At 39.0% G+C, this 288,358-nt stretch overlaps 4 protein-coding genes across 7 annotated transcripts; 2 read left to right on the top strand and 2 right to left on the bottom strand.

Annotated features, from left to right (window-relative positions):
• Positions 1-60,179: 60,179 nt before the first annotated feature.
• PDS5B (PDS5 cohesin associated factor B) lies at positions 60,180-173,993 on the bottom strand. Of its 4 annotated transcripts, none has more exons than XM_005147613.3 (35): positions 173,833-173,993; positions 152,016-152,141; positions 148,486-148,689; positions 143,948-144,034; positions 143,762-143,859; positions 142,586-142,712; positions 135,733-135,813; positions 133,470-133,610; positions 124,414-124,529; positions 122,648-122,742; positions 120,345-120,490; positions 119,288-119,439; positions 117,705-117,818; positions 116,104-116,185; positions 112,474-112,522; positions 110,880-111,019; positions 110,687-110,802; positions 108,782-108,887; positions 106,792-106,952; positions 106,060-106,183; positions 105,082-105,240; positions 104,235-104,303; positions 100,050-100,186; positions 90,109-90,232; positions 84,462-84,666; positions 79,874-79,988; positions 79,363-79,495; positions 78,435-78,554; positions 76,646-76,708; positions 73,836-73,981; positions 72,507-72,606; positions 67,690-68,132; positions 67,497-67,598; positions 64,013-64,154; positions 60,180-62,765 (listed from the first exon to the last, which is right to left on the bottom strand). In XM_005147613.3, the coding sequence occupies exons 2-35, from the start codon at positions 152,121-152,123 to the stop codon at positions 62,730-62,732; spliced, it is 4,341 nt and encodes a 1,446-aa protein (XP_005147670.1). In that variant the 5' UTR covers positions 152,124-152,141; positions 173,833-173,993; the 3' UTR covers positions 60,180-62,729. The 4 variants fall into 4 exon arrangements, with proteins under 4 accessions (XP_005147670.1, XP_005147669.1, XP_030903552.1 ...); XM_005147612.4 differs by having other exon boundaries at positions 72,501-72,606; positions 173,833-173,928; XM_031047692.2 differs by lacking the exon at positions 67,497-67,598 and having other exon boundaries at positions 72,501-72,606; positions 173,833-173,928.
• A 9,361-nt stretch (positions 173,994-183,354) lies between these two features.
• LOC101876287 (NEDD4 binding protein 2 like 2) lies at positions 183,355-231,562 on the top strand. The gene is made up of 12 exons (XM_034073061.1): positions 183,355-183,452; positions 185,885-187,338; positions 195,351-195,475; positions 200,684-200,772; positions 201,128-201,204; positions 205,577-205,755; positions 206,188-206,290; positions 218,520-220,315; positions 222,683-222,768; positions 223,144-223,189; positions 224,777-224,969; positions 229,744-231,562. Exons 2-11 carry the CDS (start codon positions 185,885-185,887, stop codon positions 224,935-224,937), a joined length of 4,116 nt encoding a protein of 1,371 aa, XP_033928952.1. The 5' UTR covers positions 183,355-183,452; the 3' UTR covers positions 224,938-224,969; positions 229,744-231,562.
• A 1,007-nt stretch (positions 231,563-232,569) lies between these two features.
• N4BP2L1 (NEDD4 binding protein 2 like 1) lies at positions 232,570-245,675 on the top strand. The gene is made up of 6 exons (XM_013128665.3): positions 232,570-232,919; positions 238,830-238,954; positions 239,773-239,861; positions 241,093-241,169; positions 243,147-243,391; positions 243,741-245,675. The coding sequence occupies exons 1-6, from the start codon at positions 232,798-232,800 to the stop codon at positions 243,842-243,844; spliced, it is 762 nt and encodes a 253-aa protein (XP_012984119.3). The 5' UTR covers positions 232,570-232,797; the 3' UTR covers positions 243,845-245,675.
• On the bottom strand, positions 245,596-284,302 carry BRCA2 (BRCA2 DNA repair associated). The gene is made up of 26 exons (XM_005147689.4): positions 284,224-284,302; positions 283,372-283,617; positions 280,974-281,082; positions 280,233-280,285; positions 280,088-280,128; positions 279,883-279,994; positions 278,380-278,435; positions 277,386-277,500; positions 272,503-273,681; positions 266,503-271,284; positions 263,642-263,734; positions 262,116-262,185; positions 261,319-261,737; positions 260,755-260,945; positions 259,998-260,185; positions 259,279-259,449; positions 258,629-258,980; positions 257,848-258,003; positions 255,578-255,722; positions 252,490-252,608; positions 250,002-250,203; positions 249,613-249,779; positions 249,383-249,518; positions 248,468-248,724; positions 247,613-247,765; positions 245,596-246,333 (listed from the first exon to the last, which is right to left on the bottom strand). Exons 1-26 carry the CDS (start codon positions 284,300-284,302, stop codon positions 245,755-245,757), a joined length of 10,170 nt encoding a protein of 3,389 aa, XP_005147746.4. The 3' UTR covers positions 245,596-245,754.
• Positions 284,303-288,358: the final 4,056 nt, after the last annotated feature.

Raw genomic sequence — 288,358 nt, 5'->3', positions numbered from 1 at the left:
CACCACGAAAGCCTTTTTCCTTCCCAGAAAATCAAGATAACCTCTAAAGCTCTGATCTCCACACAGGAATGAAAAAAAGAAAAATCCAATACACCAAAGAGCAGACACTGGCTGAGTGAGAGCTTTTTCACCCATCAGTGTGATGGTCATACCTCAGCTGGCCCTGCGATGCGGGGCGGCTCACCTCTGGGTTGCCTCACCACTTAATCGTCACACATCACACAGCAGGGGATGTATTTGTACTATTTCAGAACCAGATAACCACTGATTTCTGCAACTGAAACATGAAAATAATTCTATACTCTGTCTGATTTTTCTGGTGAATGCAAACAACCCCACAGGTTAGTGGCATGGCATAACGTGAAACAGGTGAGGTTACACCACCATCCTTTTGGGCCAGACCCAATTCCATATATGTTGACTTGCATAGCATCTATAGCCCAGACTGAGCTCAACCAGCTCTACAGGCCCCCTTAGCTTCCCCCAAAGACAATAAAGAGGCAAATCGTTCAAACCTCTTGTCTCCCTCAACTCAACCCTCATCTCAATACCATTGACCAAAGCTAATAGAGAAAAAGCAATATACAATAGTTCTGATCTTCATAAAGCACAGATCTCTATCAACCCATCACCAGAAAGGGTCAAGATTTTCACATTAATTTGTGCAGAACCACAAGGCCTCTTCTGTTGTATGGTTTTGTAGCACAGGACCCTGATAGATGATGACTATGGCTCATTCAGTTCTGGCATCACCAGCATAAGGACATGGAACTGTTGGAACAAGTCCAGAGGAGGGCAACAAGAATGATCAGGGTGCTGTAGCACCTCCCACGTAAAAAGAAGCTGAGAAAGTTGGGACTGTTCAGCCTGGAGAAGAGATGGCTGCGTGGAGACCTCAGAGCAGCCTTCCAGTATCTGAGGGGGATCTACAAGAATGCTGGGGAGAGACTCTTCATCAGAGACTGTAGTGATAGGACAAGGGGTAATGGGTTCAAACTTACACTGAGGAGATTTAAGTTAGATATAATGTGGAGACAGTGTTCTCACAGGAGAATGAATATTTGGTACATTAGCTTTGAATAACTCTGAAAGATACAGCAAGGCTGTGAGAGGCCTGAGGAAGCTTAAGCAAGATAAGAAGAAGCTGGAATTCACTGAGTTATGAGAACTGTGGACTGTTGGCAAGCTTTCGAGGTCAAGTTCTCACACCTGTGCTTAAACAATTATATGTTAGTCACTAAGGGTCTTCAAGACAAGTATCCAATCATGATATGCCAAATTGCTGTAGGTGTGTGTAAGCAATAGTATATAAGGAGTTAATGCTTTGCAATAAATGACTTTTTGTCTGATCATATTGATCTCTGACTGAGTCCATTCCGGCAATATAAGGAAGTAGTTCTTCACTGTGAGGGTGGTGAGGCACTGGAATAGGGTGCCCAAGGAAGTTATGAATACCCCATCCGTGGCAGTGTCCAAGGCCAAGTTGGACACAGCCTTGGGCGACCTGGTCTGGTATGAGGCATGGGGGCTTGGCATGGCAACCATGAGGCATGGCAGGGGGGTTTGAACTAGATGGTATAAAGGTCCTTTCCAACCCAAACCATTCTATGATTCTATAATTTCATGATTCTTGCAAGGTGCTTCAGGTCCTAATTTCCCTGCAAATTCAGTAGATACTAAATGGCTTCTGCTGCTGGCAGGATGCAGCCTTTAATGCAAGGCTTTGCAGTCACTTGCCCTGAGGGTAAATACAGGGTAAATGACAAGTCACATAAGCCTTCAAGAAATACAGTCTTGCTCCAGATTCAAATTCCCTCCACAAAAAAAAAATGTTAAACATAAAAATAAAAAATGCTGAAAACTACTATTTAACTGCTGTCGACAAAACAAACAGAGAAAAGGTAAATATGGAATGTGCCTAAACAAAACGCAAACATCAGTAGAACAAGTTCCTGCAATCCTAGTGTCTTCATAACAAAATAAGTGCCTTCAAAAGTTAATTAAAACTGTGAGAAAACAAACTGCTTCCCCTGAACATCATGACAGCTATCCCTGACAAGATGCATAGAGCTGCACAAGTCACAGAAGACAAAATCTAAACAAATATTCCATGCTTAATGAGAGATACTAAGAGTACGTATGTAAAAAAAAGAGATCAAACCACACACTCTCCATTGGTTATATCTACCACAGGTAGAGTATACATCATTTCCTTGAAAATATGTTTTTTCTTCTTAATTCATGTTCTTTCAGGCTGAGCTTCATTGTGAAAGTTTTACATTTTGTTCTTTGACAAATGCAAAGAATTGCCTTGAACCCTCCATAGGTGCCTTGTCTTATGCCACAACATGAAAGCTGAGAATCTGTGGTCAAGAATTTGAAGACTTGTGTTTTGTAGCTAAAAGAATTATCACAAACTAATGACAAGATGATTTGGAAGCCTTTCTTATTTCTGTAGCTAAGAGGATTTGCAACTACACAGATTTGCAGCTTCCACCACAAATGGAAGAAATATTTCTAAGTAGGAAATATCCCATACTTGTCATACGCCATTTCCTGGTGACATCTTCTGAGGCTGGCTACTAGATCACAGAATCGTACTGGGTTATGCTGATGTTGGTTCCTGTCCAGACTGGCAGCTCTTGGGTGCTGACAGTGATTTGTTCCCATCCTAACCCTGTGTAACTGCTGCTTTCAGCTGTACTGTGTGGGAAAGAGTATATCTTTCTGAAAAATTAGCCAGCTCTTCATGTTGAATCTGTTGCAATGTCAGCATCCCCTCCAGCAGGGTAAAGAAATTATCTGAATGTAACAGCTAGGGATGCCACAAGACCAAGTGCTATAAAATATATTCCTAAAAATATACTACTTCCAAGTGCAGAACATCCAGGCACCCCTTAATCTTCCCCCCTTCTGTGAAATGCATGGTGTTGATACTAAAATTCTTTTTTTTTTCCTGATTGATGCTGTCTCACACGTATTGTAAGGTCTTAGGCAGCTGCCAGTGATGAAAGCAGTTATTCATAGAACAGCACAGGCTGTTTAACTTTTCTTCCTTTTGTTGCTGAGAGCACAGTTTGATGTGTATTTGATTTGTTGGGTGGTACCAGTTTGCTAGTGAAGCTGGTTGTGTTGGGATTCTCTGTTTCAGTTTTTGCCTTTCAGATTTTAATATACTAAGCTGATTTACTGTAAAGAAATAGACACACACATGTTGATAAAGATTAGAAATTTATCCTGTAGTAACAGCTGTTCTTCAGATGTTTTGCCCATATGCATGCAAGACCAGTATGTTTTTAAGAAAAGCATTTCCTGATGCCCACTCCCAAAATGCAAGTTGCATATTTAGAGGTCAGGTTGATGGAAGGTTGCTTAAATATGTGTCCTTTTCTCTTGCCCAAAACCGTCTTACAACTTCAACCTTCTTATAAAGACATCTACTACATTGCGATTTTCTGAACTGTGTGGATGGACCCTCTACCTCCCACAAAATTGGAAAACCGATAGTTACATATACATTTTTAATAGATTAATATCTATTAATAAACTTGGTTTCACATATAGCAATATATTAACTTCTTAATATACAGATAAGCAATTGTTTCATCTGTTTACAAAAAAGCATGAGATATGGCACATAGTGTCTCTCTTCAACTTTCTCTATCTAGCATGTTCTTTCTCTCACTGACCCAGGCTGAGCCTGCCTAGACATCTCAGTTGAGTCTTTCAACTCAGGTTACACGAACTAGGGTTTTATCCTTTTCAATAGAATATAAGGATGTCCTGCCCTCAGATGCCTCTTTGGTTCTTTTCATCAAAGTGACACCCACTGAAAAAGTAGTGCCCAAGGAGAAGAGGTACAGAAACCACAATGTGAAGGGTTAAATTGGGCTGAACGTTGTTTAAAATTCTGCTATTCTACAAAGATCAAACACTGCACCTTTCTCTATGACAGGTGTTACAACACAGATTCATACATTCCACTCAATCATACATTCCACTCAAACTCAACACACCATATTCCACACACCGACCTCTTTATGTGCCTGCTCTGATTTCCTAGAGAAAATTATTCAACAGTCTCGCAGATCTTTGGCTTCCTATTATCAATTCACCAAACTAAATTATTCATCACTTAACACATTAAGTCATAAACTTTGAGGTATATGGGATTTGTTGGTTCTCAACTTAAGGATGTATCCTAAATATTTGGAATATACTATGAAAGAAATTTTAATAGTAGTTAGGCACTGAATTTGCTTCATCATCATCTCTGTTTACATAACTTCAAAATTTTTAAAATGTCAACCAGGAAATCTTCATTTATTATCTTCCACAGTGAAACACCATTTCGGATTTTTTCGATGACTGTGTATAGAGGGGATATGCCTCAACATTTCTATGTATTCATGTTAAGAAAATAAAATAGAACTCCTGGTAATTCTAAAATTCCTTCAGTAGATAAGGAAAAGCAATTGAAGAATTCTGATGCTTATTGCAGAATGTTGGATTAGATGACCTTTAAAGGTCCCTTCCAACACAAACTGTTCTATGATGCTATGATTCTATGATGCAAATCTTTCAAGGTCGAATTATATGTTGCCCACAGGATGTTTTCATGATGGGAGAAAAGCAATTGAGTGGAAGTAAATATTCATTCTCTTTCTCCAGCTTCATTGTTGTCTTAAAAATAATCATACAATAGATGATTTCTCTTTCAATTATTTAGTAAAAAGTTACAAAAAGCATTTTGACATTTAATGGTTTGAGGAATCATTGACCACAAAAGGAAGTGTGCATTTTTCAGTGAACCCTTTGTTTTCTCAGTTGAAAAAAAAAAAAAAAAACTAATCTATTTTTGGCAATAACTCCAGTTTCCACTGTATTATTTTAAATGTGGATGAATCATAGAAAATAATACTTCTTAATTTCCTGTCATGACCAGTTGATACCTACATGAAGACCTACAGATATCCAGAGACATCTGGTATTCTACAATGCACTTTTATTGCTTTTGCATCAGTCATTATGTTGGTTTTCATAACAAAATTAAAAAAATCAAGAGTTGCATTCTTAGAAGTAAAATTATTTTTATAATCTTCATTTCCAAACAATCTTTCATCTGGCAGTCCTGTCTTTACTGATTAATACAAAATCATATTTTAATTTATAGCATAAAATGGAAAGCATCTTTTTAGATGCAAGAGTATATATCGCAGTCACAGTCCATGCAAGAATATAATTCAAAGAACCAAGCATACGAGAACAATATTAGGGCTCAAAGTTAGATGATTATCACTTTGACAGTTCTGTACTCCTGCATCTTGATTGAATAGGCCCCAAATGTTGCGTCCCACATTGCTATTATATACTCTCTGATGATATACGTGATGGATCTCCTTTAGCTAACAAGAGTTGGACTACTCAGATATTGCTAGCTGTAATTCTTTTGCGTAGACTTTAACTGTCCTGTAAATTCATCCCAATGTATCATTTGTCTTTCATGGGCACTGGAACATATATCCATTTACAGTCAGAGAAATTTAAGGTGTACTCTTTGTGCATACCCATAAATCATAATGTTTGAGACCAAGTATATCATACAACTTTATTTCAAACAGGATTGCTGGGAAGATGAAGCAGCCTTCAACACACATAACTCAGAACTCCCTCCAGAGGAACTGCTTGCACTGCCTCTCTCAGTCATTGCCAGATCTTCATCTTTTTCTGACCAGGCCCTTCAATGTTCACAACGCATACTTCCAGCAATCTCTTAGTGAGTCCCTCACATTAGGCTTATTTGTGAGTGCCTTTCCCTCAGGTGTGATTCAGTCCTGGCTGGTATGGCAAGCTCCAAGGAAAAACTTCTATCTGTGTATTTCTACCACAGGGCTAAGCTATCCTTCTGCTATAGCTTTAGTGTTAAAATTGCTCCTCCTGCCAGTACAGAACAGCTCATAATATTTCTTTTTCAAAGTTGATAAATATGCATAATCTCCACAGAACATTGGTGAGGGGTCTACCTGGGAACAATTAAGGCTAGGCCAGGAAGAGCTAATATGTTATTTTACTCAAAAAACTTTTTCTGTACCTCCAATCCATTTTGCAATAAAATATATAATGTTCATGTGTGGCAAGTATTTGTTGGCTGCAAGAAAAAACTCCCTTAAGTCTTTTTGCTGAATGTGATTTCATTATAGTTATTAGTAACATGTTTAGTAGTCAAACCAGAAACACAAGGCCATGTTCATGACTCTTCCTGCTGATGTGGAATTCAGTGGAGTCTAAGGACAGCTCAAGGAGAAAAAAAGAACTTCTGAGATTTTTCTTTGGGTTTTGTTATTATCCTTTGTCTCTCTCTACCCTGAAAACAAGGCTTAATCAATATATTGTTTATCAAGGCTCTGCAAAAGCTGGGTTGAGTCAACCTGCCTTTTACTCATGCAGCAGATGAAGTGATGACTCATAGAAAAAATGGAGAAAGAATTACATTCAGGGACACTTCAAAAAATAAGGGACAGGCTTAAACTAAGATATGTAGTGATCCCACAACTCTTCACATGCTCGACATAGATTGTGCTAAAAGTCAGGCAGGAGGAAAGCAACAGTCCCAACTGATATTAAAAGAGAGGGATTCATAAAGAGTAGCTCTTCCATGGGGAGGCTGGTCTCTCAGGATCACAGCCACATGCCAGTGAGGAGAGATGCTCTGTCATGGGACAGTTCATAGAGGCAGCAGTTGGCTCCTCTTTCAGAACATCACTGTCTCTAAGGTAGATTTTGTCTATGTCCACTTAGTCCAATTTGCGTGCCTGGAGCATGTTCCAGGAAACGAAAAAAAGGGAGCCATCATTTTATGGAGTACTTGGATTTGTAAGTGCTATTCCCTTTTCATGATGAGTTTAAGAGCATTAATCTAGATTTTACCATACCAAGAAATGATATAAAGCAGTTAAAATGGATGGCACAATGAAGACAAAATGACCTTGCTGTGTTTTCTTGAAGACTCCTCATGAGGTTTTCAAGGAATTTGTTATTATTATTATTATCTCTTCTTCTGTCACGATGTATCTACTTTCTGGATTTTTTTCACATGACAGTACTGGGTTTGTCGAGCTACTAAGCAGCAGAGACTCAGAGACTCGACTCTTTGCTAAGCGCTATTCCTCAATACCTGTGTAGAAGTATCCCTACTCCAGCCAAATGGATCAAAACACAGACTCGGGGCTTCATTTGGTAAAAAGCTTCTGAAAGGCAGAACATTTCAATAAGGTCCTACAGAAGTTAAGAAAACAGCAATAATAATTAGTTTCAGAGGGAATTGCAAATGGCAGTGACCTTTCTGCATTGAGAGTGCTGTCTTCAGATCTAAGAGGGCAAACAGTAAATCTGAGAACCTAAGTTGGCACAAAATCCCAGCTTGGTTTGGTGCAGCCCTGGGCACCTGCCAGCTGGAGATGTCCCTATTGCTGGGACAAGGGAGGCAGGGAAGATGGTGGGACCCTGGGAAGCAGCTGCAGGACACAGCACATGCAGGAACACATGGAACCTTTTGGGAGACAAAGTCATGCCAACATTTATAAAAACATTCAACGTATCTGTAACCCTAGCTGGGAAAAAGGATTTAAAAATTCCTCATTCCAGTGAAGGGCAGAAATGTTGTAATGTAGATGGCCTGTAAAAATCTCAGAAACATGGTAAATTGATAGTAATTATCATAATGAGCAAAGAAATGTACAAAAGCATCCAGATGTTGAGTGAACACTGCTGTCACAGTTTATTACACTCATTTGAAAATTCGAAGATGAAGTGAAATGACATGAATCAAATAGGGAAAAGCTTCATCTCTTAAGCAATCCACCCAGTATAGTAAAAAAGATGGTTTAATTAAGGGAGATTGGAAACTATCTGAAAAATAAAATAATGTAAATTTTACAGGAAGGTCCCTGTAAACTGCTGCACAGATTTTCTTGTATCTAATGATTGCTGAGGTGAACTCAAAGAGGCAAAATCCAGCTACATCCCAGTGATCAGTTAATCTGCTTTCTGTTTTGTGCTATAAAATGGGGGCTGCCTTTTTCATGCAGAGTTGTCATGGCAGAGGTTTCACAATCAATTTTTCACAAGCGTAGACTACAGAATGCATGCAGGCTCTTTTAGAGAAAGCATGGGGCTATATCTGTGCTATTCCAACATCCTGCTCTGATTGCAAGGATGGGTCTTTCTCAGTGAGGAATAATCCATTCACAAGCACACTAAACTGTGGCATGCCAGACACCTCTACACAACTGTTAACAGTTAGGGGAGACAGGGGAAAAAAACTGCTACAGATATTTTTTTTCCTTTAACAAAATCAACCTGTCATTTTTTTCACGTGTTTAAGTGATTTTTTTTTTTATGTACCCACACCCACATGCCAGCTGCTGAGATGCGCCCTGTGAAGGAGGAACATGTTTCACACAGGCATAGAGCAGTTGTGGTGCTGCTGGTTGTGAAGGGAGAAGTGCACAATTGGGTCTTTTTTACTGAAGTGCAACTCTGCAAATTTCCCATTTTCAATAGTCAGTGATCAAAATGTCACCCTGAAGGTTTCAGACATGCTGAAACCCCCTCTCCTCTCCCCTCCCCTCCCCTCTCCTCTCCCCTCCCCTCTCCAGAACTCCTCACTTTTCTAAACCACCCTTCCATGCTTTAAAGAAACCTTCACATGCTCCTTGAACACCTCATATGTTTTCTTCTTTACAGTCAGATTAGGTAATGATCAGCAGTGGTTGATCTAAGTGGTGTCCTTGCAGAGCCTAGTAGAAGTTACTTCACTCAGTTTCCACAGCACCACCCCTTGCTCTGGATGTATCATCTCCTGAGCTTTTTCCTATTTTTATGAAACCTGGAAACATCAAGTTCTTCTCCACCTTTCCTCTCATACCCTCTGCTGTGCAGAATTGTTTAATCTCCCTTGTTCATAGCACTAACAAGCTCACTGCATGCTGCCTGTCTGGTGCACATCTGGTCAAGGGTCACCAAATTTGTCAGGGGACTGGAGCTCACTCAGCACATACGAGTGATACAGGGGTAACCGATGTACAGGGGGGTAATACAGAGAAATTGTACAAGGGGGTTAAAGGAATTCCTTTGCTTAAACAAAAATACTGTCTGTCATAAATACCTAACATGCCAAGGCATTAACTATTGATGAGGGGGAGAAGCAGATGCTTAGTTCTACTATAAGGGACAAAAGCAGATGCTTAGCTCTACTGGCAAGGGACAAAAGCAGATGTTTGGTTCTACTGATAAGCGGGGAAAAAGCAGATTGGGCACCAACCAAACCCAAAAGCCATGTGTGAAGATTAAAAGGTGAAAAGTTTAAGAAGAGGAAGACTCATTTACTTCATCTTGAAGACCCCTACTCACAAGAGGAGGACTCATTTACTTCATCTTGAGACCCCTGCCCATGACCAGAAAGGCGCTGCGCAGGTGCAAAGGACCTTCTAGCTCATTACAATACAAAGCAGGGACAAATAATAAATATGTATATGAGTATTGAGTAACCTAATGCATATGTATACCTGAAGAGAATAAATGTAAAGGGAGAACAACCCTGAGGTGTGCATACTTTGGAGGAACTATCCCCATACACCTCAGCGCTGAATAAAAGCATACCTACTTTACAACTTTAACGAGTTGTGGAGTATATCCGCACATCACAAGGGGAGCCTGAGAGCTGGGTTCGTTCAGCCTTAAAAGGCTCAATGGAGAAAACAGAGCCTAACTCCTCTCAGAGGCAAATGGTGATAGGACAAGCAGCAATGGGCCCAAGGAAAATTCCAATTTGATATGAAGAAAAAAAAGCCCTTCCCTGAAGATACTGAAAACTTGACTGGATAAGGCCCAGCACAGTCCAATCCAGCTGGACCCGCTTTGAGTGGAGGTTAAACTAGATGAACACTTCTGATTTAAGCTATTCTGTGATTCTATGATTACTACTTCAAAAACCGTACATTGCCAGACTTCATTGGGAAAATGCCTAATTAAGATCTGCAGCATAACAGACAATGGGACATATAGATGTATTGTAATTACATTTGCATTGTTGTCAGCACTGGAGCATATTCTATAGTAAATATGATAGAATAGCAAGTCCAATTTAAGAGGTTGTGAGGAATCATGAACCGTATGAACGGATCTTACTTATCACTGTGCCTCTTGCTGTTTTACACAGTGGGAAGAACATAAGCACTTACTCTAGGCCAAAGAAAACTCATTCCTGTCCTGTAACAGTTGTGTCCCACTTTGGACATTTTCTGTCTATAGTATTACATTATTCATTCTCTAGGCCTGTGCTTAAGGTTCATCACAACATTACTGGTGGTTTTTAGAGTTTCAGGTTATTCAGACAGCAACAGTTTTTGTAATTAATACTTTGCAATGCACTGCTTTCTTGTACTTTGGTTATTACTTTTCTGTGGCTCATAATAAATTTAGAAACTGCATTGATAAGGTTTTTATGTTTAAAAAAGCCTTAAGGAGCTATGCTGATATTAAAAAGGACTTAATAAGATTAATATTGACATTAAAAGGCTTTCTATGAATTGTTGATATAAAAAGCCTCTCAGATTTTATGGAAAAATAGCCACCATGATGAGATTTTAATGAACATAAAACCAAAAGGCTCTGAACACAACAAACTGACACTGATTTTCTGCATTAATAACCACAGTTACCTAAATTCAGGATGTTCTTCTTTGAGAAAGCCATGAAGGGCTCAGTACACAGGAAAGATATTTTTAATCTAGCACAAGGAAGACCCTGGAAGGCAGAACAGGCTGGGATCCATGTGAGAAGCAAACAGTGGTAGAGCAGGTGTTGTCAGACTAACAGGGAACAAGGGCATGAAAAAGGCACCTGTGCCATGTTGGAAGCCAAGGGGGTCTCCAGGGAGGCATTCACTCATACCTGCTCAGGGTGATATCTGACCCTGGGAATAAGCAGCTGCTATTTGTGCATCTTTGGATGCAGTAATTATCATTCACAGCAGACACAAAAATAAGCACAGTCATTCTTTCCTAGGGAGTGCTGCTGGCAGCAGCAGGCTTGCAGAGATTGGCACAAGTCCTGTCTGCTCTGGTTCACCTGCCTGGCCTGCAGCCCTGCTTCTGTGGGCAAAGCACCACGGCTGCTGCACACAGACCCTGGGGAAGAGCTGGAAATTCCAGTATCACTGGCGACTCTTGCGCAACCACCTGCATCTAAGACAAAATAAGGATGTAGGTTGGCTACCAACACCTATTTATGTCCTGTGTTGCATGGAGTAATGGTAGGAACACAGCCAGAGAGATACACGCCCTATTTTTAACCCATCCGTAGGTCACCTTTTGTGCATGGTGCGCTGCTTATATCCTTTCTGAATCACAGCCTGCCATGGAAGCTGCTTATTTCATTGTTTGGTTTTTATGAGAGAGAACAAAGGGAAAATGGCACTGAGCAGAGAACTACAAAACTGTCTACTGGCCTTGTGGAGAGAGAGGCAACTTGAAAAGATATCTTAATATTGTAGTGAACATTTATTAAAGGGAGATAATAATGAACATTAGCAGCAGAAGTAATTTCCACTTTTTTACTCATAATTTCATCAGGAACTGGTATTCAGGCAGGATAAATGCCTTGGGTAAATCCCCATAACATTTCCTTTAATTTGTTTGTATTACATGTTTTATTGCTCCAGATTTCTCATATACAAACACAGAGTGCTCAGAAAGCAATACAACTTGAAATAATGATTTAGAAGCATACTAATTGGTACACATACAAATATAATCATTCCATCAGCTTTAAATTATCAAAAAGAGGTTAGCTACAAGGTTAGTGACTTAGTTAATAGCTAATACAACAGGAGTAAGAAAAGCAGAAAAATTTCTTATATCTAACTTTGTCCCATTCCATCAATGAAAGGTATTTTCTTAATGATTAAAAAGCAAAACTAATGATCCATGTTATTGAGGCAATATGAGCTTCTCAGTGGAGACTATTAATAGCTCGAAAGTCACCCCAGCCTCACTCAGCACTTGCTAAACACCAACTGCCACAGATCTCCTACTGCAAATTCATCACACTCTCTTGGAAAAGAGATGCTGCCTCCAAGTCTCACAGTTCTGTTAGTGAACAATCCCAATATGTGACAGGCAGAGATGACAGTTCTGGTATGCAGGAAACCATAGGGGCAGTTCTGGGAGGCCTGGGCTGCCCCACTCACCTGGCAGACCCTGCTCTGGAGTTCATGCCCAGCCATCTCTGGCAGGGACCCCAGCAGGGCCCTTGCTGTCCCTTCTCCTTGGTGCAACAGGCTCCTTCCTGCAGCTCCTGGTGAGACGAGGAACTGTGTGCAGGTTGATAGTGAGGGGGAGTGCTGCCTGGTGGAAGAAGCAAGAATAGGACCTATTCTTGTCTGTGCCAATGGTCATTTGTTCACTTTTCTGTCACCAGACATTTATCACCCACTAAAGGTAGCTGATTTTGTGAAACCCTTTGAGGACCCTTGACAAAAAGGGCTCTAAGAGAACTCGATATGTAGCGATTTCAATCCCATTTAAAAGGAAACAATCCAAGCCCCCCTTCCAGAGTCCTCACATCATGGTATGCCTTGAATACTGATGTGCAGCCTTTCATGCTGGTTTGCTCAATGGGTTGAATAAGTGAATAGGGGCAGAACAAGGAAGTACTTTGCTCACTATAGAAAATACAGTGACAAAGTACCATCCTCATGACAGCAGGAATGTCGTGGCCTTTGGATCTCACTAGCCTTCCCTTCAATGCTTTCTTTTACCTGCAGGCAGTTGGCAGGGTGAGGAAAGGCACCACATGGAAGAAAAATACACGAGACAATATTGCATCCGTTCCTCTGACTGAGTGACATATACCAATTATGTCCTTTTCCTAGCACTGCTTACTGCAATAAAACAGATGGTGCACAGTTCCACACTGATCCAGCAGTTTCACCTACCTTCTGGACATGCCAGAAAAGGGAGGACTAAAGCTTGGCTTTGAATCCACTAGAAGTCTGAGGTGTTGCCACCATCAGAAAATCAAATAAAGGGACATTCCTAGAAGAACACATCTTTCAGCTCCCTGTGAGTATAATCAACAAGGGCGCTTTTGAAATGACATCTTTTGAAAATATTTTTTTTCTCCCTTAACAAATTCCTATGCACAAAAAGGTAATTTGACCGTAAGTGACTTCTAGGATAAATGAAAAACACAGTGTGAGAAGCAGCCAATTGTATCCCACTGTATCTCTGCTGAAATCCTATGGCTTCTTAAGCATTTTAACATTTATCATACATTGTATTTTTGAGTTCCACATTATACTTAGCATTCCAAGATCTTTTTGTACAATATAGACAGATTAAATGACAAAAGGTTTCTGAGCAAATTAGGAAATACAATTCAATAACTGCTAAACAGTTGCTGTAATTCTAAGCTATAAAGATAAAAATGGATAAATATTCAGGAGTGTTAGGAGAGAGAGCTAAAATTGGAAGGAAAACATTTGCTTAGTTTTCAGGCATTAGTACTTCCATCCTCTCTACAATACACAAAATGCAGAGGAGGCTCCTAATGAGACAGTATTGAAGTGACAAATCACTGTTCTGCCACACTCAAAATAAAATCACATAAAGTCCTGTTTGTTGTTTAACCTAATTATGAGGATGGAAGTGACTAAGTTGTGAGTGCAATCCAGATAACAGGGAAGTGTCCTGCCTACATAATGTAATTTTGTTGAAAACACTAAGTTCTTTGGGTAAACTGGTTCCATTTTGGATGACATGTGAAAATGTTCCTCTTTTCTCTCTCCCCAGGTGAATAAAATTTGAGGACAGACATAAATAACCTCTGAAGCACACATAAACTTCAACTCAAAAAAGCAGTGTTATCACTACTTGAGAAATAAATTTCACATTTTCATAAAGACATGTATCACTGCCTCTGTATGAAAGCATGAAATGAGGAATGTAGTTTAGAATCAGTTCCATAACCCTGCTAACACTTTCAAGACATGTTACAAATGGAATTATCTACAATAGCAAGACTATTTAAATCATGGAACTGCATAATTAGGGTCTCTTCTGGTTCATCATTATGAATGACTAAATAAGATTAAAACATGACTTGATGTTATCTACTTTTTGTACTTTGTCGTCTGACATTTCTTGGTAACTATTAATAGGACAGGTATAAGAAAGGAAACATTTTGTTCCCCTTTTTGGTAACAGCCATTGTGATTTTCCATTACAAGTTGTTTTCCTCAGGCTTTGGAAAAAAGAATTGCATTGATAATAAGTAATTTATTTCTGTGAACAGTAAAACCTTGACTTTACAGGTGATAATAAGCAAGTAAATATTTTCCCTTAGCAAGGAAAAGTTGAAACATGTGAAAATAGTAGACTGAAACCTGACCATTACCAATGATGGAGAGTGGAGACTTTTTCCATAACAGAATAGTAGTGAAACCTCCACACATGGGAAAATTGCTGAAGTTGTTTACAGGCACTTGTGTAGGTTGTGAGAGCAGAAAAGACATATTGGCACTGAATAAGAAACTGCCCTGGGTTCAGCAGTAGCAGTCATTTTTCTCCTTCTTAGTAGCTGGTAGTAGCAGAAACCAAAACCAGAAAACTAAGGCAAGCATCTTGACAGCAAGTTAGTGGTGTCCACCTGATGTCTGAGATCACTTTACCACTTGGAAGGTAAAAAAAGTAGATCTTCTGTTAAAACATTCATCTATGACATAGTTGCCATCACAGAAACATGGTGGAATGCTGATGAAATGCTCACTGAGCCACTTTCCATCATCAGCAGTATTGGCTAAACAGAGAGTCCAGTGGACTGGAGGTTAACAAAGGTGACTCACATCTACAAGTAGGGATGGTAAAAGGATCCAGGGAACTACAGGGCTGTCAGCCTGACCTCAGTGTTTGGAAGGTTATGGAGCAGATCATCCTGAGCACCACCACAGAGCATTTATGGGACAACGAGGTGATCAGACCCAGTCACCATGGGTTTATGAGTGGCAGGTCATACCTGACTTAGCCCAGTCTTTTTCTATGACATGGTCACTAACTTAGTGGATGAAGGAAAGGCTGTGGATTTTGTCTACCTCAACTTCAGTAAAGCCTTTGCCATCATTTCCCAAAGCATTTTCCTATAGAAACTGGGTGCTCATGGCTTGGATAGACATACGTTTTGCTACATGAAAAACTGTCTGGGCGGCTGAGTCCAAAGAGTAGTGGTGAATGGAGTTAAATCCAGCTTGGCAGCTGGTCATGAGATGTTCACCATGGCTCAGTACTGGGGCCTATCCTATTTAGTATCTTTATCAGTGATGTGAACAAGGAGATTGAGTGCATCCTCAGTAACTGCAAATGACACCAAGTTGAGTGGGAATGTTGGTCTGCTAGAGGGTAGGAAGGCTCTGCAGAGGGATCCAGACAGGCTGGATCAATGGACCAAAGCCAATTGTATGAGGTTCGACAAGGCAAAGTGCCAGGTCCTGCACTTGGGCCACAACAACCCCATGCAATGCTACAGGCTTGGAGAAGAGTGGCTGGAAAGCCACCCTGGCAGAATAGGACCTGGGGGTGCTGGCTGACAGCTGTCTGAACATGAGTCAGCTTGTGCCCTGTGCCCTGGTAGCCAAGACCAACAGTATCCTGGCTTGTACCAGAAACAGTGTGGCCAGCAGGACAAGGGAAGAAATTGTTCTGCTCTACTCGGCACTGGTGGGGCTGCACCTTGAATGCTGTGTTCTGTTCTGCATCCCTCACTACATGAAAGACATTGAGGTGCTGAAGCATGTCCAAAGAAGAGCAATGAAGCTGGCACAAGCCCTGTGTGGAGTGGCTGAGGAAGCTGGGATTGTTGAGCCTGGAGAAAAGGAGGCACAGGGGAGACCTTATCACTCTCTACAGCTACCTGAGAGGAGGTTGTAGTAAGGTGGGTGTCGATCTCTTCTTTCAAAAAACAAGTGATAGGACAAGAGATTTCCAGTTGTGTGAGAGGAACCTTAGACTACTTTAGATTTCTTCACCAAAAGGGTTGTCAAACATTGGAATAGGTTGCCTAGGGAAGTGGTTGAGTCTCCATCCCTGGAGGTATTTAAAAGAAGTATAGATGTGGCACTTAGGGATATGGTTTAGTGGTGGACTTGCCAGTGCTAGGCTAATGATTGGATTCGATGATCTTGAAGGTATTTTCCATAAAGAACCTAAATCATTCTATGATTATATTCTATAACTCGCTGCAGTGTTATCTTCATACAAGTACTGATATATACATCTGGTGCACATACATAGCTGTTTAGAGTTATATTGATGTAAATATCTGCTACCATCTTAGTATAGTGAAGGCTGAGGTGCAGAAAAAAGACACATATCCACCTTACTTGGTCTGTGCTATGACCACTCAGCCACATCCCATGTTCTTCCTCACTTGAAACAAAAACCACACTGGAGCAATGACGAGGTTTGCTTCTTAAAGTGCGAGGTACATCAGAATAGAGCCAAAGTAGAATGGTAATTTTTAACTGAAGAGAAGACTGTTAAAAATGCTCAGTTTTCAGCTTTTTATTTGGCAACTTCTGAAACTATTCTCTGCACATACATATTTTCCCTTAATTTTAACATCTGGAGTGAGCTGGGAAAGATATCTGCCTCTGGTATCTACTACAGCAAGATGACTTCCAAAATGAAATATTTATTAAACTATGTTCACAATTTTTGCCTCTAACAATAGAGTATTCACAGATTTCCCTAAACAAAAACAAAACAAAAACCCACAAAAGCCAAACGCCTCCTCAAAAAAAACCCGAAAAAAACCCACAAAACAACAAAACACAAAAAAACCCACAAACAAACAAAAAAAAAATCAACACCAAAGTCACACCCAACAATTGTTTGGTTTGACCCCTCCTAATTAATAAATCCTTATGAGCTGTCAAGAGACACATTTTATTTCTGGACCCACAGAACATATCTCAATAGTGATACATAATGTAGAGAGTTACAAAGACTCCCTAAAAATTTCCCCCACATGTTTATTCCATGCCTTGAGCCCCAACAGGGAAAAACTTGGGTAGAGAGAGCACTGGGGAACTAAGAAATTTAACGTATAAATCTTCCCATTTGAACTACAACCACTGCTATAGATGTTGTTGGGGACACTAAATTAAGATTATCAGTCATTTCAGGATAGTCTAGGAGATTATTTCCTGAAGCAGAGGGTATGTTAAGGCAAGCAGCCTGGATGGGATTCAAATCACTTGGAAAGCAGAGCAGTGTTTTTTCTGGGTAGATTCATAATCAGATCTATCTTCCCCTCCACCCACCCCAGGCACATGCAACCTACCCTTTGTCATGGACAACCACTGTCCATCCTCCCATACCCAGATTCTCTTGGTCCCATATGCCAGAGCACACAGGGATTATGAGCAATAGTGGAAGAGACAGTAGGAAGGAGCAATTACATCCTACATGATTTAAAGTTATTCTCCTTGCTCAACTTTTCTTAATATTTGAAGAAGGAGGTGACACCATCTCTCATGTCACTTTCCAATGTGTACAACCTATTCTCGGGTGGCTGATGTGTGGGAAAAATAAAAAAGCCCAGGTGATGTGCAGCCAGCACAGGAATACTGAGATACAATGCCACACAAGAGGATACACAATATTCAGAGCAGTAATCGAAGCTGTGGATGAGCTGTGCCCAGTTTCCCGGGAGAGCCATTGTCTGCTCTGTATATCACAGAAGACATTATGCCAGGGAACAGAAGAAAGCTAACCATCATCTTTATTGCTAGAATTGTAATACAGAAAAATGTCATTAATAAGAGTATGGGTCTCACCTGCCTGTCCTTCCCTACTGCCCTTCTGTGATTCTTCCAGGCCTATTAAACTTCCATGCACAAACACACTCTGAGACAAGGGACAAAGCTCATTTTAAACAAAGAGAAAGAAAGAAAAATATATATCAGAACCTTGAAAGGATACAGATGAAAAACTGAGGACACAGCTTAACATTACTTTCAGTAGTGACTTCACCACTAAATTTTTCCTAGTTCCAGCCTATATGCTGCTTATGTCTGATGTTCTATGGTGATATCTGTTTTAATACAGGGCTTTCCACCCCTAAAATTCCTGCTGGTATTGCTATCTCTATTTTCAAACGGGGAGACTAAAATTACAAAGTGATCTCTGCCCTAGATATCTGCTTCATTTCTTTCTTGGATGTTCCCATCCTGCTGCATGGTTCAGCTGCTGCAGGATGGGCAGCAAAGATTCTTGCCCCACAGCTGCCTGAACACCTTCACAGTTTCTGAGCCAGCTCCTGGTATACATAATTTCATTTTACAGCTTGGCAGTTTAAATCAGTGCCAATTATCTCAGTACCTGTGAACTACAGTTGCTGAGCAGTTGCTAGACAGCAGCAGTAGGCAGGAATGGAAGGAACAGGATGGGCTGCAGGGGACAGAAACTGCTATGGACACCTCTGCTTAGGGTCCCTGTAGGCTGTTTCTAAGCACCTGTCAAGCAGGAGTCCTGAGGACCATGGGTCAGTGGAGAGCAGCAAATAGTCCACTCAAGTGGAGATTGCCAGGTACCTCACAGCTAGTCACATCAGTGCCTGTGGCAGCCTGGATTGGCTATCAGTCCTTCCACCAAGGCTATGAGATTGAAAGACAACCAGTGAGAACAAAAGCTGTAAAACATAGCCTGTTGTAAGAAGCAGTGGCTCAAAAGCAGGTTAATGTGGTCAGCCCTGCATTCAGTTTCAGTATGAGGAATTAGCAGTAAGTGGGTAGGGACATGGTGCTTTAATTATGAGAAAAACCCAATAAGCCATTCTCTCTTTAAATATATCCTCCTACACCATGAAGCTTTACTTTAACAAAAAGCACATTAGATCCTCGATGAAAATACAGCAGAGCTTGGACTGTGTGAATACAGCTGCTAAGCAACCTTACCAACACCCTGTCTATTCCTGCATTGTGGCTATGACTAATTACTCCTCCACGTAACCTTCACCTTTCTGTCACTGCTCTTCTGCAGCTGTATACCATTGTAATTGCAAATGGCTCCAAAGCAAACTCCCACATCTAAAATTGTTGTCATATTTAAGGAAATCTGGAAAGAAATTCAAACAGGTGTCTGCCCTTCCTCACTACAACTGGATGATGTGGAGCCCTGAATATAAACAACCCACATTTTCAAGACTGCATTTTTGTTTTGGATGCTGTGGTTCAAGGCTGTCTGTGCTCATTTCTTATCCTGATCTCTACTGACAGAGGCAACTTTTAAAAACCAATCCACAAACCAAACAATTTCACCAAAAATTTAAAAATACTTTCAAAGTATTGATGACAATTAAACCATTTACTGCATTCACTGACTACTCTGGATACAGTTCCTGGAAGAGATGAGCTAGCGCTGCTTCGTAGGAGGAGGAGATTCTATTACACAACTGAATGCAAGAAACTTAAACGCAGTGTTTGAGGTAAAAGAATGAATCACTGCCGTCTTGGCACATCTCCCTGTTAACAAAAGAAATGAGCATTACCTAACCTTACCTTAGTGTCTGTGAGGCTGCCGAGATTTATTTCCTAAGGGTCCTGGTCTATTTAATCTCCTCAGATAAAGGCCTGCACAAATTCTAAAAAGCAAAATTTAACAGAAAGACTAAAGGCTGCTGGCCATGTTTCAGAAATACAAGGAAAGCTCTTTGGTTTGGAGAGTAAATAAATTTCAGCACTACAATACTAAGATATTGTAAAGTCACAGCACTAAAAATGCAGAAATTAATCCATCACTAGAATATTTAATTTCTAATATATGATTGTAATATTGGATCATAAAACTAATAATCACTATTACAAATATTAATCTTATTAAATTACAAAGATTGAAACAGCCAATATGAAGGAATTAATATTTATAAAAATAACTGTCTAGAATTGAGCCTCTAGTGGCATTACAAGGCTACTGTGGGATACATTTACCCTGCAGAGTTTTCCTCATAAGAACTATTATTCCAGCTCTTACAAATCACTATCTTAAATGGTGTTCCATCTTTCCTAAACATGTGGGACTCTGAAAATTTTCCAGGGGGACTGAGGATTCCAGTAAAGTACAGTTCAGCCTAGTGATAACAGCTTTGATTTTCCTCAATGCCTGTCACAGATCCATTAAAAAGCATCAGCAGAATCTAGCAGTCTGAACACAGATTGAGAACCCCTTTTTCTAAACTCTAAACATCAAAGTAGGCATATCTCTTTCATGGGCAGGAATGCAACTGCCTTTGGAAAAGAAAAAGTCTTGAGTTTGGAAAGCAGGAGCCTTCTGCGAATGAGACGCTACTTTCTGACTGCAGGCAGGCCATTTAACTTCCCTGTTATCATGTGTCTGTTCCAGGCCAGCAAAAACAGATTCCCATGGGCTCACACACCCAGAGTGAGAAGGAAGGGAAGCACTGCATGCACCAAAAGGAAATCACATTTATTCCCTCCCAACATACACACCTGCCCATGTTTCATCGGAGAATTTGTATTCATTTCAAATCACTAGCACCAGCTAAATTACATTTATGTTAAACATTGAATATTAGCTTCAGGAACTCCTTGGCCTGCTCAAGTGCTAAGAACCACCATGTAGAATCATAGAATCATTTAGGTTGGAAAAGAATCATAAGATCATCAAGTCCAACCATTCATCTAGCACTGCTAAGTCCACCACTAAACCATGTTCTTAAGTGTCACATCTACACATCTTTTAGACATCTCCAGGGATGGGGAGTCATCCACTTTCCTGTGCAGCCTGTTCCAGTGCTTGAAAACTTAACATCCAAGTCTCATCCTGGGGCAAATTGAGGCCATTTCCTCTTGTCTTACTGCTTTTTACTTGGGAGAAGAGAACAATATCCTGAAGGGGGCCTACAAGGATGACAGAGGAGGATTCTTCATCAGGGACCGTAGTGATAGGACAAGGGGTAATGTCTTAAAACTTAAACAGGGGAGATTCAGGTTAGATATACGGAAGAAGTTTTTAACTGTGAGATACGAGAACAAGTTGCCCAAGGAAGTTGTGAATGCTACATCCCTAGCAGTATCCCAGGTTGGACAGGGTTAGGGTTAGTGTTAGTGTTAGTGTTAGGGTTAGGGTTAGGGTTGAGCAACATGGTCTAATGGAAGGTGTTTGGAAGGGGGTTTGGAACTAGATGATCTTAAGGTCCCTTCCAACTCTAACCATTCTATGATTCTATGACATCCACCTCTCTACAGCCTCATATAAAGTAGTTGTAGAGACCAATGTCTCTTGTAAGCATCTTTTCCTCCAGGTATAAGCAGCCTCATTTCCTCAGCCACTCCTCACAAGACTTGTGCTCTAGACCCTTCACCAACATGACCCTCTCACTGTTCTATGTGCAAATTGCACTACTAAAGGAACATTTTCTACTGTTTATACAGATATTAAACCAAATAAAGCCATCTTTTTTTTTTTCCTTAAGGAGCTACAATCTATATAATTACTATAGCTTTGGTCTTACAGCACATTTTTATTCTTTAAATTCTCATAGCAAAAGCAACATAAATATATTTATATTACCTGTTCTATTAGCTTTTAATGTGGTTTACAAAAATCAATTCATGCACACACTACTGCTGCAAGACAGGAAATTACCTCCTTCATCCAGTAACTGACCTCCAAAATACCAGTATCAGCCAGGGGTTAACCAGTCTATATGCATCCAGAAGGGCTGTGTTACTCTAATGAAGCTGATTTTAACAAGAGATAATTGCAGCCTCTGTAATTTCTTCATGTACAAAAATCATGTGCCTTTCTGTATCTGTCTGCATGTACATGGCCATCCCATAAGGAGGGAATGGAATGAAATAAAATGCATTTTCTTCCTGAATAATGGGGCCCAATCCCGGGTGGAGTATTCAAAAGCTGTATAGAATTCACCAACAGCTATTCATTAACTGTTCAAGCTGAGGAACACAGAGGACCTGAAATGAATGAAAATATAGGTGTTTACACTGAACATGACACTCAACTTCTGAGGAAGCAAATGCTCCATCCTAACCAGGCTCACTGGGAGCATGGCAGCTTTGTGCTCTGCAGGGCCAAGTCACTCTTCTTTCTCTAAAACTTCTAATTACTTGCACATTAGCCATGAGAAACTCCCAGGCATTCTGGTTGCCCATACATGCAATGTTAAGGTCCACTTGGGCAGATTGTGAGGGCGTTGTTCCAGAACTCTTGCTAGCTATTTTACTTGGCATCTGTGCAGTAAGGTTTTGGCAGTAATTAGCATGGTTGCTTTGCAATTTTGTATGGTATAAAACTTTTGTTATGACCTTCATTTGCAATAATCCTAGCATTCAATAAAAAACAATGCTCAGGAAAACGTATTTATGAGGGATTAACATGGTAACAAACATAAAACTGCTACATAGCTTGAAAAAAATTACTAAATACTTTTCTCATGACTCCCCTAAATACTCTAAATTATTTATACTGATCTGAGCAAATCTAGCTCTTAAATTTAAGCTGCAATACTAAATGTAATAGAAGCATTTTTAACAGAGTGCTTGAAGTTGCATGCCTCATATAACACATTGGCAATACCCATCATCTCTGTTCTACTGCTATGCTCATGTAGAACATTAAATTTGCGGGTCTTTATACTGGAAGTGTTAGGGGCTCTGGTCCCTTCCTCTTTCTCCAGGCACTTTATAGGTGATTCCCTGGCCAGAGAGAATACACAAAGACAATCAACTGCTAGGGCAAGAGTCACTCACTGGCAGAGCAATCCTGTCCCTTTTCCTCTAGGAACAAGATTCGTGCTGCAGGGTATTGCCTGAGCCACTTTGTTGTGTATTACAGAAATGTTCTGTAGCTTGAAGTACCCTGGAGGGGGTGAGATTTTAAGGATTGTTTTTAGGGTTCTTATTAAATCTGAATCCATTACCTGGCAATCCAGTTGTGGAGGACAAAGGTTCTGAAGATTCATGGGAACATTCTAGTTTTGTGCTGTATAAATGGAAATGTTACTTCTCATCCTTTACTAGCTATGACCCCATTAGTTCAAAGCATCCATTTCAATCTCATTTATGCAGAGTCTTGTAAACATCTGTCTTTGTGATTACTGGGCTTTGGTAAGGTCCATGTATGAACACAGACTGATACCATTCATATCTAATTTAACTTATTTTGGGGTTTATGATCCAAGGTTAGACCAGATGGTGAGGTGATAGGGAGAACAACTGGAGGCACAGACACACTTCTGTTTGAAAAGAGACTGAGTAGCATGAAATGTTTATCTTAAGAAAGGATTAAACCAGACATGATAAATAGATATGACCCAGTCAAGTATCTTCAGTGCTTCCTTCAGTGAAGTTCAGCAGTCCCAGCTGGTGTGTCAGGGGGACTTAAGCCTTTTCTAGCTTTTCTGGTTGGATGGCTTGATAATTTAGTTATAACAGCACTTGTAAATACTACTCAATGCAAGTAGTGGTGATTTCAACCCTTCTACCCCCCCAAGAGTGCCAAACATAGGGAAGGCAATTAAAGTAAATGACAGGAAAAGCAAAGCAGTTCTCAGGGCAGGCATACTTTAGAGATACACACTTAAAAACATGCTTAACATTGTGCCAGAGAGGAAGACGCATAGCCAGGCCAAACAGCCTGGGGGATGTTTGCTACCACTGTTTCTTCTGCAAGCATATTCAAAGTCATGTCCCTTGAGATGGCAACATTTCATCTATTCTCCTTCTAGCCCTGCACCACAAAGCAACAGGCAGGTCGTTAGTTCTGGCATCTCTTAATGAAACTGAAGCCTTGGGTGATATGGTTTAGTGTGAGGTGTCCCTGCCCATGGCAGGGGGATTGGAACTAGATGATCTTGAGGTCCTTTCCAATCCTAACTATTCTATGATTCTAAATTTCAAATCACTGCACTTTTCCTGTTTACACTACAAAGTTAATCATAAAATACATACAGACCAAATGCTAACAGAATGGTTTGCTATGATCATTTTCTATGTACCATGTATTTTAATTGAATGATCACCTGCCTATATATTTTCTGATATTTTCAGTGCCTTGATTTATATGCCTAGAAACTGTCTGCCTGCCTTAGATTACAACTCTAAAAACCAAGATTTGTGACTATTTTGAGATTGCTTGCAGTAGTTTTGCTTTCATTAGATTTGCTAATGTAAACAACTGAAGTAAACCAAATGCTTTGTTGCCTGGCTGCATGGATTTTGGGAGTAGGAAAGACAAAAGATGGAAGCAAGAGATCAGAGAGCCACAAACCAGGAAATAACATTAAAATGCTGAGCGTTGCTTGTGCCACAGGATCTTAAACCAGTTGCACATTTCATCTTTGGACAAGGAGGTGCACCTCAGGAGGGCTGGCGTTAGTCTTGCTGACAAAACCGAAATGGAGTGCAAACTTCCCAGAGGAGGAGCCAATGGAAGGCATGGACTGTCAGTAAAATTGTGCAGGATACATGACTTCCTCCAAGATCATCATCCCAAAATGCAAACACCTGTTTTACAGCCAGTAAACTGGTGGGCAGTATTTCATTCTGGGGCATTCAGCAGAGAAGATCAGCTAATAATTCAAATATACAGAGGGCTTTTCTTTCAGATTTTGACTTGAATATGTTTACAGCAGTGACTGAAACTGCGTTTTCCAGCTGACCTGAAATAGAACATCAGACTAAACTCTGATTTTTCTGCCAGCTGTGTCAGGGTAATACACAGCTCTGCATTGTGCAGGCTAACCCAAGTGAAAACTGGAGGCAGATTAGAACATTAAAAACACAAGGTCCTATAGCAGATACTCCTTGAAGCTATTTCTTGGGTCTAAGGCATTGTGTAATTCTGTCCTGTCTTAACTATTAAAAAGACAACAGCTTTAAACACTGCTCTGAAATACAAGATTATAAAATGCAAAACAGGTGAGCTTGCCATCTGGAGTGGTGCAAGCTGCATACACAGGCACTTGCTACATTTAAAATGACAGCGTGATCCATAAAAGGAATTACCAGAAAAACAAAGCAGACAAATGCTCTTTTGATCACTACCTTGATTTTCCTACTTGTGCTGGTTGTTTGCCTGCTATCAGGTAAATGCTCAGTGTGCAATGTGATTGTTAAAAGGCCACTGCTATTTTTAGGCCACTGCTGTGTACACATTGCAAGGTATCAGAAATGTAGGACAATTCACACAAGCAAGGCACAGTCAATTCTTGCCTGAAAGCATGCAGCACTCTAAAGACTGTTTGAAGAGACAGGAGCATTCTTCCAGTCAAGAGCTGGTTTGTAATATCTCCAAGTCAAAATCTAGACCAAATATATGTGCTCCCAAAAATGAGCAGCCAAGTGTAATAGACGCTTTCATCTGGGGCTCTGTTTAAGATGTTTAAGGGGCAAGACAGGGGTACCACGTAACTCTTACAAGCAGCCTCCCAGGCTTTCTGACCTGAAATGCGTAGTTCTGACCAATCTGCTTTAAAACACATTGGCACCGGCTCCAGCTTCATGCAGGAAGCAGAAGGAATCCCAGAGGGCACAGAGCTGAGCAGATCACTGTCCACCTCAGTCTCCTCACCTACAGCCCAGCAGCCAGGGTTAGGATACTGGAACACAGGCTAGCCAAGGCCAACATAACAGGACCTCAGGCCAGCACTTGGGCATTTTGGACAACAGGTTAACAAAAGACATTCAATTTGTTGGCAATCCATAATAGAGTTTCTTTGCAAATTGTTCCTTCCCATAAAGACATTAATGGGTTCTGGTGTCATCTCCTCAGACCTATCCTTCTGATAAGTCCTGTTCTGTTAAGTTTCTCAGGTATTTAGATGTGGAGGTTGTTCCAAGCTGCAGTGGAGTTGTTGTGCTACATGGAGTAGCATGTAGATGTGACAGCAGCAATTTCTCTAGCTGCCTTGAGCAATGAAACAGCTTTAAATGCTGGGAGGAGAGAGGAAACACAGATGTGACTACAAGCTGGTCATCAGAGGTGCCAGACGAGTCTGATGTCAGCACAGAAGATGGCCTAGAAGGAGGGTAGGCATGCCAGAACAAGAAGATGGAGCTGAGCCCTGCAGTGACAAGGCCACATCAGATAGCCATCGATGAACGCTTTGCAGGCCTCTAAAGGTGAAGGAAGAAGGAAGTAGGTTTTGGGGTAGAGCTAAGAACAATGAGATGCAGCTGGCAAAATAAATATTATTAGAGCTGAATATTAGGAAACAACTGAAATAATGAGGAAAAAAAAACAACAAAACCAGAACAAAACAGAAATATTCTGTGCCTGACCTGTCATTTTACCATACTAAAAACTCTGATTTAATGGCAGAAAAACATGTTAAGTTGAATGGAGTTCCTGCAGTGTTATTAACAGAAAGGCTCAGGGTGAGAGAGATGGTGGCTTAGCTACCTCTCAGTAACTGTCTGCAGATTATTTAATGCCTGTAATGTGCTTTAAAGATGAAAACCACTGAGTGCTTAGTAAATTAGAACAAAAAAAAATCACCAACAGTGGCATCTATTAAATTACAAAATAACCTCTCCAGGGAAGCCTCAGAAGTATTGGCACTAAATAATTTTAATACTGAATAACCTGAAATGTGTTCACTATAGGAAAGAGACCTGCATTTGCCCCAAGGAGAAGAGATGAAATGTCCTAAGGCTTCAAAGTCTTTCATCTCCAGTTTTCTATTGCTCTTTCCTGATGCACAAGGAACAGAGATGATTATTTAAACTGTTTTTTTTCTCTGAAGCTGTCTAGTGAAATGTGCTGACAGGTGCTATCCATTGACTGTGCATTTCAGGTAGTTCACAAGGCAGGCAAGAAAGGAGGCCCACATTCCTTGACAAAAAGCACACACACATGCTGGAGGAGGACACAGCTTCTTTCTGAAACCAAGACAAGCTGCCAGCCTTTGCCATTTTCAAGTCAGACCGGAATAGTCAGACATTTTCAGGGCAGATGCATATTCAGACAGATGCACACAGGAAGCAGCAAGCAACAGAGTCAATCCTAGGCTATCACAGGATGCTCAGAACAAAAAGAAGAGGTGGCCTTTTCTTTTTCCTTATGGTTTTGCTGCATCTGGTCTGTGCAAAAAGAGCAGGCCTCTTCTCTTACTATCATTGACAAGAGCCAGGGGTGAGGTTGTTTATACTGCCATTGACAGAGAGAGGGGCAGAGGCAGAAAGAAGGATGGGGAGGAGTCCAAAGAGCAAAAGTCAGCTGGTGGAAGAACATGTTCAGACAATGCCAATTTATACACAGCAACAAGAAGCTCAGTTGTTTTGACTCTGATTTCCCATTAGCTCAAAGCTACATCTTTATCTGGGATAGTTACGTATTGCAACCCCTATGCTGTGGGCACCTCACCGAACAACTGCATCTGCCCTAGAAAGCTATGGAGCAAGCTAAAGGCTCCAATGAGTTTTTTTATGGCCTCTGGGTAAGGACTACCTTAGAGGGAGAAGCCCTTGGAGGCACTGTATAGTCTCCAGTATGATTCACAAGTCACAGGACTGCCACAAGTAGGATCAGTACTAATTTCACTGGAGGAAGTTCTTTTGATGATGTGACACAAGGCTGAGATGTCGGCAGGCCTTTAAGGAAGTGCAGCTCCTGCCTCACCAACAGAACAGCTCTGTGGCTCAACAGAAAAGAGAGTTGACATAGAAGTGACATGGTAGCAGACACTGTCCAAGGGTGGGAGATGTGATCAATAAAAGAGGATGCCATCAAGAACAGCTGAGAAGACAATAAAATGCAAATTAACTATTTCTTCTTAACTTGTAGGTAGTTTCAATACTTTTATTAAATTAAATTTTCTATCACTGCTTGATCATCTGTTTTGCAGTAATGGGAAGTACAGCAAAACCCAGAAATAAGGTAATGTTATTACTGAGATGTGTTGAGTGTACAAAAGTTCTTTTTCAAGTACACACATGGTTCCTCAGCATACTTTACTATGGAGCTGCCACCTTTGCTTAGCAGTAGGGGGGTCCTATTTCCCTTTAAGTTCAGCAAGGTGACAGACCAATATGAAGATGTCTGCAGGCCACTAACCTTCAAGATGGCAGACGGAGAGGAAGAAATGAAAATTTGAACTTCCCAAATGACACCTTCATTTCCAGCTACATTCTGTAGTCCAGTTGGCAGCACATGGGACTCAAGGAAGAGCTGATCATTTCCAGAGGCAATCAGACAAATACCATAAGGGGCAGGCAGGAAGACATTGGTTCACTTAGTGTAAGATATTTTGATATGACTACACACTCCTTAATGAAATTTTCCTATGCAGCATCAGCAATAGCTGATGAGGATGGCCATTGTCTAGCCTTAGTTTTTTACCTTAAAATAACTTATATTGCAATTTGCAAAGACCTGGTATGTTGTTAGTAAATCCTAATCTTCTCCCATCACTGCTTGTCCTACTTTTTCCGGGCCAAAGTGCCAGTACTGTAGTACAAAGTGGCAAGCCAGATATCATAATTCAGGGAAGAAATCTGAGCTGCAACTCAAAACCCAGGATGCCTGCAAAAGTAATTTTGATGTGGAAAAAGGATCTCACATCACAAAATCTTTTCAAGTTAGACATGAGAGATTAATCCAGAACTCGACTTCTCAGAATATTCAGGCGCTCAAAATGCATTATTTCTCAGTGGCACAATTTTCATGCTGTATCTTAATGAAAATTACTTGATAACCAACAGCTGCACTATTAGAATTAGAACCAAAGTTATATCTCTCTATATTGAATCAAAAATGTCATTAAAATTCATCAAATGAAAATTTCACTATCAGAAAATCTGACTGATACACTAGAAGATTTTTCAACAGGTATATTTAACTGAAATAGAAAATGAGGGCATATTCCAATAAATGCACCAGATTGTTTAAATTATACATGAAATGTTTTTTAATTAATGGCTTCTTTTATAATAAGGTACGTTAATAAAATAAGGTATGTTAGACCATCGTGAGACAGGTTAGTTTTACCCTAGTGATGATGTGTTGTTGCAATAGTAATCCTGCTCAGTACAAGAGGAACCGCAGGTTCAGACCCCACTTGGCTGAGGAGCCACTGGCACGAGGCTACCATCTGCGGGCTTATGACTGAACGCTTCTAAGTCAGAATTCCTTCCCGAATCTTCATTAACAAAGACAGGCCCTCCTCACAGGAGAAGGAACACTCCTAACTTCAAACCCGGGCTGATGGAGCTCGTCTAGCCTTGTAAGGTCTTCCAAGAGAAGGACACTCTTAACAAAACCTACGACCTGAAGACTTTGCTGTCACCATCCTAGCTCGGTAGGCCTGGCAGTTAAACCTCAGCTGTAAAGGGCGCCTCACCTAAAATATCCACTGCGAAGGCTGGAAGGGTTTCCTCTCACTTGTTGATATGGACAGGCAAGGGTTGTAACGGCAGGTGCCAAGGTGCATTAGAAGCTGCAGATCCAATCTGGGCAGATCAGGACATTGGTCACTCGGGATTGCCCCAGGAGATGAGAGTCCTGGTCAGAAACTTCCTGATTCCCTAAGCAACCTTTTTTCCAACCAGATTTGCCTATCCCCTATGCCCTTAGTCATTGTGCTTGTAGTAAGCCCAGGTTGCCCAGGGGGGTTGTGGAGTCTCCTACGTTGGAGATATTCAAGGCCCGCCTGGACAAGTTCCTGTGTGATGTACTCTAGGTTACCCTGCTCTTGCGGGGGGGTTGGACTAGATGATCTTTTGAGGTCACTTCCAACCCTTGGGATTCTGTGATTCTGTGAAGCGTGGGTAAAGCACTTCCCAGATCTTTGCTCATGAAGCCAAGCCATCAATCAATCGATCAATCAATATTCATACTTGCTCAGGGAAAAGAAAGGTATAGTACATGTGGCAAATTTCAATATAAAGGCATTTGATTTGAATCATAGAATAGTTCGGGTTAGAAAGGACCTTAAGATCATCTAATTCCAACCCCCCTGCCATGGGCAGGGACACCTCACACTAAACCATATCACCCAAGGTTTCACCCAACCTGGCCTTGAACACTGCCAGGGATGGAGCATTCACAACCTCCCTGGGCAACCCATTCCAGTACCTCACCACCCTAACAGTAAAGAATTTCTTCCTTATATCCAATCTAAACCTCTGCTGTTTAAGTTCTAACCTGTTACCCCTTGTCCTGTCACTACAGTCCCTAATGAAGAGTCCCTCACCGGCATCCCTGTAGGCCCCCTTCAGATACTGGAAGGCTGCTAAGAGGTCTCCATGCAGCCTTCTCTTCTCCAGGCTGAACAGCCCCAACTTTCTCAGCCTGGCCTCAGCTTTATTGCAAGTTTCTTATAGCATATCCACGTTATGATACAAAACCAAATACAGTGCATACTTTGAATGCAGCCTCATGAAACAGCTGAATGAAATATTTACTGTATGTAATGGATTAATCAATAACAAACAACTTACGAGCTTTTCTCTTAATAACCTGTGATCCATTCACCTCTTCCTCCAGAAACATATGGTGTATATAACTGTTCACAAAGCTTATTGAGGTACTGATAACAAAGAGAGTAAAAGATATACACTTGACTGAAACAGCTAAATCACAGGGATGCCTTTTCAGAATTTTATTACATTGTTTCACCTCCTATAGAACAAATAAGCAATTCATTTTCATGCAAATAAATATCTAACAAAACATGTAGTATTGACTTTAGAGAATTTCTGAGCTATTTCAACTCTATAGCTTTTTTGCTGTGTATTCTCAATCCATGACAGCAGTCTTTTTAGGAAGACATTTGGATGCACTTTATTCAAAGCATTACAGTCAAAGTCCTGGTATGGACAGAAAGACACACAACTTAGGAGCAAAGCCAAGAATGCACTGCTACTGTCAATGAAACTTTTAGTCACAGAATTATTAATCCTGACCTGATTATTATAGGAACAGAAGGAAAAAAAAAAAAAGAGAATGCTATTATGTCTCTATAGTTATACAGGTGAAACTGTTACACACAGGTTAGTTCCTATCCCTTCTCCAATGTTATCTTTTGACTGCCCACCTGGATCCTAAGTTGGTTGGCCTCACACAGTACATGAGGTTTTACATACAGTAGACACTTTCTCTTTGTTCTATTTGTTATCTCTGGAACCAGTTTTACCTGGTTGCCAGGTCTGCCTTTATCTAACCATTAGTCATTGACCACTGATGTGTTGATTATAGCTCTGGCATCTCAAGTATCATCCCATGCCCTCTATTGGCAGTTCATATATGTACTCCCCTACAGTGCATCCAGTAACTTTCCTTTTGAGACCTCTGCTATGATAGCATGCTTATAATCCTCTACACTGCATCATTTTGCTATTCCTCATTCTATATAACTACTTGTTAGTCTCAGCTAAATAAAAATTACGGTTATATCATGCAACTGTACATAGCTAAGCAAAAGCAGAACAAATTGTTTAATAGTCATCTGGCATTAGGAAATTCCTGTTGCAGCTAAACAAGCTAAAGCAAAGCCCCAGGCAGGCCAAGACAAGCCCAGACAAAACCTGGAGTCCTGAGACCTGACAGAGCCCCTGCAAACCTCGGGCCAGTTACAAAGAACAGCAATGTGTGTTACCATGAATACAGTAAATACTGAGCTGCAGGGCTACAAAAAATCTGGCTGCATGACAGCTAACAAATGTAGTCCATCTTTAAAACCTCTACCACATAATCACAATGCCTTATAAAACACCAGGAAAGGGAACTTGGATCATCCAGGCTTCTCTTTGCAGTCACTGTATTTTCACTTGGAAGTAATTAACTTCTTGTCATAATAATAACAGCTGTATCTATCCCAATCCAGCTGTGCTAATTGGTGACTCTACTGCTTCCTTCCTAATATGAAGAAAGTCAACTTGCTTTGAAGGGGGGAAAGCTTGTAAGGTTTCTTTTGCTGGTGACTGGCTTTTCTATGTAGTCTAGCTCAGGCAAGAGCATACAGGAAAATGTTTCTTTCTCCACCCAGAGGAGCAGGGCCTGGCTTAATACTGAGCCATAAATAGAACCCTAGACCTAGAAGCCAGTTTAACTGGGTTCCCTTCCTGATTCTCCATCAGTTCCTTAATGACCTTGAGAAAGTCATTAATTTGTGACCTGCGGCTGATGTTCCTCCTGCCAAATTGGGGTGGTATTGTCACTTAAATTATTATGACAAAACAGTTAAACAGCTATAGATAAAATGAGTCATTTAAATGCATACTACTATTTTATTATCCACAGAAGTCACCTCTGAGACAGTTTTGCCATTTCTGACATGGACCCTTTTGACTGTCATGCTGGCCGTAAGAATTCTGGACCCCACTGAACAGTCACTTGAAGCAAGTACTGGGTGTGTGATTGGATGAGTTGCAAGAAGCTGCCCTACCTTCCTTACTCCCATTTTCAGCTGCAGGTCAATAATATTCTGGAAGTGAGCACTGGAGTGTTCTCCTTTTCATAAGCATCCTTCTGGGAAAAGCCTAGGACAAAAAGGAAGGAGGGGAAAATCACAACACTTCATGCTGTAGCTCCTTTATTGTTCTTCCCTTAGTCCTGACCTTGCAAAACCAGTTCCTGCTGTGCAGCTCCCTACCACACTCTTACAGCTACAGAAACACATCCTGCTTGTGCTCAGTTCACTTATTCTTCATTTTAGACCAGATTGAATAGAACTTTGAAGCCACTGAATATCAGCTATGCTTAACTGAAAGTTCAAGATCAGAAACATGTCCAATTTAATGGACTTCTAGGATTTCCTTATGTTCTTGGTTCCCCCTGTCCTGACTGACCTCGGCTCCCAGCTGTACTGTCATTTCTATTTTGCTCCAAAATAAAAATACAGATGCCTATATTGACAAGTACTCCTCACTGCTCCCTATAGTACAAGGTTTTTAGGCTTGCCAAAAGGTGCTTATGTTTTCTACCCAGATACCTGAAAACCTAAAACTCAGCAGGCTGCAGGAGTTGCTTTTCAGGTATCAGAGGGTAGAAAACAGGCAGTGCAGGACCCAAACTGGAGTCAGTGAAAAAAAACACATACACACACCCCCCCCCCCCCCCCAAAAAAAAAAAAGTCACAAATTTTTGTTTAACAGTATTAGATTACCTGACAGGCTCAACACAAAGTTATGAATATTGCTATATGAACTGGAATACTACCTTGTCCTGTTTTCTGCAATGTACCCTGGTGCTTTATGTTGCTTCTGATGCAGTACTTCAGGTCTGCAGGCACTGTTCAGTGTTCAATGTTCAATGACTTTCATAATTTACAAAAATCACAACAACTGTACATTAATTATTTTACATATCTGATTGACATTGATCTTTGTAATAGGCAACACGCAAAGTATTCTTTACTGTACTATTTAGGAGAAATTACGGCAATAGACAATTGTTTCCATCAGTGATTATTCTAGAAGCAGAAATTACTGAGAAGTGTAGCTGTTTTATGAGTAGTTTGAATTATAGCCATAGGTTGAGTTTAAGTCAGAGCTTTCTTAGTGAAATTATTAACTGAAACTTCTAAATACCTGATGCTATTGATCTTGTCACTTCAGAGTAGCTCCTGAACTTTTTTTGGTATTTGTCATCTCCAATTGTTCAAGTTAACTAGCTTAATCCATGTGCTCCCACGAGTCAGCACAGACAGAAGCATTGCATGCATACAGAACCCAAACTGCACCTTTCACTCATTTTGCTCAAAACCAGATAATTCCCGAGGGCTGCTCTCAAATGGAAACATTGCCACATGATTCAGACACTCTCATGTGCTTTTCCTTACTAGACTTTATATAGCATTTTTCTCCAGAGCACTTCCACTCCTTTGCTTATGAGAATTAATGAAACCAGGCTTGAGCAGACAGAGGCTATTTAATATTACAGCATAAAGGTTACTTAGCCTGCACTAGCCTGTACAGCACTGCACATTTCTAGCCCTCTCTCCAATTCATTTCTAAGTACTCCTACTCAAAGGCCTTCTATAATTAGGCCAAATACAATCAACTCATAGAGCACTATTGTTTTCCCATGTTCCAAAGCAGTCATTCAGTACTGTTACATACTCTGAATTGATTATAGGGATTACTTTATCTCCAGGGGAGATGATGATCAGCATTTCCCACCCAGTTCCTGAGCTGTCTTTACTAATTTATCTTAATAACATCTTTGTGTTTTGACTCAGAAGGAAAGAGATCAAAGCAAGAACAAGGCAAGCATACTCTCAAGATTAAAACTGGCCAGAGGCAATCAGCAGAGCAAGTAAACAGCTCTTCAGCAGTCTGAAGAAAAACCTGGGCTAACATGAGCATTTTTGTACTCTTGTAAGCTCTCTCCCACTTAACCCAGTTGGCTTGGTTACATCTGCTGCTCACGCTATTTCTTGTCGTCATTCCATCCTTATTGCCCTTTTTCACCCTTGAACTTTGTTAACCAGTAACATTACACAAACCTCACAGTTCTCCTTTTCTCCTTAATAACATAGCACAGAATTGTTTTCCTTACAGGAACAGGGTCTGATCTTACAATAGGCAGCTCCCAGCTTTGCTTTAGCCCTGAGCCCTGGCATGCTGAGGTGTACTCAGATGTCAGCCTGAGGTGTAGTGCTCAGTCTCCTGAGCATAACGTTTGGGGCATACAGGGTCAGTGTATTTCAGTGTTTCAGTACTATCCCATTTCACTTTGGCAGGAAGAGAGGACTGAACACACAGGTGGTGGGGGAGCCTATATTTTACTTGACAATATGTCTCACTTGGTACCTTGTCGTTTCTGATGGTCCTCTCTGTTCAGACCTTCTCATGCATGAGATATTACATTGCTTCGCTATAAGTTGTCTCCATGTCACATCTTGAAAGGAGCAACCCTATCGGAAGGGAAAATAAGACAGAGATTGCATTCCTTGTCTTTCTGCAAGGGAGCCTAAAATACAACTCCTGCTTATTTTCTTTGCTCTCTTTTATACAGAAAACAGACTTGATGCAAAGGAGCATGTTGAAGTGTTAATTTTAGCTTCCATTGGAGCTTGATTTTTAAATTGAACTTGGCTCCCAGTGAGTTCAAGAGCCACTGCAATCTAGTTTAAAAGTGATTCTTTTCTTTCATTAGGCTTGTCCTTGCTCTCATTTTGCTCAAAGTCAAAGGTGGACAGAAGCAGCTCAAATCTGATTGAGAATCAATGCATACAAATACAAGGTCATGCGGCTGGTAACAACAGAGACACACTTGCTGTGGAACAAGGAGTGGATCCTGCTAAGAAGAAGCTCTGGAAAGGACATAGGAGTTCACAGCAGAAGAGTGCTCTGGTGTCAGCAGCACGGTGCTACAACAAAACAGACATTGCTGCTACCTCTGTAGTAACACACTGAACACAGAAGCGGCACACCCTCCCTATTTGGACAGCTGTGAGGCTGTTGCTGACAAACTTGAGCCCACTGGCTCTTAAGTGCTGCAGATGTGGGAAAAGAATTTGAAGTTTGTGAGTGCTGTCAGTTTTGCAGGTCCTCACATCTTCTCTTCCTGAAGCTTTGCATACGGAGCCCAACACTAGGGGACAGAAGACTCCATGCAGCTTTTTAAAAATGGCATTGGGCAGGTGTGTGTATTCTTGTGCTAAACGTATGAAAGGCAGAGACCAGTTCAGTCAGTCCCTTCATACCTGCTGCTAAAACAAGAAAAAGAAGGAAAGCCAGGACTACCCCAGAAAAGGTGAGCAATTTGTGTCTCTGCGGGAGTTCATGATGTGTGCTGCACTCTAAGAGCTCTGCTGTGACACACACCTGGAGACAGACAAGCTAAACTTAACCTGGGAAGCTTTAAGTGAGAAACTAATCTTCCTCCTGGGTCACAATCTGACTGGATACCAGAACTTGAAGTGTCCTTCAGGAAAAGCCTGTCACAGTGCTGGAAGCCAGTTCCTAGAATGCAGGTGATAGTGTGAGAAATGCAGTCTCATGGCATGTACAGGGCCTAGATTCAGCTCCATTCCATCACACTCTGCCATCATGGGCAAGCCCAGCACTGATTCTAATGTTTCCTTCAGACAAAAAAAAAATCATATTTTATAAGAATGATTTCTAAATATTTCATTATTTTCATTTTCCTTGCACGTAGCGCTGCTTTGGAAAAGCTAACTTCTGTCCCTACAGATTTTATTCCTTGCTTATTTCCATCTTCCTTAGATTTATTGGTGAAAATAGGCCAGAAAGGTAGAAATGCTAATTTAAAAATGTTGCCTTCTCAAAGCAGCTTCTGACAGCCATGGAAGTGGCCAACAAGTACTCACTGCCTGTTAACCAGCTAAACATCCAGCCATTGCTTTTTTCTTTTAATCAGCAAAAAGACCTGTCAGATTTGTCATTATAGTCAGGGTTCTGCCATGCATGTCAAATCAAACAGTCACTGGGCTCTTTGGAGCTACCACCAGGCTCACTGGATTCTTGACAGAACTAGATGATCAGCCCTAATTACAATTTTCCATAACAAAGTGGCTTTAGTCTCCATGCAAGGCATGTATCAGCCCTGTTTAATCAGGAAGGAAATCGGGTAAAGATGAAGTCAGGGTAATTAGCACTTCTCTCTCCCCTTGATATCCCCTCCACAGGAGAGTGTTTACAGAATACCAAAAGCATCAATAAGTTTCTCAAGTCCAGAGAGCAAGACCAGATGGGGCAGCCATGCCGCTGGGCAAAGAAACTGATCCCTGCTCATGGCCTTGGTATTGCTGGTTTCATTCCTTCATGTGGAAACATGGACTGTATTTTCCCTTCCCACAAGACTGTCCATAGCTCCCAGGGTCACAGGAGACAAGTGCTTCCAAAACAGCATGCTCTGGGGAGAGAGGGAAGGAGCTGAGCATCCTCACATAGATCTGTTTTGACCTTTTGGCCTGTCCTGGTCCTCCCACAGTGACAGCAGAGCTCTTGCCTCCACCATGGCACAGTCCTACTTCAAAAACACAGGAAGGTCCATCTCAGCACAGGGACTTCTCTCAGCCACCTTCATTGAAACAGGACAGCCTGTCTTTTGAATCCTGCGCTGCCACTGTCAAAACCAGTGTGCCACTATCGCCAATAGCACCTCAGAACAGGTCAGCACCAACCTGTGCTTTGTCACTCCCACACAGGACCATCAGTGGTCCTCTGGACCCAGCAAGAGTCACCCACACAAACCTGCCCCTCTGGTTCCCTCTCTGGCTGCACTAGTGTGAGGAGCATTAATGTTTCATGGATGAACTCATACAAGTGACTTCCAGACAGTACCTCATCTTTCAGCTGCATCACCAGAATTCTTTTTTTTTTAAAAAAAAAGCCTCTTAAAGTAGCTTTTATTCGTACATCTTTCATCATCGCAAAGAGCTGTAGAAGTTTTGCTCTGTAAATCTTGTGCCATAAGGTTTCTTTTCTAGATGTTGGACCATTTTTATGGCACTTTCTTGATATCTTAATAAATTATGTCACTAAACATGAATGTCAGCACTGAGCAACACTGTTCCCACCAGGGTCTATACAATGGTGAGGTCACTTCCCTGCTTAAATCAAGCAGCATATTTTTGTGACATTAAACTGAAACTGGTGTTTCAGAGTGGACAATCTGAAGAATGAACAAGCTCTTTCCCAGATCTGGTTGGGCTGCTCATTTTCTGAAACCTAGTTGCTCATAACATTTTCTTGGGAAATAATGTACTTAATGGGGTTTGTTTCTAATGTGAAAAGCATTTCTCTGAAAATTATGTAAGCTTTTGTCATTTTTTGGTTTTTTTTTTTCCTATAGTATTGGAGAAAATAAGAGAGGAGAAAAGGAAACATCAGTAAACTTGAAGAAAAATATGAAAAAGCTTCTACTCTGAAGAGCAACTAGAAGCTATTTACAGTGACAGCCTTCAGGGTTTGATTTTTTTTATGGAAATCATGTGTTGCATGTTATAATGCCAAACAGTGATGTTATATGTTCCATAGCTGTAGTTGATAACGCGTGTATCTTTGCAATATGTAATAAAATAACATACATGCAAGTTCCCCTTTGTGTGTGTATATATATCTAAAAATTCTTCTTCAAGGTTATGTTTTCTGTTTGGTTTTAATTTTCTTGACAGTGTTGTTTGCTTTTTAATGAAAAAGAAACGTGACTTTCTTTACTCCTCTCCCCTTTAACATTATTAAGGAAAGCACAACAGGTCTTCTACAAAATAAAGCTATCGATGTTACTGGAATACATTAGGTACTAGACGGTTCAGCAGCTTGAGAAAGGGGGGGGAGGGAGGGGGAAAGGCCTGTTCAAAAATAGCAGCTTTTCAGTTAAAAATATCCAGTCCGAAAGCTGTGCACCTCTTACTTGCAACCTCTTTCACAGCCTGTACTGGGAAGTACACAAAGCTCAGCATATGTGAGGTGCAAACAGCCTAGAGGAAGGGAGAATTGAGTCCACATTCTTGCCTCACCTAGCTTACAGCCTCTGTGTCTCACAGGGTGCAGGCTGATGGATCTTTTGTATGTGTAACAGTACTGGAAATGCGATAAGCCGATGTTCACAACAGCTTCAGGGTGGTGCAGCAGGCCGAGCCCTGCACCCCAGTTGAATGTCAGCACTGAGCTGACACCTCTACACCGCGACTGGAGCGGGCAGAAGATGTGGGAGATACCTTCACTCTCCATGCGGCAGTACCGGCAGACATCAAGATGTGTGCTACCCGTCTTGCGGAGGGGAAGCAAAGCACAAAGAAGACGTGCAGGAGATTTCTAAAGTTTGCAGTAATGTTTTGGCCGTATCCCATAGCGTTTTACGACCTCCCGGCTCTCCCGTTAAAGCCGATGCCCCGCCTGCGCCTCAGCTGACCCTTGTCACCTCAGGGAAGTGACATCCCCGCCCCTCCCCCAGCCCCGCCGCCGCCCGCTCCCGCAGCGCCGCGGAGGCGGGGGCGCCACCTGCCGGCTACCACCGCCCCCGCAGCCCCGCCGCCCCTCGCTCCTCTCAGGGGCCGCCCTCAGGGAGCGAGCCAGGCCTGCCGCCGCCCGCCAGCTCCCTTTACCACAGCGGCCGCCTTCACGCTGCTCGTCCCCATTACCCTGCCCCCGACGCTTCGCCGCGGGGTCCGGGCCATGCGCGGAAGGAGCCTGGCGCAGGCTCACACAGACCTTCCACGTTCACCTGACCAACGTTGTCTTCTACAGAAAGGGCGATGCTCGCTGCGGTCAGCAACCCTCTAGAGCTGTGGTGTTAACCGCCACAGAACAAGCAAAGTAACTTTCAGCCAGGGATTCAATTTTACTTCAGCCACACCTTTAACACAGTAAGTTGCTCATCCATAGCTTTAAGCCTTGGCTCACTCTTCTTTCTCTGTTTCACTTTCTCCCCAAGCCCTGACATTGGTGCCATTTACTTTGTCCACTCTCGCCTGATCCAGTTTGACCTCACCCGGCCAAAAAAACCGTGTGGCTCTTCATGACTCCTCGGGAGTGCTAGACCTGCTCTAGACGAGCATTACAGTACAAGCTCATAAACATTTACCTGAAAGAAATGTGAAATTGGCTATTTCCAAGAGGTTTATTGTTTCATTAAAATCGTTGTTAATCTTCATCTTTATATAGGACCTTGAACTCATTAAGCAGCCCATGAAAATCCCCTGTCCATTTATAAACACACAAGAAACCCATCTCCAAGGAGCATAGCTCTAACTAGTGGTCTAGCTAATAGTTTTTCCACATCCCTTTGCTCTCCTGTCATGTTAGATTACACTAGAAACTCTTACAACAGCATTTGTCTGTTACTGCACATTTGCCAGTGCCCATCTTGGAGCACAGAGCTGTAAATAATAAATCCCCTATTTGAGGGTGTTACCCACAAGAGTAATGGAGCCCAAATGACAAGTTAATTGTTACAAAACAAAAAAGGAAGGGGGACGCTTGAACTAAAAAAAACATGCACATGAGTTTGGAGATCTAGCGAGTTACAATCCAAGAGACGTGTACAAAGAGTGTAATCTGCAGCGCTGTCCTTTGTCAAACTGCTCTGGCAGGCCATACCCTTCAGGAGAGCAGGAGAGGCTTTGACCAGACTCTGGTTTTGGATCTTTTTCCATTCTTCTACCTCATGAGTACTAAGAGGTCTTTGCTTACTGCTGACAGAAAGAGCAGCCTGAAGTACCAAGATATTTGCTTATATTTGGTTACATTCCCTTTCTGGAGCAGATGATAATTCTGCTGGATACTTTACCTTTGTATATGTAAGGACTAGAACTGTGGTTTTGAACTGAAAACATTTTTTTCATTTGAAAATCCAGCCTACTGTAATAGAAATATCATCAAAATAAGTAATGCATGTTTTATGTTGTCTGTGTCACCTGCAAGATTAGCTATCTTATACACCAGAAAATAAACCTAAAGAAGGTGGTTACATCCCAATAGTTCCTTTTCCTCCCAGCATTCCCAAACCCTATATAGACAAGGAAGTCCTGCTGTTTCCATGAGCACATTACATGATAGTAATTATGTCCAAACCAGCAGAGAGCTAACTCGTTTCTTCTCCTTGCAGAGCCTGAATTCATAGATGTACAAACATTGTTACACAAGTTTGTCAAAAATACACCACCTTTTTAAAAGAAGGTGCTTACAAAGAATGTAGCATGATCTTCTGTCTGCAAACACCATCCTAAAAACAATAAAAAACAAAAAAAACCAAGAAAAAACCAAACAACCACCCAAAAAAACCCAAACCAACTAAACAAAAAAAGCAACATGCCAAACAAAAAAAAAAAACAAAACAAAAAATACCCTCAATTGTTTTGCCTACTAACATTTCCAAGTCACTGTACTACCATCTATGCCCACTGCCATGGATTTTTACATAGAATCATAGAACGGTTAGGGTTGGAAAGGACCTTAAGATCATCTAGTTCCAACCCCATTGCCATGGGCAGGGACACCACACCCAAGGCTCTGTCCAGCCCAGCTTTGAACACCATCAGGGATGGAGCATTCACAACTACCCAGGGCAACCCATTCCAGTGCCTCACCACCCTCACAGTAAAGGATTTCTTTTTTATATCTAATCTAAACTTCCCGTGCTTAAGTTTGAACCCATACCCCTTGTCCTGTCACTACAGTCCCTAATGAATAGTCCCTCCCCAGCATCCTTATAGGCCCCTTTAGATACTGGAAGGCTGCTATGAGGTCTTCACGCAGCCTTCTCCAGGCTGAACAGCCCCAACTTTCTCAGCCTGTCTTCATATGGGAGGTGCTCCAGTCCCCTGATCATCCTCATGGCCCTCCTCTGGACTTGTTCCAACAGTTCCATGTCCTTTTGATGTTGAGGACACCAGAACTGCACACAATACTCCAAGTGAGGTCTCACGAGAGCAGAGTAGAAGGGCAGGATCACCTCCTTCGACCTGCTCGTCACGCTTCTTTTGATGCAGCCCACTATATGGTTGGCTTTCTGGGCTCTGAGCACACACTGCAGCCGGCTCATGTTAAGTTTCTCATCATAGAGCTCACAACAAATTGTAATTTAACGTGGGATAAGTAATGTCTACACTATACTGATCCCAGTTATGAACTGTTAAACTAGTCTCATTGGAACTGAGCATTCCAGCTACCCTGGCTCAGGAAAATCTGATTAGTTAGGCCTTTTCTAAAGCAGGAGGGGGCTGAATACATAGTCCATCACTTTGACTGTTCTGCTGCTGCCAAAAGAAGCAAAGAAATTTCTATTGCTATAGTATTTAATTCTACTTGTCATTACATCCCCAAAGACCATCAGAATACATATCAGAAAAGAGCAGAGATTCTGATTCAGTCAAAAAAGGAAAGTAAAGTATCGAGAGAGGGAAATAGGTGGGGAAGGAAGTTGTAGAGAGACAGATCTCTACACGTCTTTTCCCTTTTCTTGGAAAGAAGAAATGAAAGATACGGAGAAAAAAGAAAGGGGAATTTTCAGGGTTTATGTAGTTACACTCCTTTCTGACACTGCATTTCCATGCCAGGCAGAGAAGATAAAGAGCTACTAGATTAATATTCTCGGCTTGTCTTTATTTATAGTTGAAGGATTATTTGGTTGCACTAACAATGATTTAGAGACAACTATGAAGAGAAGTCCAAAGGTATCCAGTTACAATCTAATTCTGCTCTGCCTAAATTAAATATGAAAAAGAATTAGCCCAACACCCTGCAAACACTGTGAAGGACAAGAATCTGGAACTCAGCATGATGACAACAGACATATATCATTAAAATGTGCCTAGGGATGTGCACAGAAACTCGAGGCTGAATTCGCAGCCCTGTCTCAAAATGAAGGATGGAAAAAAATAATTTAAAATCTCACTGCTTTGTCATACACAAATAAGTTTTCTGGAGCTGCTTAGTTAGTCAAGGCTTCCATGAACTCATCAAAAGTTCTTTGTTAACTGCATTCACTGTGTAAGAGGCAGACTGGAGGCTATGGTCGCACTGCCTGCTGCAGAGAACTGAAACCAGCCAGTCTGAGCAAACTTGAGCTAGCTCAGAAACCAGTATCAGCCTGTAACACATGGGATAAACAGTTACACATTTCAGCCCTTCAGAAAACAACCCACATGGCTATGATTTGTGGGCTGCAGTGGGTGCTTTGCCAGCAAGGAAAAAGAGACTTTGAACAGTTGGAGGGATGCTAAAAGGAAATGTCTGCACTTGTGCATAGCTGCACACTGGGAATATCACTTCTAGCACACTGGGAATATCACCACTTTCCTGCTGCCCTGCTTTTTGCCTGCTCCCTTTTGGCATGGAAGGCAGAATCCATGCTGTCAGGGTGACCAACAGGAGGAGAGATGGACAATGTCCATAGACAATGAAGGACCTCTTTTAGAGGCTACGGTAGGAAGCAGTGAGGTCATGAGTTCAATCTGGAAAGTGAAGAGAGAAGCAGGAGTCCTGGAAGGTCAGGGAAGCAGTCATTGCATGTACTTGAGGATTATCTCTAGAGAGAGAAGACAGATATGTCCTCAAGCAGCTATCTTGTCTGGGAAATGACACAGTTCTAGACAGATCATTTTCAAGTTTATTTAACTTACAAAGAGACTGTGAAAAAACACAGAGCATCAGAACAAATTTAAACCATCTGTTTGATCATCTTGCAAAATGTAAACATTGTCTCTGAGAAAATAATCTTTCTTCAGAATAACAATGTGCACAAATTTGACTAAAATCTAGGTAAAAAGGAACTTCCACTAAGTCAGATGGAAATTACCCAGAGCAGTAGTCAATATTTAAATTACTTTAAGTAGTAATTCTTCTTTCAGCAGTTTCTTCCAGGAGTACCCAGGAATGTATGCTCCCTCCAGCTCCCTTCCACACCTCCCTGAGCACTTGCCCTATGCAGCACCATTCAGATTAATCGCCACACTATTTATCTATTTAAAGCCCTTGTGCACATGCCCTATCTTGGTTTATACTTCCTTTTTTTCATATAGATTCTGTAGCATTCACATTTATTCTTCCTGAATGTACAAAAGTTTTAAATCACTGTACTGCAATCAAAATTGTTATCAGATGATTGAATATTTTTGCCTTGTCTGCATATTGTGCTTTTGAGCTATTTCTTATGATCCATAATGCATAGCTAAAAGAGAATGCCTGCCTATAAAGTAGAGGCAACGAAGTTGCTCTTCTCCCAACTCAAAGCCCCTTATCAGCAATTTCACTGGTTTAAAGTAACAAAGGAAGCAGTTCATGTCAATGCCCACTCGCCACAATGATCAGCCTCCACCTTTCCAAACAGCCTATTTGTTGCTCTTGTGATAATGTTAATTTCCTAGAAGATTCAATACATGACACCATTAACATTAATCTGTTTTGCAACAGTTCAGAAACAGTGCCAAACCAAATACATGTTAACAGTGTTGGATTTATAGATACATTTAAAACAGTAGCAGAAACCACTTTCAGAATGTGCCTGGTTATACACACAGCCCCCACATCAAACCATGCTAATTAAAATATATAAATCTTGCGCAACGAGATAATATCCAGCACAATTACAGTACAGATGAGCTAGTTCTGCAGAGACCAACTGGGGTCTGCAGGCCAGACCTGGCCTGCAGGTTCCTGCCTGGCTGGGCGCCTCTATCCCCAGGAGGAGATGGGTAACAGCTGCTTAGGCAGTATATGCCATGCTAACAAGCCAGCATCCCTGCCCACACTGGCCCAGAGCCCAACCCAAAGGGGCAGGAGCTGAGTTCAAGTGAAGAGACAGGACACAGACATATGTCCTCCTGTACCTCTTCCTTGGTTGGGAGCAACCTGCTGCTGCCATTTCAGGACAGCAGCTGGGAGTGTGACACCCTAGACTGGGTGTCAGCTCCTCAGATTAGACCACCATGAGTTGGCTGCTGAGATCTGGAGTACCCCACCTAGAATACTGTATTTAGCTATGAGCCCCCCAACACAAGGGGGATGTGCGTCTGTTGGACTGAGTCCAGAGGAGGCCATGTTGGTGATCAGGGGTCTGGAGCACCTCTGCTGTGAAGACATGCTGAGAGAGTTTGGCTTGTTCAGCCTGGAGAAGAGAAGGCTCAGGGGAAACCTTAGGGCAGCCTTCCAGCACATGTTGAAGTATTAAACACAAGCACAACATAAAGCAAAACCGAACAGCTTTGGATGAAGAAATTCTTTCCTGGGTTTGGATAATGAAGTGGTGGCTCACATACTACTTCTGTTACACTGTGGTCAGTGCAGACATTGCTATCAGAATGTGCTCATGATCCTAAGCAAGAATAGCTTAGCTCTTTCAGGCAAAGAAGAGCAGCCAGCATTTAAAGGAAATGAAGGTATGAGGAAATACTATCTCTCTTCCTCAAGTTTTCTGCCATTTTAAACTTCCCTTGTGTAAGGCAAAGGATTGCAATCCCTGCTGGAGGAATTAAACTTCCTTAGCTAGGGAATTTTTTTATACACTCTCAACTGACTTAAAATTCATGAGCAAGATTTCAGCATTTTGGTAGATGCTTTCATTAAAACAGCAGCTCAGTGCTCAAAGAAGAAAACCCCATGGTAGGAATTATTAGAAGGAACAAAGAATCATCACTATGCCAAAACTGGGGACAGTTTCAGTCTCCTTATGTCAAAATGAAATAGCAAATCTGGAAATGTTTCATTATCCTTGCTGTCTTCTTTGAAACACATGGTATGGCTTTTCTTTTTTTTAGTCTTCAAAAAATCCCCAAAACACGGATAACCAAAGCAGTATTGTAAAGGTCTAAGTGGTACAAGGAGTGCCGTCAAGGGCTGGCCATTCAGCATGCTCTCTGCCACCAGAACTAGGGATGGTCAAATGAAGGTAGCAGGAGCTGGGTTAAGGAACACATGATCAGAGGCAGTTCACAGAGTAGCTGCTTGCCAAGGAGCACCCTGCATGTGTAGTTTTTGTGGGTTGAAAGGGAGATTGGAATTAGAAGAAAGATCCATTGCAAGTCACGAAACAGTTAAACCGCAACAAGCTCAGGAAATCCTCTGGACTGAAAATAGCTCACAGCAACAGGGATGTCTGGGGGAGCTGCTATATACTCTTGTCCTGTTCTTACTCTCCTCTAGGTACCCATTTCTGGCCACTGCTGGAGGCAGTCTGTCTCTCTCAAACAGTGCAGTTTTCCAGTACAGCCACTTGTCTGTTCTTTGATCTCAGCCTCTCTCCCAACAAATGCCAGCCTGGTCATGAACTCCTGTGCTTGACCTGCTTCTGCTATTCACATCACACACACTGGCACCTCCCACATCCTAAAAGAAACCCTAAGCCATCCTTGTGGGAAGGAAAGTTAAAATCTTTGCCAATAACTATTACATATGTAACACAGGAAAAGGCCTGCTGCATTTGTTTTGGTTTTTTCTTCAGTAGGGAAGATGTATGATGGACAAAGAACACGCAGACTTACACCTAGGGAATCCCCTATTAGTTGAGTTCAAATAAAACCTTTTTACAATGAGATAGGCTGCTCCATCAGCAGCCTATCTCGTTGTAAAAATGAGATTTCTGTCCAGATCTTGCCAGCAGAGCAGTTTGGCCATCAGTCTCTTGATCTGGCCAGCAGAGCAGTTTGGCCATTAATCTCTTGATTTGGCAACATAGTGTTTCTGCTATGTTTTGTTTCTGCTATGCTCTGCTACGCTCTTTTATGTTATGGGTAAAATTTTACCTTTCTTTAATAGAAAAGCCTGACCTGCTGTCTGCCATAAGCAGCCTCAGACAAGGCAGTAGCCAAAACACTACAATCCCCGATAAAGGGGAAGAATATGGTAGATATGGCATGGCCAGATATTCTTGCATGGCCAGATATCCTTACTCTTTGGTTCTTGTACAATGAGGTAAATCATTTAAGTGTCTTCAACTTCTAACCCTTCTGCAGTTTTCTAGTGCTTTACTTCCACTCTCATGACTGGTATTTCCATTGCAGGTTTCGTAGAAGGGAGTGCAATAGAGTCACAGAGTACTTGATAATGGAAGCAATCTCTGGTGGCTAAAGTCCCAAAAAGGACCAGGGCCTGAAAACACAAGGCTTCTTCCAGTTGTCTGAAGGCCTCAGCTACTGCTTCTTCCGGATCAGGCAGTTGTAGCAGACACACACAGTATCACCTGTGTTGGCCTGCCCGCTAATCCTGATTGATGAACTCTTGGCTCCTCATCCATCCCACACAGAGCTCCATGCACCCCTCCTGTATTCACATACAGGGCAACTCCCCCTCTTCAACTTCCTGTTCTAACCTTCCTTAGATACTGGGTTGGGTCAGTAGACAGCATCTCTCACTGCTGCCATTTATTGCTTTCTCCCAGTGCTATGAGCTGAGGTACTGAGCTGCACTGGAGGAAGACAAGAGAACCCAGGAGATCTCCTCCAGACAGTGAATCTCTTCCCTAGTGGCAGATCTCTAGGGGAAGCAGGAGCCATTCTTCTCCACCACCTCCCAGCCTTCACTGCAGTGGGAGCCCTGCATTCACACGCAACAGACTGTGCCTGTACCTCCCTGAGTGCAGCTTTTGGGGGTTTCAGGCTTCTGCACCTGAAGGGCCCTGAAGAAGGTCTTTGTTGTCATTTGTGATGCTGTGCAGCCACTACCTTCCTCCCACAGCTTTGCTGCTTGGCAACACAGACTCTGCCAGGCACCCACCTTCTGATGGCAAAAGCCTATCTCCCCAGCATCCCTCAGCCTCTGCCCTGTGGAACTGCACTTGGGCTGAGGCCACTGATATTGCAGGGAGTGTTGGCCAAATGCTGCCGGGGTCCATGCTCTGTGGCACATCCTCATCATGGCAGGGCACGTGTCTGCTGCTCACATCAAGGTCCCTGGCTCTTTCCTGCACTGGCTGCTGCTGTGAGGAGCTGTGTTCTCAGCAAGTGCTTGTACAGGACTGTCCCAAACCTGCTGGAAAGGCATTTGTCTACTTTGGCCAGGAACCTGCTCACAGTCCTCTTTCTTCAGGAACAGGCTGGACTTGTTTGAGGTTGCAGTATCCTCACAAGCAGCAGGACACCTATGCTCCTCAAAAGGCTCTGGAAGTTCTCCACCAGTGCCAGGAGAAATTCAGAACATCTAGAAGATTTCAAAGCAGAGCCCAGAAATAGCTGCAAAACTTGCTGTACCCATCTCTGAGAAGATGGGCAATTCCTCAAATGCGTGTCTCGAGCAACTGGAGTTTGCTTTCAGCATTGGCAATTGTCTCCACCGAGGAATATTCATCTTGCCACATCAAATAATTTTACAATTCTTTAAACAAATCCAACTCTGCTAAAGTAATTCTCATCTTACTTAGATTTAAATCCACCACAGTATCTTGAGATTTGAATCTAGTACTCTGTGGATTAGAAAAACCATGATTTAAGCCCACGACCATACAGGGCCTGGAATACACTACATGATTTGTAGTAATAATACATACTACATTAATACTACAATGCTAAGTTTCTAGTACTAATACCTAGTGTCCTGGGTTCAGCAGTAGCAGTAATTTTTCTCCTTAGTAGCTGGTGCAGTGCTGTGTTTTTGACTTTCAGCCTGGGAACAGCGCTGATAACACCAATGTTTTTAGTTGTTGCTAAATAATGTTTGCTCTGACCAAGGACTTTTGGAGTCTCATGCTCTCCCAGGGAGGAGGGGAAGCCAGGAGGAAGTAGAGACAGGAAACCTGACCCAAACTACCCAAAGGAGTATTCCATACCACAGCACATCATGCCCAGTATATAAACTGGGGGCAGTTACCTGGAAGGGCTAGAGCACTGCTCTGGTCGGTCTGAGTATCAGGTGGTGGGTGGTGGGCAGTTGTATTCTCTTCCCTGGTTATTTCCCTTATCATTATTACTATTAGTGGTAGCAGTAGTACTTTTCTGTTATACCTTAGTTACTGGACTGTTCTTATCTCAACCCATGGGAGTTAAAGTCTTTCGATTCTTCTCCCCATCCCTCTGGGAGCAGGGGGAGGAAGGAGGAGGGGAGGGAGTGAGCAGATACATGGTTCTGAGTTACTGGCTGGGCTTAAACCACAGCAACTACAAAATAGCTAGAAGTAAAAATCTGATTTTAAGCTGCCAAAGCTGCCTGCAAGCATGCAGATATATATAGGCATATATACATGCAGAAATCATAAAATCATAGTATAGTTAGGGTTGGAAAGGGCCTTAAAATCATCTAATGAAAACCCCCCTGCCATGGGCAGGGACACGTCACCCTAAACCATGCCACCCAAGGCTCTGTTCAGCCTGGCCTTGAACACTGCCAGGAATGGAGCATTCACAGTTCCCCTGAGCAACCCATTCCAGTACTTCACCACCCTTACAGTAAAGAACTTTCTCCTTATATCCAATCTAAACTTCCCCTGTTTAAGTTTGAACCCATTGCCCCTTGTCCTCTCACTACAGTCCCTAATGAAGAGTCTCTCCACAACATCCTTATAAGGCCCAGATACTACAAGGCTGCTATGAGGTCTCCACGCAGCCTTCTCTTCTCCAGGCTGAACAGCCCCAACTTTCTCAGCCTGTCTTCATATGGGAGGTGCTCCAGTCCCCTGATCATCCTCGTGGCCCTCCTCTGGACTTGTTCCAACAGTTCCATGTCCTTTTGATGTTGAGGACACCAGAACTGCACACAATACTCCAAGTGAGGTCTCACGAGAGCAGAGTAGAGGGGCAGGATCACCTCCTCTGACCTTCTGGTCACGCTTCTTTTGATGCAGCCCAGGATACGGTTGGCTTTCTGGGCTCTGAGCGCACACTGAACCTGGCTCATGTTAAGTTTCTCATCAACCAACACCCCCAAGTCCTCCACAGGGCTGCTCTGGATCTCTTCTCTACCCAACCTGTCGCTGCGCCTGGGATTGCTCCAACCCAGGTGTAGGACCTTGCACTTGTCATGGTTAAACTTCATGAGTTTGGCATCAGCCCACTTCACAAGCATGTCGAGGTCCCTCTGGATGGCATTCCTTCCCTCCAGCATATCAACTGAACCACACAGCTTGGTGTCACTGGCAAACTTGATGAGGGCACACTCAATCCCACTGTCCATGTTACTGACAAAGATGTTAAACAAGACCGGTCCCAACACCGATCCCTGAGGGACACCACTCATTACTGGTCTCCAGCCAGACATTGAACCATTGACCACAACTCTTTGTGTGCAGCCATGCAGCCAGTTCTTTATCCACCGAGTGGTCCACCTATCAAATTGATGTCTCTCCAATTTAGAGACAAGGATGTCATGTGTGACAGTGTCGAATGCTTTGCACAAGTCCAGGTAGATGACATCAACTGCTCCACCCCTGTCCATCAATTCAGTACCCACATCATAGAAGGCTACCAAATTGGTCAGGCAGGATTTCCCCTTAGTGAAGCCATGCTGGCTGTCACCAAGCACCTTGTTTTTCATGTGCCCTAGCATGCCTTCCAGGAGAACCTGCTCCAAGATTTTGCCAGGCACAGAGGTGAGACTGACTGGTCTGTAATTCCCCAGGTCATCCATTTTCCCCTTCTTGAAAATGGGGATTATATTTCCCTTTTTCCAGTCATCAGGAACTTCACCTGACTGCCATGATTTTTCAAATATGATGGCCAGTGGCTTTGCAACTTCATTCGCCAGCTCCTTCAGGACCCGCGGATGGATTTCATCAGGTCCCATGGACTTGTGCACGTTCAGGTTCTTAAGATGGTCTTGAACAAGATCCTCTCATATAGTGGGCCCAAGGTCTTAATTCTCACAGTTCCTGTGTCTGCCTTCTAAGACTTCGGTGGTGTGGTCAGAGCATTTGCCAGTGAAGACTGAGACAAAGAAGTCTTTGAGAACCTCATCCTTCTCCAAATCCAGGGTAGCCAGTTCTCCTGATAGCTTCTGGAGAGGGCCCACATTGTCCTTAGTCTGTCTTTTATTTGCAATGTACATACAGAATCCATTCTTGTTATCTTTCACATCCCTAGCCAAGTCTAATTCTGACTGGGCCTTAGCTTTCCTAACCTGGTCCCTAGCTTCCTGGACAGCATCCCTGTATTCTTTCCAGGCCACCTGGCCTTACTTCCACCCTTTATAAGCCTGCTTCCACCTTTTATAAGCCTAATGTATAAGCTTTTTTGAATCCACACTTAAATATAATCACAAGTAAGAAAAATTAAGACAAATTTATTAGCTTTGTATTTGTCCTCTTTTAAACCATGCTAGCACTCCTCTACAGTGATACTAAATAGCAGGTGGAATAAGTATTGAAATGCTGTTAACAGTGACCTAAATTTGCCAAGCCACAGAAAGTTTCTCCTTTTCATGATTCCTACTTCATAAGCTGTTCTGTCACAGGAATGGGATCATAGGATAATTCAGGCTTGAAGGGACCACAGGAGGTCTCTAGTCCAAAATTCATTTCAAAGTAGGGCCAGCCACAAGGTCAAGGCCAGGTTGCTCATGGCTTTATGCAGCTGGTTCTTGAAAAATCTCTGAGGGAGACTATAATCTCCCTGGGCAACCTGTCCCACTCCTTGACTGATCCCATTTTGATCTGTTTAATAGGTTTCTGCTTGCCTCCAGCCTTACACCCAGGTTCAGCTTCTGACTTTGTCTCCCTCCCACCATGCTTTGCCGTGAAAAGCCTGAACCCATCTTCTCAGTAACCCCCCCGCAGGTATCAGCAGGCTGGTCTTAGATCCCTCAAAACCATACTGAAAGCCTTGCTTTGCCAGCTTCCCCTCACAGGGCCTGTGGTTCAGGCCCTGACCATTTTGGTCACCCTCAAACTAAACCCACAGGAATTTATCAGTCTTTCATGTTCTCAGAGTGCCAAAACTGGTATCACAGTAACTGACCACAGTTAGTGACCACAGTATCTAGATGTGGTCCAGTAGGTAAGAGTGAATAATCACCACCTCCTAATATCTTGCTGGCTTTGCTCCTGTAAATACATCCCATAATGCTGTTTACCAACTCACCCAGGTGATTTTCAGCAGATCTCATTAGTCCCCACCCCGTATTGTTTCCAAGGGTTCTTCCTGTGCAGGGGCTGGTGGACTTCCCATTTGTCTTTACTGAGTTTCACAAGACAGGTCTTCCTATTCCTCCAAGGATTCTAGGTGCCTTCGTATGGCAGAGTATTGACTACCCACTTCCATTCTGTGTCATCTGGAGACTTTGTGAGGAAACACTCTGCCATCTCTTGCAGGTCACTGATAGAGATGTTAAACATAAGACATCCCAGGACACATCCCTGTGACACCCCAGCTGTTACCAGCCTTGAGGCCTTTGACTCCTTTGCCCTCCAAGTCCAATCATCCAACGACTGTTTCTAACCCAGATGGGTGACTGATACCTCCAAAACCTAGAGCCAGACTACAAGTGCAAGAGTAAATCTTTGTGTTTCAGTATAAACAGCCAGGATAACCATTCCCTATCTCATCCAATTCAAACATGGGCCAGATTCAAATGCTGTATGGATTACCACCTGGACCATGTCTAGGAAGGAGTTTAGCTTGCAGCAGCTTCTTCCCATCCCAGGAACCACATCTTTATCTCCCAGCTCCATCCACTATAGCACATTTAAACCTATGTTTAAAACTGGAGCCATGGCTGTTCTGTATCTTCATAACCACCTGTTTTCTCCTTAGGCCTCTTGCTTCACCTCAGTAGTAAATCACTTAAGCTTTCATCCCAACTGGCCAAAGTGCACCCTTGGAAACAAGCTTGTGAAACTGAGGGGATTAAGTGACAGCACATTGCTAGAATTTAAACCTGTTACCAGCCTCCTTTGAGCAACATGAATATATATTGCTTCCTTCCAGCAGAGAAAGTGTTGTGTGACTTGGTCACCACATGACTCCTCATGCAGTGTGCAGTGAAGTTACTCCTCTTTGCAGAGAGATGAAATACTCTGATTTTTTTTTTATTCAGATATTTTCTCACCTGAACACCAGCAATATCTCAAAATCAAAGCATTAAACTTCTCATAGATGAGAATGTGCAAGTTTCCATTTTTTTATGCCTCTGTGTTGGACCCCTTTTTTCCTTGGATATTCTCAGGGTCTGAAAAGTGTATTTATTCCCCATTTGTTAGCAGTCTTCCTCTGCCACAACAGATCTGTGCAAAGAAGTACATGTTCCAGTGATGCTGGGAGAGGAACCTTCCTTCTCAGGTGCCAACTTTAATCACTGCTGCTCATCAAAGCATTGTGGGCTAAGGAACACAGAGCAGAGGGTGGCAGATGCATCTGCTACTGCCAAAATAGGCAGAACTTTAAAAGTTTTAGACTCAAGATAAGCTTGGGTTTCCTCATTTGTATTTGTGCTATTAGACACAACTAACATGAAGGAACAGCATCAAGTAGACGGGAACCCACAGCATAAACATTGAAGAAATTGAGAAGATACAGAAGATAAGAAAACCCCAAATAGACAAGTGGATGTACTGATTTTGTTTTTAGCTCATCACATGTTCTGAGAAGTTTTCCATGGCTACTGCCAATCTTTTATTAAACTCAGATGCTGCTTGCTATGTAGAGCAATCATGCACTCTATTTTCCCATGAGGACTTGAACTTTCCTCCCTTGTTTGGTAGCTCTCCCAGTCAAAGCCATTAAGCCCATTTCCACAGCAGTCTATTCTATGTAAAGAAAGTTAAGAACCATGGTCCAAAATAGAAAACATTACACTATGCTTAAGTCTTGCAACCTTGTTTTCAGGACCATTTTACTATAATCTGCTTTAGCACATTAAAAATGTGCATGTGTAAGAGGGAAAATAAAAGGCACAACCTACCAGGCACTGGAGTTCTTACCAATGAACATGTTCATAGGCTTGCACAGAAGCCAAGATCAAGGAACACATGAGGTCTTCAGTGTATGCTCACCACCTCCCCTCTCTCAGCAATGTACAAATGACAAAACTGTTCCATTTCAGGCAGGAAACTAAAACATCAGATGTTTCAGAAGACTAATGACAGAAATGGCAGAAAGGAAGTAAATGCACACATTCATTACTTTAATAATCATGGTTCATTCTTGGTTGTATTTCTCTGGCATGTGAAACAGGAGAGTTTTCCCTTGCCACATACAAAGCTGTCATATTCTGGATTCTCTTTCCTTGTACTCAGCATTTCAGTGACTCTCAGCTGCAGGAATGCATCCATAGTAGATACTAAAGGACAGGAAAAACAAGTAGGATGCTCATGTCTCTCAAAGATTATCCACTATGCCTACACTAACTTACTTTTTATTCAAGAGAGCTGGTGTGCATTCCATAAAAATGTTCCATCATTTTTGTGCAGTTATCAGTTTAGTAGCAGTTAGCTACTATCAAGCACAGGCAAGGGTTTTCAAAAAACTCCCCTCTCCATACCGCAGGTAGTGTCAGTGTGCCAGATGACCTTCATGAGCTCTAGTATCTGACTTTAGATTCATGAAAACATGGATGAGGCTGCACACAGATGCACAGGGGATAACCAGAATACAGCAGACCTTCCAGCACTGCTCCAAGAGTAGTTTAGGTTCTGGGAGAACCCACTTGCACCACTGATGTCCTGGAAGTATTTCACAGAAGGGACACAAACTACTATCCTGTTGTACAGTAACTGGTTAGAAATTGCACTACACCTAAACAAAACACCTGCAAGGGAAGTGAATAACTTAAAGGATGTCCAAAGGTTTGAATCTATGCAGTTAGACCTAAATTAAGCAAAAGGCTCATGAGAAAAAGACTTCAGGCAATTTCCTGGACGAGATGAAGCTCGCATTGCTTTTGAAATGAACAAGACAGAGGAATGGAGAAATGCAGCTGAAAGACAACAGAATGGGCTGTGACAGTGAATATCTCCCTGTGTCTAATAGAGGCAATGCCTACCAGGAACAAAGCATTTCATTACCAAGAATAGTGGTATCCAGAGGTTCAAGCAGGGGATCCACCTTGAGAAGCTCTCAGGTGTCTCAGTAATTCCATCCCAGGAACTTAAACTGAGAAACACTTTGGGGATATTTTAGTTCCTTTATAACAAAAGGGGATGACCCAGGTACTTAACAGCTACTTAGCCATCATCAGCCTTGAATTTAAATAGGGTGGTGTGTCCTAAGCAGGAATGGCTTCAGTATGAAGGACTATTTTCTCTTCCTGAGAACATGAACTGTTATAATGGTACTCCTTTCCTCAGGTACAGAAGCAAAGCTACTGGTGACCCCCAGAGCATCCATGTGGTCCTTGTTTGAGAACACCAAAGCCACATCGGCTCCAAAAGATAGGTTTTTGTAACCTACTCAGCCTCTACAACCACTGATTGAGCCAAGAGATCTCAGAGCACATTGGCATAACAATGAAATGTGTGGAGATAAGGTAAGAACATTGTTCCCTGTCTTTAGTACTAACAACAGAGAAAGTGTCTGCTTCTGAGAACTGGAATGTGCCCAAGCCCACAGACAGGCAAAGGGACCTGTAAAAGCAGTTTTCTAAAGTAATTTTTGAACATATTCCCTTCTCTTAGTATGGGGGTAAAAAGACTGAAAATCACCAAAAAAACTATTCCCCACTCAAAGAAGAGGCCCTGTAGGGGCAGGAGAATAGGCAGAAGACCTTCCTCAGGAAAGTCCATCAAGTCACTCTTAAGAGTGAATCAGCTGCTAATGAGGCAACAGACCACATGAGGAAAACACCACACAAAAACCTATTTCATTAGGAAATTCAAAGAAACAAACAGGGCATTAGGCACAATGTCCATACAAACTTACACAGCAGGGGAGGGAGAGCAGTTGTATGGCTCCCTGAAGACTGTAGAAACATTCTCCAACCTTAAACATTCAGTTCTTTTGGAAAATGTGCATATATATAGTCAAGAGACAAATGGTTTGCAATTCTATGTGTACTATACAGACTATTTCAAAGCTCCACCTTTATTTTGCTGCTTTAGGCCAAGTATTTGTATATATAAACAACATATGTATCTTATATGTATATCAAACAGAAGGAAGGCCCTGATGATGAAATCTGTTTAACAACTCCACAGGCTCCAACAGAAACAACTGGTTTATGCAGGAAGCAAGTATTTGAGGCTAATTAACATGTAAGATTTCTTCTTACTTTGAATAAATACAGAAATGGAAAGCAGGCAGTGGATGCTGATCTGATATTAAATATTAGAGTTATAAAAATAAGTCAGTACAAGTAGCAGAGCAGCTTAGGAAGAAGGAAACAAAATTCATTTTTACATTTTTGCAGAAATTAAAACACCATCCCATGCAGAATTAGTTCATATCCCACAACCTGCTTCACACATTTTTTGGGATGTACCCAGGTACAGTATCATTAGAAGCTGCTGAAACAAAGTATTTTATGAGTAACTTTTCCTATTCCATCCATGAATACAAGGAAGTGGTTTGCAAAGCTTGATCTTCCCTACTGCAGTAATCTTTCTTTCACATTCATACCAAAGACTTGCTTCTTCCCTAATACCAACAGTGAACTCAACTTCCACCCATATCCTTCCAAATTATTCCTCTTTTTGATCTATACACTGTTTTGTATTTGTGAGCACAGAGCTGGCTACTTGTGCTTCAGGGGAGTCCTCACTTGCCATTTCATTGGGTAATGCAAGCCACATATTGAAGCCAGTTTCACAGTTTTGGAGAAGTACTTATAACCTTGGGAGAAGCTTGATTCCCTAGATACTGGGAAACTGAGATATCAAAATGTAGAAGCCTTTCAACTAGTTGTTCTCTAGCTCAGCTCCAGAATTTGCATGCACCCCTTCCAAGATGCAGTGCAGCTGGGTCGCAGTCTGATGACTGCTTTTGTTTCACAACATGGTGGCGGCATTTAGTATCACAGAATATCTCCAGTTGGAAGGGACCTAGAAGAATCAGAGTCCAACTCCCTACTCCTCACAGGACTACCCAAAACTAAACCATATGACTAAGAGTATTGTCCAGATGCTCCTTGAACTCTGACAGGCTTGGTGCCATGACCACTTCTCTGGGAAGCCTGTTGCAGTAGCCGAGCACATTCTCTGTGAAGAACTGATGTCACAAATGAGAAAGGTTTGGAAACCTGGCTGGTTGGGGCCCACTGAAGGAGATGAAAAGCACCAATGACTGGGCATAAGAGACACACTGTCCTGTAGGAGAGGACATACATATATGTGAGGGAAGGGGAGAACTAGCCCGGCTACTAAGAAGGTATACCGAAATTAGTAGAAAGACTGGGTCACCAGGGTTTCACAAAAAGCTGCTAAGAAAAGAGATCACATTGAAAGATTTAATGAGAAGCATTTTAGGAGACATCATTACCTATGGTTATATGTTGTTATCTGCAGTGTGCACCTGTGAGGACTGTTCCTATTAGGCAGCTTTGAGAGCTCTAGTTTCCAGACGGCTTATATCTTGGCCTATTTTTGCCTCATTTTTAGTGCTGCATTAAAAGGATGTTGCCTTAACCTTATCTTCCTACCTATGGAGGTTAGAATTCTCTTTTGCCTAACTATTCCAAATTCCTTATACTTGCCCCTAGCAGCAGCGATCACCCTCTTTCATCACACACTCTGGGCACTAGTCTCAATTCTGTGTGTTTTCTTAGATGTATTTCAAAACTCTAACTTCTTCCTCCAAATCAAAGAAAACACCGCATCTTCAGTTCTCCTCCCTTACATAATTATAAAAATGAGAATATCATCGTCACTGACATAATTTCTCTTATCGAAGCTTTCACCTTGAACAGAAGACTCCTATCACTGGTCATCTGATATTGAGTAACTGCTTTCCCATCTCATTTATCTGCTGATTCCCTATCCTTTCCTTATCTCTCTAGCACCTTTCAAATTAATAACTCATTTCGAATATACCATTTTTCACCCAACACACCTCCACATCGCATTGTTTCCCCATCATCTAATCCATATAACAGGAGGTAAGCAGAAGGCAAATAAAACCATTACTTTCCACTCCTTCCTCCTCCAGCTTTTATCTTTTGAAATTAATACGGAAGAACAACAGTAAATGCCTTTTGTGGAAAACTCAAAGGCAGCTTTCACTGCCTTTCAGAGTATGCTGCAGGTCAAAGGCTCCAGAGAAATGGCTGTGTACATCAGGTTCACATAAAACATCACTGCATCTATAGATACGGCTATAAAATGCTGCTTAAAATGAATACCTTGTTTTCTTAAATACGGATTAAAACCTCTTCTGTTCTTCAAAATATATTTAGTTTACAGAATTTAATTTTGCCGAATAGAAAAATACTACAGGAACATGTACAGTTAAAATATATCTACCAAAAAGGCAGCTTTTCTGAAGGACTATTTCAAGGTGCCATGACTTCAGAAGAAAGCTGGTTTACATTATCAGCGTGCCTTCTCAGCATACTAAAGTAAAAGCTTTTTAGGGCAAGAATGTTTCATTCTAACACATTCTTTTATATTATAACACCAACAGAAGTTATTACTACTTAGACTGTTACTAAGTTCTGTTCTTAGACTCCGTATCATAAAATTCGAGCAATTGTTTCCTATATATAGAAAATTAGTAAAATGAAACAATAGTGACAGCGCCTTACAGAACCTAACATCTAAAACCTTCAGCTCTCTGGATCTGCTCAGAACTATGTAACAACTTTGTGAAGTGCATTATCTTTTTAATAATAAAATTACTTCCAAGTAAGCAGTCAGCATATTCAATAATACTGCTTGGATTTTCAAAATACTGTGTTTCTTTGTATCTACATACATGAGGTAGGATACAAGCAGCAGAAACACAACCAGCCAACACCTTACAAGATGTTATTCATCCTCCAAAGAAACTGTATGTTAAAACTAATTCCAACTAATCACATGATGACCGAAATACTGATTTGCAGGGGCAGAAATCTGTATTTAAGACTTTCTTTCTTTTTCCATAAGTATAATACAATGCTGTTAACTCAAAAGAATATACAATATACACCTTCATTATAAAAATGAAAGTAGTACTAAAACCACATAATGACTGTAGTGAGGCACTGGAAAAAATGTGTGAAGCGTTGCTGCATATACACACTGGATGATACTACTTTTATCCTGACCATACAAATATAATGGCACTCGGTAAATTCTGTGCAGGGAGGTCACACCTTTTAGGCAGCAGAATTTGGTGAACTTTTAAGCAAGTTGTCCTGTATTTCTGTCCCAGTTGGCACCATTCATGTTATTGCTTTTCTATTCACAACAAAATGCCAGAAGCTGTATGAAACAGGTGTCCAGTAGGTGTCCAACAGGTGTATGCTGGACAAACCTACTGACACAGCAGGGAGACTGCTTATGCCTGTGGGATGTAAGTAATTTCTGTCAGCATTAGGAAATCGCACCTAAATTAGAAAATACCTTTTGTAAAGGCAAACATCTAACAAAGATGCGAAGACTGGAATGGCAATCTGAGCATAACAGAAAGCAAGAATGCATTAAGGTTCTTCCCTGATGGAGGACTGGACAGAGGTTCTGATGCAAAATTTATCATTTTGGTTATCATAAAACCATCAGACTAATGTGATGGCCATCTAGAACTCATCTTAATCATGTGTTTGTAGAAATGCTGCCTTGGACAAACATGCTGGTATAGCTGAACGTGTTTCTTTAAGAAATTCTTTGTAAAATCTGTACTGCACCTACCTTGATGAGGTAAAGATTTATCAATCTCTACTGTACATATACTTAAATACAGACAAATTTTAAAAGTATCACAAACTCTGTGATACTTTTCTGTGTCCGAGGTATAGAGTTTTATGGTATACATATGCTCTCTTCATTACATGACCTATTTACACAGGTGTTAGAAGAGTCAAACATATCAATGTACTTGGATATGTACATGTATTTGCACAGGACAAATGCAGTGAAGAACCCCAGAGAACCAAAGGGATGCAAACTTCCAGGATCCAAAACCTACTCTGTGTTTTCACCAAAGCAGACTTTGGTAATCTGTCATAACCTACACTACACCTGCAGAAAATAACATGAAAACTGTACACACACCTCTACATGAAGTCTGGTGGTGGTTGGGTTTTTTTAGATTATCAGATGACAAGTTCTATGCCAGAATGAAGTATTTAATCTTCAAACCTAAGCCTTTTTGCAAATCACTTACAAATTCATCATATTAATATTCAGTGGAAATGTTTAATATGAATGCTTTTTTATAAATTCTAATGGTTTTGTTCACGTAGATTGAAATGTCAAAACAGCAAATGTCAAAATATTTGAAAAAGGGTTTAATTTTGCTAGAAAACAAAGTCAATTCACAGAGTCAAGTATAGCTAATACAGGATTTTAGATTGTCCTAAGTGGAATAGGTGTACTCACACTAGAACTTTCAAGCAATTTTGTATTTCCTTCCCATTGGAGTGTTTTAGCTAGCCCTAAATATTTATTACCCCTGTTGGTGACAAGTGAAAAAATCCCATGCTTCTGGAATCAGAGTGAATTCTTCTTAAACACTAGTATCAAGATTACAATCACTATTTGCATTCTGCATATGAACTACAGATCACTGAAAGTCTCCTGTTGCACTGCAGCAAGAAAAGGAAATGTAACACAAATGAGCTTAATTTGCTGCAAAGTACAGCAAGACACTTCGGTAATCTCACAAAAATGTCATACTGGAACTTGTTACAGTGAGTTCAATTTGATCTTTTAATGTAATACAGTACATTTTTATAAACTTAACATTATCATTGCAGAAGAGCATGCTAACTCAGTGTTAGCAATTTATCTTTTATACATAATTATACTCTACTGTAGCTACTGTACGCAGATCTCAAAATGTTAGTACATAAAATATTCATTTTCTTTATATGAGATGAGAATGAACTTAGAAGAGATTTGAATGTAAGAATGAAATATTTGCTGTGCCTATTTCTCAAGAAATAATGAATTACACATTATAACCCAAGAAATCATCATTTAAATTGCAAAACTATAGTTTAAATTTACATTAGACATTGTGATCAGTAATGTGCATCAATATTCCATGAAGTTTAACCTAACCAATGTTTATGCACATAAAGCCTCAAGAGTCTGCAGCTGTTTTAGTATCAATTTTTCATATTTTTTGTATAAAATGGACTTAAAGGTACATCTTCCATAAATGTTTTCAGTGCAATTCTGTCAAAGAGGAAAACATAAAGCTAGCTTTCAATCATTTTATACCATAAAAACCACCCCAACAGCTTGCATTTGCACTGCTGAAGCATTGAAGCATTAATAAGCCAGTTCTGTTGTGCCAACTATTTCAAAGTCAATTCAAATCAACCGTAATTGCCTTTTTAGGCAGCATTTCACCTATACCTATAGGTATAAATGTTGAAAAGCTGAATACTGAAGGGAGAAGGGGGAATGTTGAGGCAAAATAATCTAGTATTTATAATACTTTTTTCCATTAATAAAAAAAAGCATAATGAAAAAATTATAACTGTTTCTTTAGTGGTGATCTTATAATTTGGAAATAAGTAAATCCATGTTTTAGTATTGTTTCCTCTAATCTTTATAGGCCACCTTGTAACTCTAACTTAGTTATTGATGGATTACATGAAAATGTTTCATTATTGAGATAAAATTTTCTCAAGTTAGAAATCGATTTTTGCACATATTGTCAACTGCAGGGAACCAGAGGGAGAACAGCACCTGATATTATTGTATGTGCTTGGCTAAGCATACTGTAATAACCTATACATTTTGGTTCAAAGACACAGTTTATAAACTGTAAAACTGCATACAGGATACTGCTTTAAGTATTTCGTTTCTCTTTCTTGGTCTTTTTTTTTGTTTTTTTCAGATTATACCTTGAAAATAAAAAATAAAAATCAAAACCCCAACCTCTCTATGGTAGCAGAAAATAAAAATGGAGTTTCTCATTCAAATCTTGAATACCCTGACTGCAATAATCAGCAGCTGGTTATTCAACAAAAACTTAGCTCTTCATACCAAAAAAATTTGGCTCAAAACCCCAAAAGAAAACAAAATGGTATAATAAACTCTCAATAAAAGTTTCTCTCAAGAGGCAACCTACGATATACTACTGCTAGATACGAGTTTCCAAAAAAACATTACATCCCATTTTCGGCACATTTTTCATAAACATGCAACTTCACTATAAAATACAAAACACTTGGCTCTCAAGAACAGCTTTATAAAGACACACTGCATCAATAAAATTTTTCTTTGCGATTAACTTTACATTGTAATAAGAACTGTATTTTCACTAATGTTTATATATCAGATTTCATATTATAATGTAGTAATAATTTGCTCTGTGAACATCACGTTCAGAAGGAAATATCTATACACATTAACATACTAGACTATTAAAAACTCAGTTACAGAATTTTATTGATACAGTAGATTAATAAAAACTGATGGGGAAGATAAAATGGGTAGGGTATTCAGTACATTATTTAATAACACACTTTTAAAATTAAAATATTTTAAATCCTTTCTGAATTTTCAATGCCACTAGAAGTCCAGAAAAGTCTGGCATCAATACTGAGGTGTAAAACAAACAACTTCTTTCACAATTTGCATCTCTTGTATTATTCTATCCAACATTGTTCAACAGTAAAAGAAAGTAATTTAGCACCTCTGATGATAAGTAGGTGCTTAAAGGTAAACACTAGATTAAATCCATGAAGGAAACAAAGACCATTTTTTTTCTTCTTCTCTACAAATAGTGGCAAAAGAAAGTGGCACTATTTGTTCAACTGATTTTGTTTTCACAGTTAAATGTCAACAAGAGTACAAATACGAACACTGACAGATATTGCTTGAGATCAATTTTCAACAAACTGTTCTTTTTTTATATCAATAGATCCAATAAACGGTGGGGTACTGTCAGTTTAAAGCCGCAGATAAAAGCTATACAAGCACTTTAGAAGTCAGAAACATTAAAAAAAGAACTATTTACAGTTTTCTTCTTTAGTTCGTATGTCTACAAAGCCAGCGCACGTTACACTTCACAAAAATCCACAGTTAATGATATCAACATGTGTGTGGCTAAAGCTTGTGACCTAGGGACTGCAAATACAGGGGCAGGAAAAGGAAAATAGGTTTTGTCTTTTGTTCAGCAACCCCATTTGTGCACTAACAGCTTCATTCAGTCTCAAGCTTTATAGTAAAAGCATTCTTCAAAGCTTTCACCAGGAAGGCTGACAACTACATGCTCACTCATCGCCTTTCCCTTTTGGAAGCTCTGCGACGGACCTGTTTGGAGAAAAAGCATTTTAAATGTTTTTTTTTTTCAGGAAAATATCTAAAAAATTCAGGAATAAATATATTTTATAATGGAAAAAATACGTAAGTCTCACAATAACATTTGAGTAACTGTATACAGTGTCATTCATTACTCATCACAGCCACAAAGATGATTAAGGGAATGGAACATCTCCCTTATGAGGAGAGGCTGAGGGAGCTGGGTCTCTTTAGCTTGGAGGAGAGGAGACTGAGGGGTGACCTCATCAGTGTTTACAAATATGTAAAGGGTGGGTGTCAGGATGATGGAGCTAGGCTTTTTTCAGTGATATCCAGTGACAGGACAAGGGGCAATGGGTGTAAACTGGAGCATAGGAGGTTCCATGTGAACATCAGGAAGAACTTCTTTACTGTGAGAGTGACAGAGCACTGGAACAGGTTGCCCAGGGAGGTTGTGGAGTCTCCTACGTTGGAGATATTCAAGGCCCGCCTGGACAAGTTCCTGTGTGATGTACTCTAGGTTACCCTACTCTTGCAGGGGGGTTGGACTGGATGATCTTTCGAGGTCCCTTCCAAACCTTGGGATTCTGTGATCACAGGGACAAGTCCTAGTCAATGACCAGGATATAACTTTGCTTGATGTTCCTTAGTCTGCATCCTTCAAATATTAAAAAATCATTTATTTTCATTTTTTAGAGTTTTCCTACACTCAGATGCTCCAATCATCAGAAGTGTCCAAAAGTGTGAAGGCATTCACAGTAACATTTTAAGTATTGCTACTAATAACATTACTAATGAAATAAAGACAAAAATTAACTTAGTTTAAAATATTTGCATATTCTGGGAAGAGGAAAAAATCTGTTTAGGATTCTGCTCCAAGATCCCATGCTTCTCTTCCAGGACTATTTATTTTGTGTCTTTTTTTTTTTTTTTGTTGTATAAAGAAACATTATGATGATCTTGCTGAGAAGAATGGGCATGAGTTACCTGGAAAATAATTACCATGAGCTTGTACACAACTCAAAAGCTATAACAGAAAACAGAAGATGCTTGACAAAACCTGGCATTTGTTAGGGAATGCAGCTTCTCTGGGAAGCTACAGTGTGGTGATACTACACAACAGTGGCAGCTGACAACCACCTCATTAATTTTGAAGGAGGAAGGTTAAGCTCTCAGAACAGGAGAAGTCATTTGCTGAACATCAACACACAGAGAACACCACAAAGACTTTCACAGAAAATCTCAGGCATTTCTCTTACATTGATTGTGGAAACTTCCTCTTCTTCCGTTACCTCTTCCTGGGGAATGTCGTCACTGACAGGTGAGCTACTCTGAAAAACATCCATCTCTTCACTAGATTCATTCTCTTTACTGGCTGCTTGTTTGGAACGTCCTGCACGGCTACAATCAGAAGAAAAATAAAGATAATTTTCATAGCATATGGCTCTGCACACGTATACACATGTATAAGAGCAAACACTTTACAAAAAAAGCAGCCTTATCACTTCATGTTATACAATAATAGCTCTTTTATACCCATCTAGTTCATCCACACATGGAATAGAAGAAGTGAAACTAGGAGGCTGGACAACAGCATTTTAAAACTCATTCTTCCAGGTTAGAGGGTTAGGAGTACAAAATTGCACAGTTTCTGCCTCCACACAACAGATTTTTCTCTTCAGTGCCAGAATATGGGCCTAAGAAGGTTGACACAACAGTAACCAGTGAACAGGAGAAGCCAAACAACCAGAGAAAGAATACCTGGTTGGTTTTGCTTTTTCCACTTCTACTCAATTCCATGAACAGATGTGCTGTACTTCTATAGGAATTTATACACAAGATTTGGTAACTGCATCAATGTTTTTACTGACCTAAACCTTTATTGCTCTTTATGAAATTAACACTATAATGAACCCGAATGCAAATCTGCCAAGCCAGCTCATGCTAAGAGCTGGGTATAATCAGGACAGCAATGCCTTCATCAGCATAATCAGGAAAAATCAGTCAACAATATCATAAATTGTCTGTTAATGATGGGAGCTGAACCACAAGCAAAAAGCACCCATTTGCTTAAAATAAGAACTAGTCCAACTCCCGCCTGAAAAAAGAGAGGCCAACTATATATATATCGAAAACTACACAGCTGCATCTACATCATAATTTTGGTTGGGTCATTAGCACAGTTCAGAATCAAATCACTGAAAAATCCAACTTCCTGCAGATGCAGTCTTGCTGCACCCAAACCAGGTAACTTTCTGGATGAAATTAAACCAGAAGCTCTGTTCCAAACTGTCAACAAACACACTTCAGTCCCCAGTGGGGGAACACAGATCCAGAACAGCTGGCTTCTGACACTATCAAAGCACACATGTGACAGGAACCACATTAAAATCTATACAAAATAGAATCTCTGAATTGCATATAGTAATTATAGTGTAGTACAGGGGTTTTCAGCATCAACCAACCAACATGATACCTGCTGAGAAACAATACAAATTAGCCCAACTCAAGCCTTCCAGGACTGGTAGACACAAGAGAATTGAAAAGAGAAGAATTACTCACAAATTCATATTTTCACAGCTCACATGCAATAACCCATAACCCAGCTGGCTATCAGAAATAGGTTATACACTATCACCTCAAAGGTGATTTTACCTCAGAGGTAAAATCCCAAATTCTTATGACAAATCAAAGGAGCCTACAAAGCTTTAAGCATTTAGATTCAATATATATATATCTTGTGGTACACAGTGCTGCTAAGCCTATCAGCTCCTTTCCCTTAAAACTGCTGTAGATACACGTGTGTAGAAAGGGAGAAAGGACTACAGCGCAATTTGAAAACTGAGGCATTACTGTGGTCTCACCTTTTCCTTACAGATTTGGAAAGGGGACAGACAATTTGAGTGGTCTGATCACACAAAACTTTTCTTGGTTTTGTTTGCATTTCTTTTTGTTTGCTTGTTTTTTAAATGAAATCTAGAATAGACCCACAACTCACAACTTACTTGGGCTCCTTGTGCCAAGAACAATGTACACACATGTGAACAAGAGCTATGCCTGTTACTGATCATGTGTACTCTTGTTTACTTTGCTTAAAATGGGGTAAAGAAATACACTGATTTCACTGAGAAGTTAATCAGAAGCTATTTAAATATTAGCACATCACCCAACAATAACTTGTGGGCATGTCTTCTCTGCATGGCAGTAGCTGTTTCCAACTCTTGTTTCACTGTACATGTAGCAGTGACTCCTGCAGTAACCAAGACAGTGTCAGGACCTGTGTTTCTGGTGACAGAGTAAAGGAGCAGGAGAGGTTTAACCTGGGGTAGGGAAACAGAACACTGCCAGAACATACAATTTGGTGTGAAATTAGAGTTTGAATTGAGGATACAAGCTTGTTCAGGCAAAGATCTTTGTTATGGAAGATTCTCCAGGGACAGACAAATTGGTATATTAAGGTGCCAGAGGAAGATCAAAATGATGCTAACTAAGCCCAGAAGCTAGAAAAACAACAGAATAGTATCAAATGCCATACTGAAGATGTACATAAATAATGCCCTAAGGAATTTATCACTGGGGTCTGGAAAAGTCTCTTGCAAATCTGTTCCATGAGCTGCAGTTTGATACCTGTGAGCAGATAAGTTCTGTCAACTTGTACACCTCTGCTTTACGTACATTGCATATACATGTACATAAAAGGTAGATACACCTGTAACTTCTGACAGCAGGCACAAGAAGATTAAGCTAGCCACAGTTTTACCTTTATCATGGTACTGTTAGAACAAGTCCAGAGGAGGGCCACGAGGATGATCAGGGGGCTGAAGTACCTCCCATATGAAGACAGGCTGAGAAAGTTGGGGCTGTTCAGCCTGGAGAAGAGAAGGCTGCGTGGAGACCTCATAGCAGCCTTCCAGTATCTGAAGGGGGCCTACAGGGATGCCGGGGAGGGACTATTTACTAGGGACTGTAGTGATAGGACAAGGGGTAATGGGTTGAAACTTAGCAGAGGTTTAGATTGGATATAAGGAAGCAATTCTTTACTGTTAGGGTGGTGAGGTACTGGAATGGGTTGCCCAGGGAGGTAGTGAATGCTCCATCCCTGGCAGTGTTCAAGACCAGGTTGGATGAAGCCTTGGGTGATCTGGTTTAGTGTGAGGTGTCCCTGCCCATGGCAGGGGGGTTGGAACTAGATCATCTTGAGGTCCTTTCCAATCCTAACTATTCTATGATTTTAGAGCTTAATCTGCCCCAGAATTTTCAAGAGCTACTATCCTTCACAAGTTGTAGCACATTTTATTCATGTGGAAATGATTCAAGTGGATAATAAGGCCACAAATTAGAAAACAAACATCAATTTAAACATCAAAATAAACTTAATTCTCCACAATACTCTTTAACCACAGTAACAATTTGATTCTTCCTCTCTATCCAAAACAAATGAGAGCACTTTTTGCTCCTTGAAGTCCTAATAAAGCCCTGCCTTTAAGGCCTTCATGTGCCTTATTTTCTCCTAGAAGAGCAAAGTTTGGTATACACTACCTGTGCACATTAAACTTACTCATAGCCTCCTGCGCTGGTGTGAGGTGTTCTGGGAGAAGCAGCTAGGGAAAACATTTTAGAAATAGAAATGGAAATTTCTTATCTGTCAATTAAAGTCAATTTTCAGTAAATGATTGTTTGGGAGCACAGAGGCATAGTTCTAATTTTCTCTAAATACAAATTTAGAAAATGTTCCCCACTTACACTTTTTTTGGCTGTGATGGTGGTGTGTTTGATGACCTTCCTCGTCTTTTCTGTGGCGTAGACTGTGCTGATTCAACTGTACTAGTTTCAGATGGTTCTGCTCTGTTTTGAGGAAGACCCAAATTGCAAAGTATCAAATTATAACTAATGTCCAAGGATAAAAAAGATGCAGCTTACAAGAAGACAGACTTACCTCTGCTGTGTTCTTTTTGGTGTCCTATTTTGCCTGCCTTTTGTTTTTTGTTCAATATTTTCAGTTTGCCTTTCTTCCTCTTCATCCTCCTCATCTGCTGCAGCTGCTGATGGTTGTTTTTTTTTGCTCCTTTTTGATGATTTTGCTACTGGTTCTTCCTTAGTTGTTCCCCCATTATTTGCTTTGGGAGGGCGTCCTCTTCTCCCTTTCTTTGGTGGACTATTCTGTTCATCCTCACTTTCTATAACATCTTCTTTTAGCCTTTTTTCCTCTTGCCATTGTGTTTCATCAGATTCTGAAACAACTGCAGGTCTCTTCCTTCCCCGTTGACTGCCTCTAAGTTTCTGCTCTTGACCCAGTTTATTCAGGTCATCTATGCTTAGTTTCTCTTCTGCATCTGTGATAGCTGCTTTCTTCCTTCCTCTAGGCTTCTCCATCTCTGACTGAAAAGGTAAGATTATACACCTTTAAATTTAAAAATTAAACCGCCATACTAAACTGTCAGGTATGCAAAAGCTACAGAAACTTTACCCTTCAAGAGAAAGAGTTTTCAAGTTACACAACTTCATAACAATCTAAGATTGTCTGCCATATCCATTTCAGAAACCTTTGCAAAAATATAAACACAAACATCAATATAAAATGCCAGGCAAAAGAGAAAAATCATTTAAAAAACTGAAGTGTGTAAGGTCTTCATTTGTATGCTCACCTGTGGCAAACACAAGTTGCTAGGACATCTGAAAGTGCATTTTTATCAACAGGAAAAGATAAAGATATAGAAGATGGGAATTGTCAATTTGTGGCTTCAGCTCTGTAGCAAGCTGCCAGGGTGCTTATGCCTAGCTCCCATGCTGGCAGTGGCAGGGAACTAACAGAGAAGACAACAGGTAACCCAAATTTATAATTGTACAAGGAAGCACAGGAATTTGTGGTAGCTGCCAAAGCATGGCTGTCAGGACTGCACTAAGACTCAACATTTGCTCTGTGCAGCAAAAACCCTACCCAACCCATAAAAGAATCACAGAATATATGGGTTGGAAAGGACCTCTAAAGATCATCTCATTCCAAACCCCCTGCCACGTGCAGGGACACCTCCCACTAGACTAGGTTGCTCAAAGCCCTGTCCAACCTAGTCTTGACCATTTCAAGGGAAATTTCCAGCCACAACTTCTCTGTAAAACCTGTTTCAGTGTTTCACCTCCCTCACTAACAAATTTCTTCCTAATACCTAATCTAAATCTACTCTCTTTCAGTTTAAAACCATTGCTCTTTGTTCCATCATTACAGGGCCCTGTAAAGTCTTTCTCCATCTTTTCTTACAAGACCCCTTCCTGTGTTTGAACTGTGAAGACATCTCCTGTCAGTTCATGACTTCAGTGACACAGCTGATGACCTAGATCAGTGACATCCTCATTATTCCCTGTTCTATTTGCTTTTGCTGTGATTGTGCATGTGTCATTGCAGCTTCTTTTATCAGGTAAATAGTTGTAGCCAAGTTTCATAGTAAAGTTTGTCTCTTTGGGTTTAACAGTATTCCACAACCTTAGAATTAACATGTTACACTATGATCCAATCTGGACAAATAACCAAAACACTGACATCTTTAAAACGTGGACTTTCTGCTCCCTGATTAAAGTTCTGCTTCTCAGTTAATGCTTGCTATAATCTGCTTCCCAGCTTCAAAAAAACCCAGATGAGTCCCGAATCAATAACCTTAAGCAGCTTGATTACATAGTCAAAGTGAAATAAAAATGCCCTCAAAAGTACAAGAAATACAGAATTGTATTTGCTTTATTCCTCAGCTTTGTCGCAGTTACCAATTCAACCAAATGCTTGTAAACACGAACTGCATGCCAGCAGCTGTTTAGACTCTCAGGCTTTTCAAGGTTTACAGCTGAAGTGACGTATCAATATAGGCAGTGGGTTTTTTTGACAAGAGATTTATTTGCTTTATTGTAAGCCAGTTTGCTTTTCCCACAAGATATCACAATATAAGAGGGTTATCTGTACTTCAAGGCAAGCAAAAGTTCAGGACATTTTCACTAATCAGTACCTTAAGTTCCAAGCAACTTCAAAAAATGAAATAGACATACTGGGAGAACAGAGAAATGTCAGAGACAGTAAAAAATAAAACAGCAGTTACATCATAGAATAGTTAGGATTGGAAAGGACCTCAAGATGATCTAGTTCCAACCCCCCTGCCATGGGCAGGGACACCTCACACTAAACCAGATCACCCAAGGCTTCATCCAAACTGGCCATGAACACTGCCAGGGATGGAACATTCACTACATCCCTGGGCAACCCATTCCAGTACCTCACCACCCTTACAGTAAAGAACTTCTTCCTTATATCCAATCTAAACCTCTGCTGTTTAAGTTTCAACCCGTTACCCCTTGTCCTGTCACTACAGCCCCTAACGAATAGTCCCTCCCCAGCATCCCTGTAGGCCCCCTTCAGATACTGGAAGGCTGCTATGAGGTCTCCACGCAGCCTTCTCTTCTCCAGGCTGAACAGCCCCAACTTTCTCAGCCTGTCTTCATATGGGAGGTACTCCAGCCCCCTGATCATCCTCGTGGCCCTCCTCTGGACTTGTTCTAACAGCTCCATGTCCTTATATTGAGGATGCCAGAACAAGGACATACTTACTGCATTCTATAAAAACCAATTTGTGACTTATTATGACTTTTATATTATGACTATTATAATTATAATTATGACATTATATCATGACTATTATAATAAATCTGACCTTGTTTATATTACTACTTTTTCATGTACATCTAAACTACTATAAAATTTACATACTGCCAGCTGTTATTAAGGGACAAAGAATGGAAATTTACTAGTAGTGTGTGAAATTAATATTTTTTAACTGCTGTTAGAATTATAACACAATTATAATTTTCTTTGGTGGTTCATTTTTCTCCATTTTGATACATGCGTAAATTCCACCTGAGACAGTATTTAACCTGCATTTGGTATTTAGAATATTTCATAATTTTCTTAACATACTAAAGTACTATATCTGATTGAGAGTACAAATAGTTTTTATACCCTCACTAGGATTACTCCCATAATCCAAGGGAAAGTGGTCAGTGACCTGATACAGCACTTTGACACACACAGGCCCATTAAGGCCAAATGGGATCCACCCAAGGGTACTAAGGGAGCTGGCTGTAGTGCTCACTGAGCCACTTCCCATAATTTATCAGCAGCCCTGGGTAACCGGGGAGGACTCAGTGGACTGGAGGTAGCAAATGAAGGGCTAAGAAGGAGGATCTAGGGAACTGCCAGGCTGTCAGCTTAACCTCAGTGCCAGGGACGGTTACAGAGCAGATCATCTTGAGTGCCATCACACAGCATGTATGGGATAATCAGGTGATCAGACCCAGTCAGCATGGATTTATGAAAGACAAGTCCTGCTTGGCAAATCACATCTCCTTCTATGACAAGGTGGCCTGCTTGGTGGATGAGGTAAAGACTGTGGATGCCACCTACCTCAACTTCAGCATAAAGCCTTTGACACCATTTCTCAGAGCATTCTCCTAGAGAAACTGGCTGCTCATGGTCTGGACAGACATACACATTGCTGCATAAAAAACTGTCTGGATGGCTGAACCCAAAGAGCAGTGAATGGAGGGAAATCCAGTTGGCAGCTGATCAAATTGGTGTCCTCCAGAGCTCAGTACTGGGGCCAGTTCCATTTAGTATCTTTGTCAATGATGTGAACATGGAGACCAAGTGCACCCTCAGTATGTTTGCAGACAACACCAAGTTGGCTGGGAGTGTTGATCTGCTGGAGCACAGGAAGGCTCTGCTGAGGGATCCGTACAGGCTGGACTGATGGGCTAAGGCCAGTGGTATAAGGTTCAACAAGGCAAAGTGCCAGGTCCTGCATATGAACAACAACAACCAATGCAATGCTGCAGGCTTGTAGAAGAGTGGCTGGAAAGCTGCCTGGCAAAACAGGACCTGAGTGTGTTGGCTGACAGCTGCCTGAACATGAGCCAGCTTGTGCCCGGGCAGCCAAGAAGGCCAACGGCATCCTGACCTGTATCAGCAACAGGCTGGCCAGAAGGATGAGGGAAGTGATTGTCCCCCTGTACTGAGCAACTGGTAACGCTGCACCGCAAATCCTGTGTTCAGTTCAGGGCCCTTCACTACAACAAAGACATTGAGGTGCTGGAGTGGGTCCAAAGAAGGGCAATGAAGCTGGTAAAGGGTCTGGAGCACAAGTCCTGCCAAGGAATGGCTGAAGAGAACTGGGGTTGTGTAGTCTCAGGGGACACCTTAGTGCTCTCTACAAATACCTGAATAGAGGCTGTTGCACAGTGGGTGCTGGTCTCTTCTTCCAGGTAACAAATGATAGCAAAAGAGAAAACAGCCTCAAACTCTGCCAGGAGAGGTTTGAACTGGATATTAAGAAAAATTTCTTCACTGAAAGGGTTGTTAAGCACTGGAACAAGCTGCCCAGGGAAGTGGCTGAACCAACATCCCTGAAGGTGTTTAAAAGACGTGTAGATGTGGCACTTTAAGGACATGGGTTAGAGGTGGACTTGGCAGTTAACAGTTGCACTCAATGATCTTAAAGGTCTTTTCCAACCTCAATAATTCTATGAAAATCAGACAAACTGAACCTTTTTTCATTGCATTTTCATATCCAATTCAAACATGTTTTCCCATAGTTTACACGATCAACTACTCATGTTTTAGCACATTTTCTTGGTATCAGATATCACCACTTTGGTTTTTATTATAAGTCCTGGTGACTTAAAATAAAACATGTGCAATGCAACCAATCAGCTCACCCTTACAATATCAGAGTCGTCCCTCTTGTCAGTTTTTTTCCCTGGTAAGGGTGAAGTCAGTGTGAATTCTTCATTTTCACTGTGGTCCATTTCAGTACTGTCAAGCCTAGGATGAATAAATATTTATTCTTCTAATTATTATAATACAGCAGGCAATACTTTAAAAATATATATATTAAGAACAACATCACTTCTAGAGGACTTTTTTCTTCTTTGGTATCTCCACTCAAAACACCGATCAGTTTAACTTAGGTGAACTGGGCAGATTATGAAGATGACAGAACATGTCAGACTGCAAGCACAGCATTTTTTAAATGAACTGGATGTAGAACACTACTGGTCTCAGATTCATTTCTGGATATAGAGAATAATCTGGATTCCAACATGTCTTTAGCCAATAATGTATTTCAACATATGAACCTACATAACTTATTTCTTACAAGTCACTCTGTGGACTTCCCATGGAGCTGACAAGTATTTTTTGTAAAACACTGCACTACATTTTAAATTAGTATTGTATGTTAATAGTATACATTAAATTAGGATTATAGTTACACAAGTACCACGTGAGAAGTCTTATTTCCAAACACAACATTTTCCTCAGTCTTGAAATAAAGTGAGAAAATATGAATATGCAATCTCTAAATGGTCTGTGAAAAAAACTGATTATAAGGTGACTTTCAGTTCAAAAATGAGCATAGGAAGATACAGTAACTGATTAATAACCTTAAAATTTGACACAAAATAAGCTATAATTTTTGAAGATGGGTATCGAGAACTAGACTTATGTAGCATTACAGTACATTCCCCCCTCCATCACAGGAATCTAAAATAAAAAACTATTAAAATGTTTATCTATAAATTTGTCCCAGATTTTGCAAATGAGGAAGTCATGCAAGATCACTATAATGGTCCACCCAGTCCTCACCATCTATGGTGTGCTGTTAACATTATGGCAGGCCACAAAGTTCCTAGGAACTGCAGATGTATGTATACACACAAACACAAACATACGTGTGTTTATATACATATATACAGGTGTGTGGCTTATATATAGATATAAAAAAAGAAAATGAACATATAAGTTCTCTTTCCCTCCTACAGGCAACTCTGGATACGACTTGATTCTGTTTGTTTGGGGTTTTTTTTAAAACAAATTTATTTCTTGAGTTAGAAAGCCAAATTCATGGTTTCAGTTATACCAGTGTGGTACCATAACTTTACTTCAAAAAAAGATAATAGAATTCTGTTTCTCACTTAGAAAACATTATAGAAATATTCAAAGTTGCCATTATAAATACTTGAAATATCAAAGCTGCTTTGTTGTCTACCAACCTCCCTTTGATCCTTCCTGGAGAGCTTGGATTTGAACTGCTGCTGGCATTGCTTACAGTTTCCATTCGTGAAGATTTGGATTGAGACTGCTTGCCTGCTGACGAAAGAGGCTTATTAACTGCTCCGAGAACATTGGCTGCTTTGGGCTGAAACCAAAAATATATTTCCTTTATTTGGAGCTACACATTTAGATATTGTTAACATGTACTATGCTTAAAATATTCACAGATTTCACTTTCTGCAATCAATATCTTAGTTTTAACACAAAACTATAAACATTTTCATATGGAAGTTACAACAGACACCAGAAGGATGCTGACAAAGCTGTAATCAAATAGCCTGCTGCCACCAAAACCAGAGTATGCTTTTTCCTACCCTTATAGTCTGCCCTCTTCTCATTGGTAGTACTGCGTGCTCACCTGACCCTGCAGTAAGCCACTTCAGCATTTTTGTGCAGTTTGCTTTCTGGTGACTTAGGTGCCTGAACCAGCTCACCATTTGGGTCACATAAGCATCTGTACTAGCAAAACAGAAACAGCAGGACAGCCCTTTCATCAAAGAAGCCATTAAACTGGCTAAGCTGTAGTGACAAACCGTACTAGTTTCAACTGGGAATGAATCTGAATCCAAAAAACCAAATACTGTGGAGAGCATTCTGGTACTTCATCCACAGATTATAAACATTAGGCTTTTAACAGGTGCCAAAAATTCCAGACACTGGTGAGCTTCAGGTTACTCATATAACTGGATTGTCTTTCAGACATGCCAAATACCTGCAGCTCATACGAACTTCTGAAAGAGTTGAAAGAGTTCAGTTACTCCTAAAGAGAATAAACCTTTATGCCAAACACCTACATACAAAACCACTGAACTGAAGACCATTGCCTTCAATTCTCATGATCTAGGATGATCCATCTTCTAGCTCAGTACTGGATTCAAGCTATGTCTAAAGTTAGTGACAGCTGAAGAAGAACAAATTCAACATGCACATCATAGCAGCTTTGTGTGTTTCTTTTTCAGAGACATGCACTGTGGAAGTAGTGGTTATATTTTTATAGCTGGAGGGAATTTTACACGTCCACCAAAGATTCACTCTGCACCGAGTACAAGCAAAATGGCATATCCTTTCCAAAAGTAAACCTTAGAGAACAAAGTCCAGTTTAAGAAAGTATATCTATTAGTTTAGAACTTAACCAATAAGTGAATATAGGAAGAGCTCTAGGGCAGAGAGATGTTCAAATTCAAACTGGAGTGGACTTCCTACTAAAAAGGAACAAACAGGTCCTGCACTAACCATTCCTCCCTTAGCACAGAACCTACACTCAAGCTGCTGCCCTGCTTACATCCACCCCACTGCAATCCACTCAAGATAGTTTTGCACTCCCAAAACTGAGACTCCCTAGATCAACTCTCGCTTCATGTTGATGTCATCTTGGTCAAACAACCGAAAAGTTTTGGTGACCAAATACACCTCTGTGTTTGTTACAAAATTTCAGAACAACAAAAAAAGGAACTAGAGCACCTGGCACTAGAAATAAAAAATAATATAAAACCTGCCTTAGGTTTCAAAAGCATTTCAGTTAGGATATATGAGAGATATGGAGATACTGGGGAGAGTCCAGCAAACGGCCTCTAAGATAAAAGACAGGACCAGAGCATTTGTCTTATGAGGAAAGTCTGAGAGAGCAAGGACTTTAGACTACATGACCTCCAAATACCCCTTCTGAACTCAAATATTCTGTGATTCTATGATTTTTTGTGATGGCATAAACATGTTTCTTGTTTAATATTATCACAATACACTTAACATATTAACTTGGGGACAAACTAGCAAGTATGTTTTATATCAAGAACTGGGTAAGAGAACTTAATATTGACTACGGATCAGAAATTAAAGAGACAATTTTCATTTAAAGATCTGTGCATCTTCAGTAAAAACTGAATCTCTAATCCATGGAGTTCAAATACTGAAATGTACAATACAGTGATGACACATTCCAATCAATAAATGTTGGCTTTCAACTTCCAAGAAGAAAGATGCTCCTGTACATCTGCTTTTTTTCCTGACTTGCATTCCTCCTTTATTAGTAAATCACTACATAGCAGCTAATACTTCATTAGCAAACTTAAGGGTAATGAAGATGTTGTACTTCTTTTGCAAGGTAGCAAATTAATGTTCTCCTGTAATCTAGATCGGGACACATTACTGCAAATTAAAAAAATCATAATTTGTTTTCCTTTACTAGAATTCAGTTTTATTCTAAGGAGTACATGGATTTAGTTTTAGTGAAGAGAGAACACTGCCATTCAATAAAATGCATATTTAGAAAGAACAAATTAATATAACCATAGAACAGTCAGATATCTTGTAAGATACTGTAAAATGATATTCAGGTTTCTCAAAGATTAACTCAGGTGATTTTTAAAATAATTTTCTATTAGAGTTCTCCATAGCTGTCACTTCATATGCAGTACTGTAGTCTTCTGCAGAAAAAAACGTTAACCATTTTGCAAACTTATCAGATATTATGGGGTTGGGCTTTTGGACTCTCTCCTTTAGAAGACAACAGGCTTTGCCTACTACTACCACACCTCAGCAGATACAGCAGCAGTTTTCCCTTCTACCTCTTTCTCTTTACCTGTTTACTAACCTTTGGTATAGATACCCTTTGGGTAGAAATTATCTATTCTCTTACACTTGAAGATTTTATTAACCACATGTTCGTTTTCTTAAAACAACCCAAAACCCAAACCAAAACCACAAACATAGTATCAAAAGCAAACTCTCTCAACCTCCTCATCATACATACCTTTCCAGGAGTAAAAAAAGACTTCATTTCCGGAGGAAGATAATTTTTGGTGTTACTGAAATTCTGTAAAGGAATGATGGGGAGAAATGGGGAGTGGAATCAGAACAATAATAATTAGCAAGATACATACATTTTGAAGGTAGTACTGAAAGATATTAACAAATGAAGAAGGAACAGAATCATAGAATAGTTAGGGTTGGAAAGGACCTCAAGATCATCTAGTTCCAACCCCCCTGCCATGGGCAGGGACACCTCACACTAAACCATGTCACCCAAGGCTCTGTCCAACCTGGCCTTGAACACCTCCAGGGATGGAGCATTCAGTACCTCCCTGGGCAACCCATTCCAGTACCTCACCACCCTTACAGTAAAGAACTTCCTCCTTATATCCAATCTAAACTTCCCCTGTTTAAGTTTGAACTTGTTACCCTGTCACTACAGTCCCTAATGTATAGTCCCTCCCCAGCATCCTTATAAGCCCCCTTCAGATACTGGAAGGCCGCTATGAGGTCCATGACAGCTGAGGTAAGTAGCTTGAGAGAGGACACATTCAACACCAGAGCAGGGGGAAGCTCAGCATCCAGGAGCCTCAACTGAGAGCAGCAAGAGCCACCGAGGGAGCCTCAAGTCCTCAACAGGACTTGCCCAGGACGGTTGTTGACATGTACAATGATATTCACTGCTATAACACAGACTCTGATAAAATGCCTCCTCAGCAAGTTTGCTGGCGATACAAAACTGGGAGGAGTGGCTGATACCCCTGAGTGCTGTGCTCTCATCCAGAAGGATCTAGAAGGATGGGCAGAGAGGAACTTTTTGTAATTCATGAAGGTAAGTGTAGGGTCCTGCACCTGGGGAGGAATAACACCATACACCAGACCTGGTGGACAGCAGCTCTGCAGAGGACCTGAGGGTCCTGGTGAACAACAAGTTGTCAATGAGTCAGCAGTTATGTGCCCCTGGGGCCAAGAAGACCAATGATATCCTGGACTGCATTAGGAAGCATTGCCTGCAGGTGGAGGTACATGTTCCTTCCTCTCTACTCAGCCCTGGTGAAGCCTCACCTGGAGCAGTTTGTCAAGTTATGGGATCCCAAATACAAGAGAGAAGCTGCTGGAGCAAGTCTAGCAAGGGGCTACTAAGGGTCTGGAATGTCTATTCATATGAGGAAAGGCTGAGGGAACTGGGCCTGTTCAGCCTAGAGACTGCTCTGGGGTGATGTGAGTAATATTGATAAGTATCTGAAGGGAGGGTGTTGAGAGGATGGGGCCAGACTCTTCTTGGTGGTTCCAGCAGACAGATCAGAGGAAATGGACATAAACTGAAACAGAGGAAGTTCCACCTGAACATGAGGTGGAACTTTACTTTGAGGGTGACTGAGCATTGGAATAGGTTGCCTAGAGAAGTTGTGTTGTCTCCTTCTCCAGAGATACTCAAGAGTTGCCTGGACAATCCTGAGTAAGGCGCTCTAGGTTACCCTGCTTGAGCAGGGAGGTTGGACTGGATGACCTCTGGTGGTCCCTTCCAACCTCAACCATTCTGTGATTTTCTTTACATCATTTATGTTTTTAAAATTTTAAACCTGAAGAACACTATTTTGCAGTGAGGGGAAGAAATCAGTATGTGTGCACATATATAAATATTTATGAATATATATATATATATACATGCAACTATACTATAATAGAGAGAAGTCAGAAGTTACAAGAACAATTAAAAAACCCCTCAGTTACAACTAACAAAGATTTAAACAGACCTATCTCAAGAAAAATTAAATGTTAACATATACCTTGTCAGGCTGAGTAAAATATCTGGCAGGAAGGACCGGGTCTTTCGGGGATTCCAAACTGTATGTTGTACTCTTTGACATAATGATATTCATAGCTACATCACAGACTGTGTAGAGTTTCTGTAAATAATAAAATTTAAAAGACTGATGAAACAACGTTTTAGAAGTTTACTGCACATCTTGACAATAGACAGTATATTTTAAGCACAGAACCACAAGTACTCTCAGTTCAAAAGCAATCATCTTCAACATGTAACAACAGCCTGCACCTTAAACTGTGTATCTTAGGGTATTAAAATAGAGGCGCAAAAGACGAAAGCAACTTGTGGTTTACGCATGTGGTTTAGGCCCAGCAGCTGAAGAGACACAACTTATATGATGCTTCTACACTTAAGAACAGTGTATGCCACAGTTTCAAAGACAAATCTAAAAACAGAAACCCAAAAAATCTCACCTCTGTGGGAAAAGCAGAAAAGTGACAAATCTAAATTTCTGTGGTGCAAAAATCTCAAAAAAGATCAGGGTTTGATACATTCACTACACAATACACACTGGAGGCATTTAATGTATGTATTTTTCTTCGTATACGAAGCTTAATGTTGCACTTTTAAAATTAATTACAAAGCACTTTAGTGGATGATTTAAACAGTAAAAATTACAGTTTGCATATATTTTAGTGTTTAATAATCTCACTGAGACACAAACGGGACTAAACTATTAAAACTCCCTTGCAATCACACAAGACCTACTGAATCATAGGAAAATAACTGTAATCTAAAATACAATAAACATTACAGTATGTAAGTATTATTTCCCACATACAATTCTACGAAAGACATTTTCAGGATTGGTGTAAAACCAAAAAACAATTCATTTCCAGAAGCAGGCCAGAATTAAATGCAATTCCCAATCAAAAAGTATCACCTACTTCATTCATTTTTTGATCATCTGGTCCTTGAGCATCCTTAGTTTGTTTGATATTTTCTACCATTTTTCGGATAAACGCGTGACTGTTGTTTTCATTTTTAGCCATCAATATTTCCAGGATGAACCACAGGCACCTGAAGGAGAAATGCAGTACTCCTCGTGAATAAAAATGCAAAAGAAATTCTGTTAAACAGCACAGTTGAGAAAGTGGTGTCCTCCAGGTATTGCCAGCATTATTAATTTGAACCAGTCTAACTCTGGGAAACCAATTCTTTCAAAAATAAATAAAAAAAGAAGAAATGAAAGTAGGATGAGCAGAAGGTGAAGGTTCCTCTATAAGACAGCACAGAGCACTAAAAAAGCACATAGACTATTTCTCACAGTATTTTAGAGAAATAAGTACCATTGTCATGTGCACTGCGCAGTATCAGGGTACCACAATGAACCAACATCTCAGCATGAAGTCATGTTGTTTTTAACACTAGAAATAACATTATTAAAAGTAGTCTTACTCTTTAATGTCCTTGAGTTGTTCAATGTCCTGGACTTTGACATAATCTGGGTCATGAGCAAGGAGATGTATAGTATAAGGAACAACATATTCTGGTAGAAGTGACAAAAGTTTCTCTGAAAAGCAGAAGAAATATGCATCAAAAGACTACATACTGAGAAACATGCTTTTCTACTAGAGAGCAAAGAGCACAATTTAAGGTCAGATACAGGCACATGTGGGCCTATCACTTCCTTAAGATGTTGTATCTCATGGTTGGTGTGCAGATGTTTCATGCATGCAAAAAAATAACATTTTAAGTATGTCTCACTCAGGGCTGCACATCTTCTAGCTACCCTGAGAATACAGCTACAGTCACCCCTTTCTCCCAGTCTTTTCCTCAGTTCAAAGTCTGTATTCTGAAAGACTCTGGAAAACAGAAATGAGGATAGATCACAAAATCCATGTTAATTGCAACACATGGGACCAGCACAACTGCAGGATAAGCTCTATTCTTCCTTTGAATATTGCAGTGCACAGCCTTGCTGTCAACAGAAAGAAATGCCCTTTGCAATGGCTTTGCAGTTTTCTCCAAAACCACATACAGTTTTCTCCAAACACACATTCTCCAAACCCACATAAACATATCTGTTTAAAGAAGGGAGACGAGGTAACATGAAAGCTGTAACAAAGTAGTATTGGACTGAGCTTTAAAAGCCCAATTCCACTTGAATAGACCAGCACAACTGAACCATGGTGTTCAAAGGACTCAAAACTTCTTCCAAGGCTTGTAAATAGTCCTAAACAAGGACTGCAGAAGAATGTCTTCTCTACATCATGACAGCCAGACGGCCTGTTTTCCTTGGGCATTCAAAAAGTAAGGATTGCTGCCAAGGCCCCTCCCAGTTACGAAATATACATTCCCTAAGGTAACCAACATATTCCTGAGCTAACCTATGCAGAGTGAACTTCAGCACCTCAAAGTCCAGTTACAAAAATCAGAATAAAAAAGGACATATCCTGAAGGGCAAGGACAACAAAAAGCATTTTGCAAAATAACATCCAAACTACTTTCTTTAGCCTAATGACAAAGAAGAACTGGAAGATGCTCAGCACATCCAAGTTATTAAACCTGTACCCTAGTATGACAGGCAGGGAAGGCATGCTAGTATATTACAATGATATAAGCATTTGATCTAGAGTGCTTGTGGCAAATGCAAATTCATAGTATTAACATGCCTTTAGATATACACTTGAATGTACATGTAAAGGAAGGAGGGAAATTCCTGGCTCTGCTTTTGAAAAATGACATTTAGAATCATAGAATCATAGAATAGTTAGGGTTGGAAAGGACCTTAAGATCATCTAGTTCCAACCCCCCTGCCATGGGCAGGGACACCTCACACTAAACCATATCACTCAAGCCTTCACCCAACCTGGCCTTGAACACTGCCAGGGATGGAGCATTTACAACCTCCCTGGGCAACCCATTCCAGTACCTCACCAGCTAAGTTAGTGGTTGGTCAAAGACATAACCAAGTCTGAGAAATTTTATGTCAGTAAGGTTTTAACTATCCACATTAGGTTATGAATAAGAAGTCCAAACATCTGTAAACCATTATATATAATAATAATTGAAACTAGTTTATAACACATTAGAACACTGACATTTTTATCTCCAATATAGATATTTGTATAAGATGTGCCTGACAAATGCTGTGCACATCAGATAAAAAACATCATTACCGTAGATTTCAGAAGACTGATTAAATAATTGCCATGAGTAAGTAAAACCTGAATCTATCTCATTCTTAAAGGTTTGCATAGATAGGGATAATGCACAGTCTACATCAAACATTTGGATTCATTCATTACAGCAAGGGAAGCGTGAAAAATTAATAAAGGCCCTCAGAAGACAGCGCTGTCAATTTCCAGGGGTAAACTTTGAGACAGCCATTACAGTTGATGTAGTTAATTATCAAGAGTAATTATTATATAGACTGTAAGCCATAATACGGTTTGAAAGAAATCAAATCACCAAATTTCTATTGCAAGCTATATTTATGTAATTGAAATCCAGCATACAAAACCAGTTTTTAACGTGTTTCAATTGACAGTGTACTATTAACTTTAAAAACACTTCACTTTTCATGCGCTGTCCTGCAGTTTAGCCACCAGCTGTTTGCATAACTACATAGAAAATACAAAGATGTGGCAGAGAAGCAAAATACTGTAGTTATGATTTCAGAACACTGGCAAAATTTGCTTTCCTTAGATATGTCGCAGGCAAAACAGTAATAACTTCAATAGAATGCTCATTGAGAGCTTATGAACTCAGTGTTTCATTAACTTCCTGCCTTGTTATTATTTCTACAATAACTATAGCAGTAATTCCAACTTGGTCTGGAAAACAAAGTGAACACTAAACAGGAAAAGGACAAATATTGACACATATTGTATTTAACCCATCAAGACAAAAAATAGTGTTTACACATTCTTTTCTCATCTTTAATGAGAAAAGACACAACCCAAAAGGTGGGCTGGCTTTGTGGACATGAACTACCAGCATTTAAAATGCGATTATGCCAAACACCTCATGACAAGCCTTTATGAGCATTGAGTGAGGAAATAAACTTGTTAAAAACAAATATTTACTCTTGTAACTTCTCCACTTACTGACTTAAAGCATGACCTGAGAAAACAAAGAGTCTCATGCAAGACATGCCTACCCAGATGAAACTATGAACAGATACACAATCAAACTGAGTTTGCTCTTGAGTGGCTTCCACTCTGAATAGCATTTAGAGAATTTAGGAGGCCTGAGAGCAACTCCTGCCAGACTGTAAAAGGACAGTGTGGAGGAAAGAATCATTTTACTGTTGGGTACCAGTCCTTAGGAAGTTTTCCTTAGGCAAGGTACACAGAAGTTTACCATCTTTTCAACAAATGCTGAAACCTCCCAAAGATTTGAAAGATATTCAGGGTTTCAAGAAAAAACATCACAAAAAATGACATTATTATAGAGTCAGAAAAATAGCTGCACCAATCAAAAGATGCAGATTCTCAGCTCCAGTTTTCTGTAGAAGCTTTTCAAACGAGGTGCTATTATCATTACCACCCTGTGTTACTGTATGGCCAGTAGTGAGAATGATAGAGGGAGACACAAACACATTTAAATAGTATGACCTTACCACAACTGAGCTTCAGCTGTATTACTACTGCAATAATGACTTTTTAGTTCAAGACATTTGTTAAAAGCTTGGACTGCTAATCTGAATGTCACAAAGTTAACACCGTAATCCTCAAAAAATCCTGCAATCTGCATTTAATCCAGAGTCCTCATGTATCAGAATGCTTATCAAACCAATGGCATCATTCAAGGTAGGTCTTCCAGCCAGAAAAAAACAAAAAAAAAGTCATCAGGAACACTTTGAGGTCCTGCTGGATAAAAAGGATCACACACACTCAGGCTCCTCTTCATTTCTTCTACAGGTTTTTTATAGTAACCTTGCAGCATCTATCTTAAATCAAGTTAGGAGATCAGAAATGACTTTTAATCCTATTAAAATTTTATACTTTCCTACTACACAGCTAAAAAGAGTTTTCAGCTTCCAAGAGGAATAGTCTTAGGATGATGTAAAAGTGTTTGTGTAATGGATTTTTCTTTTTTACATGTAATTCAGGAGGGAGGAAGGCACTGCTCTTTTTCCTTTCTTTTTTAAAGTCCAATTAGCAATACACAAAAGCATTTTTCTGCAGACTTATTCTCTGACCAAAGTCTAAGGCACATACTGACTAACATGGCTAATATAAAGTCTGTGATTCATAAATGCAGAAGGAAATCAGTTATCACAGCACCTGTGAGATCAGATTCAGAAAATAGGTCTGGTCTAACATAAGATGAAATGAAAAAATCCCCTCCATTAAAAGCCAAACCATCAGTAATCTTTCAAATGCTCTTATTTAAAATGCCCATAGCTTTTCACAAAGGTCTGCTTTTTCCTATGACCATATACCAGTGTAGCTTTAAGTCAAAAGGCAAAAAGATTGGTTTTATAAAAGAAAGATAGCTAACATCAGTCCATAAAAACTTAGGCATTCCCACGATCAAACTGCTGGTAGTGGGAAGAAAGTACTACATAAACTGATTCTGAAGTGCCTACAAATACAGCCCTTTGCCAGCATAAGACAAGAAGGTACTCAACATAGCAGTGCAAAGACAGTCAACTTAGTACAGCATTTATGTCATTATGGTTGCATATTATTAATTACCAAAGTAAAACTAATCATTCTCACTTCACTTACAACATAATTAACCATTAATTTCAAACAGTACACATAACTGCCTTAAGAAGCTACTTCACTTCCAGTATAGTCAGGAATGAGCATTTCCACAGCTTTTAACAAAATTGAAAGATCTCAGTAATGTCTGTTTAAAAAATCAAAACAAAATCTGAACATTATTTGCATTTTTCATTAGATACCTCTAAGAGAAATGTATAGCCATTCTATCTACAAAAAAAAACAGAAAACCATCATACTTTCAGTCTATTCACATTCACATTTGAACTATAGTACTTGTACCGAAAAAGAGGCTTCTATTCTCTTACCACTAACTGCTGCATGTTGCTTCAGATACTCCCTTCTGACATTTATGTTCTTCACAAGGCACTGCCTAGCATGAGCTCTTCTCTCTTTCACAGGATCTTTTGCACACAGTGCACAAATGGCCATATATTCTAGTGGCAGCCGTAGTCTAGAAAGGCCTTTATGAAGTTTCTGAGCAAATATTTGTCTCACTTGGTAACATTCATCCTATTAAAAAAAACAAACAAAAAACCAAAAAGCTAAACCAAAAATGTAACAGTAAACTTTTCTAAATGTAATATAGACTGTGAAATAAAACATGGAAGCCTGCATAATTGTGCCAAAATCAATTTCAGACCTTGCAGCCATAGAAACATAGGAATTATAAGAATGTTTTTTAATGCCAATTCAGAGCAATTAAATTAAATTAATCAGTTCAAGTTTCCCTTAAGATCAGGAGAAGAGTTAAGGTTCAGAAACTGTACAGGAAGGTATCACACTCAGAACACAAGGCCTAACTTAGTATGGTATTGAGGCACGGAGTTAATGTAATTGTATACAATAGAACCACTTGCTTCATGGAGCCAAAGATCTCCACCAGTGTTTAGTCAACAGTAATCACTGTGTTGATTTTATTACTGTGAGTTCACAAATCTTCATCAAGCCATTAATATGAGAAATTGAATAGAATTCAACAGAATTACCAGATAAGATGAAGTCAAATACTGAAGTGTATCAAGCATTTCCATCATACTGTGGAAATCTATGAACTATGACTTGACCACCTGTGTCTAATAGGTGCCAAATAACACTAAGCAAAATAGTATGAAGGTGGCAAATTTATTCCTGCAATTTTTTCAGTAATATATTTCCCAAAATTAGATGAACTTTAAATTTCTCAGTATGGAAAATAACCTCCATACTTTAAGATACCATTCAATATATCACAAAACAATTTAGTTACACAGGCCAAGGAAGGTTAACAGAACCAGGTGTGGAAAACACAAGAAAACACACAGAAAAGTATAATGTAAGCAAGGCCACCAGAACAGCTTGGCCTATTTAACCTGTCAAAAATACAGGTCAAGAGGAAACATCTGTTATCTCTAAATGTGAAGAAAAAAAACATTAACAGGAATAAACAGCTATCTTAGTCAAATGATGGCTTTGAAACTTGGAAGAATTGAAATGCATTTCCAGCTATCTGCCAACAGGAAGTGCAGAGACAAAACCTAGCCACTGGTAACACTGACTGTGCTAAATTTGTGAACAGCATTAAGACAGATCATATAATATCATATAATCCATCTCCCACCACCTGAAAATTAAATCTAGAAGAAATTAACCAAGCTCTATTTTCCCTTCTGTGCTTCAAACCAAAGTCTTCCTTTCTGGGCTGAAACACTTGCTGTAATGGAGTTGAAGCAATCCAAGACCACAAGTCCAAACTGTGAGACCTACTCAAGATCTATTGCCTCTTTACAGAAAATTCAGTCCCCAGCAGCAGGCTAAGATATAGTCCTCTTTTGCTCAGAAACATCACCTAAGTCTAAAGCCTTTGGAAAGCTTAAAAGAGACCTGTGCTTAGTTGGCATATGGACACGGAAGCATGTCCATCTTGACTCAGAGGACAAAGGAAGGCGTAGTTCATTGTTACTGATGGTGTTGTGTGGCACAAAAGGGAATTATTATTACTCTCAACAACAGAAGATAAAGAAATAAGCTTTAATTCAGCTCAGTTACAGTAGTTCACTGGAAAAAAAAAAAGGGGGACCAAACTCAATTAAGGTCTAAATTTTTACATCATACAAACAACGCATGCATTAAACCGATTTCACTTATCTACCTCTCTGAATTTAGGGCCAATTCATCAGAAATTCACCATTTAAAAGTATTTTTTAAAAATCTGCAAAGCAGCATGTACCCCTCAAACACAGCTCTGATTCTTGACTACAGGAATTAGCAACAAAACTCAATTATGTATTCTGCGCTCTAATCATTTCATAATACAAAATGGCACTCTCAAGAGAAAAAAAGAAATATCCAGCACAGAACTATAGCAGAACATGTGCAACCATTACAGGCCTTAAAAAGTAAACTTTTCCTTTTGTTTAATCTGCTTCCTGATCTGTCAATTGAAAGAAAATTTGCTTTAAATTATATAATGCTAGATTTAGCCTTGACATCACTTCAATGCCATAATTCATGACTAGACTCGACAGTTATTAAGAATAAATACACTGTTAGAATAGTCAGTGTCTCCCATCAAGAAATGGATTCTAATAATAAACATTCTAAGCATAAACAAATATGTATTATGTTATGTATGTATTATGTATAGAAGCAAATATCTCAAAACAACCCCAGATGGTTTCCAAAGGAGATTAATATGGTGCCACAAGTGCCAAAGTTGCTGAAATCATTACAGTTACTCTGCATCTGAAGATTCGAAAGACAGAAAGGAACCTGCAGAAGGCCTCAAAAAGCTATGAATATTCAAAATCTATTAGGAACTGCAGTGAAAAATAAAGGCAGAATTCTGTCCTGACAGAGCATACAATCCAGTAAAAGAGATAAAGTCACAAAAGTTAAAGGAGTAATAATAAATGAGGAGAAAAAGTGACAAAAGTGATATTAAAGTAGAAAAAATTCTGGAAGCTATGTCAGGGCATATGGATATCCACAGGAAAGCAATTACAGACAGCCAGCAAGACTTCACAAAGGACAAATCACACCTAAGCCATCTTGTACCCTTTCACAATGGAGTCACTGGGGAAGGGCAACTGATGACATCTATCTGAAGTTCTGTGTGGCCTTTGACACAATCTCAGAGAATATTGTTGCCCCTAAATTGGAGAGATATGGGTTAAATAGATGGAGAATTTGATGGATAAGAAATCGGCTGGATGGCCACATCCAAAGAATTGTGTTTGAATACTCAAATTCCAAATGGGAATCAGTAAGAAGTGGTGTCCCTCAGGGGTCAGTGTTGGGACCAATACTGTTCAATATCTTTGTTAAGGACACAGATAACAAGATTGAGCAAGTCTGTGGATGACACCAAGCCAAGGGGTGCAGTTGTTACAGTAGAGGGCTGGGATGCCCTTCAGAGGGAGTCTGACAAGCCTGAGGTGTGGTCCCATGTGAAACCACAAAGTTCAAAAAGGTTAAATGCGAGGCTCAGCACTTGGCTTGAGGTAAGCCTCTGTAACAAAACAGATTGCTGGATGGACAGATTAAGAGCAACTCTGCAGAGGAAGACTTTGGGACACCGGCAGATAAAAAACCGATGTGCACTTGCAGCCCAGGAAGTCATGAAAAGGGGCAGCATAAAAAGAAATGAGGTCAGCAGGTCACAGGAGCCGATTCTCCCCTTCTATCCTGCTCTCATGAGACCCTCACCTGGCATCCTGAACCTAGCTCTGGGGTCCCCATTACAAGACAAACACAGAGCTGTTAGAACAGGTCCAGAGGAGGGCCGTGAAAATCGCCAGAGGAATGGAACACCCATCGTTTGAGGAAAGGCAGAGAGTAGAGCTTGTTCAGCCAAGAAAGGAAAAAGCTCCAGGGAAACCTATTGCAACCTTTCACTATAATAAAGGGGGCTTGTAAGAAAAAACAGAGAAAGACTTTTTTACCAGCACGTGTAGTGACAGGACAACGGGCAACAGATTTAAACTGAAAGAGTACAGATTTAGACTGGACATAAGGAAGAGGTGTTTTATAGTAAGGGTGACAGGACACTGGAACAGGTTGCCCAGAGAAGTTGTGGCTGCTCCATGCCTAGTTCAAGTCCAAGTTGGATGGAGCTTTGAGCAGCCTAATTTAGTGGAAGATGTCCCCGACCAAAGCAGGGCAGTTGGAATGAGATGTCTTTAAACGTCCCTTACAACCCAAACTATTCTATAATTCTACAATAAAATGTGATACTAATGTTGATGACCCTACTACGTTCTTGTAATAAAAAGCTCATCTCTCAACATTCCCTTTTGAAAATTAAGAAGAGGCAAGCATCAGGCCCAAATATAGCAAAAAACAAAACAAAACCCACACCAAAACAAAGAAACAAAAACCAAAACAAAACCCTGTCAAACTACAACCACACAAACACCAAAACCAAACCAAACAAATAAAAAAACAAGCAAAAAAACCAAAATAGTGACAACACATCTGTTATCAATATCCACAAAAGAGTTGAGACTGATACAGCTGGAAAATAGGAAGTGAAAAATAAAGTGGTAGACAGTGATGAAGTGGAGGGCAAGGGGCTTGCACCAAACGTATTAAAAAGAGAGTCAAAGCAATGAAGGCAAATTCTGTCAGAGGAGAACATTTACAATAAAAAAATGCCACAGAAGGCAAATGACTGAAGAAATTAAAATATTTTGATCACTGGGATCAGGAGAAAACAGAACATGCAAAAACTATACTGGCAATGCTAGTCTGTCATGATATTATCTGGCTAGAATATCCTTTTTGGAACAGAGACAGATCTTATTTGTCATCAGAGTAAGTGGCTCTTTTCCTCTCTACTGATTTTGTTCCAAATTGTAAAAATCTTTAAAACCCATTTTCACAAAAGACTAACATTTCTATTAGGTTTTGGAATTGGAACATTGAAAAGTCCTCATTTTGGGTCTAAAACCCTTCAGTTATTACCACTGAATTTCTGCTGCAGTTTTATTAGATTTCATCTGCTTAAGTAATTTTGGTTTGTTCCATTTCTCTTGTTTTTCACAGCATTTGGGAACTGAGTAAGAGCTCCCTTCCAAAGGAAGACAGAAGCTTAAAATACACATAAACATTGTTAAAACAATATACAAGCCTAATACAGACCGTGTCACTCTGATATATGAAGGATTTTTCTAGACTAATTTAAAATGAGTTACAGGTTTTAAAACTTTAGCCAGTCACAGGACTTATGGTCTAGTATGGAGTATCATTATTGCTAACAGTATGTTCTGGAAGAGATTCCTTCCAGAGGATTTCTTGACTTTTGTGAGGTCATGAGAATACTGGCAGTTACAAAAGTAATACCAAAATGAGTCCCTCCATAATTCCCTTACTCTTAGCATGCGCATCAGTTTCTGTAGAACTTCTGGAATCTACCAGACAGGAACGCAGAGGATCTCTATATCTCCACTTACAGTTTGAAAGTTATTTTCTTTCTGCTACTGTGGGCTCACAGGCATAAATTAAAGATGAAAATTGCAGCACCTATTGAGAAATCACTCCCCATCTCTTTTAATATTTAAAGGATGGCAATTATCATTGCAGACCTCTACATTCCAGCTATATTCTACCCAAATATTCAAGAAACCAAGGTCACTGTTGTCACCATAGTCCAATGTACTTTATATCATCTCAACTTCTAAAAATTTATTAATGCAGCTGGGGTATTTTAACTCTACACTGAATTCCTCAGTTTATCAATATTCTAATATTTCAATACTTTAAGTTAGTATACCCCATTGGACAACTTAGTACTATAGATCTAATTCTCATCAAAAATCAGTTTTCAGGATTATGCAGTGGGAAAACAAAGTCAAGCCAAGACTGAACAGTTTGCATAAAATGAGATTAGCAGAAGTACACACCAACATACAGAACATGCAAAATATATACTCATACATATGCTGATAACCCACAACTCCCACCTAATTTTCTTACATTTATGGCTAGTGCACACAGCTGGTACTGTTCTAAGGTGATGATTTCATGATAACAAGGTTCTTGTGCCAACTTCACAATAGCATTCCCTGCAGCCAGCCGCAACCGGGACATATCAGGTTTACTGAAAAAACAAGCATATGGATTATGAAGGTTAATTAGTAAGAAAATATGTAATTATTTGACTTAATTAAATCTCAATAAATTTGCATTGTTGAAAACCAGGTACTTTAAAAAGAAGGAAAAGTTTCCATGGACTTTGCCACCCACACCCCCACAAATCCACAGCAGAAGTAACTTCAAACCAGGAGTAGTTTTCATGGCATCACATTTTACATCCTGTTACCACATACCTATCACCTCACCCCGATTTAGCAATAAGAATGTTGCTTGGAACTTCCTAAAAATTTCACATGTGTGAAAGTTTTAGCTGTACACTGGGGCAGCACAGTCCAAATTGCCCCTCAGAGACTTCATTTAGCCTGTGAGATACTTCCATTCAGCATGCTGATTTTTCTTCAGCAGGGTACTTCTGTCAAAAAGTACCCCATTTCTAGTCCCCAGAGTTGCCAAAGTTTGTCTAGAAATGAAAGAGCAAGTAGTGACAAGACAAGGGGGAATGGCTTTAAACTGCAAGAGAGCAGATGCAATACTAGAAAGTAATTCTTTACTATGAGGATGGTGAGACACTGGCACAGGTTGCCCAGAGAAATTGTGGCTACCCCATTCCTGACTGTTCCAAGACCAGGCTGTGCAGGCCTTTGAGCAGCCTGGCATAGTGGAAGGTGCCCCCTGCTCAGGGCAGGGGGGTTAGAACTACAATGTATTTAAGGTCCCTTCCAACTCACGCCATTCAAGGATTCTGTGAATGACAGCTCAAAATCAATGCTGCAAGACAACTTTAGTTAAGATTAATTAGATATTATGAGTTGCTGAGGTGAGAAGCTTCAGAGAGGACGCCTGTAACACCGGAGCAGAGCGGGGAGAGATCAGCGTCCAGGGGCCTCACCTCAGAGCGACAAGAGCCACTGAGGAGGGAGCCTCAAGTCCTCGACAGAACTTGCAAAGAGCTCAGCTACTGCGAGGAGGTGACTCACCGGGGGCGGAAACACGAGGAGTGGCACCAGCAGTAAGTGCTTAAAAACCTACCCAGGCAGTGCGGCAAACAGCGGGTCAAGGCAGTCTGTGTGGCAGTGCGAGTGGGATGGTGAGCACTCACCGTACGACCAGGGTCCGGTCTGGGAGCTCTGCCCTGGCTGCTCTGGTGGTGGCCAGCGTAGGCACCCAGACAGAGCCGGTAAGAGGGGAGGCTGCAGCGCAGAGCTTAGAGTGTAGAGAGTGTCTGCATTGGTCTTGTGAGGGAAAGGTGCAGAATGGGCAGGGCTGCGCTCGCTGCTCCCTGATGGAGGTCCTCCTCCAGCAGGTGGCTGAGCTGCAGGATGCTGTCAGTAAGCTGCAAGATGTCAGGGAAGCTGAGAGGAAGCAGGACTGCTTGCTCCAGGACCAAACAGCACAGAAGCCTCATGCTTCCCCTCTAACTCATGGAGGAAAGAAAGAGGCTGTTGATCAGGGAAGCTGGGAATTAGTAACAAAAAAAAAAAACCAACAAACCAACAAAAGGAGGAAGAGAGCAATTAAAAGCAAGCGGCTTCCTCCTAAATCTGCTGTACCCACCCAAACCGCTTTGCTGTCCTGCAGGGGGCTGATGAGGAAATGCACTTGCACCAGAAACAGCCGGCTAGTGCACTGGTACAGAAGATCTCTAGTGGTGCCGCCAGGAAAAAGCGGCAGGTTGTAGTAGTAGGGGACTCTGTCTTGAAAGGGACAGAAGCGCTCATCTGTCAGCCTGACCCGGCGCAAGGGAGGTGTGTTGCCTACCTGGGGTACGGATCAGAGATGTTGCAGAGAGGCTGCCTGCTCTAGTAAGTCCCACGGACTATTACCCGCTTCCAGTGATACATGTGGGTGCTAGGGATATAGACAGTAGTAGCCTGAGGAGCATAAAGAAGGACTACAGAGCTCTGGGAGAGGTGGTCAGGGGCTCTGGAGCTCAGATAGTCTTTTCGACAATTCTCCAAAACACAGGGGAGGACCTTCCAAAGGTTAGGAGGATTGGACAGGTTAATAAATGGTTAAAAGGGTGGTGTCATAGTCAAGGGTTTGGGTGTCTTGAACATGGGGCCCACATTTGTAGGCCAGGCCTACTGGGGGCTGGTGGAACTGCTCTGATAAAGAAATGGAAGAGTGTCTTTGCTGGGAGGCTTGCCAGACTTGTCAAGGATGCTTTAAACTAGTTGTGTTGGGGGAGGGGAGCATCATTCCATCCCAACACACCCAGTCAGTTGCCAGCAGCTATAATAAATACTCTGAGCAATGCAGTAACATTCTAGCCGCTCCAGCCACTGAGCTGGCTTCATTTGGAGCTCGGATCAGATACCTCTATACAAATGCCCGTAGCATGGGGAATAAACAAGAGGAATTAGAGATGTGGGCACATCTACGGGGCTATGATATAGTAGCCATCACAGAAACATGGTGGGATGGCTCCTTTGACTGGAGTGTTGGAATGGAAGGTTACAGGCTTTTTAGAAAAGACAGGCCCGGTAGGAGGGGAGGGGGAGTTGCCCTTTATGTTAGGGATAGGCTGGAGAGTATGGAACTCTGTCTGGGGACAGGTGATCAGTTAACAGAAAGTTTGTGGGTCAGGGTTAAGGGGAAATCGGTGATGGGACACATTACTGTGGGGATATGTTACAGACCACCTGATCAAGAGGAACCTGTGGATGAAGAACTCTACAGACAAATAGGAAAAGCCTCATGCTCACAGGCCCTTGTTCCCATGGGGGACTTCAACCAACCTGACATCTGTTGGGGTGATGGTACGGCCCGGCACAAGCAATCCAGGAGGTTTCTCAATTGTGTGGAAGACAACTACCTTCTGCAAGCAATAAAGGAGCCGACGAGGAGAGGTGCCCTGCTTGACCTTGTGCTCACCAACAGAGAAGGGCTCGTTGGAAATGTGACTCTCCAGGGAAGTCTTGGATGCAGTGATCACGAGATGGTCGAATTCGAGGTCTTCAAGACAGTGAGAAGAGCGTGCAGTGAGCTCACTGCCCTGGACTTCAAGAGAGCAGACTTTGGCCTCTTCAGGAACCTGCTTAGCAAGGTTCCATGGGATATAGCCCTTGAGTGTAAGGGGGCCCAAGACTCTTGGTTAACATTCAAGGATCACCTGCTACAAGCTCAGGAGTGTTGCATCCTGACTAGAAGGAAGTGCAGTAGGAGGGCCAGGAGACATCCTTGGATGGATAAGGAGCTGCTGAGAAACATTCACAGGAAAAAGGAGGCTTATAAAAGGTGGAAGCAAGGACAGGTGGCCTGGGATGAATACAGGGATGTTGTCTGGGTAGTTAGGGACCAAGTTAGGAAAGCTAAGGCCCAATTGGAGCTAAACTTGGCAAGGGATGTTAAAGATAATAGGAAGGGTTTTTATAGATATGTAGCTGTTAAAAAACAGACTAAGGACAATGTAGGCCCCCTCCGGAAACTTTCAGGAGAACTGGCTACACAGGACTTGGAGAAGGCTGAGGTTCTGAATGGCTTCTTTGCCTCGGTCTTCACTGGCAAAGGCTCTGACCGCAGCACCCAAGTCTTGGAAGGGGGATGCAGGGACTGTGAAAACCTAGACCTTGGGCCCACTGTACATGAGGATCTGGTTCGAGACTATCTTAAGAACCTGAATGTACACAAGTCCATGGGACCTGATGAAATCCATCCGCGGGTCCTGAAGGAGCTGGCGAATGAAGTTGCAAAGCCACTGGCCATCATATTTGAAAAATCATGGCAGTCAGGTGAAGTTCCTGATGACTGGAAAAAGGGAAATATAACCCCCATTTTCAAGAAGGGGAAAATGGATGACCCATGGAATTACAGACCAGTCAGTCTCACCTCTGTGCCTGGCAAAATCTGGGAGCAGATTCTCTTGGAAGGCATGCTAGGGCACATGAAAAGCAACAAGGTGCTTGGTGACAGCCAGCATGGCTTTACTAGGGGAAAATCCTGCCTGACCAATTTGGTGGCCTTCTATGACAGGGCTACAAAAGTGATGGACAGGGGTGGAGCAGTTGATGTCATCTACCTGGACTTGTGCAAAGCATTCGACACTGTCCCACACGACATCCTTGTCTCTAAATTGGAGTGTCATCAATTTGATAGGTGGACCGCTCGGTGGATAAAGAACTGGCTGGATGGTCACACTCAAAAAGTTGTGGTCAATGGTTCAGTGTCCAGCTGGAGACCAGTAACGAGTGGTGTCCCTCAGGAATTGGTGTTGGGACCGGTCTTGTTTAATATCTTTGTCAGTAACATGGACAGTGGGATTGAGTGCACCCTCAGCAAGTTTGCCAATGACACCAAGCTGTGTGGGTCGGTTGATACGCTAGAGAGAAGGAATGCCATCCAGAGGGACCTTGACACACTTGTGAGGTAGGATGATACCAACCTCATGAAGTTTAACCATGCCAAGTGCAAGGTCCTACACCTGGGTTGGAGCAATCCCAGGCACAGCTACAGGTTGGGCAAAAAGGAAATTCATGGTAGTCCTGCGGAAAAGGACTTGGGGGTGTTAGTCAATGAGAAAATGAACATGAGCCAGGTTCAGTGTGCGCTTACAGCCCAGAAAGCCAACCGTATTCTGGGCTGCATCAAGAGGAGCGTGACCAGCAGGTCGAAGGAGGTGATCCTGCCCCTCTACTCTGCTCTCGTGAGACCTCACTTGGAGTACTGTGTGCAGTTCTGGTGTCCTCAACATAGAAAGGACATGGAACTGTTAGAACAAGTCCAGAGGAGGGCCATGAGGATGATCAGGGGCCTGGAGCACCTCCCATATGAAGACAGGCTGAGAAAGTTGGGGCTGTTCAGCCTGGAGAAGAGAAGGCTGTGTGGAGACCTCAGAGCAGCCTTCCAGTATCTGAAGGGGGCCTACAGGGATACTGGAGAGAGACTATTCATTAAGGAGTATAGTGATAGGACAAGGGGTAACAGGTTGAAATTTAAACAGCAGAGGTTTAGACTGGATATAAGGAAGCAATTCTTTACTGTGAGGGTGGTGAGGCACTGGAATAGGTTGCCCAGGGAGGTGGTGAATGCTCCATCCCTGGCAGTGTTCAAGATCAGGTTGGATGAAGCCTTGGGTGATATGGTTTAGTGTGAGGTGTCCCTGGCCATGGCAGAGGGGTTGGAACTAGATGATCTTAAGGTCCTTTCCAACCCTAACTATTCTATGATTCTATTCTATGATTCTATGATAGGTGACTAAGTGAAAATAACAGCAAAAAACAATTAGGCAAGTGAAAAAGTTTTAAACATGCTGCAGGTATTGTTACTTGAGTTGCACACCAATACTGCACTTCCACTTAGCAAAACACTGAAACTCTCTGCTAAGTTTCATATATAAGATGAACTTTTTTTTTGTGTAACCTTTGTAAATATAATTGTAGGCTATCAGAATATCAAAAGCATCTTCAACAGAAACTTTGCAAACTGATACCCACTTGACGTTAATAAATTTAATAAACTTAGTTGAGCTTTCACTGTTCACAGTTTATTTCAACAAAGTACATTACTTTGTTGTTTCTTCAGATCAAACGCAAACTAATAAGTTTTATGCATCTCATTTAAAGCACTAATGAATCCTATTGAGCAGTAGTAAGTACAGCTTTTTCCTTGGGTAACTTGAATCAGGAATCAAGCTGTATTCTTATTTAGAAATAATTATTTATTTTAAGCAGGACAAATACTGTTTAACTTCTTAATCATTCCCTGTTATCCTTAGGAAAAGCAAACACTGTAGACATAAATCCATTATTGCAAACAACTTTATAAAGCATTTAAAGAATTCCATAAAGGAACATTATTAAATAAAGAGTATATGACAAAAAAGAACCTTCTAAAGAGCTTAAACCTTAAAATTCTGCTAATCAGGCTTCATACATACCTCATGGTATGGAAACCACAGCAAAATCAAACACCAAAAAACCAAATAGCAACGAAGTGGCAGGCCAAAAGCTGTACACACTTTCAAACAAGGCATGAAGATTAACATGGTAATATGTAGTTTTTAGATGGTAAATTTCACTTTAAAAAGAATCTTCTGTGATAAGTGAACCCAGTGAAGTTTTTCACTTCAGTGACAACTGAGAAATAGCAACTTTCAAGCACAGCGTGACTGAGCTAAAGGAAGGATAAAATTCAGAACTTTCAATCTTCCTCAGCTTTAGTAGTAATAACGTTTAATTTTGCAAATTGAATAAAATATATTTCACGTTTAAGTTGGAAATATTTTACAGAGTATGTGTGTCACAGAAATAACTACAAGCACGTGGGAAGGAAGAGGACAGTGTCAGTTGTGAATATTATTCTTACAGCTGATGATGAAACTTCATCAGCTGCCTCATTCCCCGAAAGCATATCTTTGAAGAAACTCTTAACTGAGAATTTATTTTTTGTCAAACTGTTACAGCCAAAAGCTTTCTGATCTGCTACTGATCCCAAACCACACAATTATTAGGGCTGAAATAAAAGCTCCTGCATGATATAATTAAGCTTTTGATTACTTCTAATGATTCTGAAAATTGGTACTGAGGATGCCCTTCTCTTTTAAAACAATCCAGTATTGGAGTTAATTTTTTTTTTCTACTCCAGAGGATAAATGTCTGTATCCAGTTTTCTAAGCAATTTCTATGTTTCATGGAATAAAAAGTGTCTTTCAACAACTTCTGAGAATGTTGCATATCAGATGGTGTAGCAATTTGTCTACAGCATAGAACTATAAAGTTCTGAACTACATCTTTTTAAGCAAGCTTCAGTGTAAGGAAAATGCAGATAGCCTTTCAGAAAAATGTCAGTTCAGGTTCATATCTAATGTCAATACTTTCAGCAACAGCTAGTGTTCTCTGATATCCAAGTACTCTTACTTTATGCTTAGTATAGATAAAATTAAAATCCTACTACAAAGACATGCAAGATTCAACTTAGTTTTACCTGACTACAAATAAAAAAATCTGTATAATTTTGAATTTCAAATTTGTAGGACTGTTTATGACTCGTAAGATGAAAAATAAAGACCTGGAAAGGGCAGTTGAGATAGTGATTATTGAAAAATATTTAATATTAAAGCATCTGACACTGGTGAATTTAACCTACATATACTAAAAACTCAAAGCAATCAGTTCCTCTCTTAAAAAAAATTCAACAAAGTCATCAATCCTACTACTTCAAAATGAGAGTACAGCTTTGTTTCAATTTTCCAAGTAACACCTTGCCTTTACCTGACACTCTAGGCTGACCCATGCCTTGAAATTTAAATATCCCCTTCCCTTACACTGAGTGCTTTGGCCAGTCTTGCTAGTAAAGACTAAGGTAAAGGTGGCATTCAGTACCCCAGTGTTTTCCACGTTCCTGTCATCAGGGCTCCTGTATTGTTCAGCAGCACGTGTACATTTTCCCTAGTCTTTCTTTTATCACTAAAAAAAAAGCTCTTCTGGTTGCCTTTGTCATCCCTCACTAGATTCAGTTCCAGCCAGTTGGGCTTTGGCTTTCCTAAGAGTCTCACCTGGTGTTTTCTGTATTCCTGCCAGGTTACCTGTCCCTGCTTCTACTTTCTGTACACTTGATAGAACCATTAACAGCTTGGTTTTAGAAGGGATCTTTAGAGGTCATCTAGTCCAACCCTCCCGCAACAAGCAGGGTCTACTTCAACTAAATGAGGCTGCTCAGAGCCCCTACAAACCTCACATTTAATGTTTCCAATGAAGGGGCATCTACCACTGCTCTGGAGAACCTGTTCCAGCATCTCACCATCCTCACTGCAAAAAACATCTTCCTTAAATCTAGTCTATACCCACACTCTAAGTTTAAAACCATTATCACTTGTCCTACTGCAACAGGCCCTATTAAAAAGTTGGTTTCCCATTGTTTTTGTGAGCCTTCTTTAGGTACTGAAATGCCCCAACAAGGTCTTCCCAACAGCCTTCCCCTCTCTGGACTGAACCACCACAACTGTCTTCACAGCATAGGTGTTCCACCACACTGATTATTTTTGCTGCCTTTCTTGGACCTGATCAGGTCCATGTCTTTTCTGTACAACGGACTACAGAGCTGAGGACAGTACTCCAGTTGTGGTCTTCAAGAGAGTAGAATAGATGAGGAGAATCACCTCCCTTGACCTTCTCCAACTGAACTATACTAAGAGAACCTTGAAAGAGGCCCAAGTCTGTTCTCAAGCACTATGGTATCACCTTTTGACTTCTTTACTATCCTCAGGACTCACAACTCCACCATCTTATGGTCATTACAGACAAGGCTGCCTTTAGCCTTCACACCCCCAACAAGTCCGTCCATTGTTAGTAAGTATAAGGGTCCACCAGAGCACCTTGCCTTACTGGCTCCTCTATCACATGTGACAGAAAGTCATCACTGATGATCTGCAGTAAGCACCTAGATTGCTTGTGCACTGTGTTGCTCCTCCAGTAGATATCCGAGTAGATGAAGTACCCCATGAGGGACAAGGCCTGCAGACATGAAACTGTTTCTAACTGTTTATAGAAGGCCTCATCCACTTCCTCTTCATGGCCAGGAGGGCTACAGCAGACACTCACTACAATGTCACCTATACCAGTCTGCTCTTTAATCCTAACCCATAAGCTCTCAGTTGGCTCATCATCCACCCCTAGGCAGAGCTCCAGGTTCTGGGGTTGAAGGGGTGCTTTCAACACAGAGCGACCTCATGCTATTGCAGCTTTCTCCCTCCCCTGAAAGTATCTCCAGTCCTCCACTGACTTAAATAACGGAGCACTGACCACATCATTATGTACAGTTTGTATTATTATTTGTAGTTTTGAGTACAAAAAGATTGGGAAAATTAAATTCCTAAAACAGGCACAGCAAGTAATCGTCACTCCAAGTATCAAAATACAGAGTACCTACAGAACTGATTGATTCTGGATAAGCCAACAATATGCTCTGAGCAGTTATGCTGAAGAGCTAAATTACTATCACTTAGCTCCCTAGTAAATGCTATGAATGGTCGTATTACAGGATTTAAAACTATGAAACAGTTATTTTCAAGGAACTTTAAGATAAAGACTACACAGTTGTTACAAAGATAACATATGAGACAATTCTCTAGTTTGCAACTTTGTGCATGCAATGTAGGTTCTATCTGCATAATCACTGTATAACTCTACTCCAAATTTAAAACTTTTAAACTGGCACAATCCATGCAAGCCATTAATGGCTTTTATAGACGTGAATTTTCAGGATTTGGCAGGCAATAGTGGCTGACAACTTGTCACTTCTCCTACTGCAGAGGATTAAGAAGATACCCAGAAAAACAAATCAGTTGCCTGACAGATCATCTAAAAGGTAAATTATTTATTGAGACTTTAATCCTCTTTACACAATTTCCTCTTGTTTTCACTTTTAGAGGCCTCAAGGGATTAAAGTCTGCCTCCAAGCAAAGTGCCTTATGTACTAGCTATTCCCACCTGATTTGGTGCTACATGCTATTATCTTTTTATTAGAAAGGCTGTCTATTGGCCTTTGTCATACACAGCTGTACATCAGGAAGAGCAAGCTGCATAAAAAATTAAACCAAATTTTTAACATGAAAGAGGAAGTTACACAGCTTATTCTTGCAATACCAGTAATGGCTCTTTGAAGAAAGAGATAAAAAAAGATGATAAAAACTAATATACAGCTATATCTAGTGTTAAAAAAACCTGAGACTCAGCAAACTCAAATATCCAGCCAAGCTTACCACCAGTTCTTATGAAATAAGATGCATAATCATTAGCAGTATAACAGAACAGTTTAAGTACTACTTCAACTAAATCTCTACCTACCACATCAACAGACATTATATGTTACCATCTGTTACATACCTAATTTTCCCCTGCTCTGTTAAATCACCATCACTATGTAATATTGTTGTTAGCAACCTCAGAGTAGAAGTTCCTGACTTGCTGTGGTTGTTCTTCATTCCTAGCAACCACCGAACCATCATCTTGATGGCCTGAATCTGCAAAAGAAAGGAAAGTTGATAGGCAGAAGTCAAATCACACAATGAACTTATTTATTATTTTAATAATCTTTATCACAATTTAATTACACAGTATTTGCTCAAATGCTTTTTGATGCTATGCACATAAACCTGTCAAGGCTGCAAAACATCATTTGAATACTGGAAGATATATTAGACATACTCTCATTAGACAGCGACATTATACTGAAAGTCACACACTTATTACAACAAATAAAAATCGTTCAACAGTTAAGGTTTGAACTGTTCATTTTACTAAGCAATCATACATTTTGCCCTGTGAAAACCTATTACCCTAATTGAGCTTACATCAATTAAACACTGTGGAAAAGGCAAAACAGTCTATACTTACTAAGAAAACGTTACTGGATCAAGAAGCAGAAGGCATTTTCATCTTCCTATATTACTATAATTCCTGTACTTAATCCCTATATGTTATTTATACATGAAATACTTGAGTTTAAGACATGTAAATTAAAAACACTTTATAGCCATCTGACTGTTAGAGTATCAAACTGTATTAAGATAACTTGTTCTAGAAAAGAATTTTTCTTTCATTGCTATTTAAAGAAAAGCCTCAAAGCATGTTACTTAGGATAACTTGTTTTTGCCAATGGAAACATCAAGTGTTTTGAGGCAAGCTTCTAAAAGTATGCAGAATTCAGCTGCTATCAAGACACACTGAATAATTTCATATTTCTTTAGTGAAAATAAAGCATTAATTTTGAGATTAGTTTGTTTCAGTATTTGAATCACTTTGTCCTTTCATTTTCCTTCTATATGAGAGCATAGACACTAAAACAGAAAGAGGACTATCCTCCTACAGGAAAATGAAAACGCTGATCACATAGGCAGCCTTGGGAGAAGAAGAAAAACAAACCAAAACCAAGCTTTCAAAAATCTAAGATATTTATTGTAAACACTAACTTCAAATTTTCTCCTTCATGGGAAAGGCAGTTCTAATGACTTTCATGTAAACATTCACAATATCACCAAATTAAATTCACCATACAGTTGATCTATTCCATGTAACAAACGGACCACAACGGTCCCTTAAGATCTAAATTCTGTGATTGCCATCTGTACCAGAGTTTATTTTTTTAGCACCATGGTCTATATTCTCCACCTCCAGAACTGTAATACTGTTGGGCAACATCAGCAAAAGGTAGGATGTCTGTCACTCCAGATCTCCAAATGCAAACAGTGTTTGTGGAACAGAAATGAAATTGTCTTGCCCTAGCATTCCAACAGTCTCCCACTGAAACAACTCTAAGTATCCACCAGACGATCTTAATAGCAACAAAACCAATGTAATAATAGCAATAAAACCAATGTAGTAATAATAATAGCAGCAGCAGATCTTCTGTTAGCTTACCAACTAAAGTTTTCTCAGGCCTTAACCAGTACCTGTAGTCATTAGTGCCTCCCATTTGTTGGGAAGATGGAAATATACCAATTCTATTTAGTCTAGGAGCCTAGAATCTTCCTCCAAGATTAAAAATGATTATACATGAGATGAAAATATAAAGTCAAAAAGCAACATGGGTAGAACCATATGGAGGGCCACAAAAAAATGGCTTTATACTCAGCAGCACAACATGAACAACAAGTTATTATTTAGAAAATTTGAAGTGCAAGCACAAGCGATAAGAAGTTACCGCTTCGTAAGAGAATAATGTGACAGATCTTTGTTATGAAAAAACTGCAACTGGCTACTAGCTTTACATAAACTGTCAGAAGTGAAAAAGTATTGATTTTTAATATTAAAATTAACAAAAATAACCAACAGGTAGTTATAACAACTTTGATCTAGAGGTTATCATCACGCTTCCATTGTAAAAGTATAACGGGCTCCCATCCCATGCAGTGATCCTAGAAACACTGTGCTCTTACATCAACATAATGACACAACAGTTAGCTCACGTTTCTACTGCTTGAGTTTTCAGAGCGACAAATGCTACAAGTTTGTGCGGAAGTGGAAAATGAAATAATGCCAATTTAAAGCACAGTTAGAAAAATAGGATGAGAAACTTGTACTGCTGTGTGCACTGGAAGGAAACAAGAAATATCACTGCTTCTACGTAAGTCTTAACCCACTGCAGGATACAGAGTATTCAGTACTGGTTGTTGTCAAGAGTCTACTGCTTTAGAGCAGAGACAAGTGCCAGGCATAGGAATTCAAGTTTAACTCATACAGTAATTAATCCAATTTAATACTGTATGGAAACAGTTCTTTACAGACATTTCATTTAAGGTTTAGCACCCAAAACTAAGGGTAGCCTATATCAGTTAGACTGGACAATACTAAAATCTTGTCTTTATCAGTACTTCCCCCTTTCATACTTGAACTTGCTAATTTTAAGATCCCCATTAGATAAGCAATTACGTTACAAAAGGAGAAAGAGGCTTTTAAAACCAGACTGAAGAAAAATAGACTGTCAGAGAGAAATCATTTACAAACTAATAGTATGGCCTGCAGCGTTCATTAAACACAGGCCTCTCAGTGGTAATAAATGCTAATTAAATTTGCAAATCAATTTTCACAATAACTTGTTTTCATTTGCCAGTAAATGCTCCGTACAGTTTTCAGGCTTGGCTTCAACTTTGAATTGCCTGAAGATTTTCTATAAACCAATTCCCTTCCAAACAGCCAATTGTAAGAAAACTTTTATCAACAAAAAAGAGCATTTTAGAGAGATACAACAGCTTCGCAAATCTTTAAAAAATTAAGAAAAACAATTAATATTTACTGCTGCAAGTTACACTTGTAATCACTGAAGTGAAATCATGTCTATTTTAAACTAGCAGTTCATGAAATCAAAACAAACATGCATTCTTTCAACAGTTCTTGGAGTGTACTGTGTAACTATGGAGTTGGACAAATACAAAAAATATCCTTGCTGTAGTCAAACCAATAAAAAGCTAACAAATAAATTCCAAACACAACTGAGCACTTCCAGTAAGAGTTCTGTACCAAGCTGGAAACAAAAATACTTGTTACATCAGCAGAGAATAAGGTATGCTACGAAGAGTGTAACTTAACAGAGAAGGCAATGTTTGGTCTGTTTATTTAAAAAGGCACTGGAAATTAAATAACTGCTTCTCTTAATTTAGAAACAGCATTCTATGAAGTACATGCATCTCACTGATTTTGAAAGAAAACGCAAAAGCACCATCTATTCCTGTTCTGAACAAAGGGCATTTAAAACATAAATACAGACATAGGATACATTTTCTACGGTGTAAATCTATTTCTCATTAAGTGAAAAAATAAGTGAGAATATCTATTACCAAGTCCAGAAAGCGTAATAATAAACTTATTCCAAAAAACAGTAAGCTTGAGGTGACATTTTAAAGTAAAAAAACCCAACAAAATCCCCACCATTTTAAAGCTGGGTTTGTTGGTTTGGGGTTTGTTTTTTGGTTTTGTTTCTTCCCCCCTCCTCTCTCCTTAAATCTTGTTGCTCTCTCCTTAAATCTTGTTGTTTTTCTGGTACACACTGTACACAGAGCAAAGCAATTTAACACATTTCTTCATTTGAAGAAACTGACAAACCCAAACTCAGTTTTTACTTTATTCCAAACAGCACTGAAGGTTTCTTGGAACGTCCTAAATATTCAAAAGAAAAAGGAAGGCTTTAAGCAGTCTCCATGGTATTCAACTCCTATGTGAAACAGGAGGGAAGTATATCTGTATACTAACTGTAATAATATCTGAAATACTGCTGCACACCAAACCTATGCTTATAACAGGCTATAACAAAAATTCAATAAAGCATATATGTAAATTTATTTAGAAAAGCAAAAAAAGTACATGCTCCCAAAAGCAAATTCTTCTGACAACCCAAAATGTGTTCTGGTAAGATACTCCATCTAAAAACAGTTATTTATTGTTTACTTTTAGAAAGGTGACAAGCAGAAAAAAGCAGTTGACAGCTTTAAGAATTCAGAATTCTTTTATAAATTCTTATTCTGCAACAATACTATTATTACAGAATAATACCAAAATACAGTAACTGCTACTTACTTTAACAAGTGTTTCAGGAGACACTTCTTCATCTGGGACCCAAAGTTTTGTTGTCTTTTTCCCTGGAAGCTAAAATAAATGTTACATCTTGTTACACTGCCATTACTCTTTTGTGAAACCTGATGTAATCTCGTCTTTCCTGTTTGCTTCTGAAATCAATACTGAAGCACCCACTGGTTTTCTATATGCCTTCTGTTTTATAGAAGTAACGATTATGGGAGTGATGTACTGTTCATCTCACAATTCAAGTATCAGCAAATTTGACAGCAGTAGCGGGGTTTTTATTGTTGTTACCTGAAAACTATTGCTTTTGAGTGTAATAGCCATTGCTTTCAAATTAATTTGAAGTTTCCATAGCCAGTAGGTTGGAACCTCAAGAGCACAGTTTGACAGTAAATCTTTCCCTAAACAATGGCTGACAATGCACAAGTACTTTTTTTCACTTTATAACCACTATTAATACAGAAGTAGTAGAAAAATTAAAATCCACAGTCTTCCAACTAGACAGCGTATTTCAGTTTCAAACACATACTTCCTAAAAAAAAATATATCACAGCTTGCTTGCTCAAGGCAAGGGACTAAGTGAGTGAAGTCATTACCAATTTTCTCCATTTTTAACAAAAGGCAAATCATGAGTGATTAAACACTGTGCTATATAGCTTGTCACTTTTGTAAGGGCTATAACTCCTTTCCTGTACTGTGGGTTTTCAGTTCAAAGAGTACACATGGACATCTATCATAATATCCAAATGTAGAAATCAACAAGCCAAAAATTTTCATAAGTATTTGCTGAGTATCATACAACAGGAGAAGCAAAATCTTAATAAGAGGTTTAAAAAATACTTACCCTATCATTCATTAGCAAATCTTTAACAATAAAAGTGGCAACCAAAGATTTCAAAGGGGCAGCAAACTGATCAGGTGCTAGCATGGCTATATGGCCAATAGTAACCAACGGTGTGATGAGATGCTCAAAATTGCTTGGATCCAGACTTTTATGCAGTGGCTAGAACAAAGGCAACTGTAATCAGTAATATTCAGTAATCAGTAATATTCAAGTATTACTGATGTAATCCGTGTCTTATTGAGGAGGGGGGGGTTGGAGTTCTGGACTAAGTTGTCCATGACTATTTATTTTTCAGAAATACAATTTTTAAAGAGCTACTGTTCTGATTAAAAGACAGATTCACCAACCCTACAAGTCTCCCACAAATCAGAAGAAAAAAAATCACAAAGAAAAACGAAATGCTTGTCACATCTGCATAGTTCAGAAAGTGGCAGCTCAAGCAGGGCTGTTTAGTAAACAACGTGCATTTTCTTACTGAAGAAGTGGACATGCTACATCTCAAGATCACAATCTCAGTAAAGAACTATGATTCAGCCTTCAAGATAAACAGCTGATGGGCACTAATTAAAAAGTGCATTTGCAGTTATAACTTTAAAATCTATATAAATAGTCTCTACCATAATTCAGTTTTCCTTCATTTCTATAACCATTTAAATACTTTGGGCCAGTCCCAACAAGGATAGGAATGGTGTACGGCTCTTCTTCCCATAAAAAGTTCATGGGTCTAGCAGACAGTTCAACACTTAGTTTTACTCCACCATCTGTTAAAATACATAACCCTAAACACGATGGATCACAGGATACAAAACCCCCCTCCACGACTATATTTCAGTCCAAACTGAAGAGAATAAAAGGAAAGGGGAAAAATATCTTTTTAAATTTGATACAACTTGACATATAAATTAGTACTACCTCCCTTAGTTTACATTTGCAATATAAAAGGTTAAGAAAAAAATAACTTAAACATTTTAATTTTACCTCAAATATCTGTGCAAACTGTGTTTCTTTGCTGGAAAATATTGCATGGATGCAATGAATAGCATACTTGGCTTGACGAGGGGGTCCCTTTTTAGCTTTATGATGTAACACTGGAAGCAAAGCACTTAAAAAAAAGAAAAAAACAAAAACCACACCTTTTCACAAATTGAAAATCTTCAAAATATCAAACCAACAAGAAAGTTCAGATATACATACGAAGGACATAACACCTCTGCAAAAGTGCTAGTTGTTCTGGTTTTGGCAATTTCTTCAAGGAAATAAATGGCTTGCAAGTAAAAGTCCCCGGTTTTTGTTGATAAAATATCATGTACTAGAAAAAATATTTTCTCTGCACAAGTTACTAAACGCTGTTTTGGAAATATTCTTGTCTACACATCCCCATTAAGTTGCAATGAATGGTTTTACATTGCCATATATTTAATTTAGGGGAAAAAAAACCCCAAACCAACATAATTCTGAAGGGCAATGATAAAAATAATAGTAGTACCAGTGACATATCAGCTGTTCACTACTTTGAATACATTAATTTCACTTTCATTGTTCAAAAAGCACCACATTTTAAAGTCATTCAAAGTCTTTTTCCTGTTTTACCTGAAGAAATACTTTATTCCAAAAGAATGCAGGATAATGCTATAATATGCAAAGGGAAGAAATAGAACTTACAAAACCCCATAAGAACACCGCTCAAACAAAGTAAGATATAAAACTTACGATCGTATATGAGGAAAATCTTCCTCAATTTTACTTCCAGTGTTTTTGAAAATTTGTAATGCAGCTTCAGCCACCTTTTCATCATCCATTTTCAAGCAAGCCAGGAGAGATTCAAAAGTTTCAGCTGAATGAAATGAGATAGGGTGCGTGAATGAAAGTACCTGCCAAAATAAGATGAAAGCCATGTTAATATTCTTTTAAAGGTCCACTTACATAGAACATTCCATCATGAGTAATTTTCCACTGCCACACTGCAATATTTATCATACTCTGCCTGGTTTTGTCACATGATCCACACTTCTCTTTTCCTGACTTTTTCTGAGACCTCCTAAATACGCCTGTCTTTATACGTGATCTCATCAGTTTTAACTTAATTCTTCAGTCTCAATTTCTTCTCCTGCTATTGTGAACATGCATTTTTCAGTAGCGACATCTACATTAGCAAGTACTGGCTTACAGCAGAATCAGATCTTAAAAGAAACAACTGATACTAAGGAAGCAATATTCACATTTCAGGGAATATTTTTACAGACTTGAACCCACTTTAGCCACTGCAGCACAACATGTGCTTCTGAAGCCCATCTCAGTTTTGTTTCTCTAGAAAGAATACAGCTTATGTGTTCCCAGGACTTCATGCTTGTTTGCCAAGTGGAATAACTGGTTGCACTCCGAACTGAAGCTCCTATAGTAATACAGACATACCCAATAGTCTTTAGTCCCTCAAGCTTTATACAGCAGCTCATCAGATCCTGTACCTCTCCTTCAGATTCTTCGACTCTGTTTTCAAGTATGACAGTCCTTCCGTGTTTCAAAAAAGTAAAAAAATCCTTTTGATCCTCTATTAAAGTTTGCCTTCTCTACATTTGTAAATGGCTGCTGATTACTAGCCTCTTTCCATACCATATTCTGACGCATGGCAAAAAAATGATCCTCAAAATCCAGGAACTTCTTCACACTCAGTTTTCCATTTTCCTCCCCACTTCATTGTATGACATTCCCTTTTCTGGACTCCTACATTTGTCCTTTCAGGATTTTTCTCATGATGTACAGATCACTTTCCTCAGGCCAATCTTACTCTTTTCCCTTAATGTGTCATGCCAGTTCATACAAGTATTTAAGTACTGACCTGGGAGCCTTCTTTCAAATATACAGTCCTTTGTGACATGATTCATTCTTACTCAGATTAATTTTTGTGCTACTGGCTTTTTGTACTTTTATCTAAACGTGCACACCTGGTTAGAGAGTCACATGCTCTCAGATGAATCTACCAGGCCCTTAGCTGATCTAAGATATTCTGAAAACTTACGTATGGGAGTCCTTTAGATTTTGAGGCCTCTGAAGTCAGTCCACACCCAGACAACTCTCAACACAAACATGTAACTGAAGTGGTACTACAGTGTAAGTACATTTCTGTTCAAGTACAGGCAAATCTGACTACACTGTACTCTTAGCCTAAAGTCTTTGAAAGACGCTATGTGAAACAAAAAGCCCCATATAATGGCATGTGAAGTTTCAGGCATGTAACAGTATGGTAAGTAACAGTGATCATCCCTTTTCTTTCCTCCTAGTAAAAAGGGAGTACAGAGTAAGATATTCTCTACACTGTCCCCAGAAGTGCATCTTTACGGTGTTTGCTACATTAACTGAGTTTCCAAGACTATACAGAGTTGAAATAGGTAAGACACAAATTTATGAAGAACTACTAGGAATCACAGTATGATGTTTACAAGTGCAGTCCCAAAACTATTATAATTATATTCAAAAGCAACTGAATTCCCACTCTAATAATAAAACTTCTAAATTCTTTATAAGATAACTTTACCTATGTGCCACGTAAGATGAACACAGAGAATAAAATCCAAACCAGTATTCTTTCAGAGAGCCACCACATGCTTATGGCTAAAGATACTGAGTGCCAATTAAAAGTTTATTTTAACAAAGTTGCTCCAGAAAGTTTTACATGCTCACTGACCACCAGGAGTATACTTGCCTTAAGCAATTCAAGACCTGCCCTGATTGCCTGGTCAGTAGGTACACCCTCATCTTCATCATCAGCTGTTCCATCTATAGACTTGTTTACTTGCTTGATAAGGGCACTGAAGAGGAAAAGAAAGTATAGCCTTGTATTTACTGCAATCCACCATGTATGACAGTTTTCATAAGATACTATCTTACTAATGGAATTTATTAAAAACTTAAAACGTAAGCTTGTTATGAAACAAATGTCAACTACATACATAATCCGGTTACCCTCATCTCCTATCTAATTCAAAGTTTATGAAGCATTAAGTTAAAAAACATTTATCCATCATGAAAAAGATGAAAGAACCATAAACAAATTATTCCAGAAGGATGACCAAAATAAGAAATTAATTTGAGCACTATAAACAACAAATTCAGGTAAGAATTACAGTGAGGTTACTAGCTGCTATGGATTCTTAAAAATTGATGTAAAACAACTGTTTACAATGTTTAGTATACAATCCAGGGAAAAAAATAACCATTAAATAGCTTTACTAAGAGTTGATGAAATATTTAGAAGACCTATTTTCTGCATATTTCAGCTTGACAGTAATGCTTCATTTTCTCCTTACACTGTACCCTATGAAATGATCCTATTAGTGTGTGGTATAGGCAGCTTCTGTATCATAAACTGAACAATATTCAGAATATTCCTCCATTACATCCTGTAAATAACATTTATAGCAAAAAAAAATAAAAAAAATCCCCAAACCAAACAGCCTCAAACGAAAACAAAAAAGCCCCAAATGAAAATAAATACAAAAACCCCAACTGGTAGCAAACCAAGGGCAAGGTCTCTTAGCCAGACTTCCCACATTTTCTTTTTTTTCCTGCCCTTAACTGGACAAAAATGACCACATAATAAAATCAAAACAGAAACCAAAAAACAAACAAGCAAACAAACAAACCCCATCGAAACCTAAACCAAAAATAACAAAAAAACCCCAAAACAAAACAAAAAAACCAAAACCCAGTGACTTTAAAAAACAAAGTGGGAGTTTAGTGAAATTTTACAAAAATGTAAGAAAAATAGTTCTGAAGCAAAACTGAAAATATGTACTTTTTACTACTTTTTTTCCCTTGTATCCTGTAAGGCAGTCAGTAGGTAGACAACTTAGTGCCACATGTGAATCTTACTTAAAATATACATTTTATATTACTTCTGTGCATGTGAAAAGTCTATTTTCAAATTTAAATGAAAAATCCAGCTACACATTGTACTTGATCCAAGATCAGAAACAGATTAAATGAAATCTCAATGGCTCCATTACTTTACATACATGCCAGGCAGAAACTGAAAAGCTCTTGAATACTTAAGAGTCAAGTACTACAGTTGGAATGAAGAGAAAGAATTTCCCAGTATTTAGAACTACCTGTCTCTAAATAAGGTATCACACATCTCAAAATACAGCTGTTAAATAATTATTTCAGCAATTACATTTTTCCCCTCCCATAACTTAACTGGCTTACTTTTCTTTAAATTCTTGATGTCTCATCACCATAATCTTTACTTCCTCAGTTAAATTACTGGTTAGATCAAACTAATATTCTGTGTGGAAAACTTCAGTAAAGGGCCATGGAAAGAAATCTCTTTTAAAATCAGTCAATGAGCCACAAACCAAACTTCACCCATCAGCAACGTTTTTACTGACAGGTTGTCATGGCTGTGCAGAATGACAAGTTAATTGTTTCTGTGGCTACATTCTGAACTAGCACACAAAAACTCCTAAGCAAGGGGAAAGAGAAGAAAATACTGCAGGTTACCAGGTGTTAAACGGTACCTTCCAGTCCATTAAAGCTTATGCTTAAAGGTGAAATAAGAAGCCCTGATTTCAAACCCCGCAATCTACAGCCAACACACACGCAAAAATACCTGATGGATTCAGTATCAATGTGCACAGGAGCAATTCTCTCAAGAAGAAACTTTATCATTTCCAGGAAAGGATTTGTTGGTTGTTTTGGATTGCCCAGCTTCTTTGTTATCTCCCTCTGCAATATAAGTTTCAATTAAATTTATAATCAATTCAGTTCCAAAAATATTAACATAATTTAAGAGCAATTCTCACCACACATCCTTCAGCCTGTTTGCAGGAACATGTTGGGCTAACAAGCATTTCTAACTGACTTCTTATTTTTTCATCATCTTCTAGAACTTGTGTGAACTTTTTCATGAAATCTTGAGCTTTCCCTGGATCAGGAAGGTTTCCTTTAAATAAGCAAATGAAAGCACTATTTATTTTAAGAAGTATGAAGTATCAGTATTGTAAATTATACAAGTTTGAAATGTTACACCAAGAAAGTTTCTATGTGTGCTTAAGTTAACAAAAAGGGGGGGAGGGGAAGAGGCGTAAACAACCAAACATCACAAAATAAACAAAAGACCCAAACCACAAAACACTCTAACTTATGCTGATATATCTATGAGGACACTAACTTCTAAAAACTGGTATACCCACAGACCTCCCCATGCTATTTCCTTTCCTTGGCCTTCACACTCATTTTGCAGCAAGTCTAATTGTTCTTGTTAATAACACTAACAGCTGAAGTTGACCTCAGAATGCAAGGTCTATAACTCTACAGAAAAATGTAGTCTGTATAAAGCTCACCCAATAGTCGTATCAGGTGTGGAATAAAATTAAAAGGGTATTTTGCTAAATTACTCTTCCACTAAATGATATAAGCTGTTGTACAGCTTACAATACTTAAAAAAAAAAAAAGCTTTTAAAATGCATTTCTTAAACTACATATTAACATTAGCATTAAGCAGAGTTGGCACAGAAAATAGTGTAGGACTACAGGATAGTCAGCTCAAAACAAGTTCTACTAAGTATTTATTTCCTTTTATTATTTGTTTGGAGATTTTTAATGAGAGCCAGAATTAAACGAATCAGAAAAATTACAAACTGAACAACTTTTATATTATAAAACAAAAGGAAAAAAGGATTTGGAACATGGCCAACCAGGTGGTAAGATTCAGTTTTTCCTCCAAATTTTTACAAAAATTTATACAGCCTTAAGCAGTATCAGTTTCTGCCAGAACAGCTGGTGCTTTTTTTATTATTATTATTTTTAAAAATAAAGGTTGACTTAAAAACAAAGTTTCAGAACTGTAAAGCAAGTTCTTCTTCTTCATACTGGTTTTAATGCAATTGGCATGGTGGTCTAGGGGGAACAAGACACATTTCTTTGGGGTTGATGGTTTTTTCTTTGCTGAGAATTCAGATTACATAGAAGTTCTTCAGCTTCCAAAGTGCTTTCCCTGCTACTGAAACCCAAATTATTTTGTGCTCTCCCAACAGCACTTACAATGTCAACACCTCAGAGACAGATAAGTTAGTAGATATTTTAGGTTAGTTAACATTAGTTAATATATATTCTATTATAAATGGTAAAGCAGACACTAGATTTTTAATTAGTCCACAACATATAAAGCCAAAATGTGATAAGCTCATGAGTGGAGACTTTTTACAGTAAGGAAGTAATTCTGCTTACCATTGTCTTAATTCTTTAAAGCAAATTGTTACATCATCTTTATAATGATCTGTTATATTTCTTTTATCTGTTACAGAACTTTTTAATAAGCTTATCTCAAATGATATTTAAAGCAAGAATGGAATACAGTTAAACTGCAATTTTAAAACTGTAAATATTTTAACTTACTTGTTATAACCATCACTTTTGAGAATATAGCTTTACTGCTGGCATCTGTCTGTAAGTCACAAAAGAAAAATAGCTTAAGTAAAAATTTTACAGTATCTATTTCCATTTGGATACTGAGTGAGCAAAATAACACAATGCATTATCAACAAGTCAGCACCCATTTTGCTAACACATCAGTGTGTTAGAAATCAAAACTACCACTACAAAGTCAATGCCAGTTACAGGGAATAAAAGCTAGGTCACACCTACAGTATCATTGTCTCAGATAATTATGTAAAATATTTTTATTACTTTTCAACTACTATATAACTTATGAACAGCAGAAATGGGTCATTTCTGTAATTGTTTTTCATCTAACACCTCTTTCGTTTTTAAATATAAAACAGCAAGCATTAAATTCACTTTGTCTTCTGGTTCAGGTATTGATTCTAAGTGGTCTTGGTTGCAGTCCCCAACTTAATGTAAAGAACAGAGCAAGTCAGTAAGACACCTTCTACCCCTGTTTAGCTGAATAAGGAAGACAGTAATTGTGAAAGTAACAATTACAAACCATAAAAACAAAACAAATGACAACATAACTGCATTTTGAGATATGCGTGATGCTTAGATTTCAGTGAAACTGATACTGATATAAAGTCATCCAACAGCATCTTACAAGCAAAATAAGTTATGCAGAACATTTTTTTTCTTTATTTTAGTTTCCTTTGTCAGTAATTCTTTTGGTATAGGACTTCAAATTCCACATGCAATGCTCACCTTAAGAGTTAGTTCTGGCACTGAAAAAGTGGAAGATGAGAAACCTACTACTGAAGATAGACTAACTACTTCCCAGGGCACTCTGTCCCCACTTTTAGCTGTAATCCACAGTATTCTATAGACTAGGAAGCTTTACTAAATTGCACTGAAGTTTGAAATATTAAGAAATTATAAGTAAAAATGCTAAAGGGAATCATTAATTGTACTCTGAACACCCAAATCATCTTCAGAAAAGTGTTTTAAGTGGACAAAATAATTAAAAAACATTGAAATCTTTCACTGCTGCATAATAAGTGTTGTTCAACAACTGGGAAATCTTCATAACTAAAATGAAAATTGGAACCTGAAAGAAGAGTTGAGCTTACAGCAATGCTGCCAAAAGCATATAGACCCATCAGCTTCCAAACCATAAAGGAAACTGCTCTTTTGCCAACTGACTTTTGAAGATCAACTTCAGTGACATAACTTATGAAGTCTGCAAAACTCCATAAATGCATGTATGTAAATACTACTAATTATGGGCTACCACTATCAAATAATATTCTTCTGAGAAAGATTTAAATAGGAAAACTACCACACTATTAGCTTCCACTGAAGAGTATGTAAAAAGACACACAGAAGTGTCCATTTCATAGAATGGTTTGGGTTTGAAGGGACCTTAAAGAACATACAGTTCCAATCCCCAGCCATTGGTACAGACATCTCCCACCAGACCAGGTCCTTCAACTTTTCATAGTAAATTTCTGTTCTCTAGAATGGAATTCACTAGCTACTATAAAAGAAAACAGGATTTTGAGTTCTAACATAATTGCACAGGTTTTGTCATTAAGGATATTAATTAGCAAATTTGTGGAAAACATGGCAATGTTTGAGAAAAGAGGCAACCTATCTGAGTATAACAGAAATATAGCATGAGATTAAGACAAGCAATGTTTTTAGTGAATGTTCTTCATCTCGTGACATGGACACTTGGCATGTAATTCTAGGCATTAAGTATTTCTGCAGAATTTTCTCTCACTTTTTAGTGTTGGAAGAATGCTGCAATTTTCAGGACTTCTGGATGTCACAGCTGAACAAGTATGTTCAGACAAGAAAGGAAGGCAAAAAACAAAAAACCCAAAACCCAGCAAAACACAAATAAAAACTAGTTTACAGGATTGAAATAATTATGTCAACAGATACAGAATCTCAATATTTGTACCTCTTACAATTCAAAAGAAAAATTGCAAAACTGTACTGTGGAGTTTCTTTGTTTCTGACTGGTCTGGCCTTCCAATACAGGCTATGTCTTCAAGTACTGGCTAAAGCTCCCATTAAAGCAAACCTAAAGTTAAGCAAACTACTAATCATCAAATGAAGTAACCTGAATCCAAAAGTATTTTTTTTTAACTTCTAGTAGTACAACTCCACTGAATAATTACAGATTGAAGAAGATCAAGAAACATTTATTTTTAGAAGATCTACTGTGGCATTTTATCTACATTATCTTGCATTCATGATATGGAAGCATCTGCAGCAAATAAAGCTTATACTTCAATACTGATAAACCAGCATTCACCCATTTTTCCTCAACCCTCTTCACCTCTGACAGCTCTCACAATGCCTACACTTACCACAGTGACAAGATCTACAGGAGATCAACAATTAAGCTATAACCATTAAGTGAAGAAATCAGACTGAAGTGAAAAAGCACACACAGTAACACCAAGTCATATTCTAAAAGATTAGTAGTTTGTTTCCATTTTGTTTTCTGAAAGAAACTGTTTCTACAGCTCTGACTGGCTCATAGATATTTGTCTTGAGATTATTACTGCCTTGGACTGCATGTCTCTTCAGTTCATGATTATGAAAACACACTCTGACAGTCATTTAATTCTATGAATTAATCATCAATTTGGGGAAAACACACAAAACCAACAAAACACAAACAAGCCATTCGAGGAGCATCACGAGTAACAGATTTGTTAAAAATACCTATGCATCTGCACTGGGTGTAAAGGCAGAGTTTAGGGTAACAAAAGGGCTGCTGGGCTGACCCACTAGGGGGGAGGTTAGGGACTGTGCCTGCCTAAGCTGCTTCCAGCCAGCTCCACAACCAAGAAACCAAACCAACACAACTCTAATCAGTGAGAGAAGCCTATGGTGCCTCCGAAAAAACATATTTAAGAGAGAAGACGCTGGAGAAAATATAACTCTAAAGGGACTGCGGCTAGGGGAAGAATCCCTGATGGAGCAGTGGATAAGAAATGAGGAGCAGCAGAAGGAAAGGAACCACCACACCTGATGGCATCTCCTGTGCTGCCATCACCTCACCAAAGGGACTGAGCATAGTGTGCAATGGTAGCCTGAAGACTAAAAAAGGTGTTTCTCTTGAGTGTGTGTGGGGTTTTTTCTCTCAATACCAGAATAAATAAAAAGCTTGTGTTAACAGGCAATAAATGAAGTAGAATTCCCTCAGTGAAAAACATTTTTTTTACCCATGATAGCATCTCAGATTATCTGAAGCCCCCTACGTTCTCCAATGCAGTCCTGTTACTCAAAAGAATATTACAGTGTAGAGAATTAGCACTTAACAGCAAATGGTAGGATTAAAGCCACATGGACAAACGTAAACACGTCAACAGCATAACACTAGTTTGAATAAAATGCTCATAATGGCACTTATCAAAACCTACATGTTTAATTCCATATTATATTTGATAGAACTGAGAACGAACTTTCATTGTAGCTCCCTGAAAAAAAAATTCCTACTGCAAGTTCAGCCTAATGGAATATCAGTTAACTTTCAAAATATTTTCTGTGCTTAAAAATAAGCTTCAGATTGCAAAATATATGGAATTAAAAACCTGTAAGCTAAAGATAAGTTGAACTTACTTTGGGTTGTTTTATTAGGTCAACCAAATCCTTTACTTGATGTCGCAGAAGATTTTGACATTTCCACATTTCATTCAATGCTCTAAAAAAAAAAATAAAAAATTCATTAATTTAAAAAAAGTTGTCAAAATCACAAATTCGATAAAGAACACAACTGACCAAGAAGAGCTCTTAAATCCTTTTCAACTCCAGTCTCAGAAATATGCTTATCACCTGAACTTTTGCTGCTGTGTGAGCAACAGTTAAATGTTTCTTAATGGCATAACATGGTCATATTAGATTGGAACAAAGTGAGATTTTGAAACGAGTTTCATTTCAGATACTTAACTACACAGCCTTTAAAAGAAGTAGGAAGTAACTGATATCTGGCCCATAAAGAGCTCATTTGTACAAGCATGAAATCACTCTTCTAAAAACATTCCAAGAAGCAGGCTAAAGCTGATGACTAAGATTTTTATCATGAAAACAATGTTTTTCTTGCACACAGAAAACAGCTACTAGATGAATAAATTGTGAAAAGTGGACATGATAAGACTCATAAGAGATACATTAGAGATATTTGACAAAATTGAAAATTAGCAGATTTTCCAGGAAAAATAAGCCATATAAATAATAAAGTCACAGATTCACTTTAACTTTCCTAAGCCACAAGAAGTCAGTTCTATGTAACTAACTGAACATACTGTGTCTTTAAAATGAGTACTGCTGCACGTGAAAACTAGAATTCTGAAGTTATTTGTTGACTGAAATAACAAGTACTGAAAGGAATCCAGTCTGCATTTTTCTTTAGCTTATACTAAAATTTACTAGAACAGTAACTTATTATTTTTAATTTACTATTCTTAATTTTAATTTGTTACAGTTGTAATATCTTTAGACAGGCAATATGAGAAATGCAAGTGATTCAAAAATCCCTTTCTGTAGCACTTGAAGGCTGTGAAGTTTTTTTAAGCCATTCTTTCACATACAAAGCTTTTTCTAGTCTCCCTTATTAGGAGACAAAAAAAACCAAACCAGACTATGTTTGATTTTCAAGTGACTACGTACTAGTAAACAAAAAATAAATTTAAGATTACCAAATTCAAACTGTGAGCATGACAGCAGCAAAATTAGTCAATTTCATGCATACATACCCATTTTAAGTTGAGGAGGCACATAATTTTTAAGTAAAACGCATATCGAAGGAGGAAAAGCAAACAAGTAATTCCTTCCCACTCTAAAGTCATCCTGGGTGTTATTAATTGAGAAGCTGCCAAATAAAATCTAGGGCTAGTCAATGTTACTATCTATGCTATCTCTTTTCAGACATACAAGGACTGACATGCATTCAAGCTACTTATGCCTAAAAGATACCACACCTTGTTGGAAAACACCCTATTAGTCTGGGGTTTTGTTTGTGTTTTATTTTGGGGGTTTGGGTTGTTTGTTTTTTTCCTCCACAATACCATCTGAAAAATAGATATTATTGCTATGTTCTGTTTTCTGATAGTTCATAAACTATTTTTGTCCACAGGCTTAGGCTACTTGTAACAATTTAGAACTAATTTAAAATAATGTTTGCATTAAAAAATATTTTGCAAGTAGTTAAAAACAACACGTACTTCACAGCATTTGAATCCAGTGTTGCATAAAGGTAATACAAACATTTCATTCGTTCATTGGTTTCCAAGTTGTGAGGGACCATATACTGAGCAAAGATGCGTTCAACAAGTAACCTGAAAGACAGGATTAAGAAAGTTAAACTGTAAAGGAAGAAAGCACTTTGATTTGCAGAACATTCATTCAGAAGTTCTCAGGCCTATCTAAAAGTCAATTGTTGCGTATAAAGATGCAGTTATTCGAAAAACCTAAAGGTCACATTACTTAACTTCCAATATAACTCAGCATAAGCCAAACAAAACTATAAAATTACATCTTCTGTAATGATACTATTAGCAGTAGGACATTTCAGAGATGACATAATCAAAGTCAGATATATTATTCTAGACAGGAACCAAAGGATTCTAGAGAAGGCTGTCTCTGAGTAATCATCCCAAAGAGATGTCATCAATGAATTTCATCACAGGTCAGTATTGAGATAAATTCATGAACTGGTGTAAATCAATGGGCCTAAAATTAAGAAATATCATGTTAACTGTATCATACATTATCATGAAGCCTAGAAGGAGAATTCAGATAGTCATCTCCTTTTGATGAGTTTCTTCCACCTCTCCCTAACCCCTTTCCCAAGGGATAAGTTTATCCCATTTCTTTTGCTTTCACAATAAAAAATGTAGGTACATTTTTAAAATTATATTTAGGCTAATGGACAGAAGAAAATTATTCTGCACAACTGGAACAGCTGGTCAAAACACAAACCCAGCTCCATTAAAAAGATCCTGAAGTTTAAGAAAATCATGAGTAAGACTGGATCTGAAGATCCAGGCAGCTCTGCACACCTCCATGGTACCATGAAATAATTTCTTATTTTGAAGATGACAGATGACTTTTTGAGTCTACACGTTTTTGAAAAGATTTGGATAGGTTTGCAATACCATTTGTATCCAATCACACTGTGAAGGTCAAAGGCTCATTTCCAGCGCCACCAAGACTGCCTTGATTAGTCAAGAGGGACTAGCTGCTCATACACATCTCTCTGTTTTTCAATATGAACAACCATAGACAAGGCTATAACTGCTATGACAGAAGCACTGCTTTCACCACAAATCCAGGACAAAGCTCTACTTCATGGCTATTATAGTACAGAAAAATGAACCTTCTGCAAAAGGATATATGCCTTAACTGTTGTCACTACATTTATTAGGCTTACCTTTAAATCATATAACAACATGCAAATCTAAAGCAAGATTGTTAAAGCGATTTCAGTTACTGGATTTTAGCATTAGAATTAGCAAGCTACTTAAACACAAACAAAAATCTCCTTTACTCAAGCAATGAAATACAGCTGTAAGTATTGAAATATCCTGACCCTTTAGAATAACTTTTGCCCTTTAATGTAAAAAAGAAGAAGAAAACAACACAAGACAACATTTGGCTGCAACTATGTAAGATTCCACTATGCACTGGATCAAAACATACATTATCAAATCTCCTTCTTGCCAGCACTTAAGCACAAAGGAAAAAGAAATCTGAATAGTAAGTTATGCACTTATCAATAGAATCACCTAGCTCGTGACTGACTTACCGGTCGTCAATACTGTTTTGATAATATATATGCAGAAGTTTATCTTTGATCCATGATATTTGTTTTGCAGCTTCTTTTCCTGCTTCTGATTGTAATGAATACTTCTTGTATATCTGTGCAAGTCCCATCATAGCTTCCTTCCTCACTCTCCACTTGAGAAAAAGAAATAGTACCCAGTTTAGCAGCTCAAAGCTCAGACTCCAGAATTTCCTGGTAGGCATTACCTATTCTACACCAAAATATTCTCATTTACAAATCATTAAACTGAGTTCCAAGTGCAATACTTTCTCAACAGGACATATATTGCTTTAAAACTACTATGCTAAACCTTTCAATATCAGTAAACACTGTGCAAATATCTTGAATTCAGAACTGTTACAAATTCAAGCCAATGTTCTTTCTTACAGGCTACACTGAATATTTATGATTGTATTACCAGTGCAACAGTGGAAAGCATGCCAGTAAATGAAAAAAAAAACAGGTGATAATGTTAAAGGTTTGCCACCAGCAGCTTTACCGTAAGTAGCAAACCCTCAAAAATTTTACCAAATACCAAACATAGTTAAACTAAATTTCAAGACTACTCAAATTTGAAAGCTACTACACTGATCTGTCAGTCTCACAGTGGTCTAATTAAAGGAAGGTAAACTAGCTAGCTCTGATGGAGGAACATTTTTTATTAGTAATTTACAATATATTTTGAAACCTGCTTGTTAGAATGTTTTATAAGGATTTAATTTTATTGAAAAAAAAACCCAAAAAACAACCAAGACAATTAGAACTACACAACTGGAACAGTACTTTTGTACTTTAGCCTATTTTTTTATAACATACTATCTTGAATAAAAATGCAGAACAATGAAAAATGTGGCATTCAAGTAACAGGCAAAAGATGCCTCATTAAATAGACTGCTTCAAAATTTTTTTGCATAATATTGGGTTTAATTCATCATTTTCAAATTAGTTCAGCATTTTTTAGAATTGCTGTTTTTTTAAAAGCTGAATTACAGTCTAGAAATATAACACACATCCATGATTAGGACTACTTATGTCTTACCCGCTTGTCCAGTGTTCGTTCTCTGACAAAATTAAGTAGATGATCATTGACAAGCAAAAGATCTTTTTTAGCAGCAGTAACTATGGAGACTATAACATCATGTCTTATGGCCTCTTCAGGGTCATGTGACCTTACTTTAAGATATTCTGGGGGAAAAAAAGGTAAGTAAGTACACAATTTTAGCTACTTATGCTAGACAGCACTCAACTGACAGAAGCAGAAATCATGACTCTCTACTGGTTTGAGCACTGACCAATAATTTTCTCTAAGAGAAATATAACAGTAAAACCTTATATTAGAATATCAAATTTTTCTATTTCTGGCATCATAGAAATATGAGTTCTGGCATTACATTTTTACTTTAATTTTTATTATTTCTTATAGTAGCTCGGCTATGTCTACTTTATCAACTCTAACAGCCAAACAGAACTTTATCTGTAAAGTAGAACAGACAGTGCTGAGAACTTGATAACCACACCAGATACATTTTAAAGTCTAGGCTAGAGACTACTCTTTTCTGGCATACTCCATTCCCTTTGGCTGCTGAAGCACATTAGCTGCACTCCTGACCACAACTTCTATACTATTAACAAGGAATCTAGTTCACATACTCCAGGAACATTACAGTATGAGCTGTGTAAGCATTGTAAACAGGGTCAAACCAACAGACATACTTAAAAAGCATGCTCTTTGACAAAGCTATAAGACTTACTTAGACATGTTTTATTTATCTTAAAAACTATTTTTCTAGGTTATTTTGGTCCACTGCTACTTATTTGGTAGTATCAATAATCTTATACTATCCACACTTTCAGATTTCTGCTTAAGTGTCAAAAATGTCAGCTATCATCCTTTTAGAAAGTTGACAAAATGGCAAAGTTCATTTATCTTTCTAGAAGTACCTATTTTAGGTTATAGATGCACAATCAGAAGGTTACAGAAGCAAAATACAGAAGATCACTGTACTCTGCATACATCAGTGAAACACTGAGTACACTAAGAAACATTGGAAATTCAAAGTTTACTCTGAATGCAGTAACCAGAGGTTACTGTTCTCTTATTATTGTTCAATGACCAGTTAAAATTTTCATGTCTTATCTGAAATACTGGCCATTAATATTTCTGGTAATCAGCACAAATGTCAAGAGTGCACATCAAGAAAGAAAGCTTTGCACTCATCATAGAGGTTATGAAATTTGAAATCCAAATACAACTCTTTAATTATGTGTTCCACAGGGACACATAATAAATTAAAACCAAGTGAAGAACTACGCCATTGCACAAAACAATTCTGGTCTGAAAGAGCAGTGACTTAGAGAACTTCTTCCAACAACTTTACTTTGACAAGTGCTGTGGGGAGAGAAAGGAGGGGCAAGCAAAATTACATTTCCCAGAGGATACCATTAGAGGGGGCACAAAGTCTTTCAGCAATGTACAAAAAAAGAAAAAAAAATCCTTGAAAATACAATTCTGATAATTAAAAAAGAAACATCTCTGCCATTTCCATTCTGGAAAGCACAGAAATTTCTTTTAAGCTGGCTTAAAACTACAGGATGACTTGAGCCCACCTGTATTTGTGTTTTAACTTGACAAACATTCAGCAAGCAGGAGAGCAGTCCCATGCAATTAACAGCCCTTTAAATTCCCTGCTTAGACAAACTAAACAAAAATATTACCTCAAAAAATTATAAGAAGTAGAAGTTTATTGACTGGGGGAGATACAGTCTCCGTATGCACTTTGAGGGGAAAAAAACCAAACCATACAATTTTCTTTAATTACACTTTTTTCATTAAGACATCAGGAACAACTACTAAATGTTTTTATCTACACCAGTTCCTTTCTACAGAGGTCTTGAATTACAGGCTGTATTTCACCTGAAGAAAAGGGAACCAATGGCTGCAATGACAGTTATGAGGACTGTTTGTCATGTTTTAAACCACAACTGTATAGTATTTACACGTTTTGGCTTTGTGGAACTGAGGTCTCCAGTCTGCACCCTAATTAATAAATGCCATGACCATTAGGTTAGCTGGGCTGTCTTTACCTGATCCCACAGTGTTTACTTTCAACAGTAGTTGTGAATGCAACTGCTCTGAGAGAGTGATCTCTTCAGTTAAGGCATTCTTTATGTACAACTCCCTCAAGCCCAAGAGGCAGCACTAAGGCAGGGACTCTGCGACTTAGAACTTGAACCTCAATTACATTCTCCACTACATCTGACATTACTTAGGATTACAACTAACCTGCCTGACTTTTCCAGGAGACTCAAAATGTTATTTTAATGCTATAATAAATCTGGTACCTGTTAAGTCTTTTGCTAGGTCAGGATGGTTCATAAGACAGTGACTTGCAAATTTCACACATTCAAGACGAATAGGTACATGGATATCATTAAACCTATTTAGAAACAAGACAATGCATTACAACAACAAAAATACCAATGCTTCTACCACAGCAATTAGTTTATTTCCACACAATTTTATATACCTCCAAAAATATTTTTATGTTTCCCATGCAGTTATATGCTGTAAATCATCTCTGATTTCACAGTATTAAGTAGACTGTCCTTAGCTTAAGAAAAGATTTCTGTACTCATTTATTAATTCAAGTTCCAAACATGAAGAGAAATATTCTCTCCTGGTACACATGAAAAACTCCCAGGCAGATAACTATTTATTACAAAGATGTCTGACATTTTAAGTATTTTTTCTGCAATAATCCATATAATTGACCATGAACCATGTATCAGCAGCTAAAACTCTTATAAGCTTATGATATTTGTCCTCTCTTTAAACTGTATGACAGACATCAAACAGGCATCTAGCCTAGTACAAATTTATTCTGAGATGGATCATTTCAACCTCTGTAGTATTTCCTTTTGAAATAATGAATTAGGTTTGATGCTTGAAAGCCAGTATTTTCTCGTATTTAATTTTAATGCAAGTCATTTAACAACAAAATGATTGATGTAAGAGATTTTTGTAACTCTAAGTTTGAAAAATTCAACGCATTTTCAAGCTATCCTCAAAATACTTGGTTTTAAACAAATTGAAAATTAGATTTTAGAACAATACTGCTGTTGAAATGCTTATTTATCAAACAGAGGTTTTAAGAAATACCTGTTTTAGCAAAAAAGCAGTTATGTTTTCAAACTTAACAGATTTTAAGAATTGTTCCTTTAATGACATGGCTATTATAACTGAGTTAAAATGCTGGGGAAAAAGCAAACACATGTATGTGATTCATAACTACTTGAAAACAGTAATTATGAACAAAATAGTCCTCACATTGCTTCACATTATAATACAGTGAAGCATTTTCTTTTAGGCCCAGTAAGACCTATGTTTTTTTAATGACATGAAATGTTTTCAATAGTTTATCAATCAAGTTTCTGTGCTTTCAAAAGTAGCAGTTCTTTGAGGACTCTGGTTTTGATACAATTGAAGGCTAAATTATAAACTACTGCATTTGTAATAATGTATAGAATTTATCCTCATTTACTCAAATAAAAAAAATTATCATCATAGCCATACTTACATTTCTCTTTACTACAAGGTCCAGCTGTATTTTCTGGCACAAATCAGCAGAATATTTCAAAATCAAGACTAAGTATGTTTGCAGCACAGATTTAAATACTACAAACCTCCTTTTAAAGGCACCCCTACCATTAAAATTTTGAAACCAGTATACAAATACTGTATATAAAAGCCTCAAAACCAGTTGCAGTATCACCTGATACTGCAAAAGTCATTTGATTCTGGTTTAGAATTAATCCATTATTGAATAGTTTCACTTGTGAAGAAATAAAATATTCCTTTTGCTTGACAACTGCAATAAAGATAATCGGGATGGGAAAAAAGAGAACTAAAAAGGAATGATTTGTAATTGCTTCCTCTGCAGAATCACAGATGCAGAAGATTTATGTAAAATAATCGCTTTAGCATTAACTGTCAGATTTCAGATAAAGCAGCAGGAGGGAACTCACTTAGCTGTATCCCTTTAAAAGTTTAATTATACTTCACTGAATGTTTTCTTCCTCCTAAGGAAGGGAATTAAATCAACACATACCTCCCCAGGTAGCACTGCCAAAGTGGTTTGTTTTGAGAAGCCAACTCTGAATCCTTTGCCCCAAACATTTTTGCTAGCAGTTTTACAACCTGCAGACGTTCTTCATTGTCATTGCTCTAGAAATTGAACACACCTTTTTAATTAAAAGTAAAATTATAAAACCAAACAACACCAAAAAACCCACCTCCCCACCCAACCCCAATAAAAACCAGAAGCACACAACCAAAAGCCCCAAATCCCCACACAGATCAGAAAAAAAACCAAACAAACCATAACAACTTAAACCAACAAAAACTACAACAACAAAAAAAGAATAAATACCACCAGAATTCTGGTTTGTACAGTTTTTACACCAATACACTTGTACACCTCTAGAAATATCAGAATATTAATAGGCTTTTCTTGTGTAGAAATGTATATGTCAAGACAAAAATCTTTTGCCATTACTGGGAAAAGACAAAACAATAACAGCAGCTGAAAATCAAAAACAATGTAGAGGAAAAAACCTAATGTGGACAAAGCCTGGTGAAAAATATGAAAAATACACAGGTGCATACATCTTTTTAACCCTCATTTACAGATTAGTGATTCTTTCAGGAAATTTGATATGTTCCTGTACAAGCTTACACAAATTCAAGCGCAACACAAAACCCACAAAACTAACACTACATTTGTCTGCATTCAGAAAACCAATTTATAGAGAAGATCCAAGATGCACAGGAGCTAGTCCTGTATTTAAGCCTGCATGTAAAAATACTGAGTTACAACAGATACCTCCCTTTCATATTTAAAATTAGCGCTAACAGAGATAAAACAAGGCACTTTCCAGTATATTTTCATTATCACTGGTTTGCATTACACTTGCTTGGTACAACACACAGCATTTGAAGCTTAATACATACTTGTGCAATGCATACTTGTGCAATTAACATGGACTTGCTGCTCACCAATTTCTTTCTTCTGCTTACTAAAAAGTAAGACAACTGGCTGCAACATTTCTTTGAAAAGCGAGTTGCTAAAATTAGTTTGTAATAACTAGATATTAATCACCTCATTATTTCAGTATTTTTCTAGTAATAAAGACAAGGACTGTTTAAAATATTGTTCTTTTCTACTATTTCTGACATTCTTATTAGTTCAACATCACATTTTTAAAGTAAAAAAGAAATAACAGCACAATGTAGCTGACAGAGCTCTCTAATACGACATCACATCTGGCTCAATACCATAAATGGGCTGAAAAGTTTGCCAGTATGTCCTTTTATTTCAGCTTCCTAAAAACAGTAAAAGCATTTGTAAAATCTTTAAACAGAGTGAGACAAGTTAAGAATGAAGAAGCCTTGAACACTGACATATGGCATTACAAAAGACTAATTCTTCCAAATACATGCTAGTATTAACAGCACTAAAAGTAAATCCATTACTGTTTGACTAATACTTCCAAATAAAATTCAGGTTGATGTTACTGAAAGCCATTTTCAACCTCCTTCTCCTAATCTGCAATAAATTATACTTCTTTTCCCTGATAAGTTTCAGCTTGTGTCCTTCATACTACAAAGCCTTATTCTGTGCCCTCATGGTTAAGAATTTTTTTTTTTTAAGCCTATATTAGTCTCCATTATTCACACCTCATCAACTCATTAAACCAACAAAATATTAAACATTAAGCACCTCTGAATTTCCCTAAGTAACCAATACAGATCCAGAGTAAGACACACCAGAAGGTGGGGAAAAAGGGGGGTGGAGGGGTCAGTAAACACACTACACATTCAACTACTTGATTTCACAGCCAGAAAGAGCAGAAAAAGAAGATTAAAAGAGGTTAAAAATACCCCGAAAAAAACAAATCCGAACAGACAACAAATAAAACCCTACCAAAACCCATACAATATCCTTAATGAACTGGCCATAGAAAAAGCTTTCACTTATTAGCCAACTATAAGACAACCTACCACATTTCTAGTCCCGCTTGTAGAAAAAATGAGTATTTATGACTGTGGATGAAGAGAATTTGGAACTTTCTAAATTTGTGCCCAAATGTTGGTCTCCTTGAAGTATTCTTATACAGAACCCCTGAAGGTAACAAAAATTAACCTGTCCCTCTTATTAAATGAATACATCACTGCTGCAGCCTCTCAGTAATATTTTCAGTTTCCCATACATGCTCTCAACACACAGGTAGCTGCTCTTCTGCCTACATATTAGGGTCACTAATAGCAACTGAAGTTTGTCAGATGGTTATCACTATCAAGTTCAAAAGTACAGGCACCACTGAGGATCCAGGGGGGATTTGAGAGTAGAAGCCTACACATGACCTGAAACTTGCCAGGAATTTTAATTACCATATCCAGAAAAAAAGGCAGCTCTACAATTACAGAAGTCAACATTTTATTCGTTTTATTCATTACATTATATTGTCTTAGTCAGATGGTAAAATTAAGATGTAAAACTTGTTATGGCTATTTCCTAAATATTCATCAGCTTTCAATTCACCTAAACATAAAATGGTATTCACCCTCAGGAATACAAATTTCTAAAATTCAAATATAAAATTTGAATGAAAGAATATCAGTTTCCTTTACAAGCTGACCTACACAACAGCACATTCTGACCTCTGTTCCCTCCTGCACCAGTAATGTTTCTGTGTCAACACTAGGTCTCTAAACAAACCACCTTAAGATGCCAATGTCAGACACAAATGACTGACCCTCACAGAAAAAGTAAAGCTAAATGAATTTCAGTGCACATTCTCCTGCTAAGCCCCCAGATTCCTTTCCAAAATTCAGTTAAAAAATAATTACCAGTTAGAAGCAACCGTGATTTGACACAGAAATCCAAGAGTTACAGTTTAACAATACTCCTTTTCTGCCACATGAGAACATAGGAGCTTTTTCTTTACAAAAATCTATAAAGGTGTGATGGGTTGACCCCAGCCAAAAGTCAAACATCCACCCAGCCTCTCACTCACTCTCCTCTCCTGTGAAGAGAGTGGAACAGGAGAAAATAGAAGGAAGATTAAGATGTTCATGGATCAAGATAATAACAGTTTAATAGGTAAAGAAAAAGCTGCATGCACAAGTAAAGCAAATAGAGGAATTCATTCACTACACCCTACCAGTTCCTAGAAAGCAGGGTCTCAGAGTGTATAGTGCTTGCTTGGGAAGACAAACATTATGAGCACAAACATACCCCCCTTCCTCCTCATTTCCCTGACGTTTTATTGCTGAGCACATGTCACTTTTCAACCTCCTGCCCTGACTCAGCCTACTTGTGGTGGGGGAGAAAGCCTTTTACCTATGGAAGCACTATTCAGCAACAGCCAAATTATTAGTGTGACAATAACTCCATTTTAGCCACAAATATACCATACAGGATGTTACAAAGAAAATTAACTCCATCCCAGCAAGACCCAAAAGGGTAGCTAGTATGTCCTGTTCTGTTTGTTTGTGACACAGCAGCATACACCTGACTCCATTTCAATTATGTCTAAACATACTAAAAAGTTTCTTGTGATACACAGGACAGAAAAAGCACCTAAGGTAGTAAAGCACACAAAAGCTGCACATTTCAGAGAACACCAGTGCTGCCAGTAACCTTCCATTATTCAGCCAAGCCAACACATAAAATTCTCACAGCAGTTAAAATCACCTGGCATCCTGACCAAACTGCATGGTCACTGGTTGCGCCTAATAGCAAGGTGCTTGAACACTAGGTGGCCACATTGTTTAGATCCAAAACAGTAAATATGAACAACGGTGTTACTGAGGTACCTATGCTCTCTCACAACCTGCATACTAAGTGTTTTTTAATCCCTCTATACATTGTCAAAAATTTGGTCACTGACAAGAAAACCCTTGTATTTTTCCCCACACTCATAAAAACAATCTTCCATAAGACCCTGATCCCATAAAGAAAACCAAGAGGCTTACTGCCACAAAGAGTGCAAGAGAAGTTCAGAGATGGAGAGCAAGAATCTGGATCCCGTCAGGTAATGAGTCAAAGACACACAAATGCTTGTTCATGTCCTCAAACTCCTATCAGCCCAACCAATTGGAAGGCTCTGAAGATCACTCACTCAGTTGTTGAGAGAAAAACACCACCACTTCATATTCAAAACATGCCACAAAGAGTTTAAAAGCAAAAAAGTACAACATTATGTGGAAATTCTGCTTCACATACAGAATACAACTAGTAGAAAAGTTGCTGATACCAGGAAGAATCAGTTTAGAGCAACAGGATCACTATCAAAGAAATGCCCATCACTTACACTGTGAGACTGAGTACCTTAAAGTCAAGTTGAAATATGAGAACAATCCCTGAAAGAACAAGTCTAGAATACCAAGACCTTTCAGCATCCTACAAGACCAGGGGAAGGTCCTCAACATCAGAACAATCAAGATCAGGAGCACCTTTTGGCTTTTTTCCCCTCCCCTTTAACTAGAATTTATGCAAATGAGCATGGCAGCCCTTGCAATCACAAAACAGGAGTACATCCAACAGACTTGAGATTTCAGTCTGAGAACAATTAATCAATTAATTTATCTGAATGAGCACTTTGCTTTCCAGAAAAAGCATCACCAAAAATGCTTCCCTCAGTGTAAATGGACTCATCCCATTCAACAAACAGGATTCATCAGTAATCACATGGCTCCAGGACCAGAACATGTGTCTCCCTGATGCATCTCAAGTAAAAAGGAAGACAGGAAAAAATGAACCAAGTTATATTTTTCTCTAAGGGCTCAGTAACAGGAAGCAATATATATATCATTAGAACATACAGATATGAGTATCTCAAGGACAACCCTTCAAAGTCTTATCACATATTATTATCAAATTATTATCATTCTTCCAGGAATTCCTATCTTCTCTTGTTTGGCTAGTAACTTCCCACTTTGTTGCCAAATGACAACCCAAAAAAAGTGAAGAAATCTTTCTCAGGTTGTCAGTAATGAAGTTCTGCAATATTTGCTTTTGGAAACCCCACATCACATCATTCTTCTCTTATACAGAGGCCAAACTGTTATTTCCCAATTTATTTTTAAGTCCTGTGCCCTACTGAGCTGCCCTTTATTGCTCTCTACATGACAATAAAAAAAAAAAAGTTATTTAACATCTGGACAAAAGTAACCATTTATCATTCTCCACCAGCAAAACGACTTTTCAGACAATGTCAAAAGAATTTAAAAAGAACAGCTCTTGGATAAAAATGGCTCAAACTACAGCAAACAAAAAAAATGCTTTAAGAAATTAATTAATTTCTTTTAAATTAAATTTCACTGAAATGATTGGAAGTACTGAGTTCTGGCACAGAAATTGCCAAGTTTGACCTGAACGTTGTTTGTTTTTGTTTTTTTTTAAAGCATCCACTTTAAATTGAGCCAGAACACTTGGAATCTTGCTTGGATATGTCTACTATGAGTCTACCTCATCTGGCCAAGTATTTTTTTTTATTTATTGCTTTTGAAACCATTATAAAGAACATGCATGTTCCCAGAAAAATAGAGAGTGATTACTCAATTTGTCTTTGAAAAGCACAGATCAAATGTCCAACTTCCACATGTTCAAAGCATTCCAGATGAGATCATTTGCATGCATCTTCACTTCTCAAAACTGACAACTCCACAGCTAAGACAGCCACAGCTTTCCTTTAACATCATCTGCTTTAAGAGCAATACAAACCTCTTTAGCAGCAAAGTAGCAATATGAGATCGTGGAAATCAGTAACTGTCCCACTACCCCATAAGCTTTGAGTATTTGCCCTCAAGAGTATTTGCCCCCAAAAGTATTTGACTTTTGCAATCACACTTTTGTCTGATACAGCTCTTGGATATAATCTCACAGAGGGCTACAAAGATTATCAGGGGGCTGGAACACCTCTCCTATGAAAACAGGCTGAGAGCTGGGGTTTTTCACCCTAGAGAAAGCACCAAGGAGACCTCTGAGAAGCCTTCCAATACCTAAATGAAGCCTGCAAGAAAGTCCTTTTTCCAGAACTTTCTTGCAGGCTTCCAGGACTCCAGAGAGGGGCTTTATCCAAGGGAATGTAGTGATGGGACAAGGGGGAATGGCTTTAAACTGGAAGAGCATAGACTGAGGTTAGACATTAGTAAAAAAAAATCATTGAGGGTGGTGAGAGGCACTGACAGAGGTTGCCCTGAGAAGCTGTGGCTGCCCCATCCCTAGAAGTGTTCAAGGCCAGGTTGGACAGGGCTTTGAGCAACCTGGTCTAGTGGAAGGTGTCCCTACCCATGCGGGGGGGGTGGAACTACATGATAGATAAAGGTCTCTTCCAACTCAAATCATTCTATGATTCTATGAAATGCTATGTACCAAATCCAGAAAAGCCAAAATCATCCATTCAAGCTCTGAATGATATGCAGAGCTCACCGAAGTTCATGGTTACTGTATCATTAACTGACCTTTATTCAAAAAAACACCTATTCTCTCTGCTATTTCATTTGGACTGCCAAGTGTATTTTCTCCTTTACCAAGGAGAACTGATCCAAGGCTTCACCAAAGCTAACAGGGATACTGCTGTCCAGTTTCTTTTCATTCAAAGCAGCAAAAGTTAGTTGACTCCTACCATAAGCACTCTCAGTTTCACTGAATTCACACTCTCCTAACATGCTAACATGCAATTTAGCTAGATCTCAATTAAAAATGCTCGACCCTAGCTGCTGCTGTTCAGAATAAAGCCATGACTATGCAGGTCTTTATGTCGGTCTGCATAAAGAACGAATTTGTGTTGATTTCAGAATAAACATAGGCTGACCATATTTCATCAGTATTTCAGAACATTCATCTTCAAGATACTATTTTAAAAATAGAAGGATCTTACAGACCTCTCAACTCATTTAGAACCATAACACAGTTTGGGTTGGAAGGGACCTTAAAGATCACCTAGTTCCACCCCCCTACCTCAGGCAGGGACACATTTCACTAGACCACTTGCACAAAGCCCTGTCCAACACTTCCAAGGATGGGGCATCCACAGCTTCCCTGAGCAGCCTATTCTAGTATTTCAAGATTTAAACTAGGATTATCCTATTCCAAATGGAGGGGTTTCTTTTTTTTCCCCCTGTAAGAGGTCAAAACTACATTTAACAGTCAAAAAGACAAAACAGACATATATTATTTGTCTTACAACTTAAGGCATCAAAACCACAAACCTGAAGCAACAAATAATTCAAACAGAAGTCACCCCATGGTCTTAAAACTGTACCCCATTCAACAAGACATCAACAAAAAATGAGAAACAGCAGTAAGAATGTAACTATAAATGCATACATGTCTATTGGAAACATTGTTTAACTGGATCTTACAATCCCCAAACCTGAATCCTTACCCTTAGGGTTCAAGACCTCACAGAGAAAACTAAACTAAAGATCAAGGAGACAAAAGCAACAAAACACACGCTCATCAAAGAGTGTACTAAGCAAAGAACAGAAATGCAAAAATAGAGAAAGAAAGAAAAAAAAAGAAAGAAAAAAGGTGTTGTAAATTAAACAGTACAAAGAAAACATGGAAACACTTAGCACTGAAATCACCCCACTGAAGGAAGAGACCAGAAGTTGTTGGAAGAAAAAAGGCTGACAGCATCGGGCTACTAAACTTTCTGATTCCAATGGTAAAATAGGATACAAAAAAAGTCTGAAAGTGGAATTCAAGAGTTAATGAAAGAGGAGGAAGACAGTTCAACAACCTGCAGTTTTTAAATGGACCTAAAGGTGGAAAGGTTACTGCAATTACTGCTATGAAGGGGGGTCAGGGGGCGAAATAAAGGATATGGCAGCAGTTAAGATTAAATCTTTTGAATAACAGCTTTGGCTACAGAAGTACGGTTTTTATTGGAGTGAGAATGATAATTATTCACCGTCTGTAAGAACAGAAATTAAAGGCTGCAAAAAGGTCTACTCTCAAGAATCAGACAAAAAGCAGTAAATTGAATCCTTCTTTTAGAAATATGAATAAAAGGATAAAACCATTAATACACAACCAGACCAACAAGAGTATTACGCCTGCGAAGCAACATTAGTGAAAAAATAATAGGCATAGGGGGTTGGAACTAAATTTATCTTAAGGTCCTTAAACAACCCAAACCATTCTATGATTCTATGAACAAGCCACTATGATAATGAATACTGCACTGAGAATAGACCAAAGGTTCTACAAACCTAAAATCTATCCTCAATAATAAAAATACATGCAATTTTAACAAGTGGCCTACCACACACTAGCCCTCAAGTTTAGTAACAGCTCACTTTCAAACTTAGTAATACAAAATTAATCAAATTCCCCACTTCCACAGAAACCCTGTGGAATGACAAAGAGAATAGAAGTAGTGCAGAACAAAGTATGAGCTGTTACATGAATTTCTTCCAAGTGATTGAAACACTCTGAAATGGTAGGAAGTCAAGGAGAAAAATAACTACTAAAAGAGATAGCTAGCACCAGCTATCTTTCAGACATAAGAAATAAGCCCGAAAATCTTAAGTCATTGCAGCATTTACTGAGTCCAGTGCTCTGTTTTCACATTTCATGGGCCTTCTATCTGATGAAAATTATCAGTACATCAGTTTCCACTAACATGGAGCCCATCTTTTCCCCTATTCTGAACAGATGTAGTTTCTCCGTGCAGCTAGCAGCATAAGGTACTTTCAATATATTGAGAGACCTTCACAATAAACAGTAAAGTAAACCAAGGAACAACACAGGTCAGATTCTCGAGTCATCAAAAAGAAAAAAAAAATCAAGTTACTGGCTTGAAAGAAGCAAGGCAAAAAAAAAAACAACCCCCCCCCACCAACCAAAAAAACCCCAAACATATGCACACATGCACTGCAGGTTCATATATCTTAAGTTAAATTATTCTTTTTGAGGGCTTTTATGAGTTTTCCTTTAAACAGTGCAAAGATATGTTTTACATGTCAGTATTCATTTTATATACCAAATAATCTGATGAACTTTTCAATAAATAACTAAATAAAAAATATAAGAATCATTAACAGTCAAAGGACACACATTTCAAACATACAGGAAGGACAAGAAGTGTTTACCTTAAGTTTGAATTCAAGCTGGGGTAACACAGAAAGGAGGAGGTGACTGTCAATATTGTACAACTCCAGAATTAAGTCAAATACGTGCTCTGACAGGTCACTAATGGATGTTTTACCAAGCATGAGGACTTGATTGAAGAACTGGAAAATAAAACATGGTATATACATCAATAACAAAGTGTATATACACTCTTCTAAATCCTACACCTGCCTACCTATAAATTCACCAATGAGGATTCTGTAACAGAAATCTTCAAATATCGTTGTTTTGCATTCAATATTACATGTAATGGAAAGTACATTAGAAGTTTGTGAAAATGTTTCATTTACCAGAGCAGGCCTACAATAATGTAAGAAACACGATTTTAGAGGAGTTCCAGTGCATCATGTCTTTTTAAAATGTGACTATATTTAGTGTTATTCCACTATCGAGAACAATCACTTTAAAAGTATTTGTGGCATTTAGTCAAAACAGGGCTGAAACAATTGGTTAATCACCATATTACACAGCTGACAAGTTAAGAACCTGTAAGTAAAAGCACAAGAATTAATAACTGGCTGTGCCAGAATTTATATTTACAGGCAGCATAATACAGCTGTAAAGCCATTATTCTTTCATGGTAAACGTGTCAGGTATGAGAGAAACTTTATACTTCTCATTAAAGAAAATATTTTCTAAAATTGAATACTAATTCCACACTCATTTCAACTATATCCTCACATAATAGATGGGTAAGAAGCAACTAAGGAGGAACTTACTACTCCTTACTCATAATGGGGAGGACATAATTTGGAAAGTTTTCTTCTCTTTGGTTTAAGACAATACACAAGCGTGGCTAAACAAATGAAACTATTTCCACCTGACACACAGGCAACAGAACACACTTAAATAGCACTTCAGTTTCCAAACCCCAAACTTGGTACAGATGAACATCATGACTCTTTGTACCTGACAAGGTTAACCATATCAGTAAAGAAACTGAAAACATGAAAGCTACCACTTTTTAAGGTTTTAAAGTGGACCTCAACAAGTGATATAATAGAAAAAGTCAACAGTTTCTAGTAATAATTACTAGAAATAACGAGTAAGTGCATTTCATTAGAAGTTAAAGAGTCCACACTGTCTTGCAGAAAAGTTTTAGTTTTCTGTATACAGTGTTGCCTGGAATACATATACTCCTGGTTAAGAAACTAATTCTTACTGTGCCTTTAATATACTTTAAGAAAGCAAGCAACTTTCAAAACAAAGGCACCAGACTGCATAATATTTCCCACTTGTGGAAAACCAAGAACAGAAGATTGCATGTACGTATTTTCCATAAGAGGAAGATTCTTAGTGTACAGACTTCTTTTAAACCCACAAAATGTCACCCAGTTTGCAATCTAACCTTGCAGCTGAACAACATTATAAACACATTCCCATGTAGCAACACCTTCCCAAATGGCAAGTTTAACTAACAGGTTTGAAGAGTTTTCACGGAAGATTTTTTTTAAATCTTAGAAGGTACCGACTTTGCAAGTACAAGTGTTAGGAGTCTGAAAGCAGTAAAATGCATTGAAAACTTTCTATTGTTTTCAAGCTCCTGAGGTTTTGGATAACTGCCACGAGACCTGATAGACCTTTAACTACTTCTAAAACCTTTAATTACTTCTGAAAAAAAAAAAGTAGGTTGTTTTTTTTTTCTATTGTGCAACTTAAGTTAGAACATATTCCTGTCTGATCTTTACTTCCTCTCATCCCTCTTCTCGTGCGATGTATATGACATCTAGACTCAACTTGGCTACAATCCTCAATCCACTTGTTGGTTTTCTTCTTAATATCTATTCTTAGATTCTGTTTCCTCTTCTTTTCCTGTGACAACAGCATTAAAATTCTGCTCTATCTTCACTTCTCTTAGCTTCTAAAATAGTCTCATCTCCTCACTAGAAGAATAATTTTGCCATAGGAACAATGTGTTTATGTACATTTTTTTCAGAACAATACATGTAAGTACCATTGGTCCTCCAGTCACATTAAGGACTGAAGTGCAAGGTCTCCCAAAGCAGCAGAAAGTAAACTAACCACTGCATTTCAGAAATCCAAATTAATATAGGCTTAGTAGTTTCAATATCATGAAGAATTAAAGAGATAGGTTACAGTGCTTCATTAATATAACAATTCTCTCAAAGAGCAGCCCTATTTGACTATATGCAATTCATTCACTATATTACAGCTCAGTTAAAAATGTACTGATTTCCATATTTGTTTGCAGTCTTCACTTACATTAGTAATGTATGGTTCAATTGCTTGTGCTGTCCTCTTTAGTAAAGCCTTTGCCAAATCATAGGCTTGCTTGTTTAAATTCTGGAGGGGAAAGAGAAAAAAAGCAACAGAAGTTTTAAGCACATACATTAATGCTAAAAATAAATATAAGAATTTAAAGCTAATGTGTACTGGTAAGTCCATTAAAGGAACAGTTCTTTTTATACTTTCAGTAGTGAAGATAATACAGTAAAAACAAGCCTACTCCAAACAAAGCTTTGTAGCCACCACTAATATTACTGAGAAAATTCTTCCCTGGAAAACTGGGGCTTACTTTTAATTCTCTGTTGTTTATCTAAGCCTGAAACTCAGTGAAGTTAGATCCTGAATTTGACTGTTCCTCCTTATTATCATCCCCGAAAAACAGGAAAGCGATATAAAGCAACACCAAGGCATTTACAGGCATGACAGAAGCAAGACTCTGAACAGAACTGTGATAGAAAGTACAATTCTGTCCTTGCACCAAGCAGCCACCTGTGAGCCACCATCACAGTTTCTTCATGGTATATTGCAAAGATAGTCTCTTTGACTGAGATAGCAAAGAAAAAGAAATACCTAGAATTTTAGTTCATGAGCAGAAAAGAAAGTACAAACCAACAAAATTAACAAACCAAAATAAAAACCCACACCACTTTCCCAACATTCCCTCCATTCCTATCTCTCCATTTGTCTATTTGGGTTATCATCGTTTCCTTCCTTTCCCTGCACACATTCTCCATGCTCCAGTTGCTACATCCATTTTATTATGTCTAATCACAATTATCTTTCAAAAATTCAGAAGAAAATGCAACTCGGCCCTTGTGACACCTACTGCAGACTTGATTAACACATAGAAGAATGAAAGTCTTCAATATAAAAAATACATATAGTCTTTTAACAGCTAAACATCTCTGTAAAAAATAGTTCTCCCAATTTTATTAGTCTTCGCAATTTAAAAAAACTCAGCATATGCCATTTACAAGACAACAGGATAAAGGGGCAGTTCGTAGTTGTTTTTAAAACATTTAATAAATAAATGGAAGGAAACTTCCCTTCAGCATAATGAAAAACAAACACAAGATATATTGGAGTGTATTCCTGGTTCTTTGTAGCTATCCGAATGGAAAAGATGAGATTTGCAAATAGATGGAGAATATTGTCTGCAAATTCAAAAATTTTATACAACTATAGGCTTCTCTATAGCAGTGGGAACAGATTAACATTTTCTGTTAATATAAAACAGAAGACTTTGACTTGCTTACTGACAGAACAAAGTCAGGTGACTGAAGTCAAAAGACTACAAAGATTCACACCTGAAGCACCTATTTTACCCAGAGCCACTACAGAAGGGGAATAAATCCCAATTCTAGAAAGATACTCAAATGCTCACATAAAAACGCTAACATCCTGTAATTTCCTCTTCCCTTTATCTAATCAAGATGTGAGGGCCAACACTGGCAGCGTTTTTTACAAATTTGTACAGCTGTTCCATGTCCCAGAAAAGACTGCAGCATTTGTTTTCTGTTATTTAGCTAGAATAGTGACTGTTCAGGAAATAAAAAGGCACAAAAATCCTTAACAAGGAACGTATGTATGCCACTTGCAATTCTTGCTCTGATCCCTCTTGACTTCCACAGCTCACCTCCACCAAAATAAAGAAAATAATTTTTACCCAGGTAAAAGTGAACTCTAGATCATGAGAAAGATCTGATTTATGTATAAAACATGTCCAAACAGCAGACCTAGCACAGCAGAGCTCAAACAGGCAGATCTGTTTTGATTCTCATTAATTACAGTTTCATCTTGTATCTCTCACACACTTTAGTGCAAAGCCCTAATGCTTCCCAAGGTAAATGCCAGAAGTATCCATTTGCAACTCAGAGTAAGGTGTTAACATTACACTTCCTTCTATCTAAAGAAGCTGCAAAGGTAAAAAATACACACTTGATCACAGCTTGCTAAGGCAAGTTAGCTTTTTTTCATGCCTTATGTACTTGATTTAATCGTACCAATAGCCAAAGCCCTTACATGTCCAGAGGCTGGACTTCCTGAAAATAACAATACCAAAGTAGTCTTAAAAACACACAAGAAAGTTTTATCCTGAAAAGGGAAAAGGGAGAAGAAAAGCAGAAAAAAGAAAAAATTGCCACTGCCTGATACAAAATTAAGCCAGGAGCAACCCAGACCATTATCAAATAGGTTCAAAGATCTTGTACAAAGCATCACACCTATCTTTCTGACTAATTTAACAGCCACAACTTTAAACTTTGCCTTCAGCAGAAATTTTATAAACAAATTTAACAAATTTCCTCCCTGTGTTTATTTCAACTCTATCATTATCTTCTCTTCAATCTTTCTATACATGTAGGAAAAAAAAAAAAGAAAAAAGATGTATTTCAAGATCTTCTAATGCTTTAAGAAAGCCCTCATGATGGGGACAATAACCTTAATCAGGATGCCTCTAAGAGCCCACAAGCACCCAGCAGGGATAAGCTTTTAAGAGTCCTGAATTGGGCAGAAACTGAGCCATCAGCTGGCACCACTGTTTAAAGCAATCATTAGTAATTACTGCATTTTGAAGGTAAAAGCAGAAACAAGTACCAACTGATAAGGACAAATCAAAGAACCATCCATGAAACGGCAGAATTCAGATCTTCCACAAGAATGTTAATAAACAGGAAAGAACACTACTATTACCAACATTAATTTTTATGCTTAGAAGGCCTCCAGAAATAGTATTTGAAGACAGACCATCGTTGTCAACCCTCAATTCTCTCCTTTATCTCAATTCTTACCACAATTTTTGTGTATATATTGTTAGCATTTAAAGCTTTTTACACTTCTGTAAAACATTAAGTTTTGCCAACTCATTTTTCATACCTGTTCTTCTCCAAAATGACTGACAAACTGCTACTGCAGAGACAAGAAGTAGTGGCAGCATCTCTGAAAGCATGGCACAGATATTTTTATGTATCTATAGACAGTGTTCTCCAGGACAGTTCACCACAGAGACAAGTCAGTTGTACTAATACAGTGGGGTTAGCCACGATGGAAATGCATAACCACTGATTCTTTTCAGTTACTTTTCTCCAGTTGCCTCTCAATGTCCAATTTAACACAACTCAAAGAAACTGAGTTAAATAATTTGTACTCAGCCTTTTAAAACAAAATAAATGAAAACGTAACAGATAACAAAAGTATGTTCCCTATTTTTAACTTCGAAATGGATAGCTTGCTAGCATCAAGCCAGTCCTTAATTTCATAGATTTAGTAGTAAAATAAAACATTGAGTCTGTATCTAGAGCAAATTTTCTTTAAGAAAAAAATAACACAACAAAACAACCAACCACAAACAAAAAGAAAAAAAAATCCCCCAGAACAATGTACATTTAACATATTATTTTCTTGGCATTTGAAAAGGGTTTTCAATTTGTTTCCTATTATCAATGGCAAAGCACGAGAATTTGTACCCAGGAGCACTTGACAAAACAGTTCTAACAGAATCTCTAGTTCTACTGAGGGGAGGGAAATCGGCTTCTAAGGATGTGTGATAAAGGGAAAGCTAAGCTGAAGTGTTGTCAAGATATATAGCACTAATTATTAAGCAAGTTCCTGGTAGAGACAGTTGGAATTGTCAGTATCACTTTTTTGAAGAGCTAAGCATGCAAAGCGTGTGGGACACGCTATGTGGGATTCCTCGGTGTACTCCTGAGGCCAAAAATGGAATACTCTGGGAAACACTCAAGGAAATAAAGTACAATTTGCCTTTTAACACACTGCACAAACAAAATTATTTACAGGTGCTGCCATAAAGGGTTAATAATCGAAAAAGAATTAAAAGTGAAAGGAAAGCCATTAATTTCTCTTGCCTTTTCATATTCACTATCTCTCCTTTGTTTCTGGTCTTTTCTGGGGTTAGTTCACTATGTATTTATTTAATTCCCCATTACTATAATGCTACCAAATGTATTTTAGTAGAATTCATAAAAAAAACAAAAGAGAAACCACGAAAGGGAAAAAAGTAATTCAATATCACAAAAATTAAGAATTGAGCAGATAGTCAATTTAAGTTTGCTGATTTACTGATTTATCTGATACCTGCTGTACTACTCAAACATCCGGTGTATACTCTACTGTACCTGCAATATTAGCATCAGCCACCTTTGTTCGGGTTTACATCAATATGGCTGTTATTCTGGACAAGCAAGATGCATGAGAAATTCAAGTGAGCTAGAGCAGCTTAGACTACTTCAGTGACTACTAATTATGGTAGACAGAAGTCTGATGGTATGTCATGTCCCCAGTATATGCTCCTTTTGCCTGAGTCATTGCAGCTGTTCTGCTAATACCACTGCTTGTCAGACTTACTACTCAGGACTACTCAGTGACCACATGTGGAATCCCTCTTCAGAAAAATATTGATCTTGGTTTTAATAGACAACAACTTTGAATTAACCTTCTCTAAATTGCTCAACTAGCTACTACAGCTCTTAAATATATTCATATAATTTGTGCATCAATCTAATGATGAATTTCAGCTATCAGACTTCAGCATCCAGGATCTAAAACTAGAGAAGCTGCTTGAACCTTCTGTTCCCAATACACACTTATAGACTGCCCTCTGATAAATTATAGAGATTAAACTAAAGTCTTCCACGCAGTGTTAGCCAATACAGCTCGTTATACAACAAAAGTCATACTAGCTCTATCACTATTCTCTGGAATATAGTCATTCAATTCACAAGGGCACTCCACATTCCTTGAGACACACAGCCTTCATTTGGGCTGCATCAGAAATACACCACTTGCCCATGTCACTTGCTACAAACAAAGCTGTCCTATCTACAGCAATCTCTCAATCTGATAATGTTCAAATCTTAGCTAGCAACAGATCTACACTTCTTCTACACCATCAAATGTATTCTTTCGGTCCCTGAGGAATGTGGCTAGATAAGGATTCCCTACTTACCATTACAACAGCTCTTGTCATTATGCCATTTTTTGCTGAGCCAGGTTGACTTTAGAATTTCCCTCACCTGTATAGCTTAACAGTTAGGTCAGTTAAGACATAGTTCTGCTTTATGGTGGACCTTATCCTTAACCACCTTGTAGTTTAGTGCTCAATTGACATGAGTGGAAAAATTCTCACTCTGAATTCATTACACTTTTCCAACATGACATCAGTAGCCAGAGAAAGTGGTTAGATGACTATGTAAGCTCTGAAATTTTAAATAAACACTATGAGAAGATACTGAGATGAAAAACAAAAAAAAACTATCAGAAGCTTCTATTAGTATGAAAATAGTTGACAATAAAACAAAGGTAAAAGTATGCAGAATATGGTGTGAAGTAACTATTTCAGTTAGAAAGTAAGCTATAAACTAGCATCCGTAGAGTCAAAGAGCTAGTCCAATTAGGAGAAGAAAATGCAAAACCCCAAACACCTTACTCTGTTAACATGTTCAGTCAGTAACATGAATCAAAAACAGCACAGTCAAATCAAGCTGAACACAGGTAACACAATGAAGCAAGATACTTAACAACTGAGAAAATACAAACTATTTTGTGTAGTCTTGCTTTTCCTTGTTGCATCAAAATCTTTATTTCATAAATCTGAATTTTAACAACACAAATCTCACCCTGGTCCTGGCACAAAAGTATCAGAATTCTTGAAGAAAACAGTTAAAAACATTTCCAGTGGAAAAAAACCACTGACCTATACTAAGCATTTAATCTTTCACTGTCAATAGACAAATAATTTATGTGCTGTTTATTTACTGAAATTGATGGCTAATGGTAAAGCACACTATGCTGCATTGTTTGCTATAAACTTTTGAGAGCCTGTTATGAAAAATTTACTCAGTTTCTTCAGGTACATTACTGCTAAGAAAAAAAAAAAGGTATTCCAAAGATGCAAAAATCTCACACTGAACCTTACTGTAATTTCTAAAAAAGTTAAGATAGCCCTTTCCTGAATGCACTTCAAAAATTAGAAAAATAAAAAAAAAAAGCTGTCATCAGATGACAGCCAGAACTGTCCAAAACCCAGCTAACATTTCCTAGATAATTTCAGAATCCTTTTCTTTTGTCATATACAACTTACAAGTCTTCTCCTACACCACAGCCCAAAAGATTCCAGTAGGATCCAGCCAATTTTCTCAATGAGGAAATCAAATTTTTAAACAGCAAGGAAATCTAGATGTCACAAGATGTGCACAGCTTGAAGTTTTTCCTCAGTTCATCTTTTGGACACTGTTTTGGGGGTTTAAGATGACATCATTCATTAAGTAAAGGCAATTATCACTTGGGTCTTCAGGCACCTCCACTTCTGAACTTAGTTCTATGGCTGCATCAAAAACATACCAGTGTGCTTTCAGTAACACCAAGCCAGCATTTCTGAAATATAATTGTGCCAACTACAAATCAACAGTCAAAACTTCTTCCCCTCCCACTTAGGGCAGTAAGTACATTCGTTTGAACTGTTGATACAGCACTACAATAATTAAAAACTTTCCAAAGAATATATGCGTCTTTTATAAAAAGTTCTGATAATACTGACCATATATAAAACTGTACAAATTCATATGACATTAAAGCTTTCAGATTACTATGACCACAGATACTTTGGTTTATGGCAAGCGAATCAAAGCAATGAAACTACTGAATTGTTACTATTAAAAATCATTTGTTTGCTAAAAAAGATCCAAGTAATAGGAATACATTTGCTATAGTTATTCGCACAAAGAAATGTGAATATCTGAACACATCCATTCATCCAATAAGTAAGAATTACAAAAAAAATAAAAATAAAAATTAAGCCACTATTAAGTCTTACCTTATGTGCTGGCACTAGATTAACTAATACTGTATCCAAAAGTTCCTGCGACACAGTATCTCCCTCACAAATGATAGAGCTCATTAGATCAACCATGTGCATGTGTACTTTTTGGTTATGGCCGTTGCTGAAATTAAAAACAAAATTCTTAGTGTACTGTATATATAAAGTACAATCTCCATGCAGCGCACTCCCTGTGGTGATGCCAAACAACAAGGAATATTATAATCAAACCACAAATTTTCTTAGAGGTCAAAATATTTTTCAGCTGCATATACCACTTTCCAAACTGTTCCTGAATCTCGCATCCTCTTCATTTACTACTGCAGCAAAAGAGTAGGAGGACTGTATCTGTCCCTACCATGAAAAGAAAATGTATTATCCCTCCCCTTTACTCAACATCCCAAAGTCCAGCAAAAGGCCACAAATATAACTAAAGGACTGAAAGAGCATTCATACAAGGCAAGGCTGAGAGTGCTGACATTTTTTTAGCCTCAACCAGAGATGGCTTTGGGAAGAACTTATCATTATGTTTAAATACTTGATGTTGGGAGTAAAGAAGATGGGGCAAGACTGTTCTCCACTAACAGGACAAGAGGCAATGGGCACAAGGTGAAATAGAGGACATACCATTTAAACAGAAAAAAAGATAAACTTCTTAAATGTATGGGTGATTGAGCACTAGAAGGTTGCCCAGAGTGGCCACGGAGTAGTACCTGTCCTTGGAAATGCTCATAACACAGCTGGCTACAGTCCTGGACAACCTGCTCTAGCTGACCTGGTCTGAGCAAGGGGGGCAGACTGGACAATCTTTAGCTGTACATTTCAGTGTCCACTATTTACTAACTCAAGTTTCTACAATAACAATAATTCTTCAAATTCCCTGTAATTGCATGTTACTTCATACAAGTTCAAGAACAGAATTAAAATATGTGCAGTAAAAGACAATCAAAGTAAGTTTCTTTGGAAAAAAAGATTATTTGCAGTGTGGTTTTTTTAATTGAAACTTGCAAAACTGACAGCTTGTCATGTTTATATTTCTACCTTTGCCTAAACTGAATTACAAAACTAAGCTCATTACTGCTACAAGTCACACAACAGACTGAACACCCAGGTTAGAAACATCTGACCTCAACCATGCAGTAATATATTATAATTGGGAGTGACAATACTTACTTTATTACTGAAAACAGCGTTCTGTACAACTGTGTAAAAATCTCATTGCTGTCTTCTAATTCAAAGCATATGTTATAAGATTTGACCCAAGCTATGTTCTGTGTTGAATAGAGAAAAACAAAAGAATATACAATTAAATTGAAATAATAATTTAACAGTTATTATGAAATAACTTATGAAGCTTACCTCAAGCAAATAAAAATACCGATTAAACTGGGGGCTTTTTGTATCTTCTAAACCTTTAAGCTGCCTTGTTATGAACATAAATATATCCTGAAAAGAAAAAGGTTATAGTTATTTAATCAACTGCAATGAAACTTTTAAAATTAAAATAATGATCTTTTTTAATTAATAGCGTTCTTCATTACTATAAAATATGCAGCAATAACAGACACTATTTCACAGTTCAAAACAAGATGATCTACAAAAACATCTTGGAGAATGTCAAGGAGTAATTTCAAAATGCTTCGTGTTTCTTTAAAGGGTTGAGAAAGTATTCCTTTTCTGAAGTAAGCAAAAGTTATTATTTTCTAAACAAAACCACTCAACTTGATAAAAACAGAGCTGTGACTGGCTCACATGCTGTGGAAGTCAAAAGATTATTCAGAAGGACAATAAATTTTACACTTGTACTTTATACTGCAATAGGTTTCAGGAGAAGGGGGAGAAAGCAGTAGGCAATTTCAGCTTTCTTAAAGAGTATTATACGTTTACATTGTACTGCTTGTGCATTTCTCAGTCATCTGCTACTGACAAAGATCACATCTTTTGCAAAAAACAATAACCCAAATTGCTCCTCCTTCCTTTATTAACTTTCAGCACCAGAAGCCTTCTTAAGATCAAGTCTCACACAGAATAAATTCAAGCAGGTTATAAGGAAGTAGTCAATTATGAACAGAATGGAACCACACAGGACTGTCTTTTTAAAATGCTTTTTCCATTCAAATAATCAACAGCTGGAAATTCCTAAGTACTACATTGAATCAAAAGATTCAGAAGTACATATCACCAGAAACAGTGTTTATAACCTCAAGTGAATCTGTAATATTTCAATCTAACAATCTAGGATCTTTTGGAACTTATCTGATTTATAAAGCTGTCATAATAAACACAAGAAAGCTTTACACTTAACCCTGAAAAAAAAAACCCTATCCTAGAAATTTCTATAACATTTTCCAAGGACCATTTCCCCTCACTCTCACAAGAATGAGATGGACAGAAGATGAGAATGAGGTTCTTTTTTTTAAAAAAAAAAAACCCAACACTACAACTACAAAATTAATCCTTAATAATTAAGCTGAGCACTTAATATGGGTCTAGGTAAAAAAAAAAAAACAAAAACAAATATAGATTACACATAACATGATCTCTCAGCAAAAAAAGCACAGCAAGCAAACTGTTCATAGATATAGATACATTGGTGTTTGAATCAAGATTGTGCCTTTGAAATTTAAATAAGGATGATCAGAGGAATCACTGTTTAGTTCACACTTCAGCTACAGTGTACACCAACTAAACCAAAAGACACAGTTCAAAGGATGCATCTATTAGACTCCAACCACTAGAGAGCATTCAGTCCACAGGAAAAAGTCAGTCTGGAGAATCCCACCCCTCTAAAACACAGTGCCTCAACCACTACCAGGCCAACAACCCTTCCAAACATCCGTTCTATCATCTGAAAAACTGGCAGACCAGAACATGCTATGAATTCAACAAGGAATACAAACTGAGTCTCAGTGAAGGATAAGATTCAAATAAAAAAGAAAGGGAGCATCCATCTAAGAGAATATTCCATGCCAAATATAACACCTACTTCATCTTAAAACTCATGCTCTAGGTATACTTATTCTGTTAAGCTCTACTTGTACAGATGAGTACCAATCAGTTCATTTAACAAAGTATCTTTACCTTTTATCCTGCAGCTTAATATGTAACACTTTTTACTGAATGCAATTCAAAGACCCTAGAGACCAAACTAATTTTCCTTTTATAAAGTACTCATCACTGTATCGTATATCAATACATACATTAATGAATAGCCTACATGTACAATGTCAAGCAACTAAACCCTTCACAAATAATAATGGCATCATTTTAAAAAGTAGTAATTTACCCATAATTTTGTTTATTTTCCTGTTCCTGTTTTAAAGGAAGTAAGACAGACTAAACTCAAAAGTACCCACTAATTTTTAGTATCTAGTGCAATACAACTCAAAGTTTTTCCCTTTTTTGAAAGGAATACAATATTTGAACATGTATTTGTAAAAGCAAAACATGGGATAAACTAAACTTAGAGTGCAGCTAAAATTGCAACACTTTAAAAAAGTGGACAATATGGTTTCACATCAGACTCCCTAAAGCAAGTCCACATTAGAATCCACACTCTAAAACCAAAAAGTGCTTATACTTCAACTTTATGAATAACACTGAATGGGGTTGGTGTACTGTTGTCTTGATACCAATTAACCATGTAATGGTTTCAGTAAGTATCAGAGCTGTGGCTTTCACCACAAAACACACTCAGTTAAAATTCTGCTACTATATACACCCTTATACATCTCCATTTCAGCTGAGTCAGGCAGACAGTCCATTTGTCCAAGTCATTTTCTTTGATACATACCCATGATTAGAGTATGTTCCTTTTCCCCTCCTCAAAAAAAAAATTAGATTTGGGCTCTAGGCTTTCCCTAGACTTGAAATGTTTACATATCCCAGAAGAGCAATCCTGCTTCAATTCTGCTTTTAGCCTCCCTGTTATCAAAAAAAAAAGCCATCCCTGTTATCAAAGGGTTTACAACACTCAGCAAGGAATGGAGGATTTATACTGAGGATACTCCTAAGAGGCAAATCTGAAATTCTGATTCCTTCTCTCAGCATCTCACTTACACAATGCACAAGTTACAAAGAGATACGAAGAGTCTGAAGCAAGGGCAAAAATCTGTTTTCTTCTCTCAAGAAATTATCTTTTCTAGCATTTAATTTTGCCATCTTTACCTTTGGTGCTAAACATATTAAAAGAGACTTCATAGCTGCAGTATGGATAAAGTATTAAATACTGGGTAAAAATAGTGCCAAGACATAACCCAAGAGAAAGTATTCTTCCTCTTACTTCTTTGTCATAAAGTGGAGGGAACTCTTTGACATTTGTATCAGAGCTTGTCCTGCAACCACAAAACCTGTATTCAGAGGAAACAGGTTTGCAAAAACCTACCTCAGTAGCCCCAGGCAAAGGTCTCTATTGCTTGTCTTTTCTTTATTTCTCAAAATAGGTTTAGAAATTCTGGTCAAGAAACTGAATTCTGAAATCTGTACAGATTACCAAACTGAACGTAGAAAGTGAAGGTTCCTAGTCTGTTCTGAGCTCTGGCCAAGTAGTAGTATGCTTACACTGCAAGTTTGAGATCAGTAGTGTAAACCTTCCAATATGATATACTGCAAAATTTGAAACTTAGTAGCATTTGATAGATGAAATTTGGTATGGAAGAATATTATAATGTTAGCCCAACACAGAAAGAGAGAAAAACACATCAGCAAACTCTAAGCCTAACAAGTAAGGGAAAACATATACTCAAAACTGAAGTACAAATCAGGATGCCTCAAAATCAAGTTTAGAATATAGCACAGCAGAGAAAGTTAATGTTTGTCTCCAGTTGAAGATGGTGTAATAAATAGGTAAGGTAACAAGATACCGTGTAATTAGAGGTGCAACAATTCAGAATAAAGAAAAAACATCTAACAAATCCCTGTGTGTCTCTCCAGTATGTCTGGTACTAAAGAATTTACTACAGTTGAAACCATACTGTTTGCCCTACATATGATGCACTTCTGGTGCAATGCCAAGATTAGAAATTGATCAATTTCTTCTTGAGTGATAACAGATATGCCTTCCACCACAACAATCTTTTTATCCTACTGCGGAAAAAACAAAAATCAAAACAAAACAAAGTAGTATTTTTTAGTGTTATTTTTTGTCTACAAAATTTTCTCTAAGATTTGATTCATCACTCTATAGAGTCAGATTGTGTAAGGGAAGTGTTTCAATTTTGAGAGTCTGAAAGAAAGTTAAGATTTCTATTTTAAAAAGTAAAAAGAAAACAACAAAACCACCTAATTTTATTTTTTTTTTCTGGAATAAATGGGGCAGATCTGTACTGCCTTTTCAAACCTGGCATTTCTCTATCAACCATCTCCATCTAGTGGGATCAGTGATGTTTGTAATTGCAGAATTTTCCAATTCACATGAGAAATCATCATCCTCTGTACAAAAATACTTTTTCCTTGTTTCAATAGAGCCTTTAAGAATACAGTAATCATCTCTTCACAGTTTAATTGTAAACAGCAGAGGCATTTTTCCAACTGAAGGAATTAGCTATCTTGCAAGATATGATAAAATATATAGGTGTGTCAGTACTTCTGAAGTAATAAACTGCTATCTGCAAATCCCCATGGCAGTTCAATAAAATATTTATTTTCAATATAAATCCGAATTTTTATTTTAAATATATTTTCAATTTATATTTTCAATATAAATCGAATAAATCCAAAGTTATTGAAAGAGGTACTATATATCACTTTATCCATGAACATTTGACATGACCAAATACCCCTATCTCAGAATCAAGTTAAAACTTTGAATTGTTCAGGCTGAACCAGAAATAAAGGGTTATAATGAAACTTACCAATAATTCAAACCTGGTTTGAAAAGAGTGATTGATTCAATTTACCTTTAGTTTATCTGGTGAAGTGTATGGAGCTTCAGGAGCATAAATTCTGAATATATCAGCAAGACAACATGCTACCAACAAACGTACATCCTTATCAGGATGCTTAAGGAAAAAATCTGAAGCAAGATGTAAAGCAAGATTTAGGTAGAGCTCCTTTTCTTCTTCGGAGTCCTGGTCCATATCCATGAAAGTTTTCACAACCATCTAAAAGGGACAGACAAACATCAGTACATAACATTAAATAGTTTGCGTAACAGAGTCCTCACTGAAAGCTCCTTCTCTGGTTTTGTGCAACTTCTAATCAGAAACATTATTAGCAATGCAGTATCTGAGTAACCAGCGTCTTATTTTTCAAGATAAAGGACTTAGTCAGGTCCTCTATCAATTTGTCTCAACACACAAAGCCTACCTGTGGTACTTCACATACCTTTCTGAGAAACCATATAATCAAAATCCAAAACCAACAGCATTCACTGTTGTAGCTATTCTCTGGAAAACTTTGAAAACAGCAAAACTAAGGGAGAAATAAGTATTTTGAACAGAAATATTTAAGGTTACAATTTATTTTTCTTCTATTCTCTTTCAATTTCTGTTTTTTCTCTTCTAATGCTGAGAACAAGTTCCCCCCCCCCCAGAAGCAGAGCATGCACTTTCAGCAGAACTATATATAACTTCAGGGCAGCTCAGCAGCATGCATATTCTAAAATGCCCACGAGCATTTATTAGGATCCAGTAGACTAAAGTTACGGAAGAAAAAGAAAAGTCTGAGACACCAAGCATTTAACACCCTAAACAGAACAAAAGCAAGAAAAGCCACAGTTAGTAATTGCTAGTCAGTCATGATTTTTCTATTCAAAGAACTGTTTGGAGGAGAAAAACCTACTGACAAAATAAATTATGTCTTTCTCCAATTTCTTACTTGGATCACAAAGGCAGAATTATTTTCTGGAGTTCAACTCTTGCTAAAATTAACAAAATAAAGACAATTACAAAATCCTGAGAATTAGAGTCAAAACTCACACCTATTTTACATTGCAGGGACAGATATTTTTCAAGAATAATTATGTCAGTGAAGTTCCTCAAAAACAAAATAAAACAAACCAAAACCCACCCTACAAACTCTTTCACTTTGCTATAGTTTGTTTTATTTAAGGTTTTTTTTTCCCCCTCAAATTCACTATGATTGGTCAGGTAGCAACAAATCCTACTTTAAAAAAGAAAGAACTTCTGCATAAATAGGATCACAGCAGCTGTAAGATTTTCAAGCATACGAGAATCCTCTACTGAAAGGCACAAAAGGCAAGTAGCTTGTGCATGCAGAATATCCACTGTGAGAAAAAAAAAGTCCTCTCCAGTCAGACACAAGATGAACCATTTTAAGTGCACGGGTGCCCTTACACACTTAAAGGGATTTAGCACCCAAAATTGTTTTCACTTTTATGGAAGGTAGTTAGATTTATGTAACTAGAAAGGAAATGAACAAACATTCAGGCATCACAAAGAGTTCAAGCAAGAAGTACATTTTTTGTCTAATCTAGAAATGAGCTTCCATACTGGTCAGGACATCAAAAATCAATCATCTTGCATCCAGAGCAATCTGTCACAGTGGTGAAGGAAAAACAAAGAAATCCAAGCTAGTTTTCCTAGCATTCCTACATAGCTTCCCACAGAGCAACAGGTTAGAGGATTCCTGAGCTTGAAATCACAGCTAGGCCACCATGATTAATACTCCTGGAGCTTCACCTTCCAGATGTGGCCTGTATTTTTTAACCCATTCCATTTTTCATACCTTTTTCTACAGTAATAACTTATAGAAGAGTATATTATTAGACTTCTGGTGTAGAATGAATGTATTTCCTTAGTTATGCCTTTCTTCGTGCATATAAGAGAAACTCTGGAATAATGTTTTTCTCACACTATCATTTTCAAGTGTTTATTACCTTGTTTCTGACTTCAGTGCTAGTTCATCAACCATTTAGTTTATATCTCTTCTCCAAATCTACTACAACTTGGGAGATGACATGGATCAGAAACGCACAATATTTGAGGGAAATTATGCTAACACAGAAATTTATTATGCATATTTTCCGTTTTATTCTAGAGCTTTCTCTTTATAATTTGTATTTACATCATTGTATTGCCATCAACAAACAGCAGATTCTCTGCTTCTCTAAATCAAAATAAACTCCACAGGAAAGTGCTTCTCCCCTAATAATTATCTGAATTTGGCAGTCAGGGAAATGAAGAGACTAATAGTTTACTTATTTATCAACTACTGTTCTTTAACATCTGAAACTGTATTTATACTGTAGGTTTATACACCTGTGGTGTAGCCTAGATCATCCAATCCTTTACAAAAGAAATACCGTCTCCCTGCCTGTGTACCAATGAATGAACAGCCAGAATAAACCACTGACAAGAAATACAGGACATCCTGCAAAGAACACTTCACCTGCAAGAGAGATCAAAATGACAGAGTAGAAGGGACTAGACATTCAAGGCCAAAAATCAAATAAAACTATAGGAGAAAAAGTATTGGTAAGAACTGTGTACATTTTAATAAACAAACAAAAAAAAAAGGTTACACAAGTGCTAACAAATTATTTCTTCTGTTAGGAGTCATGCATACGGTTATAAATGTCATCTTCTACTCAACATCGTAGACTTTAGTCAGTATACTGCAGTTTATCAGCCTAACTCCCAAAGCACAGGCAGGTTGCTGCGGAGAAGGGGAGAAAGACTCCTTGTGTTTTGGGGTTTTATTGCTTTTTGTTCATTTACCAGTAGTTCTAACTAACTTAAACCCACTTCTTAAGAAAAGAAATGCCAAATTAAGCTCTTCCAGCTATTAGAATACTTAAGGTTCCTCTCCCACATCTGCTCCCTCCTGTTTTACAGGGCAAGCCCAAGCTGCAAGCATTCCTTCTCCACAGTACTAACAGGCCTGTATTTTTGTGAGATTATATGTGTAGATAAAGAACTGTGGTAACCTGATTATCCCCCAAGTCTCTCCACCTTCTCATAGAGTTTGGCCAAATAAAGTGATCAAGAAATTGAGGAGACAGAAATACATATCACAATCAAAGACAACATTCATTGTGATACAGGCTAAAATAATGAGAATAAAGAGTTTTGTAATCAACCCAAAGAGCACAAACCCATAAATTCTGAGGTATCCATATTATTTCCAAAATCATGACTGGCTTTTCATGCTTTCTAGTATTTTCTTCTCTAAAAGTACCAACTTATTGTAGGAGCTGAAATAAAATTTAGGAAGTATTTGCAATTAATATAGCTTATTTCCATTTGTGATTTTTTTTAATTCATTTAAACATTTTTAGACAAGTCACTTCAAGAAAGTGGTAGCAGGCACAACAGGCAACAATTTCTTCCTACTGAGCACAGAAAAGGTAAAGCCCAAAGGAAAAAAAAAAAGTAAATAAACCTTGTAGACAGAAAAACAGAGTAACAGGATCACTGATGCTGTACACAGGAAACTTGAATCTGCAAACAGTTATTTGCATACTAACCTTTAGCCTTCGTACCATCTCTTCTTTAGATATTTTATCAGAGATTTCTTTGACTCCAGGAGGATATGTGATTTTTCCATCATTGGCTCTTGTCTTTGAATGAGCCATGATTTCAAAATTTTAAAACTGCGGAAAGAAAATAAGAAGTCAGTGTGTTTACTGGTTTAGCTTATCTGCCTCATTTTCACAAACAAAATCCAATTAGAAATATAACAAAAAAACCCATACAAAGAAAAAATAGACAAGAGATTTCAATTGTTTTCAGTACTATATATTGTGGTAGATAGCAATAGTTTTGGTATTCAGGTAAATTGCCCTATACTACAATAAAACTTGAAAAGCACACAGCAGAAAAAAGCTGAAACTCCTCATTCCTAAATGTATTTGATCTTCACACTTAGAGATGTAACCAAGAATCTTCTTATTGTATGAACTGTTTCCATCACTTGATAATAATAAATCCTAGCCAGCTTGGATTTTTAGACTGAGAATGGACATCTGAAGTGGACTTAGTGTTTTCCAAACCATTAGAGCACAATTTCCCCTAAACCCTAAACAGCAATGCTGTTTATGTGAAGGGTTACACATAACTAATTTTAATTTGCCAACACTGACAGACAAGCAGCAGACAGAGAATAAAGCAGTGACAGGAACAGAGCAGACCAAATGGAAGTCTTTCCTCTATGCCACAAAGACAAGTTTTTAAGCAAGACTGCAGATAAGCAAAGGTATCTTCTTCCTAAATTCCAAGTATAAAAACAACTCAATTTCTCAGTCCCTTTAAACCGATGGAAATGCAGACTGCCACCTTTAATCCACCCTAAGTTATGGAAAGTTCCACTGCTGCAGAAAAGGAAGCTGAATTGAAAGCTTTACTTGCATAAAAGCATTTAATACTAAAGACAGTGAAAAACTAGATGGCATGTGTTGGCATAAATTATGATTTTAGGAAAAGACTCTACCAGGACAGTTACAAATCAAAAATATACCAAAGGGAAATAAAACTTCTTTGCCATTGCCTTCATATTTTTATTTATTTTAAAGTTTGAGAAACTTCCTTGCAGTCATCACTTTCCTAAACTATGAATTCCAAGTCAGTTATTTTCTTTCTTCTGACCTCCAATACAAGGAGTACCTATGTACACTTTGAACTTCTCAGAACTGTCACATCAGAAATAAAAATCAACCAGAATCCACAAGAGATGGGTCAGAAGCATGTTACATAACAGGACAACGTAACCTGTCATAACTGAGACTTTCTAGCCCAAGCCATGTTATACAATGTACTTCAATGGCTACACAAAAATCAACTCAGTTTCTGCTATCCCTTCTGTACCTACATGGCAGCTGAGCCAAGTGTTATGCACATGAGGTAAAGACCATGAGAAAACTGTGATGGAACAACTCACTGAAGTAACTACTTATAATACTCCCAGTAAAATACACTGCCATCTTTATTCCCGCTGCATTTCTTAACACATTGTCATGACACTAAGTCTAGGACTCTCAAAGACAGACAGAAGATTTAACCAAGTTCACTCCTGTTGCTGTTTGACACAGATAATTCCATTCCAACTTTCAGATGTTTGATGTCATAGCTAAATTCATTTTAACAGTTCATCACAGCAGAAGGGAGTCTTGCATTCCTTAATCTGAATATAAAAGCATCAAAAGCTTTGCTGGACCAACCAAACTCGCCAACTCAGAAAAACAAGCCTGATTATTTTTGAAAAGCATGTGACAAGCATCAAAGTTAACTCAAGGCAAAGAACAGGAACTAAGGGAACTGGGGAAACAAAACTTTCCTTTCCAGTGGTGGATAGCTGTCAGATCAGATCAACTGCAGTACAAACTTGATTAGAAGATGATGATACAGTCCTGTTTGGAGCACATTTTGAAATAATTCAAAGACTGAATCTCCTATTATGGTCAAGTTGAACAGTCCAGCTGATAGGTACAACTGACATGCAACCAAGCTTTTAAGCTTGTGTGACATACAAGGTCTGGGTTTGACACTGAACATCTGTATTGTGTTTATGTAGAAAGGTTTTATTAGCATCCCTTGGTTAGGGCCTACATTACAGGAGCAGGAAAAGTACGAGGACGGAGCGGAAAGATGAAGAGTTACAAACTGTCTGCAAACTCTCTTCCTTATCTCCCCTACACTGCATGCTGTGTGAAAGTGGAACGTAAAAGAGTCAGAAAAAAGAGCGATGTTGAGTGTGGAAAGAAGTGCGGTTGGGAAGAAAGTGGTTTTAGTTTTGTCTTTGTTTCTCTCCAACCTGCTCTACTTTTAATTGGCAATAATCTTCCCCAAGTCAGGTCTGTTTTGCCAGTGACTGTTACTGGTTGGTTATTTATCTTGACACAAACTTTTTCATCCTATTTTCTTTCCTGTTTTACTGAGCAGGGGGAGTGAAAGGAGCTGCGTGGGTGCCCAGCAGCCAGCTAAGGTTACAAAACAGGGCACATAACTTACCCTTCTCAGAAGTATAGAAATCACTATATAGAAACTAATTTTCTATGGAATTAACACATCTAATCTTATAGGACCAAAAATAAATTTTAAAAAGGTTCAATTAAATAGGCTATTACTTGATCACAAAAGGCAAAGAATCATAAAGAGTTTAAACTTTTTACGAGCTACAAGTTTGCAGATCACTCCTGAAAACTTTTTAGGATGGCTTTAAACTGAAAGAGGGTAGATTTAGATTAGATACTAGGAAGAAATCCTTCACAATGAGGGTCATGAGGGACTGCAACAGGCTGCACAGAGCAGTTGTGGCTGCCCCACCCCCCGAAGTACTCAAGGCCAGGTTGGATGGAACTTTGAACAACCTGGTCTAGTGAAAGAGGGGTTGAAAATAGATGATCTTTAAGGTCCCAAACCATTATTTCATTAAATTCTATGTACCAAATCCAGAGAAGGGCAATTCTTCATAAGTTTCTTTGAGATTCAACAAGAAACACAACTGATAGGTTGCTATGAGGTGGTTCTTTTTTGTGGTGGTTGTTTTTTTTTTAAAACTGAAATTTGAGTTCTTCACAACATTGTCAGAAATACAGTATTATTCCATATACACAACTGGAAAGCAAAGAAACAGTAAATGCTCCCATGGATACCTTTCTTCAGGCAAGAAACACTAAGATGTTTGCACCAGCCTGAATGTAAGCCTGTTACCTAATCAGTAATATGTGCACTGTTTCTGCTCTTATACAAGGACAAAAAAAGAGATAATTCTACAAATACATAACAAATATAAACATATTTATAAGAAACAACTCCTAATCCTAACACATAAGAATAAAAACCATGATTAAATCAGCTTTTGATTGTATTAAGCAGAACCACCTAAGTGAAGTGTTTGAAAACTACAAAGAAAATAAATCTTGGAATCATAGAATTATAGTATAGTTAGGGTTGGAAAGGACCTTAGGATCATCTAACTCCAAACCATGGGCAGGGACACCTTACACTAAACCATATCACCCAACTCTTCATCCAACCTGATCTTGAACACTGCCAGGGATGGAGCATTCACCACCTCCCTGGGCAACCAATCCAGTGCCTCACCACCCTTACAGTAAAGGATTTCTTCCTTAGATCAAATCTAAACTTCCCCTGTTGAAGTTTGAACCCATTACCCCTTGCCATGTCACCATAGTCCCTAATGAAGAGTCCCTCCCCAGCATCCCTATAGGGCCCTTTCAGATACTGGAAAGCTGCTATGAGGTCTCCATGCAGCCTTCTCTTCTCCAGGCTGAACAGCCCCAACTTTCTCAGCCTGTCTTCATATGGGAGGTGCTCCAGTCCCCTGATCATCCTCATGGCCCTCCTCTGGACTTGTTCTAACAGTTCCATGTGCTTTCTATGTTGAGGACACCAGAACTACACACAATACTCCAAGTGAGGTCTCACGAGAACAGAGTAGAGGGGCAGGATCACCTCCTTCGACCTGCTGGTCACGCTCCTTTTGATGCAGCCCAGAATACGGTTGGCTTTCCGGACTGTAAGCACACACTGAAGCTAGTTCATGTTAATTTTCTCATCAACCAATAATACCCCCAAGTCCTTCTCCACAGGGCTGCTCTGAATCTCTTCTCTGCTCAACCTGTAGCTGTGCCTGGGATAGCTCCAACTCAGGTGTAGGACCTTGCACTTGGCATAGTTAAACTTCGTAAGGTTGGCATCAGCCCACTTCACAAGTGTGTCAAGGTCCCTCTGGATGGCATTCCTTCCCTCCAGCATATCAACCGACCCACACAGCTTGGTGTCATTGGCAAACTTGCTGAGGGCACACTCAATCCCATTGTCCAGGGTCAGCGACAAAGATGTTGAACAAGACCAGTTTCAACACCAATCCCTGAGGGACACCACTTGTTACTGGTCTCCAGCTGGACACTGAGCTATTGATCACAACTCTTTGCGTGCAGCCATCCAGCCAGTTCTTAAACCACTGAGTGGTCCATCTACCAAATTGATGACACTCCAATTTAGAGACAAGGATATCATGTGGGGTATCTTAAGCTAATTTAGCATTTAAAATATTTATTCCACCCCTTGGGCAGAAGGAGATGAAATGGGGGTGGGGGGGGGGGTGGGGGGGGGGTGGTATAGAAGAGGATGCAGGAAAGCAGTACAAGAAAAGAAATGGAGGAGAAAAAGAAGATGAAATATACATTCTTCATACACTGCTAACAGGAAAATTAAAGCATGGAAAAAGCAACAAAAATGGAATTTGCAGTTATTGGACATCGAAATAGGATAGATTGAATTCATCTACCTCCTGTGACAAAAGTTAAATAGAAAGATAATATTTCATGAGAAATTATGATAATCAGCCAGCCATGAGGAACAATTCATTACTCTAAACAGAGATAATTATTAACAAGTATCATTGCCAAAATTTAGTCAAACTCAATATGAGTAGTTCTGTACATAATTAGCAGGACCCAGCAGCTATTCAATCCCAGTTAAGCCTATTGGCTATAAGACTGAATATTAAAATATTCAATATTAGGATGGTTTCTCTATAGTACAAAATTGTGAGTAATTTAATTACACACACTCTACTTGCTCAATAGTATAAAATATGGATTACAAACATGCAAATAAACCATGGATTGAGATCTTGCATATTAAGTACCTATGCAATATATTTAATGGTCAATAAATATCATTACAGGATGTTAAGTCAATGATCTAAAAGAGGACTTAAAATACAATTAAATGGAGTGTGGTCTGTTGGGATGACTGTTCACATTGCTTATGGTGACTTAATTAACTGTGCTAATCATTGAACAAACGATGTCTTAACATACATGAAGTCACGTGTCAACAGTAAGACCCTACATGTGTTAAAAGCAAGCTTTAGCAAATCAATTGCTGTATTCCTTGCAAATCTGTCTCCTACCTTACTATTTAAAATCCAGAATCCAAACATGAGGACACAGGACTTTCGCTGAACTATACGTAATTATTTATGTAACTGTATCTAGAGATCACTATTTTTTAATTATGTATAGAAAATTTAAGACCTATACATTTGAACATTTTAACTAAATTTTCTCAAGGAAGTATTGCAAGGAACTCAAGTCTTTTTCATTTTGTAAGCCACAATACAAAGTTCACTCTGAGGCTCTGTTATTCTGTCAACATGCTGTTTGTCATGTCTCTTTCTTATTTATATCTATTTTTTTTATTTTTGCACCCTCAGTAGGTAACATCCTTGTACAAATATATATAAAGCATTACAAATACTCCGAGAGCACTAATCTTGCTTCAACAATATGGCGTATGTGAAGAAACTGGTTATACTGTAATTTCCACAAAAGATGGCAGAAGGTATTCTGAAGAGATTAGTGATTTACAGAAGTGCAAGAGGCAGGTATCTTTCTACTTCAGCAGAATTATTAATAAGTCACAAATAATTTAATGCTTTAAGGTACTTTCAGAAAAATCTTGCATCCTGGTAAATTCCTGCTGTATGTAGCTGATTGATAACAACTGATCAAGATGAGAAGTCACTTAGGTGTTAAAAACTTTCATTATGTGTCATTAAATTAAATCTATTTCTATAATATATCTACTGCTAAGGAGTTATAACTTGGATATAAAAAAAAGAAAAAAAATCAACTCCAAGCTGCAACTTGGCAGTTAATTTTCTGCTGTTGAGTAAAATAGAAAACTTTAGTGCGATGGACCAAGTGTGCTCATGAAATCAAAGTAATTTTTCATACAGATTCAGATACAATGTCTAGATGAATGCTTTCCATTCTCTTTTAGGAATGTTTTATTATGCTCTACTCTACTTAACTATCATAAAGCATTATTCATAGTATCAAGAAAATGTTAGCTTCCTATTTCTGTAAGGCAACACTATACATAGTAAGGACTGATACAGGAAGAATTTACAAAAATCGATAATTAAAGGTCTCCTGGAATAAAAAAAAAAAAAAAAAGGAAAAGTAACACTTTCAGCGGCAAATTATATGAAAACTACTGAGGTTTGCTACAGCAGTCTCATTAATGGCAATCCTGTGATAGTCAATATGTAAGTAATAATGCCTGTTTAAACTGGGAAATTCTATTTTTCAACCTTCCATTAGAAAATACAGCAAAACACATTAAGTTTCTTTATTAATATATTGAGCAAACACTGTGGAAAACGAAAATGTGCAGGTCATAATTGTGCAAGAGGAAATATTTTCATTATGTACAGAGGATTTAGGGGATTCAGGAAAATAACACAGAAGAAGGAACAAAACATTAAGACAAGGTACAATACGAAAGTCAGCATATGCCTGATAAAAATCCTAAAGCAGTTTACATGGAGTATAGTACTCCTAATACTCCTCCTTGCAATCAGCTAGGAAGTGATCCCAGACATGTGCCCATTTCTGCTGATAAGATTTTTTTCAAACTTCCCAAAAACCTCCCAAAGATTACCCAAGTGGACAGTATTCAGTACCAAATTATCTTAGCATACAGCTCTCACCAGTGGTTTTGCAGACACTTGCAGCTTCCACAAAATACAACTGACCCAACTTGTAAATTTAATTATCTTTGAGATGTGGTTAAAAGCAAATATGACAATAAAACCATCACCCCCCTGTTTTTTGCCATTTATAAAACAGCATTTCCACTGAAATATAACCAGATTAAAAAAAAACAACAGAACAAAACAACAAAAACAAAAAGATGAGAAATTACATATCGGAATTCACTACTAAATCAATCAACAACCTCAGAAAACCAAAACTGCCCTGTTATTGTGGGATCTCAGCTTCAAGACTTTTGCCTAAGACAAAGTAAAATGGACTGTAGACATTACAATTATAATTTCCTATTTCTGTGCATGGCTGCAGGAAAAGAAATGACGAGATAAAAATTGGAAGACTATAGCAGAAGATTCTGACAGAGAAAGAAAAAGGCAAAAACACAACTAACCAAAGAACTGCTGGTTAAAATTTCTTAAAGTGTAATTATCTGTTTTAAAAAGTGGAAAAGAGTGTAGGCTAACAAAATACGTTGGTAGTTGAATAGACATCTGCACTTTATTTGTCAGCCAAATATTAGGGAAAACATCCCACCTCGTTGCTTGCTAGGTGGTCATATCATGCAAGCATACTACATAGAAGCTTAAAAAAGAGAAGCACATAAGTAGACTGTGACCAGACCTCACTGTTTTAACACTGAATGCAAAGGATGTGAAATAACAGAATTTGCAATCCTGCAAAAAAAGTACCGTAAGTCATTCAAAGTGGCTTGCCCTTCAGTTTGGTTGGACAGGAGCATGACAGTTTTCACCTAATTCACTTACTAAATATTTCCAGTCCTGTACCAACTAATTTATTTTGCTCTAGAAAAATACAATTCCTTAAAGAAATAGAAAAAGAATGCAGGGAAGTAGCTGCAGATAGGCAGGATGTCATTATATTCACAAAATCAGAACTGAAGCATTGCATGTACCACTTTGATGTGAAGGATTTTGCGAAAAGGAGTCAGGAGGAGGAGTAGGGAGGAAGACAGGTGTACAGAACACACATAAGTTTCATTAAGTCTGAGAAGAAGCCGTTAAGTTTTTTATAATGACCACACATACTGAAGGTCAATATCAAACACTGAAATTCAGCTACATTAGAGAAGCTACAAATATGTCTTGGGAAGTTTTCTTGGTAGTCTCCATTAAAAAAACACACAAAAAAACACCCAAACTTTGAAAAACTTTAGATACTTCTACATCCTATGTAAAGGACATACAGTTGAGTGTTACTAATTCAGTCACATCCAAGAATAAATCCAAGATGAAGTAAACTTAATGTATCACAAATCAGACAGAGCTGTCTAAAAATATGCTAGTTTCCCTCTTCTCTAGAACACAAAATACTAAGCTAGGGAAAGAGTACTCTCAAGTGTAAAAGTATAATAGCATAGTTTTTTGCCCCAAAGAAAATTTTACCAAAGCTTCTGAAAAGCCTCACAGTATACATACTCTCAACACTCCTTGATTTTAATAGTAAAGCCTACAAAACTTGTCTTTATTATGCCCATGCCTTGACAGCCTGTACTTCAGGATGACTTCAATAGGATTTGGGAAAGAATGCAGCCACCAAAAAAAATAATATCTAGAGTCTACAATAAGAGCATGATCTAAACAAGACTAAAATTAAAGGGCACATATTGACCTAACTCAGGAAATGAGACCTCTCCCATCTTTCTTGCTAATGTTGTGACTGCAATAAAACAAAAAAGTTAACTCAGTTGCTCATACAGAATACTCAAACTAATCAGTACTAAACTGAAATGCAGGTATTTTGCGTGAAGGCACACTACTTTCAAATAATACAGACAAGATTTGATAATAAAGCATGGTAATTATTAAAAATTACACTCATGGAGAATTTTGCAAAACTATAAACCTCACAAATGCCCATTCACCAATGGTGGACTTAATGAAGATTCATTTCATGTATTACCTCACCTTGACATATTCACCTGTCTTCTTTAGAGGATGCCTTTGAGATGCCCTGCCTTTCTGGTGCTGATGGGAAATGTGACAAACTGCTGTTCAAAATACATTTGTCAAGGGATACACTTGTAATCTTGTCTATAACTCCAGAAAAACAAAGAGTGTAACTCAGTGAAGTATCAGTTGAGACAGTAAGCGTAAACGTTCTGGACATTCTTCAGCACTTCATAGACCAAAACCAATGAACCAACAGGACATGGACCAGTGGCAGGATAATACTGCTTCCAGTCCACCACATGAAACTGTCACACACCAATGTTATCCATGCAGGTGGCTTTCAGAAGGGTAACATATTTTCACAACATTCTATCTGTACATTTGAGCTACACGATACTGAGGAGAAGAAGTAAAATTTGTCCCCCTGGGCCTCCTCATTAACTATTATTGCACCTGGGAATACTGCTCTCAGTGGTAAATTTGGAATAAAAAACCCTGCTTCTATCAAGAAAGCCACATGCACATACCTGGAAGACCAGAACTACTCCCTAAGTCATACCCAGTCAGGATCCCCCAGTCTACACACACAGGACAAGATCTAAGTTTCACAAACACCATTGCATAAGTTTGTAATCCTACAGGTTCCAATTCTGCCAACATTCAAAGCCAATGAATGTTTATATTAAATTGACACAAGCAGTGCACAAATAAAGTCTCTGTTTTGAAAGGCACAAATTGAAAGCAGAAATGATCTGGAGTTGTATACAATTCCAGCATGGTGGTCAAGGGCAATGTCCATGCCAAAGAAACAAAACTGAGCTTTAAGCTGTTTGTCCTTTGACTGGGATGCAAGGAAAGTTTTGACAGTACTAAGTGAATTCAAATGAGCCCTTAGGAAAAGTTGTAAGTAGTAATCAAAGCCCTCAAGACAGGAAAGTTGTACCACAAAGACAGAATTGAAGCCAAATGGCCACTGTAAACAAATTTTAAAAGAGAAAAAAATTGCACTTCAGTAGCTAAAACCAAGAGAGAAGGGTTTGGGGGTGTCGGAGGGGGAGGAAGTACTGCTACATAGTAATGATTAGGCATCAAAGAAAATATTGCAATAGGCTAAAAAGTCAGCTGAATATTCATTTTCAAAGAAATGGCAGGTAAATGTAATTCCTGCAGCAACTACTAACACCTACATTCGATCGGATGTTACAGTGCCTATATGAGCTTCACATTTTCAAATCAAAGCAACTGCACAAATACTATCTGAGAATTCAGAAACCAGTATGGCATGTAAAGCTTTTTAAAGATATCTAAAAACTAAAGTGTAGTACATTTTAAATTTGAAAAATTTAAATCTATTTTAAAAATTAAAGTGTAGTAAAAGAAAATAAAGGCACCGCTGTCGCTAATAATGCGGAGCAAAAAAAGTAGTACTGCCACTACAGCTGCACTACTTTGATATCAATAGTATTTGAAGAGTTTAGAAAAAAAACCTGTATGCTAAAGTAAAAATTTTTAATACTGGCATAAATGTAACTTCAAAGGTTATCATACTACCCTGGAACAATTTATGTTTGATCAGACTGTGATAAAACAATTTGCACTTTTCTTGCACCAAAAAGCATTTATTACATAAGCAATTAATTAGAAATCTTGGATGGATGCAGAGAGAATCACAGAATTATAGAACAGTTAGGGTTGGAAAGGACCTTAGGATCATCTAGTTCCAAACCTCCTGCCATGGGCAGGGACACCTCACTCTAAACCATATCACCCAAGGCTTCATCCAAACTGGCCTTGAACACTGCCAGGGATGGAGCATTCACAACCTCCCTGGGCAACCAATCCAGTGCCTCACCACCCTTACAGTAAAGGATTTCTTCCTTAGATCCAATCTAAACTTCCCCTGTTTAAGTCTGAACCTGTTACCCCTTGCCATGTCACCATAGTCCCTAATGAAGAGTCCCTCCCCAGCATCCCTGTAGGGCCCTTTCAGATACTGGAAGGCTGCTATGAGGTCTTCACGCAGCCTTCTCTTCTCCAGGCTGAACAGCCCCAACTTTCTCAGCCTGTCTTCATATGGGAGGTGCTCCAGTCCCCTGATCATCCTCATGGCCCTCCTCTGGACTTGTTCTAACAGTTCCATGTGCTTTCTATGTTGAGGACACCAGAACTGCACACAATACTCCAAGTGAGGTCTCACGAGAACAGAGTAGAGGGGCAGGATCACCTCCTTTGACCTGCTGGTCACGCTCCTTTTGATGCAGCCCAGAATACGGTTGGCTTTCCAGACTGTAAGCACACACTGAAGCCAGCTCATGTTCATTTTCTCATCGACCAACACCCCCAAGTCCTTCTCTGCAGGGCTGCACTGAATTTCCTTTTTGCCCAACCTGTAACTGTGCCTGGGATTGCTCCGACCCAGGTGTAGGACCTTGCACTTGTGAGATCAGATTGTCATCCAGTAAAACACTGAAATAAAAGATTAGAAAAATGTTTCTGTATAAAGACTGCATTTGAATACCCAAACAAGAATATATGCTACAAGTCTGAAAGAAAATCAACTATTAAGAAGAACAAAAAACACAGGGCTGAGGGTGGGTCCCAAGCCTGGGTCCAGGCACAGAAAAATCACCACGCTGGTGCTATCTATGTAACATTAATTCTAGACAAGGTACTTCAAAAAAAAAACCAAACAAACAAAACCTCACAAAGCCAAAATCTCAATATCTAACACAGATTTTAAAGTATTGGCAAGAACTTCCTTAGAATACTATGTACAGCTACCAGAACCTATCATCAAGATTATTTAAATTGGAAAAAGCACCCCTGAATTCTACTACAGAGGTGACAAGAGCCAGTCAGAAGGGTAAGTGAACAGAGGCAGAAATCACTATAAACACCACAAATACTGGAAGATGCTACCCAAAGAAAACAAGCCACCATAAGACATAAGCTCATAGAGAAACAATCATAGAATGATTTGTGTTGGAAGAAACCTTTAAAAATCATCTAGTTCCAACCCACCTGCTCAGAAAAAGCAAAATTGACATTTAGAAGAAAACTTCTAGTTTTTAAAATAAAGTTTTTGTAACAAGTTTCTGAAGCAAAATATCCAAATAGAATATGACACAACTCAGTCAGTATACAAGAGATCAGTACCTTGTTGTAGACTACATGAATAGTTACGTGAAAAAGCAGACCCTTCACTCTACAAAATACTTTCTATCAGAATCACTACAAAATGACATCTTTTTAACAGTACCAGTCTAAGAACTAACAACAGCCTAGGTATAAAATTTAACAATATCACTCATCTACAGCCCTAATTTGGGCACAGCCCTCTTTCAACAGGAAAGCTACTTTAAGATTTAGTATGGCAAAAATTGTTTCCTTCCTCCAGCAGTTCTAGAGGAATGGGAAGAAGGAGGCAGGAATTATTATTTTCCATTACAATAGGTATTTTGAAAAAAGCATAACAAAGTCCAGATTTTTTGCATTACTAATTTTAGGAGGCTAACATCTGTAGTATTTACCCGTACACAAGAAGAAAACATGCAAGAATGGCATGGAAGCCATGAGGAAAATAAGGAGAACATGACAGAAAGCAGAATACAACTGCAACGGCTAGACATAAGGTACAAATCAAGTTTAATCACTTTATTGTCCCTTGGGAGAAAACAATACTTGTTATTATCTTAGTATACACCTCTGCAAAAAAATGCCTTACCAAGCCTTAATGTGAAAGCTTGTTAAGTTTTGGTTTAGTTTGATTTGGTGAGGAAGGGGAGAGGTTTCTTGTAAGAATTAAAAGAACTCCAAACATGAAGAATATGAGCATGCTACCACAGAAGCAAATGAGCATTTTGTAGAAGTTCACAGACAGCCAGCCAACATAAAGTTGCTTTAGTAACAAGACAGGATTTGTACACATAAGTGAGCTGCCCTTCTATTCCTAACTTCATATATAATGTCAAAAATCACAAAATTAAATGTCTTGCACCCTACTGCAAATGATCCAATACAGAATTACTAAAGATCAAAACACAACACATTTAGGTCTTACAATTAAATCCATTCCACTAAAGAAAGCATGGGTATTGTCCTGCAAAGTCAGATGTTCTGCTAAGCAACACTGCATCCACTCCTAGTAAACACGATTTATAAACAAACATTCCTCTTATGACTGCATACAGAAATCTTAGTACCAAAACCACATTCTGTTGGGTGTTTTACAAATATATGTTGTCTACCCAGATGGCTTGTATTGGGGTAGCTTTTTTTCCCCATCTAACTAGAACATTTTTGTTCACTTCTCTCAGATCTCTAAGTGACACAACACCATACACTGCAAAAATTATTGTGTCCCTTGGAACACAGGAAGAAGCCATAATTGTGATTACAAAGCACAGATTAATTAAATGAAAACTTACTACAAGGTGAACTAGGTGCATTTGTGGTAGATTTTTAAGACCCAAGGACTAGAAGAAACTTCAAGCAAGAGTGTAGTCATCTGCTAACATTCATGAACCTAACACTGAAGCTGAAGACTTTTGATGTTTCAATCTGCAAAGTGTTACCTTTGACATGTATCTCTACAACCAACCAACATGGAAGCTCTCTCTGCCAAAAAACTCTTCACTCCTGTAACAACTTCTAATACAGTTACTCATCCCTTACAATTACCTTAGCCTTGTGGGGTTGTGATTTTATAGAATGTGTGAGCCCACCTGCTCACAAAGGGCTGCCTAAAGCTGGTTGCTAAGGACTACACCTAGATGGCTTCTGAGCATCTCCAGGATGGAAACTCGGCAACTTCCCAGGGCAACTTGTTCCAGTGCTTGGCCATCATCACGTTGAAAATGTGTTGCCTGATGTTCAGAGGGAACCTCCTTTTTTAGTTCGTGCCTATGGCCTCTGATCCTGTCACTGAGCACCACTGAAAAGAGACAGACTCCATCTTCTTTGTGCTCTCCTTTCAGAAATTTGCATACATTGAGAAATTTTAATCCTGGCTTGATTACAAACAGGAGTGTGTTTGTACTGTTCCAGCTAAACCACCCTTCCAGATAAGAAATTTTCAAACTCTGTGGTTTGTTTTCACTTTGGAAATTAATGCTTTATATATTTAGCTATCCTTCAGTTGCAGCTTATCATTTCTATTAGGACACATGGAGATGAAATGAAGCTGCAGAGAAAGTTCAGATTGGATATTAGGAAAAGGGTCTTCATTGAGAGGGTGCTCAGTCACTGGAACAGGCTCCCCAGGGATCATAGCACCAAGTTGTCAGAGTTCAAGGAACATCTGGATGGTATCTTAGCAATACGGTTTAGTTTTAGGTAGTCCTGTGAGAAGCAGGGAGTTGGACTCTATTATCCTTATGGGTCCCTTCCAACTTGGGATATTCTATGACATACTCATTGCACAGTGGCAAACATACTGTCTGAATTGGTGTATAGGTTACACTTTCACTGAAGGCTCAGATCTCTGCTGATACCTATTAAGGACACAGACCTCATTTTATGACATACATCTCATTCCTTACAATAACCCAATACCACCCCATCCCCCAAGAAGGACAAAAATCTACCCAGGAGAAAAATCTAACACACATCAGCATTAACAAAAAAAAAAAAAAAAAGAAAAGCAAAACAACAACAAAAAAACCTACACATTCCCCACAGGATTGTTCCACAAATAGAAACAGTTAGGACATAAGTAACACCTACAGAAGATAACAGTAAAAACACTCAGCAGAAACTGAGTTGTTTCCTCATTGCTAACAGGTTCAAGCATTAACAGACACAGCTGCTGTACTTGTATACTATAACTATACAATAAGACAACAGTTAAGAGAGCTTCCACGTATTCCTTAATCTGCATATAATCAGCTCTTGTAACTTACACGTTGCCCTCTCTTGATTCTCATGAAGTTAGAAAGTTAACATAGCCAAACCTGACCAATGAACACCTCTGGTAAATCCTGCTGACAACTGAATCCACCACTAATCCACCTGTCTGCTCAGAGCCAGATGTTGCTGCTTCTTTAGCATAAAAAGCTGGAATTGTCCACACCTCAGCTAGATTCTCAGCTCAAGAGAAGTCTTTCTTAATTAAGTCTTTAAGACAGAAAGCTCAGCTTAGCACAGAAACAGGTGAGGTATGGACACACTTCTAACTCCACTGCAGAGACTAACAGGTTGTATCAGACAAATGGAGTAGAAAGTTTAAGGGTGATGGGAAAGCCAGTCAACCAAAAAGCAAAGTTGAAGGTGTGAACAAACCACAAACTCCACACACAACAGTTAGGAACTTCAAGGAAGTAGGATTTACTTGGACAATGAAGGATTGGAATCAGAAGCCTGAAAAGGTATGAGGACTAATTAGACAGTGAAGTCATTCTCTAGAGAAAGAGACTGACCAGATCAGCAAGATCAGCTATGGGTAGCACTAGGGTCATGAACATCCCCCAGAACTCATTCCTTCCCAGGCTTGCAGTGCAACATGCAACCAACATGTTATACAGATCTTCTACCAGTAACAAGCATTTACAAGAATTCACTGAAAAGCTTTTGTATCTTGTCACACTTACTGCTGGTTAAAAGAGAGAAACTTATTGCTACTAATAGCATTCCATCAATTTAATTAGTAGCAGCTACACAGAGCTAAAGGTTACAACCTAATGACTCACAGGAGCACATCCAGAGTCAATTTGTATACTAAGTTTGCTTAAAAACAAAGAGCAAAAGTATGGAAAAAGCTGCAAAATCAGTATAAGTTAGGGAGCATCAGAATTAAGATTCTTTATGCAATATTAAAAAGAATATGCACAAAGGAGATTATTTGCCTGATAATCCACTACCTTTTTCCATGTCACAGGACTTGTTCATTCAAAGCAAAGAAGCTACTCAACTTCTCTCCTTGTAATTTTAATGTGTTTCCCTTATTACACCCTATTTAAACCATGCTCTGAAGAGACTTAATTTTCTACTGGGCTTCTGTACAGGACTCACCATTGTAATATGCTAGTGTGCCATAAAAATTAACTTGTTTCACAACATTGTCACAAAAGTTTTCATAAAAACAGCTATTCTTCCCATATTACAGATGAGTAACCTGAATTACAGAATGAAATTTAAGAACTACCCACCAATTTTGTCTGCACAGTTGAAGAAATTTAGGGCACAACTTCAAAATTACACCATGTTATCCAGTGCTGTGTCCAAAACTAAAACTTCTACTGACTCATGCAGAAGTAGTCATGGTCTACAGTCTGTCTCCCAGGACATAAATGCACTACTAAAAAGGTCTTGCAGAAAGTTTGATTGAAACAGACTTATCTAGAATCACAAAAAACTGACAGAAAGAAAAGAATTGCAGTATTCCAAAGTGATGTTCAACCATTCAAATCACTAGATATGCTTTCCCTTCCACGGTTCCCTGTCAATTCATTTTCCATTTCTCAGCTTTTGGAAAATATATCAGCCAACTTTGATACACAGCTCTAATTCCTAAATACAGCCAGTTGAAAATAATTATACATAAATCATGACTAAAGACTAGCATAATATGTATTTATGAGGACAGGAATTAATTAAAGCAATTTCCTATTTTTAAGAAGAAATTACATTTTTAATATTGTTTATGGCATTTTTAATGTAATATAGAAGATTAAGGGGGCAATGATCCATAAAGAAATAAAAAGCTACCCTAAACATGCTCATATATAACACTGTACAAACAACCTAATGGAGAGATTACCACCAGAAACATTTGTAACTTGGGAAGACTTTCAAAATACTTCAAGTTCTCAAAGTACATATATACCACTCTTTAAAAATTAGCACAGAGTATTTCTTTCCAAAAACTGCACATGCATTAAAATCTCTGTTCTTAATTCCTTCAGTTACAGAAATGCTTCCAAGAACTAGATTGCATAATCTAAGCTGGGCAAATGGAAGATAAACGCTCCCTCAAAAATCTTCAAAAGAGTTTTATCACTGGTCTTATCCATTCTTTCTTCCATTTCCAAAAAAACGGGAAAGTAAAACATTACAGCCTTATTCTAACTAGTTCATACTTTCAAGAAGGTAAAAACACCAATGCAAACTTTATAATATACCATGAATTGTGTCTGCAGTTTGTCTCCTTTAACTTTTGAAAAGCACTGGGTATGATGTGGAATGCCCACAGACACCGTGCCATACAAAAGCTTTCACAAAGTAATGGCACAAAAAGCTATAGCTTCTGACATACGTTTTGTTTCTATGTACAGGAAATTGTAATGAAGTACATACAATGCTTCATGCTGACAATATGTCACCTAACGATGAACTGCCCCCCATCTCTGTACACTTCCCCGAAGAAAATGCTTTCAAATTTTAAGTAGGCAGATGCACAGGCAGGAAGGAAATCCCAAGATAAAAGTTTTCCATGAAGCAACTTCTGCTCGCTTCTTATAAATGACAACAACCCATCTCAATTCTCATTTGTTCAGAACAGAAACCCAAAACATGCACAAATATTTCCTGGAAATCTGATTGTCTTCATTGAAACTCTACATCCAGGTAACGAAGCAGCACTAACAGAAATGAACAGTCAAACTCAAGGCGTGGGGAAAGATTACATACAAAAAGTTTTGATGTACTTTTTTAAGACTTCCGTGTGAGCAGTATGTTCACACTCAGCGTGGGTAACTAGACTTTTTTAATTCTTATTTTTTTTTAAACAGGGATTTCCCTCCCCCCCCCCCAAGACTTCCAGAATTCTGATTCTTGATCTTGAACTACAATGTGGATACACTGGGGCTGTCTCAAGAGAGAACCAGAGGCTGCTTTAATAGAAGTCATGGATAACTAATGGCTCTACATGCACAAAAGGTGGAAAGCCTCACTCAGCAGTTACTTTCTAAGTGATTAACAATTAAGTTTTAGCTCAATCTAGTCCTGTTTAGAAGAGCTAGGAAATGTAGTTTAGGTGAATATACAACAGAAGCAATTAAGACAATAACATTTTGACTGCTAATTTCGTGTCGTTTTTGACCATTAAAAAGAATGCAAGTGAAGCATCTCATTTCAGCAGCAGAAGCATCCACACCAGGGTTTCTAATTAAGTCAGAGAAAAAGTACACACAGTATTGTCTGGAATCGACCTTTAAAGAACAGGGTCTAAATTAGAAAACCCCAGATGGGGTCCTGATCCCTGGTTACAGTACTACCATATAAATGGTGACAGACACAAGATGATTAGTACAAACATCCCCATCTGTTCCCAATGAGGTATGGTGCTTCTCTCAATTATTATTTCTTGAAGCATATTAATACCAAAGTTGTCATGAGCTGAAATAACAGAGCTAAGATCAGGCAGTATAACCCAAGCAGAATAATGCAGAATGTTTTCTGAATGCGTGGGATGGGATGTGAAAGAGTAAATTCCACAGATGGGGACAAAGTACTGGAGGTCTTAATCCTCAGAACCTACTCCAAGAACTTCCTCACACTTTGGGAAAGGTTGAAAGGCAGTACATGCAGTGACAGTAATAACCTTTAAAAAGAGTGGAGGCGTTAACATTTTGATTCTTAGAAACAAAGTTAAAATATTAGTTGTATTTCATGGAATTGTTTCAAGTTACATGTGTTACAGTAAATATTCATATTAACAGCAATTTTACTGTGGAATCCAAAGTGTTCCAAAGACTTTTTGAAATAAACCACTAACTTACTGAAATTTATTATTTTCAGCCACACATTGCACTTCTCATGTAATTAAACACCTGAATTAAGGGGGGGGGGGGAAGAAAAAGATATTTAAGTTTTTTACAAGACTACATTCAACTGAGGAGGTCACCAATGGAAGAGCAGTATGTATGTCATTTACATACATGCACAGTCTTAACGTTAAGGCATTCAACTTCTAAGAGCAAGATATTATTATTGTTTTTAATGCATGTATTTTGCAATTCTTTAAAAGCTTGCACACAATTCCTTCCAGGGTCTGTCAATGCTGTTTAAATAGTCCAAAGGGTCTACAAATTTGATAAATCAAGACAACACTTTACCACTAAAGATTATCACACTAACACATCCTTTAAAAAAAGTTCTCAGTTTTCCACTACCAGCTAGTTTCAAAACTGACTGAAAGCCTCCGATATTCTCTCAGTCTGTCCAAGAATTATTTCAGGTTGCAGTATTCATGTTTGTGGTAGGAGTAAAAACACCATTACTGCGGATACTTGTTAAAAGGAGCATGATACTGACAAGTGGTATGTTTACCACACACCAGAACTACTTTTTGGTTCTAATAAAGGAACTTGTCTGAAGGTAAGGGTGAAGACTATGTCAGGAAAGAGGAAGGTATTTGGGCTAAGTAATATTAAGGGAAAGATATGTTAAAATGAAACTGGTAGGGAAAAATAATGAGTTGTAGTATCACATTTCCCTCCATTTCTTGCTTTGCATGCTTTTAGTGCTCTGCTTCACATTTTCTTATTCATTGCTCCCATGAAAATCCTCCTTGTGCAACAAGTAGCCTTTATCAGCTGTCTGAACTCAGGCTTAAAGAAAAAACATTTACTTGAAAAAGCTTTAAATGAAAAATCCCATACTAAAAGACTCATACACGTACCCATACAACCTCTTACTCTTCTGTATGATATGAACTCTGTGACTGAAGAAAGACAAGAGAGGAAAAAAAAGCATAACCTGATAGCCTGGTAGAGAGCAATATATCCCAAGAGAAAATGCATCTCTTTTGATCTACAGGAGGTAACAGAGTCTCCTGTACTAAAACCAAAAATGGATAATGCCTGAGGTCATGGGATACTTCATTACTATGCTTTTCCAAATGCTAGCAATGACTGTTTGTTTTTATATTTTTAATTACAACTTAATAATGACTTAGCCAACTTGCTCAATTCAAGTCCACAAGTATGCTTGCTAAGTACAGTCAAAACCCAACATTCACAGGGCACATGAGAAAAAAAAAAAGCATACAAGCATTACACACATTATGATTTTCCATTCTCATTTGATTTATTTAGCTGTTTCATCAAAAACTGAACTACAGCTTATCCAGTCTGTATAGTAACTAGCAAAGGGAATGCAAGAGGCACAGAAACAAATACTACTGTGTAAGAATTCTAAAACAAAATAAACCCCTACAAAACACCACACACAACCGCACTCCCCCACACCTCACAGCAGTTAAGTACTACCTTGCTTCAAACAGACACAAGACGTCATGCAAGTACTGAAGTACTAAATACTTTCCCCAGTAGCGCACGCTTTCAAATGCCTGTGATGAACAGAGATACACACCTCTGTTAAACTATCTTTCCTGATTTTCTGTCACTATCAGTTTTCTTTTAGGGTGGTCTGAGCACAGCATACATGCAGATGTTTCACATCTTTTTGAGGCATTACTTGACACAAGTAAATATAAAACTGAAAGCCTAGCTATATTACATACAAGACACGCCAAGCAAAATTTCTATCATATGAAAACTGAACAATTCCACTAGCTTGGAAGGGGAAAAAACCTGAAGGAATGCATGTCATCTTACCCCCTTCCCAAAATGTGATTTGACACCCACTTTCAACTATAAAGCCACTCAAATTTTCAACGCTCCTATTCCATCCCCAGCAAAGAGAAATCAGTTACAGCCAAAGCACCTACCATGCAAGCACAAAACAAAGACCAACACGAGAATATTTCAGCTGTCGTGTTAAATGGGAAAACAGAACGCCTAACAAAATAACCACCACTCTAGGCAAGCGACGGTGCAAAGAGCAAACATTAAAGTCAGAATAAGACTTGCACAACAAAACCCAGCTCTGCCGGAGCTGCTCTGCTGTAGTTTAACGTTCCGGGATTGTTCACAGTCATTAATTGTTGATTTGTTTTGAGGAGCAGATAGTGATTTATTTGCCGCGGGATGAAGTTACAGACCTAGATTCCTGACCAGAGTCTCTCAACGTAAACAATGCATAACCTATAAATTAACCATTCTCCATCTGGCAATTCAGATGCAAAATTCATAGTTTTTCATATACCAGGCGGCAGCAACACCCCCCCCCCCCCCCCCCCCCCCCCCCCCCCGCTTCCTTTCCGAGCGCTTTCTAACAGAGCCTGATGCAAAGTGGGAGGGAAAAAAGAAAGGAGAGAGGGGAGAAAAAAAGCCAGCATGAAAGGAACGGGCTCACACAAGTAGGGACCTACCGAACCGAGGTCCTTAGCGGCCGCCAGCTCCCCCGGGCTGAGGATCGCTGCTAAGTGCAGGACGGAGAGACCGAACCGGGCAGTACTGGGGGGACCCCTCGGCGATCCCCAGCGAAGCCCGAGCGAGGAATAGGCCGGGTGCAGCGCAGGGTGGGGGGGGGCACCGGCGGGGGCCGTGATCGCTCACCACAACGGACAAGCACCCTCCCCCCTCCCCCCCCGAGCCGCCGCGAGGAGCCACCGCCGTTGAGCGCGCGACACCGCCCGGCGGGCCACCTGGGGGGGTGAGGGGAGAGGAGGTGACCCCCCGGGCCCCCCGGCGCACCCCAGCCAAGGTCACCCCCCCGCGGGGCCCCGCCGGGACCGGGGCGGGGGGGGTGCAAAGAGGGGCAGCGGCAAATTTAATTTGTGACGCCGGCCACGGGGAAGGGGGGAGGGGAGCAGCACCGCGAGGAGATGGGGAGGAAAGAGGGTGCTCCGCAACGGGCCAAGAGGAGGTCTGCCTCCTCCCTGCTCCCTGCCCTCCTCGATCGCCGGCCGCGGAGCTCGGTTCCAGCGGGCGCCCCCGCCCCAGAGAAAGGAAAATGGAGAGGAGCCAGGGTGGGGGTAACGGCAACCAAGCTGCCGGGTTCCTTACCCCGCCGCAACCGCCTCTTCTCGCTGGTCCCAGGCGGGTCCGCTCCGCGCTGCCGCTGCTCCGAGCTCGGAGAGGAGCTGCCGCCGAAGCCGCAGCCAATCGCCTCTAACCCCCTCCCCTTCCGCAGCTCGCCCCGGTCCCCCTGTCGGCTTCAAAATGGCGCCAACTTGTCTCTGACTGCTCCAATGGAACAGCCGGGTGAAGCTAGCGGGGCCAGAGCGGGGCAGCAGCGCCCCCTACCGGCCCTTGCAGCCAACACTGCACGGGCACCAGCAGAAGTTAGCGGTCACAGGGCCCGCGGCCACCGCTGCTCTCAACGGCGGACCCCCGCGCCCTGGCCCGCCGGACAGGACAGTCCTCTGCGCAGGCACGACGGGAGCCGCAGAGCGCCGCTACTGGGCGATGCAGCGGGACGGGGAAGAGAGTGCAAAAGTCACGACCCCTCCCTAAGCGTGCTTGCGTCCCGGGTCCCGGTCCAGCTCTCGCCTGCTGTCCGGGGGTTACGGCTATGCCTGCCACCCCGAAAGACTGCCGGCCGCTGCACAGCACGGTACGGATCCTTGCCAAAAGCCAGGACCCGGGTTTAAGACCGCGACTTCAGGGTTTGCAGACCGGCAGAGCACCTCGCCTCACGCACAAGCCCGTAGCCCAGGCTGGAGGAAGGGCCCAGCAGCCCTTCGGCCGATGAGCTCTGCTCCGTCACCTGTCCATGTACACGGTGCAAAGCAGCGAAACAAGTATTTCCCCAAACCAACACGAATTATTAACGGATTATTGTAAAAAGAAGAGGAATAAAGTTGCTTAAATGCAGAGAAACAGCAGAAAAAGTAGCAGAAATCGCTCGTCAACCCCTTTGGTTTTGCTTCAGCTCACACAAGCGTTACAGGGGGCCCTGACTGGAAAGCATAGGCAGAGAAGTGATGTAACTTCTCAGGGCTGCAGATGAAATGCTGCATTTATGAATGACACATCAAGAGAGAGTGGAAGTGCTTAGAGTATTATGCTTCAGAAAAAAACATAAATAGTACTTGGCAGTTCTGCTGAAATACACTCAGGGCTTTGCTTAGTGTGAGAAACATACTTCAACTGTATGTTATCCAAGGCATTGTACCTAGTGCTTTCAATCTTTAAGTGAGTTTTGTCTCTAACACATTGTAACCATCTTGTCTTATTTTTCATTCACCTTTTTAACTAATAGCCTTGTCTTCTGATAAAGGCTACATCACTCCTACCGGGATAGATTGCCAGAAATTGCATAGATTTTTTTTTCTTTTTTCCAGGCCCCAAAACTCCCCCCCTTTGGATTTTCGGGTGAATTATGCTTGTTCCGCACTTCCTGACAATTTCCCCTCAATACCCCTCACTGTCAGCTGGGCTTACCGAGACACCACATCTGGCGCTGGGGAACACACCTGCTTCCTATGGAGCACTAGCACCTGTGTGCGGGGATACTTAGAAACCAGGAGGAAAGTTAAACATAGCTACCACAATTGCAAACCCAGGTGTAGAGCTGTCAAAGTAACTAGCGTACTGATGTGTTGCGGACGTGAATGTTCTGCCCGTTCTGCCGAGGGAGTAGTTACGCTCCTGGCTCCCGCGGTGAACGCATCGAGGAGCGGGGAACGGCGCTGTATAACGGAGGCCTCTCGGCTGATACGCTCTGCCCTTCATTTCCTGCCTATACTAAGACTCCTTAATATTTCACAGATGGATATTTGAAAGTAACTCTCCACCCCTCCGTTTTCAACCCGTCCCGGTCTTCCCCAACCGCGCAGTGCTCGCTAAGGGCTCCGAGCTACAGCAGGCGCTCGGCGGCCGCAGTAGCTTGCGCGGACCTCAGGAGGGAGCCCGTCGGACATCGCGGCTCCCGCCGGCCGCTCTCTAACCTTCCCTCCGCAGCCGGTTCCCGCCAAGGAAGGCAGGAGGGACGCGGCCTGGGCGCCCCGGCCCCGCCCCAGCGATAGCTGCGGGCCGCCGTTGGGCGGCCGTGCCGTGAGGAGGTGCCGGCAGGCCGGGCCCGGCGCGGAGCTGTGGGCGGCAGGAGGCAGCATGGAGCTGTCGTTCGTCTGCGAAGTGTGCCCCCTGGCCTCTGGAGAGCTAGCTCCTTGAATGCTCCTTTGGAGGCTTCGCTGACAGCGCTGCGCAGGAGTCTCATAAGAAAATAACTTGTAAGTGTTAAGAACTCGACCTACAGGAGGGAGTTGCAAGTACCCGGCCCCTTTTCGGGATCCTAAAAGAAAAAAGCCGCACCGTGCAATCTGTGCAAGTGCTGGCTGTGCTCCCGAGGGCAGGCTCCGGCTATCCACAAGACATGTCACATCCCCATAGGACACTGATGACTGTAAGCAGACTCGTTTTTACTACATCTGCCACCTCCTGAACGCCAGGATTAAACACATATGTATGTTACAGAAACTGTGTGCTTAAGAAAGATTCAACATGTTTGTACAAAATTTTGCTTACATTATGACATACAGAGAAAGCCAGTGTCACAGAACTTCAAAGACTCCTTTGTCTTTAGAATCCCTTTGTGGACCTGTTGTCCACTAACTCATCTAATACTTTTTGAACCTGCTGGCACTGCATATATTCTGGCCTACTTAAACAGCAGATTATAGAAGCCAACTACCCACTGTGTCAATAACCCTATTTCCTTACCTTAAACAGGTGATTTGTAAAATCTCTCCCCTTTGGTCAATTTAGGTATCTTTCTCAATACCTTCTTTAAATTTGTGTCCTTGCAGACCAGGACTTCACACAGTAAGCAAGGTAGGAATACACTGCTGAGGCTTCCCACAGATCAGAAAACTGCTTTCTGTCTTGCTCTTGGTACTCTTCCTGATGATGTCTTACATCTCTGGTTCAGTGGTGCTTTTTTGGTTGCTGCTGCAGTTTGGGACAAGGACTTCTGAGAGCTGAGAACAGTGACTTCCAGACTGAATTTAAACTCTCATTACTGACAGATAATCCTATAATTTACCTTACACTGATCTAATTCAAGCCTATCTGCCTTCTTTTTACCCATTAACTTTCGTGAGACCTTATGGAGTTCTTTACACCAGCACAGCATTTGATTATCCAAAAGAGTTTGGCACCACCCAAGTATCACAGTGTGCAGCCCCTTTTCCAGGTCATTGATGAAGATCAAGGATATTTCAAACCAGAACAAACCAATATCCTAACTTTAGCAATCATACCTCTATTTAAACAAGAGTTCTAAGATATACTTTACAGAACTGAACAGACAGGGTCCTCAGGAAGAAAGCTGGCAGGTGAGAAGGACATAAACTTTCAAACAACTCCAGTATCCCACTGAGGGGTGAAGAAAGGTCGTAAGGAAGTTGGGTCCTAGAATGACTCCGTGCTGTAGCAATCCCTACTGATTTACTACATTGAAATAAAAAAATTGCCTAAAAAAAATCCTACAGTCCCTGGCAGAACAAGGGAAGGAATAGTTTGGAGGGAGTGAAACCTTTTTCTCATTCCAGGATAAGAAGATATTTCAGTTTAACCATATTGTAAATCTCTGTCCTGGCTAGCAAGCTCAGTCCACTCACAGAAATGTGAACTAACACAAGGAAGAGAGAAGAGACTATACACCAGACAACAAGAACGCCTGCTTTTGATAGCAGTAAGTTGTAAATTGTTCTATCGATTTCCCTACCTATAGATTAACATTATATGAATTAAGAGTCACTGTTGAGCAAATATTTCCATACAGTCATCACCAGAGTGATAAAGGGCCAGCACAAATAAAGTATTTTAATGGAAGCCAACTGACAGGGGTTTTTTATTTGAATGCAAACTGCTAGTTGCATTTCTAACATTACATGAGTTACCCAGGAGAAATAAGAAACTTCTTAACTGATTCCTAAAGTAGTTTTTGTTTCCTTTTATAAATGGTTTGGAAAAAATAAAGGCAGAGCAGAAAAGAAAACATTGAAAAAGTTTGAGAAATAGAAGAGTGCAACATTTTTTCCACCACACTTATCTTCCCTTGCTTAATATAGCAGGTCTGTGAAAAAGATACTTTCATTTCCAGCATAGGTATAAGCACCTTTCCCTTCTGTTTGTTTCTCTTATGACTCTTGAACAATTGCATCAAAAATATTTGATAAATATAGAATGGTTGGGTGGGAAGAGACCTTAAAAATCACCTTGTTTCAATCCCTCTGTCATGGGCAGGGACACTTTCCACTAGACCTAGTTTGCTCAAAGGAACATCCAGCCTGGCCTTGAACACTTCCAAGGGTGAGGCAGCCACAACTTCCCTGAGCCACCTTGTTTCAGTGTCTCACCACCCTTGTAGTAAAGAATTTCTTCCTAATACCTAATCTAAATCTTCCCTCTGTCAGTTTAAAGCCATTGTCCCTCTTGTCACTACATGTCCTTACAAAAAGTCCCTCTCCAGCTTCCTTGTAGGCCACCTTCAGGTACTGGAAACCGTCTCTGAGGTCTTCTTTTCTCCAGGCTGAAGGAGTCCAACTTCCTCAGCCTGTCTTCATAGGAGAGGTGATCCAGCCTTTTTACTAGAAAAACTAGAAAAAAAAATAAAATACACATCATTTATATAGTGAGTTCTTCACACCAAATGGGGTTTTGCCCTGTAGGAGGGAGAGTTAGTGCCTATACACACCTTTGACTTGCAGGTGTAGTGATTTGTCTCAGAGAAATTTAAAAAAATACTTAATTTATTTGTGTTGGCTCTTCAGGTCAATGGCTGATATTATTATGAGCATGAGTTAACTTTTCAACTAATTTTAGTATCTTACATGTCTCTTGAATAATTTGCAAGGAAGCCACATGGAAACAGTGACTTAAGATGGCTGGAATTTTTAGACTCTTATTGTCTCAGTACCGTTTCCAACACCATCTCCTTGTAAACAAAAATCACACTGCTGAACAGCAGTGATGCTCAGCAGCTACTAGCTTTAAACACATGTGCAGTATTTATTCTGAAGTTTAGTAAGTACTGCTTTAACCTTGGTGCTAAGAAGACTACCAAAAATACCTATCAGCTTGTGATTGTTTTCTAACAAAAAGAGTCATTAAGGACTATATATTTCACCAAAAATAAATTCCCAAAACTCCCAATAAGCTGAAGATTATATTATGTTACTTTTCAGGGTGAGGACTGTAGGAAGCCTTTTATTCCACCTAGTTAAAAGCTACAGTGGGACACTAGTAAGATTAAATGACCTACTAAAGTAAGTCTTTCAATTAAAACACAAACTATTACTCCCTCCCACAATTTGCCATCTCAAGTCAGCTGTAGATGTATCTTCATCTTCATCTATTTATGATTCTTCTTCAGACAGGATCTTAAAGAGGTCAGTGCCTTTTTGGAGTCATATATAGGAAGAGAACAATAAAATGTTTCATGTTACAGTAGCCACAGGAGCAAAAAACATCATTCAGATCGTTAAATTTCTGAATCAGAATCTGTCTCTTTCCTACAGTCAGGAAGTGAAGTTCATTTCACTATCAGCCAGTGCATCCTTTATACTCTAAACGAATCTAAACATCTTGCTGTCTGATAGGAGTAAATGAGAGAAAATTAATACACAAAACTTTAAGGCTGCTAATACCATTTTGTGGTTGGTTGGTTTGTTTTGTGTGGTTCATTGTTTTTTTTTTCATTCTAGGGTGGGTTAACAGCTGCTTTGTTGCTAAATGTCATGGAATCTTCTTGCTGACCACTCCAGCTATTTACACAGCATATTCCTACAGCTTAAGACTAAAGTACCCTACCTATGGCAGCCATCATCTAAAAAGCCACAGTAGTCAGTGTTCTTCCCTTGGTGCCTTTCTGACAGGTACAACAGTAGTGAATTAATATTTGGGAAGTCTGTACCAGCAGTCTTTCTTTCCCTGTCGATTAGCTCAGTTTGTCAGTGAATTAAATTAGTGTCTCCTCTGAGTTACCTTTAATTGATTTAAATGCTCTCCATCCTTAATTGAGATGTAGGAGAGGAGGTGGGAGAAGAGAGTACAATAACCTAAATATTCTTAAGCAATGCTGCTAGTTTAACAAAGTGGGAAAAATATTTAAGAACTTCTTACCGTAAGTTGAAAAAAGAGAAATATAACCCCCATTTTCAAGAAGGGGAAAATAGATGACTCAGGGAACTACAGACCAGTCAGTCTCACCTCCATGCCTGGCAAAATCTTGGAGCAGATTCTCCTGGAAGGCATGCTTGGTGGCCTTCTATAACGGGGCTACGGAACTGATGGACAGGGGTAGAGCAGTTGACGACACCTACCTGGACTTGTGCAAAGCATTCGACACTGTCCCACATGACATCCTTGTCTCTAAATTGGAAAGGCATCAATTTGATAGATGGACCACTCGGTGGATGGCTGGGTGGCTGCAGGCAGAGAGTTGTAATCAATGGTTCAATGTCCAGCTGGAGACCAGTAACGAGTGGTGTCCCTCAGGGATCAGTGTTGGGAGCGGTCTTGCTCAGCATCTTTGTTGGTGACATGGACAGTGGAATTGAGTGCACCCTCAGCAAGTTTGGCGATGACACCAAGCTGTATGGTTTGATTGATACACTGGAGGGAAGGAATGCCATCCAGAGAGACCTCGACATGCTTGTGAGGTGTGCTGATGCCAACCTCATGAAGTTTAACCATGCCAAGTGCAAGGTCCTACACCTGGGTTGGAGCAATCCCAGGGGTAACATGTTTAAACTTAAACAGGGGAAGTTTAGATTGGATATAAGGAAGAAATTCTTTACTGTTAGGGTGGTGAGGAACTGAAATGAGTTGCCCAGGGAGGTTGTGAATGCTACATCCCTGGCAGTGTTCAAGGCTAGGCTGGACAGAGCCTTGGGTGGCATGGTTTAGTGTGAGGTGTCCCTGCCCATGGCAGTGGGATTGGAACTAGATGTTCTTAAGGTCTTTTCCAACCCTAACTATTCTATGATTCTCTGATTTTAAGTTGTACCTCAAAGTCCAGCATCTCAGTTGTTAAACTTCAAATATTCAAATAAAAGTAATTTTGGGTAACAACTGCGTAGTTAAAATTACAAATATTCCACAAAGAGTAGAGATGTCTACACTTCCATAACTAAGCGTGTTGCACTGAACTTTTGTAATACATATAATCTCTCCCTCTCACTTAAACAGTAATTAGTATATTAAGCATTAAATAGTTAAACATAATGTGCTGTGTACAATGCTGAGCATTTTTAAGTTGCTTTATCTGATGCTCTTTTTCTTCTCCTCAACACTTTGTTTTTACCATTCCACTGTCTGTCTATCTAAAGCTAGTTACTTTAACATCACATTGAATTTAAGTCTATTGATGCTTTACACTCAGTCCACTCCATTTTTATGTAAATGTGAGCTGCTATTTAGATAGTCTTGCTGACTAAGCAGTGCCTGGACACTATGGACACTATCTGGTTCCCCCAACGATGTTTCTGATGGAACTTCCTTTATCATCTAGTGCTGCCTGAGGATTCCTGGGGAATTGTCTGTAGATTTGTCTCTAGTAAGTACAACATCTTCCCATATGGCATCTGTTTCAGCTTTAGCAGTACCATCAGAGAAAGTGTATTTGATTACCCTCAGTGAGTTTAAAAAGACCAACATTAGGGTATTGTCAGCTGTAACATGTGGCTTATTTAATTACCTGGGAAAATTCCCAAAATGAAACGCATCTGAGATAATTACTGGTTGCACAATATGAAGCACTTGAGAGCTTTGATCTCCCAATACTACCTTCAAAAAGTCCACGTGTAGCACACTCTTATTCTCTCCAAATAGTTATCTTCAGTGTTTCCCAATTTATCATGTGTAGGGAAACACATAATTATTACTTCAGATGGAAAATATTTTTTTCCTTAGGATTAAATATTCAATAGTTTTACTATTGGAAAAGAATTCTCCAAGAAGTCAGGAATTGTAGTTGCAGAATAATTTTAATATTAAAATTAAGGACTAGCCTTGTTACCTTCAGATACTCTCATGAAAAATGGTAGAAGAAAAAGCAGTGTAGCCCTTTGTATTTTGGAAAATACCTGTGTTAGAAATATTCCACCAATCTGCAATAACAGTCTCTTTTGTGTATTTTGCGGCTCTGTGTTTTTCTTAGTAGCAATGGTCAGGTTTTATGCCATTTCCTGTTTTCCTTCCTGAAAGAACTCCTTACAGCAGAAATGATCAGTTCCTTCTGAATTTTATTTTACTACAAAATAGCTTTAGAATTTTACTGTGGATTCCACAATATAGTACAAAATGCAGGCCTCAAAGCCACAGCAAGGCCATATCTGAACACAGGGCTGCTCCTGTCTTCCAGAATTCACACACTGTTTTGCCAGTCTGTAACAAAGGTACAAAGTTATGCCACGCTTATTCCTTCAGAAGCTGCACACTGATTCCCCAGATCTGGTTGTGATGCAGGCAATGTCATAACTTATGCAGCATCATTATGTGCAAATCAATACAGAAAAGTATTTGACTATTTGACACTACAACTGTCGCATTCATACGATGCATATTTCAGTAGCTTTTACATTGGAATAGTGCTAATCTTAAAGCAGAGTAAATGGGAAGAATCAGGAGATTTGTGTCCAAAGCTCACTTCTGATCTAAATTAAATTGCTACTAAAGGTGAACGCCTTCTAATGGAGCAAAGCTGTCATCCAGCACAGAAAAGGAGGCTGCTTTGGTCACAGAGGTAATTGGAAAAAAATGCCAAGCATGGATTTTAACAATCACTGTTTTCTTTTTGCCACTTATAGCAAATAAACAATTTTCAGAAATTTTATAAATTATATAGACTCTCAAATATCCATAATTTGTTCAGGTTATCTGAAAGCATCAATGTTGTAGGTATTTAGAATGGGCACATCACTTACAGAAGTTGTTGTGTGTACTGTTACAAGACTGTTTCATAGGAAAAATGTGGTTTGCTTTGCATAATGTCGTAAGATTTGAAAAAAGAATGCAGTCACATAATGGAAAAAATATACCATATTTCTGCTGCATTAATTAAAACCAACCATCAGACAGTTTTAGGAAAGCAGGCGATACCACAGACACCAGCATCAAAACGCGGTGTGGGCACAGCACTGGATGCCGGCAGGAGAGCCGAGAGGCACAGCAGGGCAACAGCTGTTGTCTAGCGCTTCTGCCCCGTGTCTTCAGCGGCCGAGACTATCTTTCCCGAAGAGCAAACCTCCAGGTGTTTCACTATGAAGCTGGAGAATCAAGCTTCGCCGATCAGTGTAGCACACCGCAAGGCAAATAGAAGCCCCCGTCGCTGAGAAATGACGGAGGCGGCTTCTGCCCCCAAACGGCTGCACGCTGAGAGAACCGCTCCCGAAACAGCTTGGAACAGCCTAAACCCCACTACTCCGATCGGAGAGCGCGGGATCTGCGTAAGAATAAAACGCCCAGCCCCGGCAAGGGATGCCGGTACCTGCAGTCTGCCGCCCGCCCAGCCGGGCGGAACTACAAGCCCCATAACAGCCAAGGGCTGCTGGGTGAAGGGGCGCAGGAGGTGGTGTCATCTTGAGGGCAAGTGTCGGCCGCCACTCCACTTCCCCGGCCTGCCAGGAGTGCGTGTCTCGCCCCGGCGGCGGAAGTCGGGCTGGTGGCTTGGCTTTGAGGTTGGTCTCACTCGCATGGGGCTGTGGCGTCTGTTTAGCGGGGCCGGGAAGGGGCTTTTCCCCGCCGTTACCACCACTGCTGAGTGGCAAAGAGGGACTGTTCCTGAGCGGGGAAGTGGGCAGTAAGGCACGGCTGCTCAGGCTATGGGACGTAGGCTGAGGGAAATGTGTGAGGGGCGGGGAGGTGGGTGCCTTACACTGCTGGGAGGAAGGGTGGGAGAGTAGCTGACACATCTGCCGAGAGCTGGGACCTGCGGCCGCGGCCCACGCGCACCGCCGTCAACCTGCGAGGAATGGCCTGCCGCTGGGGGGGGGGCCTCTGGCTTACGTGCTTTGTCACCCCCGTGCCCGCAAAGATGTGGTCATGCAAACAAAGCCAGTAGGTTCCCCCCATCTGCAAGTGCTGCCACACATGCCTTCTTTTTCCATTTGGTGATTTAGTATACAGGTGGAGCTTCAGGCCTTTACCGACTTGGTTGAGTCTTCTGGATGTTTGTCAGGTTAATTAAAGTAGTAACTTGGTGTTGCTGGTGAACCACATATGCCAGCTCAGGTGCAATGCTTATAAATAGTTCTTTTCAGAAATGTGACAGACTGTCAGCATTCAGGAGGTAAGGCTGTCACATAGACTGAACTTTTCAGGTACATATTTGGTCAGTCCTCCTTAGCAATACACGTGGAGATGTTTTCATATGCAATTTCGCTGTCCCAAAGGGTAGTCAGAGAAAGTCTTTTCAAAATTGTCAAGAAAGGATATTCCTGAGCAGGACAGTCAGAGCAGCATCCTCCCTTATTAGAAATACTGTCATGTGGCAGATATTCACGTGCTCTGTTTTCTTTCCACATCAGAATATGGGATTTGCACAGACACCATTCCAGAAGACAGATGAGGCCATAGAAGCCAGTAAAGCAACATTTCTTTTTTTTTTTTCCCTAGTCCTGTTTTTGAGTGGAGGTAGAGTAATTCCTTTTTTGATAGATGTAGAATAAAGTCCATGATTTATATAGTGTCATAATCACTCTAATTTTCAAAAAGGAGGAACTGAGAAACTAGAGGTATGCATGAAATATATGTATCTTGAGAAGAGGGGAGACCCTATGCACACATTGTTCCACCAGCTCTGAGGAAGAGGGATAGTTGCATGGCCATGTTTTTCCCCCTTCTGACATTAATACTGGCTTCCAAGTACTGAGGTCAAATGCAGACAGTAAAATCTCCTTGGTCGAAACATTTTGAGACTGAGGATGGCAAGATTCTCTGTGTAGTAGGTTAGTAGGTGAGACTATGCCTAGAGTAACATCAGTTTTGCAAGTAAGCATAAGATAATATATGCTACTTAGAACTCTTTCCTTAATACTACATATAGGCCCTTTTCAGATAATTAAAAAAAAAGAACCTTCAAAAAACCTTAATTTCTTGGTCAGAATGAAAGGCATGAGCTACTTTTTTTTAATATATTTTACTCCTAGAAGGTTGGAATGTTCACAGAAAGTAGAATAAACCCTCTAGTAGGAAAAATACTTTCTTTTTAGGTGCTGCATTAGGGTGTAATTTGCTGAATAAAATACTTGGCACTTGATTTGTAATAAAATGACTAAGGAAAATCCAGGTAATTCTAATGGATGGCTAATGGCATGATCGTGTATCACAGTGGTCATTGCCATCTTGCCTTATTTTTAATTGCTGTTGTATCTGAATCTTTCTGGAACTTATTGGCTCATTCTCAGGATGCAGTCTATTTGGGGCAGTAATTGGTTTTTTTTTGTGTTTATTTTTAGAAAATGTGCAACAAGTGTTCTTTGTCCCTAACAAATGTCTTTATTTGTTCTAAACCCAGAAACATTATAACAGACTGCAGATGTAATTTTAAGTCTTACTCAACTAATACCAAATTATAAATGCCATCCAATATCTGAGTGTGGTGTTAAATGAATTAGTTGAGTTCAGTTTGTTCAGTCACGGGAAATAGTCCTTGTAATGGAAGTATTTTCGTTATTATTGGTCATATTAGCCGTGATGTCAGGTATCAGTTTGTGCATTGGAAATTCGCACATGTTTATCTTATAAAAGAGATTTAGAACACTTAATGGGTTAACATAGGTCAGTAGAGAACAAAGGTTGTTGATGTAATTAATTTTTGAAATATTCATATTTAGAAGTTTTTTGTAAATTATTTAAGGTATATTATAAAACATGAATGCTGGACTGGTACAGCACTAATATAGTTATTTACTAAAGATGTTTAATAATGTGGCAGTTTTGCTTAAACAATACTCCTGGTTGGTGCTTTCTGCTTTTCTTCTGGTTGAGTACGTTTTAGTTGTGACTGTGAAGGGTCCGAGGATGCCTATCATAGGCCTGAATAACTTCTGCTTTTTTATACATTACTTTTAGAATGTGCATGCTGATTATATGTTATTTGTTTTCTAAGATGCTTCATGCTGAAAGCAGAGTAAGTCTCTTGAAGTGTCAGGATGAAATCATTATTGAACCATGTTCTAAAAAAATGAAGTCAACAGAAGAGACCTATGAGAACCTCTCTGCTGATGATAACCAAGATATTCAGGAAGAAGTTGATACTGAGACAACATCGTATGACTTGATACCAGTGTATGCCTCAGATGACCAAGGGCAACATGAAATGCAGAAGCTAGAGAAAATACCTACAGGTGTCCTGACAACACTGAATAAAGTGCTCCCTGAAAATAACCTAGTTCATTCAGAAGCTGTGCAGAATGCAAATCCTCCGTTTGCTTCAATAAATAACACTAAAGCTGAAGAAAAAGGCCCTTTTATTACAAATAATGTTGGTGAAGATAATATTAAAAATAGCATTACATCATTCTCAGTAAATAGGAATGCATCGGATGAAGATTTTTTTACAAGCACAGAATTTATTGGACCAATTTACAAGCCGGCCAAAAGTAACAAACAGGACAAATCTGACAGCTGCAATGAAAGCAGTGAGGGAGACCAGAATGGATTTCATGAAAGCAGTGAGGGAGACCAGAATGGATTTCATGAAAAAGGAGCTAAAAGAAAGGAGGCAAAGAAGACACAGACTGTTACTTCTGCTGTACCAGAAATAGATGATGAACTGGACCAATTCTATAAAGAAATTTACCAGCTGGAAAGTGAAAATTTAGATACCAATTTTCAGGAAAAAGAAACCGAAACTTCTCAGGAACAATGCACTCCATATGACTGTAGTCAGATGTCACAAGAGGATTGTCAACGTACGTTGTTGAGCAGCCCACAACCATATTACAAGAATGGACAGTGTTTCTTTGAAGAACAGAGCAGTGAGAAAACAAGCAATGAGCAGCAGTTTGTCATGGAAACAAGTGGCTGGAAAACTGAAAACATGTTTGATAGAAAAGAGGATTCTAAATATTGGAACTACTCAGTGCCTGAATTCAGACCTGCTTGGCAGTCAGCAGAGTCTTTCATAATACCTCAGCTACCTTTTCCACCTAGATTCAACCATCAGTCGCGTGTTCAGGTACTTCATTCCCCACCACAAAAAAATTATGTTCTCCCTTCTCATAATGGTAACCTTTCTTACAAAAATTATTATGGTTACCATAAAGATAGTGATATTAACAGTCACGGTTCATTGCTTGATCAAAGTATCAACGATGCAGGTCATGCTGATACCCATACTACTCAGGTCTTCAGAAATGTAAATAATGACCAGAACGGACTCCAAAATAATGGTTTCTGTGAAACCAGAGGAGAGTATTGGGAGGATCCAAAAGTTGCCAATACAGGAGGAATGCACAGTTTTACTTCTTTGCAGTTAACTGAAGAAAGATCTAGCTGTTCACAGAAATTGCTCCTCATCTTAAGAGGCCTGCCTGGTTCAGGGAAAACAACACTTTCTCAGTAAGTAAAGATTTTAATCTTGAGAAGCTTATTCACATAAAAAAATTTAAGAACTAAAAAAATAAATACTTGGAAGTGCTTGGCAAACTTTGGTATTTGTAGAGTTGGCTATTAAAATGCAGTAATTTTTACTTGATTTTTAATGAAAAATGTCCATAAGCATTAACAGTATTTGCTTGGGGTTTGGTTTTCTGTAAAGTTTTGATGAACAGGAGCTGGTTTGTGTTGAATTTAAAATGTTCTGTACCCTTTAAATTGCATAATCTTCTCTGAAACTTTCAGGTGTACTAGTATGTGATGTCTGCTGGGGTTTTTTTCCCTTATATTTAAATTCCTTCATATGAAAAGGTCTTCCATCAAATGCAACGGCATTAATTTCACTAAACCAGAATTACTTTTTTATGCTCATTCAGAAATCTTCGAAAACCATTAGAAGAATTTTGCTACTCTGGAAATACTTGTTTTCCGTGTGTTGATGAAACTGATCATAATCTCATTGCCTTTCTTTTTCATACCGTGGTCTGTCAGCTTCTCTGGTTATTTTTTAACAACACACATGAAAGGTATTATTTTCCCTTAAAAATACACTGTTGAAGTCTGACTGGGTTAAAAGCAGGTACCACTTCCAACTTGGTTTTCACTTTTTTTTTTTTTTACTTTAAAAAACATTTAAGATGCCATAGAGCACAGACAGTAAGTGCTATATGATATCATACTTTCTGATAGAGCTTCATCCAGAAACTGTACATCACAAATGGATGTCTTCTGTCATTGTCTTCTGTTGCATGGTAAGAATCTGTGAAATAAATGCAGTGGTCATGATCTTCCTTGGATTTATTTTTTTTTTTTAAGGAGTAGCCTTGCTGTTTGTGGATTTGGGGTTTTTTTCTAGTATTTGAGACATCTCCATAACATAGAAAAACACCTATTAGAGATTTCTAGCTTACATGGTTGTGTAATTTTAACTATAATGTTGTCTAGTTACTGGTTGCTCTGTTTTGCAAACGTACATTTTTGAAGCTGTGTGCCCTGTTGGTATTATTGATCATGAAATTATCAAGTTCAAGATCCTCAGCACAGTGAGAAGAGCATGCAGTAAGCTCACTGCCCTGCACTTCAAGAGAGCAGGCTTTGGCCTCTTCAGGAATCTGCTTAGTAAGGTTCCATGGGATATAGCCCTAGAGGGCAGGGGGACCCAAGACTCCTGGTTGATATTCAATGATCACCTACTACAAGCTCAGGAGTGTTGCATCCTGACTAGAAGGAAGTGCAGCAGGAGGGCCAGGAGACCTCCTTGGTTGGATAAGGAACGGCTGAGGAAAATTCAAAGGAAAAAAGAGGCTTATCACAGGGATGTTGTCCAGGAAGCTAGGGACCAGGTTAGGAAAGCTAAGGCCAAGTTGAATTAAACTTGTCTAGGGATGTTAAGGATAACAAGAAGGGATCCTATAGGTACGTAGCAAATAAAGAACAGAATAGGGACAATGTAGGCCCCCTCCGGAAGCTATCAGGAGAACTGGCTACACAGGATTTGAAGAAAGCTAAGGATATGAATGACTTCTTTGCCTCGGTCTTCACTGGCAAAGGCTCTGACCACACCACCCAGAACTCAGAAGGCAGACACAGGGATTGTGAGAATGAAGACCTTGGGTCCACAGAAGGTCTGGTTCGAGACCATCTTAAAAAGCTAAACGTATACAAGTCCATGTGACCTGATGAAATCCATCCATGGGTCCTGAAGGAGCTGGCAAGTGAAGTTCCTAAGCCACTGTCCATCATATTTAAAAAATCATGGCAGTCGGTGACATGGACAGTGGGATAGAGTGCACCCTCAGCAAGTTTGCTGATGACACCAAGCTGTGTGGTTCGTTTGATACACTGGAGGGAAGGAATGCCATCCAGAGGAACCTCAACATGCTTCTGAGGTGGGCTGCTGCCAACCTTATGAAGTTTAACCATGACAAGTGCAAGGTCCTACATCTGTGTCAGAGCAATCCCAGGCACAGCTACAGGTCGGGCAGAGAAGAGATTCAGAGCAGCCCTGTGGAGAAGGACTTGGGGGTGTTGGTCGATGAGAAAATTAACATGAGTGGGCAGTGTGTGCTCACAGCCCAGAAAGCCAACCGTATCCTGGGCTGCATCAAAAGGAGCGTGACCAGCAGGTCGAAGGCGGTGATCCTGCCCCTCTACTCTGCTCTCGTGAGACCTCACTTGGAGTATTGTGTGCAGTTCTGGTGTCCTCAACATAAGAAGGACATGGAACTGTTGGAACAAGTCCAGAGGAGGGCCACAGGGATGATCTGGAGGCTGGAGCTCCTCTCATATGAAAACATGCTGAGAGAGTTGGGACTGTTCAGCCTGGAAAAGAGAAGGCTGCGTGGAGACCCCATAGTAGCTTTCCAGTATCTGAAGGGGGCCTACAGGGATGCTGGTGAGGGATTGCTCATTAGGGACTGTAGTGGTAGGAGAAGGGGTAACAGGTTCAAACTTAAACAGGGGAAGTTTAGATTGGATATAAGGAGGAAGTCATTTACTGTATGGGTGGTGAGGCACTGGAATGGGTTGCCCAGGGAGGTAGTGAATGCTCCATCCCTGGCAGTGTTCAAGACCAGGTTGGATGAAGCCTTGGGTGATATGGTTTAGTGTGAGGTGTCCGTGCCCATGGCAGGGGGTTTGGAACTAGATGATCTTAAGTTCTTTTCCAACCCTAACTCTTCTATGATTTTATATCAGTAACTCCTTTAGTACATGAGAGCAATATAGAAAATTAAAGATACCAACCACAATCCTGTGGAAAACATGCTTCTTCATTCAGTACAGAAATTATGATACTTAATGTAAATATATAAAATAATCTGTTTTCCATGTTAGGTATGCCGAATCTTTCTTCAAATGTGTTACTCATATTCTCTGAAAGATTCGAAATATCCTCAGATTTTAAGAACACATATTAATGCTTTTTTCATCTCCCGCTTGTGAGATAAACTACTAATTTTATTTAACAGATGGGAAAGTGGGAACTATGAGATCAAGGTCAAGAATAGTCAACAAATTTAGGTGTGGAATTTGAACTGCGTGGGTCTTGATTTTCAGTGTGTTCAATTATATGCAGTTTTGTTTGTTCAGTGCTTGGCTGCGATTGTTAATAGCAATGAAATCATGTCTCAGCATCTTAGGTACCTTTTTTGGGGGGGGAATCCCAGAATTAATGGCTTCCTGCTGGGAAAATGTAAGTATTATTAAGTCTTGTTCTTAATAACGTTGAAAATGTTTTTCTGTTTAACTTCATAGAACTCTGCAGTGTAGAGTAGGACAACAAATAGTCTTCTAAAGTTATGTTAGTACCCAAGATATCTTGTCAGGCTTGGCATCTTTAGTGCCTGCAAACAAACATCTACCCCTTATGCTACTAAAATAGCTGTTAAAGAAAAGCAGAAAATTGACATAATCTGTGTGGATCAGTACTAGAACGGAATAAGATGCATCTTGCAAGCAGGTTTCCCTGTATGTATTTATTTATGTATTTAAGTATTTCATACTATTTAAGTATGAAACGTCAGCAGAGCAGTAGTAGGACTCAGAAATCTTGAATTCCTGTCTGCATGTGGTGAAAGTAAGGGCTTGTCTTCCTACTCCCAAACTTGAGCCATGTCTGTCCTGAGTCTTCAACTAAAGAACAGTGTTTTATTTCAACTCTTCCATCCCAGCTGCTTGGAATCACAGGCATGTTTTTTGGAAGAGGCTTGTGGAATTCAGCTGGTCCTTCATTCTGCTTGGAGCAGGTCTGTGACCATCACTGGATAAGATCAGCTGTGTCTTTGTCTAGCCTGATCTTGAAAAACCCGCAAGTATGGAGACACCACAGTCTCTGCAAACTTTTCTGGTGCAGTACTGTCCTCCTACTAAGGAAGTTCTTCCTAATCTCCAAACTGAAGTTTTCAAGCCATAATTTGTGTTCTCCTGTGTTATAAGGTATGCTGTTACCTGGTAGAATCTGGCTCCTCATCTTTGAAGCTTTCCTTCAGGTGCAGCTATGGGCTTATTTACTGTAATAGGCCAATTATCAGATGGTCTTTTATTGTCTTCACTGCCAGACTAAACAAGCCCAGATGATACTAACTTCTCTGTAAGGCTGTGTGCCCATAACCTTCTTGACAGGTATCTGTTCAGTCCTTTCATGGTTTTCAGCATGTCTTTTGAACTGGGAAGCCCCACACTGGATGCAGTATTCTGGAACTGACCACGTGCGAGCCAGGTAGAGTGTGGATAATACCTTCCATTTATCTACTGGCCACATTTTCTCTAATAAAACCTATTGTGTAGTTTGCTCTTCAGATAAAGAGCACACCAACTGCTCATCTCCAGTGTGATGTCCACTGTAATACACAAATCCTTTTCATCAGGGCTGCTCAAGCAGTTGCTTTCCCTCCTGTACCAATGCGTAGGTTTCTTTTTCACCAGTTTCAGAGCTTTGCTCCTTTCCTTGTTGAGCTTCATGATGTTTTGCTTAGTACTCAAGCTTCTCAGTGGCCTTCTGGATGGAAGTGCTACTGTTAGGTACGTAGGACATCACTACAAATTTGATGTCATCTGCAAGTTCTTTGCCTCATCATCCAGGTTAATGATGAAGATAGTGAAAAAGTTAGTCCCACTGTCATTCCTTGCTGTACTCTTGCTTGTTACTGAATGGGAGATGATAAGCCTTGATAATTTCAAACTGTGTTATATTCATCACTGTTCTCATCTACAAAGGCAGTTGTTTCATCAGAGAGTGCATTTCAGTCAATAAAGAACGATTTGTCTGTTGCAAAACCCACATTGGCTCTTCCTGATTACCTTAATTTCCTTCACATGTTTGGAAATAGATTCAGAGAGGATGCAGTCCATTGACTTTCCAGAACTGACATTAGGTGAGGCCTTTAGTTCCTTGGGTCCTTGTCTTTACTTACCCTGAGTATGATCATAACATTATCAGGTTTCTGAGGAGCGCCTCTCATCAACTTATTTCCTGCATTCACTTGATCTAGATGATCACAGCTCATTTGAGTTCCTATCTCTATCCATCAGCTTCCTGTTTTGTTTCCCTGTTCCTATCCAACCATGGCTTTTGATCTGTGCTTACTAGCTCCACATCTGCTCCTAAATTCTAAGCTGATCTCTTAGTTCTTTCTCCGTGCCCTTTCTTCTCAGATTCATCTTGTCCCTGTTTCAGCAGCTGGTGGGATCTTGTTCTCTTTTTTGTTGTACTATTTTCTTCCCTGCACTTCAGTCTTTGCTGTGTCCCTATTTGTTAGCTCTGCTGCCAGCACCAAGTTTCTAGTTCCAGTATTTATGCCACTATGCTTCCCATGTTCATTCTATTTTAGGCCTTCTCTTGCCATTCTTAAGATTGGGAAAAAAAAATGTGTTCTTAGAATGATGCAGTATTGGTACTGAGTCAGCTTCCTGCCGTTGCCAGAATGCACTGTTTGGGAACGGGTTTACTGCAGTGAGAATCTTCCTATTTTGTGTTTTACTTTGTACAAAAATGAGTGCTTTATTTTCTATGCATGTGATATTTCAAAGTTCTACGGCTTGGGCAGATTTACAAAGAAGAAATCTTGCAGGAAAAGCAAATACGTGTACTTTGCCAGATTTCACTTCCTCAGTCCAAAACTTCTCAGAGAAAAGCTTGGAATAATGAAACATGATAAAAATGCTGTATTTCTCCTTTGATTTTGGAAGTAATTGACTATTGACTAAAACAATTTGGCCAGATAGATAGCCAGCAATGATATCTTTAGCCCAAGTGACAAAAGTCTGCTACAATTGGAAGTAGATGATAATATGATCTTCAACACTGGAAAAAGTTACAAGAAAACAGACTTGGGATTTTTAGGGTATTTTGCTACTGAACTTGACAGCAATTTCTATTTTCCATTCTTCCATAAATATCTGAACATGAATTTGAATAAAAAGGAGCTTAATGAAGCTGAAAGAACAAATATTGGTGTCATTTAAGAAATACATTTTGAATTAAATCCATTGTCAGGAATATATCAAGAGTCATCTGTATCTGAGATAATTTTCCTGAGAGCTCTATCTTCTGAACAGAAAAGTTGAAAAGTTGGTATTTATAGCTGAATGTAGAAACAACTGTGTGATATATTTCTTTGAACAGCGTTGTAAGTCATGTTTTTAAAGTAGCATTTACATAGCTTAGTAATGCTACAAATTTTAGAATATTTAGTTACTGGCTTTTTCTTTTGTCATCTGTGATATTTAGCTATTTTAAATAGGTGAATTATTAGATTGAGAGATCTTTATTATCAAATGATTTGTCAAAGTAGGCTAACTAGGATGCAGGTTGGGAGACCATTTTAGTTTTGAAATAAAATTAAGGCAGGATTTGTGTGTGTGTGCACATGTATGCACTGGAAGAAATGTATGTCAGTTTGCTGACTATTAAATATGAGTAATTTGGTTTTGAGTTCTGTATTTTGGGCTAATATGTTCTATTAGATGAGACAGCATGTCTGGAAAAGGTAGATGGGATGCTTTAGTTTTCCTGTCTGCTTTTATTTCACTGTTCTACTATGTTCAAAGGTAGGTGTTCAACTGCAGGGAATATTTAGGGTGAAGAAGCAGGATTGCAGCAGTTGTATAATTCTGCTACTCATTTCAGGCATGTGCACATATTGATGCTGACTAATCGTAATGTGACTCTCATTAGAAATGTGTGTATGTTCTCCACTGCTCAAAAGCGGAATATAATTTTTTTGTGGGTTTAGGTAGTAATGATGCGTTCCTTGCATAGATGTGCTTCCTGTTGTTTCTGCTTTGTAATTAATGAGCTTTAGATATATTTTATTTCCAAAAGCATGTTAGATGTGTGTGAATTATTCCAAATGACGCTGACAAGTGTGTGTTTTAAATTTTGCAAGTTTAATTACTATGAATTCTGTAGTTTTAGGATTATTCTTACAAACATAGTTTACTGTATTAAATCTGTTGTATCAGTAATATAGGTTCATAAATAAATTGTGGTGTATTCTGAACTTTGGGGAATAATAACAAAATATCTCAAGAATAAACTCTGTTGATGGTCTACAGGATTTCCTAACTCTTGTCATTGTGTTTCTTTATTGCTGCTAATGATGTTTGGAAGATAGAATTGATTTGAGTAAGTGAATTCTTCTCCAGAAGACTGCGCAAACAGAGTCAGTTCCTAGAAATAAAAATTAATGGCCTATTAGTGCTATTAGTTTTGATTCATCAGTTCGTATATATATTCCTGCAGAAGCCTGATGAGTGTGTTCTCAGGAACTGCAGGGCTGTGTCTGTGTAGGAGGAGCTAGGAGAAGAATCCTAGTTACTATTTGCTATCTCTTTTATTAAGGTAGATGGTCCTTACTATTCCAGATGTATATACACAAAAAGTGGATGTGGAAGATGGGTCCAGTTTTTGTAGCATTCTTTGCAATTGTAGCATATTTTAAATAAGAAAATTGGACCGTGTGTGAAATCATGTCCAAGTAACTTAATGAACATGAATTCCTGTTAAATACTTCATACCAGAGAGGAACAGATATGAAAAAATGCTGCTGTATGTGGTATATGCTTTACTGGTGCCATTTTATCTACTTGGAACAAAATTAGGCTTTGAATCCTTCTGTGCTCTCATAAACCAATGTAATACACCATTAATAAAGACATAGGCTCTAACAAAAGTAATTATTGTTCAGTGTCCAAAATAAATGGGCTTATTTTTGGTGTATCATGCTCTGCTTTCTGAAATAGCATTACTGTTTGCCCTAAGGTAACCTTAATACTCAGGAAGTTTACATTTGGCAGGATGAGGGTTCTTTATTGGGATGGATTAATGTGGATTTGATTGTCGTGTGCCCCCTCAACCCTAAAAATTAAGTGGTTTTGAAAAAAAACATTCTGTGAGGTTTTCTTGACATGGGTCTATTTTCATCTATGTGAAAAATGGAAATTAGAATGTTTTTGTGTTTTCCTTTGCTTAACAGTGTTCTGCTTGGTCAAAGTTGTAATGGCATTGTGTTCAGCACCGATGATTATTTTCGTCAACAAGATGGATATACATATAATGCTGCTCAGCTTGGTGATGCCCATAACTGGAACCAGATGAGAGGTTTGAATGCATAGAAGGAATCCTGTTAAATTATGCTTGTATGTAGAAGATAGAAGTGTAGCATAATGTGCATGTGTGTTAACAGTCTGTATGAAAAGGATATACCTGTATATATATTAGTGTAGGGTATAGAGGTGTATATATTTAACGTATTCCTTACATTTTAATTAATGTGTATATATACATATACATTAAATTTTGAACTTATAGAAGGCTCACAGTTAAAATTAGAAAATCTCATTTCTTTCTGCTATGACCTGCTGATTTGTTACATTTGATACTAGTATCTTGATGGCAGAATTGAACCTTTTAAATTCTGCCAACAGCAGAGTATCCTTCTTTTTTTTTTTTCCCCAGTATCTTTCCTAATCTGAGCTTCATCGAAATTTATGGAAGAATTTTTCTGCAGAAGATTTTAATTCAGTTGTGTAGATTACAGATTTAATAGTCATTTTTCTTAATACCTAGCAGTGTCCAAAGATTGTGTTTAATTGGTAAGGAGGTAAATAATTAAGGTGGGAAGGGTAGCACACAGAATCTTGGCCTTTGTGTAGCAGTTTTCCAAGAATCTCATAATCTGCTTGGTCTGCTTCAAGGAGTGGACAAACTGAACAACTCCATTGTCTGTGCATGCAAATTACTGTCTGTGCTGCATTTCCTCAAGCAGAATCTTCCTTTCTGTCTAAAGGACTACTTCTTTGTGTGAAAAGATATGGAAGGTCAAGGGAAAAAAATATTCTCCCCTTTCTTCCCCTTCTCATCCTAATGCAAAATTGATGGTACATCAGGGATCATTTCTGTATGAACAGTGAAGGAAATTTTTAGAGCAGTCATTAGAATATCAGTTAAAAAGAGCATTTCTGAGGGTGTAGTGCAGCAATAATCAATACTTTGAAGTTCCCCGTAGGAGCCTAAGGAGCAGAAGAGTCGATAAGGTAACAGTTTACAGGTGAGAGGGGTCAACAATTATAAGACTACTGGACAGTTCTCACCTGATAATGGTTTCTGGCTGTTTCTGACTTGATCCTATGACTTTGCTATTTCTGTACCAGTTAGTTGCACAGTGGTTTTGATAACCAGAACAGTATATAATTTAGTTATTCAGTGATATTGATAGCAAGAACAAGAACAGCTGTGCTGTGCTGTATAGAACACTCCCTCTGAAACATTTGCCAGAATAACTTTGGGTTAAAGCTACAGTCAGTTCCTGCCTCCTCCTTTGACTAGGTAGAGCTCTCTGACTTGAAGTACTTGAGAAGGTCTTGGTTTCATTTGTGTGTGGATTTTTGAAATACATGAAACATGAACTGCTGGGGAATGGTAATCCTGATAGTTAGGATCTGAAGGGTAGGTCTAAGTTAAAGTTTCATAAAGATTATATCAGCTACATGAGAGACACATGTATTTCTTTTTAAATTCACATGACAATATATTTAGCTAGAGCTTCAGAATCATATCAGAATTATGGAAAAAACAAAAATTTACTTTCTTCGCAAATGAGAAAATTATTCTGTTAAAGTTATCTTCCCTCCCACACCCTATTTTTGGGGAGGGAATGAATCTATGATACAGTAAGTATGAGGAAAAAAAAATAGTTGCAAGGCATGCCCATTAAGGAAAAAAAAATTAGATTAACAGAATTTCAAACTCTCAAATATTAGTAAGATAGTGAATTACATACCCTTAATACTTAAAACACATCCACATTTAATGTGAAGGTTGTAAGGTTAAGTGCACAAACATTAGGTAATCTCAGAATTAACTTGACACTGTGATTTCGATTGTCTGTCAGTGTCACTCTTTCAGGGGTTTAGGACTTTACATTCACTTTTGTGGCTTTTCTAATGGTTTTAATTTCAGTTCATCCTGCCACTCCTACTGGAACTTTTGGCTGTCTTTGGTATGTTTTTAACATTGTTGAGTTGATGGGTCAAGTTGGGTTTATCTGCTTTTTTAACTCTTTTTGTTTGGTTTGGTTTTGACAGTGGTAGTAAAATTAATTAATAGCTTTTTACTTTTAAACAATATGTAAGGTGGTACATCAGCACACTTAGCACTTAGATCCAAAGTTAAAACAAAATGGTAGAATATGTAAGTGGGCTATAGCTGTAATATAATCTTGCTTCACAGACTTGCAAATTAATGATGCTCCCATTATCTTCATTGCAGGATTGGCTATTTTCTTGCTATCTTCATGAATCTTTCTGAAATGCGTATTTCAGGATTTTCCCCTTGTTTCTGTCAGCCTACCAGCTTTCTTTTCTAGATTTGGGTTTCAGAAATATCATTTGTGCCATGTTAATATATTTTTCATTTTTAATAGCTTTTCCCAGCAATTCTTGGTGCTCTCTTGGAACATACTTTATCTTTGCTTTTTCCTCCCTTCCATCTACAAAGCTACCTTCCAGCCTGTTCATTTAACTTAATTTCTTCCCATTGTATGGATTGATTTCCATCAAGATAAATCCCTACTTCTCTCCACTAACTTAGGGTTTTTCTTTCTTCAGATCCCTGCTTCATTCAGTGAACAGATTGAGTAGTGTTCACTAAATGGGCAGGTATTCAACATATGTGTTTTTTTTTAATCTTCCTACTCATTGTGGATCTTGCTTTTCATTTAATGCATACTATTTTAACTTTGTTTAATGGAACATTATTCATTCGCCTGGAAACTTTCTTTGTATGAGTGTTATTTTAGTACTTTGAGTTTCAGATATTTCAATTCTTTCATCTAGTTCATCATCTTAACTTTCCTGTGAACACTAGTGGTATTACATTCTGAATTTTTTATTGGCAAGCTAAGGCACAGTTGCTATAAGCATCTTCCTGTTTAAGATACCAGATTTAGCAATTCAGATATTTCCTTCACGATATCTAATAATAATTAAACATCATATTCAGAATGTATTTTCACTGTCTTCCTATGAATTCATATCACTTATGTAAATGATACCTGTAACATTTTTAATCGGGCAGCAAGAAAATGAAGATTTTGCAACGTATTGGCACTTGGAAAGAGCTGGGATGATGTTCAGAAACATTCACCAAATTATGATCTTTCTCCGTTGGCAATCTCCTGATTTACTCATTTATCGCACAATTATTAAAAGAAAAAAGAATTGTAGAGGAATGTTTGGGTCATGCTGATAGTGTGATGCATCCCCCCCATTCAACTACAGAACAAGTCCATCATGTGCTGAAAGAGCTGGGAGTACATGGAAGGAAATAGTGCCCAAAATGAGTATTTAAGGACAGTATGGTAATATGTATGCCCTATAATTACTACACACCCAACCTTAATTCAGGTATTTCCCAAGGTTCAGAGTCTTGAGTTTTGGTTTGCAACCATAATGTAAGGACTGAATCCTTGTTCTTTTTCTGCAAAAATTTTGAAATGTGAAATTCTTGCTGTGTTTGTTGCTCACATTGGTGGTACTGCTTAGAACTAAGTTGTTTTTTGGTGGTTTTGGGGCATTTTTGGGTTTTTTTTCCTTGGCTTCAATGTGTAGCATCAAAGCAATTGGGTTTTTTAATTTTTTTAATGGAATTTGTCTTCTTAATTCTTCTGTGAAATGGATAAGGAATTATAGTTATGGTTTTGCTGATTAACTGAGGCACAAAGAAGCTGAGGAATAGACTTTATAAAAGCCCAACTTCTGAATAGCTGTAGGTGGAGTTGAGGAATCGTCTTCGTAAGTTTGATACCCAAATACAAGTTGGATATCTGCTTCTCCATCTGGCTTAGTTTCAGGCTGCAAAAAAAATCTAATTTACTGATCCATGCACAGAGTAGTTCTTTTCTAAAGATGTAAAAGTTGTGTCCCTTTTGGCAAGCAATGGCAGAGGTCTTGCTTTCAGAATAAAAAGGTGGAGGAACTAGAACTATGAAAATTGAAGCAGTCCATTTGTTCCAAAAGTGGGATACTCAGGTACTATCTCTTGAGAGGTACTCTCCTCTATAGGAATTTCTCTAAACTTCTGGTAAGAAGAGCTAAACTGCTGTCCAAGTTTATATAAAATGGAAGTGGATATCAAGCTGATAAGGGTATAGAACTTGAGTTTTTCACTTTTTTGGACAAGTCTTCTGTGAAGCATTATGTAGAAGCTGAATGTCATCATCCCAAAAAGGTGGTTGTGCCATGTAGGGGTTTTTAAGGACAAACCTAGTAATGTGAGTTAGGAGTCCTCTGGGAATGCTTTCCGGACTAACTGTGTAAGGAGTTTAGAAGAACGTTTGATCTCAAGATCAGAGTTAGATTTAGGCATTAGAGAGATACTTAACTGATTTATCAAGACTAAAGCAGTCTTAGTCTTATAAAGAGATACTGCTTTAGGCATCAGGGTAACATGAAAATGTTTTCCGTGCTGTGGAGCTGATGAATCTCAGGTAGCCAGCACATTTGCCTATTTTGTCTCCTATGGTCCTCCAACCAATCTCACCTCTGCATTGTAAGCTCTAGGACAGTTCTGCTGAGTAAGAAGCAGTAATATCTTTCTAGTCCAAAGTTAAAAGCATGCTACTGTTTAAGTGTCCTGCCAAACAAGCTGCACGGTGGCGGTGCTTGATTTGTCTTTCCATCAGTAAAGATGTGAATTTGGATGTGCCTTTTTATCAGTTGCTGTTTTCTAGAACTTGGAAGCAGTGTGTTATTCCTGAAGCTTGTTGCCCTCTTTTGGATTTGCTAGAAACCAGCCAGTGAGTTCAAACATTACTGAGGTGGAGACAGCATGACTGTATTTTTATTTTTGTTATTTTTTTTAATGAATCTCGAAAATATTTCAGGTATGTGATGCCTTTCTGTGAAAATCACCTATTTCTTAGCAGTTTGTTGGAGAAGGACTGCAATACCTAACTACAGGTCTCAGTTATGAATGCACCATGTGTTATCCAGCAGTGCTGGTAAAGCTGGAACCAGGATACAGTATCATGCTGGGATCTTTATACTCAGCAAAACTTTGAGCAGTTTCGTTGTGTTGCTTTGACTTCTACACTTCCCATTTACCCCTTTGCATCAATTCAGCACCACCTGTTTTTGCCCTTCTTGCTTCTAGTTCTTTCCATTCTTGTCTCTGCTTCAGTGCTTTTATTCCTTCTCCTAGAATAATCAGACTAGATTAGTGCAAAAAACATCTGGAACTGTTTACTTACATTTACCATTTATTAAAGTTACATAGTTGTTTATTAATTTGCACTATTTTCCATTGCAGCAAAGCAAGCGATGGAGCAGGGAAAATCTCCAGTTATAATAGACAACACTAATACTCAAGCCTGGGAAATGAAGCCATATGTTGAAGTGGTAGGTTTTGGTGTGTGGTTTTAACATCTGTGACAAGTTTTCACACTTACCTTCATATGTGTAAGTTGGTGTGTTTTGTCCAGATACATTTTCCTTAGTCAAGTTTCTAAAAATAGACAGCTTATTGCTATGATCAGTAATTGGTATGGCAATAATTCAGACCAGTGTAAAGATTGACTTGACCTAATCTGTTTAGCCTGGAATGAATGTTAAGACAGGCTGGGGGTAAGTGAAATATGGCATGCTACCACCACAGCGTTAACTACATCCGTTTGTTATACTGGTCTTTAAAGCTTTTGTTACATTTTATATAATCATGATACACATATAATGAATTTTTCTTTGCTTGCTGCAGGCTCTAGAAAAGGGATACAGAGTGGAGTTCCATGAGCCAGATACTTGGTGGAAGTTTGATCCTGAAGAATTAGAAAAGTAAGGTTTATATTACAAAAATTGTTGTAGTTATATATCAAGATAAAAAAGGCAGATAAATATGCACATATATATAATACTTTGTATTTTATTCAGTATCGTATGCTTTTTAAATACCTACTGGTATAAAATTTATTTTATTTAAATGCACATTTTGAGATGTATCTGTACATGAAAATGTTATGGATAAACAGACAAATAAGTAGAGGTCTTGTTGGCCCAAAAAGTCAATATTCAAATTTTTTTGAGCATGAGTTAGAAAAATGATTCCTGCTATTATAATCAATAATTATTCTTAGAAATTTGTTGCTACAAAGCACTGATGACAAGAAGTAGGTAGAAAAAAAGCAATTACACCTTTTGGAAGGAGTGTAAAGGTTAAAAAGAAAGCTCATATTTTAGATTATTTTATTGCAAGATTTTGTGAAATTGTCCCCAGTCTTCAGACTACCTGACATAAAGTACTGTTGGACATAGGTCATTGGACTTGTGGGTTGTGAGAGTTCCTGAGAAGCTGCTTAATATTCCTGGTTAATATCTCATCTCAGATATATCTGCTTTAGGAATCTATGAGGTATCAAACCAACTTAGGGAAATTTCATTGTTTGGAACGTACTATCTTCATGGTTGATCGCAAAGTTCCCTTACTGATTGTTATTTTATATCCATCCAGCTGACATGGCTTGTAGGTGTTTCAGATTTGTAAAGTAACCACTACAATACACAAAGTATATGTGTATAATACTTGCATTACTGAATTATACTTCATGTTTGTAAATGCTGTAAAGTTTCACCTTTTGCTCCTAAGCCACCAGTAGCTTATTTTTAGCAATGAGGTCTTCTGTCTGTAGGATGGACTCCAGTAAGTTTTCTAATTCTGGATGCAGCACAGACAAGTTAGGAAGCTGTCTTGGTCATCAGAGGTTTTTAAGTTGTTCAGTGTGAGATATCCATTACATGGGAGAGACTACTTTTCCAGGAAAATTTGTATTATCACATGGTCTCAACATGTAACAGGATAAACATGAAGTGTTGTTACTATTACGTTTTACTGTAAAGTTTGTCTTTTCCAAAACAAAAGGAAACCGCCTGAACTGTGAGGGGCTGCCACCAATTCCTATGAGCTTCCTAGAAATGTTTCAGCAGCTCCAGTTGCTTTAAATGTTTGAATAGAGGCCCATTGTCTGGAAACTTGATTTTCTGAGAGTTTAGGAAAGGCAGTGATGGGAGCTTTCATTTGTTTGGGGAGAAGGCTCAATTTCTAAGGTTTGGGGGTTTTTGTATGTCATTTCTCACCTCTTCTCCCTTCCCCATGTTTGCATGTTTAGGAAATAGATAACAATAAAGATGATATTGTGGTTTTGGGATTCCCCTTACGAATTTTAAGCTGAACATTTTGTGCAGTGCCTGGGCAAATACTGTGCTAATAATAAATTTGGATAATTTAATTAGTTGTTTGCATCCATACATTCAAATTCTAAACAGGATCACTTAAGATTCTGTTTCTGGTGGTTGGAATGAAAAATACACTACCTCTTACTTTAATTAGCAATAAGACTTGTATTTTAGATACAGTGTAGTGATAGGACAAGTTGTAATGGGTTGAAACTTAAACAGCAGAGGTTTAGATTGGATATAAGGAAGAAATTCTTTACTGTTAGGGTGGTGAGGTACTGGAATGGGTTGCCCAGGGAGGTTGTGAATGCTCCATCCCTGGCAGTGTTCAAGACCAGGTTGGATGAAGCCTTGGGTGACATGGTTTAGTGTGAGATGTCCCTGGCCATGGCAGGGGGGTTGGAACTAGATGATCTTAAGGTCCTTTCCACCCCTAACCCTATGATTCTATGATTTGTTTTTAGTGATGCTGCCTAGAATGTTTGTAGCTTTTGTCAAGTGATCTGTCTATATTCTAGAAGTCGGGTGCATTTCTAGATATTGCTTGTTAGGGTTGTTTCTGCCACTGCTTAGTGTGTTTGAGAAATCTGTGAAAAGGCTCCCTAAGTCATTACTGGGTGAATTCTTGATGTCAAGAACATGACATTTTTTAGCATGAACTAGGTATCAGTATCTTATTCTTCAGCATGCCTGTGAGGTAACAGATTATCTTTAGAGTCTTTTATGAGTGATTTTGCTTTTAGTTTAGTTTTGTGCACAGAACTTCTGTAAAAATATTTTGACTCCACAGACATGATTTGCAGTAGTGCTCAAAATTTCTTTATACATTTTTATAAAGGATTTTGTACTTTGATCCCATCTTTAGGAAATCTTCAAAACTGCAGGTGAGAGAAGTATTGAGTGTCAAAATCACTGGTACAGGAGAGGGGTTTTTCAAAATTTTATTAAGTGTTTAATTGGTATTGGATGAAAGAAATCTCTTGTGTCATGTTTGTGTCTTTCTGAGTAGCTGGTCAGTTGGGCACTAGAACTTTTTTAAAAAACATACTATACATGTGATTCAAGGTTTTAGGGACTAAGGGGTATCCTGTATATAATCTGTATGTGGGGGTGGATGTTTTTTTAATTGTAAAGTTACCTGCTATGTAACTTCACACAGAAGTGAAATGCAAACATGTTTAATATAATCCTTTCTCCTTCCTATGATCATAAAACTGCAAGTTGATACTGACTTCTTTAAACTTGTGCTGATTCTTTTAAGTAGTCACGTCCATGCAAGATTACTTTGCCAGCAGACTGGTATGTAAGATTTTTCTAGGGTAGAAGGATTTAATAGTGACAGAACTTGGCTTTTATCAATAGATAGTGTTCCTCCAAGCAAAACCAACTTCCAAAACATAACTAACTGCTGGTACATCTGATTGGTTAAGGATAGATGGCTTTTGCTCTTTCAGCATAGCCAAGCCTCCAAAGCATGAGTGAAGACATGCCTGAGGAGGAGATCCAAGTATTAAGTGACACTATGCAGCAGATTCATTTAATTTTTAAAATTAATTTCTATGCTTGATGTGATTTTGCTTTCAGTGATTTTACTATACTGCCTTGTTCTTTAAGGAAAAGCACTTGCTCATTTATGAAGTGTTTATACACAAGTCCAATTGTGGATGAGTGGGAGCTTTATGCCTAGAGCACTTGAGCTGTAATCTTTTTCTAGGAGCGCTAAGATATGGAAAACATTGAGTAACACTATGCTTTCACCATATGACATGAAAGGACTTGGATTTACTCTTGGTTGGTTTTGTTTGGTTCTGAGGGTTTTGTGTTTTGTTTATTTTTCTGTCATGAGTGTCAAGTGCTTTATAGAATCTCTATATTCCTAGGAGACTGGCTTTTTTCTCTACTATTTACCTTTTTTATATTTGTGAATAAGATCAAAACTGTTAAGACTTTAACTGATAAATTCAACATGCTGCTGCCCCTGGACAACACTAATATCTGATGTTGTCTTAGCGAAGAGTGTCTAAGAGAAGTACTCTTAAGTCTTTTCTTCCCATACTCACAGGAGGTTGGAGGGGGAGGAGAGGAGAGGGGGAAGAAAGGAGGGAATCGGTCTGTTTCTGTGTATTTTCTTTCCAGTATAGTCTGTTTGCTTCCAGTGTTGATTTCTCCCCTACAAAACTGAGCAAGTTGGTAAGGAGGCCCAAGCTTTCTCTGTCCCCAGCAGAAAGAACAAAGATGCAGGCTTATATTCACTATTGGTTTGACTTGGAAATAATTCAGCTTGGACAAGGTTTCATAGTAATAAGAATGTATTGGGTTAAGATAAATGCTTGTCTACACTATCAAAACTTTTTTTATTTTTGTATCTGTTCTTTTAGATTCAGTTCTCTTACAGTGCTGGCAATTCTGTGACACTCAGTGTGTGCATGACTCTCGTGGCTTTCTTTAATGGCAGAGACTAACGTTTTCTGCTAACATGGATCTTAAGATCCTATTCCTTAAATACTAAGGAGATGGATACATTCTAATGTAATGTCTAGTGCCTCAGGTTCTTAATAGGCCAAGTTCTCACTGAAGTAGCTAGCTTGACCATTGCCTTCACAAGTATTGATCTATAATATTTTCCATCCCTCTACTCACATAGCTAGTATATCATGTAAAACCTGATGAATAAATAGAAAACAAAGTCTTTCTAGGGTTATTTAGGTACATACTCCTAGAGAATAAAATCACATTTCTGTATGAAGAATGATTGTATTTTTTTCTATTATTTAACATATGCAGTAGTGAATTTTTAGAATAAAATTTTAACACAAATTGAAGACTGAGAGAATGAAAGTACAGTGTAATAAAAGTGAAGTTTCAAATATGAAAAGCAAAAAGAAAAAATGTGAAATTAAAAGATTTATTTATTTTTCTTAAAGAGTGTAGACATATAAACATACCAAACAATTTATTTAAATGTTTATTTTTGTAGGAGGAATAAACATGGGGTCACTCGTGAGAAGATTGCTCAGATGTTGGAACGATATGAAAATCAAATATCTGTACCTATTGTCATGAATTCAGTGGTACCTCCCCACAAAAACACTCAAAGGCCACCTCTGCAGCGAAGACATAGGTGGGAGAGCAATACAGACTTACGGAATTCTTTCAGTATTTCCAGTAGCCGATAACAGTTGCAGTCAGTTAATAAAAATATGTTACTTGCCTTTCTAAAACACATCATCACCTCCAGTAAAGTAGTGGATCTTCTGTGTTTTAAATAGGCCTATTTCAAGACTATTTTCATCTGGAGGTTGCTCCTTTAATGGACTTGTGTGTAAATAAAATTGTACATTTAATGTTTGGGGTTTTTTAAACTATATTTATTACAGTTGTAATAACTTTGATTTTGGTAAAATATTTAATACAGTATGACTTCTTCCTTCATAAACTGAAGACAATGATGTTGTCATACGTAATGTAACTGTTGAGCAGTGTTTTTGAAGAGGTCATGTTGGAGATCTTTTAAAAGATAAAGCCCCAGAAGAGGAGGTGATTTATGTAATAACCAATTTTAATGATTGTCATTTAATCTTCTTTTAGGAGATGTTTTTGAAAACAGTGTTGTCCTGGAGTGTTCCTTTTTTCTCTTCTGCATGTATTTGTGTAACTTTGGCATGTATTTTCTCTTCAGTTGTGGTATTCGGTTTGCGGGTTTTTTTATATTAGAAGCTCATCTGGCAATTGAAGCAGTATTTACCAATACAGTATTCCCCAGCCTTAAACTGTACAAACTGAACTACTTTTTTATTTGTTCTCAGTGGTAGTTTATAAACTGTGATGGTAGTTGCACACCAACTTCTTTGTACTGACTAAAACCCCCTAAATTTTATCACTAAACACCCAAAATTTCACAGCTCTGTTTTTCTAAGTCAAGTTATTTTATTTATAATAAAAATGAAGTATTAAAGCAGTAGGCTGTCAAGTCCCAGTCCGCAGTTTCAATTCATCAATTCAATATAAATAGTGCATATAATTCTGTAAAACCAGTTATGTTCCCAGTTTCGACATAGCCGATGTAATCTGATCAGCACATAATAAAGAATAAGCCAGCATGGAGATAGACTAATTTACTGCCCTTTTTCTCTTAAAATAATGACTTTGTAAGTTTTCACTTTGCTTGCTTTCTAACAGCCTGTTGTATTAATAAATCATTTTTGTCCTCTATGTTGTTTTAGTAGTTCAGTGCAACAGTTTTATTATTTTCATGCTTGTACGATTTTATCCACATGATTATTATTACTACCCTCCTACCTGAAATAACCTATCTTCAGGTCTAACTACATTTGATTTCCTTATATACTGAATAAATCCTGAATAGGAGGGTTTGTCAAGAACATGAATATGTAGTAAAAGAATTTTCATGGTTTTCTATTACTAATTTGTTGTAATAGTAATCATCATTTTGAAAATTCCAAAGCCAGCATAATTTATTTTACTTACAGACAATTTTTCAACAGGCCCTATAAATTACATTATCTGTAAAGCCTGAATACCATGAAAGTTGAAAGTCCAGGTATATAAAGAAATATTTTTTCTACACCTATTGTGCAAAATAAGTTTGTACAACTTGATGTATATCTGCAATAACATTTTCAGAAACCCTTCTACTGACTATAAAAGTTGAAGTGTGCAGTTTTTACATTTTGGTAATTGTTTTAATTACTTGCAAAATTATTTAAAATACTTCAGTAGTGCATGGATTGTTAATATGGCAAATTATGTCTGTATGTGAAAAAAGCTTTCCTACTATATCGATTGTCTTCCCTCATTGTCTGTTGTTCTTACCAGTTACTTGACTGTATTTTAGTTTTCATGGTTATCTCTTCCCATGTCTCAGAAGAGTCACAGTAATCATTGTAAATGATCCGTAGTACTTTAATTATCCAAAAATTTTTGCATTTGAACATGCAAACATATTTCAAGTGGAAGATATAAAGAGGTTTTAGAAAGACTCATTTTATTTACAATATATTACCTTAAGCCATAATAAAGTGATAAAATTTCTTGCTGCTTTATGTAATACAATGTGTTAAGGTATGACAAAAAAGAGCAGATTATTGAAAGTTGATGTTCTGATATCTGTTGGTACCTTTCATCTTCAGTTTTTAAAGGAAATAGATTTATTCTTTTAGCAATATTTAATTGATATTCAAGTTTAATTGAAATCTGTATTTATATAGAAATTCATGCTATTTTAAAATGGTGCAGCACTTCTGTGCTGTATTTTTAATAAATTATTGGTGAATATTTTTGATATGCAAAGCATGTTGTCAGTATTTGCAAAGGACACATAACAAAAATGAATGCTTTGCTTTGCAACTTGACACTGTGTCAAACGTTTCTTATAAACTGTTAAATTTATAAAGCCATATTCCAAGGTAAGTACAATGACATGGTAGGTGAAAACACCGTGGAATTACTGTCTGTGTAGCATTTTTTTGTTTCATGGTATATTAATATTTCATGTGGATATGACAGTCATGGTCATACATACATCTCAGAAGTTTTTTAGATTATCCTGTTTATATGTACAATAATAAAATAATGTGAAATACCTCTTGCAGGTATTTGGATTTGTCCTGCTTCCTCACTTACTTATTTTGTTAAATTACTTATTTTGTCAAAAAGGATGTACCAGAAATGTAGGAGCTTGCTGTTCAGTGAAACGGGGGAGTAAAAAATTTTGACTGTCTGGCATAGTTCTGTGATAACCTTTGATGATGATGATGTACCTAGAATGAAGGTATCCTGTTGTTTTAGATTTTTAGTAAATTGCTAGCTAGTTTGTTACACTTCATTAAATGGTATCAGAATTATTTTGGGGTTTTTTTAATGCAACTAATGCATAGAACCTGAATGTTACTTAGAATTTGCATTCGTATCTTGCTGCATGCTTCAAACCAGTAAGATGTTTGGTAAGTAAATTTAAACAGTATAGCTAAGATATTCATCTGTAGTTTAAACGTCTTATTTTTTTAAGCATGAAATTTAAGTGAGAATAAATTTGCAGGACATGCATAGTTTGGTTCATGTAGCTGTCCAGTTAACATCAGCTATATACACTTACTAGTATTGCTAGAGGGAAAAAACAGTTCTAGTTTTACTGCTTTGTCTAAACTGCTGCTTCTGTTTGATCAGTTTACTTCCTGAATTATCAGAATTTTCCGTCAGCCTTGTCTTTGATGAATGACTTAGTTTTCTTATTTTTCTTTTGTTTGGAAAATGAAAAAAAAGGAAAAAAAGCAAAATTTAAAAAAAAAACAAGAAAAAAAAACAAACAAAAAACCCAATCAAACAAAAAAAAAACAAAACCTACCACTCTAACACCAAACCACAGAAGACCTATAGTGCTGGGTTTGGCTGTGATAGTTACTTTTCTTCACAGTAGCTGGTATGGGCTATGTTTGGATTTGTGCTGGAAACAGTGCTGATAATTCAGGGATGTTTTCATTATTCCTGAGCAGTGCTTACACAGAGCCAAGGCCTTTTCTGCTCTTCACACCACGCCACCAATGAGTGGGCTGGGGGTGCACACGGAGCTGGGAGGGGACACATCCAGGACAGCCAACCCAAGGGATAGCCCGAACTATGTGGTGTCATGCACAGCATATAAACCAGGGGGAAGAAGAAGGAAGAAGGGGAAACAAGGCATGTTTGGAGTGATGGCATTTGTCTTCTGAAGTATCTGCTACAAGTGATGGAGCCCTGCAGTCCGGAAATGGAGACACCTGCCTGCCAATGAGAAGTGGTGAACTAATTCATTGCTTTGCTTTGCTTGTGCATGGCTTTTGCTTTACCTATTAAACTGTCTTTATCTCAACCCATGAGTTTTCTCACTTTTAATTTTCTGATTCTGTCCCACATCCGACCCAGGGATGAGTGAATGAGCAGCTGTTTGGGGCTCAGTTGCTTGCTGGGATTAAATTATGACAATTTAATGTAACACCTTTTAGTAAAAACTTTTTAATGTGCAATGTTTAATGAGGTCCTATAGGGAATTCTGTCTTCTGTTCTTGTATGTATGTCCTCTTTAGGTTCATTTAATCTAGTTTACCATACTGCATAATTTTTCTTAAGCTTTTTGTCTTTTAAGAGGAAAACCAATATTTTGCCTTTTGTAATCTATCTCTTGAAATCTTCTGCAGAGATGGGAGTGTTTCTCTGCTAATAGAACTGAAAGCTAGGCTGAGATGAGGTCCATAACATTTATGTTTGAGTGGTTTGTGTCTGTCTTCCCTAATGGACTTTAGACTGTTAGTATTTTCTTCTTTGAGCTGGACAGTTGGATTAATTTTTAGTGAATTAGAAAAATAACTACTTTAATATTTTTATGTTGATGTGTGTTACCTGTAGATTTAACTGCTGCTTCGCTTTAGCACTGAGATTTTGGGAAGAAACGTTTTCCCTTTGCTGGTACATGCTGAAGATGAGGTGCCAAGGTCCATGTTGGGAATTGAGAGTTTTCCCTGCAAAAGAACAGAGACATGTATTACAGTTCCCAGTAGAGAGCAATAAGAAGACAGTGTTGAAATGCAGTTCATGAATTTGAAATAAAGCACTCAATGTAAAAGTGATCAGATGTTTCACATACATATAGATGAGATGGGGAAATATTTCACTTCAGTGTTTCTGCAGTGATCCTTTCTCATTTCAGTGTTCTCTGATCTCATCCTTTTGAAATAAAAGCAAGAGCAGAGATTAAAACTCTTTAGTAATAATCTCCTAGGTGTGATGATTTCTTACTTGCATGTCAATTAATTTGGGGTTTATTTTTTTAATAGGCTCATTGCTTGAAATTAGTTGTTAATCATCTTTTTTGGAGTTCATGGAAAAATATGTGAAAGCACAGCTGGTCATTTAAATATTTAGGAGATAAAGTAGTGAGAAATACGGTTTGTCAAGGCCAGATCATTTCAAATTTGTCTTATTTCTGTAGTAACAGAAGCAGCAAGTGATGTTTTTAGCTTGAGATAACCTGTCAATGTCATTCTAGCTAAAGAATAATGAAAACATTGAAGTATTGCACCTAGAATGGGCCTTTGCAGTTTCCTTTGAGCTGATAATGCTGCTGCTTCATTTCTCAGGCTGGCAGGCAGTCCTTGACCATTTCATGTACACCTTACTGATACATATATTATGTTGTAGCAATATCATCTTGTACCAAGTCAGAATATTGTATCCAGAGAGTATTTTTTGTTGTACTTGCAGTCTTTTTAGTGATACTAAATATTTTTATATTTTGGGCTGTTAATCAAATTCAGTTTTTCCTTTGTGGTCCCTGAAACTGATACCAGGGCGGGCAACTGCTTTATAATAGTGTGGGTCATCCTGCTTGTCCTTCTAAAGTATTTTCCTGATAGTAACTCTCAAGTATTCTAAGATTTTATGGAAACAGTAGAAAAATGTTTTGTGTGTCAGCATGTTGTCTAACTCTACAGATTTATAAAAGCATTAATTCTTTAGTGGATGCTGTTTAATCTCCTAAATGACTAACAGACAAGAAGTGCTGCTTTAGCTGGCTGAATAAATATTTATTTCTAAGGGGTTTATTGTATCATTTACAAACAAGTCTTAGTCATGGGCCTGTAATGCAGTTTGGCTGTTACTTTATTCATTATACTTCTATTATTTTTTTATTTCTTCATCAGCCATGCCTTTTAGTAATCTATACTATAGGTTGTAGTAATCTGTAAGAAGTTACTCAACAGCTTATCCACCATCTTTCTCTTAACCATGAAGAGTTTCTGAAAGCTCATGAACCTGACTTAAGAGTGGATTAACTGTATTACTTTCTCCCCATTTAGTGTTTTTCCCAATAATTTTCCTGTATTGCTTATAAGGTGAATACACTGCTTCACAGGGGTCTTGAGAGCATAAGTAGATATCACATCATTTATCTGAAGCAAGACAGGTATACATGTTTGAGCTTCATCTGCAGCTCTTTGCAGGTGTTTGGTACATCACTAGTCAGTGAGGTATACCTGGTAGCATTTCAAAACTATTTTCACTGTATGAAAACTGCAGTTAGAAGACTGTACTTATGGCTGTGCAGCAAAATTCCATTATATATGTGAGTATAAATGGAATTCTCTGTGTGTATTCTTCTATGCATTCTTCTATGTATAGAAGATCCAAAGCATTGCGTTTCATTCTGTTTCTGTTTTGTTCCAACAGTCTAGGCTGAGTTTTTGTTTCTAATAATTAATACTTTAGATTAAGTTCATAATGCTTTTTGGCCCTAAGTCTTGAGGAGAGGTTTTATTGTGAGCAAAGATACTCAACTATGGTATAACTTTGTGGCTGCTCTGTAGGGAACTGAGCTTGTAATGAGATTAGTTAAGTTTGTGTATTGCCTCATTAGTTTATGTTGCCTTTGAAAGTGTCAAGCTTTGGGCTCACTGATATGTGGAAGATGTGACATATTGGAATGAGTTAAGCAGAGGGTGATCAGGGCTTTGGAGCACCTGAAACACAAGGAGAAACTGGGAAAAACAGATTGTTCAGCCTAAAGAAGAGAAGCTAAGACAGCTTTAATGCTGTCTTTACCTGCCTAGTGGAAGAGTATGAAGATGGAGCCAGGTGCCTCTTAGATAAGAAGCAAAGGGTAGAAGTTGCAACACAGGAAATTCCAGTCAGATATTAGGTTGTGTATCTCCATCGTTGGAGTATTCAGAACTTGTCTCGGTAAGATGCTGAGGAATGAGATCTCGGTTGGTATTGCTTTGATCAGGGGCTGGACCATGCGATCTCTAGAGGCCCTTTCTGACATAAAGTATTCTACTCTAATTAATATAGTGAGAGCAGTGTCCAGAATATCAGAAATGTTATCAGAGAAGACTTCAAAATCACTAACAGAATTGCTGCCTGGTTTCAGGGTGTCAGATGCAGGATTGAATTAATACAGCAGTACGTGATTCTCAAGTGGGCACTAAGTTTCTGGCATTAACTGTTACAGCAAAACTGGCTGTACTGTTTGTTTATTTTGTTTCATAGCTATATTGGAACGGTCGCTTACAAGCTCCTGACAACACCTTTAACTGATGCCCCTTTTTCTCCCTTAGACAGTGTCCTTTACCACTTGTCTCTTGTAAGTTGTCTTTCCAGACTTAGAAAATTCTGGCATATGTTAGTACTTATCTAAAGTAGCCTTTTATTATCTGTCCAAAGGCAGAATTCTGTTGATGCTATATATCAGAATTGAAAGACAGTTTTCTGCAGCTGTTCATGTCCAACACTCAATGAGTAATGCAGGGCTGTTTTGTAAAAAGTAATAATGTTTAAGGGATATTTCATTGTGTCACTTGCGTATCTTTAGTCCTTTTGGTGAAAGATGTTTAGAAGGGAAATGAGTCAGTGCCAGGAGTAATACGCAGCAATAGTAAGTAAAAGTTGGATATCAGTATGACAAAGTGTGACTGAGATGTGTTGAAAAGGTGTAATACCTTCCGGAGAATGCCTGTTATAATTGAATGCTGTGCAACTGTTTCATATAGCATTTGAGAATGAGTGCAATACTTGGAGCAGATGTTCTGAAAAGCAACATTATCTGTGGTTACAAGTATTTAAATTTTAAAGTTGTTATAATCTAGGTTAGATGCTGGTTGCTTAATAGCTACTGATACTGTTTTATTTACTGTTTTCCTCTTTAACTTTCCCCCTATTTTCCTCTTATTCTTGAATTGCATCTTTCTCATCTGTCTGATTTGAGCGCTTTGTGATCAGTTCCAATTGTCTTCATAACTCTGAATCCATTTCTCCCTTTCCTTCCTGAGCTATAAACTTGTGTGGACAGCTGCACCTTATGCTTTTTTTTTTTTCTTTAATGCTTCAGTTCAAACTGATGCTGATTTAAAAACTGAATCAATATATATCTCTTCCCCTCCCTCCCTCCCCCTCCCCCCCCCCAGCTATCCTTTTGAATGTTTTTCTTGTTTGCAGCATCATCTTGTTTTTGGAAGTTGTACTTTTGCTCCCAGAATTGTGGTCTGTGCTTTGGAGGATACTTAATTACACATCTTTGCTCCAATTTTGTTCATTTAGACCACTTTAATTCATATCCACATATGCAGTAGTGCTGTAGTTAGTGAAAAACTGAGACTGATCAATGTCTGGGAAGATGAGATTTTTCTATCCTGGGATTTTTGAAAGTGTTCTTTAAAATCTCATACATAAATGTCTTTATATCAATAGAAGATTATGGAGCATTGCTGCAGAGCACGTCACAACAAACTTTATTAATTAGAGTCGTAGAATAGATAGCGTTGAAAAGGACCTTAAGATTCCAACCCCCCTGCCACACTAAACCATATCACCCAAGGCTTCATCCAACCTGGTCTTGAACACTGCCAGGGATGGAGCATTCACTACCTCCCTGGGCAACCCATTCCAGTGCCTCACCACCCATACAGTAAATGACTTCTTTCTCATATCTAATCTAAACTTCCCCTGTTTAAGTTTTAACCCATTAGCCCTTGTTCTGTCACTACGGTGCATAATGAAGAGTCCATCACCAACATCCCTATAGGCCCCCTTCAGATACTGGAAGGCTGCTATGACGTCTCCACGCAGCCTTCTCTTCTCCAGGCTGAACAGCCCCAACTTTCTCAGCCTGTCTCCATATGGGAGGTGCTCCAGTCCCCTGATCATCCTCATGGCCCTCCTCTGGGCTTGTTCTAACAGTTCCATGTCCTTTCTATGTTTAGGACACCAGAACTGCACACAATACTCCAAGTGAGGTCTCACGAGAACAGAGTAGAGGGGCAGGATCACCTCCTTCGACCTGCTGGTCATGCTCCTTTTGATGCAGCCCAGAATATGGCTGGCTTTGTGGGTTGCTAGCGCACACTGAAGCCGGCTCATGTTCATTTTCTCATCAAACAACAATTAGTGCAAGTTAGACTATAGCTCCTATTTCTCTGGACTGCTTCTCAAGTTAGCATGTTTCATGTCTAGCTTGGATTAATTTCAGTCAGGTTGTCTTCATGCTTGAGCTGATATCATCTAAGTAATAGAACTAATACCATCAAACTCGACAAGATGAGTCATGCTGTACTTCCAGTGCATAACACTGGCATGTGTGTCCACCATGTTCTCTTCAAAAGACTAAACACTGACAGAGAGAACTTAAATGAGAATTGATTCTATGAGCCTTCAAGGGTGAGAAAGCTGATGGTAGGCCTGCAGTTTCTTCTCTGTATTGTAAGTACATCCCCTTGAGTTGGATTCAGATCAATTGCATTATTTCACTTTGTCCTTTTTTCTTCTTTTTCTGCTTAAACTGCTTTTTAATACTGAGCAATACATAATGGTGCAAAGAAATGCAGTCAAACAGAAAATGGTGTTTTTTCTGTCTGTCAGCATCAATCAGTACCTTTAGGGCTGGTTTTTAATTTTTATTTTCCTCCTTTTTTCTGGTTAGAATTTTGAACTGTGTCAGGCAAGAGAGATTTGTGGCACCTACGTGAGATTGAAAGCAGGTTTTGAGTTATTTCACTTGTTCAGGACGTAGACGTTTGGTACTAGCCACAAGCATATTCAGTGAGTATGTACACGTATATCAGTCAATATAGTCAGGATTTATTTCCTTAGTGTCAACCAACATATTGTATGAGTAAGGAGCTGAAATAGGAGATTGGATCTTTCAGTCAAAAGACGTTTATGACTTTCATGAACCTGAAATTTCTTGTGGAATGAACGGACTGTCACTTGAAACTGAATTGCTGTTACAAGCTCAGGAGCTTGGTGATTTTGGTGGGGATTTTTGTTGGTTTATTGGGTGTTTTACTTGGGCATGGGTTTTTTGGGTTTTGGGTTTTTTTAATTTTTATTTTGAAAAATAAAGTAGTTGCATTTTGCCGCATTGTTCATTAAATGAACAGCGTCTAAGGCATGCTCTGATCAAACCAACTGTACGCTATTCTCTGTCTACTCTCTAGATCAGTATTTCTCGTGTCTGGCTTGTAACAGAACAGCAGTCTGGTGGCTCATTATACATTGCAAAGAGCTGTATAGACATCAGTCCTGTAGAAATAATAAAGGTTGGAGTAGCTCTTACGAGCATTGTGATAATTAGTCTATTTCATAAGGCAGTACTTAAATCTCACCACTACTGGCAATACTGTTGAGAGGCAAAAGAATAATAAATACTGGGTTACTTCAGATCAAATCTAATTGGTAGGATGCTTGGAGAGGGGAGCATTAATTTACAACACTGTAATATGCACATGTTTCTTACAGATCACTTACAGTGAATTTCCTTAAAATGGGCTGTGAGGCAACCTAATATGCTGCTTTTGAAAGCAGTCACCTCAATCCTACCCACCACTTTCTTTGTCTTAGACATTTTACTTATTGCTCTGGTAAGTTAAATGAGCTCAACAGCAATAACATGTACTTGCTTTCTTTTGATGCTGGCTCAGGCAGGTAAATCCACCACAAGAAGGTGGTAGAGGCAGCGAAAGACAGGTAATGGAAGTGCAAGGACAGCATCTGGAATAAAATCGGGAAAGGTGACAAGGACTGTTCCTTCAGGAGTGATAAAGTGCTAAACTGGATGCTCACCTGTATAATGGAATTTAACTTTTCAGGAAATCAAGTAACGCTGACAAGTTATTTTGCATATGGTAGTTTGAGGTTTTGTTTGTTTGTTTGTTCTTTTTTCCATTTTCCTGATCACCTAATACCAATATTTTATTTGATTTTGAGGAACTGGATCTTTATCACTCATTTAAGTATTGAAACCAAGATATGTAACAAAAAAGTCTATCTCCATGCTGGTTCTTGAATTTTCTCAGTGTTTGTGTGCCATATGGTTTTACAATAAGGAAAAATCCTCAAAATGCGTGTAGGTGGACTAAAAGAGGAGGAATGATGAGAAAAATAAAACTAGTGGAAAAATTGCTTTATTAAATGCATGAACCATAATATGAAACTGGGCATACCCCAAGAAGGAAATTTTTAGCCATCATGGTTCATTACAGTGTTTCTTTGGGGTAGTATTTTCCTAGAAGCAGTTGGAGAAATAGATGTTGCCTAGAAAAGTGAAGAATAACAAATTTGCTTATTCTGCTCAGCACTTTCCTTTTTGCTTTAAGAGTTCCAGACCTTTAGAAAACGAATTTTTCTGAATTGCTGTAAAACGTCCATGTCTCCAAAGCAAAGATATTACAAGGCTGTTATATTTATTATGAACTGTCAAATCTCATTACATCATCAACCTGGACCAACATTTGCATTCATTATATTTTGACATGCAACAATTTCAATGCTATAATAACTGTTAATTTCTCTGGATTACCTTGGTGGTTCTCCCATTATTTTGTGGATGTTTATCTGCTGTTCTTGCATTCTGAAGTTAACACTATCCAGTGTGGTTTTCCTTCTTGGTTCAGAATTAATGGCAAGGAGAGGAAATGAATGTGCTGAGTTCTACAATACCTTTTGGTGTGGCATCCTAGCCTAAGAGTTTCTGTCAGCATTGTCCTGAAGGTGTTGCCAGATGTGTCAGGAGTAAGGCACCAGAAACATGCTTGAGTATTAGACAAGTCCACATCCATCAGTAGCAGTGCAAATTCACATCTGTGAGAACTGAGTGATAAGGAAGAGTATAGCTACAATAATGATACCAAGACTGGAGGAGCAAGCCCATTCCTTTCTATTGCTGACTCGGGTAATTTGGTTGTCATTTCTGTGGAGTTGTTGCATAGCAGCACAAGGGCCCCTAGGTACAATACTAAAGTATTCTTGGAATTGGTGCACAAATTTGATGTTTTATTTCCCACTCCATTAAAAACAACTAAAAATGTGACATTTTCTGCTTCACTGATAAGGGGGTTTATGCTTCTTAAAACCAGAGAATTTTCTCTTCTAACCCACTTTCAATATTATAATTCTTGTAGCTGCTGCTTTGTTTGCTTCAGTGTTTTGTGTGAAGGACCATCCTGAGCAAAGGGTTACAGAAAAGCAGAGAATTACAGAAAAGCAGATTTTTGATACAAAGATTTGCAGTCAAGCTTAGCTTTGGAAATCTCATTTCTCTCTGGGGAGTTTTATAGGGAGAAGTTAGACATTTTGCACTAGGTTTTCCTTACATGTGTTCATTTCAGGGTTAGCTGGCTGATGGGCTAATGCCAAGATTTCAGGGAAGTCACCATTAGGGCTCCTATCTGTTCAATTTGATGAGAAATGCAGAGAAAAATCTGATGTTCTGAAGAGAGATGCAAACCTAATTGTAAATAACTGCCTAAAACTGTGTTAAATCTTCAGTAGTGTATTCTTGCTAGTAAAATATATTTTTTTTCCAAGTATGTATGCAGCAACACATAGTATTCTGAGCAGTAAATATCTGTTACTGTAGTCACTGTACCCTTCCATTATTCAAATTTTGGGTTAGTATGTTTTTGTATTTGAGTCCAAATTAGATAAGTATAGTCCATTTAATCTTAATGGATGAAACTTCCTTACTACATCCTCCATTTAGTACCCTTCTGCTCAGCATGGCATTTAATGAAATTTCAGAATAGCAGTTGCTCTTCAGTATCTCTTACTCAAACATCACAAAATACATCCAGAAACATGTTGTTTGGTCTTGCAGTGATTTGTGATACTTTTGTAAAGCTAAGTTAATGAGATGGCAGCTGTGTTTTTAAATTGTTTTAAAATGTTCAGGAGTGTTCTGAATTGGAGGGTGTACATTTGTGTAATAAATAGAAAGTTTTATTTGAGATTTTATTTATTTGAAAAAGCAAATGTTCTATGTTTGATCGTCATATTAACATAAAGTACCTATTTTTCAAATTGGACACAATGAATGTGTTATTACTGATATTTATTTTGCTTTTTAAAATTTTTTTATTCTTGTTATTTTTTCATAGGGAAACAATTTTAAGGAAAAAACATGGACACCTGTCTACAAAAGCAAAGCAGAGGGGAAAGCGAAAAAGAAATAAAAAAACTAAAGGTAGTCCTACAGAAATCACAAAGAAAATGTTAGGTGGAGCAGCTCATCATCCAGTTCCAGATGACCAGGACACATCAGGAAGTGAAGAGGATTATCTGAAAGAAGAAGACAGCAAATCATTGTGTATATTCAGTGAAGGTCCAGAGGATTCAGTAACAGTTTCTGAAGAACAGCCTAATGGTGATGATGAAAGCCTGAAAGAAACTACAGGGGTTTCAAGAGAAAGGTTTCCCATCGCTGTGTCTGAGGTCTCAACAATGACCAACAGTGCACTGAAAAATGAATTGCCTATGGAAAGCGACAGTTCACTTCTAATAGATCTAAAACCTTTCTCTACTGATTACCTATCAAAAAATGCAGTAGATGATGAGAAAACAAATCAAAGGCACATAAAAAATCTTTGCAGGAGCAGTTTCCTAAAAAGAAGCAACGAGAAAAATTCTATCCAGGAAACAGAAGGCATCTCTGAAGACTGTAACATCCTACTGTTAAGCAAAGAAAACAAACTCGGATCATATCAAAGTACACCTAAACCTGACAGGGAAGCTAAGCTGTTAAGTGGTGAAGAAAAAAAAATTTTTCAATGTTACAATTCAAATATAGGTGATAATGTGCCTGGTAATAACACAGAGGACACACATGCATTAAAAGCAGAAGAGAGCAGCTCTAATGCTCAGGCTTGTTTTCCAATTCATTTCCAATTACCTACTGAGGAATTGCAGCTGGGCTTTGATACACAAGTTTCTCTCTCTTCTTGGTCTGAGAATAAATCTGTAGGTGAACAAAGGCTCCCAAAAATGAGAAAACCTAAACAGACTCCTATGAACAGTTCAAAACATCTAAAATGCTGTTGGTCAAATGAAGAATTGGTGAAGGAAAACCATTGGGTAACAGTAACTGAGGAGGCTGGTCTATCAGCATCTGCAGCTGGTGAAGTGCAGTTTCATTCCCTGGTGGAAGCCAGGACCACCTTCATGCAGTGTTCAAGTGAAGTAGATATCCCAAGAAATGATGCTGCACCAATTACATCAAAGAGAAAAAGATACAGAAGAATTGTCAACTTGGCACCAAAGTTCAATCTACCAAGACAGATTGATGGTAGTACAGATGGAGGGAAAGAAGTCCCAATAAAAGATTATATTCCCCAGAAAAGTGTTTTGGAAATAGGGAAAAAGAGTTTTCTATGCAAGGACCACAGAGAAGAATGTGAACAGGACCATGCATTGCAGGAATATTCTGTACCTTTCAGTGGCACCAAAGCAACCTATTCCATGCCTACTGCAGACTCAGATACTCTGTTACATGGTATTTCTTGCATTCATTTGGGACAGTCTTCTCCTATGCCAAAATATTCCTGCAGAGTTTGTGTAGTTCCTGGGATGAAGAAGGAACAAGCTAGAGCTCTTGAGCAACAGGAGATAGTTGATAAAAAAGAGGACAAAAGTGAACAAGTTTATTCAGAGGTTACAAATAGCCGACCAGATATTTTGTCATCTGTGAAAGTTGTTTTTCAATATTCTGAAGATTCCAGTATGTTGGCAAACTGCAGTGAAAACATGCAGGAAGCAGATGACACTGAGCCAGCAGAGGCCTCACAACTCAAAGATAATCAAGATGTGAATATGGCATGTAGTTTTCTGGGACTTCCCTTATCATTAGGATTTGCTTTTCAGCTTGTGCAGCTCTTTGGTTCTCCAGGTCTTCCACTGGGTAATACTCTTCTTACTACTCCTATGTAAAAAACCAAACCAAATCAAACCAACCCAAAAACACCCACAACCCCCCAGAAACCCACAAATGAAAACCAAAACACTCCCCCAAAACCAGAAAACAAACAAACCCCCCCATGATTAAATACTTTATTTTAAGTACCAATTAATCCAATATTAATCTTATTGAAAGGAGTTATTGCTGCCTTGGTGGTTATTTGGGTTTTTTTTTTTAGTGTAAAATGCAGTCTCTGTCAAAGGTGCGGTTTGGTTTGGCTTTGTATTTGCAGTCTTTTTAGTTACAAAACCTTACTACTTTAAAGGATGAAGCTCTTGTTGATGTTTTAATACACTCTACTGAGTAAGACTTTAGTGTGTTGATAACAGAACTAAATTAAAACATGGTACAAAATGTGTGCTCTAATATAAAGGTTGCATGTTTTATATTCCACCTGGTTAATATAACAATATTCCATTTTCTTTGTTTAGTAAAGTTTTAGTTTAAAATCTTTATCCCTTGTCCTATAACAACAAGCCCTGTTAAAAGTCTCTTGCCAGCTTTCTCAAAGACCCCTTTTAAGACCTGAAAGGTCTCCCTGGAGTCTTCTCTGGGATGAACAGCCCAAACTCAGCCTTTCCTCATAGGAGAGGTGCTGCACCCCTCTGATAATTTTTGCTTTATCAGGTGCCACAGTGTTGTATACTTGCCTTCCAGACTCCAATTGTTGTATTTTTGTACTTTCATTTTAATCACTGTAAGTTAGCCCTTAGAAAAATGGCTATCAGTCCTCAAAGGAGTTGTGCGTGGCAACAGTGATTTCCAACTTTTACTACAGGCTAATGTAAGCCTACAGAGCTGTTTGGAAATCACACTAAGACATGGATTTCCTGTGCATGAAGTTCTGCAACTTCATTGGTCCAAATTTAGTCAGTGGAGAAACAGCGACTTTGATTTGGCCACCAAATAGGATTAAAAAACAGACTGGTTTGGGTTTTGGTTTTTTTTTCAGCACATAGACCTTTACACCTATTTGTTTCAGTTAAAGTTAAGCATGTAGTTTCGCATGAGCATTTTTAAGGTGACAGGTGAGTAGCAGCTTCTGTCTGTTTATCTACCCAAACTGACCTCAGGATTCCTTGTTTTTATTGCAAAAATTGGTGGCAATGCTACCTGCAGAATGCAAACCACTGGCAGCATTATTCAGCTTGGTCTCCAAAGGACCTACAAAGCTGCTTTATCTAAACCTGGCACCCCACACCAAAAAGCTTGACTTGTAGAGCTGTGTTTCAACAGAGCAGAGAAGTTCTGCTCGTGTCCTTTACTGTTACATACAAAACATTTTTTCTCCTCCAAACATGGTGAGTCTTCATAGCTGTGATCTTAAATTTCATCATCTTAGAGGGAGATGGCCATGACTTGAAAACAGGGATCTTCTGAAGGGGGAGTTGAACAGGCAACACTCAGTAGGCTAGTGAACCAAATGTTCTTCTTCTCCAAGTCAGTAACAGGTGACATTCTTTGGTGTTTAGGTGAGTTTCCTTTGGAAATAACCTTCAAGAAGTACAAACCCACCCCAACATCTCTCTGAAGCCCTGCCAGGTGTTTGCTGGGGCTTTTTTCATCAAAAATATGCCATCTGTCTGCAGAAGTCTGTCTGCATTCTGATTTGACTGTAATTTTCCTACAGGTTCAAAAGTTCTTTTCTGTGGCCTGTTATCTATTATTTATCCATGTACACATTTGAACTACAGTATTTTACAACACTGACAATTGCAGTAATTTTTTATTATTATTACTATTTTGGAGGGAAAATTTTTGGTAAACATTTTTGGTTATTTAGAAATGAAATATCTAGTTACTGACTTGCTTGGATCATTCTCATATAGAATATATTTTAGGCTGTTTTCCTACAAAGAATCTCTTTTCAACTTTTTAAACAGTTTGAGAACATTTTAGAAAGTAATTTCTTTAGTGATACTGTACAAATTCCTATAATTCAACATTTTAAAATGTAAAGCTTGTTACTTAAGTTGCATTTGTTTAATTTGTGGGCTGAAAGCTTTCTATTTTTCTTGTTTGCACCCAGTTTTGAGGGAGTATATCAGGGAAATGTAAGTATAGTAGGAAAGTCTTTGCCTGAAAAAAGAAACCAACCCCAAATCTCCTTTCCCCTTCTACCCCTCCTGCGCACTGGCCTTAGATTCTACAAAACCTAAATTCTGAGTTTGCTGCTGGCTTGTTTAAATATTGGTGGTGGATTTTTTTTAAGTCTATATATATAATGTGTTCAAAACTTGTAATTCAGTGATATATTTTGGCTATGGAGAGATCTGAACACTCAACGGCATAAAATATTTTCTTCTGCAGAATCCTTGTTGCCAGATGATTATATAGTTCCTCTTGACTGGAAAGTTTCAAAGATGATCTATTTACTGTGGAAGACCTCTGTGGAGGTACGAATTTTGGGAGATTTTTGAAAGCTTTCCAATATTCCAGGTGTAAAGAGGAATTCTTCAGTTCATAAGCAAGATGATGTTCTTTGCTAGTAAATTTGCTTTGTGGGTTTTTAATACCCGCAATGAGGAGGTGGATGTTTTATGTACTCTTCTAGGTAGAAAGTGGTAACTTACAAGTTACTTTTCTCCCCACTGCAACTGTTGCTTTGTGAAGGTTTGTTTTTATTTATGGAGCACGGTGATGTCTAGTAGTGGAATGAGGAAAATCCTGTAAATTATAAAATAGAGCATGAACCTTGTTCTTCCCCAAAATACCAAATTCTCTTGTCACATACTTTCTTCTTTTCTCTGGATTATTATTATCTGTTTCAGGAAAAGCAGAAAACAAGTGGATCACAGGATAGAAACACCTTGTCTGGTAAGTGTATTCTGTGATACAAGAACTGTATAAGATAGTTCTTGTTCAGAAGAGAGAATAGTTAATGCTGAAGCATGTTGTTTTCAGCACAAATGAGTCAGAACACTCCGCTTTGTGCAAAAGCTTTAGGATGTGACAAATGAATTCGTACCTCCATTAACTGTGCACAAAGAATGGCAGAGGTGTGGTCACTGTGTTGGAAGAGCTGAAATTCCTTGGCTTTTGAAGTTTCCCATACAGAATTAATCCAATACTTACCTCAAATTTACCTATTCTAGATTAGAAGGATGTTTCGCATGAAGAAGTCTTACAGAAAGATTTTATTTCTCTAAAAGGTTGAGCATCTTCACCTTAGTTAAATTTAATGATCACTAAAAATTGTCAGCTTGATAATCATAGAATCCCATGTTGGCAGGGACCTCACAGATCTTCTGGTCCAACCTTTCTGGGCAAAAGCAGTCTAGACAAAATGGCCCAGCATACTGCCTAGTTGAATCTTAAAAGTGTCCAACACTGGGGAATCCACTGGTTCTTGTGGGAGATTATTCCAATGGTTGATTGTTCTGATTGTGGAAAATTTTTCTCTTGTGTTCAGTTGGAATCTCCCTGGACTAACTTTTGTATCCATTATCCCTTGTCTATTCCATGTGACTTCTTGTAAAATGGGAGTCTCTGTCTTCTTTGTAGCCACCCTTTAAATACTGAAACATGGTGATAATGTCTCCCCTGAGCCTTCTTTTCTCAAGGCTGAACAAACCTAGCTCTCTCAGCCTTTTCTCATATGCCTTTCCAGTCTGTTGATCATCTATGTGGCTCCAATCTGGACCCTCTCCAGCCTGTCCACATCTTTTTTTATATAGCGGGGACCAAGGCTTAACACAGTATTCCAGCTGTGGTCTGACAAGAAGAGTGAAATGGGATAACCACACTGTTGCTGCGGATACCCTTGTTGATGTAATCCAGCATCCTATTGGCTTTACCACAGTAGCGCACTGTTCACTCATACTGAGCTTGATGTCCACCAAGACCCCCAGTTTCCTTTCCGCAGAGCTGCTCCCTAGCTTGAGGTCACACACTTGAGCAGCAGGAGGTATCAGGATCCATGGGAAGCTTTGGACTTCTGCTTGCATTAATTCCTGCAGTATGGATGTTATGGGATAAGGTTGCTGGTTGTCATTTTCTGTGATTTCCATATTAGTGTAGTATAATTTCACAAATTCCATAATACAAGATTAGCAATACACAGTAGTAGTTCCCTAGAAGCTGATAGGATTTTCTGTCTAAAATAGGAGAGGAACTGGCGTTTTTTCTTAAAAAAGAGAAAAAGAGGCTCTTCAAGACCTGAGAAGAAACGTAAGAGTAGGAAGAAACACACACACACCGTTTAATCTGTCTCCCCCTGCATCAGAGACAAACCTGAAAGATCTAGTTTATTTTGTAGGCCATTTAGAAGGGAAAATCAAGAATATTCTGATTAAATGGAAGTTTGTTCTGGAAATACTCTATCCTGACATGGTATAAGTGCCAGACTACCTAAGATAATTTCAGGTGTCTTTGGCTGCAGTTTATAACTCGTTTATTTTTCAGATGATTTTATTGGTCTTGAAGATATAAATAAAGATTACCAAGAGAATCAAGTCTCTTCTGAAACACTTGAAGTAGTGGAGGTGTTTCAAGGGATGGTAGAGGAGAACACTGTGGCCTGCACTGGCACTGGCTCTCTGAATGCTGTGTCTCATCAGCCATGACTGACTATGTTAAATTCTGCATGATGGAAAAGGTAATCAGTCCCCCTTGTGAATGTGTTTAATTCTTGTATTATATTTGACTAAAGAACTTTATTAGTTATAATTTTAGGATGTCTTTAGTCTCATTCAACTTACCTGATTTTTTTCTTCAAGTTAGGGTTGAGGGTTGTTCTGGTTCTTGAGGTTTGTTTTAAGCCCAAATGGGGAAAAGAGAAGGCAGCATTGTTATGAAAGCTATTTTTTCTCCTGAATCTAAAACTCCCCTGGTGAAGTGAAAGCAGAAGTTTAGGATGCCTAAGATGTGAGCTTTATTCCCAGTTTGGTTACTGTGGCAATCTGCTGTGAGTCATGTCATCTCAGTCCTATTTTTCTCAACTCTTCAGTGTAGTGAGTAATGCTGACTCCATAAAGTGTCTACCTGTGAAGAGCACTGTATGAGCAATAAAACAGTATTTCACCAAGTGACAGTTTTGCATTTCAGCTGGGAATCAGCAGCAAGAGGTCGCAATAGGACTCCATATACTGAAGTGTTAATTTTTCATGGATGTTTTCATTTGGTATGACAAAGTGCAATACTGAGTATTGGAAAGTATTGCAGTTGTGTTCATGCTTGGCTTGTGAATTTTTGGAAACTTGGCAAAATTTCTCCAGTTTGCTTATGGGAGATATTCTAGATAGATTGTGGTAGGAAGGAAGGTCTTTTGGATCCAGCAGGAAAATGTTAGCTTAACTTTCCATTGGGGGTTTGTTCCAAGTGGCAAATGGATCAATCTGTAGTTTTAAAACAAGCAGACTGAGGTACGTGGAAATAGATTAACTTGCACCATGGGCAAATTGAGCCAGAAAAAAAAGAGAAATCCCGAGGCTTAAATTATTCCCATGGAGACACCACAGGACTGCTGAAAGCTCATCCAGGTGAGGTCCGGCCAGGGGTCTGTGTCACCTGGTGTCCTGTGTCTGACCTGAGCATGAGTCAATGGCTGGAGGAAGAGCCAGAGACATGTTCTGTGTTGGGACAGTTATGAAAGCTGAAGCTGACTTTTTAATAGGCTTCTTAATTTTCAGGGTGGAGCTTCATGACAGAAGTAAAGTAGTTGAATAGTTTGGGTTGGAATTGAAACCTCTTGACTGGGGGTTGATTTGATTACATGTGTTTTTATATCACTGATGACAAAAATGACATTGGAGGTCACTTGCTGATTAGCCTGTACTAACTACCAATGTCGGAAGGTGAGGGGAGTCTCTGAACCACACAGTACCAACAGCACTAATCTCACAAGGTGCTGTCAACACAGACCATTAACAACACCAAGAACATCTGGTAGAGGTATGTTCTTTTACGTAATCAAGCACTAGAGTATTTGGTAAGCAAATAAAAAAATATTTTCACCAAATGCTTTGCCCTGTTTCAGCCACAAAGTATTGAAAGTTACTCATTTATAATAATGTAGATGTGAATGCTCCACAGGCAAGGATTTTGCTTGTGATACCACTGGCTGTCCCAGTGTGGATTTGTAGCTGAGGTTACTACCCAGGATTATCCAGGTTTATTTAAATGTTTGTATGCTAAAGAAACAAACTCAGAGAGCTCTGTTCTCTTCCCTGAGGAAAGCTGTGATTAACCTGGAAATTTCTTTTCTTTGTGTGCTGTCTTGGTGTGTCCTGTGCATTTGTGAGCCAGCCACTGACTGCTGCTCTGTAACGAAGCATTGTTAAACTCCAGTTTGTAACATGATGTTGCAGTCTAATACTCTACTGGGGTGGCTGATGTTAGTTCTAGGGAACCTAGAATTAAAGCAATGTGTACTTTGCCACGAGAAAAGGCTCCCAGTCATTTAATTATTTTTGCTTTTTAAAAGAGGCATTGCATGCTCTGTGCAGAAGGACTTGGCAATGAAAATCTGTGCTGAGATGGGGTGGTTAAGCTGGAAGTCCCTGCTGGAAGATGAAGCCTGTGTAAGGGTTGATTGCCCTGGTCCCAGCCTCCTTGCAGCAGCTTTGGTGCGCAGCAAAGCCTTTGACTTGGGAGTGCTAAACTGGCTAGGGCTCTGTGTTGGAATGAAGAGGGAAGTTAGTCAGGGGTTTTGGGGGGGGTTGTTTGGGGTTGCTTTCTTTGGGTTTTTTGGTTTTCTAGTTCACCATCTGAAATGAGTCAGGGAAAGTCCTGAAGGCTGTTGGAGGAAGAGGATGAGACACCAGAGCCTGGATAAGTTTAGGCTGTTCTGAAGCTGTGGTTTTGCCTCAGGCCAAGCTGATGTGATGGCTGGCTGCCACAGACAGTGGAGTGGGAAGTACCCCCCCTCCCAGCCCTGTGCCAGTTTTCAGCTCCACACTTGTTGGCTGGCATGAAGGCTACAACTTCACTTGTTAACACCAGAGGAAACAAATGGATAGTTTTCTTCTGGGCTGGCAAATTTAGGTAAGACTCTGCAAGGTCCAACTCAGTGCTGAAGCTCTGGGGCCAGGGAGCAGACTGGGTGCTGCTGCTGCAGATGTGCAGTCAGCCCTGATGCCAGGGACCGTGTACTGTGCGATCATGCCTTCAGATGAAAGACTGTTTTTAAGCTTATACAAAGGTTGCCCAGAGAAGCTGTGGCTGCCCCATCCCTAAGAGTGTTCAAGGCCAGGTTGAATGGGGCTTTGAGCAACTTGGTCTAGTAGAAGGTGTAGCTGCCCGTGGCAGGGGGGGTTTGAACTAGGTGATCCTTAAGGTACCTCCCAACCCAAACCAGTCTGTGATTTTATGATATATATTAGGATTTTTTAATTAGAAAAATTAAAAAAGAAAAATTCAAAAAGCAAAAAGCATTTCTTAGGGTTTTCAGTTGACTCATGCTCACTGTCAGGCACAGGATACCAGGTGATGCAAACCCTTGGCCAGACCCCAGGTGGGTATTCTAGCAGTCTTCTGAAGTCTGCATGTGTAATTGCTCTAAAAGGAAGGTGTGCTTTTCTGATCAATAGTGCCCCTGCTTTCGAGCAATAAGTTTGTATTTCCTCACCACAAAATCATTCTCTTCTGGTTGCTGATTAAAGCAGACTTGCCAAGAATGATGTCCCAGAGTGGTTGTAAAACTTCTCCAGTGAACAACTATAAATGTTGAAATGGATTTGATTTCATCAAATGTCAGGGGGGAGGAAAAATAAAAAAGCTGAGGCATTCTTTCCAAAAGCTTTCAAAGTCATGGAAAATAAATGGAGACCTGGTATGGTCACTTCAGTCCCTTTAGATTGGAAAATAAACTAAGCATTACTGGCCAAGTGTAATTTAATCTGTTAGTCAGATGATCATGCTTCTGTATTCATGTTCTGTAAGGGCGGTTTTATTTAAATGGTAGAATGAACAGTGTTGATATTCCTCTGTGAAAACACAAGGTTGATCTCAGGTTGTTGTGAGAGCTCCTTATAGTCTCATTGGCAGCACATCAGCATTTGTTCTGGAGATTAAGCAAGAAATCCTGGATTAAAAAATACTGAGATCAATGAAAACAGCATTATTTTGGTGTCTACCTGTTCTCCTTAGGGAAGGACTCATGAGTGCCAGGTGCTATACAAATGTAGAACAAGAAGACAAAACCCAGTGTCAGTTTAAGCATTTATCTGCAGGACTACTGCAGAATAAAGGCTGGTATGTTTCTTTGTGAAGTGTAGCAGTCAGTAACTCCCTGCAGAAAGACTTCTTCCATGACAGCCCAGTCAGGCTGTGGTTTTGATGAAATGAATCTCTTCATGACATGTATTACTGCTTCTCCTTTCCCTGGCTGTGTTATTCCCATCACTTCCCTTAGCTGGATGCGATGCTTCAGCTGCTGGGCTGAGGCAGTTCAGCACAATCATCCAGTGCATAGAGGCATCCAGAAAGTTTTCAGTCTGGACCAGTGAGCTGAAACAGCTTTTCCTTGAGCCATGTGATCAGCAGGACACATGCAAAGGAGCAAGAACATACAGCTGGGACAGGAAGGACTGTCTTTTGGCAAGGATGTCATGTGGGACAGTGTTGAATGCTTTGTACAAGTCCAGGTAGACAGCATCAGCTCTCTGCTCTGCCCCCACCAGATTGGTCAGGCGTGATTTGCCCTTAGTGAAGACATGTTGGCTGTCACCAACCATCCCATGGGCAAACCTCTTCCAGTTGCTACTTTGATACAATGATAATTAAAAAAATAGTTTCTCTCTCCTTTGACATTTAACCACTAATTAAAAAAAAAAAAAAAAAAAAAGGTCATGGGAAAGTGTACAGAATTGTGACCAGAAAACCTCACCTGCCTTTTACAGTGCTCACCAGGAAAACTGGCCTACAGTTTACTTAAGCAGACTGTACAACTGCCGGGGTGGGTAAGAGCTGCCCAGAACAGAGTTTCTGTAGGTCTCAGACAAGGTAACCATCAGGCTCTGCTGGTAGCTCCCATGAACTGTGTAACTTGGAGGCCTGTGAGGTCCCAAGTAAATGTAAGGGGAAAGATTTGCAACACAACAAAACAATTATGGGATGTAGCTATGCTATAGAGGTATTTGCTGAAATGCTATTAATTATATAGTGTTTGTGACATGTAGAGGAAGAAAACATCCACTGTTACTCTTCTCTTTATTTTTCAGCCTTGAGATTGCTACATCCTTACTGTCTCTAGTTTTGACATCCAAGTTTTCTTCATTTCCATTCTTTTTAAAGTTTTAAAGAAATAACCAACAACTGAGTATGAGAAAGACTTTTAAAAGTATCAGACAGGTGAACTTTTCTCAGATTTGCAACCATTAAAGTCTTTTTGCAATCTGTATTTCAGCAGAACCTGCTATTTTTTCTTTCAGAAACTTCTCACTTTGATTGCACCATGGAAGGACTTCAGTTGGCCACTGAGGAATTTTAAATGTGAGGAGTAACCTGGAAGGAAGAAAACACTGTAGATTCTTGGCATGAATCTTTGGCCACCTTCTCCACAGCCCCCTGATAGCAATCTCTCTGTCCACGTATGAAAAGTCAAAATTGAGATAACTCTGTTGTGTGTGCCATAGGGTCACTTTCTGAAGCCCTTTGGGATTTATACCTTCTTAGTACATCCTTGAGTGTGGTACAAAGAGATTGAGATAAGAAACCTGTAAGCAGAAAGGAGATGTCTGTCAGCATGAGGTGTGAGCTTCAGACTCTGCTATTTAATTCACTTGAACCAGGATCCAAGATGTTGCCACATCAGCTGGTACATGAACTGGTAGTGATGCCTACTGCAGGGAAAGGTGCCTGTTACGTGTCTTACCCTACTTTTGCTTTTCATCCTGCCAGTTATAATCACACCCCAATCTGTTTACAACCTCAGGTGGAATGTTTTCATCAGTAACTCCTACTCTTTCACCCAGAGGTGCACAGCTTACCGCTTTTTCTCCTAAAACTAGGCTTAGTGCTTCCCTTCAACTAGGCTTATTTTGGGACTATAGAAATAAGGAGAAATTTCACTATAGATCTGCTTCAAACACATTGGAGGTGAGATGCATATGGTTTGTGGTAGATTGATAAGCCTTATAAGCTTTTTTTTTTCTTTAATATTGTGGTTTTCCCCACAAAATTAAGCACAGTGTTCATTCCTCAGCTAGAACAGTAACTTTACTAATAGCAATCCTGTTACTGAGGAAATTGTTCCAATAACGTGAGTATTGATTTTCAGGGGCAGATGAGCAGCAGAAATTAATGAACCCCTGACAATAAATCTAAAATTTTGCTCATGGAAATATCTATGTAAGGCCTAGACAGATATCAGGAAAGTTGGAAATACATGTGCAGAGTGAGCTAAACTAGTTAGGTGATGAATTTAATCCCATGAAAATTCACGAGTGTTTGCAGAAATAGCAAGCAAAGAAAGTGAGACAGACAATAGAGAGTGGAGGTGAAAGGGCAAATGAAATTACACCTAGTTAATTAATCAGAAAGAGCAACCTTTGTCAACTGAGACCTGCATAAGCCTGGAAATTACTTTGTATTGAGAGGGAGTGACAGAAAAGACAACTATAACCTCATGGTGAAAAAGATGAGAAAAGATCAATGAGAAGAGGAGACACAAGGAAGCTCAGGTTGTGTGTACTCACCAAAACCAGTATTTCCCATTTACACAGCCTCCACATCCAGAATATTGATTCATCTGTTCAATCACTTCCTCTTCTCCCTCTTCCCCTGCACCCTATTTGATGTGCATCAGCTGAAGAGCTGGTATGCAGCTGCAGTCATGCTGAAGCTTCACTGTGCTCTGAATTGCTGATGTGTCCCCACTCTCCACTTAAACAAATCCTGCATATACGTGTAAGCAGTTAAAGATGTTTGTGGCTCTAAATTAAGGTTGTACGATTGGCAAAATGTACCAGCTGCACTTTTTAAATGCATTTCTTATGTACTTGTGTGATTTTTACTTTCCTTGGTTGGAAATGTACTGCCCTTCTACCAGCAGAATGTCATACAAAATGTCACAGGGAGAAGGAAGGTAATTCATGCTGGCCATAGCCACAGCTTCAGACTTACCTGATGTCCTGCTGGCAGCAAGCAAGTTAGTTTGATTTCAAGAAAATGTCACTTAAGGGTTAATATTTTCTTCCTACTTCTGTTTATTCAGAGAGAAATCTGAATGCCTGTATTTTCTGTTACTGAATACTGTCCTTCCAGATTGCTTAAAATAAAAGTAACTGTAAAAATTTCACAGTGTTCTTGTATGGACAAAAGGTGTTTCATCTCTTAGGAGGGTGTTGCCAGTTTAAGTTTACTTTAAACCCCTTGGATATCTTTGAGTTTTCAAATTTATGTATCTTCTTTCCTGACACTATTTTTTCCCACTTGCTTTGGCTGATCTTGGTGTGCCACATCCAGGGAGCTAAGCTGCCTCCTGATCCGTGAACACTCTTTAGCGCTATTTGCAAACTTCAGACCCAAAAGCTTCAGTGTTGTAGTTTGGTGGTGGCATGTCCCTGTGGCATGTCCCTGTGGCATGCCTGAGGCCACCTTTTAACCAAGCTGGGGCTGATACTGCATGTGCCTTTGAGAGGAAGACTGTGATGCCATGCCAGCTGTTACTGGGTTTACTGGAAACTATCACTTCTTTGGCTTGTGTGGTGATCAACTTAAAGCAGATCAGATTTTCTTTAGGGGAAATAAATCTTATTGAACTCCCTATAGATTTTCTCATGTGATAATGTATTTGAAAAAAAAGTGGAGCTGATGGAGCAAGCGTGATGCACAGAGTCATTGGTGCAGGGCAGTTGTTTGGATACACGTGCTTGGAATCCTTGCCTGCCTTTGTGTTTGGGTGGACTCCATCACAGCTGGGGAGGGGAAGAGGGAAGGAAGGAAAAAAATCCATCTGTATCTGGTGTCCTGTAGATAACTACAGTCCTTGGAAGAGTTTTCATGATTCCCTTTCTGGTATGAGCAATAGACTTGGGCAGCACAGGGGACTGAACGCTTTCAGCACTGGCTTGTGTTCTCCTACTTTTGAGAATTTGGGAGTTAATCTTGATTTTTAAGTTATGAAAGATGGTCTCTTGGGCTAATGTTCCGGGTAGAAGGCCAATGCCGTAACTGCACGGTTTTGCAGTATGAGCAGCCAATGCCCTTTCTTTCCTGTATGCTTCTCCTTCAGACAGCTTTCGTTTTCACAGGGGGAAGGTCTTGGGATCTTGGGCTTAATCCCAGGTCTCCCTCCACCGAGGGACGCGGGTTTCCCCCACCACCCCGTCAGTGGACGCCACAAGCCGCGCCGGGGGCCGGGGGAATGATCACCGGAGCCAGGCTCTGGAGCGGCTGCCCGGGCTCCCTCCTGCTCTCCGCTTCTGCCGGCCGGGCCGGGCCGGGCCCGGCTTCTCCCGCCCCGTTCTCTGCCGGGGCCGGGGATGGATGAGCGGCTGCTGCAGGCCCTGGGGGGGCTCAGCCTGCAGCCCCGGCGGGGCCGGTTCGCCGGGCGCTTGGTGCTGCTGCGGGGGCTGCCGGGCTCCGGGAAGAGCACCTTGGCCAGGTAAGGCGGTGGCTCCGCAGCCTTTCCCCGTTCTCCTTCTGCTCCTCCTTCGGCTCCGATCGCGGCTCGGCCCCCGGCGACCCCCTCTGTAGGGTCTGTGTGCCGGGAGCGGCACCGCCGGGTCCCCCAGAGCAGGAGACACCGTGATAAAACCACATGAAGGCGGGTGAGGCACCGGTTCAGAGCCGGTTCTGGCTCAGGGAGAGGTGGGAGCTTCGCAGGACCCCCGACGAGTAAGCACAGCCGTTTGGAAACCTCCTCTGCCTCCAGAAACAGCTCAGAGCCTTTCTGCTCCTGCTGCCTGTAACCGCTTTGGGGAAGCGCTGCTTGTAGAACTGTGAATGTTGTTGTTCGGAGGGAGCAGTACCAGAAGGGATATTTATATTAAGATGGACTAATCACCCACTCCAGGGCAGCTGTTTCTTCTTTAAGAAGTGCCAGACCAGTTCCTTTTTGTAGGTGGTGGGTTTTGTTTGTTTGCTTGTTTTTGTTTTGTCTTGGATTTGTTCGTGGTTAATCACAAACACAGTAAAGCACTTCCTCTCTGGCTGTGAAAACTGACAACTCTGACTTGCGTTTTCATGGTGTCCAGCATTCCTGGTCAGAGCTATAGAGTGTATAAAGTGGGCAGAAAGTGGGCAGACCAGTCCACTCCCAAACAGCTCCAAGACTGACTAAAACTAGGTGGAAAACCCTGGAGGGGAGTGCTGGGAGATGACACCGCAATGGGCATGATGCAGCATAGCCACAATCTGGTATCACAAGATCTCACAGTCCAGTACCGCACGGCTTCTGGTGCCACTCACCCACTCTCTATCAAAACAGGAGCACTCGCTGTCTTCTTCCTCTGCTTGGGTGAGGAACACACACTGGGATCATGGGCTGCCAAAGCAAGGGTTCTGCTGTAGAAGGTGTGTGAAACACTGGGATAATGTACAATTTCCTCTTGTCAGTACAGTCCTTCCTGTCACACTGTGCTTTCTGCCTCACAGGCCTTGGGCAAGACCAAGTTCTTTAATGAACAGCCAAATGCAGTGTTTTTACTGGCAGCCAATTGTGTTCTCCTGAAAGAGGTTGTGTAAGTTCTCCTTCAGAGGGGGCTGGGTCTTCTCTTAGTACAGAGCCTAATGGTTTGAGGCCATATTCTCAAGCAGTGCAAATAACTGACTCACCTATGTGCTTCTCGGTTACGATACAAGGTTAATTATTAATGATAGATTTACAAACCAGTTGTAAGTATTGTTTTAGTCCCTTGTGAAATGAATGTTTGAGGAACTTACTCTGTTTCTAGCCCCATTAATGATATCATTGCATTTAGCTGCTCAGCAGTCCACCGGTCAAAGGGCAGCTGTAAAAACAGCATTTGTTACCTCTCCATTGACTCTACCCACATTATGGAAGGACTGTGCTATCAAAATTCTGAGATGTGCTATTCCCATGTTGTGTACCATTTGGTGTTGGTGAACAAAACACACTGAGCAACATGATGGCTGCAGAAAACTACTGCAGCAAAGCTCAGGGCAAGGTTCTGCTGGAGGAGATTATTTATTTGTAAAAGCAAACAAAAAGGTTATCCAGAGAAGTTGCCCCATCCCTGACAGTGTTCAGAGCCAGGCTGGATGGGGCTTTGGAGGAAGGTGTCTCTGCCCATGGCAGGGGGGTGGAACTGGATGAGCTTTAAGGTCCCTTGCAACCCAAATGATTCTATGATTCCATAATTCTGTGACTTCAGCTCTGCAGCACCAGGCAACACAATGTAAACACTAACAGGTGATTCTCCTGAATGTATTTACCGAATGTGACCTGCAGCCTGATCCCATGCAAAGTTCTCATGCACTTCTCTACCCACTGCAGGTGAGACACCCAGGCATGTGGGTGCTTTACCAACAGAGCTGTTGGCAGAGCAGGGCAAATTCCCCATCATGCTGTTGCTAAACACAACAGTGTTTCAGTGCTAGTGCTGGGCATGTGCTTCAGATCTCATAGTTCTCATTTTCTGCTGAAACTAAAGGCTTCCAAGTGTCACAGAAATGCTGTACATTGGGAAAAGTGACCAGAGCAAGTGGTTGCATTTGGCATCAGTACCTACATAGTTTGAGCTCAGTTACATTGGAAGTAGACTGAGAATTTACTGGCTCAGAGATCTAGCCAGTAACCATCCTGTTGCCTTCTGAGCATTGCAAATGTTCCTTCCAATCTGCGTACCTGGCTCAAATCAGAAATCAATCAATTTTTGAAATTTCTGATGAAAAAACTTGACAGCCTATGGAATACTGTCATGGGTTTTTTTTTTCTGTCTAGTAATATTACTAGTGATCATGTAGACTTCTCCTAAGTACTCCAATGGATCCAACTAGTTGAAATCCTGAATATTAGCTTTTTGTCTATGCATATAGTTAAAATCTGAAATGATTGTTTGAAAGCACTGAAGATGCTCTTTAGAAAAAAAGGGACTCTTTTTTTTCACTGAGACAGTTGTTACAGTGCTGCTTTGGTCAAACAGAAATGCAGCAGTTTAGAATCATAGAACACCAGCTTAGAAGGAACCTCAAGGATCATTTGGTCCAAGCTTTTAAGGCAAAGCATGGCCTAGACTAGATGTCCCAGCACCCTGAATCTTAGAAGTGTCCAATATTGGGGGATCCACCACTTCCCAATGGAGATTATTCCAATGGCTGATTGTGCTCATTGTGAAATTTTTTCGTCTCGTGTCCAGTCAGAATCTTCCCAGGAGTAACTTGTGTCTATTACCCCTGTCTTTTCCATGTAATTACTTGTAAAAAGGACTCTCCATCTTCTCTTATCCTTTGTATTTTCCAAAACAGCAGCAAACTTATCTTTAGCAAGATAGAGAGTATATCCTGCTTTGTATTTACTGCAAGGTAGAGAGCTGTGACACTGTGCAATTTAATGTCCCAAGTAGGCAAATTAATACTGAACCTTTGAATGTCCTGCTCATCACAGTGCAGCCCTTTGGGTTCAGTGGTTTTTTTTTAAGAAATGCAAACACAACTCCTATGTACACTTTGGTCTTGCAAAGGGATTTCATTTTGCTTTTCCTCCTCAGTATGCTTTACACTTTATGGATCTAACAGCACTGGGTAGTTTTCCTTTTACAGTGTTGCTCACAATGTAATAATTAATAACACGGGGCACAAATCCTCCCATTTACACAGCTGGTGTATATTTTGCTAAAATGCAGGTGTATTTATTGCATACAGGGGTTAGAAGCCCAATGTGATGATGTAAACCCCTTCTTCTCAACCCACCTGTGGGCCTGTGTAGGTCATAGAAAGCTTATTTCTGAAAGAACATAGTAAAGAGATTTGGGGGCCCTTTGAAAATATAAGGGACAGAAAAACCTTCACAAGCAATAGGTGATTAGAGAAAGTGGTCAGTGTCAGTTTGGGTGTTTTAGAAAGCTGAAAGTGAAAACCAACAAAATAAGCAGAATGTAAACCACGTTTTTCCCACTTAATGTTTTCTTATGTTGCTGTTAGTGGGAGTTTGTTTGGTATGAATATAGCAAATGCGACAGTAATTCATAGCTGTTAGCACATTTTGTGTCCTATTTTTCTTCTTTGAAGCACAAGTTTTATCTACTTTAATTATCAGTGATATGAGGACAGTAGACTGAGTTTATAGATAATCATCTACTATTTAGATTGCTTAGGGGTTAATATCAAAGTCCTTATGCGATCCTGCATATATACGTGTTAAAAATTCATTAAGGTGTATGCTAAGAAAATAATTGTTTAAAATTGCACTGGTCAAGAATATTTTTGAAGGAAACACTGAGCAAGAAAAAAAACCCCTTGAGATCTTTTATTAACGTGTACAATTCTATGTGCCCATTGGTAGCTAAAGGGCTGACACGTATTTTAACACAGCCAAGTTTTTAGAGAAGAGACTGTGATGCAGGTGGCTAGAGCAGAGGGAAAGGTGAGGTGCTGAACTGTAGTGAGAGCTGAACCCCTTTGTTCATCAGCACAGGAGTAACCAGGTGAGCATTAGGTGCTCCCATGTTTTCATTACAAGAATTGCCTGGGACCAAAAATAAAGCAAAATAATTTGACCCTTTGCTAACTTTTTGCAGCGTGACTTTTGTTAGATCTGGTTGCCCAGCAGTGATTATGTGAGTAAAATCTCTCTTTGGAGCTGGAAGATAATACGTGGGTGCTAAATGATACGTAACAGTGGCTACAGCCCAGTCCCTACATCTGTGAGCCTCCTGGTTGCTAACACAAAATGGTATTAATTACTCAGCAGATGGTAGAAGTTGTAGTGGAGGTGGAACAAAGTCAGCAGCTGACCTTTATTCGGCCAAATGTGAAGTGCAATCCTAGTGAAGAGCTGCTGCTGGCAGGCAGATTAGGGTAAAATTGGCAAGTAAATGGTTGGGGCAGGGCTGGAATTCAGCTTTTTCTGTCTGTGTCTGTTTTTCACTGATAACCTAGAGGCACCTTTTCTCTTGCTGTTGCTCAATTAGATAAGACATTGAGAAATAGCCATTTTGCAGCTTATAGGGATGGAAAAGAAGAAGTTTATCAGGGAAGCTGGAATGTGGTCCAGGACTGGAGACCATGTGTGGTGTGAGATAGCAGGGCAGCAGCATTCGTGTCTGAGAGCTACAAGGTTCCTGACCTTACTTTCTTTTCCAGAGATGTTTTGGGCCTTAGGAAGACAGTGAGCAGTGAGATTATGCTGTGGGCTCTCCCCGATTTTATACAGATAAAATCTCCCTGATTTCATCCCATGACCCTGTTGTTTCTTTCACTGAAGTATCTGGACACAGATCTGGGTTACACAAAAATGGGGACACAATTTTGCACTAAGGTCTCTTCTTATGCCCTCTAAGGACTGGCAGAGGAATGCTTCTTATTTAAACCAGCACATGAGCCAGCACTTCCACCTCCTAAAGCCAGTCACAGTCCATGAGGCAGCTGGGCAGCTTACAGCAGGACATGCATCTGCTCTCCATGGGTATCCCAGGGCTGAATGAGCATCGCTGTGGGATGCACACTGATGTAAAGAGGGGTTACCCTACTATTGTTTTTGGGGCTGCCAATCCAGACAGCTCAGACTTGCTTATAAAACCTGCTTAAATGCTGAAAATAAACAAAAACTACTAAATTCTACAAGAGGAGGATTAAGTAAAAAAGAGACAAGTGAAAAGCAGAAAAAAACATGAAGTTGCAACAAATACTAAGAAATATTGGCTAATCACTCAGGTACATGTTTGCAAATTAAAAAAGAAAAAGTATTATGCGCTTTCTTGCAGAAAAACCGCCAAACCCCAAAATTCCAAACTAAACCCCAAAATCTCAGCCAGCCAGAGCAGTGGTGATATAGACCACCTTAACTCTACAGCAAAACTCTTACTGTCAAATTGTCTTTTGAGATCAACTTCCATGGGATTAGCAGCTTTGGTTTGGGAGTTTTTGTGTTTACAATCATACTTTCTCAGATAACTTGTGAATGCTCCATCCCTGGAAGTGTTCAAAGCCAGCTTGGACAGTCTTCGGTGACATGGTTTAGTGTGAGGCATTCCTGCCCATGGAGGGGGGTTGGAACTTGAGGATCTTAAGGTCCTTTCCAACCCTAACTATTCTATGATTCTAACTCAGAAAGAAAGCTGAATATATGATGTGACTGAAGACTTGCCTATTGTGAGACTGGTGTAGATTTCTGTGCTGAATTCGAGAAATCAGGGCCACACCTTTAAGCTCCATTCTTTTCCTTCTGTGTGTCCACCTACTGATGACATTACTGTCAGATCCTTTAAACTGGGATTCTACAAATGAATCACTATCTGCAGACCATTCATAAAGTGTGAGTTAATGATGGGCTCTGTGAAAGCTGTGCATTAGCCTATACTAATCCTTCTTTCATCTTGTTTTTTTGTTTCAGACAACTGAAACGTGACTATCCCGGTGCTGTAGTTCTTAGTACTGATGACTTCTTTATTGAAAATGGTGTATATGTGTTTGAGCCTGACTTCCTAGAGGATGCACACAAATGGAACCAAAAGAGAGGTGACTCAACTCGATCCAGGGATTTTAGAGAACAGTTCTGCTTTTCAGTCTGTCTTTAAAGTTAGCCCCCAAAATAAAGTATCTGGAAGTGGTGCCATACTGCAGTTCACAGGTACTGATTAGGAGAATACATTTACCACTTCTGAGTTTATTTCTTTTGGCTTATAAATGATAAAATTGTTGGTGATTGATAGATGTTATGTTAATAAGTAAACCAGTGACTATTAGGTACCAGCAGCTGGCCTGTAGATAACCAGCCCAGCAGCAGCTCATTACAGCTGTATGCATGCACCACAGCCTTGAGGCTGTAACTTCTTAGATGTCAGTCCTGACTTGGAAGGGGGTGTTGCAGGGGGGCAATTAGTGATAGCCAGGAGGAAAACTTGCAAACCTAATTGTAAGTTTGAGAGTGAAGCAACCCAGGTCTCTACTTCAGTAAGAAAACTGTAATGTGCTTTTGAGGCTGTGCTCTGAACTCATTTCTAGCAATGGCAAACATACTTTCAGATCTTGTAGCAGGGATCTTTAGCAAATGACAGACATTTTTAGCTGTTTTAAACACACAGTGCTATGATACTGCTAAGTATGTTTTATGAGAGCTTCAGCTTGTACCACTGAGCAGAACCAGTGGCTGCAGCACCTCCTCTAGGAGAGCACCTGTGGGGCACAACCGCTGCTCCTATTTGGGTGGCAGCTGCACCATATGGTGGGGAAACAAGGGTGCTAGTGGTGGGCAAAGAAAGGATGCTGTGATAGTGAGACCTGGCTCAGCCTGTTACTTCATACATTTTGGCTTTACTTAATGTGTTACGTTACAGCACGCAAAGCAATGAAGAATGGGAAAAGCCCGGTTATTATTGATAATACCAACATCCATGCTTGGGAAATGAAGCCGTATGTGATAATGGTAGGGAAAGCTCTGACTTATTGCTTTTATATGCTCAGCTATAACATTTGTGAGGTGATCTGACTGAAATGGTTCTTAAGGTGGCTAAGAACAATTACTTTCATTTTCCCTTAGTTCTCTGACTATAGTTAAGGATTGATATTGTGATGAAGTAGGGGAAGAAGTGCCACTGTAGCTGTTTTATCTAGTCCACTATATAGCTCATTGAAGGCAAAGTTACCTGAACAGATCAACAGTCTTTCGAACTTGCCCTCTTCTTGGCAATCAGGATGTCATCTCCTTTCTCAGCAGTGACATGAATTAAACAGTTCCCAACCTATCCATCTGTTGACAAATGTAACAAGATATGACTTACTTACAATTTTAGTTTATGACTTGCAAGAAGTACGCCATAAAGAGCTTCTGAAGATGCATTGGTATGTCTTGTCAGGAGTTCTGGCAAAGATGGCAACATTTTAGTGCAGTTTTATATTGTGGCCTGTCTGCTCTCACTTCTGTTCCTGGGTTATGGCTTTGTCAGTTAAAAAATTTGTGTGTAAGTGTTGCTTGTAATGGGAGCACAAAAGAGGCAGAGATTTCTAGTGGTGCTGGAGAGCCTGGGCATGTCACCCCAGCAGCAGTTAAGAGTGCTTGTGGGTGACTCAGAAGCACATGAGAGCACAGTATAAAAAGGTAAACAGTACAAAAGGGCAAAGTATAAAAAGGTGAACAGATTTCCCTGACACCTTTCTGACAAATCAAGACAAAAATAATCAAACCCTGTATTAAATAATACATGTACATTTGTGTGTGTGTACGTAAATATAAAGCAACATGCTACGTTGCTCTACCTTGGAAAAACCTGAAGCCTGCAGACTCAGTGGCTGGAAATAACATATCTGGTAGGTGCTGACCTCACACTCTAGAAGCTCCAGCCTGCATGGCCAACCTGCAGCTCTTGAACCATTGGTGGCTTCCAAAGTGTTCAAGTGCTTGGATGCCATTGCCGTGGGGGACAGGGACTGGGGCAAGGCTGAGGCAAGTTTTCCTGGGAGATGCAAACCCTTTGATTGCAAGAAAACAAACTAGCTGAGCCTCAGCGCAGCACCTTGGTGGGAGTCATGGTTATCTTCCTGTTTCTGGCTCCTGGTACATATGGTATATCTCTTAGATAAAATCTCTGGGGGTCTGGAAGATTGGCTATTCCTGAGCTTGGCAGCCATGCATCTAACACTTCTGCGTCCTTCCTTAGGCACGTGAAAATGGATATGAAGTTGTATTCCAAGAACCAGATACACCCTGGAAGTTCAATGTTCAAGAACTGACAAGGTACATCTCTTTGATATAGCAGACAGCTTCTCATTTTATTTATGTGGTCTGAGAAATGTCAGCCCTCTTCCTCTTCATATACGCTAAAAGGTAACCTAGCAAATGACAACAAAAGGGTTGTTGTGGAAAACATCTATTACTCGGTACCTGGCCTGTAGTGAACTCAGCCCTGAAAAAGCCTGACCGTGAAGTGAGCGAGGAAGTAGAAATAGCAACCCCCCTGAAGTGTGTATTTATACTGCAAGCTTCTTGGGGCAGGAACCCTAATTTTCATTCTGTATTTTGAGCAGCGCTCTCTCTCTCTTTGGGCACAAAAAGATGTCCAAGCACCACAGACAATACTCAGGCTTTTGTTCTTAAAAAATCTAACCATAACAAACATGGTCTTGCTGTAACACCACTGTGTATGGTGCTTAAGTGTGGGCAATAAATGGAGCTATAGAGGATCTTCATAAAGATCTTAACATGCACACACAGAAGGGATACAATGAATATATCAATGCTGCGTGATGTGATAGGATACAGAGGGAGCCAAATACGACTCTAAGTATGATTTGCTAGTGGCTGCAGGGTTAATGGTTACATCACTGAGAAAAAAAATCCATGCAGGCTAATTTCCTAGCCTTTAATCAACCTGATGTAAAGTACATTACAGTGAATGAATAGCGCACTCCCATCTACTAGATCCTGTAACTAACATATGATAACTTCTTACTGCAAGAAAACAGGGCACAGGTGTTTCATCTCAACTGATTTACTCATTTTGTACTAGTTAGGAACTGAAATTAAAAATCAGTGCTGCACCTTTTTGTGTGACACACGGCAGAGGGTGGTGGCCCCTGCACAGTGCTTGTGGCTTCCTGGTAAGGTAGGATATGGCAGGTGGCAGAGGATGGTTTGGGGCTGAAGGCAGGTAAGGGCACTTATGCCTTGGCATTCAACTGCAAATGTCAGCTTTTGCTTCACCAGCACCAGCTTGGAGCATTTGGAAGGCATTGCTGCAGAGGCAGATTTTACTACTAATCACTTATTATAGGTTGAGCTACTTGGTAGCTTGTACTTTGTTATATTAATCATATGAAGCAAGTGGGCTTTTTACAGCAGCACTGCAATGCTAATCTGAGTATTATCAGTGTGGAGCAGCTCTTTGGCAGATGATTCAGGGACAGCTGATGGTTGCTTCTGCTGTGGTCCCACACTGCATCCTCACCAGCAATACAGTTTGTGCTGGTTACTGAGCACAGGTGGCATGGGTGAGGGCACTGTCTGCTGCAGGGCCTCAATTACAAATTGTGCCTTATAGAGTTATATGGCAAAACTAAAGGTATTCTGAGTTTGCAAACTCACAGAAATTTGGAGTGGTCTTTGGAAAAAACAATTGTTACTTAAGTGTTGAGAGAATGCAGCTGTTTCTCATCTATCCAGGAAGCCCTGCGTGTTTGAGCTCCCCTCCCTAACATGTCATTTACCCTGGAACCTGAACCACGTCAGGTATGATTTTAACCCACCTGTGCTCAGACAAAGCAACAACATACTTTTAACCTCTATACATGGTGATTTTAAGTCCGTGCCTGGGCTACTTACAGCCCTTGCCTGCATTTCTCCAGATGTACAAAAGCTCACCCTGAGGCTAGCAAGCCATTAGCACTAAACTCCAGCAAAACTATATACACACTATATATATGCATTATATAATACACAGGTCTTCTACATGGCACTCTCATTCCAAAGCATTTGTCTAACTTCTGGTGTCCTGGCTACCCACAGAAATACTTGAGTTATCTTTTTCAGTTGTGACATAAGATTTTTAAGAAGTATGTGGAAGAATAAAACAGTTTGGGAAAATAGAGCCAGAAACAGATCAGTGGGGATGTGAACCATTATCCTGAACATGTTGGGAATTGTAGCAAGCTTCAGAAAACCTCTACCACACAGGCAGCTAAATACTTGTATCTTCTGTTAATGTCGACTCTACAGAAGAAATACTCATCACGTCCCTCGACAAAAGATACAACAGATGAAGGAACAATACGAGCACAATGTTACATTCCACAGTGTTCTTCAGTCTGAAAAACCACGCCGAGATGAAAGAAGGTCCCATGAACCAAATGCAGCTTACAGCATGGGTGCCCATTCCTGCCCACCTCCAGCCCTCTCAAACAGGAGGCCTCACGTGGCGCATACAAGCAATAAGCCTTTAAACCGAAGAGGTGGATTCCCTGGTGGGTTTTAATTATCAGGGTATAAAAGTCTCTAGTTGTACATCTTTTCCTCTAAACTGTTTTTTATTCTTGTATTTTTCTACTACATTTTTAAATTACTTTTATTTCTTGGAAATATTTTAATGCCTCTGGATTATGATCTCACAGCTTTGCATGACCAATCTAAGAGCACTATCTCCAGCACAAACTGTACTCCCTCTTGTCCCACTTCCTTCAGTAAAACCCATCCAAGCTTACAGTGACAATGGCTGTGCCACATGGGTTCTGTTTGGTTTTGGTTTCCTGCATCACTCTCCGTCCCTAGTAGATAACAACAAATATTCCTAAATTAATTCTTTCTTTCTTACAGGACATGTGGCCAAGTCCTTCTCCATGCAGTTGTCATTTCCAGACATTTTAATACTTTCTGTCTGGCTGGATAACATTTTGTATCTTCCTATTCACCTTGCCTAGAGCATTACTGCAACTTTAATAAGAGATGCAAAATGAATGATGGAAAAGGCAGCTCTAACAGATTGTAACAAGATCTGATGTTCCCTGTTCCCATCTCTGCTGTTTGGATACATGCTGGTCTTTCTTACCTCAGCCCTAGTGCAGCCAAACAGCTTTACCAGCCTGGAGATGAAACTTTTAACATACCAAACTGAGCCCTTTACCTTGCCATAGGATTTCACCTAGTCCTGAAGACATAGGAGTTCACCTGGTCCTGAGACAAGTCCATATAGAGGGGCTTCTGAAAGGAAACATTAGTATTAGGCCATTGCGTGTTAGCTTCTAAGTAGGAACAGAGCTACAGGAGCAGATCCAAGTAGCTGAAGCACAAGTCTACCAAATACCCAAACTAACTCAGAAGTACAACAAAATTACTTATGAAAGGGGAAAGAAATCAATTCTTTGTTCTGCTGAGTGCTGAGAAGCCACTGACTGATAGATGGGTGAGAAGCTATCATGCAGGGATTTTATCCATAGTTAAATTCTGCTGATTATGCCCTCATCAAGACGCCCCATGGAACATTTTTGAAATGCAGCATTTGTGATGGCAATTATTTTTAAGTGTGTGTGTATTATTAAGCAGTGCTTATAGAACAGGGCAGCAGTGAGTTATTTTGCAGTAGGATATGCAGACAGCTCACATTGGCTGTTAAGAAATATAGGTAGAGCTGCTATTCATCTAGCAATTCAGCCAAGAAGTGTAAAGGTATAAAGAAATCTACTGTTTCAGGGCAAAAGCCAAGCTCTCTTCAGGACAGAGTAGATGTATGAAATGAATTGCATTTTCTACTCAAGCTGCATTTAAAGAAGTAATATCAACACTGTAAACTAATTGTGACCTAGGGGTCTAGGGAACCTGGCTCTGCCATGTTGCACAAAGGTTTACAGAACTACCATCAAGCTTGTGTCAATTCTCCAGTCCTGCTACAATGTCCAGCGTGGCAAGGGGAGCCATTCCCAGCTTGGCACTTGAGCCAAGTAAGCCGCACAGGATCCTTGAAAGGTTGTTGAGTAGGAGCTGCGGATGGCCTGGATCTGAAACATCCTCCCGCCTTTGACTTGTGTGTGGTGGGAAATAGCAGGCAAAGGGCAGGCTGACAATAAACTAAAATGTGGAGTTGGCAGCCAGTCTAGCAGGACTGTTTCCCTCTCCAGTGGAGAAACTCCAGTTTTGATAAGGTTAAATTAATGAGAACAAAGTAATGAATTCAAGTACTGACTCACTCCCAGCAGAAGTGATGAAATTAAACATCTGATTATCTTCCATGATACTGTGGCCTTGAGTGCTTCCTTAAGGAGTAGCTCCTTGGAAATGCTGACCAAAGATCTATTATTAATAACTTTGGCATTTTGCTATGAATCAAATAATAGCTGTCCTCTAAACCTATTTTAGCACCATATGGAAAGTTCCAAGGGAAAAGTACACGAACTGTCACAATTACAGAGCTGTATTTCAGAATTAAAGTGTAATGTTTGGTAACAATGAACCTAAGAGAATTGTTATGCCCTGTGCCACTTCTGACAGCCAAAGAACTATTGTAATGAAAGTGACTGCTTTAGACTGAAACAAAGATCCTGCTGTAATTTAAGAATCAAAGCAATGGCTTCAAAAATGTCATCAGACCTTCAGCCACGCTGATGTTATTGTACAATACATGTTTGTGTGAGAAATGTAAAATTACTCAAATCCAAATTATTTTGCAGATGAAATGTCATTTTTATAATACAGCTTTATTAAATACAATCAGGATTTAAGGCACAAAGTGTAAAAATAAACTGAATTTGAAATATATACAGTACTGTACATGTGCATTTAGTAGCATTTTCAGGGGTTTTGTCTTTGTAGCATTCTGTGGGCTGCTAACAAGTTGTCAGGTTCCTCCATCTTTCTGAAGAGCCTCAGCTACTTCAGAACTGCGTTTTGATGAGTTATTTACTTGCCTAGTAGACCTGGAATTATTTTTGAGTAAAAGATTGTCAGATAAATTAGTAGCTATTGTATTGCTGTTTTCATTTACATACTCAATCTTCTTTTCTTCTGGTAAATTATTCATGAGTGCTTGTGTATTAATCATTGCAAGTTCTTCATCAGCAACTAGGTCGCTCTCAGGAAGATGGACATTTTCTTTCAATTTTCTAGAGGGGGTGACATGACCAATCTTCTGATTTGTTTCTTTTGATGAACTGTGACGCTGTAAACCCAGACTCCGTGGTGGCTGAAATGCTCTTTTTAAAGATGGAGAAATTACTGAATACATTGGTGTCAGTGGTGGAGGGGCGGGTATGCAACTAAGGAAGTCCATGGCTTTTCTCTTCTTGCTGTTTTTGGGATGGTCATCATTAACTGTAGCAGGTGAAGGTGTTTTTGCTGACCCTCGCATGACAAACTTCATATTTGGTGTACTCGTTGACAGAGGGCTTGGATGCTTTATTTCAGTTTTAGAAGAGATCTAGTTAAAAAAAGTAAGTTTTATGTTGAACAGAATATCCTATTTCATTAGCTTCCTCAGCTACTTCCACAAAACTACATTTTTGTACCAGGTTTTCCCCTCTGTTACTATTCATGTCAAACTTAACTTTCGCTTGATACCTTCTGATGGTGCCCAATACTATTTTTCAGGTACTGATGCTTGATAAACCACTGTTTACATGTACATGAAGACAGTTCATTTACATTCTGTTTCTGAGATCTAAGCTAAATGTATGGGAATTTTTCTCTGCCAGGTGGTAGGAAATCAAAGCACTCATAAAAAAGGAGTTAAGTCTTCTATGAAATTGGATATATCTTCAACCGGTTGTTAAGTAGAGAAAACAAGGAACAAAATTTAAAGAAAGAAATGGATAGAATTTAGACCAAAAAACTTTAAGATAATAGAGGATAGACACTGCACAACAAATCATTTGAACATATGCTTGAGAACCTTTAACATCTCCTTTGTTTTAATTCTGTTAACATATTTAATAAATGGATATAAATAAAGCCTTCACAATTAGGTATTAGCACTCCCTCTGAATTGGAGAAGAATGCCTTATAAGCTTAAATTTAGTCCCTAAAGAATTGATACCATACTGGGGTGTTTCCACCTTCCTCGCAACTAGTGGCAAGAAATATTTTTGTTCTGACTGTACTTAGTACTCACATCATGAACAACTTGTCACCAGCAGCCGTCATGAGAACCTCTAGTACTATTTAACTCTATCTTTGTAAAGGCTTATATAAAACCTTAAGTATTTACTAGGTGATACCTCTCCCCTTTTAATCCTAGAAATAGTGAAAAATATCTAGGAAAACACAACCAACAGGTAAATTCTCTAAGCCAAAACAGGAACTGCAGAATGCTACGAAAAAAGAAAAAGATCAAAATTTTTCCCTCCTGTGACATCCCTGTCAGATAATCTTCACAGTGGGACCAAGGAAGCAATAAACCATCTATAGGGAAAGAATGACTCATTTTACTCATAAAAAATTCAGGATATTTAAAGTGTGATGTGAAAACACAGGCCACAAGGGAAGGTTTTCATGTACCACCTGAAGGAAGAATAACCTACAGTTCCTCCTGGGGCACAATAAGCACAGAGAAAGCTAATCATCTTGCATTGCCCTGAAGAGAATGTATGGAGCAGACTGAGAAGTGAGACCATTCCCTACATCTATCAGTGTAAAACTTGCTTATATCCTTACTATATGTACTGTCTGTATAAACACAGTATTAATTGCCAGAAGCTTACCGAACTTTTATCCTCTGCATAAAGACATGAGTTGCAGAAAGGAGAGTGGCATTCCAAGCCACATCTTTTAGTTAAACTGGGCGTAAGCAAGAGATTTCTTCGTAGCAGATTCATTAATTTACTTTCTGCATCAGAGCAAAAGGAGGCCACATTCTATAATGGAGAAAACAGTTTACAATGCAGAATAGTTGCTTTCAAATTGTATAAGTACTGTATGCTCACAAAGTACTCAGGACTTTGTTTTCTTATCATAATCCCACTAGAAGTTTCTTTTATATTGAACCAACAACTTTTAAGACTGCTGCACTTTCTGTGGAGGGAAGTATCATAGCCTCCATTTCTTGTTAACAAGAAAAAAATCCTTTCGTATTTAAACTTATTTTTCAAGAAGAAGTGGCAATGCATGACCAGGACATGCTATTTAGCACAGCTAGAAAACTGAAATAATAAATTACATCAACAATTCAATATTGAATGTATTCACTGAGCAAGACAGTAAATTCCAACTTTTAAAAGGCTAGAGTTGAACTGTCCATGACAGATTCCCTATTGACAGGTACAGTATTTTTTGGTAGCCAGAGAAGATTCTGTGGCACATGCTAGACAGTGTAGGTTAAGCTGAATTAAAAAACCAACCAAATTAAAAGAAAACCAAAAGACATTCAGTAGGTGATACGCTGAGTCAGGAATGTGTAGGAAAAGTGCATTAACATCCTACTCTGTCTCCCAGCATCAAATTCCCACCTTCAAAATCAACATTACATGCAATACTTGTTTTAAGGATTTCTTAGTACTAATGGAATTTTTGGTGAAATATGTAACACAGCAGTAGCTAAAATTAAACTAAAAATATACCTCTATTGTACTTCTCAGTCCATTAACCTTCTCTAGAAGATAGCTTTCCTTTGGGCTGCTTGAGAATACAGAAAGATCTCCAGCCAACAGCATAGGAATTTCTGATCTGAATTCTGATTGCCACTGAAGGTTGCTTGCAGAAATGAATGCACAGCGGACAACTATATCTTCAATAGCAAAGTGTTTGAGATCTGTCCAAATCTTTACTGCCACTAAGTTATAGCTTTCATCAGATAAGTACACCGTAGTAGTGAAACCTTAAAGCAAGAAAAAAGTCTGAATTACACCTTTAAATCTGCAAGTAAAGGTTGACTACTGCTATTTGTGACTGCAAAGAAGTCACACACATCTTGAAAGAGAATTGATAAACGTAATATGACAGTCTATTTGCATGGTAACAGATGTTTCTTGCTTCATTCATATTCCACGCTCTCTCCTTACCAATTACAGAAAACAACTAAAAGTCTGTGTTCCAGTGTTTAAAAACCAATATTCCTGTTGTGCTTTTCCTTTTCATTTGTAAGAGTATAGACGAGTATGCACCTGTCACTACCCATGAGCTCCAGTGCCTGCATTCCAAGACACAGCACACAGAAGAGAGAGCTCACATGCAGGATGCTACTTCTGCAGATGCTGAACACAGATGTGAGAACTGATGGAATTTATAGAATGAAAAAAAAAAAAAGCCTCTCTTGAGCTTAGATCCTCCCTTACTGAATTCTTCCTGAGCTAAGAAGTGAGGACAGCTTTTCTTTAGGAAAACAGAATTATCTGCCAGGATATAGCAGTGATGAGCTATATTAGTAGGTTTTCACAGGCTGAGATGCAGGTACAACACCAAGATCATTTTGACTTTTGAAATAAAAAATTTACTACTTATTCAATGGGAGGACATGAATATGATCCAAAGCATACCTGTTCTGCTAATAGAAATGACAACTCCAACTAAATCAACCTCAGCACATGGTGGCTGAAAAGAAGGATCTGACAAACTGGTGAAGTTTAGAGCCTGCCTTGGAAAGAAAATCTGTGCCAGCAGCTCCTGTGATACCTGAAGAAACACAACATTTTAAAGTATTTACACAAGACACTTTATAAGACTGATACATTTTACTGATATATCTTTATGCGTGTAAACCACTTACTGATAGTTGTAGATACTGAGTTTTCTTTGTTGCTGTTAACTGTATATTAGTTAAGTCTGATCTTGCTTTGGACTCTGATGTTGACAGATGGTAGATTCTGTACCGACTGCCTTCCTTTAGCAACGAATAAACATCTAGCAGTGGACGCCAGATACTCAGCATCACGCCTGATAATATCAGATTAAGATGTATTAGCTGTGCAATGCTGATTTGAAAGTTTTAATCAAAATAAATCCACAACACTCCTTTCCACCTAAAAGCCCTAAACCAAAACCCAAATAAACCTGTTGTGTGTTGTATTAGCACACATGCAGAACTCTTCAAATCTACCTATGCTGGCCAGTTACCATGTTTAGATAAAAGTTATTTATAGTTCTCCAAGTACTAACCTTTATGTTTTTCTTGCTTTCTGTAGTCTACCACACACAATTTCCACACAGTAGACACATCTCTTTTGGAACAACCATTTTCTTCTTGTGCTGCTGACTCTAAAGCCTTCTTGAATTCTTCCTGTATCTGAGTTTGCTTTTTATCATTCATTAACTGCCTGTAAGCATTCAAAGCTTTTATCTGGTCTTCACTGAGATATCCCTATAAGCAAGAGAAAAACGTATTTAGTATCGTTCATTAATTAAAAATCCTGCCAAGATTTTTAGATAGCCTCTGTTTATCTGTTACAAGCAATTTACTGTTCAATGGATACACTACTAGGACTTGACATAAGGTATGTTAACACAACAGGAGTCTTGACTGCTACTCTGCTGTTACAGTATTACATAACACACTGCTCGTATGTGACAGTGAGTGAGAAGCCTGCTTAAGAGCACATAACTAAGGTGAATATTTAATATAACTGGCATGCTTCTCTGTTTCATAACAAAGAAGAAACAAGAGAAAAACATTCTGTCAGGAGAAAAGAAGAGCTGCACCTTTCAGTAGGTCGCTATCTCTGAGCTAATACATTGACCTACACTAAAATGCATCAGGAGTGTTACCTTTCCGACCAAGTCTTCAAGATCCAGCATGGCTTCGCTAAGGGGAAATACTGCCTGACCAATTTGGTGGCCTTCTATGACAGGGCTACAGAAACGATGGACAGGGGTGGAGCAGTTGATGTCATCTACCTGGACTTGTGCAAAGCGTTCAACACAGTCCCACACGACATCCTTGTCTCTAAATTAGAGAGACATCAATTTGATAGGTGGACCACTCAGTGGATAAGAAACTGGCTGGATGGCTGCACGCAAAGAGTTGTGGTCAACGGTTCAATGTCCGGCTGGAGACCAGTAATGAGTGGTGTCCCTCAGGGATCGGTGTTGGGACCGGTCTTGTTTAATATCTTTGTCGCTGACATGGACGATGGGATTGAGTGCACCCTCAGCAAATTTGCTGATGACACCAAGCTGTGTGGGTCAGTTGATACGCTAGAGGGAAGGAATGCCATTCAGAGGGACCTTGACACGCTTGTGAGGTGGGCTGATGCCAATCTCATGAAGTTTAACCATGACAAGTGCAGGGTCCTACACCTGGGTCAGAGCAATCCCAGGCACAGCTACAGGTTGGGCAAAAAGGAAATTCAGTGCAGCCCTGCGGAGAAGGACTTGGGGGTGTTGGTCAATGAGAATATGAACATGAGCCAGCTTCAGTGTGCACTCACAGCCCAGAAAGCCAACCGTATCCTGGGCTGCATCAAAAGAAGTGTGACCAGCAGGTTGAAGGAGGTGATCCTGCCCCTCTACTCTGCTCTCGCGAGACCTCACTTGGAGTATTGTGTGTAGTTCTGGTGTCCTCAACATAAGAAGGACATGGAACTGTTGGAACAAGTCCAGAGGAGGCCACGAGGATGATAAGGGGACTGGAGCACCTCCCATATGAAGAGAGGCTGAGAAAGTTGGGGCTGTCCAGCCTGGAGAAGAGAAGGCTGCGTGGAGACCTCATAGCAGCCTTCCAGTATCTGAAGGGGGCCTACAGGGATGCTGGTGAGGGACTATTGATTAGGGATTGTAGTGATAGGACAAGGGGTAATGGGTTGAAACTTAAACAGCAGAGGTTTAGACTGGATATAAGGAAGAAATTCTTTACTGTTAGGGTGGTGAGGTACTGGAATGGGTTGCCCAGGGAGGTTGTGAATGCTCCATCCCTGACAGTGTTCAAGATCAGGTTGGATGAAGCCTTGGGTCATATGGTTGAGTGCGAGGTGTCCCTGCCCATGGCAGGGGGGTTGGAACTAGATGATCTTAAGGTCCTTTCCAACCCTAACTGTTCTATGATTCTATGATCCACATGCCTTTACATGCAGCACCACAGATATGATTAACATTGTATCAGATAAAGTCACAGATCATTTGGTCTTATGATAGTCAAGGATTCTGACTTGCAAAAGACAAGGTATGTATTTCATTTTTACCAACTGGCAGGCACTAATCACCTGCACCTTCATTAACAAAGGCATAAGCATTTGAAAGTTGTGATTGAACTGGAACAGTGAATGAGGAGAACAATGACAATACAATCAAACACTTCAGTGTGCAGCATGCAAGAATATGCATGTGAATGTCCAGACTTAGGAGATGCATTTAGTTTTCATATTTAGAAGACAAAGAAATAAAATTACAAGCAACTAACTTTTAGTTGACATAAAAATCGAGGATATAGCACAAGAGAAAATAGCATTCTGTTTTATAATCCTATATATTATTAACCTATTTTAATTAATTTTTTTTAATCTTAATTTATTTAGCAGTAGGCATGCTGTAGAAAATCGCAAAAGGCAGCTAAAATAAATAGTAATTTAATGGTTGATTTTAGCTGTTAGGTATGATATTGTAAATCATGCTACTAGCATTTCCAAATTAGCCCAGTAGGATCTACAGTTACCTCCATATAACCAGGATCAGATGCATTCTGAATTGCTTCATAAAGTTCTGCACCATCCTGCAAATTACGGATTTGCTGTCTTGTGACTATGCGTGATCTCAGTGTTCTGCTAGTTCTCTCTGTTGAAAAAGCACCATTATGTTGCAGGCAACCAATACACTTCGAAAGGGAAAGAAGAAATAATTATGCAAGAATCATGGCAGTATGTAGGCCTTGCCAGAATACAAATACAAACTACTTCTATACAGGAACTGATATATGTGTGTATACACATTCAGAAAATGCAAACAGGAAAAAAAACCTCATTCATTGAAATACAACATAGATCAGAATATTTACACAAACTTTGGGGAAACCAGTACCAGTGTCTGCATTTAGGAGAGGGTGGTAGACTTGAGGGGCTGCTATGAAATTTCATCAATAGTTGACCATATTTTCTGTATGTCTGTCACTTCCTGTTCCTCTCATACAGCAGAAAAGCCTCAAAGATACCAAGATCTAGCATTGCTTCTTATGAGGGACTCTATGCTGAGAAAGCAGTTAGAGAAGTTCTTAGTGTTACAGATCAGCATGAGAAAGTTTTATGGCTACCTGGGTTGTCGATATGACCATATGAAATCTGAACTGCACAGGTTACTGTTAGTGATGGAATCCTATATATTTCTGGATAGAAAATCAACAACAAACAAAATCAATAGCAACAAAAAAAATTAACACCCCACCCATAGAACTCCACTGAACCAAAACCAGTAAAAACTCCTCCCAAAAACACAGACCAGAGTATCAAGACAGTTGGAATCCATAATCAGGGTGGCAAGAATCCTAATACCCTTTCTTCCTCATTCCAATTTAGCTGAGTCAAACCCAAGAGGAAGCAAACACTTTCAGTTGCAGCTGTGAGTTTCATGAAGCTGCAGCAATCAGTAGCCAAGTTGCAGCACTTACAGCAACAGCAGACCTGAAACTACTGCTAGAAATCACTGGCACAGTGTCACCCTGTTACGGAGTGAGGAAAATGGCTGAAGTTGGAAGGGATCTCTGGAGGTTATCTTGGCCAACCCTTCTGCTCAAGTAGGGTCACATACAACACACGACCCAAGACCATGTCCAGCAAGCTTTTGTGTATCTCCAAGAATGAAGATTTCACAGCCTCTGCAGGCAACACTGTTGGTAACCCGATAGTGAAAAAGGGCTTCCTGATGTCCAGAGGGAACCTCCTGTTCAGTTTAGACCCACTGCCTCTGGTCCTGCCGCTAGGCAACACTGGGAAAGCCTGTCTCACCTTCCGCACTCTCCCTTCAGGTATTTATGTCACAGATCAGATGCCCCTGAGCATTCTCTTCTCAAGGCTGAACAGAAGCATCTCTCTCAACATTTCCTCTTATGTCAGATATTCTAACCCCTTAAGCATCTTCATGGCCCTTTGGCTCTTTCCAAACATGTCCACATCTTTCTTGTGCTAGGGACCCCAGAACTGGACACAGCACTTCATATGCAGCCTTACTAATGCTAAACAGAGGGGAAGGATCACCTTCTTAGACCTTCTAGCAACACTCTTCAACTTGTCACCAGGACCCCCAGGACTTTTTCCAGAAAGCTGCTTTCCAGCTGGGTGGTCCCAAGCATGTACTAGTGCATGGGACTGTTCCTCCCCAGGTGCAAGATTTGCACTTCCCTTTGTTCAACTTCACAATGCTCTTGTCAGCCCATTTCTCCAGCCTATTGAGGTCCTTCTGGATGGCAGCACAATCCTCTATTGTATCAGTCCTAATTTTGTATCATCACAAAACTGCTGAGAGGACACTCTGCCCAGATCATTAATGAAGATGGTAAAACAGGACTGGACCAAGCATTGATCCATGGAGTACACCGCTAGTTACTGGCCTCCAAACAGACTTTATGCCACTGATCACCATCCTCTAGGCCCAACCGTTCAGCTAGTCTTCAACCCACCTGAGTGCTCATCCAGCTCCTCAGCACCTCAAGGATTGTAAGGAAGGCATTGTCAAAAGCCTTACTGAAGTCAAGGTAGACAATATGCACTGCATTTGCTTTTATCTACCCAAGCCAGTCATTTCATCAGAGAAGGCTGTCAGGTTCGTTAAACATGGCTTTCCCCTGGTGAATCTGTGCTGACTACTCCCTATCATGTAATTGCCCTTTATGTGTCTGGAAATGGTTTCCACGATTAGTTGTTCCATCACCTTCTCGGGTATCAAGGTAAGCCTGGCTGGCTTGTAGTCAGTTCTCTGGGTCCTTCTTCCTGTCCTTTTTGAAGACAGGAGACACATTTGCCTTCCTCCAGTCTTCAGGCACCTCTACAAATCACCATGATCAGAGCAGCCTCACAAAGACATTAGCTAGCTCCTTCAGCACTTGTGGGTTCATCCCATCACCAAAAGACTTACATATTTCCAGTTTATGTAAGCACTCTCTAACTTGATCCTCTTCTACCAAGCGTATGTTGTTCTTGCTTCAGACTTTGCCCTGGTTCCTAAAGCCTCGGATTGCTGAAGGCTGGCATTGCTGGTTAAGGCTGAGATGAAAAAGGCATTCAGTACCTCAGCCTTCTCCATGTTCTGTATCACCATGGCTCCTATCCCATTTAGTGGTTCCACTCACCTCAGTATCTTCACAGTCCTACAATGTTTGTGACGCAAGATGCTCAGTCTTGAGCGTTCAGGTCTACTGAGATACATTCTAAGCAGTGTCCACCTCTGGGTGAAATATTATGGTGTCAGGTCTTTGAAGACAATGGAATTAACAGTTCTACAATTTTGTAGAACTTCCCTAAGCATCATCTCAATGGTAATTTTTTAGTAGTCTGGCTACCAACACATTCAGGAAGAGTTTTCCAGAGAGCTGAGAAGCCAAGCAAATAAGTATATAACTGTTTTGTACTGAAAGGTCTTGATATATAGGAAGTAAAAAACCTAAAACGACACAAAACCAACAACAACAAACCAACCTAAAACCCTATCTCTGCTTCTATATCACCACGTAAGTTTTGCCAGTTTCTTTAAACTCTTCTGTAAACGCCAAAATTTTTATGTTCTTGATACATGTTCTGAAATAATGACAACTTTACCTTCATGCTTTTCATATTCTGCCTGGATTTTTGCAAAGAGAACTTCCAGTTTCTTTTGTTGACCCTCTGCATGCTTGGCAGCTTCCCTTTCTTCAGCTCGACTGTTACGAAATACATATGAACCAGCTGATGTCTTTTCCATCCACTAAAATAAGAAGATTAAAAAAAAAAATCAAACCCAGACTTTCAAAATTTTTAACTTCATTTAACTTCCTTCTAATATTCACTGTTAAGTAAAAATGCTTTAAAAAAATGAACAGGCAATAGGTCATAAGTTCTTTCAGTGTAACAGGTAGAAGGCAAAATCCCACCCTTTAAAGATACAGACAGAATGAATGAGTAATCAAAACTGCGTGATTCGACAGCTGAAGAAACCAAAGCTTATACTAATAGGTATTAATAATGTAATTTAGAAGATAGCTGGATCCCACTGGCAGATACATTAAGATATGAACCATCAAACTCAGTGCTTAGAAATACAACTGCATTCTACCCTCTACCCAATTTGTGCTTCCACATCAACTGTACTGTCTGTTTTAACACACTAGGTTATATGCTGTAAAAGAACTGTGATGCTCTTCTCAAGATAGTCTTAAACTTTTGCTGCCTGAAATGGTTCCACAGACTCCAGTCATGTTCACAACCTTGCCTAATTTGAAGGAAAAGGTAAGCCAAACAAAGAGGTCAGTGCTGCTGAAAGTGATCCCTTACCTTTCTCTTTGCTGCACAGTCCTATCTTCTTCTTTGTAATTGCTTTAGCACATACTGGATCTCATCAGACCACATTCAGTTTGTCAATTCAAAAAAACAACAGTTTGTTGTGGGCTTTTTTTTTTTTTAAATAGAATCATAGAATACTTTGGGTTGGAAGGGACCTTTCAAGGCCATCTAGTCCAACGCCCCCTGCGATGAGCATTGGCTAGTTTTGTTTGTTTGGTTTTTTTTCATTATTACCATGAGTTAGTTGCTCCTGGTTTAGTGAATTTAATTAGCTAAGCAACAGGATTAGGTGAGCTCCAGGTTTAGCATAGAGAAGCAACATGAGAATATAGTGAGAGCAGGATGAGAAAGGGCTTAAGGACTAATCCTTACAAAAAAGTGAATTGCTGAAATAGGCCCTGCATGCCATACATTTCCTGCAGTATTCACAGTTCGACACCTTTAAGTAGGGTTACTGTGATTCCTATACTCCTTGAGTAAAAGGAGACAGACAGCCCACGTCTTCCTATTGTTCTGTTATATTTGAGCAAGTCTCAGTGTTTAAAAAAGCCCAAACAAATAAAACATCAGCACATGAATCTTTGATATAGAGATACAAAGCACCACTTTCCTCCCCAGCCTGGAAGCTATTTACTATTGATGTGGTTACAGATTAGTCTCCTTTCTGCCTGTCAGGCAGTTCACATAGTAAGTGCTGCAATTTCCTCCATTAATGACATTTATTTATGATTATGTAATGATCCAAACCAAGTATTGCTATTACCTTTGCAGAATTCATTCTACATAAATCAACAGTTAATAACTTCAGAAAGAAACAGTAAAAAATCCCTTATGTTTAAATGCCAAGTTTAAAACGTGCTGAGAAAAGTTAAAATCTGAAAGTTGTATCCTGATTAAACTGTTAACATTAAGAGGATTGATTACTAATTAAAAAAAATGTTTCTTTTTGTAGGTGGTATTGTCATAAAAGCAAGTAGTTAGAGTGAAGTCTGACCATACTGAAAATGTCTGCATGTCAAGTGGTATTTAAAATCTTCATTCTATTTTACATCATAATCACACTGTATTTTCCGCAACATTTTTAAGTTATAGATCTTATACAACATAGTCATCTATATGTAAGAAAAGGTAACCTTACTAATGGTTATAAATATCTAACTTTTTACAGGGATAGGCATATTGATAGAAAAAAACTGGGTTTTACTTTACTTCGGAGTTGAAATTGTCAGTATTTTTTTCTCCTTTAAAACAAGCACTGTGGTTTCTAGATTACAGAACTGAAGTTCAATTATTTCTGGCTTTTTGAAGCTGAAAGCAAAGCCAACCAGAGATCCTGAGCACAAACTCAAATTCTTCTTACAGCAGGATGCTCCAGTTCTGAAATACTGAATACACACACACAGCAGGAACCACTCCTGTTTATTTTACACATAAAGGCATCTTCTCTCAATTTTTTTAGCTCTCCATACAATGGCTGATTTAAGGAATAATAAAGCAATTAAACATGATTTTCACCTCATAAAACCTGTTAGATTAATAAAATAGCATACCTGAATAGGGTAAGTTCTTTGAACAACTACATCAATACATCCCACTGCACCACCCTCACTGTAAAGTGATGACAAAGGCAAAGGGAAAGGCCTGGGATCCGAGTGAAATCCTAGTTTTGCATGCCATCGTGCACAGCGAGTGCTGTTCGCTGAAATCTGAGTAAGTCAAATGTTGAAAAACTGTCACCAGCAGGTCAAAAAGATATCCAACTTATTATAACTAGAGGGAAGACTATTTTCACACTGACCTCACTAAGAATATATATTTTTGCACTTGAACATATCACATTGAAGAATACATTTTAAACAGGAACCAAAAAATTGGATGAATTAAAATTCTCTAGGAAGTGAGCATCTATGAGACAAGCCACTGTTTATACCAAAGGAGCAAAAGTTTTATGCTGAAACTTCACTCAGCGCTTTAATCATCCTCAAACAAGGTAAAGACACCCCTGCCCAAGCTCACCCTCTCATGACCTGTTTCTCCATCCCCATTCTTCCCCCAGTTTCCATATTGCCAAATAAAGGAGCAGGAACTTTCAAAACACATAGAAAAACTTGGCAGAACCTAGTATTTTAAACTTGTCTTTCCATCTTATTGAGTAGTGTCAGCTATCTGGTGTCATGTCTTACAAATCTGGTTATTAAACTTCAAAAAAACTCTGTGTGTTCATAAAGTCCTAAGAAAACTTTTTCTGTTTATAAAACATGGCTCAACTACACAGCATCTATCACATCTCTTGGTCACATTCAGTCAAGCTGAACTAATATTTTGTTTTACCTTTAGCATAAGAGAATCTGGGGCTTCCAGTGGTGTACATCCATTCTGAGAGCCAACAAGTTCTGCTCCATGCACTACGATCTTCTGACCAACAGCCAGCCTTCTTCTATGTAAGAAAGCTTTGAGAGGTGGATCCAAAAGAGCTCTAATCCCATACCAGCCATCAGTAACTTCAATTATTGCTGCTGCTTTTTTACTTTCCACATTCTTATTGCTACCGTTAGGAGATACAACGGTGTTTAGCGATAAGATTTTAGAGATACACAGTACAAGTGTTTTACCTGCTGCATCATCTCTTTCTGTTATTTTTTTGATTGCTGATCGTTTACTTTTATCAACTTCTAAATCATACCTACAAAAAAGAATTCACAATGCTTTGTTAAAGCAAACAAAATCCATCACATTGTTTTTCCTTAAAAACAACTGCAGCAAACTATAGCTTAATCAATTGACATTAGTACCACTGTAGCGAAGCAAATGTTATGTAGATTTTTGAAAAGAACATTTTTAATACTGCTATGCATACGTTTAACAATACAAACATTCTGATAAAACAGTAAATGCAAGGTAAAGATGCTTAGTTTATAATATGATCTGGAAAGCACACAGTATCATAGATTGTAACTTCAAATACACCGATATTCACATACCTATATTTCAATTGCAACAGCACCATTTCTGGCGTCAAACATCTGTTAGCAAATTCATGTGGAAAAGAGACTTCCATGGCTGCCAATTTCCATACAATCCACCTATAGTGATTGTAAACCCAGGCCTCTGTTATTAGCTTGGGATCCACACCAGGAGTGTCACAGAGAGCTCTGCAGATAAATTGTTAACAAATTAATCTGAAACACACTTAAGTTTTCACTTGCCTATTTTTCCCTGGCGTTGTATGCAGTGTATGTACATAGGCTACATTAACTAAGGAATACCTATTAGAGTGAAAAGAGGAAGTTTACATTCCATAACCTGATCTCATTATTGTCTGAATACTGCAGTTTTATTCTCATATGCTTTGGCAGCATGCATGTGCAATGGTAAAGTCCTGAATTAACAGAAAATAGTAATATTTTATTAGTAACAGAAAATAGTAATATTTTATTTAATTGGACTATTTACACTGTTGGAGAATTCCCAGAAATTTTCGAAATTGACTTTGTATGCTTCCTTTAATGGTCAGCGATCTCCATCATTAGTCTACACAGTAAATTTACAATCCTACAATATCTTTACTTACACTAACAGAGACATATTAGAAATGCCCAGTAAAAGTATTCAGAGGCTTTAAAAGATCACTCTGTTGGATTTTATTCTAGGGGATAATTAACAAAGAGCACACTTGTCTCAAGTTCCTAAGTAGCAGTACCTGTAAAACTCCTTTTTTCCAGCTTTTCCCTCATCTGTAGGTATTAACCATCCTCCATCAGCAAGCTGCATCCCATTTCCAGCTAATATATACTCCTTACTGAAGAAGTCTTTGATGAGAAACTGGAATGATTCTGCATTTATGCTGTTAACTTGTATGCAATGTTTTGAAACACCGTATGTGTAAAGCTGCAAAAAATTAGATTAAAAAGACAAAATAATGAGAAAAAAGGAAGAATTCAGCTGAATATCTAATGTTATAAATTCAGACAAAAAATGTAATTTCATATGTAATCTGATGAGAATGTAGGAATTCCCAGCAGAACAGCATCACAATGACCTTTGTAAGTGTTTAAAAACATTCAACAGGTTTTGTACCTTCACTGTACCAAAAGCAAAGGTCTTTGGATATAGACCTAGCTAAGCTTAAATTTTAACTTTATCTCAAAAAAAGCTCTTCATATGGGTTAAAAGTCAATAGCAACTATTATTGGTAGATTTTTTTTCTTTGTTTGATGCTTCTCTTGTTTGACTATAACACCACAGAGACATATCTATTACCTTTATTATTTGGAAAAGTCTTTAAAACTGTGGATATGCAAAGCTGGTTAAATACTGTAGCAACTGGTCTAACAGTTACTGTAAACACTCATCTCAAAACTGAAGAATGTATCTATTTACAAGCTATTGAGTGTTTGTTTGCTTGTCTTAAGGCACAAATTCCAGGAAAGACAAACAGTAAAAAGATACCAATATACCTCTTCAGCAGAATAAAAACTAGGAGATTTCTCTTCTACTGCAGTTTTCAGAGAGATTCTGTTTCTTCCAGATGTTTTAACGACATAAAGACTGCCTGGCTGGGATCTAATATGTTGCCTGCATTTCTTTTTAATTCTCATTTCCTGCAGATCTCTGGCACAACGAAGATTTGTCATCATCTTGACCAGATCTGCAAAGAAAAAAAAAAGTAATTAAACCAGCAAACCCTTTTTTACAGTACATATACACACAGTCACACTATAAAATCAAATATCAAAAGCATAGGACAGTTTGTTTCTGAAGCATTGTGTGAAAGCAAATTTTTCATGTTCTTGATTAACTTTGGAAAAGAGTTTCCTAAAATACTAGGAAAGTAATTATTTCCTAATTTTCCTGAACCACAACCACCACCACCACCACCTCCCCCCACAAATAAAAAAGCTGAAAGAGAAGCTTCTTTTTATTAAAAAAAAAAAGGCTGACCAAGTATGAAAAACCCTTAAAGGCTCAGTTCTGATGGTTAGTATTCATAATAGTTAAGTGATCAAAATCTGAAAAAATACCTAAATTGCCATTTTCTAGGTCAGTGTCTGTTACATGCTGGATGCAGGACTGGTGGTCTTGAGGTTCAGCAATATTGTGTTCAGTTGTGATCTGATTTAATACCATCTCATTAGTCATATCTTTGCTGATTGGTGAGTCACACCTTTTGCTACTGTGCTGTTCACTTGTCGAAAATGTCAGCTTGGTTTTGAAGGGTGGAATAAAAGTTTTAGCAGTTTTGCCAGATTTGTACAATCTTCTTGTTTCTTCACTTTCTTTTGTTGAGGCCTTACACGGAGTAGAAACCCCTGAAGTACCATTTGAAGACTGCCTTATTGCAGAGTGCTGGAAAATGGCAGGTTTAGATCTGAATCCTTTCAAGTCCTGATCTGGTAGAGTAAGGGTAGGATTCTTGACTTCCTGTCGTTCTTTTGTAGCCCTACAAAGATGAAAACATTTAAACATACAGGTTTCAGCTTCCTGACAAAACTATTTGTTAGGATTTTTATAGTCTTAATTTAGTAATATAACATTCAAACTACATCAATAGAATGACAGAATATCAGTCTCTCACATTTTAAAACCAAATACTTAATTTCTATCTATTGAGAAAAGAGAAACAAGTGTAAACCTTGTTTAGCATCTCACTGGTTTACTGCAGCAATGTGTAACGGTAACTTGTTTAGTTTGAAATAAGATTACAAGTGTTTTATAAAGTTCAGTAGCAAATTATTGCCATACATTTTTAAAAGGATATGAGGGCTTCCAAGTTTCAGAAACTGCATTAGAAAAACTGTAAAACATATAAATTTCTCACCCAAAAGGCTGACATGTTACGGGTTTTAAAGGAACATGGTATATAAATTTTCTTCTGTCTTTGAAAATGCCTGTAAGATAATTAGAAAAAAAGTCTGAAATGGCACATTACATGGTTATTTACAGCAAATATTTTTTTATACTAATGTTATAAATATGTAATTCTACTGTGGAAGCCTTTTAAACTGCTTTCTTCTTCCCCACCCCCACCAATAAAATCTCTGTGTGAAACATCTTCACTTGTTGAAGACAGATATAAAGCATAAGAGACCTCAATGCTGAACTCTCCACAATTACTATCTGTAAGCCTCAAAGATTTTTTTAGGCTCACAAAAAGGAAATGTTTATCATTTATTTAATTCCAGGTAGGCTACCATTCAATTAACAATTCTTCTAGCAACTCTATTTTTATTTTTCTTTTTTTTGAAGTTACAACAGATTTTGTGCCCATTTGCACAACATCCTCCTTCCGTCATTGAAGGGCATGTTCACCTTGGAATTACCAACATAACTAAATCATGTCTGACTGGAATTTAAACTCATTTGTGCTACATCCTTGGGCTGCAATGAAGAAGTTTCACATGAGAAGTCATAGATACAAGATGTCACATGTTCTAGAAGTCAGAGGCAAGACTGTACTGGAGATCAGAATTGTTTTCAGTTGTTGTACCAAAGAATAAACAATGCTGCTGCAGAGTAGGATAATATTTACATATGAAGGGTACAAAATTATTCTCTGGTAGACACTAATTCCATTTAAAACTTTAGATCAAGGGGTTTATGTTTAGAACAGATTTAGCACAGCATCCAGAAACCAATATACTGGTTAAACCAATATATTTGATGAATCCTGCTACTGAATTCTAGGTGAGAGCATGCACTGCTTAAAAACAGCAAGCTCCTTGAAGAACCCAGCATATCCTATAACCAAAGCCTGTAGCCAAAATCGCATTATCCAAATATCCTAATCACTAACTAGTTTCACATAAAGCATCAACTCAAACTTTAAAACCTTGATTTCACTTGATTTCATAAGCCTCCACATTACCTGCTTAAAATATTAAAATCATCTGTAACACAGGAAATCAGTAAATACATTGTTCACAAATTACTATATGATGAAATTACCAATAACTTCTCATTTTCTTGTAGATACAGCTTTTAACTGAGCAATTACAGATCAATAAAATATATTCTGCCTTCTGAGACTAGAATTTGTGAGATTTAGGATAGAAGAGATTTGGGAGAAACAGGATAAACTCCTACTGAGCTGTAAACCAGAGTTCTTGCAGAAGTAGTATACTGTAATATATTTACATTCTACACAAGAAGGCATACCATTAATCATATGATTTTTCAATTCAGCACAGACACCACCATAGCAGCTTCCCTGGATTTCTACGACTATACTGATAAAAGCAGTAGTTAAGCAATCTTATAACACATAAGTTTACTGGAAATGGAAGAATTCTAAGGACAACAGCCAGTAACAGATTACTGCTTAGAACACAAAAAGACTAAAGTTACCATCAGGGGTGGTTTTTGAAGGTTTCAAAGATCTGGGGGAATTCTGTGTTTTGTTAAACTCAAGCAGTAGCTGTCTCTTAATTGGAGGTTCTCCTAGAATGAAACCACAGATTTTGTTAAAACTGATGCTCCTTTTAAGTTTGGTTTCTTACCAATACTGTATAACTTAATTATAATTGCTAAATAAACCATTAAAGAACTCAGAGCAAACAGAAGTAGTTAGTTTTCAGATCATGTCTCTATTAAACAGCCTTTTTGAACACCGAGCTACTTCACTGTAACTTGCAAAAGCTTCTTCTGTACAGTATGACTGTGTATGTGTTACTGAGACTGATTTCAAGACTTCATACAATGAGGTCCCTTGCAGAATCTTTTGTGGTCAGTAAGTCTGCTCCATCAAAATCAAAATTTGTGAGCCTTAAGATAACAAACATACTCAGGACAGTCTGCCTCAAAGTGCACTGCAGTGGACTCCAGCAGCACAGTTCACTTGCATCTTTTTTATACTTTAAGTACTTGCCATCATATTTGAAAAATCATGGCAGAAAGGTGAAGTTCTCAACGACTGGAAAAAGGGAAATATAACCCGCATTTTCAAGAAGGGGAAAATGGATGACCCAGGTAACCACAGACCAGTCAATTCTCACATCTGTGCCTGGCAAAATCTGGGAGCAGATTCTCCTGCAAGGCATACTAGGGCACATGAAAAACAACAAGGCGCTTGGTGACAGCCAGCATGGCTTCACTAAGGGGAAATACTGCCTGACCAATTTGGTGGCCTTCTATGACAGGGCTACAGAAATGATGGACAGGGGTGGAGCAGTTGATGTCATCTACCTGGACTTGTGCAAAGCATTCAACACAGTCCCACACGACATGCTTGTCTCTAAATTAGAGAGACATCAATTTGATAGGTGGACCACTCAGTGGATAAGAAACTGGCTGGATGGCTGCACGCAAAGAGTTGTGGTCAACGGTTCAATGTCCGGCTGGAGATCAGTAATGAGTGGTGTCCCTCAGGGATCGGTGTTGGGACCGGTCTTGTTTAATATCTTTGTCGCTGACATGGACGATGGGATTGAGTGCACCCTCAGCAAGTTTGCTGATGACACCAAGCTGTGTGGGTCAGTTGATACGCTAGAGGGAAGGAATGCCATTCAGAGGGACCTTGACACGCTTGTGAGGTGGGCTGATGCCAATCTCATGAAGTTTAACCATGCCAAGTGCAGGGTCCTACACCTGGGTCGGAGCAATCCCAGGCACAGCTACAGGTTGGGCAAAAAGGAAATTCAGTGCAGCCCTGCGGAGAAGGACCTGGGGGTGTTGGTCAATGAGAATATGAACATGAGCCAGCAGTGTGCGCTTACAGCCCAGAAAGCCAACCGTATCCTGGGCTGCATCAAAAGGAGCGTGACCAGCAGGTCAAAGGAGGTGATCCTGCCCCTCTACTCTGCTCTTGTGAGACCTCACTTGGGAGTATTGTGTGCAGTTCTGGTGTCCTCAACATAAAAAGGACATGGAACTGTTGGAACAAGTCCAGAGGAGGGCCACGAGGATGATCAGGGGACTGGAGCACCTCCCATATGAAGAGAGGCTGAGAAAGTTGGGGCTGTTCAGCCTGGAGAAGAGAAGGCTGCGTGGAGACCTCATAGTAGCCTTCCAGTATCTGAAGGGGGCCTACAGGGATGCTGGTGAGGGACTATTGATTAGGGATTGTAGTGATAGGACAAGGGGTAATGGGTTGAAACTTAAACAGCAGAGGTTTAGACTGGATATAAGGAAGAAATTCTTTACTGTTAGGGTGGTGAGGTACTGGAATGGGCTGCCCAGGGAGGTTGTGAATGCTCCATCCCTGGCAGTGTTCAAGGCCAGGCTGGATGAAGAGTTGGGTGCCATGGTTTAGTGTGAGATATCCCTGCCCATGGCAGGGGGTTGGAACTAGATGATCTTAAGGTCCTTTCCAACCCTAACTGTTCTGTGATTCTATGATTCTATTTAGAGTCCATGCAAAATTCTAAAAAATTGTGTAACAGATCTTTTACGGAAGCTGTAACTATGGATATGGTTCAACTGTGGCACAGCTGTTACAAGTTGGGTTGAGAGAGACCTATCTGCCTTTTCACACCTGCCCACTTTGCCACACTGGCCTGCCCAACCTTCATACCTGAAATGGTGTAGCTGGGCATCAACTCTGGCGCAATCTAGTCTGCACCAGCCCAGGTCCCTGAACAGGTCTGGGTGACTGTGCAAGCATTAAGTGCTAACACTTCAGCCCTGAGACAAATCATGTTTACATAGTAAACTGTGCTTTTAGATCAATAACTATTTTTCATATCAGACTGTCAATCATGATAAAAGTGAAACCATTTCCTTACCTACAAGGCACAAAAAGGTGACAATGAAAATACTGCTGCTCATTCTGCAATGAAAACCCCCTAGATTTGTGTAGAAAAAAGAAGAAAGGAAGTCTGTTCAGAGAGAAAAGGAGCAGCAGCTTTCTTCCATTACTTTATGATAACCCAGCAAAACTTGCACACCTTCAAATACTAATCACAAATTCGGCTTGCACTGTGCATTTAAGGCTCTAAAGAGTGGATGAACTCTGCCTGCAACAAGAATAATTTTTGTCATTGACACTAGAGAAAGAACTTCAGCTCCTGTATGACCTAAAAATAAATGTGACATTTAAAAATCACCCTCAAACAATCCACTGTGCAGAAATATGGAGTTGAACATATAGAATCATACAATAGTTAGGTTGGAAAGGACCTTAAGATCACCTAGTTCTAACCCCCTGCCATGGGCAGGGACACTTCACACTAAATAAAATAAAAAAAAACACAGATAAGACAAAGACCTACCGAGTGAGCCTTCTTCTTCAAAGTGCCTCTTCCCAAAGGTCTTACTTTGAAAGTTATTATCCAGTTGGCCACTGAAGGACTGTGCAGCATTAATTTGTGCTCCAGAACTGGAAAGATCATCTTCCATTAAAGCTCTTGCACTTTCTACAGCCTCCATTTCCAAGTAACTATCTGGAGTTTGGAGAAGATTAATATTCCTTTCTGCTTTAGCAGTAATGCTGCATGAAACTGCTTCAGATTCCGTTTTCGTCCCCAGGTTCAGCTGACCTTTTCCAAAAGCTCTAGTCTCCTCTTGCTGAAAGTTGTTTTTAAATGTTAACTGCTTGTTTTTCTTACTATGTGGTACATACTCAGGCATTTTGACATGGTGAGTGCCTGGAAAAGACTCCATCTCCTCAAGGCAGATACTTTCTGTATCAAAGTCTTCATTGCAGCTTTTTTCAATTTTGGATTCTGAGATCACTTTATCAGTTACAGATTCTACATGTTGACTGCTCTCTTTAATTGAACTGAGTTGATCTGTAATGAAAAGCCCACTGCTCAAAAAGTCATCACATTCTTTTAAAATTGCCTTTGCTTTTTGATAGGCATTTTTAGAGACTTTTACCTGCTTTCCACTTGCAGTGCTGAACCCAAAAGCAGGACCTGAAATCAACTCAGTGCTGGCAATTTCTTCCCCTCTTGGTAACATTACCTGCATTTCCCTCGGAACTATTTCAGTGTGCATTTCAGACTTTTCAGTGCCTTCCTCAACTAAAAATGCTTCTTGTACATGAGTCAACTGATTCTCTTCTATTTCAGAAAAGAGTTGCCGGGCTTTCCTGAGTGACTCTTCTGAAAATTGTACAGGTTTACCACTTGCTGTACTGAAAAAACCATGACTGCTTGTAGAATAATCTGACTCCGTTATCTGCTTATCTGGAATAGGCAAGTGCCCTAAAAGCTTACTATTGTGTTCAAAGCTTCGCATCTGAGAATTTGAGACAGGCTTTGCATCTGCAGATGTGTTTATATCCTGGTGATGACTTTCATCAGCACTTGCATTTACTTTAATAAAATGGGATGTGGACAAATTAATCTCTTCACTTCCTGCAGTATTTAAAAACTTAAAGGAATTTGGGCACTCAGCATGAATGATGGCAGATGTATTTCCAGCAATTTTTGTTTGATTGGTTCTCAAGTTAGTCTCATATTTCACAGATTCACTGTAGTTGTCTTGAAATATTTCTCTGACTCTTGCTAATGCACTTTCTGAAACAGAAACTGCTTTACCTTTTGCTGTACTAAACACAGTTTGTTTCAGATCACCCCTCTGATTCTCAACACTAATTGCTGTTTCTTTTAACCTGGCTAAATTAGTTTCATCTTCAGGAAGACCAACTAGCGACTGGTTTTGATAAGCATTATCTGTGGTGTTCATGAAGCCATTTGTATCAGCACAAAGTTCATTTAAATGTTCTACGTCAAATTCTGTACTGTCACAGTTCAAATGAGAGCAGTTATTTTTCAAAGTGAAGAGGAGGGATTGATCAGATATACTGTTTCTATCCTCAGCAAATAAAGTATCTCTTATATCTCCAGGCACAGAATTATCTTTGAGGTCATTTGATATCTTCATTAAATTCGGAGATGCAGCAGAGTGCACAGGAAAATCATGCATGTTTTCTGAATCATCCCTCTTGGGTGAGTATTCCATTTCTCTCTCTACAAACAGTTTTTCATCTTCAGATGAACAAGTTCTAATTAAAGCATCCCTCTCCTGTCCAGGAAGCAATTCCAATTCTGACTTTTCAGGACGGACATCAGCTTTTTCACATGTATATGAAGTCAGCAAACTTCTTTCACCCAGCTTAAAAGAAGTATCTATTTTAACAGTATCAAGAAGCACAGCCTGTTTAATGGGGCTGCTCTCTACTGCCTGCTTAAATTGATTTCCAGGTTCTTCAGGAACAAGCTTTTTATTAAGTTTATCTGGGTCACCTCGAACAGTGCTTTCAACACGTAAATCCCAGTGTTTGACACAGTTTTTACTACATTTCCTTTTTTTTATGGGGTTTTCAAAATAGTCATTACGTTCCTTTCTTACATCAACATTTTCTGCAAAAAACTGTTCAGCTTTAGCTAAAAACCCATCAGCAATTGCTATTTTTTTGCCACTAGCAGTATGAAATCCAGTCAGATAACTCCCATTCACTTCATTTTTTTCAACATCTACCTCTTGATCAACAGGTATTTGATGATGGTAAGAACCTACTTTTATTCTGCTTTCATTCTCTAACAGGATCTTATCACAGATGGTGTCTTCTTCCATATTTTTATGATTTGCCTTTAATTTACAAGAGTTGTCCAGAACATTTGCGTCTCGTTCTTCATGTTGTACATTGATCAAGTGTAGAGAATGATCCAAAGCTGCAACAGAAATGGATTTATCACCACCAGCTGGACTTCGACATTTTGGTGACAAGCATTCATTTTCCTTTCTGTCTTCTCCTTTCTGATTGGGAGACAGGTTTTTAATTTCATTTGCTATACTTAAACTTTGTTCTTCTGCACCTGTAATAGCATCTCCTACACATGTTGCATCTATTGGGTCTTCTTGATTGCTTTCAACTTGGTGATCTCCTTGATTCAAAAATTGTTTGGAAGTTTTATGATTCTGGTTATAGTCTTTAATGAATGATACACTGCTGATGATAGTGTTAGTACAACTGAACCTAGCATTTTCATTATACTTTATTGATCTTTTTGTCTGATTTTCCACATTTTCCTTAAACAGTGTGCTAATATTTTCCTCATTTATTTTCTGTGGATGGTGGGAAACAGAATCTGGTTGGGAAATGGCATCTATGCTTTTGAAATCTGAAACACAAACCATTTTTCCTTCATTTTCTTTCGCCAGGCATCTGACAAAATTACAGTTAGAAGACATATGACTATTTAAATTATGACATTTAGTACTAGTTTTAGAAGATTTAAACAAATAGTTATCATCATCCAAGTCCCTGAAGAGCTCTGCAGATTTGTTCAAAGCCGCCTTAGAAATATCTATTTTTTTTCCAGAAGCTGAACTAAAGCCTACAAAATGAGAAAAGCTGCCCCCTTTAGCTACTGGAAAGCTCTCATTAGACAGCCTTTCATTTCTGTCTAAATTAGCAAAAGTAACCTTTTTGTCATTTTTATGAAAAAACACTGCATTTTCTTTTTTGTATTCCATGACATCAGAGTCTTCGTTTGTGTCTTCCTGCTTCATACAATACTTATCAGGTTTTATCTGATTTTCAGTTTTTAAACTGCTACAAAACCCAGCATGTTTCCTTTTTTCTGAATTATTTTCCACATTTTTTCTTCCCCATGTCTCTACAGTTCCAAACTGTTGAAAGGCACGATTTTGTATCATGCTACTTTGCTTTCTAAACTGTGTAAATTCAAACTGACTACCTGTTTCTTCCAGGATACTAGAAAGCTCAGCAATTTCAGCTTCTTGGCTTGCTGTCAAGGTTTGATTTGTTTCTTGTAAGGATTGTGGGCTTCTAGGAAAGCTTTTACACAAGCCAATTTTGTGTGGAGTAAACTGTGTATGTCTGGGCTTAAGAAAATTTGTCTGTGAATCTAGAGAATCAGATAAACTACCGGCCAACTTGCTTTCTGAATCTGAGAAAAACATATTTTCCTTTTTATCTTGATTTGAAAAGTTTCTGACTCTTTCCATAGAACAGGCTTCAAAGCATTCATTTTCAATATCTTTAAACAGCATTCTGCCTTTTCCTATATTGATTTCAGATAACTTAATCTGCTTATTGGAAGCAGTCTGAAAGCCACCAAAGCCCAGATTCAAACTGCATGCATCAAGACTTCCCAATGATTTCTCTTTATACTTTAGGTTCTTAATTGGCTTTTTGCTGGAATACGTAGGTGCTACTTGTTTATCTTCTTCAGAAATCACTTCATTTAAAGAATTATCATATATACAATCTATGGATTCTTTAGCAATCTCTACAGCTATATTAGTGAAATTAGCTGCTTGAGGGATTTCACTGTTTTCAGTTGACTTTGGCTTTTCATTGTTGACTCTAACTTCTGAAGAGGCAGCTGCATCTGTTTTCTCCTCTTGTTTTAATCCAGCACTATGATTTTCTGAGCAGTTTACTCCCAGAGGTCCAAGTGCTTCTCTACAGCCAGCTACTGACCACTGGTCTGTAGCAAGCCTTTTATCAGTTGATACTTTATTATAACAATCACTACTGACTCCATTTATGCCAATGTTGATCTGACTCAAAGTATTATTGAAACTACTGTCTGTCACAGATGTAGTGTCATGATGCGTATCAATCAAGTTTTCGTTATTCTTGGGGGAAGACCATGCAAGTTCTTCTTTCAGGCTCTGAGGCACAGAACCTCCATTGTTCACATTAGCACCCATGTACTTATCTTTCTTGCCTTTCTCTGTGCAACAGCCTTTAGGGAACAATTTGGAATGCTTTCTTGCCATTAGGCATGCTGAAGCTAGAACTTTACGTTTTATATTTGAAGTTATTTCACTATTTAAAGAATTTGTTATGTCTTCTTTCCATGTATTAGATATATCTAAGCTTTTTAATGATGTAGCAGGTTCACCCTCTCTTGCATTTTCCCTTAAGTCTCTCGGGTCTTGTTGCTTCAGCCTATTATTGAAGGAATTACCAGATGAGTTATCCATTATATCCATTTTTAAAGTACAATTGCCAAATTTATTTTCCTTGATATTCGATTGCAAGCACTTTCTCTCAGCAAGAAGCAAGCAGTCTACAAGAGAAGACATTAGAGAAAAAAAAAACGTTAATAAAGTAGTTCTTATTTATTCAAACAAACATAAAATCAGATCATTTCTACATATGCTTAAAACTGGTACCATAAACATCACTTTTGCTTTCAAATGTGAACACCTTGACAAGACTGGAGATCTTGTCAGATTTAATCTACTTGCATTCTAATAGCCAGAAACAGGTGCGCAGTTAATTACTATTAGTTAAAAAAATATATATACATATATAAAATAACTCCCCCAATTTTTAGTTGTAATGAAATTTGAAGAGATGGGCTTTCATTCCTTGTGTCTCGACATAATTTTTTATTTCAGACTTTAAAGAGACATACTTCAACTCCTAACATTATAGAATCATAGAATAGTTAGGGTTGGAAAGGACCTTAAGATCATCTAGTTCCAACCCCCCTGCCATGGGCAGGGACACCTCGCACTCAACCATATGACCCAAGGCTTCATCCAACCTGGTCTTGAATACTGACAGGGATGGAGCATTCACAACCTTCCTGGGCAACCCATTCCAGTACCTCATCACCCTAACAGTAAAGAATTTCTTTCTTATATCCAATCTAAACTTCTGCTGTTTAAATTTCAACCCGTTACCCCTTGTCCTATCACTACAGTCCCTAATGAATAGTCCCGCACCAGCATCCCTGTAGGCGCCCTTCAGATACTAGAAGACTAAAGTAATTCTTCTAGTGACAACAGCTTTTAAAAATAGGAGTATGTGCTTCTTTCATTACATAATTCGTTTCTTTTAAATATTTTGTGTTTCTGGAAGAAACAGATGTAGAGTCTTAAACCCTCTAATTTTAGAAAAATAACAGTACAACTTGATAATTCTTTCTGATCTCTCAGACATTATCAACTCAGTCATGATAGCCCTTGACACTATGGATATCTAAACAGCACTGGCAAAGATATTAAAGCTTGTTAATTAGAGTAATGGCTCAAGTTTGAAGTTTCCTTTCCAGAAAGTAAGCTGAGAATAAAGCAGAAAATTAGCACCAGGCTACGTGAAAATAATGCTATTCTGTCACTATTACCATAAATGGACCCGTTCCGTATAATGATTCCCAGTTGTAGAACTACTTTATCACAAATACAAGACTTTACATGATTTTACCTGAAACATTTAAATAAAATGTTCTTAATAAATAAAGAAGCCTCCACAAATGATGAAAAGCTTAATAACATACCTTGCTTAGCAACACTGGCCACATGACATCCGTGAAATTCATATGGATCAGATTCTGAATGTAGTAATACAGGATGAATAGGTGACTCAGAGTTTACTTCTTTCTCTACTTCTTCTTCTTGATATAGTAACGTATTATTTATTGTATAAATGAATCTCTTGGATCTCTTTCTCAAGCTGGATAACATATTCAGGCTGCTTTTCAAGCCAGACTCTGCAAGAGTACTTTCATTATTTATTAAATGTAGGTCATTGCCATTACTGGGAGATGTAGCGCTACATACAAGTGGGTGAGACAGAACATCAGTTATGACAGATTTAGAAGCTGCTTTTAAATGCTTGGAAAAGTTGCCACCGTAGACTACAGAATACTCTGTGACATTTGTACTTTCAATTAATAAAGAATTATAGTTTAAGAAGCTCATTTTGGAAATCTTCTCAGCTGTACATCCTTTTACTAATTTTGGATCTTGAACACTGAAAGACACAGATTTTATTGGAGTTATTTCTGATGTTGGGTTGTTTTCAGAATTTTTCACTTCATAGCATTTTTCTGACAAATTGACACTCAACAGTTTTTGTGCTTTTATCAAGTCTGAAGTACCCAGTAAAGATGTTTCCAGAGCATCATCCTTGGTCATTAGTACTGTCTTCTCTTCTAAATTTTTCTCTCCACATAAGTCAGAAGGTGAAGAGCTACATATGGACATTTCCAAGTGAGTTACATCAAGATCAGATAAGTTTAGTTGAGACCACTGGCTTGATGACAATTGCATTTCTCTCACAGGCTTCTCATTCTCAGATAACTTATATATTCTACAATCTTGCCTATCTTCTGTGATCCTAAGTGACTCCAGTTCCTTGTGCCCTATTAAATTGCCATCTTTACCAACCCCTGTATCTGTGTTTTGGAGTAAAGAATCCTTTAGGTCAATAGGGTGGCTTTTTTCAGTCCAACTAGCTGTTTCCACTTCCTGTGAAATGACAGTCTTTCTTCTATTAGGTTCCTCAGAAGGAACATCTCCCTCTCCTTGTGCTGTACCAGTGGTTATTTCACGTTTCTGTACAGTATTGAGAGCATGCGGCAACAGCAGAAGAGTTCCACTGGACTTCACAGGCATGCTGAATGTATCCTCAAAGCTGTCCACCTTGCCAAATAAGCCGTTCAACATCTCTGACTCTAAAGAGTTTAAAGAAGATGGGGAGAGTAAAAGAAGTAAAAATTAAGTGTGGGGAAACAACTTAGGAACAATATCGTGCTTTTATAGGTAAATGCAGCTTTCAATTTTACAGTAATTGCCTCTACTCCAGAGCAAGTTTGGAAAGACAAATCTACATGACATTAAAGTAGGTTAATCTCCAGTCACAGCTGTTAGAGGAAGCAGGAAGCAAAAGACATACATGCAGATGCCCTAGCCTCCTGAGGGCTTTGGTACTTAAGCAGGTTTCCAAGATGAAGCCTAGCTGTCAAAGGGATTTTTAACTTCTATTGACAGGAGAATGAGTAGTAAATTTTACAAGACAAATGTCTGTATTTTTCCTTCCAAAATTTATACCTGGTCGTAGTATACAAAACAACTTTAAGAAGCTGCCTGGTTTTGTCTATAACTGTCAGCCAAGGAAACTGTTACTTAAGGATTTAATTGAACTACCTTTTGCTTTGATATAGAATAGTACAGGATTTACAAAGATTTAGAAAAGATTCATTTTTTTTAACTGATCAGGAAGCTTGTAAAAAGTTCTACATGATTAGCACAGGTGATAGAATAATAATGAGATTTTTTTTTTGTTTCTGCATAGAAATAATGAGGTGGAGGGAAAATAACCTAAATTTTACTTTGTAGATAGGCTTAAAAGTTTCTTCATACCAAATAAAAATAATACCTTCTAAGATGTATGAAACTAGACCCACCTATCAAGATAATGCACCTTAATAAAGACAGCTAGGTTTTATTTTGAGAGTAGTGTTTAAGGCTTTTTAAAATCAAAGAAGTGGTAACGAAGTACCTACAAAACACTGTTGTCCTCTCTTTTCCTTGGGCACATAACCAATAGCTTAGCTTTTTCCATAAGCCTTTTTAAGGTACATTTTCTATAATTTCAACCTCTGTAATTTTTCCCTGTTAGAACTTCTAAGTAACCTCATGTCCGAATTGCTTGCCATTTCCAAGTCCACAGAATATTTACCAATACTTGGCCACAAAAATCCAACTATTTTCAGTACACCCATCAAGAGTTCATGCCTATGTTGTAGACATAAACCCACTTCTCATCATATTACTTTAACAGTTACTCATTCTCTTTACTTTCTATTTTTTGCCGAGAAGCAGAAGGTATCACTAAACTGGATCTTGAAAAGAAGAAACTGTAACACTACAGATCAAGTGTACAGGTCCTCTTCCCTTATTAAAGTACATTACTCTCAAGTAATATCTGCATCCACATCCTTTCATCCTGTAATAATTTCTGAATAGAGCTTTCTAAAAATATAGTCATGTTTCTTTTTACTTAAACAGGAACCACTAGTTTTAATTGAAAAAAAGAAAACCAGGAGTATCTGAAAGCTTGTAAAGATAATGTTTGTACACTGAATAACCTGAACGCAGGGGAAAAAAAAAATCCAAAAATAAAAGAAGCTCATTTTGACTTCTAAACTCACTGGAGAGTCAGTGAAATGACAACCCCCTAGACCTGAACTGCACAACAGAATTTTCCTGTTTTCCCAGTAAGCACCTCTCCTTCTGGGTAAATAATACAGTACTCATTAAAAAAGAGCCTTAAGCTTTAGATGGTCCTGCTCTGGATTAATATATTGATGGACTGTTAGGATATATCATCCCATTTCAGGCTGGAATCTTTTTTAGCAGAGGATACTGAACCTACTGCATGAATAGTTCTAGACACTGAAGTTAAAGATAGACCATTTACTCTGATCAGGGTTATAAACTGGAATGAATGATGCCATTTTGGTTTTTTGATTCAAAGAGTTTAAATACAAAGTTTTGGTCAAAAGGTCAGGGTAAAGTATCTAAAAACATTACAGAATTTTATGTTTCACGTTAGTTTTCAATTTAAATAGCTTCTTCAATCTATAGATTTGAAGAACCTTAACTCTGAATCCACAGTTACGCACTACATACTACATAGTTATACACTATATACTACAGCAAAGCTGTGAATTCTGATACAAGGGCCAGATGCCTAAAGCTTAGTGTTACAGTGAGCAGTCATAAACTTGCTTAAACTAGGGACATGAACCTTAGGAATTAATTAATGGGTTATAAATGAACATTCTTAATGACTATATGCAAATTTAGGTCCTTCTGTAAAATTCTGAGGTTTTAACACCACAGTACATAACTTGCAGTCCATGGTTACACTAAATGTAAACAGATTAAAAAAAACAAACTTTCCTCCTCCCCCACATTATTACAACTAAGAACAAAAAAACATCCAGTAAAAGAATCTTTGAAATATTTGGCAGTTCCTGTATTTTAGACTGAGTACATATATTCAGTCTCAGTGCTATTAATGACACAATGGGCACAATATAAATAATCTCACTGTATCCTTGAAATCATGAAGGTATTCAAATCAATATTATGATCTCTTTTTTCTTTGACTGAAACAAAATGCATACCTAATAAAACCGACTGCATTTCACGATCATACAACACTATTCCAGAGAAAACCAACATCTGAAAGCTGTAAACATGGAGGTTTGAGCTATCCTTTTCACATTGCATCTTCAAATGCCAAATTAACTATTACCAAAATGGGAAGACACACACACACAAAAAAGACATTTGCAAAGTTATTTTATAATTTAAGAGAAATTGATTTCTTCCTTTTATTTTTACACAGAGGTTGTTTTAACTAGCTTTCTCTACTGTAGTACGCAATGCAATAAGCCATTTCAGAATACAGAACAGGACACGAATTTGCCCTTCCTTTCTAGTATTTTACAGACTACAGATTACTTGAATATATTTACTACCAACTACATTTTTTTTTACTATGTTTGAACCTACAATATAAAAATAGCAGTATATAATGCTCTGCAGGAACAATGCATCCTGACCCCAGCCATTCATAGACACCCTCACCAAATTCTAAACTGATTCTCTCACAGTTCTTTCAGGTACCACCAAACAGTACTTTCAGGGCAGTCCAATTAATTCAGAAGAGGAGACATACAATCCTAAGGATATACTGTCTTGTCTAGCCTGTGTCAATCTCTACGGCACCCTTTTATACTCATGCATGCTGAACAGATTTCTCCCTTCTGCCATCAAATCAAATAAAACAGCTAGCTCACAATGAAGTGAACCTCTTCACTATTCACTAACATGATTTCAGGACACAGAATGAAAATGCTTTTTTCCCCTGGCTATTTTCTGCATTCTTTTAATTAAAAGTTAACATTTCTTTTTCCTAAAGAATTTGTCACATTTTGAACTACTAATATGTAAAGTAAATGAAGAAGAGATATAACAATATCCAAAACCAACCTTACCACAGAATAATGAGTATTGGCATGAAACTTCATGATAAAGCTAAATCTGTTCAACAGCTAGAAGTAGTAGTCTTGCTCCCCCTTGAGCCTGCACCATTTTTCTCTCTGAGCTCTCCCATAGTTTCAAGCCTTCACTTATTAATCTGGTTGTCATCCAGTGGCAAGGTAAGCTAATTAACTGACTCAGCAAAAACTGATTCCCTTTTTTAAGGCTATATTAGTTTTGCAAAGTTGACTCTATTCAGGAAGTGGGAGTACACAGTTGGCAGGGGATATAAGGTAAGATCAGCTCAAGCTATACAACATAACTTCACCCTCAACCTTGCTTCACAGTATAATCAGCAATAAAACAAAATGCTGATGCATACCAAAATCTTTGATGTCATCTTCAGCAGTTAGCTCTACTGTCTCTGGTTCAGGCAGCATACTTGCATCACTTGTCCCAGGACATTTATCATGGTTGGAAAAAAAGTTGTGCGAAATCTGTAAACCAAAGACATAAGCTGTTATATTAAATAACAGGAATTGTCACTTTAACAGTAAAACATTTACTGCAGTATTTGAGTAATTCCCCATCTCTTAAAATGAAACACAGTATTTTCACAGGTAGACTTGAAAATAAATAAGCAGATAACCCCATTTTCAATGCAAATCAGGTTCCATTCTACAGCCAATTTAATTGTGGTGAGTGGGTTCAGTAGCTTACTGTAAGCAAGCCTCAGAAATGAGCAAAGACATAAGGAAGCAGAAAGACTTTCTGCTTATTTTAACTTTGTTAATTGTGAAGTTTCAGGTATTTAAGAATCAAACAAATTTTTAATTGAATCTTGTTAATGCCATCCTCAGTATTCAATCTGAGTAACCACTCAGCTTTCATATACATACAGTAAAATTATAATTATGCAAGAACTCTAACATCCTCAAAAGACTGAAATCAATACTCAATTTTTACTCCTGGTGTAGTGGTTACGCACAACAAGTTATTGTCAAACAGTAACTTTCAAAGCTCTTTCAAAACAGGAAAAAAAAAACAAACAACCCCCCTCAGATAAATAGCATATTGCAGTTCCTAGGTTTGATGTCTCTTTGAATGACTCCCACTGCTGCTGAATCCAAGTGGTTTTGGTTTGCTTTTTTAAAAACATGGCAAAAGTATTCCTCAAAGTGGGTTATTTGTGACAATACAGTCTACAGCCAGGTTTTGCAAGTTTAGTTTTGTGAGCAGTAACTTCTAAAACCAGCCAGATAGGAGCCTAGAATGAAAATTACAGAATTTTTTTATTCCTTACTCAAGGAATGTAAACATGTAACTGAATAGCTTAACTGAAATTAAGGAACAGCATAGCTCTTAAAGCTACTTACTATATCAGCTCTTCCATCCTGTCGCTTTGCTCCAGAAAGACAATCATTCTCTCTAGCTTTAGAAAACAGACAGACAAGTCAATTAATTGGCTCCAAAGTAATTTGCTGGGTTCAAATATAGTCGTGTTTTGGGAGGGTTTTCTGCAACTCAGATCTGTAAACAAAAAACTACTAAAAAGTTCTAACTGAAAAGTCCTACAAGTGAGCCTGGGAGACAAATGCAGTTCCATAACAGCACAAAACACCCTCAATGACAGGTAGCAGTTTTTGCTGCATGGGTAGACCAGTTACTCCTCTGAGACCACCATCACTGTCATTCCCCTTTCAAGCAGTTATTCATGGCACTGCTCTGTCCAAGGATCTGGATAAGACCATGAAGCCTCTCTCAAGAATTTGTTGGTTTCCATTTCCTCCCACAAAAGCAGTAATCACCTAGATTACAAAAGGAGAAAGTGAACCCTATTTTTAAGATACCTAAGAGCAGTATATTCAAATAACATGTTTCATAGACATAGCAACTCCTTTCCATGTAGCAGCCAAATGACTCACTCTTTTCTTTCACAGGGGTCAGATGGCAGAGAGTGGGCATCACTGCTATAAAATCCTATGCTCATCCAGGAAGTGGAAGAATGAGAGGTCAAACAACTTTTCCCTCAGAGTACCACTATTAAGCTACGGGTAGTTCCCCCAGCCTCTCTCTTCAGGTCATAACATTCTGAATGAAGAACACGCAAAATGACACAACTCAGTAGCCCTGAGAACAGTGTTACCCCTCCCTCCCAAGAATTTTCCTTTCTCAAGAGTTTTCATCAACAAATCACACAGTCAAATTTCATTTTGCTTATCATATGCTAATGAAATTCCATTTAGAACAACACCTTAGGTCAAGGCTTGATGTTTAGCATCACTGTCAGTTACCACTTAAATAGCTATCAGCCACCTGACTCTCATTCACAGTTATGCTTGCAGAGCTGTTTCCACAGCTGCACAGTAAATGAGGTCCAGGAATTATTCTGTCCAAATAACCCAGGAAACACAATCTTCAATTGGATCACTATCTCAATATGCCTCACTGCACTGATGTGATGGTAGGCACTGTGAGAAAGGTTAAAAACACTGAAGCCAGCACTGCTGCTCTAAAGTTTACTCAATGGGCTACCTCCTTAGACTTCATAAATATATTCACATGACAACCTTAATAGTATCTAGTTTTGTGATAGTGTAGAGCAGTCATCATCTAATCCTCTTCCTATGCTTCACTATATTATTTTTAAATTTATATTCTCTAATCCCTTATACAAAGGAATAAAACTTTCAAAAAGCAATGACACACTTAATGTAATTTCTCCTTTTACGGCTGCGTTACTCAATGTCACCCACTTAGAATCACTGCAAGTTTTGCCCTTTTTAATTAAAGCCACAAAAAAAAAATCAGTTCACACTAAGTGAGCTTTCAGTGTCAAAACCAGAACTTCTTTAGCAAGCCTTCATTTTTAGAAATACCTAGTATCACTGTTGCACCAAGTGTAGGAGGTGTGGCTAAAGAACTTGACCAGGACATATCTGGATCCACTTCTGCTCCCAGACTTTCAGAAATACGCTTTGGAGTTCTGACCTAGAAATATATTTAACAATTATTATTTCTATGAAGAATTCTAAATGTACTACTCCATAAAAGGAAAACAGAATGCATGAATAATGTATTTACCTCCAAAAGTTTAGGTGTGCAAAACAAGCTTCCATATGGTCCTAAAAGAAAATATTTAATAGGGACATTAAATAATACTGACAACATAAGGTTTTTTTTATCTACAGATATATATTTTGTAAAACCAGAAAGTGAAAATACAAACCTGGAATATTATTTCTCTGTGGTGTTCTGTAAGTATTCCTTAAAATAGCTGGACTGCAAAACATAACCAAATATTAATTTAACTTCTCAATTTCTGAGAATAGGTAAATATTTTACACATTACATACATTACCACTTCCACCCATGGCTATTTGCCTGACTGAAAAAAAAATATTTAAATTTTTCCTAACTGGCAGTCAGTATTTTAAACCTTACTACAAGCTTATTACAAACAGCAAAATGCTTCTTTTCTGAAATATATTAATTTTCAGAGATTGTCTAGCAAATAGAAATATGATACATTTCATTATAACCATGCATTTATTAATATGCTGTATGAAACTATAGAAATTGGCTTAATTAATTAAACTATTCTTATAGTCAACATGAGTACTTTGATCAGATTCATATGAAATACACACATTAAAATTTACACAATTCTACACAAATATAGAAAACAGAACTATTACTAAAAAAACCTCAGTAAATACTATAAGTGGCTTTACAAATTACTACTTGAGAAGCACATGATACATCACTGCTCCTTTTTCTTGCACTGGATCTTGAGGATTTGGAAAGCTGAAATAATATCAACAAATACCATATGACTGTAGGTATGAAATACATCAGACGTACAAGATGAGTCACTGCTCTGAAAAAGTCTACCAGTCAAATATGGTGGGTTTAACATTGATTTTGAGTAAAATCTCATTTTCTGTTTGTGTTGGCATACTTAGCATACCTAGCTGCAAGGAAGTTGTGACAGGTACTAGGAGGAGAAGCAAGTGTTTCATTTTCTTGATCTATTACTTTTCTTCTTGTGATACTTGGGCTTGTCAAATTCTCTCTGCCTGCAACATAGGAGATAATAACAACACAGCTTTGCAAAACTACAGACAACAGTTTCAGTTTTGGGTTTAAAGACAAACTTAAAAAAAAAAAAAAAAAAGCAACATCTGATTTTTAGTTAAAAAAAAGCAAAACCCCCAAGCCCCAATACTTCCTTCCTCTGGTGTTTTGAGTGTGTGCAAATTCCATGCCCAAAAAATGCTAAACATATTTCATAGGCATAGCCAAAAAAACCTCATTATGTCACTTTATTCACTTGATATATGTGAATAAATATAAACATGCTTCAGTACATTTTCTTAATCTTATTCAAGTCATGTATTTCATGTCAGCTTTAATATACTGTATTGCACCTTTTATGTCACCGCAGAAGTTGTTCTTAGGAGAAACTCAACACATGCAAACACGCATTTGCACAAACTTTCCTTCACATTTACCTAAGACATTGATCTGAATAATCATCATAAAGCAAAAATTATGTCAGGAACTGTTAGTGGAGGCACTGTCACTGGTAGCAGTAGCCGTTTTCTATGCTAAGCATCTCCAGGCAAAAGTGAGTGTGCCCACCAAAGCAGCTGAAGCCTCTGAACCATGAGCCTCTCACGTGAACAAGCCACTACTCAGAATTCGTACTCAGAAATTTCCAAACTTCTGTAACAGAAATTACACCTAGGTTTCTGAATTTCTCTCTGCTTCTGAGTTCAAGCCCATATGCACAGCATGACTGCATCTCAGTACCATACTAAGGTGAAATCCAAAAGCTTCCTGTTTTCACAAGGAGGAAATCTATGCACACAAGCTACTTGGCTCTAATTAAGAAAACTAGTAGAAGATCTGAGGCCAGCCACAGGTAAACTTCACCTTCCCTTCCTTAGGGAAGTATATGCAAATGTCCACATGCACAGACACATAGCAAAAGTAACCAATTTGAAAAGAAGAACCATAGGATTCCATGCTACCAAGAATTTACAAGGGACTTAACACTGTAGGAGTCCAAATAATTGTAAGAAACATGTCTGTCCTCAGCTGAGAATAAATTGAGCAGCAGATCAGTAGTTAACTTCAGAAAAACAAACAGGGTAACAATATTCTCTGGAAGTAATATTATAAAGTATATTTGAATAGTAGCACAATTCTAGACCTTGAAAGACTTTGCTTTATGACCCAAGAACAATTCTGGTAATAAAGTTGTGTTTGTCTATAACCTGTTTAGAAAAGCTTATCGTTAGGAGGGCATAGACACAGCTGATGTACAAATCAGATATTACCGGAATGGGGTTAGATATTCTTCCGTAGAAAAGATTCTTATATATGATCTATAATTCATTCTCCACAGAAAAGAGTCTTCCTTCTGTCCAAGGAGAATAACTACGGCTTTCAGGTACAACAAAAAGGGGCAGTAACATGCACTTTATTTCCAAAGCCCAAGCACCTCACAAACGTAATAAGAAGTACCTCCTTAAGTGGTAAAATTCTGTTTCCAAATGGAAAAGTGTAATTTCTTTCCATGACTTAAGAGTTTTACTAGTTCAAAGAGCTCAGTGCTTCTAAATCTTTCTAAAATAGGTAAAGGTGTGCTCCACAGATTACCTCATACTTCGGTATGATAAGCGTTATACTCTCTTTAAAAGATTTTCAGAGATTTTGCATAGAACAAAAATCAGGCTGCTAAAAAGAAATAAAAATAAAATCACTCTGATTTTCAGTCAACAGGTTACACTCATAAGCACACATCTCCTTATATTAACAGTATTCAGGGCATGTAGTGAAACGACAAAGGGTAACGGTTTTAAACTGAAATTTAGACCAGATATTAGGAAGTAGTTCTTTACTGTGAGAGTGGTGAAGCACTGGAGCAGTTGCCCAGAGAAACTGTAGCTGCTCCACACCTGGCAGTGTTCAAGGTCAGGTTGGACAGGGCTCTAAGCAATCTGGTCTAGTGGAAGGTGCCCCTGCATATGGCAGGGGGGTTGGAACTAGGTGACCTTTAAGGTACCTTCCAAACCATTCTGTGGTTCTATTAGGACCATGATAATCTCTCTTCTACAGGGAACTTTGCATATACATTACCAGTTTAATGTAAGGCTGAATCAGTTGTCAAGATTCTGTGTTTTTATAGGTGGTTTTCAGAAGCATATCACAATAAGCATTTTAATCACACAATTTCTGCAGCAGCATTATCTGTTACAGTAACAGTAGTCAGCTACAAACGATAAAAAGTCTCTTGCTATGGAGGGCACAAACCATCATTAGGTGTCACTTTAAAAAATAAACAAATAAAAATTACTCACTTGCTTCTATTTTTTTCTGATCCACTTCCTTTCCAGGAGAAGAATAAGGTGGTAATATTTGTTCTTTAAAAATCAGAGGAGTTGATACCAGCTGACTGTATGTAGAGGGTTTCGCCCTTGGTGTTTTAAAAGATGTTTGATCAAGCCAGACAAGGGGACCATCAAGTTCTCCTAACAATTTAGGCTCATATGGGGGTGCTTCTGCGCTGAGTTCTTCAAACCAGTTGAGACTGACAGGTCCTAAGTCTATGAAGAAAAACATAGCAAACTATGTGAAAAAAAGAATCCTCCATGCAGGATATGAAAATACATTAGCATTTAAATGCTAGCAGCAAATTGCACTGCTCCTTCTGTCACACTTCTGTTTGTTTCTAGACAGCTTTGAGCTCTGATACCTACAAGATATAAAAGAATGCCTACCCAAATTCTCCAACCATTAACGAAACAAATCAAAGAGCAGATAAATACCTATTTTGTTTAAAATCAAAGGTATACTTGTGGCTTTTAGTTTATCTCTTAGTTAGACTGTTAAGGTTCCTTTTAACATTAATAAATCATACTACTAGAGGTGCATTTGGCAAAAGACTAAACCTAGTCTACATGTGGGTACATAAGGAGGAAATAGCTTAAAAGCAAGTGAAAAAAAAAGTAACTGAGCACGCATTATGAAAAATAACTTCAAAGAAAAATATAAGGAGATATATAAAAAGCAGGTATTAGCAAATACAGATCTGGGGCAAGAAGAGCAGCTAACAAGTTGCAAAATGCTTTTCTATGGAACATACAGCAGATAAAATACCAATGTCCAGAAAGCAACCCTAATAGAAATGATTTCCTGTAGAAAAACCGTACCTGATTCACTGCAATGTGCCTTAAATACTTCAAAGAAAGTCAGTCTCTCCACAGGTCTGCAAGCCATTGTGCTATCCATAACGTTACTGGAAATGTTGTGGAAAAACCTGAGAAGAAATGAGAAAAAACTTTCATACAGTGCTATTCTAATGTCGTGGGACTGCAAGCCTTAAGTCTGGTTTCCTGTGTTAGTAGGTGTGTCATAGCCCAGCCTGGTTATCTTTAAGACTGTGATGCCTGTGCTCATGCACTGCAATGGGACAAACATGGTATGTAAACAGATCAGAAGAGCATAAGGCAACATACCAGAGATAATAAAATCACTGAGCAAATACAGGATAAAACCGAGATGGAATGGGCAGAACACTCTTGAGATATTTTACTAATAAATGAAAAATCCACACTATTAAATACTAGGATACAGCATATACTAATACATATAAACTAGTACAACCATTACAACTTATGCGTCAACAATGATTTAAAGATGCTTTCAAGGGGAGGAGGCAGTCAGTTTCACAGTTCTACTAAAAACCAGGTACAAGACTGCCACAGAAAATTCCCTGCTTATTTTAACACGTGTATTGTTTCCACGGCAAAATCAGTTTCCCCCGCGATAGCTGTTTTACACACACTGCCTCACCAGAACGATGAGAGTGACAGGCACTTAAAGAAGAGTAAAGGACTATTCTGGAGCAAATCAAGTAATGCAAAACTACCTCAGAAGTACATTTTAGAAGCCGAAGCGCCCCATCGACGCCGCTTCCCGTCAGGGACGGCTCCTGCCGGGCACTCACCACACGCGGGACGCTGCCTGTGCAGCCGCCACCGCCTCACCCCGCAGCGCCGAGGGGCCTCACAAGGCGACACCCCCATTCCCCCCACACACACGGGACCCCCGGCGGGCCGGTAACCGCAATCCCCTCCCAGGCCGTGAGCAAGGCTGCAGCGGGAGGGACCTGCCGGCGGGACTGGACTCTCAGGGAAACCCCGCAGCCCGCGCAGGGGCAGGCCCCGGGCAGCGCAGGCAGAGCCACCCGCGGGCCGTTTACCTCCGTTCGGCCCCTCAGGCGGCGCGGCTGCATCGCCTCACGCACGGGGGAGCGGCCCCACTCCGCAGGAACAGCGGCACGCACAGCACCACCACAGCCCTCCCGGCGCCCCGCTCAAAGCTCGGCGCCAGCCCGTGCGCCTGCGCACTGCTCGCATCCGCGTTCCCGCCTGCCCCGGCCGGCCCGTCACGGGAAGGGGGTGGTGTCGTGGCGACCCCGTGCGCCTTGTGTGGGTCGGGGCAGCTGCTGCCGAGGGAGTGTGGGGTTGCTCCTGAGTGGTCCCCCTCCGTGAGCGCTGTCTCACAATACGGACAGGGAGCGTGCCGAACCAAGGGCACACGTCTCTATAGATGTGGGAGATGAAGTATCGCATCCAAGGGACACATCCATCCTCCTGCTTAACAGCGCTTAACACCAGCGTCCCAGGAAAAGGCTCCAGGAGCCCTGCAGTGAGATGTACTACTGTGATGGAGTGTCACTGCTGTAGAAATCTTGACCTCATATGCTGAGGTGGCTTATTAGGTTGATACTACAATGATGATATTACAATAAAGAGAATATTATTATCTTCCATATACATGGCCATTCTTGTTTTGACTCTTGATAAGTTCTTGGCCTCAGCAATGAGTCCATAAAATAACTTCAAGTTGGGTGGAATATTCATATGCTTCAGGGTCTCTTTATACAAGAAATTTTCCATGTCCTTCTTCCTTCCAACAAAATTACTGAATTTCTAACTGGGGAAGCTGCAGTGCCTAGCTCTTCCCAGAGCATTCAAACATCTCTTGAATGATGGCACGTAGCTTCCAATTCAATCTCTATACCCCAAAGCACCTGAACAGCTTACTCTTTTTTGAGCCATGCTGCAGTCATTAAGTTTAAACCTGCTCATCTCCATACCCCTGTTTTCACTTGCTGCAGATAGTGCTTTGAAAACCCAGGCATAATGTGGAGCCTTGAGCCATCTTTCTTTTGACTGTGATGAGTGTTTCCTGAATCTTAACCTCCTGCTGATCCATAAAAATGTTGTTTTTACTGATTTCAGACACTTGAAATGCTATTTTACAAGTACACTGTGAACTTTTAAAGACATCACCCCTACCAGCTCTTCCATAGCCCCGGTCTTGTTGGCCCACTAAAATTTTATAAAGCAATGAGGAGTTACACAATGAATTACTTCACATCACAGCAGGTCCAGGGATTTGGGGATTCTGCAGTTTCTAAATCCTTACACAGTTTGGCTGATTTAATTACCTGATTTAACTATATTAACTATGATATTACATTAGAATTGAACTACAGTGATGTGATTATGGAAGAAGGACTGTTAGATGAATATGTACGTGCTTGTACTGCTAAAATTTATTTCATTATACAGGCATTAAGACACTTTTCCCGGTATAACTGTTTTCCCTTCAGAGCAGTGTACAAGCTTGTCCTGGTTTCAGCTGCAACTATTATTTTTCTCCTTCCTGGCAGTTTGTGAGTGCTGTTTTGGCTTTGGTCTGGGAGCAGTACTGATAACATCCTCATTTTTAGTTGTTGCTCAGTAGTGCTTACACCGATCCAGGACTTTGTAGTCTCCTATGCTTTGCCAGTGAGGAGGGGCACAAGAAGCCATGAGGAAGCAGAGATAGAACACCTGACCCAGACTAACCAATGGATATTCCATACCACAGCACCTCATGCCCAGTATATAAATTGGGGGGACTTACCTAGAAGGGATCAATCGCTGCTCAGGTTGGGCTGGGTATAGGACAGCAGGTGGTGAGCAATTGTATTGTGCATCACTTGTGTTTATTGTTTTTTTCCCTATTAGTTTTACATTCTTTCCCCTTGTTATTCCCCTTATCATTATTACTATCATTATTAGTATTAGTATTATATTGTACTTTTAGGTATTAAACTGTTCTTACCTCAGCCTTTGGGGTTTACATTCTTTCAATTTTCCTCGCTGTCCCACCCAGAGGGGAGAGGAAAAAGGGTGTGTGAGTAAAAGGCTGCATGGTTCTGAATTACCAGCTGGGTCTAAACCATGATAGTCCTTTTAGGCACCCAACACATGGTGACACAGCAGAAGAAGTTTCTGAGAAAGAGAATAATTCAAATCCTTCTGAAGGCCAGTTTTGCCAAAAAACAGAGTAAGGTCAAGGGGCCTGCACAGGAGATCCAGTTTTGGGGAATAAAATGGCAAGATGGACGTTGCCAGATCCCCACAGATGTGATCAACAAGATAACAGCAATGTGTCCACCAATTAATGAGAAAGAAACATAAGTTTTCTTGGGTGTTGTGGGGTTCTGGAGAATGCACATCCCAAATTAGTCTGATTGTAAGCCTTCTCTATCACATGACCCGGAAGCAGAATGATTTCAAATGGGGCCCTGAGCAACAACAAGCCTTTGAACAAATTAAATGCAAGATAGTTCATGCAGTAGCCCTTGGACCAGTCCAGACCAGGCAAGATGTGAAATACGTGCTCTACACTGCAGCTGGGGAGAATGGTCTTACCTGGAGCCTCTGGCAGAAAGCTCCAGGGGAGACTCGAGGTCTACCCCTCGGCTTTGGAGTCCAGGATACAGAGGTTCTAAGGCCAGCTATACTCTAACTGAAACAGAGATACTGGCAGCCTATGAAGAGGTTTGAGCTGTTTCAGAAGTGGTTGGCACTGAAGCACAGCTGTTTCTCGCACCCCAGTTGCCCGTGCAGGGTTGGATGTTCAAAGGCAGTGTCTCCTCTACACATCATGCAACCAATGCTACATGGAGTAAGTGGGTCATACTTAATTACATGACAAGCTCAAATAGGAAATCCCAGTTATCCAGGAATTTTAGAAGTCACCATGAACTGGCCAGAGAGCAATACTTTACCTCTACACTAACTCATGGATGGTGGCAAATGCCCTATGGGGGTGTTTGCAGCAATGGAAGTAGAGCAACTGGAAACACAGAGGTAAACCCATCTGGGCTGCTGCACTGTGGCAAGATATCACTGCCCAGGTGCAGAACCTGGTGGTGAAGGTATGCCATGCAGATGCTCATGTACCGAAGACTTGGGCCACTGAGGAACACCAGAACAACGAACA

The sequence above is a fragment of the Melopsittacus undulatus genome, chromosome 2, assembly GCF_012275295.1.
Source record: "Melopsittacus undulatus isolate bMelUnd1 chromosome 2, bMelUnd1.mat.Z, whole genome shotgun sequence".
In the NCBI taxonomy this organism is placed as follows: Eukaryota; Metazoa; Chordata; class Aves; order Psittaciformes; family Psittaculidae; genus Melopsittacus; species Melopsittacus undulatus.
This window is presented reverse-complemented; position numbering and strand designations above follow the sequence as displayed.

Coding starts and splice junctions, on each gene's coding strand:
- LOC101876287 (XM_034073061.1), top strand. CDS start 185,885: ATGCTTCATGCTGAAAGCAGAGTAAGTCTCTTGAAGTGTCAGGATGAA. Junction 205,756..206,187: donor AGACTTACGGAATTCTTTCA/GTATTTCCAGTA, acceptor ATCTTCTTTTAG/GAGATGTTTTTGAAAACAGT. Junction 222,769..223,143: donor TGTGGAAGACCTCTGTGGAG/GTACGAATTTTG, acceptor TATCTGTTTCAG/GAAAAGCAGAAAACAAGTGG.
- BRCA2 (XM_005147689.4), bottom strand. CDS start 284,302: ATGGATAGCACAATGGCTTGCAGACCTGTGGAGAGACTGACTTTCTTT. Junction 280,129..280,232: donor ACAGAGAAATAATATTCCAG/GTTTGTATTTTC, acceptor ATTTTCTTTTAG/GACCATATGGAAGCTTGTTT. Junction 255,723..257,847: donor AAAGAACTTACCCTATTCAG/GTATGCTATTTT, acceptor TTCTTATTTTAG/TGGATGGAAAAGACATCAGC.
- N4BP2L1 (XM_013128665.3), top strand. CDS start 232,798: ATGGATGAGCGGCTGCTGCAGGCCCTGGGGGGGCTCAGCCTGCAGCCC. Junction 232,920..238,829: donor GGGAAGAGCACCTTGGCCAG/GTAAGGCGGTGG, acceptor TTTTTGTTTCAG/ACAACTGAAACGTGACTATC. Junction 238,955..239,772: donor CAAATGGAACCAAAAGAGAG/GTGACTCAACTC, acceptor GTTACGTTACAG/CACGCAAAGCAATGAAGAAT.
- PDS5B (XM_005147612.4), bottom strand. CDS start 152,123: ATGGCTCATTCAAAGACAAGAGCCAATGATGGAAAAATCACATATCCT. Junction 120,491..122,647: donor CCTAGCAAAAGACTTAACAG/GTACCAGATTTA, acceptor TTTTTCCCCCAG/AATATCTTAAAGTAAGGTCA. Junction 76,709..78,434: donor ATTTTACTCAGCCTGACAAG/GTATATGTTAAC, acceptor ATTCCTTTACAG/AATTTCAGTAACACCAAAAA.